Source organism: Mustela erminea, chromosome 19 (genome assembly GCF_009829155.1).
Source record: "Mustela erminea isolate mMusErm1 chromosome 19, mMusErm1.Pri, whole genome shotgun sequence".
Lineage (NCBI taxonomy): Eukaryota > Metazoa > Chordata > Mammalia > Carnivora > Mustelidae > Mustela > Mustela erminea.
The window spans coordinates 20,862,648-21,151,005 of NC_045632.1; the positions used below are offsets into that span (position 1 = coordinate 20,862,648).

The 288,358-nt window shown below is 44.8% G+C and overlaps 2 protein-coding genes, 2 long non-coding RNA genes and 1 pseudogene across 9 annotated transcripts; 2 read left to right on the plus strand and 3 right to left on the minus strand.

Moving 5' to 3' along the window:
• Nucleotides 1-3,922: 3,922 nt before the first annotated feature.
• LOC116580124 lies at nucleotides 3,923-4,613 on the minus strand (annotated as a pseudogene).
• A 4,641-nt stretch (nucleotides 4,614-9,254) lies between these two features.
• Nucleotides 9,255-49,891, minus strand: ZNF507 (zinc finger protein 507). 6 transcript variants are annotated; one of them, XM_032326413.1, is made up of 8 exons: nucleotides 49,734-49,891; nucleotides 48,198-48,291; nucleotides 46,706-46,820; nucleotides 40,370-42,504; nucleotides 38,825-38,942; nucleotides 35,109-35,223; nucleotides 13,178-13,312; nucleotides 9,255-13,065 (listed from the first exon to the last, which is right to left on the minus strand). In XM_032326413.1, exons 4-8 carry the CDS (start codon nucleotides 42,500-42,502, stop codon nucleotides 12,699-12,701), a joined length of 2,868 nt encoding a protein of 955 aa, XP_032182304.1. In that variant the 5' UTR covers nucleotides 42,503-42,504; nucleotides 46,706-46,820; nucleotides 48,198-48,291; nucleotides 49,734-49,891; the 3' UTR covers nucleotides 9,255-12,698. The 6 variants fall into 6 exon arrangements, with proteins under 6 accessions (XP_032182304.1, XP_032182305.1, XP_032182307.1 ...); XM_032326414.1 differs by having other exon boundaries at nucleotides 46,657-46,820; XM_032326416.1 differs by lacking the exon at nucleotides 48,198-48,291.
• LOC116580125 lies at nucleotides 49,680-174,606 on the plus strand. The gene is made up of 6 exons (XM_032326163.1): nucleotides 49,680-49,775; nucleotides 49,876-50,017; nucleotides 117,476-117,560; nucleotides 124,697-124,883; nucleotides 157,406-157,609; nucleotides 174,467-174,606. Exons 1-6 carry the CDS (start codon nucleotides 49,680-49,682, stop codon nucleotides 174,530-174,532), a joined length of 780 nt encoding a protein of 259 aa, XP_032182054.1. The 3' UTR covers nucleotides 174,533-174,606.
• A 52,616-nt stretch (nucleotides 174,607-227,222) lies between these two features.
• LOC116580260 lies at nucleotides 227,223-235,176 on the plus strand. The gene is made up of 3 exons (XR_004281570.1): nucleotides 227,223-227,380; nucleotides 231,864-232,009; nucleotides 233,713-235,176. It is a non-coding gene; the product is annotated as an uncharacterized LOC116580260 (long non-coding RNA).
• Nucleotides 235,177-282,646: 47,470 nt separating this feature from the next.
• Nucleotides 282,647-284,545, minus strand: LOC116579045. The gene is made up of 3 exons (XR_004281121.1): nucleotides 284,440-284,545; nucleotides 283,088-283,200; nucleotides 282,647-282,897 (listed from the first exon to the last, which is right to left on the minus strand). It is a non-coding gene; the product is annotated as an uncharacterized LOC116579045 (long non-coding RNA).
• Nucleotides 284,546-288,358: the final 3,813 nt, after the last annotated feature.

Genomic DNA, 288,358 nt, shown 5'->3' on the forward strand with positions numbered 1-288,358 from the left:
CTTCCTGGTTTGGGTGCGGTTGTACATGGGAACATTCCCTTGGTTTCTTCTTCTGCTGCTTCCTTACTGGTTATTTACAAATTTTCAACAAATAATCCATGGAGGTTTTTATTGGCATCATATAAAATGCATAGAAACGTTTGGGTGAAGTGAGATCTTTCTGATGCTGGGTATACTTTTATAGGAACGTGTATTCAGGTGAGGACAGTTTGGCCAACCACCTGTGTTCTTCTAACCGTGCTTTCATCCAATTCCTGTTTTTCTACAAGCGTTGACTTTTCAGGTGTCTTGATAAAAGAGCAGACTTTTTGCTCTCAGACCTTTATTGGATAAAAATTATAGACACATACATATATTTAGCTAAAGTAAATATAAATGGAAATCCTAGTATTTTCTGCCTGGATGCCAACGGATTGTTCTATACATTCCTTGTGTAAGACCCATACACGATTCTGCGGCGACAGGCCATGCCTAAAGCCCTCCTCTGGGCCCAGCTCGGCGTGCTTCCTTCTAGAGAAGATGTGCCAAGTCGAAGGGAATGCTTCCTCACTGCTTACAAATCATTACAGAGCTGCACAGAATTGACTTTATACTCGAGGCCTTCCCTTTAAGACATTTGTCCACAGAGGGGCGCCTGGGTGGCTAGGTTGGTTAAGCCTCTGACTCTTGATTTCAGCTCAGGTTGTAATCTCAGGGTCATGGGATCAAGCCCCAGGACAGGTGCCTTGCTGGACCTGGAACCTGCTTATGATTCTCTTCTTTCCCTCTTCCTCCACTCCCTACCCCTGCTATGCACTCATATGGCACTCTCTCTCTCTCTCTATAAAAAAAAAAAAAAAAAAAAAAATATTTGTCAGTATATGGTTCCTTTCCTGTGAGATTCCTTAGAAAAGCATTATGAAATATTGTTAGTATTGATTTTTTTTCTGCCTTTGATCAACTTTGTAATAACTAGATTTGTAGTGTTTAAACAGTGAAATTCAGGGGCACTTGACTGGCTCAGTTGCTAGAGCATGGGACTCTTGATCTCGGGGTTGTGAGTTCAAGCCCCATGTTGGATATGGAGCCTCCCTAAAATAAAAAATAAAATAAAATAGAGAAATTCACAGGCAGATCAGCATTGATGCACAATTACTGACTTTTTTTTTTTAAGATTTTATTTATTTATTTGACAGATCACAAGTAGGCAGAGAGGCAGGTGGGGTGGGGGGCGGTGAAGCAGGCTCCCCGCTGAACAGAGACCCCAGTGCGGGGTTTGATCCCAGGGTCCAGAGACCATGACCTGAGCCAAAGGCAGAGGCTTAACCCACTGAGCCACCCAGGCACCCACAATTACTGACTCTTAACATTAACAGTACTTCAGCATTACCAATTTTGTTTCATTATCCTCCTTCATACCTGCTACTCCTACCTCTCCTTGTCTCTTCTTCCCACCTACACCTTCTTTTTCCATTTCCATGGCTAGAAGAACTGTTGTACTTCTCTATTTCAAATGAGGACATGAATAGTCAAGTTATTCAATTAAAGCAGATGGTGGTTCTTTATCATATAAGCTTTTTGCCAAATGTGACGATTCCTCGATGTTGGCTGTTCTGGTCCACAGACCAGTGGCCCTGGCTGGCCTTCCCAGTTTGTTCCTTTGGACTGCTCAAATGTCACTCCCTGCAACAGGCATAATACAACAGGTGTCTGAACTCCTAGAAGTACACATTTCCTACCAACGGATGCCAAAGCGTATTGTCTGGCTTGGGAGTTTTTCCGTAGGAAGAAGTAGGACTTTGAGCCAGAAATATATATGTTTCTAACACTCTCAAACTAAGTTATTTTATCCTGCCTTCAATCATGGCTAACCTAGCATGGGGCTGGATTTTTTCACTAACACTAAGTGTTCCTCAGCAGCCCTCCTGAGTCCACCCATGAATCTCAGTTAGCCAGCCGGAGGGACTCCTTCTGTGGAAAATTCGCAGGTATGGCGCAGCTCTCCAGACCTGCCAGCCAGAGCTCACCGGACCCCAGCAGCCGTGTGGAGTGTGAACTGGATGTATTCAGCACTTTAGGGATCCCCGCACGATGAGGGAGCAGATGAAGCCACCTCGGAGAGGTTTTTATTCAAAATCTCTTGAGGACCTTTTGAATTTTCAGTCTGGAAACCAGAAAACCGCTTGCAGTGGTATCCTACTCCTCTCCTGGCAATGATCGCCAACCAGGTCATTTATCTAGAAGCCTGGCTGAGGATTCAGTATTAAACAGGGTACGGCTTAGCTGCCCGAAGCCTCACCTCAAAAACAGTGGCTTCCGGAAGACGTTTATTTCTGTCATGGAGGCAGCCCAGCTCCACAGTCTCAGGGACCCCGGGTCTGTGTCAGGGCTCTGCTCTCCCCAGGATGTCACACTCGTTCCTGTAGTCAGCTCTTCACCACAGTCACAAAACAGACAGCAGGAAACCGAAGGGAAGGGGAGGGAGCTCAACCCAATAGTTTCATGTCACTTCTGCTCATACCCCATTAGCCTTCCTTTGGTCACACGGCCTTGCCTAAGCCACAAGGAAGATTGGGAAGCCGGCTAGCCACGTGCGCCCTTCTAGAAACCCTCCCGCCGGGGGAGAGAGTGGGTGTTGGGGAACACGTGAGAGCGTCTGCCACAGCTCACATGGGAGGTACTTTCTTCCGAGGGGCGAGGTTGAACTGTGATGTGTCATTAGTTTCGTCACTGCCGATCACAAACTCCAGGAGCACCAGCAGTACAGAATCCTTTTCTATAGTAGAGTGTGGGAATGGTTCACAACCGTGAAACAGACCCAGAGCAATTCACAGTTTACGTATGTTGTGAAGGGTCCCAACTCAACCCAAAACATTATCGAACTGGCTACTAACTGAGGATTCCCTAGCTGTCAGTACCCCCCATCAACAACCCTGGCTTTATGGAAGCGTGTACATTTCTTTCTTTTTTTTTTTTTTTTAAACTGGAAATTTAATTTTATTGGGATAGATTTTACCAGAAGATCTCACTGGGGGGCATTTAGAAAGTTTTAATTAGTTAAAAAATTACTTTAAAAATTAGATGTTTGTTGGGACACTTGGGTGGCTCAGTGGCTCTATTTAAAAAAAAAAATAGATGCTTGTTAAGTATTTGAGTAAATCAGTTGAAAGGTGCTATAGCTTACTGTATAGGTAAGATTTGGTGTCTTGGAATTTCAAACACAAACCCCAAGGTATGGGTGTAGCTAGAATGTCATTCTGCATTTCTACTTACACAAAACTAGTGTCACTGTTTTAAGGTTTTAATTGGAAGTCATGCCCTTTGTGTCTCACTTCTATACATACCCTTTTGTTTTCTTTCTTTTTTTTTTTTTTAAAGATTTTATTTATTTATTCGACAGAGAAAGATCACAAGTAGGCAGAGAGGCAGGCAGAGAGAGAGAGGGGGAAGCAGACTCCCCGCCAAGCAGAGAGCCCGATGTGGGGCTCGATCCCAGGACCCTGACATCATGACCCCAGCCGAAGGCAGAGGCTTAACCCACTGAGCCACCCAGGCGCCCCTCTAAGGTATAACTCATACCTGGAAATCTGGCTTCTTAAGCTCTTCTGTTTATTCTCAAGAGCGAGTTACACCAACAGGTAACGGTTAAACACAAGTGCCATTTGGTTTCCTCTCTGCCACTTCCAGCTATTTTCCCACTGATCACAGTTCCACTTGGAGCAAGGACTGCTGTGCCCTGGGCCCTGAGGAAAGTCCCCCAGGGGAAGAGGCTGTGCTGCAGAATCAGGACTGCCGGGTGTTGCAGTCCCACAGCTGGAGCAGCATGGTGAGGTGCTGGGACACTGGCTTAGGTCTGAGACAGGACAGTTCTCATCAGCCCCAAGGACTTCCGTCCCCCAGACGGTCCAGTGCATGGACGCGCTCCCATGCAGTTAGCAGCTGATTACATGGCGCGCACGCGATCCTGAATATGATCCGCTCTCCTTGGGCTGAAGCGTTGCCGACGCTGCCAGCTCACGGCTCCTTGAGGGAAAGGGCCAGTCTCTGGTCCTTCATGGCACTTTACAGGTATGAGAAAAAGATGGTATGAACTTAATGTGACGACAACAGAGTAATGTTCTAGCACTTTCTCTTGGACTGTTCTTTTTATTTTGGGGAGAGGGAGCAAATAATTTTTATTTATTTATTTATTTTAAACAAATACACTACAGAGAACCCTGCCATGCTGCCAGCCCTGGACGCACTTCTGGGCCACAAGTCTGCACGCTCCTTGGTGGCTGTTCTGCAATGGCAGAATCTTTAATTTTGCCTTCATTACTAGGACCGTCGTGTTATCCTCACAAGAGAGAAACACACCATCTTTTCTCTGGTGTGACTTTTGTTGTCCAGTCCCCCACTGCTGGATGTCCCTCCCTTCTGGCTCTGGTTTGCCTTTCCCACTGTGGCCACCACCACATCACCCCCACCAGCAGCAGGACGTCTGTTTGGTGGTCCCTCCATCCCCTTCACACAGACGATACACAGATTTGGGGCTCCTGTGTTGTCAGCACAGTTGATAAAGGCTCCCACCAGAATACCCAGGGAAATCGGAATTTCGCCCCAGAGGACCCACCATGTCATGGCTTCGACACTGAATGCTAGGATGACTATTATCTTAGATGCGACGGGTCTACAATATTCTAGGTACTGAGAAATAGGTTTGCCTTTTTTGGTATCGGTTAAGGGATAGGATATTTTGAGTATCCTTCCCCAAAACACAAGCCAGCATGGTTCTTAGGTTAGTTTCTAAGGTTGTAGCAAGAATCTTTGCTACCAGCATTTATAAGGCCAAGTTTAATCTCCAATGCCCTCACAGTTAATGCGCCAAACGAAACAACCACCGTCGAGCTCCTAGATGGCCAGGCCCTCTCGTCACCTGGTCACTAACCTTCCCAACTGCCCTGCGAGCTCTGAGTAGTACCCTCTGTTCTACTGATGAAGAAATGGGCTCAGGAAAGGTGGAATGTCTTGCTCAAGGTCACATGGCTGGGAAGCCAGTTCTGTCCTGAGCTGTGTCAGGACTTGACCAAGTGTTTTTTTTTTTTTTTTTTTAATTTTTTTTTTTTTTACGATTTTATTTATTTATTTGACAGAGAGAAATCACAAGTAGATGGAGAGGCAGGCAGAGAGAGGAGGGAAGCAGACTCCCTGCTGAGCAGAGAGCCCGATGCGGGACTCGATCCCAGGACCCTGAGATCATGACCTGAGCCGAAGGCAGCGGCTTAACTCACTGAGTCACCCAGGCGCCCCTTGACCAAGTGTTTTATGGACAGTCTCGTTTGACCCATGGGGCTCTGTGAGGCCGGTATTAGACTGGTGGCCCAACATTTCACAAAACAGAAGAAAGAGCTGAACTTCTAAAAGATTAGAGAGGGTCCAGCCAGGCCGTGTTCCAAACCAGTGGAGGCGGCAGTGCCCCTGGTGCCCGGTGTGCGGCTCTGGTGGGCTGTCTCCCCGACATTCCTCCCCAGTTTCAGATGGGAACGTGGTGACTGCTTTCCCACGGGGAAAAGTCACACTTAGTTTTTTTCCTGCTATTTTGAAGTTTAGTTTTAAACATTGTCATGCTTCATCAGCATTTGCTCACCGGGATACAAAGCGACTCCAGCTGGGCACAGGTTCTGAAGAGCCTTATTTTAGATTTTTTGACCTATACGGTGATACTCCACATGGACTCCAGTATCAGCATTCTAGAAAGACACCACCTCACCACCTGTGTTCTGCTTCACACTGGAGAAGGCCTGAAACAATGAAGGTAACCTTGAAACCACTGGTTTACTTAATTAAGACTGGTTGGTTTTTTTTTTGGTACCATGTTAGCTATAGAAGATCAGACATAAATACAGCTTAAGATTTGAACCACGTCCTGCTGTACTTTTTCTCAAGCCTGAAATAGAATTTTCTAACACCTTTTGTGGTTGGAAATGCTGAATTTAAATAGGACTGCAGATATAAACAAAAAGAGCAAGATGTGGATTGATGTGCCTATTTCAGTAGAGTGCAGCCACATTATTTCTGAAATACAGATACAAAAATTGACAAACTGACAAGTGGGAAATACAGAAATCTGGAGATGTGCACTGCAGTGACAATAGGCCTTTAAATAACGCTATTAGGTACTAATAAAAGACCTGAGAAACGAGTAACTTATGTTGTTGAGGGTCTCTCCAGGTCACAGTTTTTAAGAATAATAAAAACCCCATTTCATCATTATTCGTACCAGTGGCAATGACACAGATAAGTTTTCTTTTCATTTTTCTTTTTAACAAAGGATAAAGCTGAGAAATCAGATGAGGTAACTAGGTGAGTCTGAGCTTGTGGTCAAGGATTCATTTTCTTCTGATTTGTGGAAGTCAGACTCCATCTATCCAACGTGCAATGTCCTTTCCAAACAAAGGACCCAGGTACCTCAGTATTACCATGGAAGTCCCTGGCTTACGTTTAGTTTTGCAACGTGTTAAGCAATGGTGCCTTCACAAACTGGTCGAAGTGACAATTGGTGTGAATGTGGTTGAGTTAGGAAGCCAAAAGACAGCAACATTTGGTAATTTAGTTACGAAATGGTAAGAATTTATATTAGGTGCCTAAAATCAAACTCTTTAATTCAAAGGAAGATCTACTATCTACTTTTGTAAGGCAAACAAGTGAAGTGGTGATTACCCATTACTGGAAAAAACACTCAAGGAGACAAGAAAAACTGAGTAGGTCAGAATCTTATACTTAGGGTTTGTATAGGAAAATGCAGCGCCACAACATGAGGTCCAGTCCCCAGTCCAATACATGGACTGGGTCTTGCTGCACAGGTGGGACTCCAGAAATTGATCATGAACCTTACAGTCATTTGGATTTTAAGCTATAAACCCAAACACACTACCTAAGCAAGCCTGTCCTATGGCATCGATTAGAAACTTTTCTAGGAAACTACAGGGCTGAAAATGTCCGTTTTACATTTTGGTGGCTGATGTGGAAGACATCTAGGAAGGAAAGGACTCTTCACTCTGCCAGTTAGGTCAACAGACCCAACACTAAAGCAAGCCACAACCTCCTTGAATGTGGCATTAGGCTTGGACAAGCTGTTCTCCATCACCAAGAGGCACATCAAACACTCTCAATTCTGGATCCTGGATTCCTCTGTCATCTGTCGGCAGGGTGAGGGGCTCAGTTCCAGCGGTTACCCAGTTACCAGGCACAGTGGTCAACCATGCGGGTGGAACAGCCAGGCCGGTTGAAGCGCCCAGGCCGCCGAGAGGGTGAAGCAGGCAGCGGACGGGCAACACTGTCAGGCCGTTGGGAGAAAACAAGGCAGGACTTTTTATAGCAGCATTATTTAGTTTCTTATTTAATCGTGCACTGTTATTTTAAACAAATTGTGTGTGGCTCTAAATAGCAGAGATGATGAAATAGGTTAAAGTCATAAATTATGGATAAGGGCTGTGGAAGAACAGGAAGACTTTATAAAAATTAGAGAGGGAGAAATAATAATGATTTAGCTAGAAAACAGTGCTATAAAAAGCTTTCTCTATAAAAAGGTTTTTTTCCCTTTTTTCTTTCTGGTAGTTTTAAAGCACGGGTCATACCATTGTTCCAGCTCAGAGGTCAGCCAACTTTTTCTCTGGAACTATTTATTGTCTGACAAATGGTACGTAATTTGGGCTTCATGGGCCATACGGTCTCTGTCTCAACTCCTGGACGCCCCTGTTGGACATTGAACATAGTCATGTGCCAGTGGAAACCAACGGGTGTGGCTTTACTCTAGTCACAAACACAAGTGGTAGGCCAGAACAGAAGCCAGAGTGTAGTTTGGTCCAATAGACCAGCACAGTCCAACAGGAAAATGATGTCGGCCACATGTGGAATTTAAAATCTTCTGATAGCTACATTAGAGAAGTAAAGTCAGGTAAAATTATTTTAATAGTCTATTTTATTTAAACCCAAGTGTCATTTCAACATGTGCTATAAAAGCTATTAGTAACACTTTACCGGGGTGCGTGGGTGGCTCAGTTGTTAAGCGTCTGCCTTTGGCTTAGGTGATGATCCCAGAATCCTGGGATCGAGTCCCACGTCCGGCTCCCTGTTCCGCAGGAAGCCTGCTTCTCTCTCTCCCATTGCCCCTACTTCTGTTCCCTCTCTAGCTGTGTCTCTGCCAAATGAGTAAATAAATTTTTTTTTTTAAAGATTTTATTTATTTATTTGACAGAGAGAGATCACAAGTAGACAGAGAGGCAGGCAGAGAGAGAGAGAGAAAGAGAGAGAGGGAAGCAGGCTCCCCGCGGAGCAGAGAGCCCGATGCGGGACCCGATCCCAGGACCCTGAAATCATGACCTGAGCCGAAGGCAGCGGCTTAACCCACTGAGCCACCCAGGCGCCCTAAGTAAATAAAATCTTAAAAAAAAAAACCACACTACCTTTTTTGTACTAAGTTTTCAAAACTGTGTGTACTGTACACTCACAGCGCACTTGTCAGGTCTCAGCTGCTTGAAAGCCACACGTGGTTCGTGGCTACCAACCTGAAGTATTAACGTTCTGGAACTTCTATGCTGGGCTTTTCACAACCAGTGTGGTTTGATGACAAAGTACTGGCATTTGCTTCTTACAAAATAGGGGATGGAATTACATTGCTGCAAGGGATAAAGAACAAGATTATAGCTACTGAGAAGAAGCATGTGGCCTCAGACACTTTAAGCTGAGCTGGCCTAGGATGTTGGGGCACAAATGGGTAAATGAGAGCAATGACAGAGTCGGATGATGTTAGCGTCACGTGTCAATGCAACAAACAAATCTAGTTAAAAAAAAAAAAACAGCTTTGATATAGACCACAAAATCATCAAGGTGTAAATATACCACTGTAGATTTTGGCCTTCAGTAAAAAAATGCTGATTGTTATTAACATAGCTGGTCTTCAGCACTGTCACTATCAGAATTGAAGGTGTCTAAAAATGATTGGGAAGATAAAAATGGAAAACCGTGTAGCAGGAAAGAAAGAGAGCTTCAAAAGTAGACTGAATTTTTAAAATGATTAAAATGATCTAAGTGCTTTTCCAATTATTTTTGTATAACAGGGTTTAATGCTCATTGATAATTTACCAAGTTCCCAAAGGGTAATCTTAAACCATAATTGTAAGCTCAAGCCTTGAGAAGTTCTTCAGTATTTAAACCTAACTTTCCAAGTGATCAAATCAACATTTCTAGGATGAAAATGGATAGAACCTTTTGGTAAGAAAACGTAGAGGCAAGTGTTTTTAACAAAAAATTTATTACCAAAATACAATATTAAAGTCAATACATGACAAACTCCTGTAAAGCAAAATAAATTATTCTAACATTGTACAGTATTTCCAAAGGTAGTTAAAGAAGCACTATAGACCTTGCTTCACTGTTTGTGGAACAGATGAACTGTTCTACCATGAACACAGTCCTAGAGTTTTAGGCTTTAAGGCATGCAGCTCGATGTGCAGGATAATTTTACAAAATGCAAATCATCCTATTTTAATAAGATACAGTGTCGGAATTAACTGTAGTCTTTACATGTCAGTGTTCCAGAAATTTTTAGACTTTGGCTATAGAAGCAATGCCATAGTGTTACACAATACTCATTTCTTAAAAAAATACATGTATTCATGTCCATGAATATCAAACTCAAATTTCTATTAAATATATTTTATAGAATATTACTTAGAGCACCTTGCTGTACAATAAAAAAAGATTAAATAAGTGTCTATGAAAACTAAAAATATAATAAGTCTCAATAGAGAAGCCTGCTTGTCTTTGTCAAGCCAAGTACATTGTGGGAAGATACAATGTAAACATGGGTGCCCACCATCTGCTTTGTGAGAAACGACAGAAAATAAAGAAGCCACCAATAACTACCTCAAATAGGATGAAAGATCTAGAACAAAGGCTTCCATCAGTGCCCATACACTGCACCGGACACAGAACTAAAGTCTACAGGCAGGGCACTGGGAGAACAGTGGGGCCGCCCACCACCTTCTGGGTTATTAGAGGAGGAGAGAAAATGCTGGCCCCCTGGAAAGTATTACTTGTAATCATCAGAATGCATCATCTTGTCCCCTTTCCACCTTTGCCTCATATCTAGTATGTTTCTTTTAAAAACTATTTTTACTATCAAATCTTAGAACTCCAAAGTGGAAAACAAATACTATGAGCTTTATTATGGCAAAAGATCTACTACAAGTAAAATGTTATTCCTATAAGGAGAATTCCTGCTGATTACTGAAATAGCTATCTCTTCTACAATTAAAATTGCATACTTAGCCTTCATTATTACTTTTAGAAATGTTCAATTGTTTGTAGTAGAGACACTGTTCACTTAAGGCTTGCCACAAAATGCTAACAGGAAGATACAGAACACCCATGGCATATGGGTCCTCCTATCATCCCGGGGAAAGCGTGTGGATATTCTAGGCTAGAATCGGATGAATGTGAAAGATCTTGAACTTCTGGATTAATTTTTTCCTCCATGAGTTAGGTAAATTTCAAATCCATGATTCCAAATGGAAAATTTAAGTAACAAGCAATGGAAGTGGTTTAGGGAACTGAAGGTAATTTAGAAAGTCACTATTGATGTTTTTGGGATTTTGGGGGGTTATTAATATTTTCCAAATGATTACATGAAATTAAAACCAAGGAAACGTTATAAAACAAAATCTGGCTACTAAGGTGGTTAATTTTCAGAGTAGGTGGTAAAATTGGAACGACTTAAAATACTTAAATTTGAAATGAAATATAATTGTATTTTAATTCTGAAAACATGAGAAAATATAAATCCACATGCAGTGAATTTGGGTAATATAATTTAGTATATATATAAGTTCATTTTATCTTTTTAAAAACCACCTATCAGAAATGGAGTAACTCTCATAAATAAGTTAAAGCTACCTAAATCAAACAGCTGCAAAGTTAGGATCAATTCTGTTTAAATATCATCAACATGAGATTATAAAAACATTTAAACAATGTTTCAAGATGGCCTGGCCCCACTTGAGTAGTTCCTGATATGACTTTAAAAACATTCATTCATTCAACCCATACCTGGAGTTTGGGAATTCTTTCCTAAAGGTGTCTACAGAGTACTCCACTCAAGAAATTGTTTTCAGTGTGTTCTAAGGTTATCACAGTCACAGCCTCAGCACTAGAAGGTGTTAGAAATCAAGTTCAGGAAGAGCACCATGAAGATGGTGCACTGCGTGGTGCACCCGCCTTTTGACTTGTGCGCAGAATTTACTTTGACAAAACAACACAAAAATAAATGATCAGCACTACCAAAGCGAAAACAAAACACCCCTGTTCTCTTCACTTCGAACACACTATACTAAAACGGTGTAACTGACGAGAAGCTTACATGTACCTGCGGTGAGTTTTAGAGCAAAAGCACTGGTCGTTGGTCTTCCACATGTCCTACTGCCCACTGACAGAATGGAATATCCGAGCTGGGAGAAACCCTGTGGACTTGCCAAATGTTTGTTATTAAAAGTTTTATAAACAACCTGAATTTTTACTAGAGTGTAGCCACATCTGATTATACCTCTTGTGCTAAGTACAACTAGATTAATAAGCTTCCGGAAGAGTCAGATCTCCTCATTTTAAGAGGATTCTGAATTTCACCACTCTTCCCCCAAATGATTTTTATTTAAGAGTTCTAAGTACTTCCAAGGTCTGATGATCAAATGCAGCTTTTCATACTTTGTTGCCTGAATAGACCTTTGTGATACCACACTTGGTCTGGTTTGGGAAAGAGGACTACAGAGCCCGTGTAGCTATGGAGAAAACTGCGGTGTTCTGTCAGGCACTTTGAAAAGAGCCTTTGGGAATGTGCTGCACTAAAGGAGTCCCCATTTTCATGAACCTTCTCATTTGGTTTGAGGCTGGTGGGAACTCACCTATTTTCTCCTTTGCTCACAAGAAATTCCCTGTAAATTTAAGACAGTAAGTTACGTCTTAAATGCCTACTTATACTCTGGATTTGGATTCAGAGGTTTCTTTAAGAAGTAATGTTTCTTTAAAAAAAAAAAAAAAGAGAAGTACTGTATCTTAGATTGAGCATAGGATTAATTCCTATCAATTTGGGGGAAGATTTAGGTAGATCATTTCAAAGCCCTCTGGTGATCTTTTCCTTGTTGACTCTGTTGGTGACAGTGAAAACCCCTCAAGAGAGCAGCCTCCCACCGCCCCCAAGAGGCCTGTCCCTCTAGAGCTGGCACGTCCAAGTTCAGAAGGAAGAAGAAAAACTAAACTCTGCTTAAGATTGTGACACTTCTACAACAAGTTTTAGCATAGTTCCAGAAAAGCTCTTTCTTAATTCTTTTGCTTGCATTTCTACACTATGATAAGCTTTGAATAATAAATACACTCAATACTCAGAAGAGGTAACAGGGTTAACACAGGGTTATGTCTTTGCTTCATGCTCAAACCACTTCCCCTCACTCAGAATATTTAAATATCATTAGCGTGTATCCACTTGGAATTTTTTTTTATTACACTGCAAATTTGGTTCTGAAGTCACATGCGTCTCCTCAAAAAAACCAAAAACCAAAACCCAAATACCACACCAACTACTTCTTCTGTGTCTAGTAAGTTACTTCAGTTACTTGACAGCGCAAAGGGGAAACCGTGGTTTAAAGGATTTCTCTTCTACCGTGTTCCTCTTCAAGACATTATTCAATCTAATTTGTGTTTAAAGTGGTGCCGTGGTCCTTATTTAGGATGATGTTTACAATCTCACCTTCATGCTCTTTCATATGATCCAAGAGATTTTCTTTGCTGGTAGATTCGAAGCCACAGATACAACAACAGAAGAGTAAGACACAATACTCCATGCCAGGAGGCGCCAGACTGGAGTTTTTTTCTAAACTATATGAGGTATTACTTGTAGGGCTCAGTTTCTCATTGTCGTTGGAAGCGACGACTTCGCCAGGAGCCTGGGAAATCAGCTCTGAGGATGATATCAAATTTTCCGAACTTCCAGTGACAGGATCGGCTCTTTCCTCGCTGCTGTTTAAGAGCGTCTTTGTAGGGGATCTCCCCAGAACTCTTAAAAACAAAACACAATACACCAAACGCTGAGCTGGTTATACTGTAAGACTAGCAGGTTTAACTCTCACTTTAGCTTACATACAACAGGGAAAGGGGTAGGATCAGGTACCTGCCGCTCTGTGAAATGGCGTCATTGATGGCCTTGTTCACTTGTTCGTAGTTGTAATTTTGGTCACTTGCATGCTTCCACATGTGAGACTTCAAAGACGGAGGATGGCTGCACACGTACCCACACAGAGAGCATCTGACAGACACATGTGAGAGACAGAACGATCCCGTGACATCACTCGAAGAATTATAGTGATTCTGTAACAGTTATGAAATTCCTTCTCTGGAAGCCTTATGAGACATCCTATCTCCCTAAACCTAAGACATTACTGATTGTAAGAGACGTATTGATTTCGGAGGCTAAAGTATCCTAGAAGAGATATCCGAGAATCAATAAAATTAAGTGTTTTCTGCTATAAAAAATTTATTAGCATCATGACAAACATCCCAGATTACTTTGGCTATTACAGTTATTTGGAAAGATTTCTCATATAGTAAAATACAACATCTTTGCTCTAAATTACTTAAATAAGTACACAAAGAAAGAAAAATACATAAAATCAATACTCTATACCACTCTATTTTTTAAGAAAGTAAAAAGGGGGCACCTGGATGGCTCAGTTGGCCAAACGTCTGCCTTTGGCACAGGTCATGATCCCAAAGTCCTAGGATCGAGCCCAGCATCAGGCTCCTTGCTCAGTGGGGAGTCTGTTTGTCCCTCTCCCTCAACCCCTTCCCCCCGCTCATGCTCTCTCTCCAATAAATAAAATCTTTCAAAAAAAAAAAAAGAAAGACTGTGAAAAGGAATTAAATAACTTTAACATGAACTCTGCTTATTTACAGATCCACAGAAAATGGAAGTAGTCCTTAAAAGCATCAACAATTTAGAGTTCATAAATAAAACTGTTAATTAGTAATTTAAAAAAAATTTCTATTCAAAATAACATTTGTTTCACATAACCGGTTATACTTGGTAAAATCTGAACAGAGTGAAGTATTTAAAAAAAGTAAAAAAAAAATAGACTTTTTGGGAATAAATTCTTTTAGCACTTTTAGGTTTATCCCTTTTCCCCTGCATCCAGTTCCCCCTCTTAGTAACATCTTGCATCAGTGTGAAGTACCAGTTAGAAATAGTGAACCAAAATGGATACACCATTATTAACAGCTGACTGTTCACTGTTGGTGTTACACAGTTCTGTCACAGTTCTGTGACAATGCATAATGTCACGTATCCACCATGACAAATCCTAAAGGATAATTTCCCTGCCTGAAACATCCCCTGTGCTCTATGTATTCAGCCCTCCCACCCTCTTAATCCCTGTCACTGAGTCTTTTGCTGTCTCCATAGTTTTGCCTTTTCTAGAATGACACAGTTGGAATCATACAGAATGTGGGCCTAAGGACTGGTTTCGTTCATGAAGCCATATGTAGTTAAAGTTCCTTCACGTGTTTTCATGCCTGAGAGTTCTTATCACCAAATAATAGTCCACTGGCCAGATGCACCATAATTTGTTTATCCATTCACCTTCTAAAGGATATCTGGGCTGCTTCTGTATTTCGGTGATCATGAATAAAGTTGCTGTAAACATACATGGGCAGCTTTTTCGATGGATATGAATTTTCATCTTTTGGGTAAATACCTATGAACACAACTGCTGGAGTGGATGGTAAAATTATATTTATTTTTTATTTCATTTTTATTTTTCAAGATTTTATTTTTAATTAATCTCTATACCGAACGTGGGGCCTGAACGCCCAACCCTGAGACCAAGAGTCGCATGTTCTATGGAAGGACCCAGCCAGGTGCCCTGCAAATATAGTTTGTAAAAGAAATTTTTGTTGAATACTTCAGCAGAAGCCTAACAAATCAGCTAACTTAGCTGAACTCTTCACAACAATAAGAGACATGCTCACTAATAATGAAACACAAAGAAAACAAAAGGGCACAAGTAAATACAATTAAGCAGGCAAGGTCTGAACTCTCCCTCTAACCTGCCTTCAACTTTATGACAGAAGCAGCAGTATTAGCTTTTATTACACGTCCTGAGGCATCAGGTCCAAGGCCAGTGAAGGGCCTTCTACCTCAGGAAACACGAGGCCATTTAAAGGCAATAAACGTGCAATTCCTGGAAGAACTTCCATAAATTCAAACATAAAAAAGATGTCCAATTTTCATTAATAAGCAGAAAAATGCATCATGCCCACAAGCCTGACAGGTGAGTAAGTCTGATAATGCCATTTTTGTAGAGATGTGAAGAAATGGAAATGTCTGTAAGAACAAGCACTCTGGAGAGTAATTCTTTGAAGAATGAAGAGGGGCACATATCTGTGACCATGTAGTATAGATGTAGTATAACAAGAATAAAGATATTCTTGTTTTCACCAGGGCACATATGCAAGAATCATCACCACTGTAGCCATGACCAGTTTAAAAAAAAAAAAAAAAAAAAAAGGATGCAACTCACAGCCACTGTTTTCCCACAAGAAAATGGAAATAAAATGGTTTATCTTCTTCCTTCCTTTCTTTTTAAAGATTTTACTTATTTATGTGGCAAAGAGAGACACAGCAAGAGAGGAACACAAGCAGGGGGAGTGGCAGACTGAGAAAGAAGCAGGATCCCCGAGAAAGGAGCCCGATGTGGGGCTCGATCCCAGGACCCCAGGATCATGACCTGAGTTGAAGGCAGACGCTTAATGACTGAGCCACCCAGGTGCCCCCAAATGGTTTATTTTCATATACCCCAAATGGTTTATTTTCATATAAAGGAACATTATACTCTGCCTAAAATGAAAGAACTAGATGTATACTTATCACTATGAACCAATGTCAATAATGATCAATGAAAAGAAAAAGTAACAAAAAGATTTGTTTAGTATATAATTTAAATAAATTGTGAAAATACCAAAACCAGTATATATTAATATATACATATAAGTGTACACACACACACACACACACGCAGTCTTGAAAAAATGTTAGGAAATGATACATATTAGTATCAGGACAATGGGAAGGAAGGGGAGAAGTTTTAGCTGTCCCTGTTTTACTTCTTCAAAATGTGGTAAAGATGTTTGAAAGGTTTTAGTATTTAAAATATTTTAAAACTGTTATCCCAATCTCTTTAAGACTTTATAGCTTGCATAATAATTTTATGATTGGCCACACACAGAAAACTAGCCTTAAATCATTTTATTTTGCCTACACATATATATATATACACATATATATATATATATACATATATATATATATATACACACACATACATATCTCTATATATCTGGGATGCAGTACTTTTCTCTCTCTTTTTTTTTTTTTTTAAAAAGATTTTATTTATTTATTTGTCAGAGAGAGAGCGAGAGCGAGCACAGGCAGACAGAGTGGAAGGCAGAGTCAGAGGGAGAAGCAGGCTCCCTGCGGGGCAAGGAGCCCGATGTGGGACTCGATCCCAGGACGCTGGGATCATGACCTGAGCCGAAGGCAGCTGCTTAACCAACTGAGCCACCCAGGCGTCCCTACTTTTCTCTTTTTAAGTGGCCTCCACACCAGAGCCCAACGAGGGGCTTGAACTCACAGCCCTAAGATCAAGACCTGAGCTGAAAAGAAGAGTTGGACACTTAACTGACTGAGCCACCCAGGCACCCCATGAGTGCAGTACTTTTCTGACACATTCCAATAAATCTGTTTCACTAATATCTAGAAAAGGGCTGGCAGCTGGTGATCAATCCCATCTCCATGCCATTAAGCTCAGCATCCATGTCTGACTATACTTGCTACACTGTGGGGTTAAGTGTGCTCTGGTACAGTCCCTGGACTGGTCCCTTGAAAGGAGAGACTGACCTGCACCACTGTGGCCTGGCACCCAGGTCTACACTGAGCAAGTGGGAGTGAAACAGCCAAGGCCAAGAGATGCCCACTCATTCCCATCAGAACTTTCACCAAGCACAATGCCTCAATGGATGTCAAACACTGCCATAGTAATTTATAATATACACACCTTTATAATTGTACTAGAAAAGGGGGAAATATACATAAACTTCTGACTCTTCAGATTACTTGTCTCCTTGTATGGATTAAGACTCTTGCCCTGAAACCTCACTGGAAAACTCTGTACCCAGATGAACGGCAGAATGCTGCACGTCAAAGCATCCTCTGAATGAAAAGTCAGTCTTATCCAATGAGAACTTTATACTTCGAGAAAAATGGGCCAAAAAGAAATGTCAGAAATTGCAAACTTATCCCACTGGAGCATCTCCAATATTACTCAAATCTTTCAAAAATAAGAGCAGTGAATTATTCAGTTAAAGAATAGATTTTTTTTTTAAGCAAACTAACTTTAGAATAGTTTTAGAGTTTTACAAAAAAGTTGAGTTCTTCCTATTGTTAACATCTTTTACTGCTGAAGTATATCTATCATAAATAAGAAGCCAAAGTTGATACATTATTATTATTAACTAAAGTTCATACTGTATTCAGATTTCCTTGGTTTTCTCTTTTTTCTACTCCATAATCCTATCTAGGATACCATGTTACATTCCTATCTAGGATACCATGTGACATTTAGTCATCATATATCCTCTGATCTTCCAGACTTTAATAGTTTCTCAGACTTTGAAGAATACTGGTCAGATATTTTGTAGAATGTCCCTCAATTTGGGTTTGTCTGATGTCTTTGTCATGTTTAGGGTAGGGTAATGGGCTTGCTGGGGGAGGAAAACCAAGGGGTATAGTGCTATTCTCATCACATAATACTGTCACAACATGAACAATGTTGGTGCTGACCTTGAGGTCAAGTTTCTCCACAGGAAAGTTAGGCTTTCTTATCTCCTTTCCACTCTGCACACTTAGGAATCAAAGTCACAACGTGCAGCCCACACCTCACTTAAAAGAGTGGGAATTATAGTCTACCTCCTGACAGCAGAGTTATCTATGTAAAATCACTGGGAATTTTGCACAGGAGCTTTTCCTATTCTCATCCATTTATTTATTCAATCATTAATGTCAGTATGGATTGCTGCATATTTTATAGTCTGGGATATAATTCAATACTACATTACTTATTTTACTGCTGAAATCAGTGGGGGCTCCTCCAACTGGCTCCCATGTCCTGCTGACATACTCCCATTGTTTTGTCTGTTGAGCACGTCCCTTACTTTTTGGCACTACAATCTGCTCCAGGCTTACTTATCTACCTATGTGGATCAGTCATTTCTCTAAGCCATCTGTCTTTTTCCTTTTATTGGTATTAGAAACCAAGATTTGGGTGTTCAATTTCCCCCCCCTTTTTTAGACTTACTTATTTTAGAAAGAGAGTGAGCTTGCAAGGTGGAGCAGAGGGTGCAGACGGAGAGGGAGAATCCAAGCAGACTCCCCACTGAGCATGGGGCCCGATGCGGGGCTCGATCTTAACAACCCTGAGATCATGACCTTAGCTGAAATCAAGAGTTGGATGCTTAACTGAAAGAGACACTCAGGCGCCCCTGAATTGCTTTACTTTTATAAATAACTTATTTCCTGACTTCAAAAATTCACTGTGGAAAATTAGAAATACGCAAAAGTATACAAAGAAAACAAAAATCACTTATAGCTTAACCACTAGATGTAACCAGTATTATTTTGATGTGTGCTTCCAAATCTTTTTTTTTTTAAAGATTTTATTTATTTATTTGACTGACAGATCACAAATGACACAACTGACTGACCGAGAGGCAGGCAGAGAGAGAGAGAAGGGAGGAAGCAGGCTCCCCACTGAGCAGAGAGCCCGCCGTGGGGCCCGATCCCAGGACGCTGGGATCATGACCTGAGCTGAAGGCAGAGGCTTTAACCCACTGAGCCACCCAGGCGCCCCTGTGCTTCCCAATCTTAAAATAGTTTATAAAATTGGAATCATGCAGGTTAACTGTTTTGTTAATATTCCTCAATATGACTTAAATTTTCTATGATAAAATATTTATGGCTGCCCACAATTCCATTCCTGATGAAACTGATGAAATTCGATCCATAATTCCCTATCAAGTTATGCAAAACATGTAATTCTAAAAACTGACAATCAAACAACAACAACAACAAAAAACCAACAAAACAAACAAACAAACAAAAAAAACCCCTGACAATCATGACCTTCTGGTTTCAGATCCAGCCCATAAGAAGACTTGACAGTAACTGATGACTTGCTGGCTGTTAGACCCGAGTATAAGAGTTAAAAACATGGAGGGATGCAATCACAGGGGGCCCGCCATACTTTTTTGAATTTAACTCCTGGAGTTCTATCAGGCTCTTAGTGAATGTTGGAGAAAAATCCTTCTATGTCTTGGCAGGTGGAGAGTTAAAAGAACCACTTCAAAATATGCCATATCATTCTGTCCTTAACATGGTCCAACTCTAGGACAAATGCTTTAACCAGGTCCTCACCTGCTGGAGTTTACCGAAGCACCAGTGGCCTGAGGGAAGGCAAATACCCAACTGCAGCTCACTCCAGCTATCTTGTCCCACAAAGATGGGGACTGAGAAGCACATGTGAAGTTCTGTCCGGAGGCACAGACTCACTACACAACTGACACCCAATCACAGGACTATAGAATGCATCCCCTTGCCCCACATAGTACCCACTACTAAAGGCCTATTTACAGCACTGCTGTTTACCTAGCTCATCACGCCTGGCTATCAAGAAAAAAATGACAAAATTTAATACTAAGAGATAAAAACCGAAGCTTAAAGAGACACAGCAAGCATCAGAACAAGACTGACATATGGTGGGACATTGGAATGATTTGTGACTTACACAACTGGTGATTTACACAACTATGATTAATATGCTGAGAGTGCTAGTAAGCACAATACACAGTGTGCAATAACAGATGGGTAGTGAAAGCAGAGAGATAAAAAGTCTAACAAAGAACCAAAAACACGCACAAAAACCTGGAGATAAAAAATATGTCGCAATAATGAAGAATGCCTTTAAGGGGCTTATTAGTAGACGGGACATGACTGAGGAAAGAATTTCTGAGCTTAACGATATCTTAGTAGAAATCTCCAAAATTGGAAAGCAAAGAGAAAAGACACTGGAAAAAACAAACAAAAATATACAACCAAAAAAGGTGTAACATGCATGTAACAGGAATAGAGAGAAGAAAAGAAAGAAATAGAGGAAATATTTTTAAACAATAATAACTGAGAATTTCCCCAAATTAATGTCAGACACCAAACTGCAAGTCTAAGAAGCTCAGAGAATACCAAGCAGAATAAACGGCAGAAGAACTACATGTAGGCATATTATTTTTTAACTATAAAAAATAAAAGAAAAAAAATCACAGAAGAAGCCAGAGGGAAAAAATACTTTAACTATAAAAGAGTGAAGGTAAGAATTTTATCTGACTTCTCAGAAATCAGACAAACAAGAGAATGGAGTGAAATACTTCAAGTATTGAGGGAAAAAACAACCAACCTAGAATTCTGTAGCCAGCAAAATTTTTCTTCAAAAGTAAATCAAGGCTATCTTAGACAGACAAAAAAACTGAAGCACTTTGCTGCCAGCAGACCAGCAAGAAATTGTCTTACAAGAAATGTTAACATTTACAAGTATTTCTCCAGAAAGAAGGCAAATGATATAGGCCAGAAATGTGGATGTACATAAGGAAAGAAAGAGAATATTTAACAAACCCTCATTTTTCTTATTCTTAATTGATCTAATAACAATTTGCTCAAAATAATATCAATAATGTACCTGATTATATATGCTTATGTATGTGTGTACACACACACACACACACACACACACACACACACCCCATTATGTATAAATGAAATTAATGACAGAAATGATACAAGGATGGGAGAGAAGAATTAGATTATTATTATGATTTTTAAAGATTTTATTTATTTATTTGACAGAGAGAGAGAGACAGTGAGAGAAGGAACACAAGCAGGGGGAGTGGATCCCAGGACCCTGGGATCATGACCTGTGCTGAAGGCAGATGCTTAACGACTGAGTCACCCAGGTGCCCAGAATTAGGATTATTTTATTATAAGGTACTTGTATTCCCCATGAAGTTGGTGTGATGTTATCTGAATGTGGATCTGGATTAGTTGTAAATGTATATTGCAATGTCTAGGGAAACCACTACTAAAAAGTAAAAAAAGAAGTGTAACTGATAAGCTAAAAAAGAAAAGAAAATGAAATCATATCACATCTTCAATCAAAAACACAAATGGCAGCGAAAGAGCAAAAGAAAAAACAGGAACAAAGAACAAAGGCAACAAACAGAAAATAGTAACAAATACGGTAAATATAAATTCAGTGATAGCAATAATAATTTTGAACAGCAGTGGTCTAACAATACCAATTAAAAGACAGAGGTAGTTGGGAGTGGATTAAAGACAAGAATCAACCACATGTTGTCCATAAAAAACCCATTTTAACTACAAATACACACAGAGATGAAAAGTAGCTGGATGGAGATACATACACCACACTAATACTAATTAAAAGAAAGCAAGAGTCCTCTATTCATTTTAGACAAGGCTGACTTCAGAGTAAAGGAAAGTGATCATGACTTGAGGAAAAAGAGGGGTACTACATAATGATAAAGGGGTCAATTCTCCAAGACAGATGGTCATTAATATGGTGTACCAAACAAAAGATGAAACTATATGAGGCAAAAACTGATAGAACTGCAAGGAGGAACAGATGAACCCACTATTATAGTGGAAGACTTAAGCAGCACCTATCACAGATCGGCAGACATCACTGAATTCAGTACCACCACTAATCAGCTGGGTATAACTGACATCTATAGACTACTTCACCCAACAGCGGCAGAATACAAATTCTCAAACTCACATGGAATATTCACCCAGACAGACCACACCTTTGGCCATAACACCCCTGAACAAATTTAACAGAAGAGAAACCATGCTGTCAAACCACAATGGAATTAAGGTAAAATAACAAAAATAGTGGAAAATCTCAAAATATTTGGATATTAAACAACACACTTAGAGTGAACAAAATGGTATAGTATTTTGAAATAATGAAAAAGCAACTATCAAAATGTGTGGAATCCAGCAAAAGCAATGCTTGGAGGGAAATTGACAGCACTGAATGCACAGATCAGAAAAAAAAAAATCTAAAACAATCATTTAAGTTTTCACTTTAGGAAACTAGGGGAAAAAATTAAGAGCATACTAAACCCAAACAGGTAGGGAAAAAAAAGACAGGAAAAAGATCTAGAATAGCCAACAAATACTGAAGGAGAACCAAGCTGAAGAAGGGACACTGTACAACCATGGAATCAGTTAAGAGATCAGTGGTCACTAGGAGTTTGGAATGTGTGTGTGTGTGTGTGTTGTGGGGGCGTTGATGAGTAGGGGGAGCACAGGGGATTTTTAGGGCTATGAAACTACTCTGTGTGATACTGTTATTACTGTAATGGTAGATACATGTCATTATACATTTGTTCAAACACACAGAATGTCCACCAAGAGTGAACCCGAAAGTAAACTATGGACTTTAGATGATAATGATTTGTCACTGCAGGTTCATCAGCTGTAAGGAATATACGCCTCTGGCGGATAATACTGATAATGAAAGAGGCTATAAATGTGTGGAACAGGGAGTATATGGGAAGTCTTTGTACTTCTGCTCGATATTACAATGAACCTAAACTGCTCTAAAAAATAAAGACTCAGTCTTTAAAAAGACTGACAGCCCTATATTAAGAATTTTAGGCACTTAAAGCTTTTTTTTTTTTTTTTTTAAAGATTTTATTTATCCATTTGACAGAGAGAGATCACAAGTAGGCAAAGAGGCAGGCAGAGAGAGAGGGGAGGAAGCAGGCTCCCTACTGAGCAGAGAGCCCGATGCAGGACTCGATCCCAGGACCCTGAGATCATGACCTGAGCAGAAGGCAGTGGCTTAACCCACCGAGCCACCCAGGCGCCCAAAGCTTTTTTTTTTTTTTTTTAAAGAGGATTTCATTTATTTATTTGACAGAGATCACAAGTAGGCAGAGAGAGAGAGAGAGAGAGAGAGGAGGAAGCAGGCTCTCCACTGAGCAGAGAGCCTGACTCGGGACTCGATCCCAGAACCCTGAGATCATGACCCGAGCTGAAGGCAGAGTCTTAACCACTGAGCCACCCAGGCGCCCCATAGGCACTTCAAGCTTTTGATACAAAAAGTCACTTGAGAACATTGCCTGTAAACTCTAATATTTGTACCAGTAAGTGTTCATTCTTTTAGAAGATACTTAGAGTAGAAATTAGGGAAAGAAATGAAGTATCGATGTTCTTTTCAAAGGACTACTGGGTCCTATGTCTAAAGTCAACAGAAAATAGCTAGTTTCTTTGTATTCAAATTAGCTTGGGCCTTAAAGTTTCAGAGTTTTTAAAAAAGTTGTTCAAAGTCTTTCTACAAAGTTAGAATCACACTGATACGGAAACCTGGCAAGTACAATTGAAAAAAAAAAAAACAACTACATCCAAATCTCAGTTACGGATATCAACACAGATTATTCTGAATAGAATGCTAGCAAAGAGATTCCCACAGTGCATTGAAAGAATAATATATCATGACGAAGGGAGGCTTATTCCAAGAATACAGAGAACTCAGTATTAGGAAATTTATAATTATCATTCACCATTTGAAAGGATCAAAAGAGAAGTCACATTTTCCTTGTTGTTGCTGAGATTTAATCTAAAGAAATTCAACAACCATTTAAACAAAATTTTTTACTACAGAAATCTTTTTTTTTCCCCCCAAGAAAGAGTATGCTTGTGTGTGTTGGGGGCCAAGGGAGGAGGACAGAGAGAATCCCAAGCAGGCTCCATACCCTGCGCAGGGCCTGATACAGAGCGTGCGACCCTGAAATCATGACCTAAGCCTAAATCGAGAATTGGACGCTTAACCAACTGAGCCACCCAGAAGCCCCCTCAATATCTTTTAATATGAATAAGTCCTTAAAACCTTTAAGAGTGGAAGAGAGAGAGAGAGAGAGTGCATGTGCAAGAGCAGTGATGGAATGACTAAGCCCTAATCCTAGGAGCATCAACCTTAGGCTGGTAGCGATTTTCTGAAGGGACACAAACAATGGTACATATTCACAGAAAGATCCAAACATGACAAAAGTGGAAAAATGTTGGTTAACTGGCACTTATTAAAATAATTTTCAACTGATTAGAGGAGAAGGATACTATAGGAGAACCCCAACTTTGAAGTTTGGTATAGGCAGTTTACACTTATTTCTACCTGCTTTTTAAAGAACAGGTTTCCTTTAGCTAAAGCACTATTTCCCCACTTTCCATTCCCTCTGCATTCTTCCTCTACAATTCCATGGAGGAAACCAAATTCTCCTAGTTTACAAAAAAGAGAGTGAACTACTATTACACTATCATCTTGTTTTATTCACTTTGCTTACCATACACTTATTTTTCTGAAATTCTGTTGTTTACTTATTGTCTATCTTCTTTCATGAAGGTATTGTTAACATAAAAAAAAAAATAAAGCTGCCAGTTATTTATCAGGGAAAAAACTGGGTTTATTCAGGAATAACAGAGAATTGCAATCTGGGGCAAACGAACTTCGGCAAAACCAAGTCTTCTGAACAAAGAATAGGGATGCCCTTTCACAGAGGAAAGCACGAGTTAGGAAGACTGTCATAAATAAAAAATCCACTGGGGTAAAGTGGGAACTAGAAGCATAGTGGGTTTTCAGTGGCGGAGCTGTGACGATCTGTCACTGCCTGTGCTAGCTGGGTGGTGGTGAGGAGGTGAACCTTTCTTTCTCCTGCTGGGAGAGTAAAGTAGTATCCACCTGCAAGGTCCTTGTCTTCCTGTGGGGTCTGCAACTGACAATGAGTGGTAGGGCCCGAGAGCTCCCCCTGCTGAACCTGTAACTCCATTCTAGAGAAGTTTCCCTTTACTTACCTTCACAGTATAAATGCCATGAGATAGAAAACACACAGGTGACCCTATACCAACCTGACCAAAATACATGCAGTACCGCAACAAAATATGTTTTGAAACAGAGGGCTATCTATGTCTAACAGATCATTTCTAACCATGTTACCAGCAGACCATCAACATCCCTATTTTCCAATTACTCCATATACTTGGCAGAAAAAACAAACAAACCCAAAAAGCAAAGCAAAAAACCCTACTGACACAGCAAGAGCAGCAGCACACTTACATGACATCACTTAGCACAATTTTGTTTTGCTTTTTTAGTGGACCTACCTGATGCTCTGATGACAATCTCCTTTGGTACCTCAGTTATTCCAATATATCAAGGCAAAGTGTACGTGCAATATTCGGAAACAATAAGCACCCTAACAGATCAATTGCTGGTGCAGCCTCTGAATAAGGCTGGACCAAAGCTTTGGAATACCAGAAAGAACCCTATTATTCCGTAGGCCAATAAAGTCACATCCACATTTGTATGAAAAATGAGATTTCTTCCCAGTGCAAGAAAGCTACACTGAAACCTGTGATATCGTGATTTCCAGTAAGAAATATATATTTGGGGTACGCCTAGGGGTGGCAGTCGGTTAAGTGTCTGCCTTTGGCTCAGGTCGTGATCCCAAGGTCCTGGGACTGAGTCCCACATCGGGCTCCTTGCTCAGCAGGGGACCTGCTTCTCCCTCTGCCTGCTGTTCTCTCTGCTTGTGCTCCTCTCTTCATCTCTCTCTCTGACAAATAAACGAATAAGCAATCTTGGAAAAGGGGGAAAAAAAAAAGATATATTTAGTCTTTGTCCCCATTCCTAGCAGAGTTCCAAAACTTTGGGAAGTCAAGTAGGAGAGGAATCCGATGTCTTTTGTTATGTTAATGATGTAATCTTCAGACCCCCTCAAGGTAACCTAAGGATGGGGGCTGGTTGTCAGAGGAGCCAAGAATGGGACTGGAAGGTGGAAGGTTGGAACGTTCAGTCTCCCCTTCCCGGAGGAGAGGGGCTGGACTAAGTAATGAAGCCTCCATAAAACCCAAAAGGATGTTCTGAGAGCTTCTGAGTTGGTGACCACATGAAAGTGCTGGGAGAGTGGTACCCAGAGAGGAAATGGAAGCTCTGCCCCTCTGGGGCCTTGCCCTGTGAACTTCCTCATCTGCCTTTTATATCCTTCAAAAGAAACTGGTAAACGTAAGTAAACTGGTTTCCTGAGTTTTGTGAGCTGGTCTAGCAAACCTCTGATTTATGGTCAGTTGGTTAGGAGCACAGGTGGCGAGGAAGTGGGGACAGTCTTGTGGAATGGAGCCCCTCACCAGTGAGACCTGAGGCTATCTCCAGGATTCAATTTGTAAGACCCGTGGCCCAGTCAGTGTCCGCTGAGAACTGAGTTAATTGCTTGATGGTGTAGAAAAACACACATGGCTTCTCATAATTTGGCTAAAAAACTGAAAAAACAAAAACAGAAACAAAAACCAAAAAAAAAACCCCACAAAACCAAACCAAAACAAAACCCAAAGACTGAATTTTTCCATAGGCTTTCTCTTACTATTCATGGGTCAGTTACCAAGAAAATAAGAATGTGGTTCAAACACCCTCTTTCCCTGGCCTTGGACTGTACTCGGACCTTACTCCAGGTCTGATTCAATTAGAAACAGCTGCCTTGAGGGATTAGGTAAAAGAAAGCAGAACTTGGGGACGTTCTACAAGATCTGAAATGACCCGAGTAGGATTTGAATACGCACAAAAAGATGTTGATAAAAATTCTGCAGTAGGGTTTGTCTTACCACATTTGTTTCCTATGTTTTCAAAGGAATAAATAACTAAGGTTCAGAAAAGTGGCCACTTTAAATTTTGTGAAGAACCCAAGAAATCTTTATGCCACTGTGAAAAACAAACTTCTTTGGTACATCCCTTCAATACAAAACATACTGTTTTCCTTCAAATTAAACTATCTGTTCTGTTTCCTTAAAAGAAATTCAAGTTTTTCAAAGACTTGAGCTTTTCCCCAAGCCAAGAAAATTGACTGAAATTCAACATGCCTTCATATTGAGACTGAAGAAGTCTCTAACTAGTGGAAGTGATGGTCTGTGACTTCCAAGGGGAGTTCATAGAAGTAAGTAATAGTGCCTGCCTACTGGTAATCTAAGCATTCACTCTGGGGCACTGGCACAGCTGGGATGTCCTCATGGAGAAATCGTGCATATGTTCCTGCAGAAAGCCCTTGCTGAGGCCCTCGCCAACAGCTAGTAGCAACCACCAGCCTGGGGAGGGAGTCTTCAGATGGGGTCACCTCCAGCCTTCAAGTCTGTGCTAAGGCCCCAGACCTTCTGGAACAGAGACAAGCCATTTCTGTAGTGCCCTTTCTGAATCCCTGAGCATAATAAAACTGCTGCTGTTTTATACCACTAAATTGGGGTGGTTTGGCATGCAGTGGTGGTAGGCATCACTAAGAGTTTTCTGGCATACCTGAGACAGGCAAATTTTAATCCACCCAGTTCCTGTTTGCACATCCAGGAAATTGGGACAGTAATATTTCTAAGTATGGGGCCATTATAAGGCTTAAAAGTGAGCTCACAGGGGCACCTGGGTGGCTCAGTGGGTTAAGCTGCTGCCTTCGGCTCAGGTCACGATCTCGGGGTCCTGGGATTGAGTCCCGCATCGGGCTCTCTGCTCAGCAGGGAGCCTGCTTCCCTCTCTCTCTGGCTGCCTCTCTGTCTACTTGTGATTTCTCTCTGTCAAATTAATAAATGGAATCTTTTTTAAAAAAAAAAAAAGTGAGCTCACAAAAATAAAGTGCTTAGCACACTGCTTGGCCCATGTTAAAAAAAATGTTGACGGTTATTATAATTTCTAATATTTTTATAGTTGTAGAAAGACCAGACTTTATTCAATGACTGACTATAAGGAGAGGCAGCCTTGTCATTCCAAAATGTCATTTCCACTGCTTAAAACATTCCTGGATTTCGGGCGCCTGGGTGACTCAGTCAGTTAAGTGTCTGCCTTTGCCTAAGGTCATGATCCCCACATCAGGCTCTCTCTGCTCAGCAGGGAGCCTACTTCTCCCTCTCCCTGTGCCCCTAATCCAGCTTGTACTCCCTCACTCTCTGTCTCTCAAATAAATAAAAAATAAAAAATATCTTTAAGGGACGCCTGGGTGGCTCAGTTGGTTGGACGACTGCCTTCGGCTCAGGTCATGATCCTGGAGTCCCGGGATCGAGTCCCGCATCGGACTCCCAGCTCCATGGGGAGTCTGCTTCTCTCTCTGACCTTGTCCTCGTTCATGCTCTCTCTCACTGTCTCTCTCTCAAGTAAATAAATAAAATCTTAAAAAAAAAAAAAAAAAAATCTTTAAAAAAAAAAACAACCCAAACTTTCCTGGATTTCATTTAAAAAGTATTTTTCTTTTAGTTTTAGTGTTCATATTAGAAAACTAGGCTCATTAATACAAAAATACAGTATTTTAGATTCAGCTGATGTGCATCCCCGAAAATCAGAATCATTATCCTATGAGCACACATTTTCACTTCTAATTTATGTACCTCACAAGGCTATTTCAAAAACACCAATATCAGTTTCAGAGTATAAAGACCCGTAAGTCCTAACTACAAAGAAAAAGATTAATAAATTTGACTATATTAAAGATAGAAATTTGTCAAAAATGGTGGCTCAGTGGGTTAAGCCGCTGCCTTCGGCTCGGGTCATGATCCCAGAGTCCTGGGATCGGGTCCGGTGTCGGGCTCTCTGCTCGGCGGGGAGCCTGCCCCCCCCCCCACCGCCGCTTGTGATTTCTCTCTCTGTCAAATAAATAAAAAAAAAATCACTGTGAATAGAAAGATAAGCCACAGTTTAGAAGAGGTAAGCGATATGCGTAACAGACAAAGAACCTGTATTCTGAACACAGAACTGCTACAAACCAGTAAGAAAAATGGCAAATAATCCAATAAAGAAACACACAATAGCACACAAATGAAAAGATACTCAACCTCACAAATCATTAGGGGAATGCAAATTAGAACCAGAACAACATACCTCTCCACACCTACCAGAATGATCAAAATTAAAGAGTGACAATACAAAGTGTTGGTGAGAATATGAACTCATACAGTCACTGTACATTTTAGATAATTGCTGAGCATCTACGAAGGCAGATATCTGTGCCTTATTACCCAGATACTCTGTTCCTAGGCATAAACCCAATGAAAATGGCCTTGTTTCATATATACACTGAGAAACACATAAAAGAATGTTCAGGGCACCTGGGCAACTCAGTTGGTTAAGTGTCTGCCTTTGGCTCAGGTCATGTCCTGGGGCTCTAGGGATGAAGCCCTGCATCAGGCTCCTTGCTCAGTGGGAAGTCTGTTTCTTCCTCTCCCTCTGCTCTTGCCCCTGTTCATGCTCAATCTCAAATAAATTAAGAAAATCTTGTATATATAAAATAGAATGCTCAAAAGGCATTATCTGCAATAAAGGGGAAATAGGGCAATAATCCAAACATCTACCATTAGTAGAATAAATGAATGAATGGCTAGTCTTACAACGGAATACCACACAGCAATGAAAAGGAATGCATTAGTACCACATTAAATCATACATAGTGATGATGAGTAAAAAAAGCCAGACATAAAAGAACGTACATTGGGGCGATGGGCTGGTTCAGCTGAAAAAATCTTGAGGAGTTCCAGCCCCATGCTGGGTGTAGAGCTTATTTAAAAAAACTTAAAAAAAAAAAATAGATGTACTACATGATTTCATTTCTGTTAAGTTCAAAGAAGGGCAAAACTAATTTCTGATGTTAAAGGTCAAATGGATGCCTAGGTTGGTCTGTCAGTTACAGCGTCTGACTTTTGCTATTAGCTCACGTCTTGATCTTACAGAGTTGTTGAGTTCAAGCCATGTGCTGGGGTCCACTCAAGTCAAGAGAGTTAGGGGGTAGAGGCTAAGGGAGAAGGGAGGAGAAAGGTAGTCAGTGCCTGGAAGGCCCCAAGAAGAGGGTGCTGCAGAGGAGCTGGCAATGGCTTATTTCTTGGTCTGAATAGTTATAAGAAGAAGTTTAATTTGTGACCCAACCATCAAGCTGTACACTTCAAGTTTATGCAATTTTCAGGATGTGCACTACCTTAAATTAAAAAGTATTAAAAATTTTAAAGAGAGAAAGACCATCAACCAAATGCAATGTTAGGACCTTGTTTAGCTGCTGATTTGAACAAACTTACTTTGAAAGTATATCTGAAACATTTAGGGGAAATATTGGGTATTTCTGGCCTCGGTATTAAAACAGGACTCTTAAAAAATTCAACATTCCTATCTGGGCAGCAATTCTTCTTAAGGAGGAAAAAAGCGTAGTAATTCCACTATATGTTTATTTTCAAAACACAACTTACAGAACCAGAGCCATTTCACAGATGAGAAAAACTATCAGTCAACATTTACTGAGCACCTAATACACTCCAGGCAGTGTACCAAGTACTTTAGTCCAAAGCCCGTTCCTTCTTTGTCATGTTGCCTCTCCTACCTCTTGCCATGCCATGATGTAGTTTCAAAACATAAGGACTAATACAAGTGTGTTTATTTTTTAATTTTAATTTTTAATTTTATGGGGGAGGAAGGGCAGTTGGAGAAGGAATTCCATGCCCAGTGCACAGCCTAATGTGGAGCTCTGTCTCACAACCCTGAGATTGTGACCAAGATTGCGACAGCCACTGTGCTCCATGCCTAGTGAGTGCACAGCCCAATGTGGAGTTCTATCTTACAACCCTGAGATCGTGACCAAGCTGAAATTAAGCATCAGATGCTTAACAGACTGAGTCACGCAGGTGCCCTTCAAGTGTCTTTCCAAGGGAGAATTGGTTCAGTGTTAGACAGTGAGAAGGGAACTTGGTAATTTGAGGAAAATGTGTTGTCATCCCATCTTCCATCTCTAGCCAGTCACAAAAGTAGTATTGGGGGATGTAAACCAGGAGGAATTCTAGAACTGTAATGTTAAAATTAAGAGGATAATCTATTCTTTGAAAATCCTGAATGGAGCCCTTTAACTGTGGGGTCAATGTTATAAACATCAGGTATATGGTTTACATGGAAATTCCTTTAAAAAAATTTTTTTTTAAAGATTTTATTTATTAATTTGACAGATGGAGATCACAAGTAGGCAGAGAGGCAGGCAGAGAGAGAGAGAGGAGGAAGCTGGCTCCCTGCTGAGCAGAGAGCCTGATGTAGGGCTGGATCCCAGGACCCTGGGATCATGACCTGAGCCAAAGGCAGAGGCTTTAACCCACTGAGCCACCCAGGTGCCCCTACATGGAAATTCCTTAATGAAGCACTGAAAAACAAAGTTTGTTCCATTTGGTAATGCAACATTTGGGGTGGGATGATGCCTTTTTCATCTTTCTGTGTCTTCACACAGGAATGGCAAATAGCTCTCTTCCTTCTGTGACAGGGAGAGAGTTTCTGAGATGACCCTCAAAGCAAAGGAGCAGAAGAAGAAAACCAGCTCCTTTGATGTCCCAGGAAATATGGTGGGCGTTTAATACAACTGGCCTCACTCAGTTCTCACAAAGCTTTATGAGCAAGGCAGTATTCTCCTGATTCATATGGGAAAGCAGGCTTACCCTGTAAAAACATCCACAATGTCACCCAGCTGGGCACAGGTGTGTAGCCTAGGCCTGAGACTCAAAAGCATGAGTGCTGCACAAGACACTGGGTTGCCTCTAAGGCAACACAGCACAGGGATCTCAGCTGTGACATTTCTACTTGGGAGTAGCATCTCTCTTGTAAAAGAAATAAGCTATGCCTGTCTATCCAGAAATAGGATTACTCTTTGTTTCTAAAATGAGAGGTCAATAGCATTTCTGGGGAGGGGGTTAGGGGAGGTGATGTTACACAATGAATCAGTAACAGAGGACGAGGATAGAAACTGGGCCCAATGAATATTACTTACTGGGTGCTTAGTTTGTGACAGGATGTTGCATATGGTATTGAATTTAGTCTTCATGCCTGCCCTGTAAAGCAGGTGCCTTAATTATCCTCATTTTAGAAAAGACAGGACCAAGCATAATAGGGTGAAATAGTTTCCCCAACGTAATATGTGCCATTAAGTCAGAGAGCTCAGATTCAATCGCAGGACTATCTGCCCCTGGAACCAGGCTCTTCTTAACTAGTACATGAAGCGGATGGCCCAGATCACACAAATGGGTTCTGTGAAGGACTGGAATGGAAGCATAAAAAGGAAAGGTTTGTGCAAAGAACAGTTACACATACTGCAGAACACCTATTACATAACAGGCACATTAAAACACCAACGCACCTGTTCTGCCCTTGTGCAAAGACCAGAAGTTGCGCAACAAGACACTCTAACTCCATGAAAAATTCATCATTGCTCCTGGTAAGCGTGTTTCTTAACAAAAAGTAGGTATATGGCACGGATTCTGAGAAAAGCAGCCCAAACTCTGACCAGTAAGTGTATAAGGTGGCAAAACTGAATGAAGCATACATGCAACTGGCTAGAAAGACTACAGTGATTACTCGGGTTAAATGAGACTTCAAGAACACGATGCTAACTAGCTTGAATCAAGCAATATTGACAAGGAAGAGGAAGTCCTAGAAGCTTACTGGAATACACTGTGTTAATTCACAATCCCAAGTGGATTTAAAGTATCTACAGAAAGTCAAAAAGAGTCCCAAGATTTGACTGTTTAAAAATAAGACTTTTGATAATCAGAGAAAGACAACTATCATATGATCTCCCTGATATAAGGAAGTGGAGATGCAACATGGGGGGTTAAGGGGAGTAGGAGAAGAATAAATGGAACAAGATGGGATTGGGAGGGAGACAAACCATAAGTGACTCTTAATCTCACAAAACAAACTGAGGGTTGCTGGGAGGAGGAAGGTTGGGAGAAGGGGGTGGGGCTATGGACACTGGGGAGGGTATGCGCTATGGTGAGTGCTGTGAAGTGTGTAAACCTGGCGATTCACAGACCTGTACCCTTGGGGATAAAAATATATTATGTGTTTATAAAAAATAAAATAAAAAAATAAGACTTTTGAGAAAATGTTCATAATTACAGGGAGCGGGACATAAGACCTATGTCTCCTAAGACATAAGCACTCAGGCTAAACCCAGTGACCAAGTATAGTGTGAATAATCCTGGAAAGTAACAAATGGATGCCACTTTCTTGTAAGAGGAGGAGGATTCTCATAGTACATTGCCCACTGGTAGGAAGACCCTAGGACAATCACAACCAACCCTAGGAATCTGTGAGTATCTTAAGAACATAAGAAAACATAAACTCTAGGACACCAAAAACTATCAAAGTTCTTTTTTAAGCTCTAAGACTAATCTACTCAGGTAGATGTGAAGACTCCTCTAGAAAGCCAGAATCTTTTTTTTTTTTTTAAAGATTTTATTTATTCGACAGACAGAGATCACAAGTAGGCAAAAGGAAGGCCGAGAGAGAGGAGGAAGCAGGCTCCCTGCTGAGCAAAGAGCCTGATGCGGGGCTCGATCCCAGGACCCCAGGATCATGACCCGAGCTGAAGGCAGAGGCTTTAACCCACTGAGCCACCCAGGTGCCCCATAGAGCCAGAATCTTTCATAAACTTATCATAACTGTCTATTTGAGAGTTCACTTATTTATTGTTTATCTACAAATTTCACGAAAGAGGTATAATAACCTTTTGATCATGACTATACTCTAATAGCCCAGCACAGCTCCTGGAACGTAGTATTGCTCAATAAATACTTCTCAATGAATCTAATTCTAGATCCAAAGAATGTTGTTTTATTTTTGCCTGGATCACATGAATTTGGCACAGGATATCATTACATTTAAAAATAAAGATACCCAAAATATAAAGGCAAAACTTTCTCCTCTTATCAGATGAACCAGCATCCCGTTTCCATCATGTTCTTCTAAATGCTTCCTAGTAACAATCATAAATGATACACGCTAAGTACCTATTACTGCTCATCTATAATTTCTGGCATGAAGTTGTTGATAATGGTTAATGGCCTTCATTGTATTCTGGGGAAAAATCTTTCTTAGGGATCCTAGTTTTAAAAATGTTTGAAATAAAAACACAATGAGATAAGGCCAAACACCTTCCATAGAGCTATGAGACTTGGCAAATGAATATACTGAGGACTGATTATAAATAAATAAATAAGAATGATTATAAATAAGTTTGCAAATGTTATACTATAGCATCAAATAATGGCATTTTCAGGCACAGTCTGTCAGGTTTTCATTTAGCTACTAATACAGTGGGCAAGTTTCCCACACACTGTGTCATACCTATATAAAAAACTGGGGAGAGAAGTTAAAATGTGAAACAGGTTTTGATAAGCCATTGAAAAAGATCACGCCCATGGCCTAGCACAAGTAGTCACCGTGACGGTCTCAGCTTTGAGTAGGATCCTGATACTCCATTGTGGCTTCAAGTGGAACAGATTGCCTTGGGACAGGGGGACCTTCTGCAAAAATGTCTATAGTTTTAGCACATGAACAACATGCAGCTTATTCTCAAGAGCTGAAGTGTACTTAGGAAATAATGATTTCTATCTTTCTATCTTGATCACCTGAGAACGTCTTTATTTCCTGAAAACAAGTATTAGAATTGGCTTTTGTGGAAAATCAAGTAACAAAATTAAATGATAGCTTAATTTTCAAAAAAAAAACCTCTTTCATAGGGAATTTTATTGCTTTTAAGTTTTAAGCATCTTTTGTTGGAATATGGAGCAGTTAAACCTCCAAATTACCGAAATGTACTCAAAGCACTGAAGATTACTATGGTAATTTATACCCACATGAAACTGAGAACATCAAACTGACAGATGTAGATATCTTCCTCTATTTCAACTAGATGAAATGCCGGTTGTCCTAAGACAAAAGCTTAAAGTTCATATTTCTTAACAAACTAGACAACACTCACCAGTAGTGAGTTTCTTTGTACCTACCTTGTGTTTAAACAGGTGTTATGAATCTTTAATTCTATTTTTTTCTTTACTGTAAAATATTCTAATACAAGCATTAAAACTTGAGGATCATCACACTTACCTGTATGGCTTGTCAGAGTTATGGATTCGTCTGTGGTTTCTGACTCCAACGTATGTTGTACTTGTATAATCGCACACATCACATCTATACTGTTTCTGGACTGAAGACTTAGTCCCTAGACAAGGGATTGGAGAGCTTTAGCGAAATGCACTGATTAGATACAAATGACACAGTTTCCACTGTAACTGAATATTTGTAACACACAGTATTAATATTTCAATCAAGGCTTTCCCATTTATTAAAATTAACAAGTTTGAACACGGCTTTCCAGATTCTCCTGCAACTAGACTATCAGCAGATATAAGCTGAACATCATCTGACCTGTAAACACAAATACATTGGGTTAGTTTATGCATTACCTTGTACAAAATGCTAGAATGTAATAAACTTGATGCCAGCTGCCCTGCTGACTGTGCAGCAGCTGAATTAACCAGAGATACACTGTTGATCTGAAAGGTGGTCTAACTAATACTGAATACACTGTCTTAAGGAAACACTGATTTGCCAACAAGCTGTGATTTCATACTCTAATACAACATTACACAGTATGCCACAAGGCATATATAACAAACTCTAGATAAAAAGACAAGTTTTTTTACCCTGCGGGTTTCCTTTTTTACAACTGAAAGACAGCTATCAGTGCAACAACGGAAGGAAAAAACCAGCACGAATTATTCAGTGCTAAATAATATCATATAATCATACCCAGCAAACTGACAGGTGACAAGGATAAGTGTCATCACTAATGTGAGTGTGCCACTCTCTGGAATCCAGAAGACATGGATCCAGTGGAAAAGAGGCCATGTTACCACCCTCACTCTGCAGCAACAGGGCTGGGTAGTTTTAATCAGGGTAAGCCGGAGACAAAACAAGCTGGATGCCTTGATCATGTAAAACTGTTCCTGAAGATATTCAACACTCTCTTTACTCTTCTGTAAGCACAAAATCTGCAGGCCATTCACAGCCTGACTGCTTTATATTCAGAAACAAAGCAAGCATGGAAAGCTGGAGAATAAGCCAGAACAGGAAGGAAGCTTAGGTAGAACACTAGCACACAGTACAGAATCGTAAAACTGCTGGCACAAAAGAAACCCACGCTGAAATTTCAACAAAGAAAATCCTTAAGTTAAATTTAAGCTTTCTAAAATTGAAATTTTCTTTTGCCTGTAACTACTTTTGCCAGGCAGAACAAAATGTCCTAATTTCCTGGTGTAAGTCTACAACATTAATATACACACTAATCATAATTATAATTTAAGTATTACTCTTAATTGGTAGGTTAAAAACTTGGACTTGATTATAAGTGGCACTGTTCCAAATTCAGTTTAAAAAAAAAACCCTGAAAAAATGAAGTGTGAAATATTGGATAATGGTTTTGTGTGAGAAATATTACAGATCAATGACAACTAATAAAAATGACAGATGGAAAAACTTAATATAGCACAGAATGAGAGCCCGTGCTACTTCAAGCAACTGTTTCCAGTAGAAAGAACATTAGATTTAAAAGTTCAAAACTCTAGGCTTTGTCCTTGCTCTTCCACCTAGTACCAGGGTGATCATGGGCAAAAGCATTTTATCTGGTGAGGACTCAGTTTTCTCATCTACAAAATGGAAATTCTAGAACCTCCCAGCATGGTTTACTCAGAAAGCAGAGAACCCTCTATTCTTCCTTCACTGCAGTCTGCGTGTCACCTGCATGTTTGTGTCGGATCTCTTGACCTGTCCCTAGCTGTAGACTCTCCTGAGGGCAGAGATCTGTGTTTTCTGTTTATGCCGAATTTCCAAAGCTTTGCGAATTTTATGTTTGCAATAAGGAACAATTTAATTAAATTTCACGAAGGAGCACCATATGAAAGTGCTTTGCCCATGGCTCTAGGAGAGCACCTGTGACGTTAGCTGACACCCCTGTCAGTACAGTTCTGTCTTCCTCCCCGGCTGCAGTCTGTACAGGCACTGGATGCCTTCACTGGACTGCTGACAGCAAGCTCAGGATGGGCACTCCATGCCTTTTGGCAGAAAGAATGTCTGAAACACCATTACACTGCGTCTCAGAGTCAAAAACATGTCCTATATAACGTAGGTTATAACATAACCCCATAAGAGTGGGGAGAGGCAGAGGCTGGGGACGACTGAGGCACACATCCCCCAACTTGTTCATTAATTTTATTAAGTGGCTAAAGAAGTTCTAGCAAGGCATGAATTTCTTTGACCTTCTTTGTGAGCAAAACACTTTGTTTCTTGGCCTGACAACCAGATTTCCGAAGATTTAATACTGAATTAATAAAGTGTCAACATTTAAGTATGCAGGAGATTATCAGTCATCTGAAGCGTTTTACTATTACCACAGAGAAGAAAAATGGAATGAAGTAAGAGAAAACAGACATGGCAAGCAGTTTAAATCCATACATTTAACCCCAAGAAATAGCAGAACGCACTAAGAAAAGATGTTGTAAAATGGGGATATGGTGGACAGATGCTATCACCGTAAAGCTCAAACTGGTTACTTTAATTTTGAGCTGACATTTTAATCTTTTTTATTAAAATTGTGAGTTCTAATTTGTTAACCCATTTGGATAGTTTTATAAACTACTGTTTTGGAAGATGGTGCTAGAAAAGCCATTCCACCACTAGTATTAACCGCAGGTGGTGCCACTGAGTAGTATTTACTTTATTCCTTCATTAGGGATTTATGGTCCAACAACATCAAATGTTTTAATGTCTCCTTTAAAGGGGAATATGGAAACATAATGAATTAAAATAAAAGGAGGCATTTAGGGCTATTTTGTAAAAAGGAAACAAAACTGTTTTAGCTCAGCCATCTATTGCAGAAACAGATGCTATGTCATAAACTCCTTTTGTTTTGGATAGTTTTACAGGGATGACATCTGTTTGACAAGGGAATTTTGGTGCTACAGTGGTGTCAAAATCAGTTCTTTCAGAAACATTCTTGAATCAGTTATGCTTTCTGGGGTATAATTTAATGAAACATTACGGTAAAACATTTTACTCTGCAGTTGTTTCTAACTTTAATTCTTGGGAAATCTAAAAAGGAAAGTCACCCCAATATGTTTTATTTCCCATAAACACTACGTACAGCACTTGAGACACTTAAAGTATATCAATTTAAGAGAGCTGATGCAAGGAAGCACAGTTTATTACGCTTTATCCCTAATTCTCCGGATGTGGCATCCGCCTTTTCATGGAACTCTAATTAAATCTTTTGATTCTAATATTCCTATTAGCAGAAACTCGGCCAACTAGTACCTAACTAGTGCATAAAAAGATCTTGTGCGTGGTTTTTTTTTTTTTGAATAATGCAGATGAAATCTGGCAGCCATACTTGGATAAGAATAAGATCTCAGCAGGAAGCCTCACTTAAAGTTTGAGGTGAGAGCCTGCCGTTTGCAAAAGCTTCCCCAGCTTGCTGGTATGTCACCCAAGGGTTTATGCTGGGATTGGCTCTGACAGGACAGCATAAATTTCAACCTATTATTTACCTACAGTGTTGAAGCCAAATACTTACTAATACAGTGTTTCATTCAATACCTCAGGAACACAGGTTAAGATTCACTCCGCAGTATGAAAAGAGAGAATATAGGCAGCTTTAGTCCTGAAATTAACCCACATGACAACTAAGCTTTTTAAGAAAACTTTCTATACTACTCATGCAGCCTGGACCAAAAAAAAAAAAAAAAAAAAAAAAAATGCACGGATACCTTCCTGAATACATTTTCCATCAGCTGTGTCACCGGCAATCCTTGACTCATTAGAAGTTGCTACTGACAAGGTATCTGGAAGACTGTGTTGCTCTCTCTCATGGTTCCTCAGCTGACTCTAAAAAAATTGAGAAATATTCACATGTAACCTTCAATAAATACACCTGCACTGTTACTCAGAGACTGGAGAAGCAGTTAATTGCTTTCACGGCCTAGTACCTAAAACACATTATCAGTATTTTAAAATCAAATGTGCTAAAAGATTACCTGACTTATTTGACAGTTTATGGAAAGAAATACTCTAGGGAAATCACAGTCCATCAAAATGGCAGCTCTTTGTGCCTTTTCCGAGAGGAATCCCCTGCTACCCCCTGCTTACGCACGGCACGTGCATACTTACTTACACACTGGCCTGCCAGCGGAGGAAAGAGCAGAGCACTCAGAATAACCCAATGCTTTCATAAAAATAAATCCAGACAGCAATTGTTTTGCTGGACTCCTGGTAATTTTTCTTTCAGTATCAACTAAACGTGCCAGAGAGACCTAAATGGAACCGTTCCTCCACGGGATCTTCTTCACCCACCTCCACAATCTAGAGTGCAGGAGCCAAAGGAACTTCGGGAACCCGCTTTTGCTGCCCATTTGGATGCACTGCTTGTCTGGTAGTCTGAGACCACTTCGGATTTTCATGAGGGCAACCCAAGTAGGCAGTGAAATCTCAGACTCAAAGACTTTTTTATTCCTGAGCTAGACCTCCAACTCTGGGGAATCTGAGAGAAAAAGCCTACATCCTAGCTACCCTTTAAGCACACTTTCCTCCCACCGAAGAGTCAACTGAAACACGAGAGAAGGAAAAGTTTGAAAGTAATGAGTCAATCCAGTTTCCTTTACAGAAACAGTATCTCATGCTAGTTGTTGGTTTTAAGGGAGCATGTAAGACGAAAATCAGTCAAAATAGTCCTTGAAAGTCCCTTAAACTGCCCATAAAACAACACATGTGGCTCTGTTTCCACTTATCTTTCATTAAGTCCAAAACAGCTTATTTTCCCTCCTGCAATGACACAGATCACTACTGGCTGGTTGTGTAGCTCAAGTGAATGACCTACATTTTGGGGCCATGGAAGATGAAAAATAGCTATTTTTTTGTGCTGATGATGTAGGATTACATTTGTGTAAATCAAATTTGTGTACGTCCCTCCACCGTACATTCCCTTGTAATTACCCTGCAATTTAAAATCAACACATTTAAAAAAAGATATCCACACTAAAACTAAAGCAGTAAACACAGAAACTGTTAAGGAGGCGGTCGGCAGGGAAAACAATCCTACACCAGAAATTCTGATGACCTAGATTTCAGTCCCAATTTTAATACTAATTCAGTCGGGATCCTCTGGGCAAATTATCCAACTTCCCTAGGTCTCAGTTTCCTTATCTATAAAATGAGGTGGTTGGGCTCTCTCTACCAAGCTTCCTCCTGACTCCACTGGCCTGCCAGCGGAGGAAAGGTTGAAGGTTCTCTGAATGACTTCCTGAACCAATGCTTACCTTATAATGAAAAGACTCTTCGCACTGCTTGCACTGGTATATTCTTGTTTTACAGTGGTTGATCATGTGGTTTTCCAGATCTTTGCTGTTGTCAGCTATGTGCTCACAGATAGGACACTGATACGGCTGTCTCTGCCGATGGACTCGCAAGTGCTGCTTGATGTAGCCCTTGTTCCCGCTGGCGTAGTGACACAGGCGGCAGCGGTAGGGCCGATCAGCATTGGGGATGTACTCCACCACGCTGCTTCCCGACAGGCTCGCCTCGCTGTTTGGTTGGCACTGGGCGTTGTCCTGCAACTCCTTCAAAATGTCGTCATCTGAAGCATTTTGGTCTGTCCTTTCCCTCAGCTTTTCAATGACAGTCAGTAAGGACATGCTGATGCCTGTCTTAACTTGCCCATCAGACAATTCCTGCCTACCCTCCGGGAGTGCTACCAATGTCGAGTTGCTTTGGTTAAAAGTTGCTAATCCATCTGCGGAGTTTTTGAGTGGTGACATCATTTTAGAGTAGGCCGCCAATGTGCTATCTACTTGCCTTTGTCCGGTGTCTGGATCTAGAAGGTTTATGTTCCCGTAGTGCCCGAGGTTGGCTCTCGTCAGCTCTGCAGCTCGTATGGGCATTGTGACGAGGGCTTCTGCGGCTAACGAGTGTAGTCTGAGAGACTCAGAATTTGTTCTCCTTCGGCCTGGTGGGGCGTTCTCATCAGCAGCCAGTCCTTTGTTTATTAACTCACTGTCTTTCTTCTCTGGACTGCTCCAGCCTATGATCAGCCCCCCAATATCAACAGTACATTTATCAGCTCGATAAACTTCATCTCTTCCTTCACACCCGATCTGGGATTCTGTTGGGTTCAGGTTTTTGCCCTCTTCGATTTCAGCATTCATGAGGAAATGCTTCTGTGGAAGAGTTTCTTCCGCACTCGGGAGACGCTCCACTATCACGTTAACATGGCCTTTTTTGTTTGGGCTGCTACTAATGATTTTCTGTGCAGATGAAAGCAGACTGTCGGCAATCAGATTCTCCTCCACATCAGAAATCACCTCTAGCATTTCTTCCTCGTTAGGGTCAAGAGTAACCGACTGACCTAGATGAACTCCCCCTTCCACACTCTGTTCCAAAGGAGATGAAGAGGATAATGTTTCTGAGCTGCAAATCTGTACTTGTACTGAAGGCCCGTTGTGGATACTCAGTTCATTGTCTCCAATAGCAATGACTACTGCGTCCAGCCCACCAGGCTCAGCAGCCACTGAGGAGTCCAGCAAGCCTAGGGGCTCGTTTTCATTTTCGAAGATTGGATAGGAGCAATCGACCTCCCCGGCATGCTTCCAAGCATGTGTTTTCAACATTCTCTGCTGGCCACAGGTGTAACTACAGAACAAGCAGCGGTACATGCCGTACTGTTCATATGCGTACCACTTCCTCTTACCCATCTCTGTCACGGGTACATTTTGGGCGGGGTGAGCTTGCGGACTGTCCACACTCATGGCGGTATCAGAAGTGGTTTCATTCTTTCTTTCTGCGGGTCTCTGAGACAAAGAGTTGGAGGGGCTTATACACTGTAGGGCTTTGGGTTGAGTGCGACTGTTGGCATCATTTTCATGGTCATTTACCACGTGAGCTTCAAGTTCCTCTTGGCTTTTAGATGTGATGTGGCACTCCGAGCACATCAGAATCACTTCATTCTGGTGACCATGCTCCTTGATATGATCTTTTAACACAGAAAACGATGACGACAGAAACTTGCAAAGGCTACACTGGTAAGACATAGCCTTCCCATCATTCTGGGCAAGAGAGCCAGGGGTGAAGTGTATCTGTGACATCTCAGTCTTTCTAATCTCGGCAGCAGGTGACTGGGTTACTTTAGCTGGAATCTCGCAAAGTTCTTGGGCTTCAAGAGAGTGTGCTGCAGTACTGGAACGTGAGCGTTTCTTCCCAATTAAGAGACATTTTTGTGACTTTTCATGTTCTACTATCTTGCTTAACTTCTGGATAACATGGATTAATGGATCTGTTTTAACTTTTCTTTGTTCATCAATTTCCAATGATGAACTGATGACAGTTTCAGCAGTCAACAGAGCCTCTTGTTCTCCAATATCTGGCACCAACATGGCAACACTGCTGCTTTCTTCCATATCTAGAAAGGATAACATACAACAGAAAGAAATAACCAGATTATAGGTAACCCAGGTATGTAATTACAGGAAATTGAAACTAATCTTAGAGTTTAAGCTAATCTCTGTATTCTCTAACCTGGGAGCTCCGTATCAGTATACCTGGGTATGCCCAACAGAGACTTAAACTGTTCACAACTTCTCTTTGGAGTGCCGTTCCCTATCAAGACTGATGATGATCTTTCCATCGATTTCTTTCTTTGGAAATAACTTTAACAATTTGAAACTCCTTTTTCTTCACTTTCTTTCCCCTAGACATCTAGCTGGGTCCAATCAGTACCCCTCTCTTTTGCCCAATGCCAAAAAACAGGACTCCTATTCCTTGACTGAAAGAACACAGGCATTCCCAGGGCATGTGGAACCACCTCAAGTTACTACAAAATACTATTCTGTAAGGCCAATACATGATTGACACAATTCTTGGGAGACAACTTCTTACACCAAATATAATTATAATTTTATTATTAAAACCATACAGTTTTTCCTCCCCAGATCTTTGGAATTATGAAAATACAGCTGTGAACCTCTTATAAAGGGCAGAGTAAAATTTTCAGAAGTACTATGCAAACGAAACTACATAAAAGCAATGATCTAGTTCCTTCTTTTACTTCCTTCGATTTATCTTCCTGAAGATAAACCACAAACCATGCTGTGGTTTTTTCCTAGAAACCGTATTAGTGGTCAACTACTACTCATATGCATGTATGTTCTTCATTCTTTTCTTTTTTTTTTCCCTGAAAGGGAGAGGGGTATCAGAGAAGGAAAACAACTGGTGTTTCAGGTCTACATATTCAAAGTCCTTAAAAGGGGTTCTCTGTAAGTTCTAGCAATGCACTACAGCCAAGGAAGTTACAAAACAAAAAATACTCACAATATCTTTCCGCCTAGATCTTGAATCCTCTATTTCCTGGCAGTACTTTCATTTCAAACATTTCCTTTGGCTCAAAGTGAGATTAATTTGTTGACTTGGATCACATTTTTCAGTTTAGGCTTTTTTCCAGCAACAAGTTTTGTTTTTCCACATTTTAGGTGCATTCTGGAGTCTTACTCACAACATTCAATAAATGCCAGCAAAATTTTTAGTGGCACCAGCTATAGACCAAAGACCATACTATTCTTAAACTCCAGTTACAGGCTCTGAATTCTTATTTTAGGAGGTGAATAATGGCTTCTCTCCCCCCAGGTGGCTGAATCAACACGGAAGGGCCCTTCAGCCCTGCCAAGATCAGACCTAACTCCTGCTAGACCCTACCAGTGCTCTGACCAGCTGCAGTGCCAGTCCTCCCATATCTACTCTTGGCAACAGTGATGGCTTTTCCTCTGATTTTTCTGCTCTTTCTGGCACACAAACTTTCTATATCTAGGTCCACATCAGGCAAAAATGCAAACATTTTACACTCGGTTTCTTTAGTACTACTTCTTCCCTCCTTCCCTGATAGTTTGTCCAATGTGATCAGTTTTCTTTTCTTCTCCATGTCCAACTGCATTCGTGGCAAGGAACGCATTCCATAGCCATTACAAGAGTGACTGCTACCCCAGCTCAGATGGCTGGCCCTTTAGCTACTCTCTCCCTTAAACAACCCGAGGGCATTACCTCTCAAAAGACTATGGAGTCCCTTTCCATCTTTCTCAAGTAGGAAGAGTAATATTTTAAAATCCCTATAAAATCTTAAGTCACTAATGACGGGATCAGTATGGGAAAAATTTCTCTGGGGAAAATTCTTTGTGACTTTGTCAGTTACCTTACTGCCTGACAATTTCACATTTTTAGGCCAAAGGGCACTGTGGCTCTTTCTGTGACTACTGATTTCCCTTTAAGGTCACTCAAGGCTTTTTTTTTCTTTCGGTTCAATTATTAAATGCAAATTAGTTAAGTAATTGTTAGTAACAGGAATCCTTGGACATTTAGTTTCTTGCACAAGATCTGGTGGTCTACTGTAGACCTAAGGTGTCCTTCTCAATGAAATGTGACATCCATGTAGGCTGATTGATAGTCTGCAAGTTGACAAGTGACTACTGGCTCAACAGACTTTGCATACCCACAGGGTTACAAAGGTGATTCATGTTATCCCTCTTCTACTTAATGACAGAATAGGAAAGAGAGCAGTGCAAATTGCTCCCTGTGGATATTTCAGTGTGTAACCTTAAAAAGAAAGTAAAATGAAGAGGAGGAGGAGTTCATTTTATCTGAAGAAAAAGACTAATACAAAAGAAACTGACAAAACATTCCGATTTTAAAAGCGGTGTCTGCTCAGGCATTAAGAGCTAATGGAAATTTGCAGCAGATGCTCCAATTTTCCCTGAACATTTATGTAAGTACCTCATTTTAGAGGCTGCATACATTTGGGGATAAGTACAGAAATGGCAGCTATAAAACAGATATGACAACATAAAATACATCACGAAACACCTGAAAAACCAGTTTGAGTCTGCATGGCAGAATCGTACAAGTCTCGTCTCATTAAACAAAAGTCTCTGTTAGAAAAGGTTAGATAAACAGTTCATGATAAAGTATACACAAAGAGGGAGTTAAGCTGACCTTAAAGCCAATCCTTTAAATTTTCACAAAAATTTCACTTTGGGCCACCAATGTGCACATATATATGGGATTCCATGTCAAGTGAAGTAAAATTTGGGGGGGGGGAAAAAAAAGAGATGAAAAGGAGTACAAATACAATCCCAGTGGCTCAGTGATGATGACAACATGGATTATGAACACGTCATACTATCCATAACCTTCAACAGATCAATGTAAATGAAACTTAAAAAAATGACTATGGTTAAAGGGGTGGGTGGAGGGTGGGATGAAGTAGGAATGGCAAATTTTGTAACTAAAGTTGAGTGATGAGTACCCAGGAATTCCTCATACTGTTCTTTCTACTGCGTACATGTTTAAAACTTTTCATAATAAAAAGCTGTAGTAAAAGCTGTTATATGCAAGGCATTAAACAAAACATGATTATGGAAAAAAAATCACAGTACTCATGGTTTAAAACTGAGTTGACTGGATAGGACAAACATATTTAGAAGTTAAAAGAAAATTAACAGCTTTTAAATAATGAAACAGTACACATGATAAAATAGTCAGAAGGCAACAGCTAATGACCAAACCCTAATAAAAACTGAAAAGCTAGTTTTGGTCTAGGAAGGTAAGGAAAAGCTTTATGAAGAGGTGGGAGGTACACTGTATTCTAAAAGATGGCTGTGCCAGATGTCAACCATCTGTCCCTCTGGGCTCAGTGTCTCCTTTTCTCCACTCTGTTCTCTGCCTCAGGAGGTATTACATCATTAGACTCCTATGCCCTCTGGTTCCTGGTTGCCCGTGGGGAGCCATGACAGGAGATCAGAGGGACGCAGCAGAGTGAGACCAGGGTATTCATGTCCTTGGTTCCCTCCCTCTAGGTCACCTTGGATTGGCCATGTTCAATGGAAGGCCATTCTCTCCAGGCAGGGGGCTCTGCAAGACTTTCCTGCTTCTGGTAACTCTTCCTTCTCCTGACACTGCTAGCATCAGATAACTGCATTATCCCTTTAGTTTGCCTACATCTTTATGAAGTCCTACATCTTTATTAAGAGTATCTCTGTAAATACATCCTCCTTGAATTATCCTAATTAGAGTGCTTCAGTTGCTCTTTTGGAATTCTGTTAACACAAGGGTAAGATTGACAAGGAAAACAGCCATAACATTATTAAATTTTCATAAACAATAAACCTGCTGTCTAATTATCTGGTTAGGGAAAAGACCAATATGGCTGAATAGGAAGATTTACAGAAAGAGGAAAGACTAGAGGCATCAGTAAAGTAGGGAGCTCCTTGTTTGGAATCTTTAGACATAACATTAGACAAAATATACCAAACTGTTACAAATAAATAAATATAAACTGCATCCCAAGCCAGAAAAGTTCTACAATCCTTCCACTCAGTCTCAAAATTTTCCTAGATGACAGGACAGGTTTCCCCAGCTACCTGAAAGAAGAAATTTCCTACGAGATCTTTTAGAAGCCAAAATGATGTCAAGTGAAGAAGGAATGACCCTTAAATTATATGGAAGAAGTTTTGCGTGTTCCCCAAACCAAAAGTAACCTCTTAGGCTTTTCTGATACTTCAGGACACACCTTGCTAACGAATGCACAAAACAGATCAAGATAAAGCACAGATGCTCACAGACACAGTTCAAAGCTCTGGTGCCTTGATGCTGAGTGCAATTCTTGGGCAGGGAAGGAGCTTGGTGGGGCCACTCTTGCTGCCGGGGGTACGTGCTGCCTCTATTAATGGCTTGCTGCAAAACAAAGATTAAAAACTACTTTTGGTTTTCATCCTTTTTTTTTTTGTAGAAGTGAAATCTTTGGATTTCTTTCAGTTAGAGAAAATAGGTACTTTTGTAGATCCTTCATAAAAGCAAAATGGCAGAAAGCAAACTGAAAAGTGGGGGAGACCTGTATTCCACAGCCCAAGCTTGTAATTAATGTCTTTCCCAAGAAAAGAACCAAATTATTTCTGTTGTCTTTCTTTCCTTATAATTTACTACTTGGTTTCTTTGTACATCTAATTAGTTCCTTTCAGTTATAGCATATGGTTATCATAAGTAAAATCAAGTTGAACAATTCTTGTGGGCCTGAGGGGAACTGGAGAAAGGCTATAATTTTCTGTGTGTGTACAAAGGCAGTTTGCTATTTTATAAAGAACTTTTTCTTTCAGACTTACAATTTGTTCTTTCCCAACTAAAGATTGTGTGAAGTAATGACCAATTTCCCATTCTTCTACATTATCATAATCCTAAAATACAAAACATTTTGCTCCAGTCAAAAGGCAGAAGTTCCTCTTCTAGAATACCCTCAATCAGCTGTGTGACCTTAGGCAAGTCACTGTTTCTGTGGGTTTTATTCAGATTCCTCAGATGTAAAACAAGAGACTGGTACTGGATGAACTTTCATGTTCCTAAATTATGAACTGTCTATAAAAAATTACCTTGAGATTGCTTACACATTTATAGATTTATCTTACTGTCAGCTATAATTTATTTGAATTAAAATCTCCTTAGCTTAATGTGATTAATTGCCACTAAGAAAAAAACAGTATCAATATCACAAGTACATGAATTTCTTAATCTAAAATTTCTTAGTTGGCATCTAGCCCGAGAGAATATTCTAATTTGGCAGCCATGGCGAAGACATAAGGCCTAACTAACATTAACCAATATTAAGATTTAACATTTATTAAGCACCTATAATGTGCCAAGCACAGTACTGGAGACTACAAAAATAAGTAAGAAGAAATCCTTGTCCTTGAAGTGCTTACCATCCAGGGGGCAGTGCCTATGCAGACTTGTGTATTCGTGTTATTTCTGATAATAGTAGCCTCTTTTTTGCACTTAAGGAATCTGAGGCTCACAGATGTAAAGTAGTAACTGGCTTAAGAATTGGAATCCAGACCTATCTGATTCTAAATCCCCTTTCTTAATACACCAATTTCCCTCTTACATCTCAGTGAGAACATATATGTATAAGAATCAATACTGAAAAGAGTAACAGCCTCAGAGCAAGGCTATATCAAACATGTCAGCCTGTTTGATCTTAGTAACACTCTGGATCAGGCCAGGTGGGTGTTACACAACTTTACAAATAAGGAAACACTCAGTATGGTTTAAGTGACTTACCCAAGGTTACATGGCTGTCAAGTGGCAGAGCCAATGTCTTTCAAATCAATTCCTGAAATTAACACAGTCCCTTGGATCAATCTTCAGAATTCAGCTGTGGCCAAGAATGAAAGTATATAGTATCAAACATTTCATTTTCTTGGTGAAACAAAGTAATGATTTCTTTTGGCAGTGAAAAATTTCCCAATATTCTATGTGAAAAAGAAATTCAGAGGAATGTTCATGCAATCTAACCATGTGATGTAAATTTACATAATTTCCCTAACAAGTAGACTATGATTTTGTACAAGTTTGGAAAAAAAACTGCTCTGGAAACTTCTCCCAATAATTGTGTATTTTGTTTTAGCTCAGAATTTAACTAGTTGACTCAAAATACTATTGGTTTTACTGATACCTTTCTAATGAATAAAAATCTATAAATTGTATACTGCTATTTTAATCTTAGCCAAAAATACAATCTAAAGGATGATTCTGCAAACTTCAAACAGTTCTGCAAGCACATTGGGTATGAAAAGAGAGGACAGATTGACCTATATATCTTCTAATGCAGTTTCCTGCCCTGGTCCTTGCTACTGTTTCTTATACCAACTAGACTTAATCTCAAAAATCGAATAATGCCTGTCCGTTTCTCCTAGAATGCAGCTATCTTATCGATTATGGTTAAGTAAATAGTTCGTTGCCAGGGCAGAAAGCACGTCTTTGGTCCTCCCCTGAAGTTAATTTTAAACGAGTTAGTGAGGTAAAGGAATGAAGGGCCAGGCTTTCTCTTTTAATCAATAACGCAACGCATACACTGAGTCAAAGCAGAGTACTGAAGAAAGTACAAGCTCAGGGAGGTGATAAATCCAGTAATTGCCTGATAAAAGAGATGCAGACTGATAGTAAATTACAGCCCACCGCAGTAACTAAAAAGATCGCCTACGGGTTGGGATGATGGCCTCCGCCTAATTAATCATCCAGGCCTTCCACACAAACCATTCACTCCGGATGCCCGCAGGTCTTAAAAGGTGGGAGCTTTTTTAAAAAACTGATCTCAGTGATCTCTGGGGACACCACTTCACCGACAAGGTTCGTAATAAGGGCAGAAGGCTAGGATTTCTGCACTAGCTTTTTCTATACCAAGAATTGGCTACAGGGCTGGGGCGATGGGGCCTGAGAAAAGTAATCAGGAGATGCGGTGAGGACACCGTCGTGAGCTTTATCGCGGCTGCCCTAAGCGGTTTCACATCTGCTGGGGGGAAGGAAGCAAGGAACGCCTTGAAGGCCCGCCTGCAGACCAGGCTGGTGACAGTATGCGGAGAGCGGCAGTTTCCCCCCCCACCCCCCGCGGCAGGGCAAGCCCGGGGTCTCCGCTGGCCTTGCTGTGGGCGGCAAAGAGCACTGGAAGAGGACGCGGAACTTAGGGCATGTGGCGAGCACCGGGCGGTGTCGTCCAGCTGAAGAGGAAGCGGGCGCCGGTAGAGGCCTGAGGGGAGGACGCACATGGCCGGCGGCGGCGCTACCTGCAGGCGGAGGGGCGGCCCCGGGGCGCGGTACCTGCGGTCGGGCGGCGGCTGCTGCTTCCGCGAGCCTCCTTTGGCCGGCCAGGAGCCCGGCCGTGCCCTCGCCCTCGTCCTCGCCCACCTCTCTCCCAGCTCTTTTCCCTCTTTTCCCCCGCTTTTCCCCTCCTTATCCGGAGCTCCAAAATGGCGGCGCTGGGGACGGATCACGTGAGCCTCGGGCAGGTCAGGTGACCCGAGTGGCGGGCCGCGGGGCGGGGCGATACGCAGGCCCCGCCCACGGGCATCCTGGGGCATTCCGGCTGGGCCGGCGCGGAGAAGGTACTTTGGCTGCTCGGGGTAGTCCCGGTCCTGGGTGGGTTTGGGTCTGGGGCGTCGGCCTCCAAAGGCGTCTACGTTGTCCTCTCAGTGGTTGCCTGGGCCAAAAAGTCGGTGTGTCTCCCCACGTCGCCCCAGTCTGCTGCTAGCTTCATCACTCCATCTCCTCCCTAGTTGGCTTTTCACCATGATCTCAGGCACTCTTCAGCCCTATGCATATGAATTTGTTCCTGCGCTTGTGGGGCTATGCTTTTTGTGGCGTTCTTGGCTAAAATGGAGAGGTCCTAGCTGGTTTTGTGGCTGGACTTCAGGTGTGACTGGTGAGGGGCAGGGCTAGCCCTGGGTAATCTATTTGCTTGAGAGAAGATTTCCAGGGCAAGAATTCATCCTAGGGGTTATGGCCTGACTTGGTAGCTCCACGGAGTCACATGACCTCAGTCCTTCTGCGGGCATCATGGTGTTTGTCATTTGGCTCTGTTTTTATTAGTGACATACACACCGGGGTTATAAGCAGCCTTGTTTTGGTTCCCCTGCGAAAAAAGTAAAATACAAAGGGACTGAAGCATTTCATCCAACTTCACAGAGAATGCGGGACTGTTTTGGTACATTAGGAGCTACATAGCAGGGTGTTTTGGTCTGGACTCAGTAGGTTGGCCAGGAGCATTAGGAAGGGAGCACACCTAAGATTCCCGTCACGGTAATGGATTGGACTTGTTCATTGAGATAGCCCTTGGGGACTTCCAGATGTATTAGAAATCTTTGCAGTTGGCTGGGGTCTCAATTTTCAAGTGGGAGAAATACCTAGCAAAACTTGGGCTCTGTTCAGACAGGTCAGTAATTCTCCTCACTGTATCTCAGGATACAAATTCGCCTGAATTGGCAGGGTTGGGAAACCAGGAACGTTTGAGAGTTCTGCTAATCTACAAGACTCCTTTGACGATTGGACCAAATAGCTAAGAAGAAGGAAAAATAAAGTGTTGGGCAGTTTTTTTTTTTTTTTGATAAAAGAGATTAAGCAGGAGATGACCGTGGAAGGGGAAAAGGAAAAAAATAAGGAAAACCAGAAATATATGAAGAGGAGAAAGGGAGAACAATTAATGTGCAAATTTCTTTCCTTTTCTTGATCTGTACGAATAATCCTAGTTTATAACTATCTGAAAAGAAAATTTCCTTTAGAAATAACTGTAACATCCACGAATCCAAAAGTGGACAGAAGTCAGAGAATTATTTGATCAGGGAAGAGGGCAAAAACAAAGTGGGGAAATTGTGATCTAGAGAAAATAAGGGACTTCTCAACAAGAGAAGATACGTGTATCTGTCTGAAGTTTCTGTGGTCATCTTTTCTGGAATACACCAATTATTTTTCGATGTCCCTCTTATAGGACAAGGTTAGGTAGAACTTTGTGGCCCTCTTCCTGGCTCAGAGGTGTGGCCTGTGATGGATGCTGGCTCGTGGTAGGAGTGTCACCTCTATCCTGGGAGCATTTAGTTGCCAGTGCAGTTGCTTCCAGGGTACCGTTTTCCCTGCTGACTTGATGACTGTCAGTGTTCAAAATGGTGGCCACCTTGTCAGCCTCCATCTTAGCATAGCAACAGAGAGCTGAGCCTCCAGCTGTCCCACAGTGGATATGTAGGTTGAGGAAGTCACCAACCCTTGGGGCTGTTTGTTACTGCAGCATAGCATGGCTCCTGCTGACTGACATTCTTCCTCCCCACACTGATGTAATGGGAAGAGGCAGAACCAATAGAAAGAAACCAGTCAGATAGCAATGTTAATGAATTAGAACCTTCATTCCTGAAGACAGAGAAGGTGTAAGACACAGAACTGATAGGAAAACATTAGCAACTTCAAAAAGCCACTAGAGCAAAACCTCAGTATTTTTCTTTCCTGTATGAGAGCTCCTGTACAGTAAACATTTTTTTTTGAAAGATTTATTTATTTGACACAGAGAGAGATCACAAGTAGGCAGAGAGGCAGGCAGAGAGAGGAAGGAAAGCAGGCTCCCTGCTGAGCAGAGAGCCCGATGCGGGGCTTGATCCCAGGACCCTGAGACCGTGACCTGAGCCAAAGGCAGAGGCTTTAACCCACTGAACCAGTCAGGCGCCCCTACAGTAAACATTTTTTAAGTCAGAAGTGCAAAGACACTCAGATGTAGTGAATGTCTTTGAACCACTGAACTTGTGGTCATCTCACCAAACTCTGCTGAGCACCTTCCACTTGCCACAGAATGTTATTTGTCATGATTTAATTAACCGATCATAGTAAGATTTAGTGTTACAGATAGGAAACTTGCTTACTCAGTTCTCTCGCACCTACTCTGGAATCTGATTCTGTCTCCAGATGAGAGATGGCCGGGATAACTGGATCCCTATCTCCACGTATCTCATCATTCCACTTTGTGATCATTAATTAGTGGAGGAGCTTAAAGATTTTGCTTCTACAAGTATCATGGGTCTATATCTTCTAAAATGACCAGGGTGTTTGATAATACGTGGCCTGCGCTGGACGACTTCAACAAGAACGCTGTTTAAATTTTGAGAATGCTAAGGGCAGTGCAGCGAGTAAGTTGCCAAGGTGATGACTGGTTGTAAACTGAATGAGGCGTTGAACCAGTCGAAACTAGAGAACACCAACTTGTTCCCAGCCATGATACTTATAAAGGACACCTTGTCTTTGGTGTAATAAGATTAGATTAGATTTCTTTTGACAGGATTAATCGTGTAAGTCTTTGGCACAGCACAGAAAATTGGAGGAGACATGTTAGCCTGTATTTCTTTTAGTTGTAATTTTTATCTTGACCTTTAAAAACATATCCTTTGAATATACTGCCTCAAAAAAAGGAAAGATGGTGGAGGGGTGGCAGGAGGCGGTGGGGGGGGTGTTATAACTAAAAGGAGAGAAAAAAAAAAGAGAGTAGTGGTGTGAACTGAGAAGATAAACACAAACATTTCCCCTGACTTTCTGTTTAGCTCCAGTGGGACTGTGAGCAGGTGGGCTCCATCTTTCTGATGTTTTTTCATCCTGTCTGTAAAACAAGAAGTTCAATTTATCTTTTTTTTGAGCTTCAGATGTCTGGTATATGGAAGTACAGAGTTTAATTATAGGAGTCCTCCGGATTCAAAATGGGACTTCATCGTTAAGAATAATGGCAAGGCTTGATTTTATTAATGAATGAAAGGATTGCTTGATGTAAGTCAGAAGGAATGTAAGATTAAAAGACATGATATATTATTATATATACAGCTGTCAGTAATAAATTAACATTAGCTCTAGGTTCCTTACACTTTGCATCCTGAATATACACCTAGAAATACTTCATAATTACAGTTCAGATCTCGAGAATCATCATAAATTATCCATCTGTCATTCATTCTCTGCTAAAAGCCACAGACCTACATTATTTCCGCCGCACATTGACATCTAAAATCTCTGGTGCTACGAGACACACATATTAATTTATTTCTTACCGAGGACCTGAATAAGCCAGAAGGATACCCAGTGACCGGTGATGGCTAGGACAGATTGGAGGAAGAGCAGCTGTTTTGAGAGTTAGGGGCTACTTTAGCTAATATCGCTCATACTTACTTCCAGCTCAGGTGTTTGGGGTCTGAGCCACCGACTAGTTTAGAAGAAGCCCGCCGAGGAGCTCAGACCGTCCTAGCATCTAAGGCAGCCCTGCCGTCCAGGTAGTGATGGAATTCTGTATAGACTTCCCTTAATCCCTGGTACTGGCTTCTAGGCGGGCCCTGGGAATAAGGACAGGAATCCACAGTGGGGACATCTAGTGGCTTCCCTGGAAGGTGCATTCAAGCCCCAGAGCCCTCCAGTGGGAAGGGGGACAGGAGCCTTGTCAAGCTAACCCAGGTCCGACCTCTGGGTCCCTGAATCGGCCTACACGAATTTGGTTTTCTGGCAGAGATTCCCTGAATTCATGTTGATTTATGGTTGGGATCCAGGAAAGGCAGCAGCCGGCTGGGAGTGGAGGTGGAGAGGGGCTGCTTCTGAGGACGTCGGGAGGCTCCTTCCAGTCTGGTCTGCATATGCGCAGGCTGGTGCGCCGCGCAGTGTGGCTCAGCCGAGCTGCCGCGGAGCAGGGAGCTCGCCTCCGCCAGACTGTCTCTCTGCTTCAACGCAGACTGGTTATTGGAACGCTCAAGCAATTTTCAGTCGTCTTTGTCAATAAAGTCAGTCTCTTTCCCACAACGGGAATGAAAATGAGATTCTGAGGCCTCCGGAGGGCTGTCTCCTTTGGTCACTTTATCTGCCCGGGAGCCTCAGCCGAGGTGGGCAGCGGCTATTTGCAATGTCCAAAACCCCGTTGACAGGTAATACCACCTGCTTCTGAGCGGACGAGGTGATTATAATAGGATACTGTTAAATTCTTCTCGGAGAGGCGGTTTCCTTAACGCAGTGACCTTTATTGATGAGAGGGGCAGGGGAAGAAAATGAAAAGAAGGAGAAGAAGATAAGAAGGGCGCTAAGAGGAAAAGTAACTGCTAATCAAACCAAGAGGGCCTGGCTAAGGGGTAATCCGGCGACCTAAAAATGTGTCGTTTGTTATTTTGACAGCTCTTCTTGAGGTGATAGACTAGGATAGGAGGCCAGTGGCAGCATCATTAGCTGGCTGGGAGCTCCACTTCTTGCTTCCTGAAGACGTCCATAAATGGACACCCAGAGATAGCAAGCCGTCTCCCTCCTGGGGTCTCCCAGCTCCGAGGGAAGAACCAAGCCTAAAAGGCATTGTTTAGTTTTAGACCCTCTAGGAGGCTTCTTTCATTGACAAAGAAACATGAGCGAGAAAGGAGAGGGAAAAGGCGCGTGGCTCCCAGGGGTCATCCGTGCTGCGGATTTTTATGCCCTTTCTGGCCACGAAGCTCCAGCAAGTCATAAGGTTGGCAGGGCCCAGTGGTAATCTGTTGTGAGTTGGAAATGGCATGTCCAGCATCAGGCACAAGTGGGGCTCCCTGAGCAGGTAGCAAGACTTGCATGTCATTCACTCTGTCTTGCATCTGGAAGGATCTCTTGGCACACGGAAGGAGAGCCCTGTGACCAGCTGATGTGAGGAAAAAGTGGCCCGAGCTAAGTTTCTGAACAGATTTGCTTGGTATGTGTAAGGAAACGGACCAACACGAATGGAGGTGCCAAGTGGGAATGGACACAGGGCGTCTCTCTGGGTCGTGGAGGCAGCTCTGCCTGGCATGGGGGGGCTTGTGGTGGGGAGCAGGCTGAGCTCTGGCTAGAATGTCACCCTGGGGCTGGGGCTGGCCCAGGCACAGACAGGCATCGAGCATCTGCCGAGGGCCTTCCTGGGCCAGGGCCCTGTGTTCGGGGCTCTGTTTGTCTTATTTCACACATCTTTGTGGACTGAGCTCTGTGGTCATTAATTACATATGTAATCCCTGCCTTACCATCTGTCTACCCTGGTGGAGAATGAGTTCCAAGAGCCCAGGGAGCTTGTTAGTCTTGTTCATTGATATTCCCCCCTGGCTTAGAATAGGGCTTGGAACATAGGTACACTCAATACACATTTATTGATTGAATGAAAAAGTGATTTCATTCAGCAGACACACTCCTAGGCATGGATTTTATTTGAGGAGCAGCTTGAAAGCTGTCTTTTGGGAAGATCCCGTATCAGATTGGGAACCCAGGGCTTGGGAGAGAGAAGAAACATGGCATCCAGTTAGGGACCTGAGAGCTGGTCTCGGAGAAGCCCTCAGAATCCAGGCTATACCCTGGGTTTCACCCTGAGCTCAAAATCTATTAACTGTTCATTAGCTGTGTGAGCTAGGGCAAGTTACTTAACCTCTCTGTGCTTCTGTTACTTCATCTGTAAAATGGGGATAGTGACACCTATCTCACAGAGTTGTTGAAAAGATTCAGGGACAGAATGTATAGGAAACCCTGATGCCCCTGGCCTCTAGGAAATGATTAGTAAACAATATGTATTATTAAACGAAGAGCATGTCACATTTGAGGCTAATTTGAAATTGGGTGTGAGGTGGAGGGCCAGTGAGCATCTCTGTTCATTCAGTGCGCCCTTGGTGGGAAGCACAGACAGCTCTTGGCTCCAGCACTGATGACAGAGTCAGGCACAGAAGTCGGGGGACACACGGAAAAGAAGAGGCCAGAATCATCCAGCTACTCTAAAATCAGCTTCTCAGTTGTAGAAGTTGATGTGAGCCCAGTTAGTCATGTCACATATGACTACGTGGGTTTTAAGCCTATTTTTCCTAAACGCGGATTTTCTTGGCAACGGAATGCGTGCTAACACCCTAAGATTTAGTTACATTTTGGTTAAGAAGTCCAGAAGACTTTGGACTTGGCTTTGAAAAATTGAAAGTGAATTGAATTTGCATTATTTAAGTGGCTTATTCAGATTAACACTGCTATCTCTTCAGATTTAAAATTTCAAAGACTCAAAGATTTGATATTTCAGCAGCAACAATGACATCTAGGGGTTGGTTTCTACAGGTTTAATCTTAGATATATAGCCTCTGCATTTTGAAGAATGAGGGTGCTAACATGTTTATTCAATCCAAAATGATGTTGATTCAATCCAAAATGTCTGGACTGTGTGAACTTGGTTGATGGCTAGGGCAACATTGATGGATCAGAGAAAAGAAAAATCTGGAAGTGGTTTCTGCTGTCATCTAAGAAACCTACTTTCCTTCTAAAATTGCAAAACTTCTCATTTTGCTTAATATACTCATTTATATATTCATTCCCGCCCCCCTCCCCCGACCTTTTAACCAGAAATATGCCATGTTCCACTTTTCCCCTGTGGAAGACAGAATTGCCTTCCCTTCATGGGGAGGGGCTGGGGCCCCGGGTTCTGGCTCCTTCCAGCTTTTTCTGTTTCCATTCTTGGATGAGCCAGTGGAAGGAGTCTTCGACAGTTCTCCTCCTCTCTACCCTATGTTTTTACCAGCTTCTTTTAATATAGTTTTAAAAGATTTTTAAATTTATTTTAGAGAGAGAGAGGGGAGCAACAGTGCCTCAGTGGGAGGGGCAGAGGAAGAGGTAGAGAGAATCTCAGACTTTGCACTGAGCATGGGGCTGGATGTGCGGCTCTATTTCATGACCTTGCGATCACAACCGGAGCTGAAACCAAGAGTGGGACACTTAACCGACTATGCCACCCAGGCTCCCTGTTTGCCAGATTCTTTTAAATGCGGCCTCGATCCTTCTTTTGACTTTTTGGCTTTGACTCTGCGGTTTAGAGGCAGCCTTTGTGCTGTGTAAGTTAGTCAGCTAACAGTGTTGGTTGAGCACCTGCTGGATACACTCTTGTCTGTGCATGTGTGTGTGTGTGTGTGTGTGTGTATGTATGTGTGTGTCCCACTGGGGTTCAGGGGGGAATGAGAGGGACCTACAAGGCAATGTACATATATATGTTAGCCCATGAAAAGCAATTTATTTAGAGGACACCAAACATACATGTTAATAGGAAATAAATTATACATGAAAACATCTATGAACATACTGGAAAAATTCACAAATATTCAGATGATATTTAAAGTTCCTTTCAGCATGAAATTCCTGTGATTTTTGTGTAGATTAAAATTAGTACCCTGTTACACTGATGCATGATAATGTCGGTGTCAGCACAAGAATTATCTTTTTTTTTTTTTTAATGGTCTAGTCAAAGTAATGCCAGAACCCATCTCCATGGGTGAGTATGAGTTGACCCTCAATGTTACCAAGCTGTGAAGGTCATTTCTGCTTTGTAGAACTGTAGGCAGTGGCCTGAGGGTAGTGAGACCCAACTGCACCCCCTTGGGGATGCAGAATCCTACCGTTTAACTTTCTGATGATGGGATGATGGGCCAGATAACCCTTTTGTTTCAACCCCTGCTGTTGACCTTTTCTTTTCTCTCCTAGTCTCTCCACCCAGTTTCCTGCCTTAGCGAGTAGAGTGAACCAAAGTGATGTGTTACTGGGCTGTCAATGTCACCTTCTGAACAGTCCTCAGATCTTTTCCTTTCCAGCAGTGCCCCAGATCTCCAGTGGCTTCTGACAAAGGTCCAGACCTTTATCCAGACTTGGGGTCAGCCCTCATGTTCCCGCCCGCTGCCGCAGCCTCATTCCCTCCCAGCCACCCATTCTCACAGCTGGTTTCCCAGCTGCATCAAGCCTGGTGTCCTCCTACGTCTTCCCTGTCTTCTCCTGGTCTCCATAAAGAGCCAGTGTCTCAGGCAAGCCTTCCCTGACTACCGTGACCAGGTTGAAATGCCTTTGTCCTCTCTTTGGTGCCTTGTGCTTTTTGATTGCAAGCTCTCACATCAACCCCCTCCCATAAATGGCAGATTCTGTGAGGTCATCTGACGTGTGTGTCAGTGTGGTGCCTGGCGCTGGTGCGTGCCGATGAGAAACAATGAATGAATGAATGAATAAGTGAATGAATGATGCATGTAGTGGAGTCTGTCTTGGGTGACTGAGATCCTTGTGGTGCTTCAGGTTCCTCAGCCCAATATCAGATCGCTCTGTGATGACTTGGTGCTTCAGGCTGCTGTAACAGAAAGCCAGAGATCGCAAGGCTTATAAACATCAGACATTTGTTTCTCACGTTTTGGGAGGCTAGGAAGTTTAAGGGAAGGCACTGGCAGCTTCAGAGTCTGGTGATGGCCTGCTTCCTGGTTTGTAGACAGTTGTCCTCACACAGCAGTAGGGGCCAGGGTGGTCTCTGGGGTTTCTTTTATATAAGGCTCTCATTTCATTCACGGGGGCTCTCCCCTCAATGATCTGATCATCTTCCCCAAATTCTACCTCCTGATACCATCACCTTGAGGATAGGTTTCAACATAAGAATTTGGGGGTGTGGGGTAACATGACTTTCCATCTGTAGCCTTCTGTTTGATTGTGTAGAGTGGAGAAGTAGATGGCAGACAACGTGGGTCCCATCTCTGTGGGTTCTAGGCCTCATTGAGGAAATTCTGATTTAAATGAATACTTTACATTACATTACCGGACCTCAGTGTTGAGTATAGAAAGGTCCAGCTCTTTGAGTAAGCTCATTAATCAAAGCTCCTCCTGCACATGGACACTAAAATGATGTAGAAGAAAAGGGCCCCTGTGGGAAAGAAAAGGGCCCCTATGGCCAGTTTTGCATCTATGGGGAAGTTCATCTGTGTTGGCTGAGCACTTCCGTAATCCAAACCCAGGCAGAGCCCTAGAGGGGGACTTGCCTTCCCAGCCCCAGGGAAGAACTGCATTCCACTCCCTCATGGAAAGAATTTTCTGAATCATTTGCCTCGCTATCCTCAGGTTAAGCATAGTCTTGATGTTTAATCTATAAGGGAGAGATTATCAAGTGACATCTTGATTTGGAGCAGAGGTTTGTAATTTGTAATCTAGTTTGAATGAAAAATAGGAGTCAACTCAAGGAGACATCGTGTTTGTGCCCAGAGACTTCCCTCGGGGTATCTTTCTAATTATTACAATTTTTTTTTTTCGTATTTATCCTAGATTTCAAAGTCAAGAGAAATAGTGTAACATGGAGCACAGAGTCTGGACTGGACTGCCTGCATCTATTCCCTAGCCCTGTCATTTACTTAGCTGTGTGACCTTGGGCACATCACTTTGCCTCTCTGTGCCCCAGTTCCTGACCTTTGAACAGTGCCCCTGCAGAAAGCACTGTTTCTGTGTTTGCTGTGATGATTCCTTGAAAAGAGTTGGAGGTGTGCTTTTGCCTATCCCAATGCTTTTGTGGTTTGCAAACTCTCATCCACTTATGTAAGTTCTAAAGCATGTAAGGTGTGCGCGGTGCTGAGTGAGATGCTGGAGGGACATCCCTGCTTTCAGGCACATTGTCTAGTTGAGGAGAGGAGGCCCAAACCCCTAAGCAGAACATACTGACTCCATTTATTCCTTCAACAAATGCTTCTTGGGCATCTGCTGTGTGCCAGGGGCTGTGCTAGGCACTAGGAACATGGCCATGGGAAGGACAGACCAGATCTCTACTCTTGTGGACCTTAGAATTGAGTGAGGGAGGTGGAAGCAGACAGGTAATCAGGCAGACCAGTAAGTAGCCTGGCCACGGCACAAGACAGGAACGAAAGCAGTGGGAGGGCGGAAGGCCTGTGGGGTGGGAGTCAGTCACCGTTTTCGAGAAATGGAGTGTTCTGGAGGGGCTGCCTGGAGGAAGACCAGAAGGATGAAATCCAGGAATTGGGGGATTGCAAAACGAAAGAGTCCAGGATGAGCTACACTGAGCTCAGGCAGGCCAAGAGGCAACCTGGAGAGTCTTGAAGAAAATGACAAGCGTGGGTTGGCAGAGACTCAGAGGAGGGTGTCAGGAGAAGCAGGTCTGCTCACTTTTGTGAAGGGCATTGTGGGGGCTGCTCCAGGTGCCTATAGCCCAGGCCTTAGTGCCGAGCACTTGCCGGTTTCTGCAGCTGGTGCCCCATCAAGCTAAACCCCTTCCCCTCTCCCTTTCGGTATTGGGAGGCTGAAGCAGGTGCGGTGACACCAGTTGAGAGCCCAAGAGCAAATGGAATTTTAAAGTTGTTAGGGCATTTTGGCATCCAGTTCCCCGAGATGAACAAAGTGTCTTGTCTGGTAATTGCAATTAATGGCTCCGCTATTCAAGCATATCCGTCAATAAATCTCCTCTAATAACCGATGGGGCACAGTCGTTGCCATAGTTATGTCTCTAAATTGAGCCCAGGGTAGTTGGCCATGACACTGACCTTCCTGGGGTCAGGCCTACTTCCTGACTGTATGACTCCATATCCCAGGAATTAAAGTTACCCTCCAGATGACTGGCTTTGAGCCAGCTGAAAGACAAGCTCAGCCCGTCGCCTTAACCGCCTGGAGATTTTCTGTAAGTCTCTTAAATGCTGAATGAAAGTCTTTGAAACCCTTTAACGTCAACAGTTGCAATGATTAGTCCTGTCCAATACACTTTTGTACAAGCCTGGGATGTAGTCAGTGGGGGAACCACACATCAGCTCTGTGATCCTCGGTGTCATTTATGACAGGCTTCACCTCGGATTCCCTGGCTGACGCAGTCAGTGCCTCACCAAGGAGTCCTTGACTTCAGTTCCTCTCTTCTAGAGAATTCCTTCCCTCAACCCCAAGTTCCGTCTTCAGGAGCCTTTCACTTCTCCCATGGGCCCTTATCTTGCAGTCACCACACTGACTCACTTGGTTAAGGGCTCAACTTCCTGAGACCAGATCTGCTCCCTTTCCTCAACTCATGACATGCCTTGCGTCCTCAGGAGATCTTGGATTTCTAGAAGCCGAGTTGGAAACACCTGATGAGGTGGGGGTATTTTTAAATGCATCTATTTATATATTTGAGTTGATTGCAGGTAATTACACGGAAGATGGAAGAAGGGATCTGGAAACAAAAATACTCAGTAAAATGGCCTTGCTTAATTCCTATCTGTGTAGAACTCTGGGAGGGGGAGGGATGCAGGGAAGACAATGGAAGCTTCTTTCCTGACTGTGGCTGGGCCCAAGCTCGACTTAAGCTTTCCAAACTCTTGTTTCCATTTCTTTCCGTTTTCACTTCCTTTTCTGCCTTCACTGTTTATCTCAAAGTGAATGCTGGAGACTTCTAGAGCTGAAGGACCTCAAGGATGGGAAGGACAGTGAGGCGGGGCCACTGTGGGGTTCATGGGGCAGATGTGAGCCCACGTCCCACACCACCTTCCTTCCTGGTGGATCCCTCTGACAACAGTGCTGCAGGGTTAAGCGTGTTCATCGTTTCTCCCTGTGTTTCTGTGAGCACAGGGGAGGGGGGTTTCCACACAGCGTCCCTTTTTAATATAACCCCTGTTTATCCTTTCGTCTCTAACTTTTCTGTAACCTCTGAATAGAATAAAAATGACGGTGTCCTTTCAAAATGGGGAAAGCTTGTCAAAATTCGCTGGGTCAGTGCGGGAACACTCCCAATCTTTTGAACCGTAGCATTTAGAGTTATTACCAGAAGAAAACTAACCAGCCCACACGTGTGGGTCTGGATGGGAAACGTGCACACTTTTAAAATGCTGCCGCTCCGTGGCTTAGTGTTTTGATGGATGTTTGATGAAATTTGAATGATTAAACAATGTCAAATAGAATTCTGGCTTCCCTGTTAATGACGTGTCATTGAAAGGAGGTATAAAAATAGCAAGAGGTTTGTTTTCATAAAAGAAGGAAAAGGGAAAGGCAAATTAAATCCAATAAAGGCAGGAAACTCAGCAGCTGGAGGCACCCACCTCCTTTCTTTGCCTCCCTCTCTCTGAGCTGTGCGCTCCGCTCTGCCTCTGCTGAGCTCTCCATGCAGCCAGCCACTTGATGCTGGGGGACCCCAGTCCATATCCGAGAAGTGGCAGGTGGACTCCCTACCCCATTGCCTTCTCCCAGACCATGGACTATCCCCAGTTTCCAAATGCATATCTTCTGCATCCTGGCACTGTTTAGTGGGCAGATAGAGTGTTCATCATTGTGGTACCTGGGTGTAGGGAAGGAGTGGAATACCCACAATTCTTTGCTGAACCTTGAGTTCCAGTAGAGGGCAGATGGCTGCTGGGGCTGTTCACCGCAATGCAGCTTCTTCACACTGTGTGCCTCGAGCGCACGCAGCGTGGACCTGGCAAGCCCAGCCATGGGCTGGCACCAGGAGCAGAAGGACTGGCTCTCATCCTCCTCAAGTTGAAGACTATGGAGGCAGAGGGTCCCCTAGAAAGAGACAGACAGAACCCAAGGAATCACAGAGAAATTGAAATGAGAATTATCTAGAAGAGTCAGAAGAGAGTGAAAGGCACAAGGAGACTAGGGAAGAAATGCAGGTTCGCGCTGGATCAGAGCAGGCAAACCAGCGAGGGGTAGGCGGTGCTTCCAGCAAGCCCTGACCCCAGCGCACGTTCCCTTAACCGCCCTTTCCTCCTCTTCCTCCCCTGGGAGGGGGGTCTCCTTTGTCTTTTCTCCACAGTTTTGATTTTCCCTTTGAACGGCAGTCTGAAGAGGTTTTTAAAACCTTTAATTTTTATTTGCACATTTCAAGTAGTTAATACATATAGGCAGTATAAAATTTAAGACAAAAATGGGTATACAGTGAAAATCGTCCCCCTGTTCCGGTTACTGGCCCCCCAACTCTTCTACGAAGGGAACCATTGTTAATGGTTTATTGTATTACAAGGAGATTCTAGGCAAATACATACACACAAAGCATATGATACACACTATTTTGCACATTGCTTTTTTTTTTTCCCTACCCAACCATATGATGTTGGAAATCATGCCATATTGGTATGTATAGAGCTGCCTTGTTGATCTCAAAGGCTGCACAGTGTTCTATTTTATGGATTTACTATAATTTACTTTACAAGTCTTCTGTTGATGGACGTTTAGTTTGTGTCCGATCTTTTGCTGTAATTTCCTGGTATGGACATCTTTGTGTCCATGTATGTATATGTCTAAAAAATAAATTTTTGGAAAGGGGATGGCTGGTCAGAGGGTACATGCATTTTAAGATTTGAAAAATATCACCACATTTCCCTCTCTTCTCATTTACATACCACCTTGCCAAACCCGTGTGATCAAAAGTTGATCTTTGACAATCTGTTAGGCAAAACATGTATCTCTCTGAGTGAGTCGGCTCATTGGCATCTCCTTCTCTGTAAACTGTTTGTTCATGCTAAGGGTAGTTTTGATAAATCCATTTGGAAGAGACTCAGGTTCATAGAGGTCACCAACTGGGAAAGATTGAAGAAGGAGAGGAAAAGAGCCAAGTGAGCTTTATGGAGGAAAAATAAACTCGAGGACTATTTCTTTTTCTAAAGAAACCACTGTGCCTGGATGATGCCCTGTCAATATGCCAGTTATGCACAGATGGCTCGACAGTTTGATGAATTGACATTTCTTCCCCTGGACTGTGACAGAGGAGCCTTTCCTCTCGTAGACCTGGTACTCACAATGGCTTCCTCCCATTCCTGGAGTCTGTTTCCGCTGCAAATGGCATATAGAGCCCATTGTTTCATTGCAAATAAAAGTTTAGATTTACCGTGACGTGACCACAATGTGATAGTTTCATCCGTAAAACCCTTGGTTACTTACTTGCTTTAGTGCATTGGACTGAAGTGAGCCACCTCATTTTCAGTGAGTGACCTTGAGGTGGCAGCAACATTACATTCAATTCGGTGATGCACCAAGTCCATTACAAAGGGAAAGTAAAAATTGCAATAAATCAGAATAATACTGATTGTTATAATTTTATTATCAGAGCATTAAGTCAATAAAACTTATCTGAAATGTCATTTGCATTGTATACAATTTTTACTAGTTATCCAGTATGTCTTAAAAGCATGTTTAAAACAACAAAATGAAGAAATCAGTGATAAATTGTGCACAAGCTGGGATTTGTCTCCTGCTCTGGTAAAACTAAATTCTCGTTTGATTCCTTGAATTCTAAAGTATTCTTTTTCAGACTTGAACTATACCATAATGCTTTAAGTCTTGCCCAACTGTATTTAGTGCCCTATTGTCTGATTACTTATTTTCTTGCAGGTTGTCTGGCCCTTTTTCATTTATGATTTTATATAGGAAGGTCATCTAATATACGGTATCCTTTCGGGAGAGGAGAATGTGGTTGTTTTTTTAAATAATGAGGAATAATGAAACTTATTTATGAAGGAAGTCAGAAAAATTTATTGAAGCATCACTATAAGAGAAAAATGCAAATTAAAAAAAGCTGCTTAATAGCATATTCATTACCAGGGAGCTTCCAAGTAATAAAATAGTTGTGTAAAAGGCAGGATATTAGGTGATGTACAATTGCTTGTATCAGGTACAATACATGATTACTATGCATTTTAGTCTTGTCAATTGCTATTACATTATCATAGTATTACTATGTAATTACTTAAGATGCAAGACACTAAGAATGTTTGGGCCTATGTTTTTGCAACTTCTTTTTTTTTTCATTTTATGCCATGGATTACTGACATGTAAGTTATAACAAGTTGGAGAAGTAGATTCTGAATGTGTCCCTGGTTGATAATGTTAATAATGTTCTAGTGATAGATTTGGTCTTGGTCTTTGATTAAACCCTTTAAAAAAGAACTTATTTATTTGACAGAGAGAGAGATCACAAGTAGGCAGAGAGAAGGAGGGAAGCAGGCTCTCTTTTGAGCAGAGAGCCCAATGCGGGGCTCCATCCCAGGACCTGAGATAATGACCTGAGCCGAAGGCAGAGGCTTAAGTCACTGAGCCACCCAGGCACCTCTCCACCCCCTCCTTTTTTTTTTTTTTTTTTTTTTTAAGATTCACTAATTTTTTAGAGTGAGAATGTAAGTACATGGATGCAAGAGGTAGGGGAAGGGCAGAGAGAGAGAGAGATGATCTCAAGCAGATTCCCCGCTGAGCACGAGCCCATGCAGGGCTGGATCTCCTTGAACCTGAGATCATGACCTGAGCCGAAACCAAGAGTTGGGCAACTCGACTGACTGAGTCACACAGGCACTTGTTGATTAAATCTTTTTAAGAAAATGCCAAATCGAGGCACTGTGCTATAGTGGGCAGGCACTGGGCTAGAAGTCAAGAGGCTTGGATCCCCCTTCCAGCTCTGCCACTGTTAGTGGCTTGGCCTCTCTGAACTTTGATTACTTTGTACGGCATGTGGCATTGGAGTAAGTGCACGTATGCAATCATTCACTCACTCAACAGACATTCACGAGTGCCGGCAGCGGGTCAGAAACCGTGTTGGGGCTGGAGATCCTGAGATGAATGAGACACAACCCAGGCTGCGAGGGTCTCACAGTATGGTGGAGGAGGAAAGTGTGTAAACAAAGCCTCATAGCAGGCGTCATGCAGGATGTGATGATGGGGGTCTCACTGGGTGATCATGGCTCATGTAACAGAACTGAGCACTTCCTCTCTACCAGGTGCTTGGTGAGTGCCCTATATGGGTTACTTCTTTTAACCATCCCCCTTACCCATGCTGCAGAGGAATTAGGACCATCCCGGTATTACAGACAAAAAAAAAACAGGTGCAGAGGATTGACCCTTACCAGGAACACCTAGTTAATAGTTGATGAACTGGGAGTTCTGCACAGGCACTCCTCGTCCGCATGCTATACCACACACGTGTTCCTTTCCTCCCCCTTTATTAATACCCTGTGTCTAAAGAATAGGATGGACTGCTGCGTCATTTCTTATACAACACTCCTAGAGAAGGGGCGAACACCCTTGACAGAGGGAAACTGAAGCATCGCAGAGAGGTGACTTTGACCTTATTCGGGGACTGGGTCATCTGTTAGGTCCATTCTAGCACAACCCTCTGATTATTGGCTAACCCAGAGTGAAAGGAATCTTAAAGACATCTCCACTTGGAATTACTCATGTGGCTAAGAAGTGGAGCCAAGTAGTGGTTGGAAGCAAGGCTCTCAAGTCAGACTGGCTGGGTCAAATCCCGGGGATAAGTCACTTCATGTCTCAGACTCAGTTCATCATCTCTACAATGTGGATACCAATCATGGCTTCCTTGTGGACTTTACTCTGAAGATTAAAGTAGACAATCCCAGTGATGGCTTGAGCCCAGAGTCTGCCATGTTCGAAGTGCTCAATAAATATTTTCCATAACTACTGTTATTACTGATGGTCTTTTCCTCTTGGGCAATTGACATAAATAGGTATGTCATAGGAAATCCAAAACAAAATTAAATTAGAAGCTCAAATTTTATCCAAATGCAACTGATACAGAGATCAGAGTAATGTATAGTTAAATGTAAATAATTGAAAAATGCCTTTTGGTAATAGCACAGCATTGTGAATCCCAAATAAGTTGATTATTAGATACTTATTTGTCTTTCATAATAAGTATTGATTTAATTTTGGTGACAGCATCAATTTGAGGGAGCCGGTTGAATATGTTGGGTTGTATTTGTGTGAAGTGGTCTAACAAGACAAGTTCTTTGAATTGCATGGACAGTTGTATGTATTTATAAATTTCAGAATTGACCTGCCCCCCTGGATGCTCTTAGAGCTAGGAGTCTGGCCGTAACCCAGTCCTTTGTATTGGACTCTAGGGTAGCTCTTGTCTGTCAGTTTTCACAAAGCCACATATTGCCTTGATAAAGCTTGTTTTATATGTTATGGAGTGATCTCAAAAACACATCACCAAACAGAAGATAAGTCCCAAATGGCTTGCTAATACTGGTTTCTTTGAGAGGGACATTGGGGAAATATCCTCTTTTGGAAAGTGATTGTATTTGCCTGAAATATTAGACCACAGATATTAGATCACAAAACATGTAAAAACAATTCACAGCTCTCCGAGGCACGGCTTTTCAATGTGCACCTGTTGGTGTAAAACCAATGAGCTCTGCAGCATCTGAGCTTGGCCTAAGGGGTCACAGGGCTTGGGAGGATTGTTTTGCTGTTCTGGGATCAGAAAACTCACTGTGATCAATTGCCAGTGTGAGCTGAATTGGGTTCTCAGGGAGGCCTGGTTGTGCACTTCCTGGGCTTCCTGACAGTATTTTCCAGCTCACGGTCATCTTTCTAGTTTTGATAGTTTGAAAGGACCATGCAGCTTGTCAGAAAAGCAATGGATGGTTTGGCTTCTGGTACTTTGAGGGTGTCACACACACATACACACACGCATGCACACGTGTTCTTGTACACATATGCACATGACACAAAACATATGTGTTTGTGTGCACAGCACATTCTTTACTGTCTTCTTCTCCAACCTAAGAAGGCCTTTAATTTTCTTCGTAAGTCAAAAGCACTAGTCATTATTGCCACCCAAACCTTTTATTATTGTCACTGAAGTTTCATACTTTGATGGAGTATAGCTTTTATCATCTCCTCGGAGGAGCCCCGTGGTTCTGATTAGCTCTGTACAGTTCTACCGAAACTTAGAGCACCAAGATTCATCTTCCACAGAGACCGTGATCACGAGTTCGCTTTCCCTGATCTTGTGGCAAGGAGGTTTGAAGGTGAGCTGTTTTACCCAGCAAGTGTCCCATTGCAAAAGGAGCAATGACACACTTGACTGAGCACTTGTTGGTATCAAAACGAATGTGCGCTTTTCTGGAAAGAGGTAGGAGCAATGTGGGGAGGAAAGCCACGGACTTTTCAAGGTAGGTGGCAGACTTGAACGGAGCTTCAGTGAGCATGCTCAGTACCGCTTTGGGTTAGTTTTAAGATTTGGACAAACAAGAGAGAGTCCATGGACAGACTGCTTCTGCTGGGGATAGCGCTATCTCTGTCTCCTGTGGAAGAAAATTCTTAGTTTCCTAGTGCTTTCATGCAGGATTTCTTGTCATCTATAATCAGGATTTCCACCCCTGCTGGCTGAGTCTGCCCCAAGTCAGACTCCCAAGTGCCTGGGCTCTAAATTATCTTGAGCCTGGAAGGGAAGAAACGGAGAGGTCTAGTTCTCCCAACAAGAACAGAGGGCAGAGAAAGGTTGAAAAATGGATTGAGCTCTTGCCTGGAATGATCCAGAAAAGATTAAAAAAGGCCCATTATCGGGGTCATTTTAGTTCGATGAGTTCAAGATCTCAAGATGGTAACCTGATTGAACTCATCTTCTTTATTGTCATCATCATCATCACCACCATCACCTTCACCTTCTTCTTTTTACTTCAAGCAAAAAGGGTTTGAATTGCAGTGAGGGATTCTGCTGTCCATCCAGAACCATAACTCACCAGGTTAACAGGCTGCAGTGCTTAATGCAAAACAGATCGCCAACCTGGCACTGAGCAATGTGAAATCCAACTAGCTAGAAACTGTGTCTCATTAGAGGTCTTCCACGCAGCAAGCAAATGCACTTGGAAATAGTCATGTGATTCCTTCATAGGAACCACAGAAGTGAAATTTGCTGCTGGGAAGCCCATCGATTCCCTTGAATCTGTTTGCAGTTTCTCTTCTTTGATATTCTGCCTCTTCTAAAATCTCATCCTTCCCCTGCATCCTCAGTTTGCTTTTGCCCACTCGCCTCCACCAAACACATTAACATCCTGCACGAAGATATTCCATTAAGTTGGCTTCTGGACCCCCTGGGATAAGTGTAAAGTCTGGATCTCTCCCTCCCCCATACAGTTGACTTAAGGCCTCTTCTGTACTTTGCAGATTAGACACAAACACATTTGTGGCAGAGAGAAAGGACCTGTGTTTGGTTGAGTCTCCACAGAGTGGATGTTTACATTTATGCCAAGATTTCTTCCTAACCTCTGCTCGGCATTTGTTTTTCTGAAGAAGTAGGGGAAGAATCATCATATGCAAACAAAAGCTAAAACATTTCTCATATTGCAGAGCTGAGTGTTACCAGCACTTCTATTTCTTATGAGTTGGCTCCAGAGGCTCCTAAGACTCCTCCTAAAACCACAAAAACAAACAACTCCCGTGTCTCCCTCCCAAGGATATGGGAAAGGGTTTAACGTTAATCCTGACAGACTGATCACTCATTTCCATCAAAGAGTTGTTAAAGCCAAAAACTCCAAGAGTCACCCTGAGTTTCTTTCTTCATTTTCCACTTCACTCATTAGTAGGACATGTTGGCTCCATCTAAAAAAAAAAAAAAAATCCCCAATCCAGCTGCTTATCTCCATTGCCATCATCCCAGGCCAGCATCATCCTTTACCCGACGCCCACGAGAACCTCCTTCCTGGCCTCCCTACTGCCACACCTGTTCCCTGCAAACTTTCTTCAGACACTGGCCAGAGCCGTCTTTAAAAAGCATAAAGTCAGGTCATGTCACTACTGTGCTTGAAATCCCTCAGGGTTTCCTGATGCCCTTAGAACAAAATCCAAACTTTTTGCCAAGGCTCCTGCCTCTTAATCTCATCTGGTACCCTTCTCCCCTGTGCTTTAGCTGTATAGACATTCTTTGTGCCCTGGAGGTCACTGATGGGCCTTTGCATGGGCTGTTGTGGATGCTTAGAAGGCTCTTTCCTTGATGTTTGCCTGGCTGGCTTTATCTCAGCCTGTGTGTCCATTTAAATGTCGCCTCCTCGGAGAGCCCTTTTCTGACCACCGAGGCTATTCTGGAGGCCTCTCTGACTCTACCAATGTCTCTCAATCCTGCTTTGTTTTCTTCATAGTATTTAAAGTATTCTGAGTCATCATGTCTATGATATGTTTACAACTTGATTGTTGGTCTTCCCTTTCCAGAAAGTGTCAGAGGAACAGGAACCCTGTTGGCCTATCCCTCTTGTGTGGAGAGTCAGCACCCGGGACAGCGCCCTGCCCTTTGTACGGCCACTTGAAGGCCTGAGTCATCCCACATTTCCCAAGCCAACACATAAAGTGCTAGAATCCTCTCTGTTTTTGTTTTTATTTTTGTTTCTCTCTCACTATGGTCCCTGGACTCATTTCCTGCCCTCTTGAAAGTTTCTAGTGAACTAGTCCTTCCAGTTATACATTTAAAAAAAGACCAACTTAATTTTTTATGTTCAGTTAGCCAGTATATAGTACCTCATTAATTTCTGATGTGGTGTTCAGTGATTCATTAATTGCATATAACACCCAGTGCTCATCACAAAATGTGCCCTCCTTTTTTTTTTTTTTAAAGATTTTATTTTATTTATTTGTCAGAATGAGAGAGAGAGAGAGAGAGATCGCATGTGCGCGCACAAGCAGGGGCAGTGGCAGGCAGAGGGTGAAGCAGGCTCCCCACTGAGCAAGGAGCCCGATGTGGGACTTGATTCCAGGACTCTGAGGTCATGACCTGAGCTGAAGGCAGACGTTTAACTGACTGAGCCACCCAGGCATTCCAGCACATGCCCTCCTTAATATTCTTTGTAAAAAATAGCCATCTTTTTGCTCTGTCATGGAAGTCATTCCATGCAAAACAATCGGCAATTGTTCTCCAATGTCAGAGAAGGAGTGGTGTCCAATGTTAATTTCCTAGTGTTTGCATGCAGGGCTAATCTGTCCTAGGATGATAATGAATCAGAGACAAAATGCTGCAAAGAGATCTCAGTCACCTGGACACCACTTGCAAAGTCAAGAGAGACCTCTTATGTCAGAAAACCAGCCTGTCTGCCCTTCTGGGGAACTGGTGTTGTTAGAAGCTGCACAGTCCAGTTACTGCAAGGAAACACAGTTAAAGGGCAAAATCAGTGGGAAAGTGGGTCCTGGAAAAGTCTCCATGGTGAAGGGCTGCTCAGCACTCCCCAGTGGACAGCCATGGTAGAGGCAAAAAACATTTGTGCTTTAGCAGGATAAGTTTTCATAACAGAAGTTGTTCTCATTACTATGTAAGAACAGTGTGTATGCATGCATGACTGGCTCTTTACATTTCCATTGAAGGACACCTAGTGCTCTGGCTAGAGAAATTTCTATTGGCTCTGGGAGGTCAAAAGCCATCATTTCTCCAAAAGGAAAAAAAAATTCTATCCAAACCAGTTTACTTCCTCAGACTCTGAAGTTCTGAGATTTTATGAACTGATTACTAGGAAGAAGTGGCAGATTGTTCTGCTGGGTAAAATCAAATTGGGGGATGGTTGCAGGGAACTCAGGGATGGAGAAAACTAAAATAATGAAAATCAATAGTGCATCTGCAGTGATCTTACAGTTCAATCTAAGCAGTTCTTTGCACATGTAATTTGTGGGAAAATTCATTATGTTGTTGTGGCAGCAAACACATTCCATACAAATGCACAAATGCCCTGCTAATAACCACCACTATTCCACGTTGGGTTGTGGAAAGTGTTGCACTAAAATCAGAGCCCTAAGATGTTAGGGTTGGAAGACTATGAGCCCATTTTAGGGTTGAGTAAATAAAGCTCAGAATGAGGAGTTTATCCAAGGTCTCAAAAATCACTGGCTGCAGAGCTGGGCCTGCACCCAAGCCTCTGGCTCCTACTTTGTGCCTCTTTCTCCAGCACAGGTGCTAGCTCTGCCTTCATCCCCTGGCTGCTGTGTCTATGCATGCTGTATGCATTGCCTTTATACTCCAAAAGTCTTTACCCACAAAGGTACTCGTGAGCAGTGATGGCAGAGAGGGTCATTGCACAAAGACGCGGTAGCATCCTCAATAAGAATTTCTGCTTACCAGTCACCACTACTGGTAATTCCCAACTGTCCTCTATGCAGTGCCCATCCACCTGGTTCTTTACTGTGTAAGGAGGCAAAACTCCACCCCTCCCTTAGTTCTTTTTTTTTTTTTTTAAGATTTTATTTATTTGAGAGAGAGAGAGAAAAGCATGAGCCAGGGAGAAGGAGAGGAAGAAGCAGACTCCTTACTGAGCAGCGAGCCCCAGGAGGGGTTCAGTCCCAGGACCTTGAGATCATGACCTGAGCCTAAGGCAGTCGCTTAACTGACTGAGCCACCCAGGCGTCCCTCTTTCCTCAGTCCTACCTTCAAACTCACTAACCCAAATCCAGTGACACAAAGAATCCTAACTTATAGAATACTCTAGAAGGCAGGCTGCTTGCCATCTTTATTATTTGAGCATTACTTGAGCTCCTGGAGTTTCAACCCCAAACAGCAGGCAGCTTATCAAAAGTATTTCCTCTAAACAGATACAGTTTTTCTCCAGGAAGAAGTCTTTAGTGAAAAATTTCCTTCTTGTCCCATATTCCCATCACATCATATAGATTCCTAAATGGCTTCCAGAGGCCTCTTTCAATCTCTCTTTTCTGCTCTGGGAAACTTATTGGCAAACTCCCCATTGTGTGTTCAATCTGACCTCCTAGACCAGCACTGTTGCTAATGATAGTCAGCATTTCCAACTGCCTGTGTGAGTGCCCCGCCCTGGGACACCAATATCCTTTCATCCCATCCCTGCTGAGAGGTGGGGCTCCTCCCCACGACCATACTACGTACCTAGGGGTCCCCTTTGTTTTTATAATAGTCTTAGAAGATGCTGCAAGGAATTGTTCTTTAGGGGGACCTGGCTGGTGACTTGCACCACCCACCCACTTAGTGACTGGGCATATATGTAGGGTCTGCTGCTGAGGGCCCACCATGTGAAGATTGATGGGTGGAGGTGAGAATTCTGTCCCCTGAGTTTCCTAGGTGCCTCAGTAGTGTCCCTCATGGTTCAGTCACCATCAATTCCTCTCTCTTCTAGCTGGGGCTGTGGGACAGGGTAGCACAGGGTTTTCTTCCTTTCCCCCGCAACCCAGGCCTCTGCTAACTGCTTCACACCACTTTATCACCCGATCCCACTTTCGATGTCCCTGAATCTTCTTTTCCATGGACTTATAGAATACTCTTTATCTCAAGGCTGTGATCCTTGAGAGAAGCACGCTGGTCTGATCTCTGCTTCCCAGAGGGTCCTAGGGATGGTCACCCTGAAACAGAAGAAAGACCAGAGGTAGATTGTTTTCCTACTCAGTGGGTGACCATCAGTTTCCTCTTCCCCTTTCCATGTGCTGCACTCTTACTGAATACCAAGTTTTTTATACATATTGCCTTTAATCCTCACAACAAACTCAAGGAAGCTGATGGTATCACCCCCAATTTAAAGATTAAGAAATCAGTGGTCTGAGAGGTTTCTGAAACCCACTTGAAGTCACCCAGGCACTGGTGGTAGAGGCAGAGGTTGAACCCAATTCTGTGTGTTGCCAAAGTTGCATTCTTTCTTTTTTTTTTAAGATTTTATTTATTTATTTGACAGACAGAGATCACAAGTAGGCAGAGAGGCAGGCAGAGAGAGAGAGAGAGAAGGGAAGCCGGCTCCTTGCTGAGCAGAGAGCCCAACATGGGCTCTATCCCAGGACTCTGGGATCATGACTGGAGCTGAAGGCAGAGGCTTTAACCCACTGAGCCACCCAGGCGCCCCTAAAGTTGCATTCTTTCCGGAGCACCTTGCGTGGGTCTCAGTAAGAGTCCCCAGGAAAGGTAACTCCCCTCTCTTTTTGAAAACAGATAGGCACAGGCAGTTTGAAACTGAGCTCTTCCAGAGATCATACCATGGCACTTGCTGGAAGACGGGTTGTAGATGAAAATGTGGGTCCCCTTGGAGGAGCAGTCTCTGCTCTGGGGTTCATGTCCCAAGGTCCTGCCCCTCTGGACATTAGGTCTGTCCTTTCTGATACACGACCTGTTATGCAGACCCTGGGCACATGTCCCCTCATGGACAAGCCAGACCTGAGGAAGGCACAGATGTCCCCGTGTGGTTGCATAGTGCCCAAAGCCTTGGTGGACCTTGACTAGACCTCGGACCCCTTGGAGGGGATCAGTGGGCATCACTCTTCAGTCAGACCCCCATTTGCCACTCCTGGAGAATGTGTTGTGCTATTTAAAGGTGTTGAGTTGACCAGGAAGATTCACATGTGACTGATACGTGTGTTGGTGTGGAATCACATTGCCGTGTGCTGCTGAACATGTGTTAAGAACGTTGAGAAGGGGGAAAATCTGAAGCCACAGCTATTGATCTTTCTGAGTGTTTGCTTTGCTGCGGGTGGAGAAGGAAGAGGCTACTGTGATGGCACCAGCCAGCTCTGCTGTCCCGGGTTCACACTCCCCGACAGCCTGTGAAGGCAGCGCTTACGGTCGGGATCACGCGTCTCTTGAGCTGGGGCTCAGCCTGCTGGGAATCAGAGCCCTCAACGAGCCCCTGGAGTCCTCCTGGCAGTCTCCGAGGCGTGGGCTGCTGCCAGATCACGGCTCCCAGACGGATGTGTGAGTGAGTGCTCTAACTCAACCCAAAAGAGCTTTTTAAAAAATCAAAGGCAAATCTTTAGAAATTGAGGGCAAGATGCATTTGTGAGCTATTGTGTTCAGCTCCTAGAAGTTACCCGAGATTCCCACTTGGACTCAACCTTCTCTGTGTGCTGACCACACCTTCCTGAGGTCCTAGGCCTGTTCAGGCCAAGCTGCTGCCAGTTTTGCCTGTGTCTGCTCTGGGTGTCTGATTGTCAGATACACAGAGAGGGCCGTTGGGATGCCATGACCTTTTTCTGCCCCAAGTAGACCACAATCCCAATCAGACTAACATCCAGAAAGGTATTGCTAAAAATAAATAGTACAAAAATCTCAGCGTCTTGTGATCTGTGAGTGAGACTGAGGCAGGTAATTTATGACTGTTAAGTGAATATATGAACCCAACATGGGGCTCCCTGAGCCTCTGGGATGGGGTTTCCTGGAAATCTCCACCAGCCATGGGAAGCTTATTAAACACAGGAGTCACATAGTATTTCTCCTCACTGTGGTTATTTGATTACCGGGTTTTCACTTTCCTACATTTTACCCAACATAATATTTCCTTACAGAGCTACGCCATGCCGAGATTCTGACAGGATCCCACAGGGAGAGGCACAATTAAGAATCTCATACAATAACACATTCCTTTGTCCTTATGATCAGCATATGTATGGACATCCACAGTGGGGAAAATAGTGCTGAGGTAGGTTCTCTGAGTTTAGCTTTTTATTTTTGTAGGCCGTATTCGGGGATTTTAGTTATCCTATCATAAGCCAGGGTATTATATAACTCAGCATTATGGTCACATTAAGGCATTGACTTCTAGGATAATGACTGTTGCTTCTGTAGCAATCTGCTCTTGAGGACACCCTGGGAATATTTCATACCTATCAGGTTTTTGACCTCTGAGGGTCTGTGTACTTCTAAAACCCACTGTCATTTCAGGACCAAACTTGAAAAAAGAAAAAGCAATTAACCAGTTGCCTAGTGTTGTATAGATAAAACGATCTAGATAATCAACCTAATCTTTGATTTGGCTTGATTGATTAATTAATTAAACACTTATTGAGCCCAGGCCCCCACCAGGTGCTGCCATGCCGTGTCTGATAGTCAGGGGCCTAGAAGGTAATTGGCTAATGTTGATCCTGCCTGGAGGGGGCCTGGAGAGAGGAGAGGAGGCACCAAGTGCACTCGTCAGCCATGTGGGGAAGGCCTTTTCCTCACCTATGCCTGCACAATAACACGTACCCCTGGGAAGTTAGAAGGTTCAGTAGTCAGCCATGGGAGTGGGTCTCTATGTGGAAGGCATGTTGAGTATGGAGGTATGCACACATTTACACACACATACAGCCATGAGGATTAAGAGGGGGCCGAGGGGTGCCTAGGTGGCTTACTTAGTTGCCTGGGTAGCTTACTTGGTTATTTCCAAGTCTTGATTTCAGCTTGGGTCATGATCTCAGGATGACAAAATCAAGCCCCATGTTGGGCTCCATGCACAGCGTGGAGTCTGCTTCTCTCTCTCTCCCCCTTTCCCTCAGCCTCTCTCCTGCTTGCATGCGCTAGTTCTCTCTCTTTCTCAAATAAGTAAATCTTAAAAAAAGAGGGGAGCAAAAATTCCACTCTAATGGTTGGTGGGAGTTAATTTTGCTCCCTATATATATGTGACTATATAATATAATATATATAATATAGTCACATCTGTGAAATTATAAGATACACACACCCTTTAATGTAGCCATTCAACTTCTAGGAATTTGTCCTAAAGCTATACTCACACATGTGCCAATGATGAATACTCAGGGCTGTTCATTATTAATTCATTTATCAAATATTAAATGAGCTGCTGGTGCATTGCAGGCACTGTTCTAGGTACTGGAGAAGCAGTAGTGAACAAAACAGACTGCTTCTTACCCTTCAGGAGCTTATATTCTGGAGGGGAGGCAGGCAATATACAAATACAGACAAGGAATACATATGTACCAAGTTCAGGTGGGGTGGCCATGCATCCTGGTTGCCTGTGACAGTTACACCTATGTTCCAGTTATAACTGCTAATAGCGCCCCCTTCTGCTCTCAGAACTGTCCTGGTCTGCACGATAAATTACCTGGTCATTCTGACCGGGTGCTGATTAGCGCTACCAGGAAAAAAAAAGTAGAAACAGGATAAGAGTGATGGAATTGGGTGCTGTTGTATGTATGATTCATTGCAGAGAGTTTGTAGTAGCAAAAAATTGGAAACAACCTGAATGTCCATCAATTGGAGACTGGTTAATAAACTACGCTATGTTTGTGCAGTAGAATACTATGTAGCTGTCAAAAGGAACGAGACAGAATTATGTTTACTGCCACGAAACAATCTCCAAGATATACTGTTAAATGAAAAGAGCAAGATGGAGGACAGATGTGTAGTTTAAACCACTGCATATAAAGAAGGGTGTATGGATGTGGATGTGTTTGGCCATGCACAGAAAAGCTCTGGAAGCACATAAAATTCTGGTAATAGTGATTGCATTTAGAGGGGAAAATTGGGACACAGGAGGTTAGGGATGGAGGGAGACTTGCTTTTCACTAGTACGCTAGCTTGTACTCTTCGACTTTTAAGAAACGGTGTGGATGTATTACTTATTTACAAAATAACAGTAGGAAAGAGAAAGAAAATATCTCAAGTTCAGCTGGATAGAAAGAGCAGGAGCCTTCTATGGCTGCGGTTCTCACTCATGCCACTTGAGAATCCCTTGGAGACTTAAAAAAATGTAGGTGTCTTGGCCCCACCCCCAGAGATTCTGATACGGTTGGTTATAGATGGGTCCAAGCATTGACATTTAAAAATGAAACTTGTCCCATTGATTCTAATATGCAGCTGGGGCTGGAGATGAATGTGTCCGAAACTTTAATGTACACGTGAACCACTTGGGAATCTTGACAAACTACAGAGTCTGGGCCAGTAGATCTGGGGTGGGTGTTTCAACAAGGTTCTGCATTTCTAACAGGTCCCGGCTGTCCATGGACCACACTGTTGTAGCATAAGGCTAAAATATCTCTGGTTCAAAACACATAGTCTCTGCATCTCTGCTTATACATCTTTGGAGATGAGCTGCTCACTTCTTTTTGAATGTCGCTGTTGCATGCAAGAGTGGGTGCGGATGATTAGCTTTCCTAAGTTGGAAGATCTGAATGCCACGGAAGTGGTCCGGGATCTGGAGCTTGAATCTTGTGTTTCTATTATCCCTCTAGGTCTCCTGTTCTGAGAGTACAGGGAGAGGTATAGTGTGATGACCCACCCATCCATCCCTTCCATCCCGTTCCTTCACTGATTCATTCATTTCAAGAGCCGTGTCCCAGCACTCTTGCATGGCTGATCTCAGGGAAGCCCCTCTGCTGTGGGCAGTTCAGAGAGGGGCGTTGAGAGCATGAGTGGGTGGCCTTGCGAGGCACCTGTGGAGGGCATTGGAGAGGAAGGCAATGTGGCTGGGAGGTAGTAAGATTTCCATCTGTTGGCAGGTATGGGGTTCCATGCCTGGTATAGGGTAGTGGCTTTGAGCTCCTAAAGATCCCCACACAGGAAGACACCTTCCTGAGAGCAGAGGTGGCCTTGGCCAAGCACTAACAAAACTCGGGTTCCCAGCACCCAGGTAGAAATTTGAGGAAGTGTCGGTTGGCAGGTTGTGGCATCTGCTCCTGGATAGCCAGGAGCTCTTGCCTGACAGTAGGAGTCTCTCATGAGCTCTGGATGGTGTCCAGGGTTCCCTTCAGCCTGAGAGTTCATTACTACGATTGAGTGAAACCTTAAGAAAGCGGGGATCGGTACTTTCTTTGTCAGTTTCACAGCCTTCAACCCGTAGCTGCTCAGAGTGACTGCCCAGTCACAGGACTTACCCCTTTCTCTGTGGGCAGGCGAAGCATCTGCATATGGACCTTTGGGACTCTTCAAAGAGGAGTGGAAGCAAAATATCTGGGGGGTGGTTTGTTGCTTCAAGGCAAAAAAAAAAAAAAAAGACCCACTTCTTTTTCTGCAGAGAGGCTGCCTCAACAAAGTTTAGGACCATGGGGTTTGCTGGAGCAGGTGTGGGGGGCTACGGGAGATACAGGAGATCATTTCCCCACAGGCCTGCTTTTGCTGCTATCAGAGGATGCCTGCTGTGGCGGTGCGGGGGGGGGGGGGGAGTGGGTCATTGCAAGAGGAAATGAAGTCTGTGAAGTGTAGAAGTCCCAGAGCATTTTCAGTATGCGTGTTTAAGCGGGGGTCCCAGGCGTCACTCCTCAGGCTGCCCTGCCTTACCCTGTTATGCTTCCACGCCCATCCCAGTCACTGCCCCCTCCCTGTATCACCCTCCCTGTTGTGAGTGTCACTCCTCCGGGTTACCTCCCACCCACCTCCTCTCCTCTCCCCCCACCCCACCAGAGTAGGAGCAGGCAGAGTCCACCCTGCACCTTCAGGGCTGCTCCTGAACTTGACCCTGCTGTTTACCCACACATCCCCTCAAGGCCTGAGCTCCCAGCCCAAGCTGCAGGCAGCCTGTCCCCTTCATCGGAGCTCTCGCATCCCTCATCCCCCAGCCCTGGCCCCAGAACCTGAGTGTAACATCACTCCTGGGTTTAATTGGCAGTGTGGGCAAGAGGCAAGAGCAAATTGGAGGAGGCAAGCAATGCTTCCACTCACAAATATAAATACCAGCCGGCGGCTCCTGCCTGGGGGGAGAATCTGGATGGGCCAAGCTCTCTGTTTTACAATGAACAGAAGAAAACTGAGCTGGAGAAGTGATGTTCTGGCCCAGCCACAGGGATATTCAGTGTGCCTCTGCCTCGCCTCTCCCCACGCGGCCCTCTTTGCTTGTGACCCAGATGGAGGCCAAACCCAGGGCCGAGACCTGTGGCCAGGGTAGGGCCCAGGCTCAGGGTGCAGGACTAGTGATGCCAAACCCAGAATCAGAAGCAAATTTGGATCTAGAACACAACTTTCCTTTCTTAGCCTTCTTTCTAGACCTATCCAGGACCCAGTGGATTGAGAATGCCCCATCGTACATCCCCCCAGCCCCTACCACCTGCCTCAGACTGGGGGGCACCATGGGCCCCTCCGTGTGTTTTTTTGTAATTTTCACATCTGTCTTCCATGATGTCTGTAAGCCCTTCAAGAATGGAGACCAAGTCTTATTCCTGGTACATCTGGCACGCAACCCAGTAGAAGCTCAATGACTAGTTTTTTGAAGGACTCTGAATTTATAATATTTTACATCAGTTGCAAGGCCCCTGATTTCCTTTGCTTGATTTTGGGGGTTGATGTGTCTGACCCTGGACTGTATCCTGGCTTTGCTTATCCCCACCTAAAGGATTTGGTACAAAGGGCCTGACACGTCATACAGCCTAGAAGGAGGCATATAGTAGGCCCTCAGTAAATGCCCATGCATTCCACCTGTGAGAACACATCGTCTGTGTTTTACTTGGAACAGGTCCGTATCACCTTCGCCGAGGTTACTGGTGGTCTCTTAAAGAAATTGCTTTCCTACCCAGCTGGATCCTAAATCAGCTAGTCCTCACTGACCCTCAGGACAAAATTGACTAAGTTACCTTGTATGGGCCCAACTCTTGAAAGATTCAATTTTCCTCATTTCCCTCCAGGTACTGAGCTGAGTCAGTGACTGATTAGCTCTGGAATAGTCATGTGCTGGTTGTATTTATAGCACTAATTAATTAATACAGGTAAAGAGCGAGGAAGATAGAGTGCTACCGGGGTGCAGTGTCTTAAAATGACTATTAGCTCCCAGGCTGGGGAACTTTTGCATGGGAGCGTGCGGGCAAAAAAGTGCCATCACAGGTGGTGCCTTTTAAAAAGCATCAACTTGATTACGGAAGACATAAATTAACCGGGGAAAGTAGTGCTGTCAGTGACAGACTGTCGTCAGGATCCTTTCCCGTTTGGTTTCCATTTAAATCGACACATATGGCGAGGGGTTGTTTAAGGGTTTCGAGAATATACGCGCACACTCCCGCAGGAATAGGGATGCCTCGGTTTCTGTGAACTCAGTGGGTGGTATGGTCTCCCAGACTCCCCTGCTTCTCCCGAACAACAGGGAAAGGAGCCGTGAACTCTGCAAGCATGAGCGAGCCCAAAGAGGGTGGCTGGCTTCCTTGGACGGTATTCGTCGGAGTACCTGAAGCCCTTCGCAAATGTCGTGTTGGCACGGGTGCCTGAGAAGGTCTGGCCTCAGGAGCATGGGATTTGGGGAGGACTCGGAGCTGCCTTCTGGTTCTTCCTATAGTGAGAAGAGCCATGGAAAAGAGATCTGTGGCTGTTGGGGTTCTCAACGTCCGGTGGCTCTGTGAAGGCAGGGATGGGTCACCCTTTGCTGTTTTCTCTCCGCACCTAACTTGGGACCGTGTAAAGTGGGTTGGAGGCCTGGGGATATGTTGACCCACAGGAGACCAGATTTGGCGTAGCTTCAGAAGTCTTGTTAAGTCCTGAATCTGTTCTGTTCTGGTCTCTCCTCGCCTCTACCTGACTGGGAATGCCCGTCAATCCTGACTGAAATGCTTCTCCTCTGAAATACCCCAGTCAGCCCAGAAAACAAACATGGGGATTTCTTGGGAAGAAGCTGCAGGCTTTGAACTTTTTGGGAAAGAGCTTGCCCCACCTAGGTTTAGGCCTGGAACTGTTTCAGCAGGACTATCACCAGCCCATGTGTAACTTAGGAAAAGTAGGGCACTTTTGTGCAGTGAACAACCAGCACAACTCTACAAAGTGGCCCGTGTCTCAGGTGGAACTGGGAAGACCAGGGGCTTCCTCATCACAGTTTTCATCATGCAGAGATGAAGAGGTGGGGCCGTGACAGAAAGGCCATCTCAAGCCTCCTAGATGACAGCTTGTTAGTGAGTGTCCAGTCAGTCAAGTGCTCCTGGGGATTTCAAAACTGGGAATTTAGCACAGGGACTGGGTCACAAAGGTGTTGGAAGGATGGGAACAGAGAGAAGGGTGAGGTAAAGTTATGCAATGATTCACTGCTGCTGGAAGTTGCTACCACCTCTGGGACTTGAGGAACAAATGGGGGAAAATGGTGTCCATCAGCAACCCCCCCATTTGGTGCCACTGCTGGTGCTGGGAATAAGGGGCTCAAGCAGGAAGCCAGACCTGCACCTTCTGGCCTCCCTTGCTGCTGCCTCTGCGACTGGCTTGGCTGCTGTCCCCTCCCCTGCTGGGGCCCCCCCGCCCCCACCTGTCCTTCTGCTGGAGGAGACGCAGAAGCTGGGAAAATGGCTTCTCCCTTCCTCCTGCCTCCCAGTTTTCTCCCAGTGCTTCCCAACAGCAGAACCTCGCCGGGGCCAGGCAGCCAGGCAGCACAGGTGTGTGGAAATGGCAGCTTGCAGGCACCTCCCCCACAGTGGGTGCCAGGGAAGGATGCCAGAAGGGTGACTTCTGCTGAGAGGCAGCATCTACGAGACTGCACACTCACCTGGGCCTGGCTTGCTTGCCTCTGTGGCTTAAAACATGAAGACGAGAACCTTCAGCAAGTATTGACTGTGTACCTACTCAGGCTCAGGCCCTCTGCTAGGTCCTGCAGCTGTGGGGACCAGCAGGACAGAGATCCCGCTCAGGTGGCACTGATAGGTCAGGAAGAAAGGGCAGATATGGTGAGTGCGCTCCCGTTGCCAGGGACCGAGCCAGGTACAGACACGTGTGAGTCCGCTGTGTGCTCAGGAGAGCTGGACACATTTTCCAGTGAGGTAACAGAGGCACATGTAACTCCTGCTGAGACAGATTGCATCTATGGCGAGACTCCCTGCAGTCCTTGGAGAATTCATGTCAAGTCCTGGCCGTGTGGGTGTGGGTTGGGAGTCTTGTCTGCACCCCCTACTCCCCAGGTCTTGGATCTTGTCTAATGGGCCCCAAGAGGGGTGGCACCCTTTGTGGCCCATCCCCAGCACCCCCAGCACCCCACACCAGAGGCACTATTGGCACTGTCCTCCGGACCTCATGGGAGCGAAGTAGCCATTATTCCTGACATTTCTGCGCTGGAGCCTTTTCTCTTGCTGGTGGGCGCCGGAGGAGGGCCCTAACTTATCCATCTTTGTATCCCTTGAATCTGGCATAGCATCTTGCAGAGTGCTCAGAAAGACATTATTCATGTAAATCACCTGTATAAAAAGACAAGGCCATGCAACCCATATTTGGCAGTCTTCAAAAGTACGTTCAGCCAAAAAAATGGAAAGCGGGGACTTGAACAGATATTTGTACACCTGTGTTCATAGCAGCATTGTTCACGATAGCCAAAAGGTGGAAGCAACCCAAGTGTCCGTCAGTGGATGCATGGATAAACAAAATGTGCTATATCTTTACAATGGAATATTATTCAGCCTTAAGAAGGAAGGAAATTCTGACAGATGCTACAACACGGATAAACCTTGAGGACATTATGTTTATGCTAAGTGAAATGAGCCCGTCACAAAAAGACAAGTGCTGTGTGATTCCACTTACATAAGACACCTAGAGAAGTGAATTCATAGAGAAGAAACTAGAATGGTGGTTTCCAAGGGCTGCGGGGGAGGAGGGAATGGGAAGTTCTGATTTAATGGGGCTGGAGTTTCAGTTTGAGAAGATGAAACAGTTCTGGGGATGGATGTGGTCGCACAGTGGAGCAAATGCCCCTGAATTAATGAAATAATGCTACTGAACCGCAATGGTGAAAATGGTACATTTTATGTGGTGTATGTTTTTACACAGTAAAAACAAGTAAACTCAGAATTCCTCAGTGTGGCATCTTGGTTTGTGATGACCCCTGACTCTCCCATCCTGAGAATCCTATTTCAGGGTTGGGGGGGGGGGTCCTTGAGAGAGTGAGTCTATCCCTGCCAGTCCATAAAGATGATCAATTCCAAGGCTTATTTCTGGTTGTTGAAATAATGAACTTTGTAGTTCCTCAGGCCTTAATATGAAGCCCCAGAGAGGCACACTGGTCCTGCCAAGACAGAGTCCCTGGAGACAAAGTGAGCGTTTGCTCGGAGAGATGGGGTGTGAGTGCTTCCTCTGTTTGTCTTGGTAGCGCGCCCGGGGACCATGCCCATCTGTACCCATCAGCAGCTGAAACCCATCTTGCAAATATCAGCACATTAGGAATTTACTGGAAGGCCCAGACAGTTCCAGAAGTAGGCTGGAAAAGGGGTAGAAGCAAGGAGGGTGCCCAAGACATCTGGGTGGTGGGGTGGCGTCTGTGAGCCCAGGCACCAGGGCTGGGGTGAAGGTCTTCTTTCCTGTGTCACTTCCTTCAGAACTCAGGGCCTGAGTTAAGCAGCCTGGTTGGCCAACAGGATGACAGGCTGCCTCTTGGCTTGGAGAAGGCAATAGGCTCCAGAGGGAGAGAAGTTCTTTGAAGAGCACTGGTACCTGAGAAGAAAGAAACCGAGTGTTGAGTCGGTGTGATGGCAACTGTGCCCTCACACGAGGGCTCCATTCCTGCTGAGACCTCATGGGAACACAGAGGCACACGGATACCCCATCATGCCCCTGCCCCCTGCTCTGGGCTCCAGGCAGGCCTGGGAAGCAGAAGCTAGTTTTGCAGGACATCCCAGTCCTCAGGCTGTGGGTGGGCACTGTTGTGTCTGCTTGCAGGGAGAGCTATGCCGCCATCTTGCAGCAGTTGCGAGCTGGTCTGTCTTGGGGAGAACGCTTACCCTTGCATTTCAGCAAAACCCCATAAATCTCCAGGAGTAACAAAACAGCAGTGTTTGGGGGGCCTTCACGAATCTTTACAGGACCCCGTGGGAGGGAAAACCAGCCTCAAACCAGTGCATGACCTCGTTTGCCCTAGAAAAATATGAATCTTGGCTAACTTTTCCCTTCTTCCCAAACATGCAGTAAAATGTTTACTTCCACATAGACTTTTAAATGCACCACTGATGCGCTTGCTCCCCGTGTATATCAGCAGATTTAAAAGGTTCATAAAAATTCCCTTCCTATGGCTACAGTAAACTTTTGTGCATTGTTCTTCTGTGAGATTAGTGGTTCACACACCATCTTTTTAAGTTTGATCACTGATTTGTCTGAGAGCTAATTATCAGCAGACTGGGGAATGATGAAATTTATTTATCACCAGAGCTGGTGAATCAACATAGCCCATGAAGCCTCCAGGGCCTTGTATCTCAAGGACCTTACTCCTTTGTGGAGCATGAAGTGCTGTTCTTGCTCCCACTCCTTGCACTCTTGTCTCTAACGCGGTGCTCCTCGGGAAGCAGCTGTGGGTGCCTCAGTTCGGGACCAGCATGGCACTCCTGGGGCACCTGGAGCAGAGCTTGTTAATCTAGGATGTCATCTGCACACACAAGTGCTTCCCAGAAGAATGTGCTTTACAAGAAGCTTATTCCCAAACCCTGACCGGCGGGGGCTTAAGCAGGTAGACAGTGAATTGAGTCTTGTCTGCAAAGAACTGAGGGTCTGAAGACGTCAGCCACATACACCACCATGACCCATGGGCATGACATCTGGGCAGAAGCTGTGATTCAACCACGCCCAACATCTGACTACACTAGGTATTTCATATAAGTGGGAATCACACACGTGGACTTGCGGGAGTTGTATGATAATTTTATTTTTAATTTTTTGAGGACCCTCCATACTGTTTTCTATAATGGTTGCTCCACGATACATTCTCACCAACAGCACACAAGAGTTCCTTTTCTCCATATGCTTGTCAGCACTTGTTTTCTGTATTTTATCTTATTTTAATTTAATTTTTATAGTAGCCATCCTATTGGGTATGAGGGGGCATCTCACTGTAGTTCTGACTTACATTTCTCTAATGGTGTGTGTTGTCAAGGATCTTTTCATGTGCTTATTGGCCATTTGTATATCTTCCTTGTATATCTGTTTTGGAAAAAATGCCTATTCAAATTCTTTGCCCCTTTTATTTTATTTATTTATTTATTTTAATTTTTTTTTTTTAAGATTTTATTTATTTATTTGTCAGGGATAGAGGGAGAGAGAGCGAGCGAGCACAGGCAGACAGAGAGGCAGGCAGAGGCAGAGGGAGAAGCAGGCTCCCTGCCGAGCAAGGAGCCCGATGTGGGACTCGATCCCAGGACACTGGGATCATGACCTGAGCCGAAGGCAGCTGCTTAACCCACTGAGCCACCCAGGCGTCCCTATTTGCCCCTTTTAAAATTGGATTTTTTGTTGTTGTTGTTGCTGAGTTGCTGAAGTTTTCTTTCTTTCTTTCTTTCTTTTTTAAACATTTTTATTTAAATTCTAGTTAGTTCCCATACTGTGCAATATTAGTTCACGAGTAGAACTTAGAGATTCATCACTTACCTGCAACAGTCATTGCTCAACACAGGTGCCCTCCTTCATCCCCATCATCTGTTTAGCCCATGCCCGGCTCAACTCCCTCCACCTACCCTCAGTTTATTCTCCATCATTAAGTCTCTTATGGCTGCAGGAGTTTTCTATGTATTCTATATATTAACCCCTTATCAGATTTCCAATTTGCAAGTATTTTCTCCCATTCTTTTGGTTGCCCTTTCATTTTCTTGTGTCCTTTGATTAACTGAAGTTTTAAATTCTGGCACTGTCCAATATGTCTGTTTTATCTCAATATCCATTAATTCATTTTCAAATCTAATGTCAGGAAACTTTGTTTTCTTCTAAGTTTTTTTTTTATGGTTTTAGGTCTTATGTTTAATTATTTGATCCATTTGAGTTAATGTTTGTATGTGGTGTGAGGTAAGGGTCCAGCTTCCTTCTTTTGCTTGTGGATATCCAGTTTCTCCTACAGCATCTGTTGGAGATACTGTCCTTTCTGCTTGAGTGGTCTTGGCATCCCCATTGAAAATCATTTGTGGGGGGGGGGGTGCCTGGGTGGCTCAGTGGGTTAAGCCTCTGCCTTCGGCTTGGGTCTTGATCCCGGGGTCCTGGGATGGAGCCCTGCATCGGGTTCTGTGCTCAGGGGGGAGCCTGCTTCCTCCTCTCTCTCTCTCTGCCTGCCTGTCTGCCTACTTGTGACCTCTGTCTGTCAAATAAATTAATTAATTAACCTTTAAAAAAAAAAAAGAAAGAAAAGAAAATCATTTGGCTCTCTATGTGAGAGATTATTCCTGGGCTCTCTATTCCATTGCTATGTATGTCCATTGGTCTATAGGGTACCACCATTATGTCTTTATCACACTCTTGTTTACTATAGATTTTGTAGTAAGTTTTGAAATCTGGAAGTGTGAGGCCTCCAACTTTATTATTTTTTAAGGTTGTTTTGGCCTAAATTTCACTTTCTCAAATAGGCCTGTTCTTCAGGGCCTGAGCTAGGGGGAGTTGCTGGAGGTGCCCAGGGAATGCAGCATACAGAGGGACTCACTCCAGTGCTGGCTCTGTGCTTGCACAACCCTGAGAGGGACCGTCTCCTCACGTGCTGCACGGAAGGTGAGGCAAGGTGATGCTTTCCTCATGCTAGTCCCTGCCCTGTTCTGCTGTCACCCTTTTTAGTCTGGTAGCCTACTCTCTTCCACCCAACAAGCCCCCTCAACTTCCTCTCCTCTGTGTTTTCCAAAGCACTCAGCATCTGTTAGCCTACTATCACATGCAATTATTTATTATGTTATTGCCGTTGTCTGACTCCCTTCCCTGGAAAATCAGCATCCCTATGGCAGAGATCTTTCCTGGTTTGGTTCTCCACATCTGCTGTGCCCAGAGCAGGGCCTGGCACATGGCAGGCACCAATAAATATTTACTGAATGAATGAACGAATGAAAGAATAGATAATACTGCCTTCTTTAGGCCCTTGTAGCCTTGCCAGGCAGGCAGGACAGAGAGTCTGTTCTCAGAAGCTTCCTCCTGCCATTGACACAGCTGATGAGTCAGGGCCTCCTCCCTCCACCATCAGGCTGGGGAGGGGTTGGAGGAAGGAGAGAGAGGTAAGCTAGCAGCAGCAGCAGCTGGCTTTACGACTTCATGCTGCTTAAGCATTATGATTCTCTGATGGATAGTCTGGTCCTGTCTGCCTCATAGGACGATGCTGAGGAAGGTTCCCCCCTCCTCTGCCCAGTCCAGAGCACAGAGCAGCTGCCCACAAGCCAGCCTTGGCCTCCCCTTGCTCAGGGGAGACCACCCAGGCAGCTCCTGGGCTCACCTCCTTTCACATGTTTCCTCAACTGTATTTCTTACTCTATGGAAAAGTAGAGCCAAGATATTGCCCTCAATTTAAGACTGCTTGACCCCAATTTCTTCATTCACCTTTCCTCCAACATTGTCTTTGATATTATTTTATGTTAGCCTGTTGAAGATCCTGCTCATGTTGACTAAGCTAAATGCAACCTTGTGTATATATGTATATAATTTCCCCTGACACTGTATTAAAAATGTTCCCACCATTGTGTATGTCAAGGAAGGGCCCGAGTTTTGGCTTCTTTAACTAATTTTCTCTTGCCGCCCCACCCCCCACCAGGCAATGTCCTCCTTTGGAAGTGCATGAAGACAATTTTATACAAAGTTTATAATTGATTTAACAATCATTAAGATAGTACTCCATCTGTTCCAGGCACTGTCCTAAGCCCTTCCCATGGAATAGCTCACTTAATCTTCAGACCACCCCATGAGCTACATCTCTAGTTTTCAGATGAGGAAAAGGAGGCATAGAGAGGTAACTTGCCCCAGGTCACCCAGCTAGGAAGTAGAAACCTCACTGTCGATCTCTGTTCTGGAAACAAAACCATGTTTCTAACTGAGGGTCTAGTTCTGGTCGTTTGCTTTGGTTTTGGGGCTGCAGTCATCTTAAGTGGACTGACATTGTGACATTAACTGGTTTCTGTTCTGTTTTGATCAATTTCTAATGCCTCTGGGAGGACCTACCTGGGCTTAGGGAGTGAGAGGGTTCCAGAGGGTCCTGGCAGTCCCGTGCATCCTTAGTCTGGCAGCCAGGGCCCCCTTGAGGAAAGTGTGGTGGTGGAATCAAGAGGTCTGGTGGTATCTAGAGTTGAAATGTTCCTTTTCCTTTTTGAAAGTTCACACAGAGGGCAAGGTGGACTGGAAAAGAGGGGACTCCAGCTCTCCCTCACTTCCCAAAGCCCGAGTTTAATGATCTTCTCCTAAAACTGTGGATAATAGGAAGGAATATAAGATTTTCTTAGGCAAGAACAGAGAAGCTTATGGTGGGGATCCATGGGAAGGGAAGTAAGTAGCCAGGAAGAATATGCCAGCAATCCCTGAGTATCCCCAGGCCTATGTGGGAAAAGAGGAGGATCGTGATTTCCCATCTTCTCCTGAGCTGGAGCAGGGCAGGGAGAGCAAAGTGCAGAAAGGCATTGGGAGGGTGAGAATGAAGCTACGTAAACTGTATAGTCTCTGTCCTAGAGGGTGACGTGATCTCCGAAGGACAACAGCTTGTCTCCTACACAGATCTGTTTCTGGTCCAGATCCCACATGTCCTAGGAAAGAAGATGGATCGAAGCAAAAATGGAAAGAACTTTTTTTTTTTTTTTTCCCCAGAAAAACATCATTCAGGACGGGAAAACCTTAAAACAGCCAAATGTTCAGGCCCAACGACAAAGAAACCTGATAGGACGCTGTCAGGTCTCACACAGCAGGGCTGCTTGGGAGCCTCCTCATATGCATTCCCCTGGTAGGGGCACATCATATCAGATAACCACACAGCTTCTATAGCTCAAGCGGCCAGGGCGATGTGTGGGCATGCAACAGAGTGGGAGCCTGCAGAGGGGGCAAGAACAGCAAGGCCAGGAAGGGGATGCCTGCAGGAGCCACAATGACAGTCAGCAAATGCTTGAGGAAGCACACACAATGTACTCTGGGTAACCTCAGAAATCATTGTGCAGACTTAATACAGTTCTAGAGTTCTACATTAGCCAGATTCAGTGACAATGGTATGTGTATTTACATTTTTAAAAATCGGGGTAACATTTGCACACAGTGAAATGCACATACAGTGAAATGCACAACTTGAAAGGACCCAAGTTTTATTTTTTATTTTTTTATTTTTATTTTTATTTTTTTGACAGAGATCACAAGTAGATGGAGAGGCAGAGAGAGAGATAGAGAGAGAGAGAGAAAAGCAGGCTCCCCGCTGAGCAGAGAGCCCCATGCGGGACTCGATCTCAGGACCCAAGTTTTAACAACAAAATACACCTAGAACCAACACCACAATCAAAAAATGGAAAATTTCCATCGTCCCAGAAATCTCCCCATGGTCCATTCCAGTGAATGCCTACCACCCATAGCCAACTATAGATAGTCTGATCTGCCTTGAACTTTAATAATATTAGATTACATAGAGTATACCCTTCCCTGTCTGGCATCTTTCATTCAACATGTATTTGAGAGGCATTCACGTTATTGCATGGATCAGCTGAGTTATATTACATTGTATGAATCCATAACAATGTGTTGATCCCTTCTTCTGTTGGTAGACATTTGGGATTGTACTTAGTTTTTGCCCAATAATGAATAAAGCTCTTCTAAACATCTGTGGACAGTTTCTATGTGGATATCCATTTTCATTTCTCTTGGGCAAACATCTAAAGGTAGAATTTTGGGGTCATATGATAAATGTATATTTAAATTTCTAAGAAACTGATACTTTTCAGATGTGCTTCTACCATTTTAGCCCTCACTAGCAATGTGTAGGAATTCCAGTTATTTTGCATCCTTGTCCACATGTGGTGGTGTCACTCTTTTTCATTTTAGCCATTCTAGTTGTTGTAAAGTCGTGTTTCTTTCTTTTCTTTTTTTTTTATCCAAAGGTGTGTTTCCTTGGGATTTTAATTTGTAGTTCCTAGAGGATTAATGATGTTGAGCGCTTTTCCTGCTGCTCGTCGGCCATTCGTATATCTTTTGTGAAAAGTTTGTTCAAGTCTCTTGTTCATTACAAAAATGGAATTGCTTAACTTTTTATCATTTATCTGTGTAAGTTCTTTATGTATTTTGAATACAGGGACTTTGCCAGATACATGAATTGTGAATATTTTCTTCCCATGTGTGGCTTGCTTTTTTATCTTCTTTTCAGTGACTTTTGATGAGTGGAAAATGTGAATCTTGATGATTTATCAGTTTTCTTTTAAAGTGACTGCTTTTTGTATCTTCTCTAAGAGACTTTTACCTACCAGGGATCACTAAGATATTTTCGTGTGTGTGTGTGTATGTGTGTGTGTGTGTGTGTGTGCACGCGGCATGTGTTTTAAAGATTATATGAGAGAAAGAGAGAGGAGCAGAAGGAGGGGAAGAGGAAAAGAGTCTCAAGCAGACTACCTGCTGAGCACAGAGCTGGATGTGGGGTCTGATGCCACGACCCTGAGATCATGACCTGCGCTGAAATCAAGAGTCAGATGCTTAACCAACAGAGCCACCCAGCTGACCCTTTCCTGCATTTTTGTCTAGAAGCTTTATGGTATTGACTTCTCTAGTTAGTCTATGATCTATATTAATATTTTGTGTGTAGCCTGATGTAGCAGTTGAGGTTCATTTCCCTCCCTATGTTTATTCAGCTCTTCCAGTGCCATTTGCTGAAAAAGCTTTTATTCCCTCCATGGAAAGGTACCTTTGTACCTTTGTTGAAATTCAGGATGTGTGGGTCTATTTCTGGATTCTCCATTTTGTTTCACTGATGTATTTACCTATTCTAATCCTAATGCCATATTGTCTTGATGAGTCCAATTTAGTAATTAATTAGGTAACATCTCTTTACCAAATTATTCTTTCTCATTCTGGTTTTATCTTTTTATAAATTCTTTTCATTCCCATAAAAATTTTAGAACTCACTTATCATTTTCTACAAAATAGACTGAGATTTCTTTGAATCTGTAGATCATTATTGACTCTTTTATATCAAGGTTTCTAGTATCAGAAGACTAATTAGGATATCAATCAATGTTGTATCTTCCAAGCCATGAGCATGATATACCTTTCCATTTACTTAGGTCTTCTTCCATTTCTCTTACTGATATTTTGAGAGAATGGTCTTGCATGTCCTTTGTTAATGTGTATTTTGTGTTTTGATGCTTTGTAAATGGCTTTGTTTTAAAATTTTATTTTCAGTTCTTTTGCTGCTGTCATTGTATGAGAGTACCATTCACTTTTGCATATTGACTTAGCTTGCAACTGTGCTAAATTTATTTTTGGTTAGCAATTGGTAATTGCAGTGGTCCAGTTTCATTCTTCTCATGTGGCTGTCCAATTTTCCCAACACCATTTGTTGAAGAGACTATCTTCTTTAGGAAAGGAAAAGTGAATTGGGGGAAATCGGAGGGGGAGACGAACCATGAGAGACTGTTGACACTGAGAAACAAACAGAGAGTTTTGGAGGGGTCGGGGGTGTGAGGTTGGGTGAGTCAGGTGGTAGGTATTAAGGAGGGTGCGTATTGCATGGAACACTGGGTGTGGTGCATAAACAATGAATCTTGGAACACTGAAAAAAAAAAGACCTTTTTTTTTTTCCCCATTGAATATTCTTTCCTGCTTTGTTGAAGATTAGTTGACCATAGAGTTGAGAGTCCATTTCTGGCCTCTTTATTCTGTTCCATTGATCTATCTGTCTGTTTTTTTGTTTTTTGTTTGTTTGTTTGTTTTGCCATTACTGTATTGTCTTGATGATTATAGTTTTGTAATATAGTTTGAAGTCAGGAATTGTGATGCCATCAGCCTTGATTTTCTTTTTCAACATTCCTTTGGCTCTTTGGGGTCTTTTTTGGTTCCATACAAATTTTAGAAGTATTTGCTCCAACTCTGTGAATAATGTTGATGGTGTTTTGATAGGGATTATGTAGAATTTATAGATTTCCCTATAGGCATAGACATTTTAACAATATTTTTTCTTCCAATCCATGATTTCTTTGTGTCTTCCCCAATTTCTTTCATGAGTGTTCTGTAATTTTCTGAGTACAGATCCTTTACTTCTTTGTTTAGGTTTATTCCTGGGTATCTTACGGTTTTTTTGGTGCAATTGTAAATGGGATTGATCGCTTAATTTCTCTTTCTTCTGTCTCATTGTTATTGTATAGAGATCAACTGATTTCTATACATTGACTTTATATACTGCCACTTTTCTGAATTCCTGTATGAGTTTTAGCAATTTGGGGGTAGAGCCTTTTGGGTTTTCCACATAGAGTATCATGCCATTTGATACTCTATGCAGATGTTCTTCTTTTTACTATGAAGAATTCTACCTCTTTGTATTTTAAGTTGATAATGCTAGGCATTCCAGTGTGCATTTTAAACTCATCACAAGCTATTTGAGTTAATATTGTACCACTTCACATGAAAAGTAAGAACATTACAACAGTAAAGTCCTTTTACACTACCATCCTTTGAGGTATTGGTGTCCTCTTTTTAATAATACTTAATAAGCCCCACAACATTGTGTTACTATTTTTTGCTTAAGTGATTGTCTTACAAATAAACTAAGGGAGGAAACAGAAGGTTTTCATTTTTACCCACATATTTACCATTCTGATGTTGTTCATTCTTTCTTGTAAATCTGAATTCCAGTCTGGTGAGAGATCAACTGTCAGTCATATCATTGCTCCTCTGTATGTTGTGAGCCTTTATTGAGTGGCTGCTTTTAATATTGTTTCTTTATTTTTAGTTGTCTGCAGTTTGACTGTGACATGATCTTGGTGTGGTTCTCCTTGTATTTATGTCCTTTGGGCTTCACTAAACTTCTCAGCTCTGTAAATTCATGTGTTGCACAAAATTTCTAAAGCATTTGCTTGTTACTCCTTCACATAATTTTCTATTTTTTCTCTTTCATTTCCATCCTGAGACTCTAATCACATATATGTTAGACTGATGGACATTTTTCTCACAAGTCCCTGAGGTCCTGTTTGTTTTTTCTCTACTATTTTTCTGTTTTTCAGATTGAATAATTTCTATTGATCTGTCTTCAAATTCATTAACTTTGGTGTTCAGCCTCCAATTTTCTGCTAAAGATATATATATACAGAGCTTTCATATCAGGCATTGTATTTTTAAGTTCCAGAATTTCCATTTGGTTCTTTTTGGCATATACACACGTGTGTGTGTGTGTGTGTGTGTGTGTGTGTGTGTGTATAAAGTTTTTGGATGTCTTTGCTGTCATTCATGGTTACTTTTCCTTATAAGTCCTTCATCACATACATATTTATAAAGCTGCTTGAAAGAACTTTTCCTGGGTGCCTGGGTGGCTCAGTGGGTTAAAGCCTCTGCCTTCGGCTCAGGTCGTGATCCCAGGGTCCTAGGATCAAGCCCCACATCAGGCTCTCTGCTCAGCAGGGAGCCTGCTTCCCCTTCTCTCTCTGCCTGCCTCTCTGCCTACTTGTGATCTCTGTCTGTCAAATAAATAAATAAAATCTTAAAAAAAAAAAGAAAGAACTTTTCCTGATAATTTCAACATGTGGGTTATGTTAGCATCAGTTTTTATTGAATTATTATTATTATTAATCATATTTTGATACTTCTTTTCATGTCTAGTAATTTTTGAGTGGCTAATGGACATTGTCAATGAATGCTCTGTGGGGATTCTGGATTATGTTATTTTTCTTTAAAGTGTGTAACTTTTGTTCTGTCAGGCAATAACATTATTAGTGGATACTTTCTGTCCTGTTGGGGGTGGTTTAATTTGTTGCTAGGACCTATTTTAATTTAGAACTTGTCTTTACTTTGGACTGTCATTCTTAATCTGAAGGCATGGGCTTCTGAGATCTCAACTGGAGACTCTGAGCTGTCACTGAAGCTTCTCTACTTTAGCTTGGCTGAAACTTCGAGGTCTTCCAGCAGTTCACAACCTCTGGTATCACCATTCCATTCTCAGCTCCATAGCAGGAGACATCTACTAGGCTTCCTGGAATCTCACCCTGTGATCCACCTCCCAGTCCTCAGCCGGGGAACAATGGTGAACCCCTAGCTGGATGCACAAGGCCTCTCTTTATGAAGTTCTCTTTTGTTATTCTGCTCCACAAAATTCAACCACTTCCTAGAATCACAGCCTAGAACTCCAGTTTCTTCCTCTTTAGCTTAGTACAACTACTGGATTTGGATAGAAATTATGGGATCCACTCCATTATGCCTTCTCTCAAAATTACAGTCCTGTACTATGTTGTTCTGTGTCTGAAAATAGTTGCCTCATACTGTCATCCAGTTTTATAGTTGTTTTTGGTAGGAGGGCAAGTCTCATAGCAGTTATTTTGTCATGGCTGGAAGAAGAAGTTCTTCAATTTTTTTTAAAAAGAGAGTATGTTATTTAAAATATAAATGCTTCTGGTTTTTGTCTCTGTCAGTGCTTTAAATTTTAGCAGGGCCTGTTTAATGTTTGGATGAGTTAGATGTGATTTGATACTTTCTTTGATATTTGAAAGGCTTTAATAAAGAACCAATAATAGTTTAATAATAGAACCAACTATTTATTTATAATTGGAGATACAGATTAACATTTATAGTAAGCCTCTGAAGGATGAACCCTGGGCTAGCTGGACCTCAGCCCCAGGCTAACTACTCACCAGTGGTGTTACCTTGGTTTTCTGGCCTCAGCTTCACTATATGTAAAATGAATTAAACGAGTATGCCCTCAGGTCCCTTCTAGCCTGGGTAGGTTGGGTCCATGAATGATTGAAACAGGCAAAAAACAAAAAAGGGGTTTCTTGAGGCATGAAACCCAAATTTTATCAATTGGCAATTTTGCATAAACTAGGCTTTATTATGAAAGATGAGAGTATCAGTGAAAAAGATTCATGGCACAGGAGTGTACCATATTTCCTAGATCTGTAGTAATGAGGCTCATTTCTTGAGCACCTACTGTGCTCCAGGTATCGAGATTCTCTTTTTCTCTCAATCTTGCTGTCACTCTCACTCTTTTGGGATGCATTATGCCGTTTTCCCCCTTACAACAACTATCAGAGAAGTCTTACTACTCTTATTTTGCAGATGAAAACACAAGATCAAGGAGATGTAGTGACTTCTCAAAGGTCATGTAGTAAGTGCTGTGGACAGGATTTTAACTCAGGCTTTTCTCACTTGCTGTTTACTGTATTCCCAATATACTGGGAGATTTCTGTCTCAACACTAGGTGACTGTAATATTGGCCAAAAGGACCCACGGTTTCGTCCTAATCCCTAACATAGGTATATAGTTGAATAGCTTGCAAAGCACTTTTGAGTACAAAATCCAATTCGATTCTTACAACAATATTATAATTATGGTCCTTTCACAGACCAGGACTCTGAGGCTACATGAAATTCTCCAAAGAAGCACTCACAGTAAGGGGTGAAGTCAGGATTTAAACTGAGCTCCGGCTGCCTTGCAGAGTCTACACGTGGTTGGCTTTAGTTGGGTCATGTTTAGGAAAAGAGCTGAACTGCTCAAGGTGATAACAGCTAGTGGTTGAAGGTGTTCAGGATAGTATTACTGCTGCTGGGAGCATAAATTGGTACATCCCCTTTGGAAAACTGTTTGCCTTTATTTACTAAAGATGAACACATAACCCAATAGTGTTTCATGTCTGCATGTGTATAAGAATATTCACAATGGTAACTGGAAATGACGATCACCAATAGATTGGTTACATCATGTCTTAGTTCATTCAGGCTGCTATAACAAATTACGCTAGATTGCGTGGCTTATAAACAACAGAAATATATTTCTCACAGCTCTGGAGGCTGGAAGTCTGAGGTCAGGGTGATAGCATGGGCCCGCTGGGGCCCTCTTTTGGGTTGCAGACTGCCAACTTCTTGTGTCCTTATGTGGTGAAAGAGGACAAGAGAGTGCTCTACGAGCTTTATATAACGTCACTAGTATCATTCATGAGGCCTTTATTCTCATGATGTAATTATCTTCCAGAGGTCCCACCTCCTAATACTGTCTCACTGGGGTTTACGATTTCAACATGTGAATTTTGAGGGTCCGTGAACGTCAATCCACTGCATAGAGATTGCAGGATATAATGGATAATTAAAGCAGCAATGAAAACACATGAACTACTACTACATGGAAGGACTGGGTAAATCTCTTGAAAGAACGAGACCCAGACAAAAGAATATATACCGTATGACTCCATTTTTACGAAGTTCAAAAAATAGGCAAAGTTCATCTATTAGAAGTCAGACAGTAGTTAACTTGGAGTGGAAAAGTTAGGGTAATGATTAGTATAGGAGGTCCAAAAAGGGATTCTGGGACCTTGGCAACCTTAATAGTAGTTACGTGGATGGGTTTACTTTGGGATAATGAATTGAGATGTATACTTACGACTTGTGCATTTGTTCATTGATGTATGTTGTGTTTCAACAAATAAAGTTTAATGAGCACAAAAAAGAAGATACTGAAGTCGAAACTATGTGGTTTCTTAAAAAAAAATCTTGGTGTAGCTGTCTTTCTGCGTTTATCTATTTTCTAGAAAGCAGTTACTTAATCTGACTTGTAATCTTAATTAAAAATTTAGAAAATACATAAAGTACAAGTGGCTTGGTTCTACAGTTCACCTTATTGCTCTGGTTCTTGATGAGGGAGTTTTTAATCATCTGGTGTAAGCTTTATAACTCGAGAGTGGCTATTAAAATTTTGACCACTAGTGATGATTGAGAAGTTCACCTCTAGGAATCATTTCTGTGAATCCATCAGATGGAGGAGATGACACGAACCTTATGCAATCTGGATGCTGACAACTATAGGGTATTCCACACAAGTTGACAACTATATGGTATTCCACAAAGTTAGTGGCTATATCCTCTAGCCAAACTGTAAGTAAACTCTGGGCGTGCTATAGATTGGAGATTTTAGGTCCAACCAAACATGGGATCTTGTGATGCTCTGAAGTAGGCATTTGCTGCATTTTTACTCCCAACATCCACTCTCTTGATTTTAATGGGTGGGGCTTGCACGTCACCTAAGTCTGCACGCTGTGGCAAAACTTTGGCTCAGAGAGATGCATGAGGCCCAGTCTCAGCCAATCAGTGAGCTCCATCCCTCTGGCTTCAGTGATTGGTTCAGGCAGGTTCATCTGATGACCTAAGTCAGATGGAGCATGGGCCAATCAGTTTCAGTTCTGAGGTTTGGTTTGGACTCCTCTTCCTCTGACCTAAGTGCTTATAGACATTAACTTCAGGCTACCAGGGTACCAGGGTACCCCCACTGAGCTGTGGAAGACAGCTAGGAAGCAAAGGCTGCCCTTAGGAGTGGGAGTGGGAGGTCTTGGATTCATTTCTGCCCTAAACCAGCTCACCTTTTGGGTCCTTCATTTACATGAGCCATTATACTCTCTTTCACCTTGAGCCTTTTTGGCTTGGATTATCTGTCACTGGCTACCAAAAGTGTCCTAATGCTATGCTCACCTATTCTCTGCCTTGCTTTTATCTCTGGATCTTTTTTTCATATGAATGATGGAGATAGTTCTGTTCTGTTCCTTTCTTCCCTCCCTCCTCTTTTTTCCTCCCTCCCTCCCTTCCGTCCTTTTCCGATGGAGGTAATTCTAATGACCTCTCATGGCTGTTGAGAAAAATCCTAAGCACAAGTGCTTGGAAAATTTCTTTGCTTGACAACGATGATGACAATGATAACAATACTGGCAAAACCCCAGGCTTTCTCCAAACTTCTCAGCAGTTGCGTGGCAAGTTCACACCATCTTCTGTTGGCAAGATGTGGCAAATATTGCAGCTCTGCGGTAAGAGCGAGAAACCCATGTCCTGAGCAGTTGGGTGGCTCTTCTTCTTAGCTGCTCTTGCTCTATTGAAACCTCCCAAACTTTGGTCTCTCTCTGTGTGTATGTGTGTGGCATGTGTGTGTTCATGTGCATGTGTGCATGTGTGCACGTGTGTGTGTGTGTGTGTAGGAGGGTTTGGACTCTCTTCCTCTTTTGTTATGAGGGAGAACAGGGAGCAGATTGGAACAGGTTGTAACACTTCCGCACGCCAGTGTCCCGGTGCTTATTTCATAGTACCGTCTGCCAATTGGCGTCTGGATCCCATGCCTCTTCGATTTATGTATTTACTGTAATGCAGCCAAATTTCAGAGAGAGGAGAGGATATTCTAATTTAATAGTGAGAGCAAGGTGTAATTTCTTATGAAGGGGAGGAAAATACACTGCCTTCTTATGTGATGTCAGAAAATAAGACTGTGTTCAAGGCTTTTCCCTATCCATTTAAAAATTAAGACATAGGAGGTCATGTAAGAGCTGATCATTTTACTTGTGCATATGTGATTTTAAATTAGGTACACATTATATTAGGAAGGAAAGATAAGCAGCATAAAAAAACACAGCCCAATCTTACAAACGAACAACCAAGCAAACAAATCCGCTCCATCGTATCACCAACCACTCTTTTCCTTTTTAAGTTGGTTAAAAATATTACCTAAAGGCCAAGAGTCTGCGTGCCAGAGTTTGAGGCCATTGCAAAATGTGGGCCAAGGTGGTGAGCACCTGTGATGGAAAAGCTGGGAGGCTCGGGATGGGTCTGCCGAAGGAACTAAAAGGTGAAGAATGAAGATGTCTATCGTGTAAACCACTCCCTGAATTCCCCCGGCACTGGGGAATGCACTGGGGTGCACTGACTTGCTCTAAGAACTTCCCTTCCCAACCCACCCCCTCCCCCATAGGGTCCCCATTGCCTTTGTAAGAATGTTTTCCACCTCAGATTCTACCCTCGATACCTCCCTTCCAGGCTTCCCTTGACATATGGTAAATGTATTCGATCAGGCCAACCGATGCTGCTTAGCAAAACGTCAGTATGTGATGGGTGTACAGGCATCAGGGACACAAGCAGGGCCCGGGTCAGCGGGGACATTGCTTCACCTCCTCCAGTGCCTGGCACTCAGCAGGGGGCTCAGTCACTGCGTGCTGCAGCCCCAGAATTCCATTTGTCTGGTTTTGAAATATGACATTCTGTGTGTCCCCATCCTGCCCCATCTCCATGACTCCTACTTCTGTTGGCACCTGCTCCCTATGTACACTGAAGTTCTCGAACCCTCCCAGGCACTTCTGGGCAACCAGGTCTTGTCCTGCGTGTGCGGTGACTTCGAAAGGTTGGTCAGAGAATCCAGTTCTAGCCCTGATTGATTGGAGAGGATCTCAGACTCACACCCTGCCTCAGTTTCCCCCTCTTTCAAAAAATGGGTACGGTGATATTTCTCTTTTTACCTCTTGCAGACATTATGAAGTTAAAATGAAATCATAGGTGTGAATGTAATCAGGGAAAGGGCTCTACGCAAATCCATCACCGTGATTAGCATTATTGTTATGACTTTTATTCAGGCTCAGAATGATCACATACTTCTGTGAAAGACATGATCTGGGGACAGAAAACGAAATAAAAGCTGCAACTACCTGCAACCTTGGAGTAGAAAAATCCCCTTATTCGGTTTCCTCTTTCAGAATAGGACTTGATGTGATCGGGTCATTGCATGTAAAATGCTTTAAGAATGTGATCTGCACTTCATCATTTTAAAATTCAAACATTCCTGAGCCTTTTTTCCCCTCACCCCGTTCATATTTATCTTCCCGGTCTTGCCTTCATTGGGCACCACATTTGTATTGATAAATTGTAGGTGGTGGGAGATGTATTGATGGGATTGAGACAGTTCCGAATGTAGAGAGCTGGGACTTTGCATATCATTACACCTAGCTAGCTTTTTGCCTCCTGAAAGCTGTCGATTTGTGCATTATTGCTATTCAGGCTGATAAATGACAGTAATTGTTCTTAAGTTGAAGAGCCGGTTTAATATGCTGTCTGGCCTGGGAATTTCCTGAGCACCAGGGTTAAACTAGTGCTCCACTCGAGCTAGCAAAATGGCCCTTTTTTCATCTCAGACTATAGAGTTAATTGAATTACTCGCTATTCATGCAGTTTGTAGCCTTGATTCTAAAGATACCATGAACAGTAGGGGGAGGGACAGGCTTTCTAGGGGGCTCAGGGTAACCGTGGGCCCTGCGTCAAGGACACGACCTCCTTCTCCGCATGGAGGGCAGTTTGGGTTCAACGGCGCAATTTACTTCTCTGTCCATTTGCTTGCTGCTGGTTCTTTGTGGGTAACCTGCAGACCTGTTCAGGTCCTACAATCCTGGAGGGCAGCAGGATTCCCAGCACCGTGAAGATGATTTCTCTGAGGCGATATCTGCATACTTCTAAAAAACTTAGCTATCAGGGCCCTTGAATTGCTTGCATTTAGTTTTTTAACTCCTGGCTTGGGAACTTGTGCTATGATCTAGGTGAAGTCGAAAGTTGCCAGGTACCTGTGGGACAGCCCGGGCTGTCAGGTGATTCTCACTCAACCGTTCCATCCAAAGGGCTCACTCAAGCCATTTGACCAAATGTAGGGAAGGACTTAACTGCAAGAAGCTGGCGAGGAGGATCTGCCCATCAAGGAATGTGTCATCTGAACTTGGGGAGTGGCCAGAGGTTTCCAGAAACATAGCCCCTGGCCAGTTGAACCAACAACCAGGTCTTCATGGTGTTTATGGACTGGTTGTCCGGGCCTCCCTTGCAAAGAATGAACATGAAGGCAAATGCAAACCCAATGAGAGACCGAGCCCAGTGTCCTTTACCCCAGCAGTTGGGATGACTCTTCAAAGTACCAGTGGGATTCAAAATTCCAGGCATGTTTCCATTTGGGGACCTATGTCCAATTTCCCCACTTGCATAGTTGTGTTTTGGCAAGGGAAAACCAGATCATTTCTCGTACACGTTTTTATGCTTTTGTAACAATTTTGGGTTTTATTAGTGGGTAACTCTCTCTCTTTTTCTCTCTCATTCTTTCTGGATGGAAGACAATGTTTGGTACCAAATGGTGTTCAGTGTCTTAATTGGAAACATCTACCCCCTTTAGGCCCAATTTAAAAGAAGTTTGGAATGCTCTTTTCAAGTGCCCTTTCTCTGATCTTGGCTCTCATGTGTGCCCACTGAAGGAAGACTGAGGGATGGGACCCCACGCCGGAACAGCTGGAGGAGGGAGAGCCTCCCGTTTAGGGGCATTAATCATTTCTCAACACAGAAACCATAAAAATCCATCTTTTGCTCCCCGACAAGGTATGAGATAATGAAAGAAGATTGCTTAAAATGTAAATCATTTGGATCTGTTAGTAACACTGTTTAGAATTAAATTCATGTGTAATAGAACTTCCGATCAGAAACGAACGGTTTCCCAGACAAAGCCATCATACGTTCCATAATCTCCTACGGATGCTTCCAACGTTAATGGAGCTGGTGCAGCTCACATGATAATGCTCTAGGCAGGAAAGGATCATTTTTCCCAGTCCTGTAACTAGCAAACATGACTGCAAATCATTCACTCCCGTCCAGCATCCCAAAGGGTGCATTACGCACCTATATGGGACTTGAGAGAGGTGGTACCAGCTGTGCTACGTCCCCTGCCCATGACTCTTCCATACTTGGGAAAGGATGACTCCTTGAGGTCTAAGGGTGACCTGCTGAGTTGTCAAGGTGATGGTCCCTCCTCCCTCTATGGGCCTCCTGCTGCTCCCTTCTGTGCTGTCCCATGCCTGGGGAGGGCTGGCTCAGAGCTCAAAGGGGTAGGTAGCAGGCACTAGTCTAATCCTTGGGGCTCATCTGTGAAACCCAGTGAACTCTGGAGCTTGAAACATGTACTGCTCATGGCATGTAAATACTCATGGGTACTGCAGGGACATGGCAAGAAAAGACACTGAATCAAATGTCAGTCTTCCTTCAATTCACTTTTAAGCCTTCTGATTATATCTAAGAGAGAGGGCTATTTGGTACAAATATATCTTTAACACTTGCCACTCTTACATCTGGTAACCTCCTTTGATTAAAAAGAGGACAGCTGGCCTTGGACTCAGGACCTTCTTTAGGGGACAGTATCCAGCTGGAACTAAAAAAATTTGCCACTTTAAAAAAATGATGTTTATTTTATAGTTACATTTTGTTTGTGGCAAATGCTACTGATTTCCCTTTATGGTAGTGAAACAGAGTCCCTCAATACATTTTTTTTAAAAGAGTGAAATTAAGGCAAATATTAAGTAAACAAGAAGATGAGTGGTTTCGGTTTGTGGGGAAAATCCTGAAGGTGCTGTGACTAGGGCTGGAGTCGGGTGAACTCCCTATCACTGGGGGGCCCTGGAAACAAGAGGACAGTGTGCCCCCACCCCCCGCCAACACTCCCTCACTGTTCCAGAAATCATAGTAACTCAGCACAGATTCCAAAGTACTTTAAAAATACCACTGTCTTCTTTTCTGTTTGAAAAGGAATAGATGTTCTTTGCAGAAAATTTGGAATATATAGAAAATACACACAAATATAGAGGACATAAAAAAAGGCAAAAGAAGGAAAGGAACAATCCCCTAATCTCACCAGAGAGATAGCCCTTGCTAATGCCTTGGTTTATTTTCCATTAGTCTCTTAATATGCAAACAAACATACATTTTTTTCCTCCTTTAAACAGAACTGTGGTTACAATGCACATACAGTCTTGCAATCTGTTTTCTCTTTTTTCCGCTTATGGTATTGTGAATGTTTTCCCATATCGCAATTTTCTGTGGTGCTCAGAGTTTCATCACTGGGTTCAGATTAATCTGATACTATTAATTGAAGCTCTTTCTAGACTTTGGGGACATTCTGAGCCTGAACAAAGACCCCAGCCTGCAGGAATTGACATTCTAGGTGCATTTGGAGATGGAATACAGTCGCTCAACCAATCCTTTGTGGTTGGAGACATAGAAGCTCCCCATTTTTTTTTGTTTTTGTACGTAAATAATGCTGCAATCAATATTCCGGATCCTGACATCTTTTTTGCACATTTCTGTTTCCTTTGGAGAAATCCCTAGGAGTAGCATCTCTGGACATAAAAATATGGGCCTTTCAAAGTGTTGACATGTTCACTTTCCTTTTCATATGATTATTTGCCATTTGTATATCCTTGTCAGTCAAGCGTCTTTTAATGTGTTTTGCCCGTCTTATAATTGGACTGTTTGTGTTCTGATAACTGTTGAATTTGAGGGTCCTTTATATATTCTGAATACTAGTTCTTTGTTGGACATGTGGTTTGGCACTATTTTCTCCAGATGTGGACCTTGTCTTTTTATCCCTCTTCAAGTGGTTTTGCAGGGCCCCAAATTTAATTTTGATGAGGTCCAGTCTGTCAGTTTCTTGTACTTTTCTTTGAAGTCTCACCGTATGCATGACTTAATAATAAGCATAAGAAGAATAAGAATATGTATTTCTCGGCGACCGACTAGCCCCAAGTACTTGTTTAGGGTGGACGATACCATGCTGAGAAAAACGTACGGTTCTTGCCCATACAGAGTTAGGTAGTAAAAATGTAATTTTTGATATGTAGTAATACATATCATTTAATATATAGTATATTATTTATAGTATCAGTACAGTATGGTATTATATACAATATATTTTTATAGTATATTATTTAACATATAATAATTATATAATTGTGCTGGGTGGAAAAAGCCTTCAAGGGAAAGAGGAGGTATTCCAAGAAGGTGAAGTAGATGGCAAAGACCACTTCCCTGACAAAGGATGGTATGTGTGGAATGAAGAGAATGAGAAGCTATTGGCCAGTTGGAGAGAAAGGAGCAGACCCAGGGCTCAGTCTTGGAGTAGCAGAAGCTTGACATGTTTTTTTTTTTTTCCCAATTTATTTATTTTCAGAAAAACAGTATTCATTATTTTTTCACCACACCCAGTGCTCCATGCAATCCGTGCCCTCTATAATACCCACCACCTGGTACCCCAACCTCCCACACCCCCGCCACTTCAAACCCCTCAGATTGTTTTTCAGAGTCCATAGTCTCTCGTGATTCACCTCCCCTTCCAATTTACCCCAACTCCCTTCTTCTTTCTAACACCCCTTGTCCTCCATGATAGTTGTTATGCTCCACAAATAAGTGAAACCATATGATAATTGACTCTCTCTGCTTGACTTATTTCACTCAGCATAATCTCTTCCAGTCGCGTCCCTGTTGCTACAAAAGTTGGGTATTCATCCTTTCTGATGGAGGCATAATACTCCATAGTGTATATGGACCACATCTTCCTTATCCATTCGTCCATTGAAGGGCATCTTGGTTCTTTCCATAGTTTGGCGACCGTGGCCATTGCTGCTATAAACATTGGGGTACAGATGGCCCTTCTTTTCACGACATCTGTATCTTTGGGGTAAATACCCAGGAGTGCAATTGCAGGGTCATAGGGAAGTTCTATTTTTAATTTCTTGAGGAATCTCCACACTGTTCTCCAAAGAGGCTGCACCAACTTGCATTCCCACCAATAGTGTAAGAGGGTTCCCCTTTCTCCACATCCTCTCCAACACATGTTGTTTCCTGTTTTGTTAATTTTGGCCATTCTAACTGGTGTAAGGTGATATCTCAATGTGGTTTTAATTTGAATCTCCCTGAGGGCTAATGATGATGAACATTTTTTCATGTGTCTGATAGCCATTTGTATGTCTTGATTGGAGAAGTATCTGTTCATATCTTCTTCCCATTTTTTGATATGTTTGCCTGTTTCGTGTGTGTTGAGTTTGAGGAGTTCATTATAGATCCTGGATATCAACCTTTTGTCTGTACTGTCATTTGCAAATATCTTCTCCCATTCCGTGGGTTGCCTCTTTATTTTCTTGACTGTTTCCTTTGCTGTGCAGAAGCTTTTAATTTTGATGAAGTCCCAAAAGTTCATCTTCGCTTTTGTTTCCTTTGCCTTTGGAGACATATCTTGAAAGAAGTTGCTGTGGCTGATATCGAAGAGATTACTGCCTATGTTCTCCTCTAGGATTCTGATGGATTCCTGTCTCACGTTGAGGTCTTTTATCCATTTCGAGTTTATCTTTGTGTACGGTGTAAGAGAATGGTCGAGTTTCATTCTTCTACATATAGCTGTCTAGTTTTCCCAGCACCATTTCTTGAAGAGACTGTCTTTTTTCCACTGTATATTTTTTCCTGTTTTGTCGAAGATTAATTGACCATAGAGTTGAGGGTCCATATCTGGGCTCTCTACTCTGTTCCACTGGTCTATGTGTCTGTTTTTATGCCAGTACCATGCTGTCTTGGTGATCACAGCTTTGTAATAAAGCTTGAAATCAGGTAACATGATGCCCCAGCTTTGTTTTTGTTTTTCAACATTTCCTTAGTATTAGAAGTCCTAGCAACAACAATCAGACAACAAAGAGAAATAAAAGGTATCCAAATTGGTAATGAAGAAGTCAAACTCTCTCTCTTCGCAGATGACATGATTCTTTATATGGAAAACCCAAAAGACTCCACCCCCAAACTACTAGAACTCATACAGCAATTCAGCAACGTGGCGGGATACAAAGTCAATGTGCAGAAACCAGTGGCTTTCTTACACACTAACAATGAATATACAGAAAGGGAAATTAGAGAATCGATTCCATTTACTATAGCACCAAGAACCATAAGATACCTGGGAATAAACCTAACCAAAGAGGTAAAGGAACTGTACTCGAGGAACTACAGAACACTCATGAAAGAAATTGAAGAAGACACAAAAAGATGGAAGACCATTCCATGCTCTTGGATTGGAGGAATAAACATTGTTTTTTTTTTTTTTTTTTTTAAATATTTAATTTATTTTTTATTTTTTTTTTATTTCCAGCATAATAGTATTCATTATTTTTGCACCACACCCCGTGCTCCATGCAATCCGTGCCCTCTATAATACCCACCACCTGGTACCCCAACCTCCCACCCCCCGTCCCTTCAAAACCCTCAGATTGTTTTTCAGAGTCCATAGTCTCTCATGGTTCACCTCCCCTTCCAATTTCCCCCAACTCCCTTCTCCACTCTAAGTTCCCATGTCCTCCATGCTATTTGTTATGCTCCACAAATAAGTGAAACCATATGATAATTGACTCTCTCTGCTTGACTTATTTCACTCAGCATAATCTCTTCCAGTCCCGTCCATGTTGCTACAAAAGTTGGGTATTCATCCTTTCTGATGGAGGCATAATACTCTATCCCCAGGGGTACAGGTCTGTGAATCACCAGGTTTACACACTTCATAGCACTCACCAAAGCACATACCCTCCCCAATGTCCATAATCCCACCCCCTTCTCCCAAACCCCCTCCCCCCAGCAACCCTCAGTTTGTTTTGTGAGATTAAAAGTCACTTATGGTTTGTCTCCCTCCCAATCCCATCTTGTTTCCTTTATTCTTCTCCTACCCACTTAAGCCCCCATGTTGCATCACCACTTCCTCATATCAAGGAGATCATATGATAGTTGTCTTTCTCTGCTTGACTTATTTCGCTAAGCATGATACGCTCTAGTTCCATCCATGTTGTCGCAAATGGCAAGATTTCATTTCTTTTGGTGGCTGCATAGTATTCCATTGTGTATATATACCACATCTTCTTGATCCATTCATCTGTTGATGGACATCTAGGTTCTTTCCATAGTTTGGCTATTGTGGACATTGCTGCTATAAACATTCGGGTGCACGTGCCCCTTTGGATCACTACGTTTGTATCCTTAGGGTAAATACCCAATAGTGCAATTGCTGGGTCATAGGGCAGTTCTATTTTCAACATTTTGAGGAACCTCCATGCTGTTTTCCAGAGTGGCTGCACCAGCTTGCATTCCCACCAACAGTGTAGGAGGGTTCCCCTTTCTCCGCATCCTCGCCAGCATCTGTCATTTCCTGACTTTTTTATTTTAGCCATTCTGACTGGTGTGAGGTGATATCTCACTGTGGTTTTGATTTGTATTTCCCTGATGCCGAGTGATATGGAGCACTTTTTCATGTGTCTGTTGGCCATCTGGATGTCTTCGTTGCAGAAATGTCTGTTCATGTCCTCTGCCCATTTCTTGATTGGATTATTTGTTCTTTGGGTGTTGAGTTTGCTAAGTTCTTTATAGATTCTGGACACTAGTCCTTTATCTGATATGTCCTTTGCAAATATCTTCTCCCATTCTGTCAGTTGTCTTTTGATTTTGTTAACCGTTTCCTTTGCTGTGCAAAAGCTTTTGATCTTGATGAAATCCCAATAATTCATTTTTGCCCTTGCTTCCCTTGCCTTTTGCGTTGTTCCTAGGAAGATGTTGCTGCGGTTGAGGTCAAAGAGGTTGCTGCCTGTGTTCTCCTCAAGGATTTTGATGGATTCCTTTCGCACATTGAGGTCCTTCATCCACTTTGAGTCTATTTTTGTGTGTGGTGTAAGGAAATGGTCCAATTTCATTTTTCTGCATGTGGCTGTCCAATTTTCCCAGCACCATTTATTGAAGAGGCTGTCTTTTTGCCATTGGACATTCTTTCCTGCTTTGTCGAAGATTAGTTGACCATAGAGTTGAGGGTCTATTTCTGGGCTCTCTATCTGTAAAATTTATATGGAACCAGAAAAGACCTCGAATAGCCAAAGGGATATTGAAAAAGAAAGCCAACGTTGGTGGCATCACAATTCCGGACTTCAAGCTCTATTACAAAGCTGTCGTCATCAAGACAGCATGGTACTGGCACAAAAACAGACACATAGATCAATGGAACAGAATAGAGGAATAAACATTGTTAAGGAGCTTGACGTGTTTAAGGGCTGAAAGGCCAGGGGAGGAGAGCCCGGCAGACATGGCCATTGGGAGGCAGACCAGGCAGGTGTGCCCCGTAGGCCTTGGAGGGGTTGGGACTTTATCTCGACACCAGTGGAAGCCAGTGTAAGGTTGCTTGGGTTGAAGGTCCTTGCAAGCCATTTACTGAACTTTGGGAAGAGCAATATCGTATTCCTTGTTTTTGCAGAAATCTCAAGTCTGCATTCATATGAATAAGCAGACACTGAGATTAGTTGTTGACTTTATTTACAGATCCTGAGGTCTAGAATCTACCGTAGTAAAAAAAAAAAATCATTTTAGAAACTTCCACTTTATGTCTAGGATATGCAAAATGGCCTATAAATTATGAGGGAGATACAGTAGCCCAAAGGAAAATGAAAACAGCTCTGGCCCCCTCTGATAAGTTGGATGACATTAAGGATTGCCAGGGGCCTGAGGTCTGTTGGGCATAGGAACTGGGGGTGAACTGCCTCTGTTCCTTATGCATGAAGTGGGGGCGGGGGCCTGGCCATGACTGACTGACTGGCTCTGATGAGGCTTGGAAGTGTACGCGGTTCCCGGGTCTTTGCGGGGTCACCTCAAATTTGCTTCTGCATGTAGGGACCATTTCTTAGCACCTCGGACTCAGCAAAATTCTGGAAATGCTCGCTCCCTGGGAAATGGATCACCTTTCTCCATCTTGTTTGCTGGGCTAGTAGGAGTCTTAGGGCTGTGTTGAGACAAAAGGACAAGATTAAAGAATATAAGGGATTCCCAAGGGGCACCTGGTTGCCTTAGTCGGTGGAGCATGCAACTTCCCGTCTTAGGGTTGTAAGTTCGAGCCCCATGTTGGGTGTGGAGATGCCTTAAAAATAAAATCTTAAAAAAAAAAAATAAAGGGCTCTCAAGGCATTCTGTGTACCCAGAATTCTCATTTGTAATGCCTGTGGGACACACATGCCCCATGTGACTACTCCTTAGTGGCACTGGCCCTTAACCTGGACCTGTTGCCTGACCGATGAGGTGAGGAAGGCTTCTCCGTGGCACAGAGTGTGTTTGGGACTCTGACAGTGTCCCCAAAGGTGCGTATTGGAAAATGGGGGCTAATATTTCAACAGTGGTTTCGTGCTGCCCTGGGATGTCCTCGGGGCTGTGTGAGGCCCCCACAGCATTCTCACCAGCTTCTGTGGCTCCCGCCCCCTCCCTGGGGAGAAGACGGCTGTTGGAACGTGCGTGAGCTCCTCAGAGGCCGTCCACCCACCGAGCTGGCTCTCTGTGGGGGCGGGAGGGAGTAGGCCAGTTGTAACACCAGCTGTCAGCACACAAACTGCTTAATTCCAAAGCCACGCCACAGGCAGAATTGAAAACACCACACTTGAGTTAAAGTAAGCTCAGGAAACAAAGAGAGGAATTTCTGACACACAACAGAGGGACAGCGGGTAGGAGGGACCCAGGAGCCCTAGAAGGGGGTCTGTCTTGGCGACACCTGGGAAGCCTCTCAGACAAACCAGGTAACCCTTCGCCATTTGCCCACCACCATCTTAGAATGACCAGTGTCCGTGGGTGCTCTGAGTTGTCTTTCCCCTTGCTGGTCTGACATGTGAAATGGGGCAAATTGTGGACCTAAGGAGGGTGCAGACCCATCTTTCTTTCAACTGTGTAGAAGATCTGAGAGGGTGGGCAAGAGAAGAATGCTTATGCCCTCCCTGCCTGCCTTCCCCTATGAGGGACAGGCTTCTCGTCCCTCTGCATCTCGAGGACTCAGCCCTGCCCGTGGTTAGGATGTTCGGTACGCAGCTCCAAGCAAAGGGGACTGGGAAGCACTTAGATAGGCCACTTGACCATTCTATATATTTTAAAAGTAGACACAGCTTCAAATGAAATGCAAAACAGCAGTTCTGGGTGGTGGCAGTCCCTTTCCTGGTCACGGTATTTAGGCTGTGTCTGAAATACCTAATGGGGAGGGAGACTTGAGTCCTTGAGTCTCCAGTGGAACTGGAGAGTTTCCTTTCATCCGCTGGGGGGGAGCGTGGGCCACAGCCCGTGACACCATACCTTCTTGTCCATAATAAATTTCCCCCACCCTGTGCTCCTTTTGACACTTGACATTATTCCTTGGGCAGGTCCCTGTCACTTTACCATCCACGTTCATTCCATGGGCATTTGTAGGTGCCTAGCCTTGGTTCCCGGGAAGACCAGAAGTAAGACACAGTTTTTACTTATTTTTCCTGCTTCTCCTTTCCCCTCCACTGGGTGGGGCTGTGCCCATCTTGAGGGCACAGGTGATGTCTTATTCATCTATGTATCCCCTGGGCAAAATAGAGCACCTGGCCCTACGTGGGTACCTGGCAGACCCTGAGTTGGAAATGGCATTAGGAAGGCTGACCTTACTTCTCTCCTTCTTTGCTCTGTTGTCGTCTTGGACTCAACATCCACTCCTTCAGCCAGCCCGTTCCGAGCGCGTTGCCAGATGCTGGGGCTAGGTGATGCGATGAAATCAGATGTGTGTCTCTCTCCTCACCGTAGGTGGGATGTCTGGCTGTCTGGGCCACTCAGCAGGTGTGGCCTGCTAAGTCCCCCAGATATGGAAGGAGAGGTGGTGAGATGGAGACTTCGGATCCCTGCCCCTCCCGAAAGGAGACGGTAGGCTTCTGGATTTCCAAACACTGGGCAGATCCAGGGTATATCCAGTTTACTAGTCAGGAAAGCCTCTAATGGGTGAGCCAAATGCTCAGATCTTTCACTGAAGAGTTTAGTTTATCTGAGGGATTCATAGGTGGGCACAGCCATTGCTCCCAAGGAGAGCTGAGTTATAATGCCAGGGTTAAAGCAAACTTCCGACATGTCTCCTGCTCTAGTTCCTCAGCCAGAGATGGGTCTCCATGGGGTGTCTATCAGGGACCAAAGCAGACTTCTGAACCCACCCTTGATCTCCCCTTTTTTCCTGATGCTATCCCTGGGAAGCATGGCAGGTGGTAGGAATAAAGCATAGGGATGTGGAGCTGGGGAAGGTGAGCACATCATATTCTAGAGTTTATGGGACTTTCAACCTGTCCTCAGGGAGGATTCTTGAAGCACCCTGAGGCAACCCTCCAGCCTTGGCACCCCAAGACCAGTTCCTGGCCCGGACAGGGCTTTGCTCCCCGAGGTCCCTGTCTCCAGCCCTCTTGGCCACGTGGCCATGAGGCTTAGGCTCTGAGCTTCCTTCCCCTCTCCCCAAGGAGCTGCTTCCAGGAATTCTCACCTTCTCCAAACCACTAGGGGAAGCCCCTTCTTGCCTCCTCTGACTCGATTACATTGCTTCTTCTTTGAAGCTCAAAACAGAGAAGTACACTGAGGAGGAGAACTTATTTTTTCTCTCTTCACTCTGGAAGCCAGCCTTGATCCGAATGTTCCTATAGCAACATTAATTCTCCCAAGTTGCACCTGCTGTATGATAAGTGATATATATAGAAGGCCCAGTGGGGTCCAAGTACCCCATATGTGCAAGCGAATGAGTTAATGCTGCCTTGAGAATTAGCAATGTTCTGCTTCCTGATTTTCTTGCTTTCAAGCTACAGCCCGTGTTTGCTGGGCACGCTGGATGTGGGGTTTGGGGAGCAGTAGGTGTGGGTGCATTTCTGGCAGGGACCCACCTCCACGGCAGAGGGAAGGGCGTTTGCAGAATGTTTGAGTCTCGAGATGGAAATAGACTTGGGGATGCCAGTGTCCTTCCTAGTCACCACTGAATGATTCCTCGAGCTCAGCTCTGGCTGCCTTGGCCTCCACACTTCTCTGACGGCAAAATTCCGCAGCACAGGCTTTGTGAAGAGTGTGGGAAGGATCCCAGGATGACGCGCTGGCAGACGGGGGCCAGCCGGGGCCGGCGTCTGATGCTGCCTGAGTCCTGGGGGTGGGGTGGGGGGGAGACGTAGGCAATCCTGGGCCAGGGTTTGTGCCTCTTGGTGCAAAATGTAGATTGCTTGGCTCTGGGAAGGTTTGGGCCCTTTGTGTGTCTTTGGGTTATTGTGTATATTGGGTAGGATATATGCAGTGTGAGTGAGGGCGTTAATGGCCACGGGGCACCCGGGTGCCTCAGTCAGTTGAACATCTGACTCTTGATTTTGGCTCAGGTCATGATTTCAGGGTCATGAGATTGAGCCCTGCACTGGGGCCCCGAGCTGTGCATGGAGCGTGCTTAAGATTCTCTTTCTCTCTCTCCCTCTGCCCCCTAATCTGCCTTGCTCCCTAACCTGGAGCCCACAGTCTGTCTTTTGCACAGAGGCTAATCCTCTGCTGGTGAGATGCCAAGGGTAGGATGAGACCTTCTGAGGCAAATGGTGAGATGCTCCAGCACCCTGTGTAGCTGGTGGCCCGTCTGCTCCAGAGCCCTGGGGTACATGGCTCTGTCAGCTGTCCCTCATTGCCCCTACCCCCATGGCTCTCAAGAAGCCTTGGCCATGGCTGGGGGCTTCAGGCCACGGCTGCATCCCAGGCTAGAACTTAGAATGCCGTCAACCGGCAGACAGCATCGCCCTGCTGGTTGCTGCCCAGTGGGGACTTGGGAGTTTTTCAAGAGTTACCTTGAAACCAGACAGTGAAGAGTCCAACTCATTTCTGGCTGTTTCTGTTTCCTGCATTTAATGAAAGGCCTTTTTCTACTCTGCCCTCAGCCCCCAGATACCCTGAAGGGGTATAAAACTCAATAGACACAGAGATAAAAACAAACAAACAAACAAACAACCCTGTAAAAGTTCTTGGTTCTGAACCTTCTTTTATGGCCCCGTTTGGGAGTGTTCCTGGGAGGCTGTTTTGGGATATGAAATGGTCCATTTGTCCTGTTGTAAAGCCGAGGATGCCCTGTCCTCCCAGAGGACCTGTGCCTCTAGTCCTACCGCCCAGCAGAGGGCCGGGCACAGCTGTGGGGAACCTGCCACGGATTCCCTAGGGCAGGCATCCCTACGATCGATGTGCAGCAGTGAGGAGCGTGCCGGGCTGTGCTGGGGCTCCGGAGCCTGGGCTGGGCACTCTGCATGAATTAGCACCCACCCAGGGGCCAGCCCCCAGCATCGCTGTGTGTGCCCCATCTCCCACCCTGGAGGCACAACCCCTGGAGACATATGCCCGTGCCAAGAAGCCCCCAACCCGGAGCAGAAGCGTGGGGCTGTTCACCACGTCTGTCCTGCTGACTCTGGCACCAAGGTGCAGAACCTGCTGGAAAAGACGTGGCTCAGCTCAGAGGTCTCAAGGCATGGTGAGCAAGCTCAGTGGTTGGGATGGTGGCCAGGTATGGGCCGAAGCTCTTCTATCCCTCGCTTCTCTTTCCCCTTCCTCCCAATGACCAACCAGCTGGCCAGGATTCACCTCATGGAAGGGATGGTGAGGCAGAATGCAAGAAATTGCAAGTTGGTTCCTAATTTGGGGGGTTCAGAGGTATAGCGGTTTGCTCAGGCTGCTGTAACAAAATCCCACAGACTGGGGGTTTGTGAATCTATTGTTCACAGTCCTTGGGGCTGGAAGTCCGGGGTGAAGGTGTTGGCAGGGGGTGACTTCTTCAGCGACCTCTCTCTTTAGCGTGTAGGTGGCTGTCCTCACGTGGTCTTCTCTCTATGCGTGTCTCTGTCCTGATTTCTTCTTATAAGGACAGCCGTCACATTGGATTAGGGCCCACCATTAAGAACTTATCATAATGGGGTGCCTGGGTGGCTCAGTGGGTTAAAGCCTCTGCCTTTGGCTCAGGTCATGATCCCAGGGTCCTGGGATTGAGCCCCGCATCGGGCTCTCTGCTCAGCATGGAGCCTGCTTCCCTTCCTCTCTCTCTGCCTGCCTCTCTGCCTACTTGTGATCTGTCAAAAAATAAATAAAATCTTAAAAAAAACCCTCATTGTAATAACCTTTTTAAGGACCCTATCTCCAAATATGGTCACACTGGGAGGTGCCAGATGCTGGGACTTAAACATGAGAATTTTGGGGACATGCAATTCAGCTCAATATTCCTTAAGTTTGATTAGTGTAGCTTCTTAAGAAAACCATACAACAACATTGCAGACCCTCAGTAGTAACTTAAATTATTTTTTTGCGGCAATATTTATTATTATAACATTACAAGATTTAGTGACATTTATTTAGTGACATTTATTGACATTTAGTGACATTTAGTGCCTGCCTTGGGCCAGGCACCGTGTGAAGTGCTTTCCCCACTCAATGGATAAAGATCATAATATTCTTGATTCCACATCTTAGAGAAGTAGGTTAAACTCCATATGCTTATAACTTATAGACAACTCATATACAAGTTAAATACAAACAAAATGATAAAAGCAATGAAATTCAAAGTAGTGACATTCACTTAATGGAAAGGATGATGTTGTTTTGCTGACGCTAAATCACAACTTGCAACATTGGTCTAGAACTGACCCATATAACCCAGGTTCTTTGCAGATGGGCACGCTTACATGTCTTGGCAGTGGGGTGGGCTGGGAGCAGGGTTGGCTGAACTTTTCCACCATTTTTCATCTGTTTGAACCATCACTGGTGCCAGGACAGGGATTCCTTCTTTTCTGGACCCCTTTCTTCCCTTCCCTCCCTCATTCCTTGTTGAAGAACCAACAAAGAGCAGATACGTGATTCTCCTAACAACACATGAAAGTTATGCTTTAAGATCTGCCAAGATTAAGAAGAAAGGTTCACTGTGATGGTCTGAATAGTCTGAGCTATCTAAAATCTCAAACTAATACAGCATCTGGAAGATCTGACCCTGTCCCACACCCCAGCGTGGGGTGTGGATCCAGAGGGAGGGCGTAGGATGGAAAGAAACCAAGAGAGCTGTAGCAGATCACAGAAACCAGAGAGTGACGATAGCAGGCGTCCAGCTGGGGGATTGAGAGGTGACTCAGTGGAGAGCAGCGTGGACGTGTTATATGCTATGCCCTGCATTCTCCTGATGGGTCCCAGGTCAATCTGTCACAGCACACGCCCCCTTCCCCCAAACCGAGGTCAGAGTCTCTCAGGGCTTGCACACCCATGAACAGAATTCTAGAATTTCAGTTGACCTTCCCTCAGCTGCAGTGCTCCCTCAGCCTCCTTCAATCTTTGATGACGGCAGAAGTGTGCTTTGATACCCACAGGATGCAAAACGTGAAACCTGTCATGGAAATCACACGGTGGTTGGCCACCTACCTGATCCAGAACACGTTTACACTCATTGTGTCTTTTAGATGGATTTTTCACCAATGTGAAATAGTAAAATAAATAAATAAATAAATAAATAAATAAAATAAAGTAAATTAAAAATTACCCCAAGCAGTTGTGGACCCCCTGAGGATATATCCATGGGCCCCCATTTGAAAGTCTTAGAGTCTGTCCAAAGGAGGACAGAGTGCTTCCTGAAGGAGCGCTAGCCCTAAGGCAGAGGAAGTGGATTTTAATTCCATGGTGCTATTCACTGGCTTGTGTGATTTTAAGGTAGAGACTTCATTCCTCCAGACCTCCGTCTTCTGAAAAATGGTGTATTCATAAGAACCGTGGTGGGGGCCAAATGTGACCATAAGGACACCCTAAAGACATAGTGTGCCTTTGTCAGCCAGGGTGGCCTGCCCACCTGGAAGGTGTGGTGCATGGTACTAGTGGAGGGGACAGCGGGTGCCCAGGATCTGGGGCTGATTTTCTTGGTCCCAGGGTCTGGGTGTGGGGGCAGCTGGGAGGGTGTTGAAGGTGCAACCCTGTTAGGGGTACCCTGCTTGGTAAAAAGGGAGGGGGTGGTTGGAACCCACTTCAACTATGATGTTTGACTCAAAGGGCAAAAGCACTGAGTGATGGCTTCTAGGAGGGCAAGACTGGTCCTGAGGCAGGGCTTGGGGGCGGGGCACAGAAATCCTGCTTTGTACTCAGAGACTCACCCCATCCCCCACCCCAAGGGCCCAGCTTTTCTGTAGAGCCCTTCCCCTGCTGGGACAACTGGGACAGAATTCCCCAACCAACGAAGGACTGAAGAAGGCTCTGGGAGTGGGTAGGCATATCTCCCTGGAGGTAACCTTCGGAGTCTCCATGAGGAGGATAAGCAGCTTTGGTTCCCTCCAGTGCTGGAACACAGGCCAGAGCTGTGAGTCCACAAGGCTGCTTGGGCTGGAAGGGACCCTTAGTGGGAAGTCGGGTGTCTGGAGAGGGGAGAAGGCAGGCAAGATGAGGCTACAGAGGTGGGTGAAAGCCAGAGCCCCTAGGTAGGGCGGGGTCTGGCCCTCACAATAAGATGTGGCTCAATGGGTATTCTACTCTTTTTGATGTGGACAGAATAGATGTAGGTCCTGGATTAAGAGCCTGCATGGCCTCCTCTGGCCAGCATGGCTTCCTTCTCCATCTTTCTAGAACTCTGGTGGGCTCTACCTGCAGCTCCAACAAGGACCTACATGGGTACCAAGCAGGGTACCCCTAACAGGGTTGCACCTCCAACCGCCCCCCTCCAAGCTGCCCCCACACCCAGACCCTGGGACCAACAATGAGTCCAGCTCATTGCCTTCCACTTGGTTGTCGCTCAGCCTCCCAGGCTTTGCTAGACCCAGCTCTGAACGTGTCCATGTGCCACACGCATGCATTTGTCATATGTAAATAGGTACAGGGTGTGGGGGGGGTTGGGGTAGGAAGGCCTAGAGAAAAGGACTGGACACCTGTGCTTGGGTCAGGTATGATGGGAGGTTTTCGGGGACCAGTCTGCAGCAGGTACCGTGTGGTTAGTCCCTATAACCACAGGGGAGCTTGGACATGCCCTCCCCTTCCTGTGGAGAGTCTCTGCTCCTGCTGTGGCTGGGGCTATTATCTTATGGAGCCAGCTGGCTGGCCGGATGTATGTCCTTTGAATCAGAGCTGCAGAATGGGGTCCCCCAGCCACCCTGCTTCCCTTTCAGTATGGGGTGCTCTGCGACCCAGCTCTGGACAGTTTCCAGCCTTGATGCTGCTAGGGTCTGGGGTTGACTTGGTGACTCCGGGCCAGTACCACAAATTTACTGTTATTCCTGTTTGGTAATTAACACCCTCGCTGCTTGCTCCAGCAGCAGATGGGAGAGATTTAAGGGAATATTTTAATCTGAAATCTAGCAGCACGGAGACGAGAGTGGCATGGGAGACAGGGCTGCAAGCGGCATATTTATCGTCCGAGGCTGACCGTCCACCCGAGTGAGTTCTGTTCGTCACTTCAGACGGAGAGCTCATCACTCTCCGTGTTTATGATTTCAATGCCTGTCCTTCAGCGGGGTTGCGGTGAATTAGCTCGGTGCCATTTTCTAAAATATCAGGCATTTTTATACATTAGGTAGAGTGAATGGCAAATACTTGATGTAAAGTCTGCAGTTTTACTCCATAACCAGATTGTAAAATATGAACTGAATTAATCATAACTGCGAAGACTAATGGTACGTTTTCTCTTATTTTATCTTTAGTGCCTTTCAGATCATGTTTTAAAACCTTCCACGTCTGGCGTTGGGAACGCAGCCGCGGCTTGGTGCTGGATAGCAAGAGGCAAAGGTCAGACCAGAGGCTGTACAAATATTGCGTGCTGGATTTATTGTTTTAATTAAGAGTGTGGCAGTTCATCATAAACTGTTTATGGCGTTTCTGCACAGTGCAGCATTTTGAAATCAGCTGTTTTAATGAAAACATAATGTCATATCTGTCAAAGTTCTAAATATTTTGAAAGTGAAATATGGAAACAAGAACTTTAATTCTGGGTTTACTGAGATTAGCTCATTGAATTGCTTTTAAATCCCTTAAGAGGGTCCCATCATGGGTACCACATGGTTTCGTGTAGGTGACTGGGAAGAAAAAAAATTCCAGGAGGCTCTCAAGCTGGTTATTTAATAGTGAAAATACAAGTTGAAGGTTAATGTATCGAAAAACAAAACCATTACAGTTGGCGTTGGGGTTTGAGATTAAAGATGTAATCATGGGTGTGCAGGGGGCTTGGTGCCCAGTTGTTTGGGGAGACCTGATTGTGTCGAGAGGGAGCCAAGAGCCTCCCAGGGCGGGAGAGAAATGGAGGTGCCCCTGTCCTTTTCCAGTGGTGAAGCTGCCACATCGCCGTGTTTGCAACTAATTATTTATAATGACCTCAAAGATGATGAGGTTTCATGGACTTTTCAGGCTGAGCAGTTTGCAATCCTAGTAATTCCCTCTCATGGTCGCTGGGCATCTGTGTAGACATGTCAGCCATTCCCAGTTACATTTGTTAGGGAGTCGGATAAAATATTTGTCTAATCTGGAAATTGTATTTTTAGCTGTACCCTCATTGGAAACAGAAATTAAGCTTGTCATTAGATGCCGGGCCACAGGAGTTGACTGAACAGGGTAATGTATGTTACATTCTGTGCTATACTTGGTCAAGTTTCATATATATCGTATTCCACATTATTTTATTAACTTTAATATCTGCACTTCCTATTACCAGACATGCCCCTCATTCAAAGCACAGAGGCACAGTTCTCTAATCAGAAGTGACAGGCTATATACTTTCTCTCAGACATTACTCGGTAGCCTAGAGCAAAGAACTCTGTTTCCTTGAAAATGTTTTGAATTGGGTTATTTTTATTGAAGTATTAAAGTAATTCTTCAGATTTTAGGCTATTATTTAAGTACTTTTGGGAGAATACAATAACCTCCGGATTCTATAGGCTTTGTTACTTTAACAATCCGAGCTGCTAAATGCATCTTTTTAATGCTGGTTATATAAGTGTCTCAGAACTCATCTGACCAGCGGAAGCTAAGAGCATGCAGGTAATTATAGAAAATTAGTAGGCTAAATTAGTTTAGGAAAGCACAAAAGTATAATATTTAAACTGCTTGCAAAACAGAGGCCCTGCCTGCCAGGTTTGCAGTGACAAATTCTTATTTCTCATTATTTTATCTTTGTGTTTTTTTGTAATTTGGTTGAAATAGCCAGTGGACTGGTTAAGTAAGCAAGTCGAACTGGGCATAGAGTGGTATGTTCTGAGAACGGACCCATGATTCAATACAAATTCTGATTTTAGTGATATAAGAGGCAGCAACAGCAATGGACAGATTCCCACTGTGAGTGTTGGGTAGAGAAACCCATGGTTGGAAGGGACTGCCCTATTGGGGTGCTTCTTGGGTAAGAGGTCAAGCCACAAGGGCACCTTTCTGGAAGCATCTCCCTTTTACCAACAGAGAGGTGTAAAGAAGAGATGATTTACAGGTATGCCCTGAACCAGTGTGCCTGTGACACTCAGACAGGGGCACAGTCTTACCGCACTTTGCATGCCCAAGGGTGAGTGTGTCACCAGAGATTTGAGTAGGAGAACTGGATTTCACTGAGAGCTCCATACTCACCAAGCCACAGTCTTTGGCATGTTGTTTGTGGAACCCTCCCCTATACCGTTCTCCTGCCCTGCCCAGAGGGGCCAAAGAAAGGGCACCATTGGCTCAAGACCAAGTTAGCAAATGGTGGAGTTAAGACTGGAACCCAATGTCAAAGTCAGGATACTTCCACTCTTTCATGTCATGCCATCTCCACTGAGTCAGTGAGAGAGGTTCCACCTCATTTTTTCCCTTTTGTTGAGTCTCAGGGTAGTTTTGTTTGCAATCAGTCATTTCTGATGTGACCTAGAGATGATAAGGTATCAAGAAGCTTTGGGGAAGGATAGTTTGTCATACATGGCTAAGAAAAAAAAAAAAAAAACAACAACCAAAAAAACAAAACAAAACCCAAAAAACCCAGTGAGAAAAATGAGCATTAGACCTTTGGAAAAAGACCCAGACCCTGTATCCTTCTCACATATCCATTAGAAGTACCTTCCCCATGTGAAAAAACTAACAAAATGAGCCAGTTGCTAAGTGCAAATCGAAGAACCCAGCAGGGGATCCGAGCTGCAAGGTATCCCGGGGAACTGTTGGAATTCATCTAAAAAGCAAAATTCTGGCCAATAATCTAGCTGTTCTGCTGTAGGATCAAGTATATAGAACCCAGAGTTTCTGAAACTTGGTAAGAACTTACATACAGGAGATGGGGGAGGAGAGGTTAAAGCAAATGGGAATACAGGAGGCATTAAAAGCAATGTAGTTTCCAAAGCAACTAGGTAAACATTAGATAGAACCATTTGGTGACTACTGTGGGTGCCATGGTTCTGGTCATTGAACCAGGTCATGTCCCAACATGCTAAAACACTGGTTGTGGATGTCATTCCTACTAACCTGAATGTGTGCACTCGCAGTGCACAGTTTAAAATTCATGAAGTCTTAGGGGCACTGGGTGGCTCCGTCGGTTAAGCATCTGATTTCAGTTCAGGTCTTGATCTTGGGTCCTGAGACTGAGCCCTGTGGTGGACTCTGTCCTCAGCGGGGAGTCTGCTTGTCCCTCTGCCCCTCCCTCTGCTTGTACTCTCTCTCTTTCTCAAATAAATAAATAAAATCTTTAAAAAATTTCATGAAGTCATAAATCTTTATGGTAGCCCGTTAGACTGGCATTGTTACCCCCATATCATAGATGAGGAAGTGACTTTGCTGTAATCTCTTAGGCCAAGGAATCCAGTTAAGCAAAGCGTAGTTTAGTTGGAGACAAAGGGAGGAAACAGTTTTTTGGAAAAAGTGCTTGGAATGACCTTCACTATATGTTCTGCTTAGGAGCTGTCTTCCTTCTACAGTGATCGATTTTCTGTGAAATCATTTGTTAGCAGTGGTAGAGACAGTGATGTCCACCAAGCACTCCTCTCCATTCTCCCAAAATTCCCAGCTTCGTTGCAAACACAGAGGGTGTGTCTTCTGCTGGGGCAAAGGGCTGCTTCCAGGTAAAAGCACAGAAGAGCCTGTGTGTGGCTCATCATGGCCTCTCTGGCTTCCTCTGCTCATAGAAACCTATGGTGAGATGTAGGCTGGACCGCTGAGTCACATGGAATGTAGCACAGCTGTCCTGGGGGCCTCCCAGACTCTCAGTGGGTTTTGTGAGAGCAGGAAAGTAACATTGCTGTGTTAAACCACTGAGATTCTGGGGTTATTTGTTACAGCAGCACAAAACTATCCTATCCTGGCTGATACATCACCCTAGGCACTTGCCTGGGCAACTTTTCCCCTCTTTCCAAAAGTGGAGGCTCCTCTTCCTCCTCCTTCTACCTGGTTGACTTCCCATCCTATTGGGTTTAGTTCAGTGATGACTGACTCCACAAAGCCATTTGTGATCTTCATATTAGGGATGTGGTATAAAAATGAATTGTATTGTTTGTGTAGATGTCATCATTGGCTCCTCCTTGTTGAAATTGACTGTAACAAGTGGTTGGAGTGTCCACTGGAGGGTAATTTATATTTATTTGAGCTGCCACCAATTCTTACTTAGTTTGCATAAACTCTCTGGGACGGAAGAGGAGTCTCCCTGGACCCTGTTTATCTTGCGAGAGTAAGATATTCTAGAGAGTGGGTCACTCCTCACGTGGACCTCCCTCCATCCCTTTTAGCGATGAATAATCAGTCATCAGGAGAGGGGATTAAAAAATAGATTTATTGCTATTTCTGAAAGTCAGAACTAGAGGATGAGTAAACACAACAGATGTATAAGAACGTAAGTAGAAACACTATTTTACAATAACATGTACTGGAGCACATTTATGTACTGGAAACTATGAAAAATAGCTCTCTTTAAATGATTTAACATTCGCTCTTCCTTATATACAGTCGAATTTCCAGCGGGAGAACAAAGATGCGGATGGCTCTCTTGGCCTTCCTGCATGAAAACCCTTCCTTAAAACCTCTGGAATGCTCCACGAGAGCCAGTGTGTGGTTTTAGCAGGATACAGGGACAGTTCTCAGGGCACACATGTATGCATGTCCTGTCTTCCTGACTCCCCTCATACATATGGGATCCTTACTTATCATGGGACCCTACGGACAGTCAAGCAAGAAAGTCATTTGGAATAAGGCTGTTAATGAGGTTCCCTTCTGGAGAAAATAAGGGAGTGTGCCTTTGCGCAAGGAGATCTGCATTCTGTTTCTGCAATGGTTCTTCTGTGAGAAGTCTGTGTTCGGGGTGCTTCTGGATAAGTTGTTTCTTCTGTTAATGGGCGTTAGTTGAAAAAAAAAATTAGCTTTTGCTGATTTCGCAGTGTTGGCCCTTTTTGTCCAGAAGCCGTATCAGGTGGGCCATGTGGTTGGCTGGATAGATAATACAGAAAAGGATTCTCATAAAAGGTGCTGATCTAGAGATGCCTGTATAGCTCAGTCGGTTAATTAGCTGACTCTTGATTTCAGCTCAGGTCATGATCTCAGGGTTGTGAGATCGAGTCCTGCTTGGGGCTCTGTGTTGGGCATGGAGCCTGCCTGAGATTCTCTGTCTCCCTCTCCTTCTACCCCTCCCCCCACCTCCTGCTCTTAAAAAAAAAAAAAAAAGGTGCTGATCTGGACATTTAGGCATACTTCAGGGTCCTTGAAAGTGGATGATATTTGTAGTGTCTTAAAAGTGGATTGGTTGGAAGGGTATTGCTTTGGGGTTGAGGAGCCTAAAGACCAGGAGGACCTGAAGCTGACAGAATAACCTCTGGAGTGATTTGGTCCTACAAAGTATCACAATGGTGCAGAAATGAAGAACTGACTGACGGGTCTGGTTTGGTTCACATACTGGGGATGGGCATCTTTTTCTAGAAGGGACCTCTTCTTAATGCATAAGCTGCTTGCTTTGACATCTGGGTGGACTGTGTAGTCTTCTTTAATTTGGTTGAACCCAATGACTGGAGAACATAAGGGAACAGAGTGATTTGGAATAAAAGATGAAATTGAGGACCCTGATCTCACATCCTCTGTTACAGTCTCTCTTTAACATTTGCTTCTGGGCAAGGCTTGGATGCTGGAGGTCTGGTTTTTATGACCCTTCCCCTCATCCTGTCTAACTAGCCAAACATTCTTTCCTTAAGAAAGCAACCTGAGGGGCACCTGGGTGGCTCTGTGGGTTAAAGCCTCTTCCTTTGGCTCAGGTCATGATCTCAGGGTCCTGCGATCAAGTCCCGCATTGGGCTCTCTGCTTAGTAGGGAGCCTGCTTCCCCGCTCCCCCCCGCCTGCCTGTCTGCCTACTTGTGATCTCTGTCTGTCAAGTAAATAAATAAAATCTTTAAATTAAAAAAAAAAAAAAGAAAGCGACCTGAATGAAATGTGATCACAAAAGTCCCCTCAGAAAAATAAGCACAGAATTTGCAATATTTGGGAGTGAGAAGTAACATGCATGGCTCGTAATCTTCATTTTTACATATGTCCAATCACAAACCCGTGTGTGTGTGTGTGTGTGTGTGCGCATATGTGTCTTTTCACGTGCGCACACCTGGAATGCCTAAGTTGAACTGCCGCGCTTTGGAAACCTGTGACAGAGAAATAAGATCACATAGGTGTGTGCTGGTTTTCTGTGTGTGTTGAATCTCTGGTTTCAGTATAACCGAACTGGCTTCTATCTTTCCCTCTTCCGCAGTGTGGCACTGAGCAACCTCAGTACTAATGCAGTATTAAGGACCGTATAATTAGCCACCTTAATAAATTTTTCCAAGATGGATAGGCAATGTTTGTCTTTCCTCAGAAGAAAACATTCCTCTAATAGTATTCTGTGGGAAGCTATGGAGAGAACAATGCACAGAAATATCTGGAAATATATTAAGATATATGTGCATATATTGGACATTAGCACCATACACTAAGCATATTGGGAATATGCTTCAAAATATTTCAAACATTGTTGACCTTTGTTATATAATCCCAGGCTCAGGGAAACATATTTGCATAGACTTAGCAATATATTGTAAATAACTACATAGGACAGTGTGTATTTTTCCTTAAGATGCAGTATTATAAGCAAGACATTAAATTATGCCTATCAGACAAAGCAGCCAGATCTCGACATTTTTTTATAGCGCATTCTATTGGGAAGACATCCCTGCTTCTAAAAAGCACATGCATTAAGAGCCTGATTCATGTGGTGACATGTGGCATATCCAAATGCATTATGGATCTCTCAGGAATAAAAACAACATAGCAAAACCATCACCTTGGGATGTTCATTGAGTGAATATTTTACAGACACACTCCTTTTATATTTATATAATAATTTAGTGTTATGACAATTTTTTTAGCAGAGTTGGCAGTTTTTCTTTTTTATAATGGTATTATATTTGTGAGCCTATTAAGTGCATATGGGATAAACTACAGAAAAAAGTATTTTTCATAATTCCTCAGGGTGCTTGTAGCAAAAAAAAAAAACATATTGGTTTAGAAAAATGTTAATAAAAGGTCAAGCAGAACTTTCCAGTGCTTAGCATGACAGCGATGGCAATTTTGAGGCCTTTTTTGAATTGTATATTGAGGAGACGTGGGGATTTATGGGGCTTCTAGGAGGAAAATGGCACCTAATGTCCTTTCTGAAAGGGAGACTGACCCTTTGGCAGGGCTTGTGAGTCTTTAACAAAGAATCACAACAGCGTGTTGCTTCCCCCACCTGCATCCATCCCCTCCCCCGAACAATGAACTGGCTAGTTTCCGGCTTGGCCTGGGTCCCTAGAAGCCAGCAGGGCTGGGCTGCCAGCATCAGGGGCCACGCTTGGGCACCTCTCTAGCTGGGCATCCTTCCAGGAGCCAGGGGTGTGCATGCTGAAAACTGGGATACTTTTCCCCTTTTCCATCCTCCCAGGAAGAAAAGCACAGCACTTCTCCAGACCAAAGGCAAAGGCAGGTGCATACAACGGCCTCCCACAGAGCAGCGGTGTCAGTGGACGGAGGTGTGTCCATGGCCCTCGTGGGCTGCCCAGCGCTGTGTGGGTATCCCCATTGCTCACGCCATCCCCAGCTTCCTATTTCTCTTGCAACTGGGATATCAGGTAAGAACATGGAAAAACTGCATTTCTTAATCTCCACCCCCCTATACCCTCCCTTTTCCCTTTCAAAGAACTTATAAAAATACAAAAATAGAGCATGGTTATTTGGGAATTTTTATTTAGCAGTTGTCTGAATTTTAGCATGTTTTAGGCAAACCTATACACTGTGATTCCAGACCAGCCTCAAACGACACTTTGTCAAAATAGAAACGTTCTCCGTGAAGAAATGGACAGAGTGACGGCCTTGGAATGGATCCCACCTGGCTCCCCAGCAGCAGGAGCCCAGGCGACCAGGCGCCTGGAGCAGCGGGACACACTGTCCTCCCACAGCTGTTAGGTGGTAGACCTCTGGAAAGGTGGAGAGAAGTCTCAGGACCCACAGGACATCGGTCACACATTTTCTCTGGATGTGCCTGATTGTTCTCCTGAGGCTTCACTTCATCTATTCGGTCAGATATTATCCTGCAAATGACAGCAAAGGGCTGCAGGGGGTGGGGGTGAGGGGTCCCTGGGTGGAGCGGGAGCCTGGAGGCTGTCATGCCCTCGGAGCAGAAAGGAACAGGTCACAGCACGGCTTTGGGGGATTTGCCCCACTTGTGGTGCTCATTCTGGGGTTCCTGGGCACCCTTTCTCCGAGGTCAGGTGCGCGAGGGCTGGTGAAGCACACTGCTTTTGCCTTTGTGGGCACAGAGACTAATCCAGCCATCAGTCCAGTGAGTATGGAATGTCCCCGCGAGGACACAGGGCTCAGTGCCATGAAGGTGTGAAGAAGTGGGCGTTTGGCAGCTGACGCGGGCTCGTGCTGTACCAGCTCAGACCCTGTTTCTACCGAGAATTTTGGGATTTTTGCTCATATCAGGTTTTTTTTTTTTCATGTCAATTGTGATTTTTGAAAATGTTGCACTTACCTTGATTGTTGAGTTTTTTGGTGCCTCCTTAAAGTTTGAGTTGAGTGTCTCGCTATCCCTGTCGCTGTGGGTCAAAGACTAGGTCAGGTCTGGGGTCGGGGGTGGTGGTGGAAAACGTGCCTGAGGAAGGGGAGGGGGTGGTGATCTGCTACCAAGTGCATGACTAGCAGGTAGTCAGGGATAAAATTCCAGAGAGAAGAGAGAGCACGCACTTAGTTGTAGATGAGGAAGAGGGCTTGGTGTGTTCAGTGTGAGGCAGGAGCCGTGTGAAATGGGGGCAGGGGGAACCCCAGTCTTTAAGATCGAATGACCCCCTCTACCCGCCCAGCAGGATGCCCTGTCACTTTTGTCTGCGGCCTGCTGTCCCTGTCCCTTGCCCTGGCCTGGTTTTCAGAGGCTGGAAGTTCATGGCCTACTCCTTCCAGGATGTGCCCTTGCCTGCCCAGCCTGTATGGATCTCTGCCATCAGTCCTGCTCGGCTAGGCTCATTAGGGCCATGTGGCCCAGGGCAGTCCACATTGCCGCCTCCTCTGGGATGCCCTTGTAGCTTGGGTCTCCTCTCTCCACACGCTCTATTCGCTCCCTGGGCTGGAACTGCTTTGTTGCCTTTTGTGGTGATCTCCTCAGGCCTAAGTATGGCAGGTGTGGGGCAGGCCCTCGGGACACTTTTGCCCATCTCCAGCTGGGCAGTTTTGTCCTTGGGTCCCTTAGTGGAGCAGCTCGAGGGAGAGCATGCTGAGTTAAAAATATATTGTATATCTTTGGTGAGCTTGAGGGTGGTGTAGGTCATTGAAGGGGATGATGGGTCAGCTCCCGAACATATCAGTGGGTGCAGGAGGTAGCCCCAAATTCCCAGAGTTCTGCCTAGGATGGGTTTGGTATTGGTGCAGGGTCTTATCCTTCCCTTTCCAGCTTGGGGCCCCTTTCCTAGTCATGGAAACAGTGAGACAGAAGCTGTTCCCAGAGCATGTGGCTTGGTGGCAAAAGAGCACGGTCAACGCAACTGATCCTTTTGTTTCTAGTAGGTTCCACACTCATCTCGTGGAGGGATCCTGGCTGAGGGTCTGTTTAGGAGTCTAATGTTGGGATTAAAAAAAAAAAGTTTATTAAATGTGCTTATCTATTTCCTAATTTATCTCATCTCACATCCCTTAACCATTTTTGAGATAGGAGGGGAGGTGTTCCCTGGGGAAAAGGAAGCCGCTCGGAGCACACACACTGAAACTTAGGGCTGCCTTTCCCTGCCTGCAACCACGAGCCCTCCCCTCCCTTCCTCCAGGGGACGGTGCATGGCTGAAGGTTCACAGCTGCTCCTTGGCTCTGCACTCAGCAGGGACTCATCCAGCAGCCAGTTCTGGTCCCCACAGGGAAGGGCAGGAGGCCCAGGGCTAAAGTTCAGGCCCCAGGTGTGATGCTGATCCGCATATTCACAGTTTGCCTCCCCCTCCCCCAGTCCCTCCCTGCTCCGGCCAGGAGCAAACACGGTGATGCCTTTAGCCGCCTGGCTAGTGAGGAGCTCCTGTGCTCCTTATGGCATTAGAATCCAGGGACAAGCCACCAGCTCACAGACGGACAGAGACCCAGCTTTGTCCAAGTTTCCCTGCAGCCAGGTGGGTCGTGGTGGTCAACTTCCCGCCTCCTGGCCTTGCCTGTAGGAAAGTGTGACTCCGAGGGTAGCCCTGCGTCAGAAGGGCGTGTCCTTCCTCAGCAGCACGTGGACAGCTCGGGTCTTTGGGAAGGTGATTGGTTCTGAAGGTACACGCCCCGCCCTCCTCCGGCCGTGGGCGTGGCCTTCTGCTCTGGCAGCGGCGGCCATGCTGGTAAGCGGTGGATTCCCGCCGCTGAGCTCTGCCCGGAAGTGCCGTGCGGCCTTTGGATACAAAACGGGTCGAGAAACAAGCCACCGGAGTGTGTCTACCATCCCCTCTGCTGTCCTCTGTGCTTTCTATGTGGAGCGAGCACTGGTAAGTGTCTGCCACGTGCCGGGCGCCATTCCGAGCGCCAGCACAGAGCCGCGGCGTCCGCGTCCAGAGTTCAGGGGCTCACAGAGGCGCGTGCCCGCAGACCGCCCTGGGCGTGCTCCCGCTGCCCTTGGTTGAGGCAGTCAGGGTGGAAAGGGAAGGAAGGTCTTCGGGCTGTGTGCCCGGGCTGCCTCGGGCTGGTGATGTCTCGGGCTGGGCTGGGGCTTTCGTGAGACTCTGGGGGCCCGGGCCGGTCAGAGGTCCACGGTCAGCTTTGGATTTCACTTCCTAGATCCGACCCTGCCAATCACCATAGATCCTGGGTTGTCTTTTCTGGTGGCACTGTGCCCTGAGAGCTCTTTGGGGGGATGCCCCTTTCTTATCATGCATCCTAACTTGGGACAGATGGATTTTCGGGTGGCTGGGCATCCTAGCACCTACCTCTAATCACCCTGGTACGTCCTCTAGTGCCTTCACAGCTAGTAAACCAGGTTGTCCCTGGGTGTTTGGACACTGACTGAACTCCTGAGCTGTTTTCCCCAGAAGGACCTCCCTCTCCCCCTTCCCAACAAACATGGTCTTCCTCGCCAGCTCTGGCTTTGGGGGAGGATGATGGAAATCACAAATTCATCCCTGATCTATTTGCTTAGAGGGGATGGACCCTAGTGTCTGACCCCTAGGAAAGCACAAGAATAACCTCACACTGTCCCCAGGACCCAGCTCCCAGTTCCCCTCTCCTCCAGCAACCCAAGGGAGCTTTCTGGGTGCAAAAGAACAGCTTTCGCAAGCGAGGTAACTTGGACTGGGGAAGCAGTACCCAGAGGAATGGGACTATAGTACCAGGAAAGGCAGAGACCTCCGGTAATTGGGGAGTACCAGATGTGGACCTCTGGAACAGGCCCCTCAATTTAGAAGACTAATTTTTTTTTTTTTTTTAAACATGACTCTTTTTTTTTTTTTTTTTTAAAGATTATTTATTTATTTATTTATTTGACAGAGAGAGATCACAAGTAGGCAGAGAGGCAGGCAGAGAGAGAGGAGGAAGCAGGCTCCTTGCTGAGCAGAGAGCCCGATGCGGGACTCAATCCCAGGACCCTGAGATCATGACCTGAGCCGAAGGCAGCGGCTTAACCCACTGAGCCACCCAGGCGCCCCTAGAAGACTAATTTTAAGAACACATTTTGATTAATTTTTTTTTATCGTACAAGTGGTGGTAATGATTTTTAAAAGATTTCGTAGGGAAAACATAGAATCCCCCCTTCCATGTAAATATAGTGGTCTCACATTGGAATGCAGGAGGAAGTAAGTCACAGAAATCCATTAGTCATCTCACCCTGAAAAAAGGTGTGAGATCCCACATATTGCTCCTTCATCACATGGGGCGCTGGATGCAGGAAAACTTCTGATCTATATTTTGGGGAAAGTGTGAGTTCTAGGCTGGACACAAAGTAAGAGTAGATGATTGAATGAGTCAGTGATTCTTATTTTCCTTTCTCTGTTTAGCCACTAACTGGTCAACATTTTGGTTGGAACCAAGGCCAATTTGTAGGATGATTTCTGGCCTGGGGAGGGATGGGGGATGACGTATCTTCAGTCATCCCTCTTGGCCTGGTTCTCCTTTTTCAGAAATGTCCAGATCTACTGAGAGACGAACTAACTAAGCATCCTTGTTGACCAGGGGCCCTGAGGAGAAATAGAAGATTCCACCCCCCAGATGCCCTCGTGGTTGCTTATGAAATTGGCAAGTGTGGGGGCCAGTGCTGCCAGCCTGGCATGAGCGAGGGCACTCAAGCTCAGGCCCAGCATCTGCAGTGGCCTCATGACTCAACCCAGAGTCGTGGTGTCTGGGGGAATGAAATTGGATCCCGTCCTTCTGCACAAAATCCTCCACTGGTCCCACTGCAGTTACACCCAGGAGAAAACCCAAACTTCCTACTATGGCCCGAAAGGTTCTCCAGGATGCTGCTACTCATGCCCTCCCTTGGTGTGCCCAGACCCCACCTGCTGCCATCTTGCTTTTGCTGTTTTTCTTGCCTTCTTGCTGTTCACCCTCCCACACACTCTGGCCTTCAAGCTGCGGCTGCCTCTGTCGGAAATGCTTGCCCAGATGTGTGGTGACCTGCTCCTCACCCTGCTCCAGGTTCTCCTCTTTGCTTACCTCCTCAGAACAGCCCTCCCGGAGCCTGTCCCAGGGGTAGCTCCCCTCCCCAGCCCTCTCTCTCCGCACCCTCCCTCACCCTGCTCCTTCTGTAGGTTCAGCTGCAGGGCAGGGCTGGGCAGATCCTCCCAGCTCTGCTCTCTTGCTTTGTTCTCCATCTCCTGAACCTGCAACTCCATTAGGGTTTATGCCTGTGGCTCAGCTTCTAGAATGTACCTTTAGTCTGAGTATGCGTCTGAGCATATTCCATGAATATATGAGCAAACACCTAAATGCACCGCTGACGGGAGTGTAAATCAGTGCATTTCTAGGAAACCACTAAAAATGATTTTTCTCATTAACAATTGATAAGAAATCATTAAACGTGGAAAGTTAGAAAATACCAATCAGAAAAAGAATATTAAAAATTACTTATAACCTCACACACTTATTATTTGGAGGTGTACCCTCAGTTTTTTCTATGCATGCAGGAAGCACAGTTACATTGTTTATAATTTGCCTCTTATTACTTAACAGTATGTTATGATAAATCTTTAAAGGTTAATAAGTACAATTCTAGAACATTGCTCTTGAGGACTCTTTTGTATGGAGAATTTATATATATACATGCATATCTATGTACAGGTATGTTTACTTTTGTGTTGTTGGACATATGATTTGTTTCCCAAAAGCAATGAGCAGCTTGAACTAAATCTTTATACACATCCATGAGTGATTCCTTTGAAAGAAGAGTTTTTGGGTGTGCATTTTGATAAATTACCAACTTACCCTTCATAAACTTTACCCAACTTATCCTATCAGCCAGTGGTGTTGAAAGGGTTCATTTCTTTGCCCTTGACAACATTCTATATCGTTGTTTCTACCTTTACCAATACGGGAGCCCTAGTGATCTTATTTTTGCTTAAATTTGCATGTCTTTGATGACTAATAAGGTTGAGCATCTTTTATATGCTTATTTGTCATTTGTATTTATTCTTTCATGAATTGCTATTCATGTCCTCAATACAATTTTTCTTGTTAAAATACTTCTTTGTTATTTGTTTCTAAGAAAGCTTTATACATTAGGGGAATTAACCTTCTGTTATATGTATTAAATCTTTTCCCCTGATTTTGGTTTACCTTTCAACTGAAAGACTGCATCTTCACAGGTGGACATTTTAAATTTGTGCAATTCAAATTTAGCTATCTAGTTCCTGACCTTGGAATTTGATTTAGAAAAAGCTTCCCCATCACAATTTATATAGATGGTATACTTTTTCATTTCACTTAAAATTTTAAATCTTTTATTACTGTAAGATTTGCTTTACTATGTGGTATCAAGCAAGGTACTAATTTTATTTTCTGGATGAGTGGCAGACTGTACTTATATTATTATGACTTAGTTATCCTTTCCTCATTGCTATGAAATGCCTTTGTGTTAAAAATATAAATGTATGCATATGTGGGTCTTTCTGAACTCTACTTTGTGCTTCACTTTTTATTTTTTTTTTTAATGTAGGCTCCACTCTGTGTGGAGCCCAACACAGGGCTTGAACTCATCACCCTGAGATCAAAAGCTGAGCTGAGATCAAGAGTTGCATGCTTACCCAACTGAGCCACTCAGGTGCTCCTTTGCTCCACTGTTTTAATTATTGTTGCTTTCCGAAACATATTTTAAGATCTGGTTGAGCAAACCCCGCTTCTCTCTCTCTTTTCCTTTTTTATGACAATATTTCTTGGCTATTTTTTGCTTCTTTATACTTTCAGTGAAATTTGAAATCAGTGTGACAAAATATCAAGAAAACTTTGTAGGAGTTTTTTTGGATTTGCATTTTGTTGAAAGATAAGATGGGGGAGGACCGTACTGAGACTTCTGCAAAAAAAAGCAAGTGCCTTTATTACTCATTTGGGTACGGTTGATGTTCACCCATCATTTCTTGTAATATTCTGCATATAGGCATTACACATCTAGAAAACAGTAGTGTCATTAAGAGCCTTAAGAATGTTTACCTTTTTAGTAATTCCACCTCTGGTGATGTAAACAATGTGAACAAAAGTTCATGCATGAAGATTTAAGGTTTATGGGGAACGATTCAAACATTAGAAGCGCTTTGAAGGAACAGTGATTGGGGGATGGATAAATAACTTTTAATATAGTCACAAGCTGAAATATTATGCAGCCCTTAAAAAGATATTTGTGCAGATGAGTTTAGCCTTAATGTTACATGGAAGATCATGATTGGACATGGCGTGAACCCTTTTATATTTTGTATGCATAGCTTCTGCACGCATCATAGAAAGCTCATAGTATAAGACAAGAAAAATGTGCTAAAACGTAAATGAGAGGGGTTATATTCATGAGAGGGGTAATAAGTGATGGTTATTTTTAACTGGAGGTTTTTCTGGGCTTTCTCACCTTTCTGTGGTTTGTATGTATTGATGTCCCGGGCGGAGCGAAGGGAACTTGCCTGGAACTGGAACGTGAGACAGCGCCCTGTGCGCACTTGCAGCCCCCGCCTGCAGGCGAGTCGGGCGGTGCCGGCCGGTGCAGTCCCGCGCACGGCCGGAGGGTGGCAGTGTCCGCTCGCAGACCCGCCGCACTCTGCCGGCTGACCTTTGTCAGCCTCCGCAGTCTCTCGTTTATCACTGATCACAAGAGTGGAATGAACATATTTACTTGTGTTTTGCTTTCCACTTATAATATCTAGTGGCATGGGAGGGAAATGAAAACAATTGTTCATAGGGGAAATTTATGAGCTTCATCTGGCTGCGAGATTTCCGCAGTTGCCCCACGCCGCCCAGGGACTTGGATTGCTTTTTGCATCTTCGGGCGAGGGGAAGGCGCGTTTCCATCTGCCCTAGTGGCTCTGGAGTGTTAGTCATTCCTGGCTTTCTGCGGCAGTTGCCTCTGAACAGCAGACTTGCCCGGCCATCTTTCCCTTCCCCTTCAGCTTGAGAAGAGCATGCGGGCCCCCCTTTGGGGCTCTCACATGAGAGTGGTCCCCATGTCACGCTGGGCCCTCCATCAGGAGTCCGGATTAGCCAGGGTTTCCCGACTCTCCTGCGATGTCCTAAAATTTCTTCCTCTTAATGAGCTGGGGCGGGGCTCGGCTGACCCCTTATGAACTTCAAGAGGCCTCTTCATCCCCGGATTTTGCGGTGGGGGGCATGAAGGGAGAGGTTGTGGGCAGGTCCCTTCTCCTGGGGGTCTAGCAGCACCCTGAGAGCAGTTGTCCTATTGTCTGGTATCCAGGATTGGGGGCTTGGTGAGCCTGGGAAGAGGGACATCTGAGAGCTGAGGGCCTTGTTGGAGATGCATGCCCGTGTGTGTGTGTGTGTGTGTGTGTGTGTGTGTGTTGGCTTCCATCCCTGACCAGCCTGGCAGAGGGCAGGGTGATGGGAGGGGAGCTGCTCACTGAGGAAAGGACAAATCAGTGGGCCCTTGTTGTGTTTAGACCTTTTGGACCTTGGGCTTGTGGAGCTGGCTCCTGGGATCCTGGAATCAGCTCTACCTGAAGCCAGTTCTTGGTGGGAGTGCCCGTGCACTGACCTGTTGCCCTCACGGACAGTCCCAGCTTGTGCCCTGGGACACACTCAGTCTGGGCAGAGAGGTGCCAGTGGCTTATACTTCAGGTGAGGCTGGAGGGCTGTGTGTGGAAGGGGGAAGCCCTGCTGGAGGTACCAGGGACTTGTGGTGCTAGAAGTACAGATGTTAAAACCACTGGAACACTTTGCTGGTGTGCTTTGATGTGAAGACTTTTCTATCACTTGATGTGTGTTAGGATGTGGGTATTTTTATGGGGGTGCTAATACTGTCTTCAGTAGAAAAAGTTGTTTGGGGTTATAATCGGTTTGAGATTCTGTCTGGTTCCTCCCTCCCTCCCTCCCTCCCTCCCTCCCTCCCTTCCCGGCTTCCTCCCTTTCTCTTTTTCTCTTTCTTCCTTACTCCCTCTTTCTTTCTTTCCTTTTCCCTTCCCTCCTTCCTTTTCTCCCTTTCTCTCTCTCTCCCTCCCTCCCTCGTACTTCCTCTCTTCTCCATTCCTCCCTCCCTCCCTCTTTCTCTCTCCCTTTCTCTCTTCTCCCTCCCTGCCTGCCTTCCCGGCTTCCTCCCTTTTTCTCCTTCCTTCCTTCTCCCTTCCCTTCCCCTCCCCTTTCCTTTCCTTCTCTTTTCCTCCCTCCCTCCCTCCCTCCCTCACTGCTTCCCACCCTCCCTGCCAGCTTCTTTCTCCCATCCTCTCTTCCTCCTGCCACCCTCCCTTCTTTCTTCCCCCCTCCCTGCCTCCTTTCTTTGCTTCGCTGGGGGAGGTTTTCCTAGAGTTACTGAGGCAGAGCCCACAGCTTGCTCACTCCCCGACAGCACAGTCTCCGGTTGGCTGGGACAGCTCCAGCTCTGTGCCTGGAAGGATGTGACGGGGTGTGGTGTGGCCACTGCAGGGAGAGTGTCAGGCGCCCAGGTGAGCCTTTGACACGGAGTGGATAGCACAAGGGCCTCGTGGAGTCCCGGCCGGGACCCTCCCCTGCAGCTGCATTTCCAGTGCCCACCTGTGGGACCTGAGCTTCCCTGGGGATGACCTCAGCACCACTGAAGGATCCAGTCCTAATTCAGCCAAAGCGGATTCCTCCCAGTGAGGTTTTCGTCTGGAACAGAAGAAAGGGAGCCGGTTGGCTGGCTGTCTTGGAGTGAATATTTAAAGACCCCATGTTCTCAGTGGCAAGGGGCGAGGACAGGCGCTGGTAGACGGTGGTCTGGTTCTGCCTCTGTCTCCCTTGCCCACAGGACCCTCCCTCCGCTCATTACAATCCACCGCATTTCCCCAGCAGTCTTACAATCAAATTACTCAAAATTGCACTGCTTTATTGCATATTGCTGAACTCCAAGACAAGCAAATACCCAGATAATGAACAATTATTTATGACAAATTATTACCTTTACATATAAGATTAACAGTTTTTATTAAGTTCAGTCAAGGTGACAACCCGTCCCTGAAAAATAGCGGGACGTTTTCCCGTGGAACGGAACAAGGGCCTGCTGAAGGTCGGGGTGGGCGCTCGCGCGCGCTCCTGCTGGCTGTTCCCGGGGGTGCGCTCCCAGGCCCGAGGGGCCAGCATCCACTCTTCCCACGGAAGGCGGCCATCTTCCCACCTCGAGACCTGGGCAGCTTCCGTGGGGCTTCCCGCTCCCTTTGTCCCCTGTGACTATGTAATGACAAAGGCCCTCAAGAACGGGACAGGTTGCACTAATTGCTTTTGTACGTAAGCTTTAAAAATTTGTATTATTGGAAACTGAACTTTTAAAAATTATTTATGGACTCGCTAACGTACGGTTTGGTGATTTCTTCCCATCTCCGTGGTTCTTCTTGTGAACAGAAACCTCTCTCAGCTAATTATAACATACAGTATTTCCCCAGCAGTCTTACAATCAAATTATTCAAAATTGCATTTCTTTATTGCATATTGCTAAAACCCAAGACAAGCAAACATCAAGATAATAAACAATTATTTATTGCAAATTATTACCTAATATATAAGATTAACAGCTTGTAACTATTAAGATTAATACATGTGGTAAACTGTATTTATTATACTTATTTTGTAGCAAATATCTTTGTATAAAACATATGTTTATGTATTGCAATTAATGAGAAAAAGTGTAAGATTAACAATTTATGTTGGGTTTTGTTTTTAGATTTATGCACACTGTAAAACTTATTTATTGCACTTATTAAAAGTATTTAATGATGGACTTTTAGATGCTATATTTTTAATGTGCAAATATAAACTAAAGGAGTATTAAATTACAAAATGGAAAATTATAACTGAAGTCAAAGAATCTAACTATTTTCTGCTATAAATCTGCTTTAAAAAGATCATCACTGGAATTACTGAATCTTTAAATAGTGGCCTTTATAGTACATAATGAGTTCCAATGAGTTATCCTTTGAAAGGCTTTTTTCATCATTAAAACTAAACTCAACATCTTGCTCTTAAAGATAAATGTAGCTAACAGCGTAAACAGCAGAATCATTTCATTTTATGACGAGAAGTTGAAGTCACATTGGTGAAGAGCAGTGGGCCTGGATGGGTCCCCTGCAGGTGAGGGAGCAGGACCCATGGGCCAGAAAGGCAGTTCCTGGCACAGGTGGAGCTCACCTGGCTGGCACTGAGCAGCCTGTGGGCGGATGGGGAGGTCCCGGGCTTTGCCACCACGGCTTCCCTCCCCTGGTAGAGACGGAGCAGGGGTATAGCCGGAGCCATCTCTTTGCCCCAGAATTAGAAAATGATGCACCCCAAAGGTATTGAGACATAAAATAGAAATGAGGTACTGGCTGAGCATTTCTTGCTTTGCCAGGGTTCAGGGGCCCCAGATACTTTGGTAGGGTAGGAGGGGAATTCTAGAAGGCAGTCAGAGCAGAGGAGCTAAAGAAACTCATTGAGAAAACTGGCACAAGTTTTAGGTCTCTAATTCTCATGAACGATTTTTAGGAATGAGTTAAACTAATGAGCAATTTCTGGGTTTCCTATGGAGAGAAGTTTCTGTATCCAGGGGCTGCTGGAAAGAGGGAGCACTACTCCTGAGTGCCTGTGTGTCCCCTACCTGCCTGTGGCCAGTGGCTTATACTCAGCTTGTGGACATGGGATCTCTCCAGCAGCTGGGCGCTGACTCCTGAGTCTGGGGTCTTTGTTCCACCCCAGTTGCCTGTGGGACTGAGGCTGAGGACAGGGTTAGAGCACAACTTATAAACTGGACTGCACAGACCTCTACACCCTGGTCCTTGTGCATCTGTGCTGAGACCCTGACAGGTGCTTGTTCCTCTGACCTCCCAGCGAGAATTGGCCACACTGTATGGGCGGGTCCTGGGGATATAGGAAAGGTGGGGGGGGGGTGAAGGGGGTTGCAGCTGGGGGGCAGGTGGGGTGAACAGCCTTCTCCAGTGCTGTTCATGACCTAACCCTTCTAGGAAGACAAACAGGAAAAGGTGGAAGGAGGAGGCAGGGGGAGAAAGAAGGGAGAAAAGAGCTTTTTGGTTCTAAGCTCTGCGGATTTCTGTTCATTGAGGAAATTTGGAAAATAAACACCTCTCCTTCAGAACACAAGCGCTCTGGGCAGTTTGTATTATTTTATTTCAGGTGTTGAGAACACTGCCCCCCCCCATTTGATTTGTAGTACAGGACACATACAAATAGTCTTTGAATAATGCGTAGAGAAAATAAACCTCTGTTATTTTGGGTCTGCAAACATTGTGGGTGCTGTTTGGTGCTCCTTGGGGTCCCTGGGGTGCACCAGCCAGCATCGGGGCTGACTGCGGGAAGCTGAGCACAGGATCTGTCTCTTCCTCCAGAAGCTGCTTTGTAAGGAGGAGGAGGCAGACAGCGGGGGCAGGCTTCTGTGTCTGCCACGTCCTTAGACTCCCTGCTTGGGATGAACACTCCCTTACTTCTCTTAGACACATACATGTTGGCCTATTCTATTATTATTTTTAATTTTTAAAAATTTAATTAATAAATTTTTATTTTTTAGCAGGCAGTATATATTGACCTATTTTTATGCTTTTTAAATTTGTTTTTTATTGGAGTGTAGTTAATAGCGTTATGTTAGTGGCAGGTGTATAGTATAGTGATGACTCCATGCTGATCACTGTCAGTGTGCTCTTAATCCCCTGTATCTATTTTATTCCACCCAGCCTCCCCCCGGCAATTGCCAGTTTGTTCTCTATGTTTAAGAATCTGGTTTTTTTTTTTTTTGATCTCTGGTTTTTGTTTGTTTCTTTAACTCCACCTAAGAATGAAATCATATGGTATTTGACATTTCTCTGACTGGCTTATTTCACTTAGCATTATACCCTCCAGGTCTGTTCACGTTGGTGCAAATGGCGAGATGTCTTTCTTTTTTATGGCTGAGTAATACTCCTTTGTACACACACACACACACACACACACACACTCTCCCTCTCTCTCTCTCTCTAAATCAACACTGGGGTGCATCAGTTTTTTCAAATGATTTTTTTCATTTTCTTTGTAGAGATACCCAATAGTGGAATTACTAGATCTTATGGTATTTCTATTTTTAATTTTTTTGAGGAGATGCCCTACTATTTTCCAGAATGGCTGCACAAATTGCATTCCTACCAATGGTGCATGAGGGACCCTTTTACTCCATATCCTTGCCAACGCTTGTTATTTCTTGTCTTTTTGATTTTAGCTATTCTGACAGGTGTAAGGAGATATCTTATGGTGGTTTTTTGCATTTCCCTGATGGCTGGTGATGTTGAGCATCTTTTCACACGTCTGTTGGCCATCTGTATGTCTTCTTTGGAGAAATATCTATTCAGGTTCTCTGCCCATTTTTAAATGGGATTATTTTTTTTTTTGGTGTTGAGTTGTATGTAAATTCTTTACATATTTTGGATATTAATCCCCTTATCAGATATATCATTTGCAAATATCTTCTCTTCTCCCATAGGTTGCTTTTTTGTTTTGTTGATGGTTTCAAAACCATCAAAAGCTTTTTATTTTGGTATAGTCCCAATAGTTTAATTTTGCTTTTGTTTTCCTTGCCTGAGGAGACATACCTAGAACAATATTTGCCATGTCATAGAAATTATGGCCTATATTTTCTTCTAGGTGTTTTTGTGGTGTCAGGTCTCACAGTTAGGTCTTTAATCTGTTTTGAGTTTATTTTTGTGTATCGTGTAAGAAAGTTTCATTTCTTCTAACTGTATTTTTTTAATGAAGTTTATAATTTCATTCTTAATCATCATCTTTCATTTCATTCTTTTGTATGTAGCTATGCAATTTTCCCAATGTCATTTGTTGAAGAGACTGTCTTTCCCCATTGGATAGTCATGCCTCCTTTGTTGTAGATTAATTGACCATAAAAGCATGGGTCCCTTTCTGGGTTTTCTATCCTGTTCCATTAACTCTGTGTCTGTTTCTGTGCCAGTATCATACTCTTTTCATTACTGTAGCTTTGTAGTGTATCTTGAAATTTGGGATTGTGGTATCACCAGCTTTGTTTTTTCTCAAGACTGCTTTGGCTATTTGGGGTCTTTTGTCTTTCCATATACAGTTTAGTATTATTTGATCTGGTTGTCTTAGGAATTTATTTATTAAGAAAACCACTCACTTCTTTCTTCATTTTAAAAAAAGATTTCTTTATTGAGAGTGGGAGGAGAGAGAGTGAGGAGGGGCTGAGGGAGAGAGAGAATCACTAGCAGATTCCCTGCCACCTGTCCCACTACTTCACTCCAGCAAAACATTTCAAAGACCTTACAGTGTGCACATCCTTCAAGTACTGAATTCCACTTTGAGGAATTGTCTTCAGAGAATAATCCTGGATGAAAACAAAGAATCATGTGTGGTGGCATTTACTGAAATTTTATTTTTGAATTTTTACTATGGAAAGTGTAACAAATATACAAAAGGAACATGGCCAGAGAAACAGAACCCCAGTTCCCCAGGTCCAACTCCCGGACCCCTTCCTGTCTCTTGGTTTATTGAAGCAAATCCCAGATACCATGTTGTTTCACCCATCAATAACTCAGAACGCATTTCTAAAAGATAAGGACTTCTTCAAAAAGCAGAAGTATAATACCTTTATCTCGCTTTAAATTACCCACATTCCTCCATATTGTCAAATATTCAGTCGATGGTTAAGTTTTCTCTGCTTGTCTCAGAACCTGAATTTTTCTTTGAAAAGGTTTTTTTGTTTCAGTCAGATAAGGTCCATCCACTGCAATGGGTTAACATGCCTCATCTTTTTTCACCCTTTCTCTCTCTTCCCTTTGGAGTTTACTGAAGGAGCTGGATGAGCTGTACTGTTTCCCTGCAACTTGATTTTGCTGATTGCTCTGTTTTCATGTCACTTAACATGTTCTTCTGTCTAGTTATTGCAGATATCCATGTCTCAAAATACAACTGATGCTTATTTCCACTTTGAAATGGTTGAATCTGCCAGTAGACCTTATTATTTGATAAGTAAATGAAGATTCATATATATTATCATGCCACACGTTTGCCTTTTGTAAAATATTTTGATAACTATATTTCAATAGTTTATAACCTATACATTTTACTAAATATCATTCTTCTGAGAAGAGTTGCACACTTCACCCAGATGACCAGAGGGGCCAGTGGCCCCCAAAAGTAAAATCTTCCAGTACTTTAAGGCTGCAAAATGGCTACGTCCTATTTCTACCACATCTTCTTAATTCATTAGTTGGAATACTTTTATAAGGAGAAGTACGTATCATCAACTGTTTTGTTATCTTGATTTTTAGGGATTAAAAAAATGAAACTTTTATTTTGAGATAATTGTAGGTTCATGTGCAGTTGTAGGAAATCATACAGAGAGATCCCATGAATTCTTAATGAGTTACCCTAATCATAGCATTCTGTAAAACTATAGTGCATTCTCACAATTAGGATATTGATATGGATGTAGGCAACATACAAAGCAGTTCCATTCCCATAAGAACATCTCATGTTGTCCTTGTTTTATTTCCTTCTCCTTCCCAAACACTAATCTGTTTCTGTACTTGTTTCTATGCTTGTGTCATTTCAAAAATATTACACAGATGGAATTATAACTTTGAGGATTGTTGTTTTTTCACTCAGCATAATATATACATGTTATATTCATTTGTGGAATTTTGGTAGATATTGCATGAAATCTGTATATCAATTACAGAAGAAGTAATCATTAGCACGTTGAGTCTTCTTATCTATGAACATGGTATGTTTCCTTATTTGCTTAGATCTTTCATTTCTTTTACTAGGATGTATAGTTGTATATGTCTTGCACATATTTCATTAGATTTACACCTTAGTATTTCATTTTTCTGAACAATTATAAAGGTACTATTTTTAAAAATTTGGTGTTGATGTGTTCACTGCCAGTATATTGAAATACAATTGATTTTTGCATGTTTATCTGGTATCCTGAAAACTTACTGAATTTGCCTTTAGTTCTGGAAGATTTTTTAAAATAGATTTCTACATAGATAATTATGTCATCTTCAAATGTAAACAGTTTCATTTCTTCTCTTCTCATTTGTGTGCTTTTTATTTCCCTTTTAAAATTATTACATCAGCTTAAACTTGCAGCAACATGTTGAAAAAATGTGGTGAGAGTGACACCTTGCCTAAACTCCAGGGAAAATCATCCCAGTCTTTCATTATTAGGTGCAATATTAGCTTTAAGTTGTTTGTTGATGCACTTTATCAAATTGTGGAGTTCCTCACTATTCCCAGTTTCCTGGGAGTTTCTTCTTCTTTTGATAATATGAATGTGTGTTGAATTTTGTCACATGCTCTTTCTGCATCAATTAATATCATCATGTGATTTTTACTTTTCAGTCTGTTAGTATGATGAATAGCATTGGTTGATTTTCTGATATTGAACCAGACTTGCATCAATGGAATGCATCCCATTTGTTATTGTGTATAATATTTTTTATTACATTTATGAATCCCATTTGCTAATATTTGTGAAGGACTTTTTCATCTACACTCATGTAGTTTCCTTCCTCCTCCCTCTCTTCCTCCTTCCCTCCATCTCCTCCTCCTTCAGTCTCTCCCTCTCTCTTTCCCTCCTTCCCTAGCTCCCTCCCTCTCTCCCTTCCTTCCTGGCTTCCACAGTCTTTGTCTGGTTTTCATATCAGGGTAATACAAGTGTCATAATATGAATTGGGAAGCATTCCTCTATTTATTTTCTGGAAGAGATTATGTAGAATGGTGTTAATTCTTATTTAAACATTTGATAGAATTCACCAGTGACACCATCTGGGTCTAGAGATTTCCTTTTTGGGAGTTTTAAAATTACAAATGCAAATTTCTTAATCATTGTAGGGCTATTCACATTATCTTTTTCATGTCGGGTGAGTTAGGGTTATGTATAAAGAATGTAATACCTAGAGCAACCACTAAAAAAGCTATATAAAGAGATACACTCCAAAAACACAACAGATAGTCTACTCATGTCATTATTGCACAATTTGAATGAAGCATAGAAACATTATCTCCTTTTAAGTATCTTTATCTTCCTCAGTTATAATAACCATTTTTCAAATATTTTCTCTACACACATTTAGAATCACATTAAACAGTGCTGTGATTTTTGCTTCAGTCATCATATATGATTTGGAAAACTCAAGAGAAGGGAAGCCCATTTATTTACCCACATTTTTGCTTATTGAATTCTGCCTGCCTTCTTGATGTCCCATATTTTTTTTCTTTTAGGGCATCTTTCCATTTAAAGAGCTTCCCTTTCCTGTTCTTTTAGGGTTGGTTTTCCCCAGACAGATTCTAAGTTTTCTCCTCACTGGAGAATGTCTTGATTTCTCCTTAATTACTGGTGGGTATTTTTGCTGGGTATAGAATTCTGGGTAGGCTGTTCTTTTCTTTTCAGCACTTGAAGAACATTATGTCACTTCTGCTGGCCTCCATGGTTTCTGATGAGAAATTACTATTATTCTAATTGCTTTTACCATATATTAACATGGCTTTTTTTTTTCCTGGTTGCTTTCAAGATTTTGTCTTTATCTTTAGTTTTAAGAAGTGTAATTATGATGTATCCTTTTCGATTCTCTCTCTCTCTCTCTCTCCCCCTCTCTGGGTAAACTTAGCTCTTTGAATCTGTAGGTTTATGTCTTTTGTCAAATTTTGTGTCAAATTTCTTCCTGTGAGTATTTTCTAGTCCCATCCTCTTTCTTGTCTCCTTCCAGGACTCTGATGAAATGAATGTTAGGTCTTTTGTTATAATCTTACAGGTCTCTGAGGCTCTATTATTTTTTTGAGTCTATTTTTTCTCTCTGTTGTTCAGATTGGTTGATGTCAGTTATTCTCTTTTCCAGTTCACTACTTCTTTCCTCTTTCCCCTCCATTCTGCTCTTCAGCTCACTGACTGAGCCTTTTACTTTTGTTATTATATTTTTCAGTTCTAAAATTTTCATTTGGCTCTTCTTTATATCTTTTATTTCTTTGTTGAGACTCTTTTCTCCCCCATTCGTTTCAAGTGTTTTTGCAGTTGCTCACTGAAGCATTTTTAAAATGATGATTGCTTTAAAATTTTTGTCAAATAGTTGTAACATCTCTGTCATCCTGGTGTTGGAATCTGTCTTTTTCATTCAGTGTGAGACCTTTGTTTTCTCTGGTATGACGACGATTTTTTAAAATGATGCCTGGGATTTTGTGTTACATTATGAAACTCTGAATTGTATGTAAACCTTTTGTTTTAGATGGTTTTGTCTAGTAGGGGGGCTGCTATCAGTTATGGCTTCAAATATTTTTCAGCTGTGTTATTTGGCACACACACATTTAGGATTATGGCTTCTTGGTGGATTAACCCTCTTATTATATAATGCCCCTCTCTGTCTCTGGTGATTCTCTTTGCTCGGAAGTCTCTTCTTTCTATAGATAAAATATATAATATAAATATAATCTACCTCCAGGTTTCCCACTAGCTTCTGTTGACCCTGGAGGGAGCAGGATCCTTACTACTTAGGGTAAAAGTGGGTAAAAGTACTAGCTCCCCGTGTGGGTACCACTAACATGGTGATGGGGGTGGTCTTGTTTGTGTTGATGCATGCTGAAAGTTAGCCTACTCTGACTCTGTCAGAAATAGGAGGCATGTTTTGTTACTGCCAAGTAAGAGGTGAAGTTCAGGCTCCCATGGTCTCTACTGACAGTTTGGAGAGATTTACTCTGGTGGGGAAATTGGTGTTTCTTGTTACAGCCTCCTTAGGGTAGAATTCTAGACTTGCCTTTTGCCTTTGCTTGTGTAGATATGGATAGGGCCACTTTTTTCCCTGTAGTGTTTGACTGGAGTAGAGCAATTATTGTTTAAATGTTTTCTGTCTTACTTGGCTGCCCCTCTTCTTGTCCTTTGGCTGGAGAGATCAGGCTTTCATTGGGGGGTTGTTTTCTGTGACTGCTGCAGTTTCCAGATTTCTGCTTTCCTTAGTTCCAGGTCTAGCATATATGAAGCAAAAAGAAAACCAAAGAAACTGACATAGTAGTCATTTCTTGGATTTTAGGTCTTGCTAGTCTGCCTTTTTTCCCCTGCCACTACGTCCTCTGGGACCAGTGAGCAACTTCCCTTCTCTGATCACTTTTTCCTGGGGTTTGTTCCATGCTGTTTAGCACATGGCCTTTGGATCTTACTCATTTGTTCATTCATTTCTTCTTTCATTCAGCAAAATGGGTTGTGTGCCTTCTCCTGCAGATGTGGTGGTTAAAGACCTTGAGTTCCCGTTAGTGGAAGAGACAAGCAGTAGTCACAGGGTCTGGGAAGACAGTTCCCCCTGAGCTGGTCTTGTACTGTCCTGGTGAAGGAGAGTCTATAGGGCCGGGTTGGATCTGGCTGCTCTGCCCAGGGTGAGATGGGGCTCTGCTTATAGCCCTGGTAGGAGGCACCTTGGTGCTTGGCTCCTTCAGGTTGCATTTGCTCATCTACTGAGCACCTGCTGCTACAGAGCCTATACTGTAAAGGGATTTGGGGTAAGAGAGGTGGAACCAGCTCTTGGCAGCTCCAGGCCAGGATGCGTAGAAATAGTCCCTGGAAAGCTCACCCTTGAATGGAGGGTGAGAGCACCAGTGGTGGCAGGAGCTCGGGATATGATTTCCTTAAAAGGAAGCTTTTGAGCTAGACCTGGGTTCTGATTGGGGAAAAAATCCCGGTAGAGATATGAGCAGTGAGCCCTAGTCTCTGCTCCTGGTAGGTGGAGCAGCTGGAACAGGGACTTGGGGGACCCAGGTTCCCACCTAGGCCCCATCCTGGTGCTCTCTCTCCCCACCCTGGGCATTATCTTTCTCCTCGCCTGATGCCCCATCCAGGTCCCCACCTGGCTTGCTCCTGCCTCTCCCTCGGGCACTGCTCTTCTGCCCGTGATGCCCATCCAGGCCCTGCATTGTGTGGGGAAGATGTGGCTCACCCGCGCGGGTTATTATTAGCCTGCAATGAAGTGAAAGGCCCTGAATGGGGGATGCCGAGCTCCTGCCTGACGCCGTGGCCGAGGCAAGAAGGGAATGATTCATTATGGCTACAAGGCGTGCTCTAATTTCATATAACGGAATAAATGACAGTCGTATTTTGGGTGCCACCACGCGCAGATAGCATTGTTCCCTGACTGCCTCTCACCCAGGCTGCAAGGAGAATTAGAGCAGCCTTTGTGCAGGGAGATGAGAGGCCAGGGGACACCTGGGGGCCAGCAGGTGCCGTGACCCTGGGAGGCAATGTAAAGTTGCTGCTTGGTGGCTGGCGTGGCCTGGGAAAGGGGCCTCCGGACCCCATCCTCGCATTCAAGGACCCCCAGCCTGCTGATCACACTTCAACTTCCTGTACTCCACACATTCCCCTCCCATTCTCATGGCTTCTCCAGACCCCACCTCCCATCCGGTTCCCCATTCAGTTCAGCCCCAGCTCTGGGGCCCCACCTCCAGGAAGCCAACAGCACCCATCTTATGCTCTTGCAGTTCTGTGTGAGTGTCTCCCTCCCTCTTTGCAGGCTTCTAGACTCCCCCACTAGTCTCCTGGCCCTGGCTGGGACTCTGCGACCACATGCCAACAGCTTTAGCTGAGGCTTCCTTGGCTGTGAAGGTGGCCCCAAGTTTGAGGCAGTGGGCCTTTACCTGGTATCTCCTGGGATGGAGAATTCCCCCGTAAGTTGAGCCCCACAATGGTGTAGTTGTTCGGGTATGAGCCCTCCAAGGCAGGGCTGCTGTGTGACTTGTGGGGACTGGGGTCAAATAAAAATACAGGCCCTGTTTTTGCAAAATTAGTGAAGAACTTCAAGACACCATAGCAGAGCCTTAAACCTAGTGCAGGGCCCTGAGCGTGGAGTGAGGGCCTCTGAGCATGGAGCAGTGGCAGGTGCACGAAGCTGACCTTATCCAGCATTGACAAGAGACCCAAGGCTGGAGCCTAGGGTCCCCTTGGGGCATCATGGGGTCATCTCACCTGAGCTGTTGCCAGGTAGGCTGGCAAGGCCATGGGGAAGGGCACTGGACTGGCTGGGTTACAAGCACATGAGCAGGTTCCTGGAAGCAGCCACAGAATTATGTTTCCCCAGTGCGCTTCATCTGTGCTCTGGAACCCCAGATAAAAATAATAGAGGAGTAGGATAACATTCAAGGGCAATTTCATCCTTGGGTGTCTAAGCAGGAAAGGAAGCCTTGGGATCACTGGACCAAGGAATTCATATTCCTATAATATTTGCACACAAAATGGTCTCATGTTTAAAAATGCACATTAAGAGTCGTGTCAATCACAGACCCTTGGAAATGGTGCTGACTTGACAGGGAGACAGAACTTTCCCGTGGAGTTTAATTTCGTTTAAACACCTTTTGCAATTGGGGTGACAGCAGGACCAAGGACCGGGGGGACCTGCACCCTCCCCCGCCTGCTGCTGCTGTGCATGGCTGGGCCACTAGCCCAGCAGGGGTCACTGCATGGAGTGTGTGAGCAGCGAGCTCCCAGAGCCCACTGTGGAAGGGCCCTGGACAGCCATACAGGACCAGACCCTTTCTCCTTGGTCTCCCCACTGCTCTCTGAGATCAAGTCATGGCATCACCAGCAGAGCAGAAGTGAGGGGGTGGGCAGGCCAGCTCCTGGGAGGGCAGAACCCCCTGAGCAGGCTCTGTGCTGGCTCTCAGCCTGTGGGAAGATGGAAAGAATCTCCAGCAGACTTGCGCCACCCGCAGGGGTTGATTTGGGGCTCGATCCCACAACCCAAGATCCTGCCTGAGCCAAAACCAAGAGTTGGATCCTTACCTGACTGAGCCACCCAGGCACCCCAAAGGTTGCTCCTTTTATTTATTTCTTCTTTTTAAAAATTTAATTGGGCTGCTCCTTTTAAAGGAGGCTATGCTCTGCAGTTCACTGTGAGCCCCGCTGCTCTGAACTTTCCCCCAGCTCTGCACAATGGCTATCCCCTTAGACTTTGATTTGCACAGTTGCGGTTCTTTCTTTTTTGAAGATTTTATTTATTTATTTGTCACAGAGAGTGAGAAAACACACAAGCAGGGAGAGCGGCAGGCAGAGGGAGAAACAGGCTTCCCGCTGAGCAGGGAGCCCAATGTGGGGTTCAATCCCAGGACCCTGGGATCGTGACCTGAGCCGAAGGCATACGCTTAATCAACTGAGCCACCCAGGGGTCCCAACACAGTTGTGTTTCTTACACCTGGCTGGCATTGCTCATTTAGGGTGTCTGCCTGCCCCCTTATGCATTTTGCCCCTTTGCTCCTCATTTGGAAATTTCCTGTGGTGTTTTGCTGATTGTGGGTGGGCTGACTTTGGGGCTTGTAAAAGGGTGTAGATGGGGAGGAAGTGTCCCTGCTTTCTACACCGCATCCTGGTACTCTATGAATATACTTGATGTATCCCCATGATCAAGCTGTTGGGCTGGAGATTTCTTACCACCTCTTGAGAGCCGAGTGGGGGCATAGTCTCATAGTAGGCAGAGGGAGAAGGGGTGGGGGAGAGGGGACTGTGGGCAGGAGGGCATGGCACATATGGCTTCTGTCACCCGCCTTCTGCCCCAGCTGGCTGAAACACGAATTTGCATTGTTATGCTCTTACCTTTAAAAAGCGCCCTCCCTAAATGGTGTTTTCTCCTCTAGAAAGCCTGTGCCTGTGACTGATAGTGGGAGCAGTTTGGAACAGGGCACCCCTGGACCCTTCAAAAGGGGTGAGGTCTCAGCTCCACATAGCGGCCATTTCCTAGGGTCCAGCTCACTCTCTGTCCACAATCTGCTTCCCCGCCTGGAGGTCTGGGCTGGGGAGGCTGGAGGGGCAGAGATGGCCAAGGCTCTTGCAGAAGGAGGCTAGTAGGGCAGGAATGTTTTCTAGTGACTGTTCCTGAGGAGGTGCAACTGAGCTGGCTGCTGTGGTCACCCTAGCCAGACATGCCTGTATGACCTGCCCCTGCCCATTCTCTTGGACATCTGCAGATCCAAGAATGGAGAGACAAAGTCACGTTCGCCAGGTGGCCCAGGAGGCTCTTGCTTGTGACTGCTTCTCGTCCTTGGGTCCTTAGAGAAGAACATGCCTCCTGCGAGTTCACTGTCTCTCAAGGCATTTTATGGGGGCCTGGTCTCAGCACCCCAGCAGGTGTTGACATGCTTGACCTTCTATGGAGGCAGAGACAAAGTTTTCTTATCAATAGAAAACTGGCAAATGCAAGGAGGGGAAGTGGGTAGCTACCCCTATGTCTGGTGAAGGAAGCAATCTGCCTTCCAAATACGACCTTATTAATTGGTTGTTCAGGAGAAGATCAGGGCCTGACTGGGTTAAATTGAGGGTCATGTCTGTAGCAGTGGGGATGCGATGCCCTGCAGCATCAGGTAAAATGTTTGTTTGCATATAGCTGATGGACAGCATTGCCTTCCAGAAAGCCCCCTGGCTGCATGCTGGAGTGGACTTTTGTTACACAAGTTACAGAGGTTCCTTTTGCTGAGGGTTTCTAGAGCTGGGTTATGCAATGTGACTGCCTGTTTTGGGGATGAATGACAGTGCCCTGGGTTCTGGGACTCATCATGGCTCTCAGTGGGGAGAGGAAGGTCTTAGGAGTGTGACCATCACCCTTAAACAGACTTTAGTTGCCAACTTGGTGCCTTACCATGGTACCTCATGTAAACTTTTGGGTTCCTCAGCTGGAAAATGGAGTCAGACTTTGGAAGGGTCCCCCATCTCCCTGAAGAAAAATTCTTCTGGTCCATTAACGTCATTTTCTTTAGAGAACCTTTTCTGATCTCAGAAAGGTGACCATATGGGAAACCAGGCTGATATTAACAGCCATTCAGTCTGAAGGTTGATTGGTCTGGGGAGATGGTAGATTGGTCCCCTGCTGGACCAGCCATCACCACCAGGCTGTAGGTGAAAGCAGAGGCTGGTGGTCTGCACTCTGTCCTGGAAGCCCCTGGGTTCAGATGGTTTCCTTTACCCAGGCCCCAGCCATTGACAAACTTGTCCTTGTCTGCCCAGGACTCTCTTGATCCTGGCACTTTGAAAGCCCACAGCCTAGGAATGTCCTCCATCTGGCAAACCAGATGGCTGGTCACCCCACCTGGCCTTGGTCCCCAAGCCAGAGGGGCAGTCAGTGGGTAAAATCTAGGACTGGGAGGTGGGAGGTGGTCCCAGCGTGAGGAACAAGCCCCTGGAAGAGGCAGCCACGCTACGTCCAATGCTTCCCGCATGGCCTGTGCTTCCATGCATATACCACACCATGACATTGCATATGTGTACAGGAACCCCTAGCATGTACGCTGTGTGATCCTAATGGCCCCTCCAATCACAGCAGTGCTCACGTGGAACTTGCAGGGTGCTCGCGTCACGGTGCTTGTCTGTTTCCACTGCTCGCGAAGTCAATACTCTCCTCTCCCATGGGGTGGGGGACCCTTATGCCCCTCACTTCCCAGAGGAGCAAGCTAGCGTGCTACTTGCCCAGGGTCAGCAAGCGTGGAGCCGGGACTTGGAGCTGGGCTCTCAGGTTCTACGGCCCACATGATAACCTTTCCCCTGATGGGAAATTGTGTGCAGAGACGAATATCAAGAAGGGGATGGGTTCAAGGGACCACAACAGGAGCCCTCCAGGCAGCGAGGAAGAAATGGGGCCAAGAAAAGGGACAGAAGAGAGTTTCCTGCCAACAGAAACCCAGTCTGATCTTCAAGAGCCAGCACACAAGTGATTCCCTCTGTGAGGCCTTCTTGTGTTCCCCATGCTGATCATTTCTTCATGTGGGTCCCCAGATTCTTGCTCATGTTTTCGTCTTGCCATCTGTCCTTCTCATATGATTGGAGGGCTCCTTGAGGGCAAGGCAGTGTCTGAGTCAACTGTGATTCTGGCTCTCAGGAGCTGGCAAGGACACGGAGGGGAGGGGAGACAGAAGTGCTGTCACTTCTTGGGGCCAACTGGCCAGCTGCTCCTCATTAGAAATCTTGTGGCTTCCCTTTGTGCCCAGCTGGGACAGTGTAATCAAAGACCCAAACAGCAGCATATAGTGGTGCTCTGCACAGTGAGGAAATTCCAGGGTCTTACACTGGAACTGTGGGCTGGTCCGAGTCATAGCACGTGACATAGGACCACCTTTGAAAGTCTTTTTTTTTTTTTTTTTAAGATTTTATTTATTTATTTGACAGAGAGAGATCACAAGTAGGCAGAGAGAGAGGGGGAAGCAGGCTCCCCGCTGAGCAGAGAGCCGGATGTGGGGCTTGATCCCAGGACCCTGAGATCATGACCTGAGCCGAAGGCAGAGGCTTAACCCACTGAGCCACCCAGGTGCCCCCTTTGAAAGTCTTAATGCCGAGGCCGACTTGCTTTCCTACATGGTCGTGTTGTCTTTGCCCTTTTATTTATGTGCTTTGTACACATGGATGTGATGGTTGGTGGATTGCAAGGGACAAAAGACACAAACAACAGCCCAGCGATCTGGGTGCTATGTGCGGTCAAGATCATGCAATGAATGACTCAGAGTTGCAGGAGTTACAGTCTCGGTACCTACCCTCTACCCTGGGCTTGTTTGGAGTACCTGAGACCACTTATACACCTTCCTCTGAGATCTTTGGTGCAGGTGTTCTTTTCTTTCTTTTTTCTACGTTCAGAGAAGGTGCTTGTGGGAGCTTTTGATGCTGTGTGACCGTGATGATGGGGGTTATAATGAAACACACGAACAAGCTGGCACAGAGCTGGGAAGAGTGAGGAGGTCCCCTCTGCCGGGTGTGGTGTGCAGACCAGGACTGTCGGCTTCTGTAGAGTTTAACGCTCTATTAAAACTTGACTTCCCTTTGCCCCCAGTGCTCTGAGGCGTGCTAAAGAAGGTAGAGCAGGGCGAAGTGCAACATGGCTGTAGGACCCCTGTCTTAGTCAGCTTGAGCCCCCGTAACAAAATAGCACAGGCTAAGTGGCTTACATGGCACAAATCCATTGTCTTGCAGTCCTGGAGGCTGGAAGCTGAGATGAGCGTGTTAGTGTGATTGGGCTTTTGTGTGAGCTCTCTTCCTGCCTTGCACATGGCCACCTTCTCACTGGCCCCTGCCTGAAACCCTACAATGGCTCCCCATTCTATTAGAACAAACCTCTAACCTCTCATCACAGCCTCCAAGGCCTTCAATGATGTGAGCCCAGCCTGACCTCTACCTCAGGTCACTGTCCCTGATGTGCGGGAGCCACTGACCTCTGGGTTCCTCATGTTTGGGTCTGAGCATTTGCCATTCCCTTTGTGTACAAAATGCATTTCGGCATTTGGGTCTTGGCCTCCTGATGACACAGCTTCTGTGTGTCTTGCTGTCGCCGTGTCACATCACAACAGTTGTATTTCTTTATAGCTCTTGTAACCGAGGAGGCTTGGTCTTCCCTTTCAAGTGTCCATTTGTTGGGCAGGCACCTCCTCCCTCGCCCACTGTTGTCACGGCAGTTGCCTGTAGGAAGCACACCATCAGGAGTTGGTGGCTGAGACTTTTTCTTGGGGAAAGTGGGGGGCGGTACTTAGAAGAAGGTCTTTAAAGGTCTCCCACCCCACTGCCAGCACTCAGAGATGTTCATTATCCCGCCAAGCTTTCCTCCTTGCCTCCGCCGACTCCTCAGCCCCATCCCTCCCCAACCTCCTTGCCTCCCCACCCCTTCTGGCCCCACCCCTCCACCTCCACCTCTTTGGCTCCCCCGACCCCTTTCTGCGCTGTGTGGTCAGTGACCTCACTTAAGGCTAAACGCACACCCAGAGCCCTAACCCTATGCTTTGCAAAGACCCTCCCAACTCCCCGAAATATCCAAATCAGGATCTTCTAGACGATTCTGAAATTCCTGTTTTAAGAGCATGTCTTCCCCTGTATGTCCCGTGTGTGTCCCCCCCCAATACCGCCCCCCACCCCGCCCCGACCCCACGACCTCCCAAGATGGCATTTGTCTTCTGAGGAATTACTGTTTGGACACTTTGCCCTGCTACTTGGATGATGCGGGCAGTCTCAGTCTCCTGGCAGCTGAGGAATTGGGTTGTGAGGCTGGTGCTTTCTCCCCCCTCAGCCATGTCCCGTGCTCCGTGCTGCTCTCTTTCTTGCATCTCCAGGCGCTCTGTTCATAAGACCGCCATTTCTCAGAGTCTGCTCAGTTGTCCTCATTCATTCATTCATTCATTCACTAAAGTATCCATGATGATCCAGTCCCGCCATAACCGCAGGGGATGCAGGGAGAACATGCCTGCCCACAGCGGGGGGATGGGTCCTGCGGTTCTCCAAGGTGGCACCTGCGTGGAGCCTTGTGCATGGTACTTGGTAGATGACACCTTATGGTCCTGTGAATTGATTTTGATTGCAGAATTTTTACAAAGCACGCAGACTACCACCATAGTAAGAAGTATTATTTCCAAGGCAAATCTTGTTTTGAGAGGTTTATGAAAATTGAGCATTTGAAGATAATTTAAAAATCCTGCAAAACAAGGGTGGGGCGTCACTGTCCTGGCCTGGGGCCATTTCCCCAGAACCCTTTAGCAGGAATACACAGGCTGCTGAACAAAGTGTGTGGGACAAGCTGAGGGCTCTGCCCACTTGGGGCCATGTGGGGAAGTCAAAAGCAAAATTCTCAGGGGACACACACGAGCTCTCATAGGAGGAGCTGACCTCCAGCTGTCCGCCTCCGCACTTATGAGTGCCTGCTGTATGCTCCCCCTGTCCACTGGGGTGTGGATGCTTTGGGGTCCTTTCTGGAATCCAATCCCAATTGTTTTTTGGACACTTCCGCAGATGTCTTTCCTACTTGGAATGATGTTTCACTTTCTCTTTTCCTTGAAGCTTATCTGCTTTTCGAGAAGCCTCTGCTGACATTCGCATTCCCTCTGGTGCTCCCTGCGTCTGCAGTCATTCCTCTTCCAGGCTTCTGGGGGCGGGGGGCTTGGGGGTTAGAGGGACCAGGACTCTACCCTCCATCGGGGGTCCCCACAAGGACCTTCCTGGAGCTTCCAGATCTGGCTCTGCGCAAACCGGAGATATCTCCATCAACCCCGGGGCTCATTTAAAGGTTGTTAATTACTCTCTTCCATTCCCCAGCTAGGTTAGCATTCCCTTGGAGTCACATGGAGCCCAGGACTGTGCTTACATCCAAGCTGTTAATAAATATTTGTGTGGGATTTGGAAAAAGAGAAATGCAAAGATGACTTGAGAAGTAAGACTTTGTCCCCCCACCCCCCGAGTTTAACTTCTGGGAAAGTTCATTTGGATGATTAAATGAGTAACAGTATGCACAGAAATTTGGGGGGGATGTGAGCTGGAGAATTTGTATTAGATATTAAAAATGCCCTTCAGAGCTGCAAACCAAATCAAGATAATAAAACGCAAATCCAGAAGAAGATGAGCCACAGCCCAGACTCTAGGAAACAGAGTTTGAGGCAGGACTGAAGGGACTGGCACTTTATTAGGGAGGGGTGAGCCGTGGGCAGAGAGAGTGGGGGGGAGGGGAGCGGCGCAAGGAGGGAAGGGAAGCCGTGTGCTGAGCTGGACTGGGAGACGCAGCAGGTGGCTCAGCAGGTGGCTCTGCTTGGCTGGTGGTCTTCTCCAGATGGGCTGTGCACAGAAACTCTGTCTCCGCGTAGTCAGCGGGCGAGAGGGAAGAGGGAATTTGTGTGCCTGGCTCCCCCCCATCTCCTGTTTCCCACGGGTCAGAGTTCACCCCGTGGGTGGTATCTCCCGTGCATTTCTGCATTGCAACTTCTGGCTTGCCCCTTTGGCAACTTCTCAAGCGCTAGCTTCCGACCCAGACGTGAGGTGTTTCCTGCTAAACTGCAGGGGCTCAGAGATGCTAGAGATGGGAGGTGAGTGGCTAGGCTGCTGAACACGCAGTGGTGATCAAGGTGGGTGGGCTCGGGGTCTAGGGTCAGGTGGGTGAGGTACCGAGCTCAGGTGCAAAATGTAAGGGAGTGCCAACAACCCTGTGATCAAGTGAAATCATGTTTTTTTTTTTTTTTAAAGATGTTGTTTATTTATTTGATACACAGAGAGATCACAAGTAGGCAGAGAGGCAGGCAGAGAGAGAGGGGAAATAGGTTCCCTGCTGAGCAGAGAGCCCAATGCAGGGCACGATCCCAGGACCCTGAGATCATGACCTGAGCTGAAGGCAGAGGCTTAACCCACTGAGCCACCCAGGTGTCCCACGAAATCATACTTTAATGCACTATTGAAAAGTCAATGTTAATGCAAAAGCTCATGATGAGCGGAACATCAGAATCTTAAATAAAGAGCAGAAAGAGGTGGGATTCAGGTAATGTGAGCAAGGTTCCGGTGCAGTGTTGAGTCCTGCCTTTTGGAGGTCTAGGGGACATTTGTGGACATGTGCAGTGTGAGGTGTGGGCTGGACATCCAAGGGGCAGTGACCAGGTGGGGGGAGCTCTGCACCTACAGCTGGGGAGGGAGGCGGGGTTGAGAGGGGCTATTGCAGCAGATAGCTAGAAGCTGGTACTTCAAGCCGTGGGGTTGGAGGGAGCACCAAGGATGTGAGTGTAACTGGAGAGGAGACAAAGTCCAAGGACTGAGGCCCAGGCACCCCAAAGCATAGAGCTCACTGAGAAGGAGACCACTGCAAATAATGAAAGCACGGAAGGGTCATACCAAAATGCCAACAGTGGCAGTAGTCTAGATGGGTGATGGAATCATGGATGGTTTTTCTTGCTTCTCCATTTGTGCACAATTCTCCAGGATGAGCATCTGTTATTCGTGCAATGAAAAACTCTCTACATCTGCAGGATACTGTCATGTGGATGGGTGGTGATGAGATGGAGCCCATCACAAGAAGGAGACAGCTTCTGAAGAGATAGGTGTTCCGTACTGGCCACACTGGGGCCAGTGATGGGTACCAGGGCAGCGTTGCTGTATGTCTGGACCCCCCAGGTATTTTGAAGCTCAGGGGTGCTGTGCTGGGCTTTGAGGACCAGAGTTCACATTGGATTAGGAAGTTTGGCCCCTGGTGGTCTCTACTTTGGGAGTAGGGATTGTCAAGGGGAGGGCTTAACTGCATTCCTTGAAGAAGGGCAGGGCTGTCTTTCTAGAAAATGTGGGCCTTGTATGTCCAGCTTACTAGATGCCTGAGTAGGTGGTCTTGGTACAAGAAAAATGAGGATACGTAATAAAAATCCCAGTTTGCTTGTGGCCAGTTTTCACATGTATTCAAAATAAATGCTTGAGTGAATAAATATGCCTGTCTCTCTCTCTTTCAAGCACTTATTGAATGCCTATGGTTTACAGGTACCATGCAGTCAAGGTACTTGTCATCACTGCTGCTGTGAAGTCTGGAGTCTAGCAGGGAGATGGGGCCCATTAGATTAATTATTGCACAGCTCATTTATCGATTGGAATCATGATAAATATTTTGAAGAAAGAGAACAGATTGCAGGGAGACTCACCTGTCTTGGTGGTCAGGGCAGGCTTCCCTGAGCAAGCAGCATTTAAGCAGATCGGTGAAGAGGGAGAAATGAGTAGGATGTGGTGGGCCAGGAGGGGTGTCTTTTCTTTCTGAGCAAACCTTACAAAAGAGACTGCTTTTAAGGGTACTATGTAGAAATGGTGAGAATATGCTGCAGAAGTTAAGGAAAGGTTGTGAAAGTGCCCTGGTAAGGTGTGCAGGGAAGGCTGATGCTGCTGGAGGGTGCGGGTTCTTCTTCTCCTGTCTCACCTGGCTTTAGGGTTCCAGTGGGGAGTGAGGGCACCGTTTCAGACATAGGTTGTTCACAGATGGAGATGAGAGACACTGGCACTACACGAGCCTGAGTGCATGTCCAGCAGGTGGGAGTGAGAGGCTGGCTCAGGAGAGAGGCTGGGAGTTGGATACATGGTGGTCACTCCCATGGAGGTGTGGACCCTAAGGCCAACGGGGAGAGGCATGAAAGCCAGAAAAGCTGTGGTCAGAATTTCCGCGAATTCTTCCATTTTGGAGGACCCAGGAGGGATTGTCAAGGAGGTGGGGAGGAGTAGAGTGAAGAGGGGACCGCACAAATTCAAAGGGAAGATACGTTGAGAGGATGTAGGGGTGAGTGGAGCCTTGGAAGTAGGGAGAAAAGGATAGGGAGGGCCCTAGTGAGTGGCTCATGTGCCTTCCTCCTCCCTGTGGCACGGAGCAGCTCTCAGGGAGCCCCACAGAGCTGCCCTCAACAGAGCACAAGTCGACAGGACCCATGTTCCTGCCTAACCTGGTCTTCGTGTGCTCCAATGCCCTGTAGAGCTCGCTGCTGCACCAACCACAAAGTACAGGACAGAGATGGGCATGTGGGGCTGAGGCAGGAGGGGGACACTTTGGGAACGGCGCCAAAGAGTCAGAGGCTGGGGCCGCATGCCCCAGGGAGGAAGAGATACTGGGATTCCACAGTGGGCTGCAGAGTACCCCCCCCCAACAAGCCCCAGCACCCAGGCTACCAGCCCGGCCAGCTGCCAAAGCCCTGCCTGGTGCGTCTTTCTGCCTCAGCTATCGATGAGCTGCAAAACTTCACTCGAGGGTCCTGCTGCTGCCATCAAGACACCCTCTGGTCCTGGCACCCTGCTGGCCATGCAGTCACTGGGCAGCAGCGGGCTCTTCCTCCTGGGAGAGACACTTTTCAACAGACTCTGGGATGGCAGGAGAGTGGATGTGGATGAACCGGTGGGTGGTGGTCATGAGTTCTTGGCCCACCAAATCAGATGTAGCAGGTGGGTGGGGGAGATACTGTGGCATTATGTTTCTGGAAACATTGTGCTAGTCTAATCAGTTCCGGGCAATCAGTTAATTTGGAACTGCCCAGTTGTGTCTGGGATGGCCCATCCCCTTGTCCCCGGGATGGAGTGGTGGTGAGCAGGTGGGCATGGGACCGGCCCCACATCCTTCAGTATTGCCAGCACCTGTGGGCATCTCGCCCTGCAGCCAGGAGCTTCAGCTCCGTGTGGTGCTTTCTCTCCCAGAGAACTGCACCTTCTTCCCAGGGGCGTGGGAAACGGTGGTGTCTTTCTGTGCTGCCCTGAGCCTCTGGGAGCTGGATGGGGCTGAAGGGGACCTTCCCGCCTCAGCCCCACATGCCAATCTCTGTCCTGTCCTTTGTGGTTGGTGCAGCAGCGAGCTCTACAGGGCATTGGAGTACACGAAGACCAGGTTAGGCAGGAACATGGGTCCTGCTCAGACACCCACGCAGGCCGTGGGCCCCACCCTGTTGTCCCCTCTGACTTTTCCTCTTCCTTAGACCAGTTTTTTGTTTTTTTTTTTTAAAGATTTTATTTATTTATTTGACAGAGAGAGATCACAAGTAGGCAGAGAGGCAGGCAGAGAGAGAGAGGAGGAAGCAGGCTCCCTGCTGAGCAGAGAGCCTGATGCGGGACTCGATCCCAGGACCCTGAGATCATGACCTGAGCCGAAGGCAGTGGCTTAACCCACTGAGCCACCCAGGCGCCCCCTTAGACCAGTTTTGATGAGGTGATGGGAACACCTGGATGGCACAGGATTCCTACTTTCTCCCCACCTGTTTTTCAGCTTTTGAGAGACAAAAGTAAACAATCTGACTCCACTGTGCTCTTGTTTTTAACAGGAGAGGCTTTGCATCGAACTGTCTGCCCAGGGGACGGTGGTATGGAGCACAGAGTCATTTCACGGTGCTGCAGTCTCACAATCATGGGTGCCCACCCCTCCTGCTCTGTGCTTCCCATGTGGCCCCTATGAGCACCTGCCTCCATGCCACAGCCACATCGTGCTAAGGCGGAGTTACAAGGGGCAACCACAAGTTCACGTGCAGGTGAGATCTTGTGTCAGCTCGAGAAGAACTGCCCCTCCATGTCTTTGGGTCTGGAGATGTAAGGAACATGTACACAAAGCAGGGGGATCACAAGGAAGGAAGTAATTTCCCTGCCTTCCTGGGTGGATGAACCTTCTGGGGTCCACAGATATTTCCCTTGGTAGCCTCAGTGGGCCTAAGCTAACCCTCAGTGTGGGGGTTTATATGAGAAAAGGGACTTGAAGTGAGTGGAGAGTCAAGTGTTGGAAGAGGCTGGGGTTCATGGTGGTCTTGGGCTTCGTTACTACATGCATGCATCAAGATTTGGGACCTAGAACCTGAAGGATGCCTTGACGCTGTGTGATGAAAGGGACATAGGGATTTTGCTGAGGATGTACCATGCACCAGACACTGTAGACAGAGGTGTCTCTGCGCTTGCCTTGCTCTTAGTGGCTCAGCATCCAGGGTTAGTGGCAGGACCACACACAGATGCTTGCATGAGAGAATGCGGCTCAAAAGTTGGTCCCTGCCTGTCTAAATGGGTGGCTGTCTGGGACATTGAGAGAAATATGAACAAGGCATAGAAGTCAAAACAAAGGGGGGAAGAATTCACTTTCCTAGGGATAGGGTAGTAGATGCTTCCAGGGAGTGTGACACTGAGAACCTTGAGGCTTGGTGTCTAACCCTGGCATTGCCATGGGACACTCTGGGGGCCTGGGCCATATTTTTGCCAAGTCTGCTATTGACTAGACCAGAGGCTGTGCACGTAGATGCTGGGTTGGTGAAATACTTGGGTGCGGTGTGCTGGGAGGGGCCGGCAAACTGACATGAGCATCCTTGCTAAATGGGGCACCTGCAGTCCTATCCTGGCCTTCTATACCACATGGCATTATGGGCCCAGTTGGCCCAGTTGGGCCTGGAGAATCTGGGAATTTGAACGTTTGTGAGAAATCTCCAAATTTTTAAGTGGCAAGTGTTTCAAATAAAAAGGAAGAACAGCACTGTATGGGGCAAAAACTCTGTGGGTCAGATTTGTAATTCTTGGCCTGGGGACTAGGTGCTCTCTGAGGTTTTCCCCAAGTTGTTGGTTTGGGAATTAGTGTCAGGCTGTGATTCTCTGTGGTGCAGAAATTCTGCCAATGAGGTCAGAATGCACGGTGAAGTACCCTTTGCCAGCTGGGTGTTTGGGGCCACCACATCCTCCAGAAAACCCAAGGATAGCACCCGGACCCAGTCTTACTCCCTCATCAGATAGCCCTACCCTCATTTGTTCATTCATTCGATAAATAATTACCAAAGCCTTTTTGTGCCAGATTCATTATGAATACAACTACTTTTCAGGATTTTCTAAGGTTCTCCATGTAAATGGATTCGCCAACCAGGTAATACTGCACGCTTCTCTTTTGGTTGGGAATGCAAGGTTACCTTAAGGTTGTGGAACCCTTCAGGACCCAGGGGCTGCTGGCCTGAAGACCAGGGGGCAAGCCGATCCCAGCTCCGCAGCTTTGAAAGTGTGCACACTCTGCTCATGGAGTCTGGTCCAGCTTTCCTGCCCTCCTCGGGGCGGGGCCAAGTCTGGGCGCTGGCAGTGTGAGGGCGAAGCCGCGGAGCAGCCAGCGGCTGAGAGGTGCACCTGGCCAGGCAAGCCCTCTGGAGTGGCCACTTCCCGGCTGCAGTAATTCATCACAGGCGGGCTCACAGATGTACTTAAGAAAGAAGGGATGATCTATTTTGTACATGCTCCTTAAAGGGATTCCATTTTAGCTCCAATTGTAATTTTTACCTTTTTCAGGGGAATTTATTGACACAGTGCCTAGCTAAGCCCTAGTTTTTGCCATCCTCCTTTTGTCTGCAAGCACACTCACCAGCGCTTAATTTGTCATAGCCCTGGAGGTATCAGAACTAATGAGCTTTGTTTGAATAGACTTTTTCCAGTTCATCTAGCACACTTTGGGGTAATCACTCAGTTTCTGTTTGCTTCGGATCCGAGGCATTGTGGGAAATATACGGAAATAATGGTTAAAAAAGCAGTATAAATTGGTAACAGCCACATTTTCTGCAAAGCCCTGAAGATGTTATTTTTTTAATTTCCCCACTTATTGAAGTATTGAGAGTGCTCTAAGTACGACCATTACAATATAATATCAGAGGAGAATCTGATAAAATGCTATTTTTCAATTAGCCAGGAGTTTATACTTTGCCTTCTTTAAGCAGTTCATAGCTAACAAATCTTTAAACAATCTAACCTCTTAAGGTTTGGAAGTGGACAGATAATAACCGTGAACACATAACAGTGTGTCAGCACTGAGAATTTAAAAATCTATTACAGGGATTACATACAGGAATGCTTTTTATTGGCCGGACAATTGCATTTCCATTTTTCCAAGGCAGCGCCTCACAGTCCCTGTGATACCACCAAGCACGTGGTGGAAGGTTTAGGGAGTGAAGCTTGGGAGCCGGGGCTGCACACACAGTGCAGGCAGGGCTGGGGGTTCAAGGACCTTGAACCCCCACTTCCTAGGGACTGCTGTCATCTGTGCCATCAGGATTGGCAGGCTGAGTCTAGGATAGGCCTTCCTTTTTAAAGGATTATGATGCATGTTCCCCATGACTAGAGATGTGGTTTGGAGGATTGCTTAGATCTGTGAAATGGGTCAAGGTGTGGTTAAACCTTTGATTACCCCAGAGTCCCTGCTTTGGGTCGGGGTGCGGGAGGAGGGTGCCTTTCCAAAATGTGGTGGGGAAGAGAATCCACCTCCATTCTGGGGGCCACCTCCTGCAGATTTCTGAAATCAAATCAAAGAAGCAGAGAGACATAGTGGCCTCCCCTCACCAGCGATGCTGGATGGCCTTTCCCTGTGGGGAGAGGCGGGAGTGGGTGTACATGGGTATGCCCAGTGCAAATTGCCCTTGGTGGGCAGGGCGTGTTAGCTCTGGGCTGGATGTAGGGGGTGGGCCTTGCTGTTACATAGTGGTGGTTGTAGTGAGCATGCTAAACCATCAGCCTGTCCAGCTAGCTATGGTCTAGACGAACCTGCAGTTACTTTCAGCTCTCACAGTATCCCCATGGATCAGGCAAGATTCCTCAGCTCCGTTTTGTAAACAAGGAAACTGGGAGTCTGAACTGGTAGGCATCCTGCCCCTTGATCACAGGGTGGCAAGCAAAAGGGGCATGACTTGAACTCGGTGCTTTCAATTTTGTCATGCCTTCCCAGTCTTCCTTGTGTGACACTTCTAGGGCTAGTAAGTATCACCACCAGCAGCCACAGCAAACTCTCACCCGTGCCCCTGGAACCCGAGACCCAACGCCTGGCTGTGTGGGGTGTCCTAAGGTGAGGAAGAGGCCCCGATCTCTGGGGACAGAACTCCAGTGACAGAACAGATGCCGAGTGACAGTACAGGAAGCAGTGGCAGTGGAGATGGGGGTGGGAGGGTGCATCGAGGGCCAACATCCCAGTCTGAGGCAGCATGGGGACAGCTGCCTTCATCTCTCCAGGAGCTTTGCTCCCTTTAGCACCAGGCTTGAGGAGGCTTTGTCCTTGGAGAGCCACTGACAGTGGGCTGAGGACTCCTGCTACAGAATTCATCTGGAAAGGCAGAGGTGGAAGGTTGGGTCCAGGGCTGCCAGGTGAGGAAGAGTGTGGGCAGTTCTGGGGTGCCGAGGAGCCATGCAGGATCCTGGGGAGCCAGAGACATGGTGACATTTGCATTTGGAGCTGTCACTTTAGAGTCTTCAAGGGGAATGGGTCAGAGAGGCTGAGGTTGCACAGGGGAGAGCAGGGAGGTTTTCTGGGCCCATCTCTTCACCTGCAGGATGAGGTTGTTTGACTGATGTCTCAGGCACTGCTGTGTAACAAACACCCTCAAACCTGTGCCTTAAAGAAACCACTATTCTGGGGGTTGCTAGGCAATTCTACTGCCTTTGCCAGCCTCATGGTTTCTGCTAGGCTTGCTCACACACACGTGTAGAGAGCTGGAGGGCTCCAGGCAATGGATGGTCTGGGTTGGCCTCACCTGAATGTCTGGGGCTGTCCGGCCATCAGCAGGGGCACCTCTTTTCTTGCCCTGTGGGCTCCCATCTTGCAGCGCCCGAGAGGGTGACAGACCGGACAGTGCGCACAGACCCTCTCCTTTCTCTACTTCTGCCAAGGCTGGGCCTCAGTCTGACCCTACAATTTACGCTGACCTGCAGAAGCTGACTCTCTCCATGTGTGGGCTGGGAGTGAGCTCTGTGATTTTAATGATAGCTATTATTATGATTGAAACCACAGTTACTCACATAGTTCCTATTTTAAAGGGTAAAAGGAAGAACACAGGGAAAATTCCACATTGCAAATATTCTTAAGTTTCTTCTTAAAATAAGTGTCAAAACCACATTAAGAGGGATTAACTCTATAATTTTGCTAGTCCTGAAGAACAGCATGTCAGCAGGAAACCCTGATGCATGTGTGCTGCCTCAGGCTTTCCAAATGCTGTCACCTGTGTTCTATCTTTTGAGCACCCAAACCAACCTTGAGAGGAAGATGGAAGGGATATTATTTAACTTCCATTTAGGGTTTAAAAAAATGGAAACCTAAAGAAAGGACTGTCCAAGGTTGGTTGCACAGTAGGGCCTTGGACTCTAGGGTTGAGTTTCTTTCCACTTTGCCTCACGATCCCTACTAGTCATCAGTAGTGGCCCACTATGACCCCTGGATCTTTCTCTTTTCTAATGAAACTTATTTGGCTCTTATTTAACAATGTGATGCATTGCTTCTGGCAACACATGTTCTCCTAGAAGACTAAGCTTTGGATTGTGAGGGATCCAATAGCTAATTTGAAATGAAAATCATCCTATTTGCATTGTCATTTTGAGTCTCTCTAAGGTACATTGCCAAGGACAGGGCCGATAAAAATACCCTGTGAACTTTATCTCTGAGCATCTCTCTGTAATTGAGATGGGGTATTCTTTCTTCTGGAATTTTTCAGAGATGACCACGCATACACCCTCTAAACAGCTATGTTCAAGCAAGTTTTCCTGTAATTTGAGATTTGTTCCCCCCATGTTTTCTGAAGGCCTTGAGAACATTCTGCTTGAGTTTCCCCTTCTAACCCTGCAGATGCCTTTGCATGCCTCTGAGTGTGGTTCCTCCAGCACACCCAGCCACATGGGGGAGCTCAGAGGGAGCTCAGGAGTTCCAGTCAGGCAGGTAGTGCCCTCATGTCTGAGGATGGCAGACCTTTCCCTCCTCCGAGGTCTAGCAAAGCCCCTGTGAACACGGAGATATTCAGGGCTCTTCCACTCTGGGGACCAGAGAGCGAGCCCTAGATTGGCATTCTCATCTCACATTGGTCACTAACTTGCTGTGAGATTTTCTGTAAGTCACTCCACCTCTCTGATCCTCCATTTCCTCATTGTAAGTCCACACTCTGATTCTGACTCTACAAGGGGTATTGCTTGAGAGGGTGAACGGGGTATGCAGGGAAGGGTTGTCTTTTCCTGCCTGGAAGAGAATTTGCTTATTCAACTGAATTCACAGCATCCTGGCCTGTCAGGAGGGGTGGTTTGGAGGTATTAACGTGGATGTCAATTGGTTCCAATTTTGTGTAATCCACGGCAAGACAGACATTCTGTTAATTTCACAGAGTGAATTCTTGCAGCTTAAATCATGATGCAGAGTGAAAAAAATGTTGTAGATAAATATTGCCTGAACTCACTCAAACTTGTGATATCATAAAAAATGCTTTCTTAAGTTGTTAAACCCTGAGCTCTCTGATTCATAGATTCCCAAAGCCAACCCTTCTGTTTTCTCTTTAGTACTTTGAGCTTATAGAATATAATCCCTTGGATGACGACAAAACCAGAATAGTTCATAATACTGATCGCTTATAAGGCCCTTTCTCAAATGCCATCTCATTTTGTTGGCACAACAACCCAGGTGGCTTGGCGCAGTGAACCGACGGAGATTCCTTCCCCTCACAGTCACCTGGGGATGTGCGGATGAAAGGGGCCCCTCCCTGGGCCTCTCCCCACCTGGAGGAAGGTGAGTGTTTATTTTCATGAGATTCAAATGACAGAAGCATCAAAAGTAATGGCTCCCTATTTTTGGTTCTGGGAGGAGCCTTTGGGAATTGATTTCCCAGGCTGGGGCAGTCAGGACTGCAGCCCTTGCCTGTGAACCTGGACTTGCAGGTGCCTGGGCCTCACAGCCTGTATCCCACCACCATCCCTGCACCGCATAGATTACAAGCTCCTGAGGGTAGGAACCAGATGCTCTAATTTTCTTATGTTCCCCCTTTCCCCAGCCAGAGCCTACTAAATGCATCTTGAAACTCTTACAGAGGGAGTTTCTTTCTTTTTTAAAAATTACTATGATTATTTTACTTTTTATTGATTTCATTTTCTAAAAAGAAGAGATTGTATTTCTTTATTTAAGATGGGCAGAGGGAGAGACCATCTTTTTTTTTTTTTTTTAAAGATTTATTTATTTATTTGACAGACAGAGATCACAAGTAGGCAGAGAGGCAGACAGAGAGAGAGGAGGAAGCAGGCTCCCTGCTGAGCAGAGAGCCCAATTCGGGGCTCGATCCCAGGACCCTGAGACCATGACCTGAGCCGAAGGCAGAGGCTTAACCTACTGAGCCACCCAGGCGCCCTGAGACCATCTTTTTATAAAAACTATTTTTATTAACATATAATGTATTATTTGCCCCAGGGGTACAGTTCGGTGAATCGTCAGGCTTATACACTTCTCAGCACTCACAATAGCACATACCCTCCCCAATGTCCATAACGCAACCACCCTGTCCCTACTCCTAGCAACCCTCAGTTTGTTTTTTGAGATTAAGAGTCTCTTATGGTTTGCCTCCCTCCTAGTCCCATCTTGGTTCATTTTTCCTTCCCTACCACCCAACCGCCTCACTCTGCCTCTCAAATTCCTCATATCAGGGAGATCATATGATAATTGTTTTTCTCTGATTGACTTATTTCGCTCAGCATAATACCCTCTATTTCCATCCATATCATTGCAGATGGCAAGATTTCATTTCTTTTGACAGCTGCATAGTATTCCATTGTGTATATATACCACATCTTTATCCATTCATCTGTTGATGGAAATCTAGGTTCTTTCCATAGTTGGGCTATTGTGGACATTGCTGCTATAAACATTCAGGTGCATGTGCCCCCTGGGATCACTACATTTGTATATTAAGCAGATTCCATGCCAAGTGCCGAGCTCAATGCAGGGCTTGATCTCAGGACCCTGAGATCACGACCTGAGCTGGAACCAAGAGTCAGATGCTTATCTGACTTGGACCAACCAGGTAACACTTCAAAAGGGCCTTGTGTGGCTATCCTGAGGTGGGAGGTCTGTGGCTCGAGGCTGACCCCAGTCTTTGCTCACTGTCTAAACGGTCGCATAAGCCTAAAAAGAGCAAGGACTCATCCTGAATATTCATTCGGTTCTTTGACATTTATGAACAGCAGATTTAATTATTCCAGCACCTGTAAGGCAGATGGAATAAACTATCTTTCTAGATGCACCAGCAGAAGCTCTGAGCTCCTATGACTCGCCCAAGGTACCAGGGCAACTGTGTGGTTTGGATTCTGCTTGTTTGCTTAGCCCAAGGTGGAGCATAACTGATGCAGGGTGTGAACAAGGTGCTCTGCAGAGACCCCTGAGTTCCTGTGATTGCTGCCGTAGCTCTCAGAGGGTCAGGAGAGCTAGGATGGGAGAAGCCAGGGGGTGGGAGCTGAGTGTTTTCTAGCAATCAGCAGTGAGTTATCAGTTGCTTTGGGAGACATTGGGCTGGGAACCCAGCCCAACACCTTCCCTCCCTCCTCACTCTGTAAAGGGTTACTGATGGGCACCAGCAGGAAGCAGCTTGAGGGTACCCCACAGTTGCTGAGCACATTTTCTCTCTCTAATACATGCCATTGAGCTGCTTGGGGCAGTGGGCAAGTCCGTCTAGAGAGGGAGTACAGCACAGCCGGCAGGAGCAGAGGCGTGGAAGCCGGCCTTAAACACACTGGAGTCTGGCCCGCCCAGAGTAGCGGGGGGCTAGGGGTGGTCAGGGCCTGCACACTTGAGTGCACATCTTGGACTCACAGGTTTTTAGGCATGTATCTAACTTCTCCATAAGCCCACCGATTAGGAAAAAAAGGAAAGTGAACCAAGGTTGGTTCTAGAACCTGAATGCAATGTGGGAATGGACCCTGAGCTGGGCCAAAACCCACAGGACCTCCTAGGTCATGAGTGTTCTTGGTCACTCTGTTGTGCTCTTGGGGAATGACTAGTGCAAGGGGTGGGAGGAATTCAGGCTCTGCTGTTCCAGTGTCCTTTTGACCAGGGATTTGGGGGAGGGGGTGGTCTAACATGTCTCCTTTATAACGTTCAGCAATGATAATGCTTATATCCATCCTGGGTGTGGGCCTGAAGCCACAAGCTGGGAGCCCTGGGCTGGATTTGGCCACCGGAGTATTTTTTTATTTAGCCAGCAGAGTAGTTCTTTTGTTTACTTTAAAAAAGGGAACCAACGTTTAAAAAAAAACGAAGAAATTGTCGGAAAACGTCCAGATTTCCAGCTTTCATAAAAAATTCAGACTATCTGGCCATGTGGAGCAGTTTTTCTTTGCAGGACTGTCTATTCGAACAGGGCTACAGTTGCCCCCCTTCAAAGGGATTAGGTGTTTAAAGTTAGCCACAGTCCCCACTGCCCCCTAGTGTCCCTGAAATGGGGGAACAGAGTCAGACGCTGCCTATACTGTGCTCGCATTGTGGGTTTCGCACAGGAGGTGAAGGATTATCTGTTTCCATGTCTTTCCCCAAAGAGGGAGCAGGAGATGGTTTCTTCCTAAACAGTCTTTCTCTTTCTGTGACCTTCATGGGCCCAGCAGTCATTTGCTCACAAGACCATGGGGATAAACAGACTTGCTCAGATGAAAGTGGGGTGAAGAGAAGCTGCTGTGACCTAACATCTCCAGATGTGTTTAAGAGATCTTCAAGGATAAGGATGGGGGGATTCAGCAGGGACAGGTGGTGAGGACCCGGCTGAAGTCAGGTACAGCTTAGTAAGGCATAGCTGGTTGAGGGCAGTTTGGGGTTTCACCAGCACCTCGAGGCAATTGCTCAGAATCTAAGAGTTCATTAGGTGAGGCTCAATTTGCAAATCTTAAAATGACAGTTTCTCACTTGGCAATCTCTGGTGTTAATAAGTCGGTTACGAATGCAGGGTTAAATGAAGCAGGCACCCAGCTTGTGCGTGTGTGTGTGCGCGTGTGCGTGTGTGTGTTGTGTGTGTGTGAGCGTGTGTGTGACACACCATGTGTGGTTTCTTGGAGTCGGGAAAAATCTGTCAGCCTTTCTAATACTGACTTAGTTTTGACAACAGAATAAGATGTATTTTGAACACATGCACGTCCTGCCTTTTCCAAAGGGGGGCTAATGAGTGTGGGGCCCCGGAGGAAGGAAGGAAGGGAGGGTGCGGCTGGGTTTCCTTCTGGGGTATTTGCTTGTTGAGCTTCTTCTGGGGACAAAGGGTCTGGGCATCTGTGGGCCACCTGGGCTCTGATGGCCTCTCGGGCTTGTCTCGAGGGCCAGAGAGGGCTGCGGAACTCCTTTGGACATTGAGCTTTCTTGTTAAAGGCGTTTCAAAAGCCAAATCTCTCCCCCATCTCCGCCGCTCCTCCCAAGATGGTTCTGCAACTCCCTGTGAAATGGGAAGCAATTTGGTCAGTGTGGCCTATAGAATAGAATAAATCCTTTAAACCAATTGTATAAAAATGCAAATTTAAGGCAAGCAATTAAAAACACATAGAAATGAGAGATTTGGATTTTGCAGAGCTAGCTTTCTGCAGCCACTGTCAGATCTCTGTGCAATTTATCTGGATTCCGTCAGTGGTGACCAGACTGGATTTTGATAAAGAGCCGCAAACCTGTCCTTCTCCAGCTTCTGTGACTTGCCACACACTCCATTCAGGCTGGAGCGTCCGCACAATCCCTTGCATAATTTGGACTTAATCATTTGTACTTCACAGCCTCTGAGAGGCCTCAGACTTGGGAGGTGGGGACAGATTTGGCTTTTTAATCGCCTTGTATATTGTGTAGCTCGAGATAAATGACACCGACTGTCTGAAATCTACATTCTTGCTTCTGATGCAAAACTGTAATTAATTTTGTGCAGTGTTTCAGAATTGATCGTGGTCACTTGAATTTCTAATTTTTCATTCACTTCAAAGACCTGTTTTTTTTTTTTTTCCTCCCTCTCCCTTTTCCTTAAAGGAATGTGCTCTGTGTCCGGGAGTGCGCTGCAACGCTGGTGTACTAAATGATTCTCTTATGCCTCTTTTTCAGTAAGGTGAAACAGAGGTCAAGGCCTATGGCTGGTGTTTATCTCTTAGCGTGTATTCAGATGTATTTCCCGACCTATAGGAAATACTATCAAAACTTACTAAATTATAACTAAATAGTTTGGCGGCACTTTTGTATTGTAAAAGGCTCAAAAAGCTTCATTCACACATCCTATTCACTATAAGACAATTAAGCACAATTTAGGCAATAATTACCCTAATTAACTACACTATAATGTTTGTATTCAAGATTATAGCAACGTTGTATCACTTCGCTCTTTAAATAATAACAAGGTTTCCTAATTTCTCTGTATTGATAGTTGTTGTATGTGATTCTTTGTTTGGTATATTTCACTGTAAAAATATTTGTCAGTGAAAGATTGAACAATATGAATGAATTTGATTATGCCATTGTCAAAAGCCCCATGCATCACAATCCCTTGTTTTTAATCACTACTGTAAACCTTGCAGCCGGAGGGCATAGTTTTAATTTGGGTGTCTTACTAATGAAAAGAAAAAAATAATTGTTTTGCCAGGATTTAATAATAAGCAATAAAATCAGCCAACCAGATTTTACCTCTGCATTCAATCTCTTTTTTATTATAAAACATTTTTGTCCTTTTTTTAGATTACAGGCGTAGATACTGAACATTTTACTAATAAATATTTCAGTTTGCTTATGGAGGCTAATGCTGTCATCTGAATATGGAATTATATTTCTTTCATGCTTCATTATCATTTCATGGTAGTAATGACAGTGAGGCAATGGAATATTTACAGGCTTTTCAGAAGACATTTATCCAATACATTCCCTGAAGGGCACCTAGGCTTAAAGATACATTATCCTTTTGTAAAGCTCTGCCCAGAATCCCAATTCCTGAATCAACCAATCAGAACTTTTTTCCCCCTTTGACACTTAACCCAGTGATGAAACTTCCCTCCTCTCCACCCCCATTGGTGGGCCAATTATCCTGAAAGTTAAGAAAAACAGTCAGGGGGATATGGGCCTGTGATATCAGTTTACACAGTCTGTGAAATGGGTATGTAACTCATACCTTCACTGTTATCTTGGACCTTGGGTGTGACTTTGTTCCAGTTTTGTCTAAAGTGGTTCTTTCACTTCATTTATTTTCTAGATGGTTTCCAAGACTCTGGAGTTGTTTGTCTTATTTAATTGATGCTGCTAGGATGGTTGTAGGTGGTAAATCTCAGGTCACCGGGGATCTAAAGGGAGCAAACCTGTCATTATGGCTTCGAATGATGGTTCTTCTGATGGGTGGGAAGGGGGGAACCACTGGGGAGGGGAGAAGTTTTCTGTGTTCCTGCTGTGGTCTTGGGGACCAAGGGCAGAGCCTCCCTTGTCCCACAGAGCAGGCATCTCACTCTAGCGAGCTTGGGGACCACAGACAGCTGGCAAGCGTGTGCCTGTCTAAGTGGGTGGCTGTTCCTTGGTTCCTGACAGCTGGATGAACACAGCCCCATGATCATAGAATCTCCTGATTTTTTTCTTTTTTTGAATCTTCTGATTTTTTTTTAAGGGAAACCAGAAATCTGGATTTTTCCTGTGAAATTTCCTGATTTTTAAACATTGGCAATGATTTCAAATATTTTCAAACTACTCTGCAAATCAAATCAGACTGTGGGCTGTGTAGAAGACTGTGAGCTGCCAGGTGTGGGCCTGTAGTCGAGGGATGTGTTCTGGGCAGGCCATGGAGGCGGAGGGGGGGTATCCCTGTCCTGTTGCTCAGGTTGCCTGCTGCACAGGGTCACGCAGTCCCTGGGGGGTGCAGTCCTGCATTTGCCCCCACTCACCTTGCTCTGGGGACTGCAGGGCTATTGGCTTCTCTCCCTGGTCTCATTATTCTCACGGCTTAATTTGTCATTGTGCTTTGGAAAGGCATTTAGTGGCTAGTCTTGTGTGACTTTGATCTCTTCTAAAACCTTTTTCCGTGGACACGCTAACATCTGCCAGACTGTATGGATGCTTGTCTCATCCACATCTGTGTTCTCTTCAACACAGTTTGCTGCTTTCCCCCAGCCTTCAGAGCCCTGGGGCCCAAAGACCCTTCCTGAATGGTATTGAGCAGTTTCCAAGAAAAAGGCATCTTTGGAGCTATTTCCCAGCATTGAATGTAGGGAAGGAGCACTCAGATGCAGAAAATGTGGGAAAGCCTGTTGCTGCGTGGGTCCCACTGTCTCCTGGGTGCCGGGGCAGTGGGTGCATGGGTGTGCTGAGTGCTCAGCAGGACTTTGCTGTAGGAATCTCCTTGGGACTCTCTGATGCTGGGCTGATACTCAAGGGCAGATGGGAGGGAACAAGCTCTTTGGCAAAGGTGCTCTGTGTGATGCGGCCAAGATGCCTCATGGCCCTGTCACTACACCACTATCATGGTGGCTGGAAGCTGGAGATGTGTTCAGAGGGGAGCGAGGGGTGGGTGCAGGACCCAGGTGCAGCCGCTGACACGGAGCCAGGTTGCGTTACACCGTGACTCTGAAGGGTCCCCGCCCGGTCCACTGGGACAGGATTGCTGCCGAGGGAGGACCCCGTCCTGCACCGAATCTTGCTGGCAGCCTAGCACCAGCAATTCAGAAGAAAAGAGTGAGAACCAAGCTTTCCCTGGGGAGAACGAGGACACTGGTTTCCTCAGGCTTGTCCTTCTGCAGACATGTCTATATTTAGGTTTCCATATGATTAAGAAGCAACAAGATGTGAGACTTTCTGGTCTATGAGAGAAGATGAGTCAGTCTGGCCGTAATTGATTTGAAAAAGAAAGCAGGGCTGGCTCCCCCCTCCTCCCCAAGTGCATTATGTTTTTCTGTTCTGGGATGACTGCCAGGCCAGGTGGGAGAGGAGGACTTCCGAACTTGCACCGTCGTCTAGAAAAAGCCACAGCCAGGTCGTGGGGGGTTGCTGAGGCTCCACATTTTGGGAGCACGAAGGGATTTGTCAAGGAGAACTCTGGCGGGGGGGTTCCTAATCTTTTCATGGTCCTGCCTTGGTATCCAGCCTGAGATTGACGCCCAGTTTCAGGTCTCATAGGCACCACTGCAGAATCTAGATGTGGTGGTTTCTCATTTACTCTGGTGATTTGGGCTCTGGGCTCAGGGGAAGGCAGAGTGTGAGGAGAGCCTGGATGGAGGAGCGGGGGGAGCACCACCTGTGTGTGTGGTGGTCCTGAGTTTGGAGTTCTGCTCTTTTGCTCTTTGCTCTCTGGTCACACCCTGGTCCTGTCCAGAGCACTTTCACAGAAACACCCCTAAAGGGATTGCCAGATGAAATCCAGGATGTTCAGTTCAATTTGAATTTCAGAAAACTAAAAACCAAAACCAAAACCAAAACCTGAATTTCAGATAACTAATCATTTTCTGTTTCAAACACATATGCAATACGCTAATATTAAATTTTTCCCTGTAGTATATTATTTTAGTGTTTCCTAACAGTACTTTAAAAATACATGTTATACATATTGGGGGACGTATTTATGCTAAAAACTTATTTGTTTATGTGAAATTGAAATTTCACCAGGCATCCTGAATTTTTATTTGCTAAACTTGGCCATACTGTCACTGAGACCATGCACTTGAGATACCTTGATTCTGCTCAAGTCTACTTGAATAGGGAGACTTGACCTTTTTTGCGTAGCTTACAGGTATCTGTTTGGAAGCAGACAGAAAGTGGGTTACCCGTCCACAAATGCTTAAGCCAGTCGTCCACATTGCTCATCAAAAATCTCATTGGAGTTTTCTGGGCTGGGTGAATTTTTGCTTTATTCATCCCTGTAGAATAAAAGAAGGTGCCATGTCGAACACCTGTGCTAATGTCTCCCCATGTGTCCCCACTCTCCCCCAGGATCCACAAAGATCCCAGACACTGAGTCTGCCCACCCAGTGCCCAGGCTGAACTCTGTTCAGGTTTGTGATCCCAGGGGCTTGCCAGGGGATGCCCTTCCTCTCTACTCTCCTCCTCTCACACACTGGCCTCAACCCCAGAGAAGCCAGCTCTGCAGAGGCTGGGATGTAGGGAGAAGTCCCATGGGATGCACATAGCTTTTCAACCACGATTGCCGTGGGCCAGGAGAAACATTACCTTTGTTATTTGTTTCCTCCCATATTCTTTGAACTTGTCGCAAAAAAACCTGTGTTATTTTTAGAACATCCAACCCTGATGAAGAGGAAATTCAATGCGGTAGGATCTTAGAGGCTTCTGCCAAGTGGGTCATGAGGACACCAAGGAAATTCACTCTTCAATATTCAAAATATATTTCCAAACTCTTACCCACTGCTGGATGGGGGTAGGGGAAGACAATTATGGCATAAAAATCAAGTCATGATGATAAACGCGCCCAGTGAACCTAGTTCCTGTTTGCCAGGATCTGGACTCATCCGAGGGAATAAATCCCAGAGTGCAGTGTTGTTCACTGATCTTCAGTGAAATCCACCCCTTGCCCCCTGTGTGTATTTTCTCCCCCAGGACACTTTCTTGGCCTGGGTGTCCTGGTGCCACGTGGGGACGGACAGGGCCTTGTCTAGAACCACTCCAACCCAAAGGATGGCCTGCAGATCCCTGCTGTTTCAGAGAAAGGCTCTTGCCCTTGGGGTCATCGAACTTGGAAATGCTCCACACCCTGCCCACCACGGAAGGCCCAGGATGCTGGCGGAGGCCAAGGTTTGAGGCCCGCGGTCTGCTCCAGTGTCTGCTGGGCCACCCCCCAACTTCTCCCAGCCCGGGAAGGAGAGAGGCAGTTTGGAGAAGACACATCATATTTTTGACGTAGGGCTCCAATCACAAAAAGCAGTGACGGCTACTGCAAATGTATCGATTTGTTTTTCCTCCATAGACCCGTGTGCTGTTTGTAGGTAGAGGGGGAGAAAGCCGGCGAACACAGTAGAATCTACTTCTTAGAAGCCTGGGTTATCAAACTCATTAATCTACATGTCAAGAGGCTAGGAATGAATAATTGTGTGTAGAATTTATCTGCCAACATGATAGCTACTTTTCAGCTTTCTCCTCAGAGCTCCTTCATTGCGGCGCCCCTGATTATACGCTTTGTCTTCTCTGTGTGAACCTGCTGCGGCGGTGGCGCGATGGGACCCCGGGCCCCTGCAAGGGCGGTGGCTGGGATGCAGCAGACCCTTGGCCACCTCCTGCATCCCCCGGGCCTGGGCCTGAGCAGGGAGGTGTGGCCTAATGAGGGCACATGGTGGCCACCCCATCGGAACAGCAGCTAATTGGAAGGAAATGCAAAGCCTGCTCCGCGCAGGGTTCTTCTCTGATTCAGTGCAAGTCTGCTTACTGCCCACGTGGGAGCGGGTGGTGGGGTGCTCCTGGCACCTTTAGGGCCCTTTGTCCCCATCAGAGCTGAGGGCTTTGAGTGGGAGACGCTGGGGTCTTTTGGGTGGGCTAGGGTGGGCTTCCTAGACCCTGGCACTGTGGGCTGGAGGCTCACCCCCAAGGAAATTCACTAAGAGAAGAAATTCATAAAATAATTCATAAAAGAAGGTGCCAACCCCCGATAGGGGTTGGTAAATGGTCGGAGACTGACGGCAGAGGTTAGTCAGCCAAGGGACTCTCGGGGCTGAGCGGACAGGAGAGAACACACGGGCTTTAGGTTTGTAAGACAAGGTGGCCAGCACACCTTAAAGTTAGAGGGACCCACGAGGACCGGGTGCACCAGGCGCCACCCCTGGGGGCCCCTTGCCCATTGCCAGGGGTGGACAGTTGCAGAGGGACAGCGTAGACAAGTGGTCTTTGCTTGGCCCTGTCGTCAGGTGCATCAAGTCCGTACTTTGCACAGTGACCCCCTTGCCAGGAGCATCCCCGGGCAGCCTCTGCCTTGTCAGCTACATTTATGATGTGCTCATAATTAAATGTCCGCCAAGCTCGCAGCGCGCTGACCACAGAGGGGCCATAAGCAGTGAGATAAATGAGACCGGGAGATGTAATATTGCTTCACTCGTGGGCTTCGGCTGATGTTAAAGATTGTCAGTGATAATTATTAATATGTGACCTGGTTGAGTCTTTACATGAACAATCACAATTTTAATAAAGTGGTAAACTCCACGCTCAGCCCGTGCGCATGTTCTGCATCAGACACCCTCACTTTATGCGTGTGGATTTTAGAACAGCCCTGCTTTCCTCTGTGTTGCGGGTGGTGTGATATCCCATTAGTGGAAACTTCCGCCCAAATACAAATAGATGCAAAGTCCGGCAAGGACAAAGTGTGCCCTCTTCCATGCCCTCACGTGCCGCATGAGGAGAGGATGGGCACAGGCAGCGGGTGAGGAGGGTAGGCCCAGCTTTTGCTAACCGCAGGTGCAGCTGCTTCTTTCTGCCTAGCCAGGAGGGAGCACCTGGGGATGCCTACTGCTTGCGCTGGTGTTGGTGTAACTGACACCACTGGTGTCCTATCCAGAACCCTCCTCTCTTTTTACCAGCTTCTGTGTACTCTGCCCTTAGCAATCCCACATGCCAGCTTTCTCAGAAGGCTGCCTTTTTGGCTCTGGAAACTTTTGACCTGAGTGGGGAACTGGAACTAACTTTCTCCTAGGACCCAGAATGGCCCATGGCCAAGGATTGTCTGCGCGGGAGGAAGAAGGCCGAGCTCTTCGCCTAGGAAGGGCAGCACAAACTTCAAGGTATAATTTATGATTTAACAAATGCTAGTCTAAATAATTGAGACCATGTTTGAAAAACTTAATTCATATGTTAAAAAATAACTTGAAGATAAGTGATATTTTCAAATATATATGTAATGCAAAAATTAATAATCCAAATAGAAAATCTCAGTTCATGTAGCAGTGGTCTAAGGAGCATTTGGGGAAGAAACAATCTCATGGGGTCTAGAGGAAAAGAAGAAAAATGTACTAACTACAGTGTGTTAAAAAGGAGAACCCAGAGACACAATTTCCCTTCCCTCTTTAAAAATTAAGGGCGCCTGGGTGGCTCAGTGGGTTAAGCCGCTGCCTTTGGCTCAGGTCATGATCTCAGGGTCCTGGGATCGAGTCCTGCATCGGGCTCTCTGCTTGGCAGGGAGCCTGCTTCCTCCTCTCTCTCTCTCTCTGCCTGCCTCTCTGCCTACTTGTGATCTCTCTCTGTCAAATAAATAAATAAATAATCTTAAAAAACAACAAAAAAAAAACCCCTCATTCCTTTAAAAAAAAATTAGGAAAATGCGGGAGTTAAACATAGAGGTTAAAGATTACTTTTGAAGCACTTAAAACCACTTAGTACTTGAATTCTAAACTGGATCAGGGCTTACTGAATACAATCACAAATAAAATAGATTTTAGAGATCAAGGATAGGACAGGAACGGAAACAAAAAAGCCAAGGGGGGAAAAAAAGGCTAAAATAAGATAAACAAGATCATGCAAAATGAAGTAAGAAAATGTGGGGACAGAATACTGGCATCAGACAAAATAGAATTGAAGCCAAAAATGTTAGTTACAGCAGAGAAACTATTTTTTTTTTTTTGGATGAATGATGTATACTATTCATCATGAATGATGAATGATGCTCCGTCACTTGTAAATTCTTTTCTTAGATTTAGTCAATAAATACTGAGCCAGAGCTGGTGATTCAATGTTAAGCAAGGCAGATAGGATTCCTTGTCTTCACTGGGCTCACAGTCTCATAGACTGAACTAGTCATGGATGCTAACATGCCAAGTGACATTCGGGTGAAATATGGTAAGCAAATTATCAGGAGTAGAAGAAGTAGAAAGATCCATGGTTGTACTAGAAAACTTTAAGACATCTTTTTTGGTATTTGGCAGATTTTGTAGGCAAAGATTCCATGGCTTGAGGTGGTTTCAAATAATAAAATTGTTTCTTAAATTGAGATGTTTCTTAAAATGAGAGATTATATCAGAGCCCATGAAGTACTCATAAAACATATATTGGCTAGAAAGAGAGAATCTAACAATTCTCGGTAACTCTATCTTACAAAAGGAACAAAAAGCATCATTGAAAATCTTAATTATTGTAATTTAAGAAAATTATTAAAACCTCTCTGAAATAACTTCTAATTCAAAGAGGAAATCAAAGCAATACTGAGGGGCCATTAGGAAATAAGGACAATGATAATACCATCAATTGGAATTTGTGGTTTTGGTCAAAGCTACACTAAGAGGAAAATATATAGCCTTAAATACCAAATCATTAACATAGAATAAAAATACATGAATTAAGCATCCAACTCACAATAAATTAGAAGGACAACAACAAGATACACCTGGAAAGATATTGATAAAGACAAAGCAGAAGGTTTTTCAAAGAATAAGAGTGGGAGAAAGACATTTGAGAAGTTATTCAAGTGAAACAGAGTGAAAAAACACATGTGATAGCATTAGAAATAAAAGAGAAATATTCATATATTCCAAAAAGTTAAAAGATGGTAGAAAATATAGTATATATTAACATAGATGTGTTGAAATGGATGATTTTCTAGGAAATTTTATGTGATGAATTTTAATGGTAGAATAGTTGAATAACAAAGGAAGGAAGTGAAAAAAGTGTTAAAACAGATGCTTGAATAGGAAATTTATTTAAATCTCTTAAGGGGAAGAGGATGATCATGCAATAATTATAGATGGAAAGCTTCCCAATTCACTGTATAGAGCAAGCATAATTTTACAGTGAACCTAATAAAAGTAGTAAACAAACAAAGCCTACAGGTCAACCTCCCTTGTAAACATAAATGTAAAAATCTGCATGTATTGCATGGAGCACTGGGTGGGGTGCATAAACAATGAATTTTGGAACACTGAAAAGAAATAAAAAATAAAAATTAAAAAAAACCCTTTGTATGTATATCTATGTCTTACTACATCTATATCTAAGCTTTATTGAGGTATAATTGAGATGCAGACAATCTCATGCCGGTAATATATACATCTCAGTGTGATTAGACATATGCATATACCCGTGATACTGTCATACTGTCACTACAGTCAAAGGACTAAATATATCCATCACCTCCAAACATTTCCTAATGTTCTTTCTTTTGTGTGTGTGTGTGTGTGTGTGTGTGTGTGTGTGTGTGTATTTGGTGGTAAAAACACTTAACATGACATCTGTCCTCTTAATGTATTTTAAAATATGCAATATAGTGTTGTTAACCATAAATACTCTGTTGTATAGCAGATCTCTAGAACTTGCTCATCTTGTATAACTGAAATTTTATACCAGTTGAATGACAGTTCCCCATTTCCTCGTCCTCTCAGCCTCTGGCACACATCCTTACATTTTCTGCTTCTATGCAGTTGACAATTTTAGATACCTCATCTAAGTAGAATCTTGTAGTGTTTATCCTCCTGTGACTGGCATATTTCACTTATAATATCCTCTGCATTCATCCCTGTTGTCAAAAATGGCAAGATTTCCCTCTCTCTCTCTCTTTTTGAGATTGAAAAGGCTTTTAATGAAAAGTTTAAATTACTCTTCCATCTTAAAAAAATGCTTTGTCAGTAGCCCTACAAATAGTGAACTCAGTAGAATTTTGGATTATGCAAAATATGATTCCGTAAGTTTTAAGAAACATATTTCCAAGTAACTTTTCCCCTTGTACCAAACCAGTTTCTGAGTTTTTAAAAAATAATTTTTATTAACATATAATGTATTATTTACCCCAGGGTACAGGTCTGTGAATCATCAGGCTTACACAATTCACAGCATTCACCATAGCAATTACCCTCCCCAGTGTCCATAACCCAGCCACCCTATCCCTTCCTCACCACCCCCCACAACCCTCAGTTTGTTTCATGAGATTAAGAGTCTCTTATAGTTTGTCTTCTTCCTGATCCCATCTTGTTTCATTTTTTCCCTCTCTACCCCTACAACACCCATGACCCCCACCTTGCCTCTCCAATTCCTAATATCAGAGAGATCATATAATAATTGTCATTCTCTGATTGACTTACTTCACTTAGCATAATACCCTCTAGTTCTATCCACATTGCAAATGGCAAGATTTCATTTCTTTTGATGGCTGCATAGTATTCCAAGTAATATAACACACACACATATATGCCACATCTTCTTTATCCATTCATTTGTTGATGGACATCTAGCTTCTTTCCATAGTTTGGCTATTGTGGACATTGCTGCTATAAACATTTGGGTGCACATGCCCCTTAGGATCACTACGTTTGTATCATTAGGGTAAATACCCAGTAGGGCTGGGTCATAGGGTAGCTCTATTTTCAACTTTCTGAGGAACCTGCATACTGTTTTCCAGAATGCCTGAACCAGCTTGCATTCCCACCAATAGTGTAGGAGGGTTCCCCTTTCTCCACATCCTCGCCAACATCTGTTGTTTCCTGACTTGTTAGTTTTAGCCATTTTGAGTGGTATGAGGTGGTATCTCATTGTGGTTTTGATTTATATTTCTCTGATGCCAAGTGATGTTGAGCACTTTTTCATGTGTCTGTAGACCATTTGGATGTCTTCTTTGCAGAAATGTCTGTTCATATCTTCTGCCCATTTCTGGATTGGATTGTTTGTTTTTTGGGTGTTGAGTTTGATAAATTCTTTATAGATTTTGGATACTAGCCCTTTATCTGATATGCCATTTGCAGATATCTTCTCCCATTCTGTTAGTTGTCTTTTGGTTTTGTTGACTGTTTCCTTTGCTGTGCAAAAACTTTTGATCTTGAAGTCCCAAGAGTTCAGTTTTGCCCTTGCTTCCCTTGCCTTTGGCAGTGTTTCCAGGAAGAAGTTGCTGCAGCTGAGGTAAAAGAGGTTATTGCCTGTGTTTTCCTCAAGGATTTTGATGGATTCCTGTCTCACGTTGAGGTCTTTCACCCATTTTGAATCTATTTCTGTGTGTGGTAAAAGGAAATGGTCCAGTTTCACTGTTCTGTATGCGGTTGTCCCATTTTCCCAACACCATTTGTTGAAGAGACTGTCTTTTTTCCACTGGACATTCTTTTCTGCTTTGTCGAACACTAGTTGACCACAGAGTTGAGGGTCCATTTCCGGGTTCTCTGTTCTGTCCCATTGATCTATGTGTCTGTTTTTGTGTCAGTACCATACTGTCTTGATGATGACAGCTTTGTAATAGAGCTTGTAGTCTGGAATTGTGATGCCACCAACTTTGGTTTTCTTTCTCAACATTCCTCTGACTATTTGGGGTCTTTTCTGATTCCATATAAATTTTAGGATTATTTGTTCCATTTCTTTGAAAAAAATTGATGGCATTTTGATAGGGATTGCGTTAAATGTGTAGATTTCTTTAGGTAGCATAGACATTTTCACAATATTTGATCTTCTAATCCATTGTTCTTCCAGTGGAATGTTTTTCCTTTTCTTTGTGTCTTCCTCCATTTCTTTCATGAGTACTTTATAGTTTTCTGAGTACAGGTTCTTTGCCTCTTTGATTAGGTTTATTCCTAGGTATCTTACGGTTTTTGGGTGCAATTGTCAATGGGATCAACTCCTTAATCTCTCTTTCTTCTGTCTCACTGTTGGTATATAGAAACGCAACTGATTTCTGTGTGTTGATTTTATATCCTGCCACTTTCCTGAATTCCTGTATGAGTTCTAGCAGTTTTAGAGTGGGGTCTTTTGGGTTTTCCACATAAAGTGTCATATCATCTGCAACGAGTGAGAGTTTGACTTCTTTGCTGATTCAGGTGCCTTTTATTTCTTTTTGTTGTCTGATTGATGAGCCTAGGACTTCTGGTACTATTTTGAATAGCAGTGTGATATTGGATATCCCTGCTGTGTTCCTGACTTTAGGGGAAAAGCTCTCAGTTTTTCCCCATTGAGAATGGTATTCACTGTGGTTTTTCATAGATGGCTTTGATGATATTGAGGTATGTACTCTCTATCCCTACACTGTGAAGAGTTTTGATCAAGAAAGAATGCTATACTTTGTCAAATGCTTTTTTAGCATCTATTGGGAGTTTTATATGGTTCTTGTTTTTTTTATTAATGTATTGTATCACATTGGTTGATTTGCAGATATTGAACCAACCTTGCAGCTCAGGAATAAATTCTACTTGGTCGTGGTGAATCATCCTTTTAATGTACTGTTGGATCCTTTTGGCTGGTATTTTGCTAAGAATTTTTGTATCCATGTTGATCAGGGATATTGGTCTGTAATTTTTTTTTGTTGGGGTCTTTGCCTGGTTTTGGGATCAAGGTAATGCTGGCCTCATAAAATGAGTTTAGAAGTTTTCCTTCCATTTCTATTTTTTTGGAACAGTTTCAATAGGTTAATTCTTCTTTAAATGTTTGGTAGAATTTCCCTGGAAAGCTCTCTGGGCCTGGGCTCTTGTTGGGAGATTTTTGATGACTGCTTCAGTCTCCTTAGTGGTTATGGGTCTGTTAAGGTTTTCTATTTCTTCCTGTTTCAGTTTTGTAGTTTATAGGTCTCTAGGAATACATCCATTTCTTCCAGATTGTCAAATTTGCTGGTGTATAGTTGCTCATAATATGTTCTTATAATTGGTTGTATTTCTTTGGTGTTGGTTGTGATTTCTTCTCTTTCATTCATGATTTTATTAATTTGGGTCCTCTTTTCTTTCTGGTTAAGTCTGGCCGGGGGTTTATCAATCTTATTAATTCTTTCAAAGAACCAGTGCCTAGTTTTGTTGATCTTTTCTGTGGTTCTTTTGGTTTCTGTTTCATTGATTTTTGCTCTGATCTTTATTATTTCTCTTCTTCTGCTGGGTTTAGGCTTTCTTTGCTGTTCTTTCTCCAGCTCCTTTAGGTGTAGGGTTAGGTTCTGTATTTGAGACCTTTCTTGTTTCTTGAGACAGGCTTGTACTGCTATATACTTTCTTCCCAGGACTGCCTTTGCTGTATCCCAAAGACTATGAACAGCTGTGTTTTCATTTTCATGTTTCATGAATTTTTAAAATTCTTCTTTAATTTCCTGGTTGACCCATTCATTCTTTAGTAGGATGCTCTTTAGCCTCTCAAGTATTTGAGTTCTTTCCAACTTTCCTCTTGTGATTGAGTTCTGGTTTCAAAGCATTGTGGTCTGAAAATATGCAGGGAATGATCCCAGTTTTTTGGTACTGGTTGAGACCTGAGTTGTGACCCAGGATGTGATCTGTTCTGGAGAATGTCCCATGTGCACTAGAGAAAAATGTGTGTTCTGTTGCTTTGGGTTGGATGTTCTGAATAGATCTGTGATGTCCATCTGGTCCAGTGTGTCATTTAAAGCTTTTATTTCCTTGTTGATCTTTTGCTTAAATGATCTGTCCATTTAAGTGAGGGGGTGTTAAAGTCCCATACTATTATTGTATTATTGTCAGTGTGTTTCTTTGATTTTGTTATTAATTGGCTTATATAATTGGTTGATCCCATGTTAGGGACATAGGTATTTAAAATTGTTAGATCTTGTTGGACAGACCATTTAAGTATATGTCCTTCCTCATTTCTTATTATAGTCTTTGGCTTAAAATCTAATTGATGTAGTATAAGGATTACCACCCCAGCTTTCTTTTGATGTCCCTTAGTATGGTAAATTGTTTTCCACCCCCTCACTTTAAATGGAGGTGTCTTTTAGTCTAAAATGAGTTTCTTGCAGACAGCATATTGATGGGTCTTGTTTTTTTATCCATTCAGATGTCCTAGGTCTTTTGATTGGGTCATTTAGCCCATTTAAATTCAGGGTAACTTTTGAAGGATATGAATTTAGTGCCATTTTATTGTCTGTAAGGTGACTGTGACTGTATATTGACTCTGAACCTTTCTGTACTGTTACTTCTAGGCTCTCTTTTTGCTTAGAGGACCCCTTTTAATATTTCTTGTAGGGTTGGTTTGGTGTTCACAAATTCTTTTAGTTTCTGTTTGTCCTGGAAGCTTTTTATCTCTCTTTTTTTTTTCAATGGTAGCTTAGCTGGATATAATATTCTTGGATGCATATTTTTCTCATTTAATACTCTGGGTTACAGACCTCTTGTCCTGAGCTGCGTTTAGGATTTTCTCTTTGTCACTAAGACTTGTAAGTTTTACTATTAGATGATGGGGTATTGACCTATTTTTATTGATTTTGTGGGGGACTCTCTGTGTCTCCTGGATTTTGTTACTTGTTCCCTTCCCCAAATTAGGGAAAATCTCTGCTATAATTTGCTCCAATATACCATCTGTCCCCCTCTTTTTTCTTCTGGGATCCCAATTATTCTGATATTGTTTTGTCTTATAGTATCACTTCTCTCGAATTCTCCCCTCATGGTCCAGTAATTATTTATCTTGCTTTTTCCTCAGCTTCTTTATTCTCCATCACTTGGTCTTCTATATCACTAAGTCTTTCTTCTGATTCATTTATCCTAGCAGTAAGCACCTCTATTTTTTATTGCATGTCATTAATATCTTTTTTGTTTTCAACTTGGTTAGATTTTAGTTCTTTTATTTTTCCATAAAGGGATTCTCTAGTATATTCCATGCTTTTTTCAAGCCCAGCTAGCACCTTGATAATCATCATTCTGAACTCTAGTTCTGACATCTTACTAATGTCCCTAGCCATCAGTACTGCCTCTTGGTGGTTGTTGTTGTTTTTTTTTTTTTTTTTTGCGGTGAGTTTTTCTGCCTTGTCATTTTATTCCAATAAGAATAGATGAATGAGAGAACAAAATACTAAAAGGGTAGCAACAACCCCAGAAAAATATACACTAACCAAATCAGAAGAGAACCCAAAATCGGGGGAAGAAGAAAGGGGGAAAATACATCTATATTTATACCTACACATGTATATATATATGTGCATATATAAAATAATATACAATATGTAATATTGTATATTATAACATTATATAGTATATGATTTTATAATATAACATATAATAATATATGATACAATAAATATATACACATATATATGTGTGTGTGTTATGTATATATATATGGGAAAGAATGAAATCAGACTGGAGATTAAACCAAAGCCATGTGCTAGATTTATTGTATATTTTGATCTATTAGAAGAAATTATATCCCAAAATTGTAAGGAAAAAAACAAAACCCAAATGTATATAAAAAATAAGGTTAAATAGAATGAAGGGATAAAATATGAATATAACATGAAAATTAAAAAAGATTTTTCCAAAAAGTATTGATAAGATAAGAAAGACTGAAATATCTTGGGGAAAAAGCTATGAATTGTATGTGTTGCTTTAACCTAGCTCTGGAGCTCTACAGTTCTCATTGATTGGTGAGCTTGGTCTTGGCTGTATGTTCTTACTGATCTTCCGGGTGAAGGGCCTCTTGCTGTGATTCTGAAATGTATTTGCCCAAGGCAGAATTACAGTGCCTTTTCTGGGGACCAGGCTAAGTAATCTGCTCAGTTTTGGTCTTGGGAGCTTTTGTTCCCTGAATGTTTTCCATAGAGCTTTGGAGAATGGGAATGAAGATGGCGGCCTGGCAGTCTCCAGCCAGGAGGAGCCAAGAGCTCGAAGCTCCACTCCTCAATGCGCCCTCAGAGAAAAGCCGTCAATCCCTCCCGTCTCGTCGTCTCCAGCCACGGTCTGAACTCATCTGGCCTGTGACCAAGTGTTTCTGTCTCTGGCGCATGGCCCTGTTTGGAGTCTCCAAACCTAGCAGATTCCTGCCACACGCTCCCACTCTGCTCCTCCCTGGAGGAAGAAGGTGAGTCTTCCTGGATCTGCTGCTTGTTGGGTCCCTGCCCAAAGAACAGTGGCCCAACTCTGCCTTGGATCAGGGTTTAAGGTAATCCCAAGCTGAGAGCGCATTCCTTGGCCTTGTCTCTGCCTCTGGCTTCTCTGCTTTGGTACCTGTGAGGTCTGCCACACTCAGATACCCCTGTTCTTCCTGTGACTCAGTGGGTCCTGAGACCACAGTGTCCCTGCAAGGGCTGCACTTCCCACTTAGCCTCTGTAACAACATCCCTCTGTGGAGTGGATTTCTATAATCCTGATTTTGTGCTCTGCTGCTCTACCAGTTGCTGGGAGCTGGCCCCTCCCCACCGTGGTCTATCTTCCTGTGTATTGCCTCGGTTTCACTTCTCTGCAAGTCCTACCTTCTGGAAAGTTGTTGATTTTCTATTACTAGTATTGCTGCTATTCTTCGATTTCCTTTTGAGTTTGTAGGTGTTCAGAATGGTTTCATAACTATCTGGCTGAACTCCTGGGACCTGATATTTTGCTCTCCTACTCCACTGCCATTTTGTGCCTCCCCCCATGATTTCTCTTTTTAAATGGTGATTAATATCTCTTACATGTATATTTTCTTTATCCATTCATTTGTTGGTGAACAGTTGGGTTGTTTCCACCTCTTGGCTGTTGTGAATAATGCTGCAGTGAACTGTGTAAATATGTCTTCAAGATCTGAATTTCAATTCATTTGGACATACACCCAGAAGTGGGATCATATGGTAGTTCAATTTTTAATTTTTTGAGGTCCCTCCATACTGTTTTCCATAGTGGCTACACCATTCTACATTCCTACAAATAGAGTAAAATATTTTCAATTTCTTCACATCCTTGCCAACATATTTTCTTGTTCTCCTTCCCCTCCAACTTTCCCTCCCTCTTCTCCTCCCTCTTCTCCTTCTTCTCCTCCTTCTCCTTCTCTGCCTTTTCTTTCTCTCTTCTCCCCCTCCCTCTTCTTCTGATAATAGCCATCCTAAGAAGTGTGTGGTGAAATGTTATTGTGGTATTGATCCTCATTCCTTTGGTGATTAGCAATGTCTAGTGCCTCTTCTTATACCAGATACCATTTTTATTTCTTCTTTGAAGAAATGTTTATTCAACTTCTTTGTCCATTTTTCATTTATTTGTTTTGGTTTTTTGTTTTGCTATTGAGTTGTAGTAGATTCTTTCCTATTTAAGATATTAAACTCTTACTAGATAGATGACTTGCAATTTTTTCACCTATTCTGTTGGTCACCTTTTCACCTTGTTGATTGTGTCCTTTTGCTGTGCAGAAGCTTTTTAATTTGATGTAGTCACAGTTGTCTGTTTTTTATTTTGGTTCCTGTGCTTTTGGTTTCAAATCCACAAATCATTGCAAAGACCAATGTCAAGAAACTTTCCCCCTATGTTTTTGTCAAGGAGTTTTGCAGTTTCAAATCTTATGTTTGTCTTTAAACCATTTTGAGCTGATTTTTGTATGTGATGGAAGAAAGGGGTCACATTTCATTCTTGTGCATGTGGGCATCTAATTTTCACAGCACTATTTTTGAAGAGATTGTTCTTTCCCCATTGTATATTCTTGGCACCTTTATCAAAGATCAGTTGATTGTATATGTGTGAGTTTATTTCTGGGCTCTCTGTTTTGTTTCATTGGTCTATATATCTGTTTTAATCTCAGTATCATACTGTTTTACTTACTGTAGCTTTGTAGTATGTTTTGAAATCAGGAGGTGTGATTCTTCCAGTATTACAGGCAAATATCCATAATGAAATAGATGCAAAATTTCTCAACAAAATTCTAGCAAACCCAATCCAATAACACAGTAAAAGGATCACATGCCATGATCAAATAAGATTTATCTCTGGAAAGTACGATGGTTCAACATAAGGAAGTCAGTGATAGGCCCCATTAATAGAAGGAAAAAAATTATATCATCATTTCAATAGATGCAGAAAAAGCATTTGACCAAATTTATTACCTTTTCATGATAAAAAAAAAGTCTAAAAAATTTGGGATGGTAGTAATGTACTTCAATGTAATAAAAGCTATATAAAACAAGGCTATAACTAACATCACACTTAATGAAAAACTGGAAACTTTTCTTGTAAGATCAGGAAGAAGAGAAGGATCTCTACTCTTGTCACCTCTATTGAACATATTACTGGAAATCCTAGCCAGAGCAATTAGGCAAGAAAAATAAATAAAAGGTATCTAAATCAAAGAAGAACTAAAATTATTCCTGTATTCAGATGACATCATCATATATATAGAACACACTAAAGACTCCACAAAAAACTGTTAGAACTAATAAACAAATGCATCAAAATGCATAATGTATATTATTAATCTATTAAAAACCAAGTAAGTTTAGTTGTAATATAATACACTAAAAATGAACTATCTAAAAAGGAAATTAAGAAGACACTTTCTTTTACAGTAACATCAAAAGGATAAAATATTTAGAAATAAACTAAGGTGAAAGACATACACTGAAAACTATAAAATATTGTGAAAGAAATTATGGCAGACACAAATAAATGGGAAGACATCTTGTGTTCATGGGTTGGAAGAATTAATATCATTAAAATGTCTGTACTACTCAAAGCCATTTATAGATTCAATGCAATCTCTATAAAAATTTCAATGACCTTTTTTATGGAAATAGAAAAACAATTTTAAAATTCATACACAACCACAAAGGACCCCAAATAGCCAAAGAAATCTCGAGAAAGAAGAACACTAAACTTATATTAAAAAATGATATACCTTGACCAGTAAGACTTTATTTCAGCATTATAAGGATGGTACCAAATTAGGATATATCTAATGAAAAATTTATCACAACTGTAGGTCAGTGGAAAAAATGTATAATCATATGCCAGAGAGATATTTGCTCAAGTTTAACATCCAATCCTGCCAAAATTTTGATTAAAATGGAAGTAGACAGGTAATTCATGACATTAGTGGTTTTTAAGCAGGGATTATTTGCCACTCAAAAGGTGTTTAACAGTGTCTCAATTCATTTTTGATTATCATGGTATGGGCAGTAGCACTGTTAGTATCTAGTGGGTATAAGTCAGGATGCCATTAAACATCTTACAATGCACAGGACAGCCCCTCCCCCTCAACAAAGAATAACCTAGCTCAAAATATCAAGAGTGCCAAGACTGAGAAGTCCTTGTTTACATGGATAAAAATAATCTGTCTGAAAATTACAGCCTATACCATACTTAAAATGGAAAACTTGGAGAAATTCTTGTGATAGTAACAAAACAAAGTCAAATAATTAGTTATTATAATTAAAGTAATAAAAACAGTTGTGACATAAATATTGGAATGGTCAAATAAAATTATTGCTATTTTATGATGGTATGAAAAAACCCCAAGAACAATTTCTAAAATATTCTTATACCATATAAAGGAGTTCATTAAGATGTCCAAGTATAAAACAGATGCATAGAAATCAATAGATGTTCTATATAATAAACCAGTAAGAACAGAGATAAAAGGGAAAGATAAATACTCTAAACAGATAATACAAAATGAAATTCTCTAAAAGAACCCACACAACTTAAGTAGGCTAGACACATATGAAAGAAATAATAATTTTCGGAGGTTTATGTAAAAAGACTTAAATACAGAGCTCTCCCCAAATTGATTTATAAATAGTTCTACTCTAGAACAAATTTTAAATTACATTTCTTGGGAATTTTACAAAATACATCTAAAGTTAATATGGATGAATTAATATGCTAGAGCAACCAGTATTTATCTACCTGATAGCAAATTGATTTATAAAGCCACAGTGTACAAAAGTGTGATAATGGCTCCAAAACAGTAAGTTAAATAAATGGGGAGAAACAGTGAGTCAAGAAATAAGCCTATCTGTGTTAAAATTTGTGATGTGATTCATGTGATTCATGTGTCATTTTAAGTCAGAGGGGATCCATTAAAGAATGCACAGAGGAATTCATATTATTAAAAAAAAATCTACCAAGATGATGTAACAGTTGTGCCCTTAAAAATGTAGCATTGGAAAATATAAAACAAAAACAAAAAGAAGTACAAAGATAAAGTGACAAGTCTGCAATTAAAGTAGGACAAATTTCACACTTTCAAAAGAGGTGATTATTTCAAGGGAACAAAAATAATGGCACACAGAATTTTAGATGACAGAATGAACACCTACTACTAATAAACTTACAGAAACCACTCAAATTGATTACTAGATGACAAAGGAAATCTCAGCAAATTATACAAGATAGAGGTCTTATAGGCTTTATTTTCTGACCAAATGAGAGAATAACAACGAAGGGGGAGATGAAGTAATTCTCTATACTCATAAATATAAGAACACTTATAAAAAGTCCTATGTTAATAAGGAAATAAAAAGTGGAAATTACCAACTATTTAGATATAAGCAATGGAGCATTAAGTATTAAAACCTGTGAATTGTGGCCAAAGCAGCCATCAGAGGAAAATTTATGAACTTAAATGCATAAATTAGAAAGTGAGGGAAATGGAAATCAAATGGACCAAGCATAATATTCAGAATCCTAAAAAAAGAACAAAAAAAGATATCAAATCCCTGGAAAGTAGAAGGAAATAATAAAGATAAAAACTGACACTAAAAGAATAAACAAGAACAAAAAGCCATTAGTATTGATCAATAAAATCTCCTTCAAATTCTATTAAGAAAAAAGAATATAAATAAACAGCATTATGAATGAGATAAGGACATTTAATTATGGATACAGGGAATTAAATTTTATAAGATACTTTATATTAATAACTTTGGAAAAGTAGATGAAATGTGTGATTTTATAAAAAAATAAATTACCAACATTAGCTTGAGAAGTCATAGAGAAATCTAAGTATGCTAATTTCTATTGAAAAGATTTGAAAGCTAGTTAAAGATATACTCTTTTAACAGAGAACATCAAATGCAGAGGATTTTACTGTTTAGTTCTACCATATGTTCAGGAAATAGATAATTCTTATGTTATAAATTGGGAAGATACTCAACTAATTCTATAAACTTAGTGTATTTTTGATATTAAAATCCTAACAGAAGTCAGTGTATTTAAAAAATTCTTTTATGATAAACGAGCATCCATCTCCCAATATTCCTGTACATGAGAAGTGGAAGAGATCTTCCATTATCAAGGTAAAGATATTTTCTGCAAATCTATAGCAGTGGTGAAATCATCAGAAATATTTCTGTTTGAAACATAAGAAAAACATTTCCGTATTTAATATTGTATTGGAGGTCCTAGCCAATGCTATATAATAAGAAAAATATTTAAAAACATGTGAATATTGGAAGGGAAGAGATAGTATTGCTTTTTTGTTTTGTTTTGTTTTGTTTTTTTGCCATCAAGTTCCATAGGAAGTACAAGATAATCAGTTGAGAAACCATTAGCACTAATAAGAAAGTACTACAAAGTGACCTAATATAAAATAAACATGTAAAAACCAATTGCTTTTCTACACTGGTATAACAGAGTAATAGAATAAATTACCCAATTCTCATAGCAATGAAAACTATAGAACTATAAAATATAGAAGTAAACATCAGATTTTTAAAGTGAATAATAGAACAGAGTAAATAGAAATATGTATATTATTTTTTTGGTGAGAATGCTTAATATTGTAAAGGCATATATTGTCCCCAAATTAATCTATATAAATTCAGTGCCCAACATTTTTATGAAACTTGTCAATTACAGAATTCATTTGAAAGACTAAGTGTGTGAGAGAAGCCAATATAAAAAAAAAAACCACAATAGGTGTACTTGCCTTATTAAATATCAAGACACACTGTAAAGCTATACTAATTAAAATGTAACGAGATCTGTGGCACCTGGGTTGCTCAGTCGGTTAAGTATCTGCCTTCAGCTCAGGTCACCATCCCAGGGTCCTGGGATTGAGTCCCGTGTTGGGCTCCCTGCTCAGTGGGGAGTCTGCTTCCTCCTCTCTCTTTGTCCTTCCCCTGCTTGTACCTTCTTTCTCAAATAAATAAAATCTTTTAAAAAAAATGCAATGAGATCAGTGCCAAATATTAAACTAGAACAGTGGAATAAGAGTCCAACAGCAGATCCCTGTATATATGGGTATTCATTTGTGGAAAAAATTGCATTTTATAATAGTGAGGGGAAAGACAGACTATTTGATCAATTAGATCAAAAAAATTAGATACTACTTGGAAAAAATAAAATTATATATTTAATGTTACCTTACCCACTGAAATAAATTCTAGATATATTAAAGAGTTAAAGGTTATACAAAAACAAAATGTAGAAATGTACTGAAATAAAAAAAAAGCACATAGGGACACCTGGGTGGCTCAGTGGGTTAAAGCCTCTGCCTTTTGCCCAGGTCATGATCCCAAGGTCCTGGGATTGAGCCCTGCATCAGGCTCTCTGCTCAGCGGGGAGCCTCCTTCCTCCTCTCGCTCTCTGCCTGCCTCTCTGCCTACTTGTGATCTCTGTCTGTCAAATAAATAAATAAAATCTTTTTTAAAAAGCACATAATATATGGAGAAAAATATTGCAAAAGTTTATACAGATACAATTAAAGGCTCTTACATGATAAAAGACATAATAAACAAATGAAAAAAGTATGCTGGTGGAAAATATTTGCAACATTTGTAACAGACAAAGGATTAAAATCCAAAATGAATGTAAAACTTTACAAATTAATAAGGAAAAAACCGCTAAACCAAAAGGAAAAATATAAAAAGTACAAATAGAAAATTCACAGAAGGGGAACTGAAATGGAGAGTACAAAGTGTACTCCTAATGAGTACTAGTAATGACATTAGGGACATCCAAAACGATACACAAGAAGATATTATTTTTCACCCATTATATTGAAAAAAGGACTGATACTATCACCTGTGGGGTTAATATGAGAGCCAAATATTCCCATGCTTTGCTTGAATATAAATTGGTCCAGATATTTGGAAGGGCAATTTGGTAATGTCTGTTGACATTAAAAATGCACAGGCCACATGACCAAGAAAAACAACAAGAAACTCATAAAAATGTCTAGGGAATTGTATTTAAGATGTTCATTGCAACCTTGTCAATGATGAAAGGCTGGAAACAACCAAAATATACATTGACAGAAGAGTTAAATGAACTGGGATTAAATTATACTGTATAACAGTTTTTAAAAACTTGAGGTCGATTTATATGGATTAATTAATATGGAAAGGCAACCAGGATATATTGATGTTTGGAAAAAAATAGGTTGCAGCTTAATATGTATTATATGTTAGGAATCCCCAACCCCTTTTAAAAGAGAATAGTGCTGTGAATTTTTTTTTTACTGATGTGCATATAGGTGCATTGTTAGACAGCCTGGTCTCAGGTTTCTGTTTTTTATTTTTGTTTTGGTGAAGTGGTAAGCTGGAGATAGCTGTTGTGATATGTTGTAGGCTATGGAGATGATTATATAAATTAAGACACATGAAGCACAGAGTACTGCCTGGCATGTGGCAAGCACTCCTAAGTGCTAACTATTTTTATTATGGAAAAAACTCTGGATTTCTATACATCAAACTGATAGTAACAGTTTTCTTCTTCTTCTTCTTTTAAAATATTATTTATTTATTTATTTATTTGAGAGAGAGAGAGAGAGAGAGAGCGCGCGAGAGCACGCATGAGAGGAAAGAGGTCAGTGGGAGAAGCTGACTCCCGATTAGGGAGCCCAGCACGGGACTCGATCCCAGGACTCCAGGATCATGACCCCAGCCGAAGGCAGTTGCTTAATCAACTGAGCCACCCAGGCGCCCCAGTAACAGTTTTCTTCTGATGAGAGAATGCACCTGGAGATTGAATGAATGTCTGGTCAAGGGGAATTTTTGCTTTGTCTGGGTTGTTTGATTTTTACTGTAAGGATGTATTACAATATTTTTTGTGGAATTAAATGGAAATCAGTGGGGGAAAGTAGAAATGGTATTGGGACAATCATTTAATCCTTTGAAAAAATAAAGGTAGAGCCTTCCCATAAAACTAGGTAGTCTCAGGTGTATTAAAGATTCACTTGCAAAAATGAAACCACAAAAGGATAGGAACAAAGGCAAATGCTGATGTAATAGTGAGGATAGCCTTTTATAAACCTGACACCAAAAGCAGGGAACATAAGGTAAAAGACAGATGTATTAGATGGCATAAAAATAGAAACTGTTTTTCAAATAACAGCACAAATGAAATTAAAGATTAAAGAAGTTGTGAAAATAATTGAAAATATACATACCAAATGATAATGCTATCCTTTATTATTAGCTTTTACACACTAACAAGAAATAGAAAAATGATCAAGGAGAACAGACACACAGTTACCAAAATTAGAAATGTAAGTGGACAATAAATACATGTAAAGATTGCTTAACCTTGTAGTAATAAAAAATAGGCAAAAATTAAAAAAATATTATCAGCGCTCAAGGAAATTTGACAAAGATAGTTTCACTCAGTAAGACAGTTTTACAATGAACATTAAATGTCTTAAAAATGTGTATATTCTTTGACCCAGGGAGGCATATCCTAGCAATTAGTCAGGGGAGATAAGCATGAGCACATAGATACATGTACAATGGTGTTCATTCTGGTATGATTTAAATTAGTAAAAAATTAAAAGTTCCTTAAACACTAATAATACATTGTTCAATAAATCGCAATGCATACAAAATATGGAATATTACTCAACTATTAAAAATAATGCTACTGAGGGGCATCTGGGTGGCAAGGTCAGTTGACTGTGTGACTCTAGGTTTCGGCTCTGGTTGTGATCTCAGGGTCACAAGATGAGCCCCACATTGGGCTCCATGTGGAGTCTGCTTGGGATTCTCTCTCCCTCTCCCTCTGCGCCGCCTGCTTGTGCGCGCTCTCTCTCTCTCTCTCTCAAATAAATGAATAAATAAATCTTTAAAAAATGTGTTGAAGACTATCTACTGGTATGGAAATATGAGTGTGTAGGTTTTTGGGGGGGAACCCAAGAAACCCCTCTGCATGTAAATACATAGAAAACTAGCCATATGTCTCTGTCTTTATCTCTCTATCTTATATAGATATGTATGAGTAAATGCAACTACTAGAAATGAATTGTTGTGTTAAAATGTATTATCTCTGGGCAATGATGACATTTTTCATTCTTGCTGTGCGTTACATAATTTATTTATGTTAGTTAAATATCATACCAATACATGAATACATTCTTGTAAAATTGAACATGTTAACAGATGAAACTGATGCCCCTCAGACCAACCCCTCACTCCTCCCCTATGACCTTCCTACAGGGATTCAGTTTTTTTCACTGTGGTGCATGTCCCTCTAGAACTTTTCCTACTTAAACATGTAGACACTTGTATTTCCTCCACTTGTTTAGCAGTGAAAAAACCTTTTAAAAATTTATTCCTATTTGCTCTGAAAATCTTAATTACCTTTTTTGTTTGTTTGTTTTTGGTGTCTAGCATGAACTGAGATCTCCTTACTACTTGCTTCCCTACTCCTTTTCTTACTGTTTCCTGCCACCTTCAGCATTGTTATCAATTGAGATTTTTAAAAAAGATTTTTAAGTTTATTTTAGAGAGATAGAGAAGGGCGGGGGGGACAAAGGGAGAGGGACAGAGAGTCTTAAGCAGACTCATGCTGAGTGTGCCTGAGGTGGAGATTGATCTCACCACCCTGAGATTACTATCTGAACCAAAACCAAGAGTCAGCCACTTAATCAAGTGCATTACTCAGGCACCCCATCAATTGAGATTTTATTCCCAGTTTGTCATTTAATTTTCTTTAATTATCTAGACTCAACTATAAATTTCACTCATTTCTTTGAGCACTATTGCTGACTCCCAAAAGTCTTGGATTCTTTTATTTTTTTTTATTAAAAAATTATTTTATTTATCTTATTTTCAGCATTCCAAAATTCATTGTTTATGCACCACACCCAATGCTCCATGCAATATATGCCCTCCTTAATACCCACCACCAGGCTCACCCCAGCCCCAACCTTGTTGCAGTGCATCTTCATATAATTCTTCCAGGAAGGATTTGTGTGTGATAAACTTTGAATCACTGAATGACTTAGAACAGTTTTTATTTTGCTGAATGCTTGCCCACTATTTTGGCTGGGTATAGGAATGTAAACTCAAGGGGTGTCTGGGTGGCACAGTAGGTTAAGTATCCAACTCATCGTTTCGGGTCATGATCTCAGGGTGGTGAGATCGAGCCCCACATACAACTCTGCTCAGTGAGGAGTCTGCTTGTCCCTCTCACTCCCTCACTGTCCTTTCCCCACTCTTTCTCTTAAATAAATAAAATATTTAAAAAAATGTAAATCTAATATAGTTTTCTCTTAGAAATTTGACAATACTGCTGTTCAGTATTCTGAGTTGCTGAAGTCAGGTGCCAGTGAGATCTTTGATCTTTTGCCAGTAACATTCTTTTTTCTGGAGGTTTTTAGAGTTCTGTCTTTTACTTGATTCTCTGAATTTCACAAAATCTGTAATTTTAATTACAATTTTTTCCTTTTATTTTGCTGAGTAGTTATGGGTCCTTTCACTCTAAATACTCAGTGTTTTTCTTCAGGTCTTGGACATTTTCATATATTATTTCTCTCATTTTTTTCCTTCCATTCTATTCTCTGCTTTCTCTGCAGAATTAAATAGGTTTTAGAACTTTTGGATCTAACTTCCAAGTTTCTTTCTCTCATTTGCTTCTGTCCTTCCTTGTCATTTTTGCCTGTGTTTTATTCTGAGAATCAGTAGTCTAGTGCTTCCATGTGCTCTCCAAGTGTCTATTCTCTATTTAACCCATTTCTAAGTTTTTTCTTTTACATTTTAGCTGTCATATTTTTCTCTGGAAGATCTTAAATTGATTTCTTGAAATAGCCAACTTCATAGTTACTCTGTAGACCTTACTGTATGTGAATACTTCACTTAAAGTTGATCTTTACTTGTTCTATTAACTCATTTTACACTCTTCTTAGTTTTTTTCTATTTATTGCATTTGGTGTACCTTATGGATTGGGATAGGTTTCCTCAAATATTTGGTTGTTTTGGGAAGCCTCATTATTTTTCATAAATAGGATTCTCAGTTAATTTTTTAATGTATTTTAGATGTACAGTTTAATGAATTTTGTCAAATATAGACAATTGAGTGAATATCATCACAATCAGTGTATGCATGTTTCCTGTTACCCCTCATCACTTCCCATGTTCCTTTGGAGTCATTCTACACTCCTACCCTAGCAACCACCAATTTATATTTCTGTCCCTATGGTTTTACCTTTCCAGATCGAATCATACAACATGTATCCTTTTGAGTCTGGCTTCATTTGCTTAGCACACTGTCTTGAAGCTTTGCTGTCAGATAGAATAATTTCTTATTTATCTTTTATTTCTTATCTATTTCTTTATCTTTATTCTTCTTTTTCAGGAGTTTTTAAAAGTCATTCCAAGATTTGTGCCTTTCCATATAAATTTTAGAATCAGCTTGTCTATGTCTACAAAATACCCTGCTGATAGCTTGATAGAAATTGCATTAAACCTATAAATCAGTTGGGAGAGAATTGACATCTTTACTATTTTGAGTCTTAAAATCCATGAGTGTCATATGTCTTTCCATGTATTTAGGTATTTGATTTTGTTAGCATTTTGTAATTTTAAACACAAGTATCATGGACATGTTTTGTTAAGTTCATACCTAAGTGTATCATTTTCCTTCCATTTATATGGAATTGTGTTTCCAGTTTTGGTTCTTACATGTTCAGTGTTGATATAACAAAAATTCGATTGAAATATATGTCAATCTTTGATCCTGTGATCTTGGCAAACTCACTTATTTCTTGTAGGAATTTTTTTTTTTACAGCCTTTGACATTTTCTATGTATATAATTGTATAATTTTCAAATAGAGATGACTTTATTTCTTCCTTTCCAAACTGTATGTTTTCTGTGTCTTTTCATTTCCTTTTGCATTAGTGAGAATTCCCAGTATTATTTTCAGCTGACATGGTGTGAGTGACATCCTGATCTTAGAAAGCATTCAGTCTTTTGCCACTAAGTTTGATGTTAACTGTATTGTGTTTGTAGGTGCTGTTTATAATTTGAGATAGTTCCTTTCTGTTCCTAACTTGGTGAGAATTTTTATCTGAGTGGGATTTATATTTTGTCCAATGTGTTTTCTTTGTCAATTGATAGGATCATGTAATTTTTATTCTTCAGCTTGTTGATGTTGTTGATTACTTTGACTTATTTTTGAGTGGTGAATCATTTTGTATATGTCTATCAAATGTCATTTTGTTGTGGTGTATAATTATTTCAATGCAGTGTTAGATTCAATTTTTTAAATACACTGGTTAGCATTTTTGTGTCAGATTTCATAAGAGATATTAGTCTATCATTTTCCTTTTCTTCTCTCTTTTTATCTGGTTTTGGTATCAGGGTAATAGTGGTCTTGTAAGATGAGTTTGGAAGTGTTCTCTCTTCCTTTTTTCTGGAGTAGATTGTGTAAAATTTAGGTTATTGATGTTAGTTAGTTATCCTTTGTATCTTTGGTGGAATTCTCCAGCAAAACCATCTGGGTCTGCAGATGGCTTCTTCCTTCCTTTTTTATTTTTATTTTTTGAAAGGAGGAGGATTTTAAAGTTATGAACTCAGTTTTTATAATGTTTATAGGTCTATTCACATTATATATTTGATTTCATTGGATTTTGTTCATTGATGGTTTTTAAGGAATTGGTCCATTTTTTTCAGGTGTGGGATTTAGGGAAAAGTCATACATAGTGATCTCATGTTTTTCTTTAACTAACTCTAGTATCTGAAGGGATATTGTTTCTTTCACTCCTGATATTAATGATATGATATGATATTCAGTCTTTTTATTTGTCATTCTTGCTAGAGGTTTATTAATTTTATTAAGTTTTCAAAGAGCTGACTTTTTGCTTCATTGGTTTTCTCTGTTGTTTTCCTGTTTTGATTTCATTAATTTCTGCTTTGATATTTATTATTTTTTTCCTTTGCTTGCTTTGGGTTTATTTTCCTCTATTTTTAAAATTTTTTTGAGGCAGAAATTTAGATTTATTGATTTGAGACCTTTCCTCTGTTCTAATGTATGCATTTTCATGCTATAAATTTTCCTCTCAGCACTGCTTTGGCTGCATCTCATATATTTTGATATGCTGTATTTTCATTTTATTCAGTTCTATGTTTTTTAAAATGTATTTTCCTTTGAGGCTTCTTCATTGACCTATGAAATTATTAGAAGTATGTTATTTTAATTTCCAAATGGTTAGGGATTTTCACATTCTTTCTCCTTCCTTCTTTCCTTCTCTGTTTCTTTTTCATTATTTGATTGCTAGTTTGATTCTTTTATGATCAGAAAACATACTTTGTGTAATATTAATTTTTACATATATGTTATTATGTACAGTATTTGTTGAGGATTGTTTAATGGCCCTGTAATGTGGTTTATCTTGGTGAATCTTCCACAAGCCCTTGAAACATATGTATATTCTGCTCTTGTTGTGTGGAGTATTATATATATGTCAATAAGAACTCATGTTGTTCACATCTTTGCCATCCTTGCTAATTTCCTGTCCAGTGGTTTTGTCAGTTGCTAAGTACGTATTGAAGTCCCCAACTATAATTGTGTATTTATCTATTTCTCTTTTTAGCTCTGTCAATTTTTGTTTCATATATTGAAACTTTATTGTTTGATGTGCACACATTTAGGATTATTTTGCTTTTCTGGAGCGTGAATCCTTTTGACATTTTGTAATGTTCCCCATTGTCTCTAATAATTTTCTTTGCCCTGAAGTTCACTTTATTGGATAGTAACATAGTCTCTCCTGATTTTTAGAAATTAATGTTTTCATGGTGTATCTTTTTCTATCCTGTTATTTCCAACCTACTTATGTCATTGAATTTGAAGTGCTTGTAAACTGCATATAGGTGGGTCATTATTTTTTAATTCCCTCTCCCAATCTCTGACTTTTGATCAGTTTATTTAAACCATTTATATTTAATCTAGTTGTTGATATGTTAAGGCTTAAGCCTGACATTTTATTTTGTTTTGTTTTCTGTTTGTTTACATTTCTGTTTTCCCATTCTTGCCTCTGTGAGTTACTTGAACATTTTAAAAGATTTGATCTTGATTTATAGTGTTTTTGAGTCTATCATTTTGTATAGCTTTTTTAGTTACTATGGCTATCACAATATCAATATGTAACTTATAATGGTCTACTAATATCAACATTTTACGATTATAAGTAAAGTGTAGAAACTTTACTTATTTTAGATCCTTCCTTTAAAAAATATCCCCACTTTAAAATATTTTAGAGCAGATGGTGTTATAGTATTTGCCTCAATCATCACACATGATTTAGAACACTCATGAGGAAGACAGCCTATTGTATTTATCCACATTTCTACTCTTTCCATTGTTCTTTTCTCCTAGATGTTTTGAGATTTCTTCTTTGAGTGTTTCCTTTCTATTAGAAAAACTTCATTTTGTGATTCTTTATGGGTAGGTGTGCTAGTGTTAAGTTCTTTCCGTTTTCCTTTGTGTCTTTAATTCCCCTTCTTTCCAAAAGGATAATTTTGTTAGATATAGAATTCTCCGATGATAATTCTTTTCTTTCAGCCACTTCCTGCTGGTCTCCATGTTCTTAGAGAAGAAATCTAATGTCATTTAATTTGGTATTCTCTTAGATAATGTGTTTTCTCTTGTTGCTTTAATATTTTTCTTCATCTTTAGTTTCAGAAATTTAATTGCAGTGGGTTTTAGCATGGATTATTTATTTGTTTGTCTATAATTTTATTTATGGACTTTTTTTTTAAAGAAAGACTGGGCTGGGGGGAGGGGCAGAGGGAGAGAGAGAATCTTAAGTATTGTCTACGCCCAGCATGGAGCCTTACATGGGGCTTGATCTTCTGATCTGAGCTCATGACCTGAACCAAAATCAAGAGTTGGACACTTAATTGACTCAACCACCCAGGCGCCCCAGATGGAAGTTTTTTTGGAGGAGGGCTTTTATTTTATCTGCTCACCTTTTTGAATTGGTGGGTTTATATCTTTTGTCAGATCTGGAGAGTTTTCAGCCATATTTCTTTGAAAACTTTTTCAGTCCCACTCTTTCTCCTCTTCTGGGACTACAGTGGCACATATTTTTGTATCTTAATTTTGTCTATAGGTCCCTGAATCTCAGTTCATTTTTTTAGTTGGTTTTGTACCTGTTCCAATCAGGTCATTTCTCTTGGTCTGTACTAATGTTCATTGATTTTATTCTTGATCATCTCCAATCAACATTGAGCCTATCCAGCTATTTTTTTTTTTCTACTATTGACTTTTTTAGTTCTACAATTTTCTTTTTTTTTTACATTTTTATTTATGTTTTAAATTTCTTTTCAGTGTTCCAGTATTCATTGTTTATGCACCACACCCAGTGCTCCATGCAATACGTGCCCTCCACAATACCTACCACCAGGCCCACCCAACCTCCCACCCCCCACCCCTCCAAAAATCGTTTTTTAGAGTTCACAGTCTCTCATGGTTCGTCTCCCTCTCCGATTTCCAACTCCCTTCTCCTCTCCATCTCCCCATGTCCTCCATGTTTTTCCTTATGCTCCACAAATAAGCGAAAGCATATGATAATTGATTTTCTCTCTGCTTGACTTATTTCACTCAGCATAATCTCTTCCAGTCCTGTTCATGTTGATACAAAAGTTAGTTCTATAATTTTCATTTAGTTCTTCTTAATAAGTTGTCTCTTTACTGAGATTTTCCCAATTTTTCATTTGTTTCAAGAGAATATTTACTTGCTTATTGAACCAATTCTATGACAGTAGCTTTAAAATCCTTGCTAGTTATCTCCACTATCGATTTATCTCAGAGGGTTGGCCTGCATTGATTGTCTTTCATTCAAGTTGTAATTTTTCTGTGTCTTGGTATGATGGGTGACTTCCAATTGTGTTCAGAACATTTTGGCTATTGTGTTAGAAGACTCTGGGCCCCATTTAAAATTTTCATTTTAGCAGGCAGTTACCCTGTTTAGGCTTGGCATGCAGGCTCTGGCCTACTTTTGTGGGCTATGGTTCCAATGACAGTCTAATTTTCAGAGCCTCTGTGGTGTTATTTTGATCTGCTTGGTTTATCTCCTCCTACAGAGGCTCCCACTATCCCTGCTGCTTCTGTTTGAATGGGAAGATGCTTCCCCAGGCTGGGACATCTGGTAACTCTTGCTAGGAAAGATCTTCCCCATAGAGAAAGCACACCTCCTAGGATGTGTGCCTGTGTGCCAGGTGCCCCTGCCTGTGGGAGATGGAAAGTGTTTTTAGGGCCATATGATTGTGGTAGCAGAATTTCCTTTGCCAGTGGCCCTCTGAATTCATGGCCTCTTTGAGTGGGTGAGGGGACTCATAGGCCGTGTGGTAGCGGAGAGCACTTACTGGTCTGGGGCTGTATGTGATGGCGTGATGTCCTATGCCAGGATTCTGGTTGCATACTCTGATTGCATTATCTCTGGGTGGGGGACAGAAGTTTCCAGCTTGGTGCCTCAGTTAATTTTTAATCTTTTTCTGTAGCTTTCCTCCTTGTATTATGGATACAGAGAGGAAGAGCTGGCCTACACTTCTGGGTGAGGGCTCACCGTCTTGTCTTGCTGGAGGAGGTACTCGTGCACATTACCTCTCCAACAGGCTATATTGTCAGTCCAGGATACTGTCTGATATACTGGCCACAGGTAGGAAATGATTGGTGGTGAGTCTGTCTGCTTCTCCTAATGTAGTTCTCAAAAACAGTGCTCTGCAGGTGTTCCAGGGAAACCCCCGGCCCCAAGCTCGTCACGTTCCTGGTACCTGGGGTTCTTTTCTGATTATATGTTTTCTTCTATCAGATACTATCTTCTGTTTATTTTTCAGGGAATTCTCATGCCTTCTGATTTACTAAGAATATCCCTTCCTGTACCCAGGGCAGTTTAGAGGATATATATAATATTAGATATATTATAAATTTTTCTAAATATTTTGAGAGTAAAAGTTTAGTTTATCATCTTCACAAATCTCTTTATGATCTCCCATGTTTTCTAAAATTTTTAAAATAAGTGTGCATTACTTTTATTTATTTATTATTTATTTTTAAAAAGATTTTATTTATTTACTTGACAGAGAGAGAGTTTTCAAGTAGGCAGAGAGGCAGGCAGAGAGAGAGGGAAGCAGGCTTCCTGCTGAGCAGAGAGCCCGATGCGGGGCTCAATCCCAGGACCCTGAGATCCATGATCTGAGCTGAAGGCAGAGGCTTAATCCACTGAGCCACCCAGGAGCCCCTGTGCATTACTTTGATAATCAGTAAAACCATGAATATGATTAATTTTTTTTTTTTTCATGAGTGTGTGTCAAATATTGTGCTGGGGGTAAGTGCTCAGATGCCTTGTCTTGGGAAAGATTGTGGGGGCGTGAAAATGTGTACTTTTTGGAGAAGGTCTTCCGGTCAGTGGAAAGCCTCTTCACCCTTCTAGGGGTGCCAAGCCAGGACCCCCAGCTGCAGTGCTGGGTTTTGCTGCCACAAGGGCATATTCGACTGTGGAAGGTTGCTCCACGTCCTCACAGGAGGGGCGAATCCTTCCCCTTCTTCAAATTACCAGTGTGTGCAAAATGCTAACACTACACATTTAAGTGACGTATAGATCAGAACAGAATCATAGCTTGATGACATAAATTAAAGTAATTATATTCATTAGCATGATAAAAAATATGCAAACAAATGTTTATTAAATGCAACTATGCATCAACTCCAAAGGCTTTGGCGTTGTTTATGTCTTTGTTGCTCTAGCATTTTGTCAAAGGTGGCCTGTCAGGCTGAACTTAATTGACACTAATGGCAGTGGGGCGGGATGGGCGGGTGGGGTGGGGGATGGAGAGAAGGAGCCAGCCCAGAATATCACTTGGCTCCATGAGCACTGGAGGCTTGGCGATTCACTACCAGGCCTCACTTTCTTTCCCCAGCTGGCCCCAGAATAGGCCCTGGAAAAGGAAGTGTAAAGTCTCCTTGCATTTACTGGAGGGAGAGCTGTCTACCTTTTCAGGATATTTGTCACCAGGTGGGCCTGAGGAAGTTCCTAGAAGAGTACAGAGGCACTTTCTCTTATCAATATCTGATACAATACCTGCCCCGAAAAGTTCCCGTTTCCGCAGGATTGGATGTGTCTTTCCAGCTGGTGGTGACTCTGGCAAGTGAAAGCACGTGCGTGTCCCAGAGCCCCCGGAGATGGGAAGTAGGCTCCTAATCGCGAGGCGGCTGTACGTTTGTGTTGGGTTCTTGCTGGGGAACCTGGCAAGCTGCTCTGATGAGGCATCTTATTTTTGCCAGAAAGCATGTGAATTATACCCACAAGCACAGTCACAGAAAGAGCCAAGTTCCTTAGCTGGGATGCTCAGGCGTGTTGGGGCACCATTTTGGCCTTGCGGGCTGATGTATCACAGGTGTGCTTCTGTGTGAGGCCCCCGCTCGTTGCACACGCAGCCAGCAATTATTAGCATTGTTTCCCATACCCGGAGTCATTGTTTAGAAAGACCTGGGCTGGCTATGATCGACGAGTCTGCTTGTCTGTCCATCTATCCGTTGTGTTGGGTGTGATGCCAGGCAGAGAATGAGATGTCAGGAACGGTGGAGAAAGGGATGTCGAGGAGGAAGGAGCAAAGAGAGGCGGCCCTGAGCTTTGGATTGGAGCCAGCAGTTGCCCTCTCTGAAGCTGTTTTTCTGTTTCTTCCATCTGTTCCAAGTTCTAGGAGAACCACACTCCCAGGCAGGAGGGTCTGGCCCGGCTCTGGCTATTGACGGTCTGGGTTATCGTTCAGTCTCATCCATTCTTTGTTGAACCAAGTTTATCTCCTGATCAGAAGGGAGCTCTTCTCATCCCTGGGTGCTGGCTGACGTCAGAGTGGCTTTGGAGCAATGGCGATCTCCCAGGTGTCACCGGTGTGGGTCCCTCTGCCTTTTTAAAGGAATGAGAGGCTACGGAGTGGGAAACTTCTCCTCTTGGGCTCTACACCGTTCTGCCCCTCTTTGAAGGGAGTGGAAAGTGGAGATGCCGGAGTTTTTGTGGTCAGGGTCTGTGTGGCGCGAGGAGAAGACGGCCCGGAATGTGTCCAGTGCTACAGTGAGGGAGGCGGGGAAAGGTCTGGGTGTTTGGTAGCTGCCTGGGTGCCTCGGGGATGGCCGCTGCAAACCCTTTTTTCTCCTTCCCTAAAACAAGGAAGGCTGTGTAATTTATTTCTGTGGGGTGGTTTACGCTGGGAGGGAAAGAACAGATGTTAAGAAAACAAAGGAAGGCACACCACTTTTGTTTCCGAGCCAATGGTGATCAATTCTGTATACTTTACTGCCTTGTCCATGTTTTGGGGATGGATATTTCAGGCCATTTCAATCAAAAGTGGTGCCACTCTAGGCTCTAAACAAAGGCCTAGATTTATTTTTTTTCTGGCAGCACAATCCTCAAAGATTACACTTGCTGCGACATTTTTAGCCACGTCAACATTCCTTAGGAAATACAAATATGGGCATTATTTCATGGAGATGGCACTGGGTAATATAATAAAATGGATTTATTTCATCTTAATTTATTTAAAATGTGCATAGACAGAACTGGGATAAAATCCATGAGATGAAATATCTCGTTTGCATGAATATATTGAAAAATTCAGCCACCTTCTAAGCCAAAAAAAGAGACAACTTTTTTTTTTATCCTCAGAATAATAAGAAGAATAGGTGCTCTTTTTAAAACAAGAAAAATAGAACCTCGACAGAGAGAAGTGATTCATGCCCCACGTCGCTGCGAAGGTGTGAGGGGTGCGTGTAGACAGCCGCCAGCGCTCTGGGGCCAACAGTCGGGCGAGAAACGAGATTCGTATGGCGGGTTGGAGCAGCGAAGGCAGAGTGGGGGGCTGGAGGGGTTTCCTGATGTGGCGGTCAGCAGGGGCACAGTGTCAGCCTCTGCTGCTCTTGCCTCTGAGTGCTCAACATCAGGGACAGACACTGGTAGGTCTACATCCTGCCACCGGGGTGGCAGCTCTGCACGCTTGTCACCATGCGCCCACCCCACGGCTCCTGTATCCACGAGACTAAACATCCAAGGGCCTGGCACTCAGTCTGGACCCCAGGGTAGCAGCAACATGACCCAGAAACCATTTACACTCTCTGACCTTTATGTGAGGCGGCAGAAGTTAGAGGCTGAGCTTTATCACCTATGAGCTGTGTGATCTTGAGCAAATGTCTTAACCTGTCTGGACTCTAGTCTCCTCATTTGCAAAATGCACTTGAGAGTGGAACCTACCATAGACAATCTATGAGATTTACAAGAAATGATCATGGCAAGTACTCAGGACTTGTCTGACTTATAATTAACACTTAATGAGTGTTATTTGTAAAAATTTTTTTATCAATAGATTGGAAATAATTTTTTTTAGATTTTATTTTATTTATTTTAGAAAGAGAGAGAGAATGCAGAGAGAGGGCCATAGGGAGAGGGAGAGAGAGGGACATGCAGACTCACTGCTGAGGGCAGAGCCAATCCCAGGACACTGAGACCGTGACCTGAGCCGAAATTAAGAGTTGGATGCCTGCTGAGCCACTTGGGCACCCCTGGAAATAACTTTTAATCTCACAGGGTAGATTAGTAGTTAGTGACTATTACTGTTTGATATTGATCATATTATTATTTGATGTTAATAACTGCTTATAATTTATTTCTTCTATGCTTATAAACTTCTTGAGGGAAAACATGACAAACGCTTGCAGGAAGTGTTGGCTAATACCTGTGGGGTTGAGATTTGTGGGTTTTCAGTCTAGTGAAGGCTTGTGCCTGGGTGCACTGCAGGGGAGGCTGAGTGTACCCTGAAGGCCAGGTCAGTGGTGAATTCCTGGCTTCTCCTGAGAATTCTGAACCTGGGTTTGCCACCTGTGCCTTCAGCTCGAGCACCTGCTAATCCGTGGGCTAATCTGCTGAGGGCTGCCGTTGGATACAGCACCAAGTCTTCTCTTGGAAGACCCCTGCCCATGCTTCCCATTCCTCTTTCGTATAGTTTCCACCCTGGGCTGGGAGGAAATCCAGGAGCAGCATTTTCAGCTTTTGAAAATGAAGTAAAGATCATAAATATTGGGCCCCTGTTGCACCCACATTTTAGCCAAAGCATTTGTGAGACAAAAATCAATGAAGGGAATTCCCCCAGGTCTGTATTAGGGTTGGGAATGTTTGAGGGATGGCTGCAAGGCTAGTTGATTCAGAATTCCAAAGTGTCCATAGTCTGGGGAATCAGAGAGCCTATGGATTGAGTTCTCCCTGGCACCCACCTCCTCTTCTGCTTGTGGGCAAAGCCTGCTGTGCCTGAGAGCAGTCCACATCCTGCCTCCTGGGACAGGTTCTGTGCAGGTAATCAGGCCGTCTTCAGATGCCCGGTCTGGGCATGAGCACTGTTGACACAGAGTCCCTCCAACCCCAGGTAGGGAAGGTGGGTTTTGACAGGCTGACCCTGCTGAGAAGCTGGGGTCGCTTCTCACTGCACAGGTCCCATCAGATCACGGAGACATCCAGGCCAGGACTCGGAGTGTACACATGGAGAAACTGAGGCCGAGAGAAGGTAGAGCCCTGCCCACTCTAGCCTCACAACCAAGGAATGGCATAGCCTTCCAGTCTGCTGGGGGCAGAAACCAGCAACACCAAGAACAAAGACTATATTAAAAATATATATATAAAGTCAAAGTATCCTATAGTTTTGAGAATTATTATGCCATTCATCATATGATCTTAGATCATTCTGTTTTTGCAGGTCAGGATTTGTGCTTTGAGGCAGGGAGTCAACTCTTGCTAGAGCAGAATTGGGCCCCCTCTGTGCCTTTCCCCACCAAAATCGAACCCAGCCACAGCTAGGAGGCAAACACAATAAAAAAAAGCTAAAACGTTGACCGTGGCATGTCTCCAGGTTTGGGGGATATTTCTGACAGCTTTGGCTGGTGGAACTCCCGCCAGCATCCAGGCAGGCGGAACTCACTGTGGACCGTTTGGTCCCGTCTCATCACACACTTGGGTGGGATTCTCGTCTCCTCATGTTGGATACGAGGCTCTGGGGTTCTTCCCAGGGCATCTCCTAAAGGCTGGGCTTGGAGGCACAGTCATGGTGAAGAGTGGGTGCAGATGCGGGGAGCTGGCCTTCCAGGAATATGTCGGCCGGGAAGGGACAGCAGAAGGACCCCTGAGCCACCCGATGAAGCCAGGACAGCTTCTCCAGTGCCTGGAGGCTCCTGAGTGGACCTGGCTCCTGCTGGCCTGACACCTCCCTCTCCTTACCTTCCCCAGGCACGGTGTCTGCTCTCGGGTGCCAGAGCAGGTGTCTGTCTACCAGGTTCTGTTTGTCAGATGAATCTCGATATGACAAGGCCCCTATCACCTGTATTGTTGTCTCTGAGGAAAGCTTCTGCCGATGCCTGCGATGCTGTTTTCCTACTGAGGTGAGACGTGGGTGAGGCTGGAGGCTGGGCCAGGCTGCTGACGTGGGGTGATAGTGGGACAGGAGGTCCAGCAACCCAGAAAGTTCAGGGTTCTGAATGTGAATTCCTTGTTGGCTTGGGGTAAGCTGCTGCTAATGGGAGGCCTGCTGCTATGACCTTGGGGGGCGAGGAGGGGGTACTCCCCAGATACGAGAAATCACAGCATTTTCAGTTCCAATCAGAGCCGCCCTTGGGCTTAGTCTAGTGTATGCTGAGCTGGGGTAGAGATTGGGTGACTATGCAATTCCTTGTGCAGGCCAGGGAACCCCTGGGAGTGAAAGGATATGTAATCAGAACTCATAAGTGCAAAGGGGTGTATTGCTAACTAAATGGGGAGTATCCCTGTCCAACTGGGACATAAGGTTGCCTGGGGACTAGGCAGCTTGGGCACAGCTCAGTTCTTAAATTTGTTCAGTTCTGCTGCCCAAGTGAGTCTTGGTGTCAGCGTGAGCATGGAGGGCCTGTGCAAACAGCCTGGGTCAGTAGGATGTGTATACGGGCTCTGACTGGACCAGCCCATGGCTTGTTCTGGGATGAACAGCTTGGGATCCTGTCTTCTGCTGTGTCCAGGGCAGTGGAATGGTGAGTTGGGAACGTGTGCTGGGTTCTTGATTTGCTTCCCTTTTACCAACTGCCTTAAGGGTGGGGTCTCTCTCTCATCCCTGTAGTGCATGGGCTGGGGAGTCAGGCACCCCTAGGTTTTTATCCTAGCTCTGCCATGTACTGTGACACAGATGAAGTTACTTATCTGAGCTTCTGTTTTCTCAGCCACTTAACGGGGATGCCAACGGACTTAGGATGGCTCCAGGGGGCATGATGGCAGTTGTTGTATGTCTAGAAGGAGCTGCTCTATTTTGATGCTCGAATAAAATACAACCTATTAGTATTTGTTTTGCTTTATATTTAATTTTAACAAAATTTTGGGTAGTTGAAATATGCATGATGTATTATTCATGTAGGGTAATACATATATAATTAACCAAAATATGAATAAATTATATATGGATTGGAGTGCATGGCCAAACTTTTTACCAATCGGTTTGTGTGATCAGAAAAAGCTTGGGGGCCTGCTTTATGATTAGTATGGGACCACCCATCCAGATGAAAGTACCTAAAATTATAGGGAGACATTCGTGGGACATGACAAAGCTCATTCTTTCTTTCTTTCTTTTGTTCATTCATTCATTCATTCATTCAACAGATATTTATTGAGCACCTGCCACATTCTAAGCATTTGAGATGCATTAGTGAAGGAAATAAATTAGACAGTATATTGGAAAGTATAAATCCTGTTTCAGAGAAGCAGGGTTGGAGGAACTGGGAACTGAGGCATGTGGTGGAGTGCAGTTTAAAATCGGTGGTCAAGATGAGCCTTATTGGAAAGATGACATTTGAGCTAAGACAGAAGGTGAAGTGTTTTTGTCCCTCCCACCCTGGAGCTGGCTCCTTTCTCAAGTCCTGTTTCAGTTCCCAGAACCTGATCTGCATTTTTCCCCCTAAAATCTCTTGAACTTTTGTCACTCAGAGCAGACTTTTATCAGCATGTCAGTTCTATGAGACCACCAACATGTGCTAGGAGCACAAAAACAGACTTTAGTTAGCATGGAATCATTTTCTAGTTTAAAAAAAAAAAAAAACCAAAACCCTCCAACCAATCCGTGTTCTGGTTTTTTGTACATTGCATTTGGAGAGAGAGCAGGATGGTGAGTGTCGTCAATATGATAGACTCTGGGTCCCGAGTTGGTGTCCACCCACGTGGTGGACCGGTGGCTTGCTCCCCGAGTGTGGAGAAGCACTTTTGAGGAGTTCATGTCCCCCTCCCATACATTTTCCGCAGAGGTGACAGCTGTTGGGTGGTGTGGCCCTGAGAAGATTGGCTTTCACTTGATTGGCTGTCGTGGCCACGCCAGGTGTCTGGAGGGGCTGAGACTCTGCACGGGTTTGCTCCCTGGACATTGAAGAGCTTGGGAAGTAATCCGGACAGCTGGTCTTTACGTTCTCATCTTCATACTTCTGAGTTCTGTCTGTGAAAGGGGTTCCGTCGACTTCCTGAGGTTATTGTGGACATCCACTATGATGGAAGCTTTATAAAATGGAAGTCATCACTTTAAGTCAGTGGTTTCTCTAGCCCCATCTATGCCCACGTCCCTCTCTTGGCGGCTAGTCCTGACCATCTCCCTCGAACCACCTGGGCTACTACACTCGCTCCTTTATCCCCCACCAAAAAGATAGAAGCCACAGATCACAAATGACCTCATCTTCCTACCTCCAACCCAGTATAAAGTACGTGCTTAGGTACCCCCTGCCCCTGGCCTCTGTCTTCCTCCCCCTCCTCTTTCAACTTCTCAAGGAAGGACGTGGCTTGCTCACATTGACTTGGCTCCTTCCTTCCCCCTCCCAAGCACTCAGTCTTGCCTGGCTGTACCAGGTGAGTTTCTAAACTGGCTGAATTAGCTCCCGTATTTTTGAAAGGCTTGTTCTTGTCCTCCTATCTTCCCTACTCAATTCTTTAGTTTTTATCCCCTTAAAAAAGGTAAAAGCTTGTGAAAGCTTACAAAGAATTGTGTACGCGAGCTATCTTCATATCTTTACTTCCCACTCTCTCTTTTTTTTTTAACTCCTGAGAACTGGCTCTGTTCCTGCCCCTCCTGGTGGCCACTATGTTGCCACACTTGGAAACTGTCAGCTGGTCGCTTCTAGTTTCTCCCTCCCCCTCCAACCCCCTCCCTCCTCCTTATCTGAGCCCTGGATTCCCATCTCTAACTGCTTCCCTGGAAACCCCCTTCAGACCTCTCCATGTGGCATGTCCGATACTGAAACTCTCTCCTTCTTTTTAAAAGATTTTATTTATTAATTTGAGAGAGAAAGAGAGCGAGCGCGCCAGCATGAGCAGGGTAGAGGGGCAGAGGGAGAAGGAGAAGCAGACACCCCACTGAGCAGGGACCTCCCCCCACCCTGCCCCACCCCGCTCCCAATTCTGGGCTCCATCTTAAGACCCTGGGAATCAGGACCTGAGCCAAAGGCAGACGCTTAACTGACGGAGCCACCCAGGTGCCGCCCAATACTGAAACTCTCAATCTTTCTTCCCAAATCTTTCCCTCCAGTCTTCCCCACCTTAGAAATGACACCTGTATCTTCCCCAGGGCTCAGTTCCCAAACCTGGTTGTTACTTTGTTTTGTTTTGTAATTAATTCGTTGAGGTGTTATTCACCTAGCATAAAATTAACCAGTCAGCAGCGCTCTGTGTTTACCGTGTTGTGGAAGCACCACCTCTCTAGCCCCCAAACATGGCCCTCCTCCAAAATAAAACCGCATACCTCCCTGTTCCCTCTCCCAGCCCCTAGCAACTACCAGTCTGACTTCGTCTCTGTGGATTTACCCATCCCGGATATTTCACGTAACTGGGATCACAACCTGTGAATGTTTGTCTCTGGCTTCTTTCACTGAGCCTAGTGTTTCGGGGTTTATCTACATGGTAGCAGGCATCGGTACTGTGTTCTTTTTTGTAGCTGAATGATACTCCATGGAATGGATATGTCCCAGTGTGTCTATCCATTTGTCCGTTACCGGAGGACATTTGGGATGTTTTCACTTTCGGCTGTTGTGACCAGTGCTGCTAGGACCATGCATGGAACATGTCTCTTTCTGAGTTTTCAGTGCCTTTGAGTGTATACCAGGAAGTGAAATTGCTGAGTCGTGATTCTACTTTGAACTTTCTACAGAGGCTGTGTCGTTTCACGTCCCCACCAGCGACAGACAAGGGTACATGTCTTCACAGACCCTTGCCGTTAATTTTTTTCCATTAAAAAAATTTTACGAGAGCCATCCTAGTGGGTATGAAGTGGTACCTCGTTATGGTTTTGATTTGCATTTCCCTAATAATGTTGAGCACCTTTTTGTGTGCCTGCTGAGATCATTCTCAGATCTCCTTTGGAGACGTGTGTCTCCAAGTCCTCTGCCAATTTTAAAATTGGGTTATTTGATTTTTGGTGTTGAGTTATAAGGGTTCTTCATATATTCTGGATGCCAGCCCCGATCAGATAAATGATTTGCAAATCATATCACTGAAACAGTCACACGTTGTTATTCTTAACACCCCTTCCCTCCACCAGTGCTGCAGACTCACACTTTCCCAGCCTGCAGGGTTTCCTTTAAGACATATCTATCCTAGGGTGCCTGGGTGACTCAGTTGGTTAAGCGTTTGCCTCAGCTTAGGTCCTGGGATTGAGCCTTGCGTTGGGCTCTCGGCTCAGCAAGGAGTCTGCTTTCCCGCCAGCCTTTCCCCCTGCTTGTCATCTTTATCTCTCTCAAATAAATAAATAAAATCCTTTTAAAAAAAAAAGACATATCCAAATCCATCCATCTCTCTGCCTCTTCACCATGCATCTTATAACCCCCTCACCCCTTTATTTCTTACTTGGATAATGCTATTGTGTATAATTTGTCTCTTTGCCTCTACTCTTGTCCCTTTATAGCCTGTTCTCTACTACTAATAGCCATAATGATCTCTTCCTCCACCCCAGACTTTATTTCGAGCAGTGTTAGGTTTGCAGTAAGATCGAGAGAAAGATACAGAGATATCCCATATACTTTCTACCCCTGCATATGCATGGCCTCTAGTATCGACATCACTCACCAGAATGGTATACTTTTCACCAAAGATGAACTACCCTGATACCTTACAGTTACCTGAAGTCTATAGCTTACCTTGGATTCACTCTCTGTGTTGTATATTTTTTGGGCTTGAACACATGCATAATGACATGTACCCATCACTGTAGTATCATATAGAGTACTGGCACTGCCCTAGAACCCCCCCAACACCCTGCTTCCCCAACCCCTGGCAACCACTGATCTCCTTAGTGTTTTCATGCTTCCCCCCCCCAAATGTCATATAATTGAAATCACATAGTATATAGCCTTTTCAGATTAGCTTTTTTTCCCCCATTGAGTAAAATGAATTTAAGCTTCCTTCATATCATGGCTTGATGGATCATTGTGTTTTAGCAGTGAATGATGCTTTGTCATATGCATGTAATATTCATAGTTTGTCAACGGTTTATCCATTCACCTGCAGTAGGGCATCCTGCTTGTTTCCAAGCTTTGGTAATCATGAATAAAGCTGTTGTGAATATCGGTGTGCAGGTTTTTGGATGGACATAATATATTTTTTAAGATTTAAATAATTATTATTATTATTTTTTTTTTTTAGAGAGAAAGAGCATGAGTGAGCAGGGTGAGGGACAGAGGGTGAGAGAGAATCCTGAAGCAGATTCCCTGCTGAGTGGGGAGCCTAATGTGGGGCTCAATCCCAGGACCCTGAGATCTTGACCTGAGCTGAAATCGAGTTGTCCACTTAACTGACTGTCCATGTAACTGCTTGCCCCTCTCAACTCCACCCACTGGGGAGCCCGCCTCAGTGCTCCTGAGTGGACATGTTTTCCACTCCTTCGGGTAAATATCAAGAGGCATGAATGCGGGATCATGCGCTGAGATTATTTTTAGTTTTGCAAGAAACTACCCAGCTGTATTGCAAAGTGGCTATACCACTTTGTTAACCAGCTGTAAGTGAGAGTTCCTGATGCTCCACATCAGCATTTGGTGGTATCAAACATTCTGGATTTTGGCCCTCCTGATAGACACGCAGAGGTGTATCTTATCTTAATTTGCATTTGCCCGATGACATGTGACGTGGAACAGTTTTTACACGCTTATTTGCCATCTGTATCTCTTTTTAAGCCTCTGAGCCATTAAAAAAAAATATTTATTTATTTGACAGAGAGAACAGAAGCAAGGGGAGTGGATAAGGGAGAAGCAGGCTTCCTGCAGAGCAGGGAACCCGATGCAGGGCTCGATCCCAGGACCCCCCGGATCATGACCTGAGCCAAAGGCAGAGGCTTAATGAATGAGCCACCCAGGTGCCCCTCTCTGAGCCATTTGAAAATCAGGTTGTTTTCTTCCTATTTAGTCCTTTGCATATTTTTGGATAGCAGTGTTTTATTAGGTGAGTCTTTTGCAAATATTTACCTGCAGCCTATGGCTTGTCCTCTCATTCTCTTGACAGTGTCTTTCCCAGAGCAGAGATTTTTAACTGTAACGAAGTCCAGCTTATTAGTAATTTCTTCAGCATTGTGCCTTTGGTATTTAAAGAGGCATCACCATCCCAAGGTCATGTATGTTTTCTCCTCCTAACTATTCTTTAAAAATCTAAGTTAGACTCTATCTCACATTTGCTTTAAACTCCCAGAGCCTTCCCGCTGCATGGAGAATAGGTTTAGAACTCCTTAACGCGTTCCTGCCTTTCTCTCCAGTCCACTGTCTATGCTTTAGCCATGGTGCCCCTCCTTGGACGCCTCTCCAACACAAGGCTTTCTCCCCGCCCTAGAACTTTTGTTCACATGCACCCGACGAACCTCACCTTCCCTCTGGTCCTGGCTGACATGTCACCTCTTCCGAGTGATCTTCCCCACCCACCCATTTAGATTAGAACCCCCCCCCCCCCCCCCCCCCCCCCGCACTTTCATACGTTATCTCAGAAACTGAGCGTAGCTTTCGTAGTTCCACAAAATCTTCTGATGCTACCGTGTGCCAGGTACTCTGTGCTCACTAGGGCTTTAAGGATTTATACGACAGGTAAGTTTCCTGTGTCCGTGTCACTGGCAATCTAGCTTGAGAGACAGATAGTAAAAATAAGTGTGTAAGACCTTCATGTGCTGCTTGAAGGAAATAAACAGGATAAACAGTGTCAACTGTGAGAGGGAGGAAGGTGGGGTTTTTGCAGGCGTTGGGGTGAGCCCCCAGAGAGGTGACATTTGAGCTGAGAACATTTGAGCTGTGAACAACTAGCTGAACAAAGGCTAGAGGAAGGGCCTTCCAGAGAGAGGGAGGGACAGGGCTGCGATCCAAGGCAGCTGACCCTTCGGCTGTTGCCTGGCGAGTGAGGACAGAGAGGGCGGCTGCAGTGTGGAGTCAGCCCTGTGTTGTCTTGTGGACCATGTCTGGTTTTGGCACTGTGAGCCACAGGGGACACTCACCTGCTTCAGCCACCACTGTTCAGCCGCTGCTGTGCACCCAGCTCCAAGCAAGTGTCTGGTCCCAGAGTAGAGCTGAATGAATGTTGTTGTTATTAATGAGATTAAGTAAGTCTCCATCCCCGCCCACCCTCCTTGTTTACATTATCTATGTGCTTACTGAGGTTTTGCTTTTGGCCCACACCAAAGGGACACTTCAGCTCAGCACTGGCTGAATTACAGCAAAGTTTGGTTTGGAACTGTCTGCGTTTCATCAATGAGTCATGGATGTGCCCCCTCTTCCCCGGGGATTGCTGGCTCTACAACAGAAACTTCCCCCTTCAGTTTTCACTAGGCGTCCTCAGAATCTTCTAGAAGCTCATAACCGATTCCCACGAAAAGCCTGAATACTATTTCTGAATCGCAACAGCAAAGGCCCTTATTTGTCTGAAAGTGGAATCCACCCCAGTTTTGCTGGCTACTGGCACCTGGGGTTGGGAAAAGCTCTGCAGGGCTTACATCTGTGTGCCCGAGGAGAAGGCTGTGTATTTTTTGTATGCAGCAGGATGTCTAGACGGGGCCATCTTTTCTGCATTGGATGTGGAATCTTTGTTAGGCACAGGGGACCCGGTAGAAGCTTGAATCCAAAACAGCTTCAGCAGAGGAGAACCTTGCCAGGGAAGTCTGTTTTATAATGAGATCTTTATGTCGGCAGGCTCTTTATTAACCCAGGGCCAACCCAGTTTTTTCCCACATGAAATTAATTTATTGGCTGGATTGCGCAGACGTCATTTGGCTCTCACTGCTGTTCATGAGTGCTGGCCTCTTTTGGAAGAGACGTATTATTTTTAAGAACCAGGGTCTTATGATTCTTCCATGGTGTTTTGCTCTATGGATTCCTTTGGCTTCCTTGAGGAGCCTGTCCTCCTTGGAGTGTGCCTGTGGGGTGTGTGTGTGTGTGTGTGTGTGTGTGTGTGTGTGTGGTGTACTTGCGTGTGTCTGTGTGAGCCCATGAGCTGGACGATGCCATGCAGGTATAAACTAGAACTCAAAAAAGGTGGGGGTGTGGGTACGGTGGGCAGGTGGGGCATGAGGGGATGCTCGGAAATCACAGCTCAGCCGTCTGTGCGGTTATAACCATGCAGATTGGACAGAAGCTCAGTGTATAGTGAAGGTGGCGCACTTAGCCTGGACTGAATGCCAGCTCTGTCCCTCACTCTGTGTGTGACCCCATGCACATTACTTCTTCTCTCTGCCTTGATATTTCTCACTTGCAAAATGGGGGTAATAGAAGCATCGCAGAGTCACGGGTGGGTTGAATGAGTCATCAGTGCCTGGCCTGTTGTGGGCACCCCGGAAATGTCAGCTCATGCAGTCCTTATGAACGCTCCTTGGTGTTTTTCCTGTGATGGGCTATTTATAGTATTTTGTGAGCAAGCCTCTCCCCACCTTCTTCTACCACTTGAGCCAAGTAGGCTTAGATAGTGGATATTTATTTACGTTCCATCTGGCTTCTGAACGAGCCGTCACGTGATTCTGGGGGGTATGCCTTGCAAGTCTCCACCAGCATGTGCAGTGTGTGGCCTCCCATTCGACACCCCCACTTCCACCTCCCTCCCAGAACGTCAGATAAGTGAAATCATACTGTAGGTAGCCCGCTGAATCGACGTCTTTCTCTTGGCATGGTGCATTTCAGATTCCCCCATGTTCTCATGTATGCCAGGACTTGGTTCTCCTTTTTAATACTGAGCTGTACTCCATCATATGGATGTTCTAGATCTCGTGTCTCCATTCACCGGTTGAAGGACATTTGGGTTGTTTCCAGTTTTGGGGAGATGGTGCAATAAATTCACTATAAACATTTGGATTCAGGTTTTTATGGGAACATAAATTTCCATTTCTTTAGGATTATATTTTATAAGAAACTGCCTAACTGTTTCCCAAGGTGGCCATAGCATTTCGAACCAGCAGAGTGTGAGAATTCTAGTGGCTCTGCAACCTCACCAGCATTTAGTATTCTTACTCTTGTCTTCCCTTTTTTTTTTGAGGGGGGGGCGCATTTCAGCTAATCTGACAGGGGTGTAGTGATATCTCATTGTTTTAATTTGCTAATTTAATGATTTTAATTTGCTAATTTAATGATGCTGAATATCTTTTCCAGTGCTTATTCGTTATTTGTCTATCTTTGTTGGTGAAGCACCTGCTAGAAGTTTGGCCCATTTTTAAAAAATTATTTTTATTAACATATAATATAGTATTTGCCCCAGGGTTACAGGTCTGTGAATCATCAGGCTTACACATTTCACAGTACTCACCATAGCACATACCCTCCCCTTTGTCCATCACCCAGCCACCCTATCCCTACCCCCCTCCAGCAACCCTCAGTTTGTTTGGTGAGATTAAGAGTCTCTTATGGTTTGTCTCCCTCCCGATCCCATCTTGTTTCATTTTTTACTTCCCTACCCCCCAAACCCCCAACGCTGCATCTCAAAATCCTCATATCAAGGGAGATCATATGATAATTCTTTCTCTAATTGACTTACTTAGCTCAGCATAATGCCCTCTAGTTCCATCCACGTCATTGCAAATGGCAAGATTTCATTTCTGTTGATGGCTGCATAGTATTCCATTGTATGTATATGTGTGTGTGTGTATGTATGTATATATATATGCACATATATATGTATATATACACCACATCTTCTTTATCCATTCATCTGTTGATGGACATCTAGGTTCTTTCCACAGTTTGGCTATTGTGGACATTGCTGCTATAAACATTTGGGTGCATGTGCCCTTTCAGATCACTACATTTGTATCTTTAGGGTAAATACCCAGTAGTGCAATTGCAGGGTCATAGGGTAGCTCTATTTTCCACTTTTTGAGGAACCTCCAAACTGTTTTCCAGAGTGGCTAGACCAGCTTGCATTCCCACCAACAGTGTAGGAGGGTTCCCTTTCTCTGCATCCTCATCAAAATCTGTTGTTTCCTGACTTGTTAATTTTAGCCATTCTGAGTGGTGTGAGGTGGTATCTCATTGCGGTTTTGATTTGTATTTCCCTGATGCCAAGTGATTTGGAGCACTTTTTCATGTGTCTGTTTTTGGCCCATTTTTTTTTATTAGATTGGTTGTTTTCTTATTATTGAGAGTTTGTAATCTGATTGGGGTTTGGATCCTTCATGGGATATGGGATCTGCAGATATTCTCTCCCCATTTGTGCCTTGTGTTTTTATGCTCTTAACAATGCCTTGTGCAGAGCAGGAGTTTTTAATTTTGCTGATGTCCAATTTATCAATATCTTGTTTCATGGACTGTGCTTCTGATGTCATTCCACCCGTTTTTAATTTATTTTAATTGTCTTCCAACTCTGGACAGCATTGGGGTGTGGCTTCCAGGCAGCTGCTGTGCGGGGCAGCCCTGCTTTCTGCTCCCTCCCCTCTGCGCCCTCACTGCGGTCACCAACCAGCACTTTTGTCCAGAGGAACTTAGGGCCACAAGTGTTGCCTCTCAGGAGCCCTGGTGAAAGGGGTCGTCAGAGAGAAAAGTCACTGAGGATGTCTCCTACAAACACTGGGTCCTTGCCAGGTCACCTGCCTATACCCCCACTTTCTCAAGATGTCTTCATTCCAGAAAGTTCATTGCTTTTCCTGGCCCCAGTCTCAGTGGGAGCCAGTACAGTCCACCCCATGGATCTCCCTAACTTTGAATGTCAGGAAACAAGGTTGAGCCCCTTATCTCCCCAAAGGATTTGGAACTTAATGCAAATTTTCTAGGGAGTGGCAACCTTGACAAAATCTGCAAAAATCTATTTCTCCTTACCTGCTGGATACTGATTGTCCACCCATCTCCACATTGCCTGGACAAGAAGGTCGGCTCCGGATGCCTTGTGCTCTCTACTCTCAGAAATGGGGCTCCAAGTGTTCAGCTCAATGGACCTCTTACTGGACCCCTGCTCTGCCTGTGCTATGTTGTGCCAGCCCCAAGGAAAGACAGGGTCATTGGGCATCAGTGGGTTTTTTGTTTCCAGCTTTGCCGGAGTGGATCTGGAAGGCATCCATATATCAGTGCTCAGGGAACCAGAGAGTTCTGGAGCCCCAAGGCTGGGCTGTGAAGCATGTGTTTCCCATCTAAGGTAAAGTGGCCATTACCTCTGCTTCTGCCGCTGCTGTTGCAATAATGCTCAAATGTCCATGGGTCCCTCCAAGACTGCACGTGAGTCAGAACTCTGCAGCTCAGTCGTGACTTGTTTCAAGTGGTGGGAGGCAGAATTTGGGATTGTGCCCCTATCAGTGCCTACACAAAGAAATCTCCTTTGTGTGGTCTTGCCCATGCTGGGACTCCCTCACAGGATGCCTGGGGAGAGGGGTTTGCTTCAGACCTGGAGCATTCTTACCTTCCTCTGAGGCATTTCCCCCTGTTCCAGTCTCCAGAACAACACAGTGACTTGGAGGGGTTGGTGACCTTCAGCTGCACTAATTCCCTCCTTTGGGCATTGAAATTGATTTTCTTCCTTGTGGCATGTAAAGATTCAAAGCGTGCCCCTTGCTCCCTATCCCAGGAGGGTTCCTCCATCAGCAGCTGAGTCGGGGACCAGGCGTGTCCCGGCCACTCGTGTAGGGGGAGGCCTCTCGGAGCATCTGCCTCAGCTCCTGAGCTCTGCCTGTGTGTCTCTGGGTGTGCAAGCTGGCCACAGGTTCTGCCAGTTCAGAGTAGGCCGGGTTTGCAATGGCTCTCTTGCCAAACCAGATCTTAATAAAGGGGGCCAGTGGCCCTTTATGTTTCGCTGGTACCTTCTTGGAAATTCTCTATTTGTGGCAGCCTCCAGAGAACTCCCCATGGCCTCTCTACCCAGGGCTCCCCAGTGAGGTGAGGGGAGTGACTGGCAGGCACGTGGAGTTGTGCCCCTGGGGAATCGCTTGCTAGTCTCCATTCCCCACCAGCATCTGACTTAGGACGCCTCCCAGTGCCTGTCTTTGCCATCCCCAGCCCTCTGCACCCATCTTCTGGCCTGGCCCTGCCCGTGGCCTGCTGCCCAGACCTGCCCCAGGCCCTACCCTGGTGCTGGGGGACAGGTTGGAGTTAATTTAGAGGTGGCGGGTTTGTGTGGCATCTCGGTCCCTGTGCTTTTCCAGCAGATACAAAGAGGGCAGCCCCAACCATTCTTCCGCCCCCGTTTGTGCCCCTCCACACCTTTTCCCTCGCTGCTCATGGAGATATCTCTTCCCGCTCTGTCACGGACTTTCCAGAAGGCACCTGGGATCCCGGCACTCTCTTGCTTCAGACAGCTTCTTTTCTGGAGCATAAAGCCCAAACACCTTGATGTCCCTTGTCAGTGGGCCCTGGGTTAGGATAACTGTGTTAGGGTCATTTCTGTGTTCTCCAGACACACTGTCCACCTGATAGCTATCTCCTTCTGGTTCTTCTTCACTTACTCCTCCTGCTTTCAGCCTCTGGGGCCTGCACTTGGTGGATCCCGCCCCTCTCCCCTTGCCCCTCCAGGTTGGTTCAGAGCTCAGCTCCATAGATATTTCCTGCAGGCAGGAGGGACAGCACCACCCCACCCCCTGGGCTTTCCATGCTGGTGGTAGGACACAGACAATGGGAAGACAAATATTAAAGATCATATAAGACAGTGAGTCCTGCAGGGTGGAAACATGCAGACTGACAGGCGTCCAGCAAGGTGACATTTGAGCTGGGTGAGCCCAGTCCCTCAGTGATCTGGAAGGCGGGGGAGAAGAGGTTCAGAGGCTCCGAGGGGAGCAGAGGCTTGCTGTTTCCCAAGCAGCCCAGGAACAGGGACGAGCCTGGTGCCTCAGGCACTCAGAAGGGATGGATGGTTCCAACGCCCTCTGTCTTCTCTTCACCAACATGATCTTCAGCAACAAAGCAAATAATAGTAATGACCAGAAAAGACATGGAGACAGTGAAATATCTTTTATTGAACTTAGTATATATAATCATGCCAGAAAAAAAATTTACAGGACAAACAAGAAAAATGTGTCATAAATGAATCTTATCAAATTACATGAATGTGGAAAAACTTATTCCTACATTTTGGTCTGCTGACGTAGTAAACAACAACATGATAGTTTCTCATCTCGAGCCTTGACCCCTGCAGACGTGACCATGGTTTTGCCAACGTTTTTCGTGTGTTCGTGTTCAATATTCACCACAGCTGGATTTGTCCGTCTTCATCCACAGACGGCTGAAGAACACCGCCTTATTAATTCTAATCTCAAGGAGTTTCCTCCACATGAAGCGATGGATATATGAACAGTTGGGAAACGTCTTAAACACAGGGATCATTTGGGCACAGAGTTATAAAAATTCCATTTCAAATGTCTCTTCTGGTAGAAAATCACTAAAATGTATCACCAGAAAATTCTTCACCGATTTCTATTTTATTCAGTAGAAACTCAGAGGTTTTCTTCTTTTACGAAAATCAGAGCGATGGTTGAATGACAGTGAACAGGACGTGACTTGCTTTCGATCAAGTGATCGGTTCTTGGTGTGGAAGGATCAAGACTTCTGGCATTTTAACAGCAGTGGCTTTTCGTCATTTCTCCTGGCATTCTTCTGTAAATTTGCTTCTTTTTCTATTTAATTGTCCATTTCCTTGCCTTTGTTTGCTGCGGTTAATGGCCTTCTCCACCATCTCTGGGCATAGATCTCAAGGAACAGCTTTAATGCTCGATGTTTCTCTGCACGTAGTCCAAGACAGGTTTGGGCCAGTGGCAAATATTTTCCTGACCGATTAACCTCATTTATAAATTCGCATGAGGATAAAACTCCTAAATCGTACCACAGCTGTAAGATGTTATTTTCTCAGTTCTCTTTCAGTTTTCAAACAAATGATCAACAATGGGAAATAATGAATTTCACTCTTAAAGACACTATTCAATTTCCATAAATCATGTATGAACTGAAATTTGCACTTATAAAACAAAAGGGTCATACCATTCACATGTTTTAAATTTGAAAAACATGAACTTCCCAGTGATCATGTAGGAAGACACTTAAGTTCTTTTTCTTTGTCGCTGCAATCAAGGGGCTATCTCGGTTTATTTAGAAGCTCCTGTTTAAGTGCAGATGTGTGTGTGCGTGTGTGTGTGTGTGTGTGTGTGTGTCTCCACAGGGCTTAGAGACAGAATCTATGCCCAAAGTGAACCTGCACAACTCTGGACACGACAAACTTACTCTTAAAACACAAGCAATAGGGGCACCTGGGTGGCTCGGTGGGTTAAAGCCTCTGCCTTCGGCTCAGGTCATGATCTCAGGGTCCTTGGATCCAGCCCCATTGGGCTCTCTGCTCAGCGGGGAGCCTGCTTCCTCCTCTCCCTCTCTCTGCCTGCCTCTCTGCCTATTTGTGATCTCTCTCTCTCTGTCAAATAAATAAATAAAATCTTAAAAACAAAACAAAACACAAACATAATCGAGTCCATGTGTCTCAGGGACCTCTATATGACTGGGAGTTACTGGAATTAGCCTCCGCGTAGAGCTCAGTGTGTATTAAAATGTTAAGTATGTATTAGTTTGCAGTTTGCATATATATACTTTTTTTTAAAAGGTTTTATTTATTTATTTGTCAGGAAGAGAGAGAATAAGTAGAGGAAGGAGCAGGCAGGGAGAGAAGCAGTCTCTTCATTGAGCCAGGAGCCTGATGCGGGACTCGATCCCAGAACCCCAGGAGCAGGACCAGAGCTGAAGGCCGATGCTTAATCGACTGAGCCCCCCAGGTGCCCCCCCGTCTACATATATTCTTAAAGCTCAAAGTAATGGAAGTAAGTGTTTGGACCAAGGCCAACGAAAGATTTTTGGGGGAAAGGAGTATTTTATCACTGACACCATTCAGAATTGCTGGCACATGGTGAGAAAACCCTCCCCCACAATGCAACCTCGGCGGCTGGTTTTCCGTTGGCGGGATGGCTGGTGTGTTCGGAGAGCAGGTGAATGAGGGGATGGTAGTGAGAAACGAGACCAAAGGCGCTGGCAAGAGCCAAAAACTGAGAGGGTCTTGCAGGTCATGGCGATGGTGTGTGGCTTTTATCTCAAGTACCATGCATTCTTATCGTGTCAGCTAGACACCATCCCCTCCCCACCATGGAACATGAATAAGTCATCAGGAATTTACAGAATCATGGGATGTCCTTCCTAAGGGCATGCAACATATTTCATGTATCTTTGTAAACCTGGGATTTTTCTCGTTGCTTAGGAGAGATTGAATGTATGAAAATAGCCAGGCCATATATAAACATTGAACTCTGACCCAAAGTCTGCAGTGTCCGCCTCCGCAAACTAATGTGTTATCTGTAGCAACCAGTCCAGGAAGCCAAACGATAACCCCAACAACATTTGGCCTCAGGTGCTTAGGATTTGATGAATTACTGACTGACAGCCTACCAAAGTTTCGCCCTGCTTCTCATTTAGGACCGTATTGGAGAAAGCCACACTTGTACCCATAACCCATCACTCAGAATGTCCCCCTTCTAGCTAGCCCACCTCCAGCTTCTCCATGCCACCAGGCCAAACCCGGAGCCTTCCCTTTTCCCACTGCAAAACTTTCTCACTCACCTGCTTGCCTTTGAGTCTCTGCCAAACACAAGAGGGAATGGCTGACTCCCTTGCTGTCTGTACCAAGCTCTGAATACATAACTGTGGTATTCTCATTTGGGTGGTTTTCCTTAATTTCCACACCTTACACAATACATGAGTGAATGAATGAGTTACAGTCTTGCCATCCAGCAGCCAAAAAAAGTGATGGGAGAGAGAAGGCTAAGGACAGGGAGATTAACAACAACTGGAATGGCCAACGACAGACACAGTAGGGCTGCTAGTGACCAGAGGAGCATGTCTTCCTAAGTCTCTGGGTCTGGTCACTGGCTGCTTCCTCCAGAAGCCTGCTCCTTTGGACACGCAGGATCCTACTCTGCAGAGTCACCCCTAACCTGCTCTTCTCACTTACTAGACACTTCATAGGAGATTCTTCAAGGATGCAGCTTTTAGATGGTTGCATAGTGTTCCATGAGGATTGCTTCTGGTTTTAAACAGAAAACTCCAGAGTCAAAATTAGCACTAAAATTTAGAGTTTTTTTCTTACATGCTTCCAGATTGCCCTCCTTAAAAGTTTAGAGAACTTGCCTTTGTATTCAAAGTGTATGGAGAGTATACAGTTCCTACTTCTTTGCCTGCATTTTGTAGTCTTTTCTAATCTTTGTGCGCTTTAAAGCCCCAGAGTGTTACATTGTGTGGATTTACATTTCTTTGGTAACTAATGGGCTAAACATCTTTTTTATGCAGTCATTAGTCACTTTATTTGTTTTATTTTTAGGTAAATTTTCTTGTTTGTGTCCTTTTACCTCTGTTATTTTCTGGGCCAATTCCATACAGTTTTAATACCGTTTTTCTATAATTTATTTTAATATCTGATAGGATAAATCACTATAATTCCCATTTTTTCCCCAGAACATTGATGAGCATTTAACTTTCATGAAGGTTTGACTGAAATTGCATTATGTTTACAACTCAATTGGAAAAGGGCTATCTTTAGCATAAATACTATCAGAACACAGTCTATTTATCCATTTATCCAGACGTTTTTGTTTTGTTAATAGACATCCTTCTCTCTGTTTAGTTTATTCTGATGTGTTCAGATTTTCAGTTGTGATGGTGGATGATATTATTTTGTATTATTAATTATGGTTAGTTTTTATCTGTCATGTGGGTAAATAGGAAAGAATATTTAAAAGTATTTATCTATTTACAACCACCATGAGACTGACCTCTCTTAGTTGTTCTAATGTTTCTTTTCAATTCATTCTCTTGGGTTTTCAAGGTCAACAAACGTGTGGAGAAATACTAAGAAATTTGCCTGTATGTCTCCAATAGTCATCAATTTCAGATTTTGTCTTTGCCTTACCGAATCGCCTGGAACTGACAGACCATTGCCAATGGCCATCATAAGCACCCTTGTCTCATTTCTCCCTTGGACAGAAATGATGCCAGTTTTCCACTGTCCTGGGTGATACAGACTGTGGTTTGAGGTAGATATTCTGTATTGTTTTAAGATCAGATGCATTGATTTCCAAATTCGTTGAGTTTTTATCAAGAGGATATTGACGTCATACCGTACTTTTCCAGCCTCCATCTGTCAGCCTCCATGACTGTGTACAGTATGTTCTGTGGTTTCCTGATTCCATCATTCATTCCGTATGAGCAATTGGCATTTTACTATAAGGACAAGTATTTTCTCTGCACCTTTTTAATTTAGGGGGGAAGAATTATTTATTTCTGTATGGATTCATGGACTCGATTTATTCAGTGGCTTATAGTCTGTTATCATTATATAAACAATATGTTGATATTCATATCACCTCAGATTTGGCAATTGGGGGTCCCTCCCATCTGGTTCCTGTCCCCATGACTCTTCAAGCATTTTTTTTTTAATTTTTCTGGTATTGAAAGACATTGGGTTCATCTCGTTCTTGCCCTGCCCTATTTCTAATTTCAGTTACTTCTCCAAGGAGCTCTGCCTAAAACAAAACAAATAAACAATAAACAAATATGGATCCCTCCGTGGTGGTGCTACAGGATGGTTTTCTTTTTGCAGTCGTAATGAATTAGAATTTTGGAGCTGACTCTGTGAGGTCTAGGCTTGAGCACATGAATACCTATACGGAGTGTAATGGCAGTTGAGTTTCTCACTGTGCAGCACATGTGGGAAGGAAGAGATGAGAAGTGTACTGTGTTGTGCTGGATTAGAATGGAAGGTAGCAGATGAATCCATGGTTTATAATATTATCTATCTATCTACCTTCCTACCTGTCATCTGTTTCTCATCTATCAATTATCTCTCCTATCATCTATCTGTATCTATCTACCTACATATTTATCATCTATAGATATAGAAATAAGTAGTAATGCCTAGGTAATACATGTGTGTGCCTCTGTGTATGTGTATGTATATATATGTGTGTCTATGTATGATGTGCATGTGTATTTGTATTTGTGTGTGCTTATGTGTTTGCATGTTTATATGTGTGTGGGCATGTATGCATATATATGTATTTGTATGTGTGTGCATGTGTATCTCTGTGTGTATTTATATGTGTGTGCATGTATATGCATTTGTGTATGCGTGTGCACATGCACACGTTTTTCCCAGCTGTCTGCCTAGAGGACCTAGAAGCAATGTCCCAGAAGAGGACACACTGGTAACAGTGAACATGTCTTAGTGCTAAGACCTTTGTTTTTAATTATTAATCTCAATTAAATTTTTAAAAAGTTTATCCTTCTTTTGTGTGTGTTATATTATGGAGACATTTTATAAATGTTCTGCAGCATTTTAAAAACTGCGGTCTGGGCAGCAGCACTGTCCAATAGAACTTTCAGTGATGATGGAAATGTGACTTGTCCGCATGATGGTAGCCACTAGACACGTGAAACGTGGTTCGTTAAGACTGAAGAATTGATTCTTCATTTTCTTTTAGTTAAAGTTTGATTTTAAACAGCTACGTATGGTTAGTGGGAAGCATATTAGATTTTTGGGTAGAAGGTTTGAAAGTTCTATGCATTCAAGTTTTTTAATAAAATGGTTCAAATCCATTTTGTTCAAATACCATATTGGATCTTTGGGTATATGATTTTGCCTCTTCCATATACACACACACGTATGCAAGTCTATTAATATCGACCAAATCCTCTCTATTTTTTGTTTGTCTATCTGGCAAAGATGGAGAGAAAAATGTTCGCATTGACCATTTTGCTTCAGTCCTTCCTTTGTTAAATATTAATATTATCATCCCTGATTTATTTCTGTGTCTGCATGGTAAGTCTTCGCCCGTCGCCTTATTTGGCATGTAGAAAGAACTCAGTATTTATTTGTGGAATGAATAAATGCATGAATGCATTTTTTAAACTTTCTGGGACGTTTTATTGTAAGTGTGCTCCTTTACAACAGCATAGAACTGGGTTTTGTTCGTGACCCAAACCAAGTCTTTTAATAGAGAAATTTAACTCATTTACATTTTCGTGTAAAATTAAAGCATATCCATGTCGTTCCTTCTGGGTAAGGATCCTGGTGATCCTCTTACCTTGAATGGTTCCCTATTCATGCAGCCTAGGGAAGAGGTTTCCTTTTTAATTATCGCTTCCCTCCCCACCTTTTCCTTTCCTTTTGAACTACTTTTATATCCAGTTTGAGTGTCCTTTTTCTCTTATTTCTTTCTCATTTTTCATTTGTTGACCCTTCTGGAGCGCTGGTCTTCTAATTCTCTACTTAAAAAATGTATCAATCATATCTTTCACCCCAAAAGCAATTCCCCCCCACCCAGATTTTTCCTTTTAGGACTGCCTCCCATAGTTTCCTCATTGAAATGCTCTCTTGGAAGAACACCTAAAGACTACATTTTTCTCCTGTTCCTTGCACTAACTCTGCCATATAACGTGACATTTGCTCTAATTGCTCAGATGTATGCTTGCATCTTGAATGGCTAAATGTTTCCATATGTCTCGTGATTTCTCTCTGTTTTCTCTCCCATCCGGGGGAGGTCAGAGGGTAATCTGACAGGGGATTCTGGAGAGGATGTCAGGGCTCCTGTTTAAATCTGTCAGGCTGTGTGGAAGGGAGGAGGGAAAAGTTTAGATTTACCGTGGGCTTCCTTTGCCAAATTAGCTTCAGGGATCTACAGCCAGAGCCCCCAGGCAGGCCTGTTCACCTCTCTGTTTGCGGTCGGTTGTGGCAGGCTCTGGTCCATGGAAATGGTGTCCCTCTTCTCTTTTCACCGTGATGGCAGAGGTTGATAACTGTTTAATGACCTTCGCCATCCAGAACGTGTGTGCTTGGGCAATATAGGAGAGAAACTGAGTTTAAAAACTAGCAGAGAGGGGCACCTGGGTGGCTCAGTGGGTTAAAGCCTATGCCTTTGGCTCAGGTCATGATCCCAGCGTCCTGGGATCGAGCCCCGCATTGGGCTCTCTGCTCAGCAGGGAGCCTGCTTCCTCCTCTCTCTCTGCCTGCCTCTCTGCCTACTTGTGATCTCTGTCTATCAAATAAATAAGATATTAAAAAAAGAAAACTAGCAGAGAACGCTCTGGGATTGAAGGTAGCTCTACAGAAAGAACTGGATGCCCCCACTGCCTGGCCCTGCCCGGCCACCAGCATATCATGCCCAGATTACCTCCCCTGTGTGGATTGCAGTCATGCTGATTGAACCCAAAGGTGTCCTTTTGTTCCCTTTGCTCTTATTTGTGTCTGAAGTTCATGAAGTTCAAATATGACAAACTTTGGGGTTGAGGGATACCAAGGCAAAAGGCTGAAGAGCGGTTTGACGTGGAATATAGAAAGCCGACCTGCCCAAACTGAATTCTCAAAGCACCACGGCCCTTTTCAGGACCTGGTCCAGCCAAATCCTGACTTGGGTGGTACAAAGTGGTGAAGGTGACCTTGCACCTCTCTGCCCTCCCACACGGGCAAGAGTGTCCTTGGAACCAGAGGTATTTTGCTCTGAGAAGAGAACCGGGGGTGCCTGGGTGGCTCTGTCGGTTAAGCCTCTGCCTGTGGCTTGGGTCATGATCCCGAGGTCCTGGGATCGAGTCCTGTGTTGGGATCCCTGCTCTGCAGGGAGTCTGCTTCTCCCTCTGCCCCTCCCCCCACTCATACTCCCTCTCCCTCCCTCTCCCTCCCTCTCCCTCCCTCTCTCCCAAATAAATAATAAAATCTTTTAAAAAAGAGAGAGAGAGAGTGAGAGAAGAGGTAAGGTGAGTTGGAGGGGTAGCGGGGAGAAATGCTGGGTGTGCATGACGGTGCTAAATGACTATAGGCCAGACTTGGCTGGGATACTCCAAGGGCTCTGCTCCTCTCCTCCCAGCATCTGGCTGAGCAGCTTTGCCTTCTGAGTCCAAGCCCTGCCTTAGTGATCAGGATGCATGTACACATCCTTGGGCAAACGGTGGGGGCGGTGGTCCCACGCCAGGGCAGGTCCCAACTCTGCTGTTCGTTAGCAGTGGGATCTGGTCAAACTTCTGAGGTTTGGCTCCTCTTCCATAAGTGGGATAAACATCTCCATTTCAAAGGATCTGCATCATGAAGATTCTTGGGTTCTCAATTCATAAACACACCCTGGTCCGTAAACACATATGGAAGAAGAATGGCACCACTGTTACGATGGCAAGTGCTGGAGTGGGAGTTGCCTGCTGTGAAAATTCCTGTTTTTTTCCTCACTGGCTGCAGGTCCTGAGCACACTTGGCCTCTTTGAGTCTTACGTTTCTCCTTTGTAAAGCAGGGACGAAGTCCTCCCTACTCCGTAGTTCTGGTAAGAGCGTTACATGAGATGTGTGCTTGAATGCTCCAGAACACTGCCTGACACATAGCAACAATCCTATACAAGGTCAACATTTTATTTTATTTTATTTTTTTAAAGATTTTATTTATTTATTTGACAGACAAGAGATCACAAGTAGACAGAGAGGCAGACAGAGAGAGAGGGTTAAGCAGGCTCCCTGCTGAGCAGAGAGCCTGATGCTGGGCTCGAACCCAAGACCCCGAGATCATGACCTGAGCCGAAGACAGAGGCTTTAACCCACTGAGCCACCCAGGCACCCCAAGGTCGACATTTTAAATAAATTTTTAAAAGCCCCACAATCCTAGCACTTCTACTTTTTGGCATCAGAAGAAGCATTAACACAAATACACAAAGATGTTAATCACAGAATTGTGGCAGTGCAGTGGGAAACACTGGAACAGCCTAAATGTTCATCGTAAACAAACACTGGTGTATCTTTTTACAGGACCCTGTGCAACAGTTTGAAACACTCAGGCAGCTCTCTGTGTGCCAGTGTGGTCACAGCTCCGGGACCTCCCAGTGGCTGAACTTAACAGCCCTGCAGTAACACACCGAGTATGACGATATTCTGTGAGAAAACTGGAGACAGTCTACATCTCCATACAGCGCTGCCCCCACAGGCACGTGTGAATGCTGGGCATGCAAATTTCTGCTGAAGTGTTCTCTAACCATTTTGAAATTCTGGAAAAATTGTGAGATTCTTAATAGTTGAATCTTTGAACTGTGTTTTGCAAGTGATGGGATGACGGATCATGCACGTGAGTGGGGAGATGTGTCAGTAACAGCATGGACCAGGACCTGGAAACAGATCGGCAGTGGTGGTGGCGGCAGCCATGGGGGGATGGGGGTGGAGGGGGTTCCACCTGGGAACATTGGTGGGACCTGCAGCACGGGACCAGCTTACCTGTCCGTCCCGGGAGCTGGTCCCTGTGGGGTCTGCACAGATATTAGCTCTTTGACCTGAGTGCCAAGATGGGAACTGTGAACGCTCAAGCAGTTAACTCTGTCAGTAAATGACCACAAAATAAAAACATACACGTGGATATTGTGGATGTTATGATAAAGCATTATGGGAGTTATTAGAAGCTTCAGAGACATCAAAATCTCTGTTTTTATAAACTGTTACTGCATTACAAAGCAAAGACCCACAGGCTTGGATTGAAAGGTTGTCCCATTTGATGGAAAAGAACACGGCTTTCATATAAGGTTGAGGAGAACCAATTATCAATGAGGGGGGAGAATTTAAAATTAACTTTTCCTAGTAATTGAAGATACAGTGATAGAATACCTAAACAGGCATTTTGACTTATATACGAATGATGAAGCTACTTTCAGTTTCTTGTATGACCTCCACAAGTTACAGGAAATGTCAGAGGAAACATTAAAATGCCATTGTATAAATCTACATTGAAAATTAAATTCAGACTTACACAAAACTGATTCTTACGAAGAGTTAAATCTTTTTAGAAAAATAGTTCCTTGGGAATCATCAGCTCTAGAAGTACTAAAATTTGTTATTTCAAAATAATTTATCAGAAACGTATCCCCGTGCTGTCACAGCCTGTAAAATACTCTTCAGAGCTCCACTAACAGTTGTATCAGCAGAAAGATCATCCTCAAATTAAAAATGATCAAATATTATTTGCAATCTTGCAGCTGACAAGTTTGATTGACATCACTTTCAGTTGTGTCAGTTGAAGATGAAGTTGAAGATGAAGTATAATTTTTGATGACCTAATAAGTGATGTTGCAGACATTTGCAGAAAAGAGAGCCAGCAAGATCTTACGATCAATCAAAAGATCATATTAAGAAAGTATCATTTATTGTATTATATAAAATTATGACACCATTTTTTTTTTTTGCAATTTGTAACTTATGTTGTTACTCATGTAATCATTTGCCCCATTACATCTTACATGTAACAGACTTTTCCAAGCGGGGGGGAAATGTATTTTATTATCTTCCTGTATCATATTAGGTGGAAAACAATGCCTCTGTCATATTATAAGTTGATATTTGGTTTGAAAACTTTGTTAAAGGGCTGTCTACCAAGTTTCTAATTCTTGTGGGAAGGCACTTTGAGGCTATGCAAATATCCTGTTTTTCACCACACTTCTGCTTGTCTACTAATTTTAGCATCCATTGCCAATTCTTGCCTGCAATGATTATTACCATGGATCTAAATAACCAAGATACTCTTCACAAAAGTAGAAGAAACAATTCTAAGTTTTGTGTGGAACCATAAAAGACCTCAAAGAGCCAAAGCAATACTGAGAAAAAAGAACAAAGCTGGAGGCCTCAGCCTTCCTTATTTCAAACTATACTACAAAGTCATAGTAATAAAAACATTATGGTACTGGCGCAAGACAGATCCATAGACCAGTGGAACAGAATAGAGAGCCCAGGATGCCCAAACTTGCATATCCAGTCAACTGATAGTAAGGGAGCCAAGAACACCCAGTGGCAGAAAGGACATTCTCTTCAACAAATGGTGCAGGGGAAACTGGAGAAACACATGTGGAACAATGAAATTGGCCCCAGCCCACTTACAAAAGCTAACTGAATGGATCAAAGGGTTAAACCTAAGACCTGATACCAGAAAATTCCTAAAAAGAGTATAGGGAAGCTCATTGGAATTGGTTTTGGCAATGATTTTTTGAACCCAGTGCCAACAGCACAAAAAACAAAAGCAAATATCAACAAACAGGACCACATAAAACTCAGAAGTTTCTGTACAGCAAAAGGAACAGTTAACAAAATGAAGACAACCTACGGAATGGGAGAATATTTTTGCAAACCATGTATCAGATACAGGGTTAGATTAAAAAGCATGCAAAAGAACTCAACAGATAGTTTTTCAAGGAGGACATCAGAATGGCCAACAGGTACATGAGAAGATGCTCAGTGTCACTCATCATATGGGAACACAAACCAAAACCACAGTAAGGGGATGCCTGGGTGGCTTAGTTGGTTGGGCGGCTGCCTTCGGCTCGGGTCATGATCCTGGAGTCATAGGATCGAGTCCCACATCAGGCTCCCTGCTCGGCGGGGAGTCTGCTTCTCCCGCTGACCTCTCTCTTCTCATGCTCTCTCTCTCTCTCAAATAAATAAATAAAATCTTAAAAAAAAAAAAAAAACACAGTAAAGATACCGCCTCACACCTGTCAAGAAACAACAGTGATGGTGAGGACATGGTGAAAAGGAAACCCATACATTGTTGGTGGGAATATCTATTGGCCCAACCACTGGAAAACAATATGGAGAAATTAAAGATAGATCTATTATAGGATCCAGCAATTCAACTTCTGTGTATATACACAAAAGAAATGAAAACGGGATTTCAGTGAGATATGCGTATTCCCATGTAATTGCAGCATTACTTACAATAGCCAGAATATGGGCATAACCCAAATGCCCGTCAATGGATGAATGAATAATGTGGTATGTATACACAATGGAATATTATTTAGTCATGAGAAAAGAAGCTGTTCTGCCATTTGTGACAACCTTCATGGACCTTGAGCACATTATACTAAGGGAGACAAGTCAGGGAAAGACAACCACCATATGATACCCCTTATACAAAAAAAATAAAATCTGTAAAAAAGAGAGTAAAATAGTGGTTACTAGGCCACAGGGGCTTGGGGGATAAGATTGATGGTGTTTAAGGGCATAATCTTGGATTGAGTAGTAAATAAGCCATAGAGACCTCATGCATAGACCATGCTATCCCTCTCTCTTGAGCTACAATTATGTAACATGATAAATATTGCTACAGTGGCAATCCTGTTTACAATATATAAATGTATCAAAGTAACATACTGTAAGACCTTAAATTCACACAGTGATGCATGTCAAATTTATTCAATAAAAAAGTAAATAACAACAAAAAATAAAAGCACCTGTATTAAAGACATTTATGAAAGTGGTACTTGTGGGATACATTGTGAGTTATATCACAGAATGGAAGTGAGAGCTCTTTGGTCATGCTTTTAGAGAAGAGTATATAAACACTTGTAATAAAGTTCCTAAATGTGGTCCCTGCTTGGGATGAATTAAAGTGTGTTTTTAAGTGAGGGATGAAAAAGAACTGTATTACCATGGTGTGTGTGTGCTAATGGTGACTTTCTATTTCCATCATTCCTTCTGTACATGTTAATTGAAATTTGTAGTAAGCTGTTCCTATTTGTGTGTTTGTTTTTTTATTTATTATGGATATCAGCATGGACTTATGGATAGATGTTTTATTCTAAGGGTTACAATATATTATTATTATTATTATTATTTATTTTCTTGCTTAAATAGTCCAAGGTTTGGCCATTGGGAGCTCCTCCAAGCTGACTTGAGGGACTTTCAATGTGTCCCCTTTACTTGTGCCCTTTGTAAGTTTCTGGCATTACAAAATTTTTCCCTACCCCAGCTCTGAGATCTCCTTTCATGTTGCGTTTTCAGAGTAAATGCAGAGGAACTCTTTACAACTCTTAAGATGAACTGGACATGTCTCACGATGTGCCCACATCAACACACAGTCTGCCCTTTGGGTGGCTGATGGGAGAGACCTCATGACCACTAGAATCCCAGGGTGTGTGTGGACACAGGTGGGTTATCATTATGGACATAGATGCTCTTCTTCTTAGCCCTGCCACCAGGAATGGGAAACTACTTTCTGGAGTAGCCCGAATGGAATGGAGAGTTTTAAAAAAAGTTTTAAAGAATTTTATTTAATTTTTTGAGAAAGAGCAGCAGGCAGAGGGAGAAGCAGACTCCCTGCTGAGCAGGAAGCCCGACGTGAGACTCGATCCCAGGACCCTGGGATCATGAACTGAGCCAAAGGCAGACGCTTAACCTACTGAGCCACCCAGGCATCCCTGGAGTGGAGAGATTCTTAAGGGTCTGCTGGAGCCTGGAAGCTGGGACTGGGCATTTCCTGTTGGTTTTACTGACTCTGCCTGAATACCAAGTATGTCCAGTTTTAGGGTTTCTCTGACTCTTGGCCCAGCCAGCCCACCTCTGATTTTAAGTAGAACTCTAACTGCCAACAAAGGATCTGCTGCCAGCGCCATTTTCCAGAGAAATAAACCTGTTTTGCCAAAAAAGAAATCTCGTTCTCTAAGCAAAGACTTGGAGAATAAAATGTACATATTCCAAATGTTTTTTAAATTAAAAGAAAAATATACTCGCCCCCACCTCCCCAAGTTATCTTGGGGAGTGGTGGTGGTAAGATGGAATTTTGGGAACAAAGTATGTATACTCTTTTTAAGGCACTGACTGTAAAATTTCAAGTCTCATTGTTTAGAGTAATAGAACGCTTGTAACGCCTCCTAATTTTATGGTGTCTTATAGATGGGCTGCTTTAGTTTATGGCAAAATTCAACTAAATAGAAAAGAATCGTTTATTCAGGAAACACTTAAAATTTTTCCAATTAAGTGCTTTAAATTTTTAAAATCTTTTAAATTTTGTTAATAAAGGAACTAAACTTTGTTGCCTGGTAGAAACTCCAGCCTCTTCTACATTTCTGGCTATTCCAAGAAGCACACTTGAGAAGCTCAGCTGGTGTCAGAGGAAAGCAAAAGATGTGATTATGTTTTCAATACTTAGAGCCCTTCGTGTGGTTGAGAAGGAGCAGAGGGAGAACGAGGAGAGGAGGAGAGCCCCTCCCCCAACCCTTTGCCCACAGAAGGAGGGGATAAAGGCAGAGCAGAGCCAGGTGTGAGGGTCAGGGTCCGACATCTCAGTGACCAGAATATCTATTTTCTTTTCTTTTTTCTTTCTTCCTTTCTTTTTTTTTTTTTTTTAAAGATTTTATTTGTTTATTTGACAGACAGAGATCACAAGTAGACAGAGAGGCAGGCAGACAGAGAGAGAGAGGGAAGCAGGCTCCCAGCTGAGCAGAGAGCCCGATGGGGGGCTCGATCCCAGCACCCTGAGATCATGACCTGAGCCGAAGGCAGCGGCTTAACCCACTGAGCCACTCAGGCGCCCTATTTTCTTTTCTTTTTTCTTTTTTTTTTTTTTAAGATTTTATTTATTTATTTGACAGAGATCACAAGTAGGCAGAGGGAGGAAGGGAAGCAGGCTCCCTGCTGAGCAGAGCCCTGATTTGGGGCTCTATCCAAGGACCCTGGAATCATGACCTGAGCCAAAGGCAAAGGCTTTAACCCACTGAGACACCCAGGCACCCCCAGAATAACTATTTTCTGTGATATTTGTTAATTGTCTTCATTTGGAGAAAGCCTTCTTAATACTTCCACTTTAGTTGATTTTTTTTTTTAACCCCCAATTTTGGCCATTTTTACTCAGTCACTCGACAAACGCCTATTGATTCAGGAGCAGTTGGTGTGGTGAGAGCGGGAGGAACCTCGGCGATCTGGGCACCTGAACCCACCTGCCCGGCTGGATTTGTGTGGACCCGAGGGAGGAAGGACAAGCCCAGCTGATTCTCGGCACATCACGTAGAGGACATCTCTCTGCTGTATCCACATCCCTATTTGTAGCTCTGCTTGGGAAAGCCGCAAAGACCAGGGCGGAGGAATCGGGGGCTTTTTGTGCTAAAATCTGTCTTTTACCTGCTTAAATTACAATACTGAATAATTATGTATGTGCAGAAACTGTCAAAAGTATACTTACATTTTGCCGTGTGCTAAAATTACTTTTCATTATGACCTATTTGTACATCATTTGAACCAACTATCTCAGCCTGGAAATGTAAATGTGTTTTTGTTTTTGCTCTGCGGGTTAGGTCAGCAGACGCCTGCAACAAATATGATGGCAAGGGTGAAGGTGACATGATTTACTTAAATCAGGCAATTTCTCCATTAAAGCATCGAAGCCTCAACTCATAAAGACACTCTTTAGTAGATGAACTATAATGTTGCCCCGCATTTGTCATATTAGGTGATTTGAAAGGAAAGAACAATTATAAAAATGAATGTACTTCCCCGTTGAAGGAAGAAGATCTAGTTTTTGCAGCAGGGGGTGGTTAATTTTCCACAGATAAAAACAGGTTTCACAGCAATTCGATAACTGTAACGTCCTACAATTAAAACATAGGAAGAAAAGGTTCCCCTGCCAAAGCCGACTGTCATAGGAATTAGTTGTTCGGGACCGGCATCGAAGGTTATTCTGTTCCCCGTAGGAACAGCTCCATTGCCATAAACTGTGTCGGTGTGTCCCCCGCCACCCCCCCCACCTCACCCCGTTTCTGAGCTGCTTTCAATTAGCAGGGATTATTAAACTGGAAACATTTTCGCTGCTGCCGAAGCTGCTTTTCTGCGTTATGAGCTGAGCTAGAGGCGTCACAATAAAAGCTGATGGATTAGCAAAGAATGTACTTACAGCAACTGATGCCCAGTGTCATTTTCCATGCATGTCGCCACCTCTCCTGCCCCCTGGATTTCGTGTTTCTGTTCAGAGATTAACCTTGGTTTCTCTCTCTGGAAACTTCGGCAGGCTGGAGGCTCTCAACTTCCACCTCGACTGCCTGCTTCAAGCCTCATATCCTCCCCACCCGACCCGGACCCCCAAAATCCAGAGACCTCCCCTCCAAATTCCCAGAGGGAAGGTATTAGGTTCCTGTGACTTTTTTTTCTTTCGTGTTTAATTGCCGGCACGTTAGAATGACAGCAATGGTAACACACCTCTGGAGAACACAGGCCACAGCGCATGGCCGTGGTGGAGGCAGGTGTCTGGGTCCCAGTGGAGGGTTGAAAACACTGCAGCCATGTACCTTGAAGCCTCATCTCATCCTCAGTAATCTTCTGTCTTCTCCTGAGCCTTCAAAAAATTTTCTCGGGTGGACCTTTTGTTTCTCCAACTCACCGAATTAATTTTCCAACACACGCTCCGAGTTAGCGCCGTGTGAAGCTTTCACGTGTATTTATTTACTAGATGTTATGTGTTTATTTACTCTATGCTTACTATATGTTCACTATATATATTTATTTGCTACATATTTATTGACCCTATATTTATTATACAAATTTATGTGCTTGCATATATACATGTATTTATAGATTACATGATATTTAGATAAAATACATATTTATGTATTTTTTATGTATAGCATTTAATATGTTTATAGATCTCATTTAATTTGGGCAACAATACGCCGAGTTAGGCATAGTTCATACCCCCTTCCAGAGGAGCGAACTCAGTCTTGTGAGTGGCTGAGGCTGACTTCGAAAGGAGGCAGAACGCTTACCTACCACGTGGCTTCTTTGTCCAAACCGGTAGCTGCTCTCAGCTTCAGATTCCTCCTCTGTCCCAGGAGGGATTTGGAACAGAGCCTCTCTGTTCCTTTCCAGGTTGTTCACTTTTTAAAAATCCACTGGTTTATCCACCATCTGCTGGTTGTGTGCTCACTTGGTGCCTGGCACGTCCCCAGGCTCTGGGGACGGCGGTGCGCTAGTCAGAGCAGCTCCCTCCTCTCTTGGGATGGGGGCTCACGCCCCAGCTCTGTCGCTTTCTGACCAGTGTGCAAGGTTAAGGGCCATCCCTCCTCTGATTCTCCCATCAGGCTCACGGGCTCCATCGGGAGCAAGTTTGGCTGCCAAGAGAGTGTGGGTCCCGAGTCAGGGCTCATTTACCGCTGGAGAGAGGATGCTGGGAAGGCACGTGCGACCACTCCGGGGGCAGCTGAGGGTCACCTGCCAGACTGGAATGAATGCCTATGGCCGCCTGGCCGCTCACCAACGCATAAGGAGGTCGGGCTTTTCCACTTTGCATAATTGCTCGAGATGTAAGGGCTCAGCGTGTCGGCTGGGTCTTGGCTTCGGTTCCACGAGGCCTGCCTCCAGCCCCCTGTGCGCTGGTCCTCGAGGCAGGCAGAGAGGGGCTGGGGTGGAGGCCTGGAGCAGGAGGCTGGGAGAGGAGCTGTTCCCCTGGAGGCGGGGCCTAGGGCGCGGCGACCACAGTTATTTCTGGATTATGACTCAAAGCACACAACAAGAAGCATTTATTACCTCCCAAGTAGTGCTGGCTCCGGAGTGCTGAATGGAGAGGTGAGCTATGGCAGTTGTTATCTCTTGAACTAACTGCTATTGCGTGTCCCATGACCAGCCGTGGCAGGGTTTTTGTTCCCATGAATGAATGGGCTATAAATCTGTCGGAGTTGACACTAGCAGCGGTACTAGAGGGTGTAAAGAGAAAATGTGCAGGAGAATCTTGTGGTCTTTGCTTGCCTGGAAAATGAGTTCAATAAAATGGAGGTGATCAGTGCTTATTTATAGGACAGACGGATACATCCAGCATGGGCGCCAGAATCCAACTTCGTGTTTGCTCGTTTGCTCTCCTCTCTGAAACATAACCCCCGCACCGGGGCGGGCGCACAGCGGCGTGCAGCTCAGCCGCAGAGGAAGAAAAGGGGCCGCCTGGAGATAAGGAGTGTTTTCCCTGCTTCTGAGATTCAGGAGCAGTCTGTGGTCACCCGCTGCAGGGGCGGGGTTTAGGGCTTTGCAAGGAGCAGGAATGCCCCAGCCTGAGACCCTGAACGGTTCTCTATTTACATTTCACTTTTGAGGGTGAATGACAGGAAATGGGATAAAATTAATTGCCATTTTTCAGGCCCTCTGAAACAATAAATTCCAGCAACCATAAATTTGGAGCTGGGTTAAGTACTGAAAACAATTTATTGCTAATTTTTCCCTTAATTGCATTCCCAAGAAGAAGGTTTGGTGCTTACTGGTGGAATTATTATATAAAAATTATTCGTTAGAAAGCACAATGAACTGTAAATCAGAACCTTACCTGAAACAGGGTCAGGGTTCCTCACAATTCATCTGTCCTGGTGACGGCCTCAGCAAATGGACTGATCAGGGACAATGTGCCTACTGTCCCCTTGCCCCACCCCCCGTGCAACCTCAAGGAGGTTAGGTGTTGATTCAATGAGATGCCTCACCTCCTTAAAGTGATAGTGTGACTCACTGTGGAAAGGGAGCAGAGAGGACATAATGGAATGATCACACACGCATGGCCTCCCTGCCTCGTTTAATTTGTTTTGAGGTTCAGGCCAACTGCAGTGGAGGCCAGGGGACAGCCTAAGGCCGTTGGTGGAGAAAGTTGGAAGACTGCAGCATTGTGTAGGGATGGAGTGCAAATCCATTCGCTGGACATGCCATGCCGGGTGACTTTCCTCTCCTGGGAAGGGACAAAGCTCTGAACGGGCCCTGGGTGAGAGGGGAAGTGGCTTTTGGAGGCTTCTGGAGGTGATCTGTTCTCTCCCTGGCTCTTTGGAACAAAGGCATGGCTCTGTAGGGAGGATGGAAGGCTGTCGTCCTGTACCTGCCATCTGGGTTCCTTTGGGATTAGAGGAGGCCAGCGGGAGGAACTCAGCTGCTTGGATCAGTTTTCCTGGTATTTTACAGGCAAAGAGGCTGATTGATGTGCCTGACCAAACCAGCCAGAGAGAAAGCCTGTGCCCGTGTGGGAGCTCCTGGAAGCTGAAATTGCAAGTTTTCATAGCCCTTTGGGGAAGAGCCAGGGGTGCGGAGAGGTTTTGTTCTGTAACAAGTACCCACGTCCACGCCATGGTGCCGCCCATTTCAGGCCAAATACGGTGATGAAGGTGGGACCCTCCCGCTGTTTGGTGCAGGTGTTGGAGGTTGCTGTGCTACCATTCTTGGGAGGGGAAGGGAGGGCTCCTGGGAGAGGCATGGTACCCAGGACTCTCAGAGTCTTCCCAGGGACGTGGCAAGATGGAGGCAGTGCACACTTTAGGGGATGGAGCAGTAGTGACTTGTCTTCCCTGTACTCAGGAGATAGGGCTGCATTCAGTCTGCTGTGCACAGTGAAATTCCTGAAAAGCCCCAGGTCCCTCGAAGCCAGCTGGGAAGCCCTGCATGAGAGAAGGACCCCAAGAACCACACAGCCTATTTTACTCCGGTGTTGGCAAAGAGTGCTGAATGTCTGCCCATCCGAGAATCGCACTTGGTCTAGTAACATGATCAGAGCCTCAGAAGACCTGAGACTCTAGCAGAAGGACCGGCAGGTTCCAGTCTCCCTTCCGCGCCACCCCAGGTAGGGGCTCACAGATGGGATAGCAGGCAGCAGCGTCTCCCCCCACCGGCGCTCGCCCCCCACACCCTGTCTTATGACATGTGTCTACCAAGAAACTCCTGTAAATCCAACAGGCACACACAGTAAGTCCTGTGTAGGAACTTTCTGGCAGGACCAAGGAGAATTTCTCACACCTTGTACTACCTTCCTTCCTCCTTCAAGACTTCCCTTCGGTTTCCATTCCTGCCACGAGCAGATCACTGAGAAGGAGCTTCCGAGGGCAGTTCAGGGTTCAGTGTGGCTCTGGGGATGCTAAACCAGGCCAGTCTGCTCCCTGGGACCCCGCACAGCTGAAGGTGACCTTTTCCCATGGACGCCGGATGTGAGTATTGGTTTCCTGCCCCAGGGAAGCAGGACACCTGGTCTGGGAGTTGCAGGTACGGGCTAGGCAGTCAGCTTGCGGGGAACTAAGGGCAAAGCACAAAAATAAGGAAATGGATCCCACAGACCCTGAGTGGAGAGCAGGGGAGGGGAGGAGGAGGAGGAGGACTGCTCCCTGGGCTGCTGGGGGCTCAGCCTGGAGGAGAAGCCAGAATGAGCTCACACAGAGGTGGGGTAGCACGCAGTTTGCTGTAAGTCATTCCGACAGCAAGTGCTGTGGGGGTTTGGTGCGTGTAAAGAACAAAAGCAAAACACTGCTTTCTGAATAGAGGAGGAATACAAATTTATTTTTGAACATTTGAAAATACAGGCAAGTTTCAAGAAGAAAATAAAAGCCGCCTGTAATCCCACTACCCAGAGATAAACATTGTTAAATTTTTTATGCATTTCTTTACAGACCCATGGGCATTTAGATGTATTATTATTTTTTCAGAATTGGGAATCTACTATACATACAGTTTTTATGTCCTGCTTTTTCCCCCTTAACATATTGTAAACATTTCCTATGTCCTTAATGGTTTCCACAAACTTTTTTTTTTTTTTTTAATTTTAAGAATTCGCAAAATCGCATTTGTAGGATGTGTCAGATCATTTAACTGTTTCCTTCTTGGTAAACCCGGAGTCGTTTCTAATTCTTTGACGTTGCTAGGGAGGCTGTGACAAATACCTCGCTGGGTGCCCCTCTGGTCTTATCTGATCCTGAATTCCCAGGAGAGGAAGTCCTGTGTTGGGGAAGGCTCCTTTATTTTGTAAAGCTTGTCCCCAGGGAGGGTTGGTCCTGTGAAAGCTGGGTGGGAGAGGGGCGGCCTCGCTTTTCAAGCAGGAGATGGTCTTTACAAAGCTGCCTGTTTGATAGATGGAAATATTTAAAATTGGGATTTCTCTTATGATTGAGGCTGAATACATTTTCCTATGTCTGTTGCATATGTATATTTCTTCTCCTGTGGATTGTTTGATCGTGTGCCCATTCTTTTTCCTTGAGGAGCGAGTCTTTGAAAGGGCTCTTTCTACCATAAAGATATCAACTGCTCAGCAGTTAATCATCTCTCTTCTGATGGGGCTGAGAAAGGAGGGGCGGGGTGGGGGTGTGCTGGGGTTTGAGGCAAGCCTTGAAGACTTGGGGCTGGTCTGGGGCTTGAGATCCGATATAGTCCAAAAGGTACCCGGTGGGTGAGTGATGGGAGGAACAGTGGCAAAATCTGCAATATTACTCTGTGTATTGAAGAGAGTAAGTTGAATGAGCAAGGGCAAAATAGTTTTGGTCTTGGTCTCTCCTGAAAATAACGTCACGGGCCACAAACACTTATTTATCTAAGAGAAGAGGTGTGCCATCAACCTTCATGGAGAGGTAGTCCGTCAAAGAGAACAACTCGACTTCCTTCTGATTATTCTCCATCGACTGTCAGCTTGATCAGGGAGTCTGAGTGTTGGGGGAAAAAATGACAAGGCTGGGGAGAACTTGTTTTTCACTCTTTGGCCTGGGTGTGTGCGTGTGCGAGAGCACGGAAGAGCATTGGATCCCAGAGCCCAACCGGTCGGACATTTTATGAGGCTGATGCTTTCTTCAATTTTGGGGGGGGCAGGTTTGGTATTTCAGCACCCCCCTGCCAGAGCCCCTTTGCCTATGGCCACTACCCTGTTTTTTTGTGTGTTTGCACAGACGTGGAATTGGGAAGTACTTCACTGGCTGGTTCCAAATTTGGGCCAACTCTGGCTCCATGGTAGGCTGCTAATGATCACAACAGCATTTCAGAGGGTGTTGGCAAGGCGATAATGCAATTAACATCTCCTTCTTTGATATAGAGTGAGGTGAAGACAAGCTGACTTTTTGGAACCTGATGATCACTGATAATTAGGGAAAACCCTTGAGGACAATGTACTGGGTTGTTTGAACAATTATGCCCAAATGGGCACACAGTGAGTCCACCTCTGGAACAATGGGCAAGGCAGACAAACACCTATTGGTCCCATCCCTTTGGGGTTGGGGTGGGCACAGCCACTCTGCACTTTATTTTTAGTAAATGTGTGTAGCTAAAGTGGCTAGAACCACTGGTGGTGTTTCAGGAAATTTATTTAAAATTCAATTTGTACATCGTGACTTTAAGCACTACTTTTGGGGAAGTGTGTTTTGCATTATGCCATATCAGTTCGGGATTATGGACTCCGAGGGAATATGTATAATTTTTATGCACTATGTTTATTGGCACATTTGTGTTAATAGCCAATAAGATGATATTGCCATCTTAATACCTTGCGAGTCTCTGTGACTCTGTGGCTAATGAGTGGGGGCCTCTGAGTACCTGACTGAGGGGGAGAAGGAGGCTCTGTGGGCTCCAGGGTGTGGGGAATGATGTTGGAAATCCAGATACTGGCTTGGCAGGTTGTGTCCCTGTAACGCAGAAGAGGAACCTATAATGCAGAGGGGAGATCGGGGCTTAATCAGGGGACAGACCACCAAGGAGACATTGACATGCTTGTACAGCAAAGTGACCTTCCTTTGGAGAGAGAACACAATCCCAAAGATATTTAGTTCTCAATTAAATAAAGCTATGTCCTCCTGACTTGCTTCCAGCGACCCTTTTGCTCCTGGGAACTGGGATCCTGCTTTTTGCACTGAATTTACGGCTGCTTCTGGACAGATAACAAGAAGTCGGACAGCTGACCCTCCGACTTTGCTCTGGCTCCTTTGTCACTGTGGGTCGTGCGTGATGATCTTCCAAGACATACCTCCCATGTTGCATTATTCATGGAAATGGCACCAAGAAACAGTGTAATGTATGTGTGTGTGTGTGTGTTTGTGCGTGCGTGCATGCGTGTGTATTCAGCACAAACATCACATTAGTGGAAACCATGTTCATTTGAAAATTTAAAAAAAAAAAAAAAAAAGGAAAAACCAAAACAGGACATGAGCATTTTCTGCTCCAAGAAACATGTGTTGGTGATGAGGGCTCAGTGTTCTCCTTATAGGAGCTCAATAGCGATTTTGGGTTGCAAGCTGGCTGCAGAAATCCTGGCCTTTATTGGAGCACCGGAGTAGAACACAGCAGTCCAACAGATTACAGGTATTTTTTACCTACATTGTCCAGGTCTTGTTGTGAGTCCCTTTTGTACCGAGCTCAGCCATCTGATTGAATTAAAATGTGGAGAAGTCATTGACAGGCAGCTTCTGTGAAGAAGGGTCAAAGAGTGAAGCTGGTAGGCAGAGTGGCTTCAGAGGCCCCTGTCCCTGGAATACCACTGTACTCTCTTGGCTAGGACACGGCTTACTTTGTGGCTAACCGCATCAAAGGAACTTAGGTCTCTGTCTAGCCTTTGCTTCTAGGCATTGACTCTTAGGCAAGTAGCACATGGTATCAATGGTCTTCACATAACCTGTAACACCGGGCTTGGTACCCACTAGGACTTCTGCAAAGATTTGTGGATTTATAGAATCTGGGTAGAGAACTGTAGGAAAATGCCTCCGTAGCCTGGAAGTCAGGAGGGCTGCTCTCCCTCGTCAGGTTTCCAAGGATAACTTCTCTGCCTCAGCTCCCTCCCCAGTCTCCACCCAAATCAAGATGGTTTTGCCCAAGTCCAATCCCTTCTGTGTGCTGTTGTGTTGGAAAGAAAGCCGGTATTACTTCTGCGGAAGGTGACACCCGCCCCCCATTTCAGGGAGAATCTGCCTCTTAATAAAGGAGGCTTGAAGACCAAGCTCTTCCCGCCAAAGGGAGAGAAAGGCCACAGCGATAATTTGAGCAGAAGGTCTAGTCGTATTTGGGGATATTTTGCAAATCCATTCCCACCCCAACATTTTAAAAATATTTGTCTAATTTTCACTGGGATTTTATGATTTTATTTTGCCACATTTAAATCTTGAATCTGCCTGGGCTTCCCCCCACCCCTTTTTTTTAATGGTGTCAAATATGGGTAAGAACGTATTTTACTTTTTGCAAATGACCCATCCAGAATGACTTTGGTTTGGCAAACCATGAAGCCAGCGGTTTCTGCCCTGGTAGTCACCTCTTTCCTCGTTGTGCACAGAGAAGCTGAGATGAAAAGAAATACAGTTAAGAGAAGGGGCCTTGGAGCTGGGTGAGGTCTGGTTTTGAATTCAAACTACCACACTAATCAGCTCTTAGTGGGATGATTACCTACCCTCTCTGAGCCTTGGCCTCCTCATCAGGAATTGGGTGACACCTGCTCCCCGGCTGGGGTGAGGCCCGCATAAGATCACGGGTGTCTGGGGGGCATCCTTGTACTTGCCCACCCCAGAGCTCCCAGGGAATGTCGGTTGCTGTTGTCACTATAGGTCCCTTTGCATTTCATTCAGTTTTGAAAGACCAACTGTAGGACCTGCACTGCCATTTCCCTCAATTGCATGACCTCCTCCAAATTGGCTTCCCTTCCCCTTGCTGGTGCCAGCCATCCAGGCATCCAAGGAACACAGTAAATCAAGAAAATAAGTCATCCGGTGCCTTCCTTCTGGTCCCTCCCTCCATTTCCGGTCTGTCTTGCCATACGCGCACGGGGCTCCACTGCCCCAGCTCTCCCCACTCCCCACCGCACCCGGAGCTCTGTCCACCTGCTCATGTTGCCAGAATGCCTTTGCCACCTTCTGCGTCCGTTAAATCCTGAGCCGTCAGGTTGCCTCCTGGAGAAGCCTCCCTTATTTTCCTCCATTCCTTCCTGACACTTGGCTTCTGCTTCGGCGAGAGTTCCCTGATTGCTGTCGCTCCCCCACCAGCTGCCCGTGAGGACCCTCCAGGTGGGCCTGGGCTCTTCTCACACCTGAGCGCGGTGCCTGAAACAGGATGTATTGGTTGAAATGGTGAGAATAAGGATGCCTTCCGTTTTTTGAGGCCAGTGGATGTGGTTGAGCCCAGATTGCATCCTTGGGCTGGCTCGTTGGGACCCTCACTGATGCAGACTCGAGGGGGCGGCTCTCAGCATGTGGCCATTGGGGGAACCTCATTCACGCTGCTAATGATGATACCTTTAATACCCAGCACTGTGCTCAGCCCGTTCCATGAAACAGCCTTCTTTGTTCCCATTATACGGTTGGGACAAATGGACCAGCAGCTCAAGAGAGAGGAAGAGGAGGAGGAGGGCCAAAGGCTGGGGAAAGAAGTCTGACGGACGATGCGGAAAGCGACTAGCACACTTCCCTGCAAATCTTACCGTTCACAGAGTAATTGCAAAGACAGGACTGTGTCTTCCACTTGGCTCTCTGAGTATGTCCTCGTCTGGCATCACTCTGATGCGCGGAGCGAGGGGTCTGCTGCTCTGACGACCAGGGGGCGTGGCCAAAGGCCACTTTACCTGTTCCCACGGGCAGCCATAATCTTGCAGACACTTCAGATTTCTCCCTTTTAAAAATTTCCGATTTAATAACCCTACTTAGGTGTTTTTTAGACCCCATAGTGTTTGCAACAACCGTTATGGCTCTATTATGATAATACAAGAAAGTTACATTACGAAATAAATGCATTTTTAGGTTTTTCCCTGGCAACATAATGTAAGGACCATTCTGCATGTTGGTACTAAAGAATCAAAAACAGTTTAGTCAGTGGATGTGAACACTGTTTCTTGTCATCCAGTTAATGGATCTACTGTAGTATTTGTGTTCCTTCCAGCCCTGCCGCCGTACATCAATGAAAAATTATGTTTTTTTCCTCGGTGCAACAACACCCGTCATCTTTATAGGCAACGCATTCCCCTTCAAGTCGTGCGGTATAAAATGCCTACCGTTTCTCGGCCCCTTTCCCTCCCCGTCATTTACCTGGTTCTCGGCAACAGAGGGTCAGTGCCTCCTCTTATTAATGTTCTGTGTAATAGAAATCAGCGTGCCCGTGTTACTCATGTGGGAGCCTCAGCAAACAGCGGCTGTTAGTGTGCAAAGGGCAGACAGGAAGCCTGGCTTTATTTTTTTAACCCTCTTTGTTTACTGGATCCTGGCAGTCAATCACCGCCCCTCCTTGCCTTGGAGGCAAGACTGCTTGCCTCCCGGAAACAGCCGCCGGCTGAGGACCCACCTATAGTCTAGATGGGGCACGCCGGGACGCAGGTCTCGTTTCGAAGATGCTGACAAAGATATGGTCTTGCCTCCCTAAAAAGGTTACTCCCCCAATCTCTAAAGGCCCGGGAGAACCTTTTTGGAAGACACCTTGGCTCTACAAGGTTCCCTTCTTTTGGGGCCGCGTGATGGTGGGGATTGCTATGGCCAAGCATTGCCCAGTGTCGCTGCGATTTCCTCGTCGTGTGCTGATCTGTGGTCACCATCCATTTAGAGTGACACATCAGGCACCTGCAGGGGCCAGGCAGGGGGCTGGCATCAGTGACATCGGGGCATGCCTCGGCCGCCCATGTTGCCAGGTGGGAATGTGACCCAGTCTGTCATGTCCCCTTCTGGGTTTGCTTAGAAGTGGTAGCACAGACTTAAGTACTTAAAAAAAAAAAAAGTATGACCTTCTCAACTTTCAGTGTTGGGTAAGTAAAGTGAAAGATAATTTGTGTGTGCCAGTCCAAGCTGGACCGCGGACTGGCTGCTGCTTTTCACTCCCTGACCACTTCCATCTCCTGGCTGTGCTTGTGACCTCATCCGGGCTTCAGGGAAGAGGATGGGGATGACATCGTCCGGACACTGGCTCATCCCACCTGCCTTGCATGGGCTCTTGTGGCCTTGGAACAGTCTGGGGTTGTGTGCTGTGAAGTGTCCCAGTTCCCCGTAGGAGGGGAGCGTTCCCGTGATGTCACCTGGGCGCCTCTGTGCCCCTCCGGCTGTGCGGTTCAGTTCTGTGCAAACACCTCACTGAGCAGGGGCTTTCCAGACCCAAGCTTTGCCAGGGCCTTGTCAGAGCCTGCGTGAGCCCCAAGCAAGAGACATTTGGAAGTTTGGGAAGGGGACACTGGGGGAATTTCACTTGACATTCTGTGTACCCCCTGGAATTCCTGACAAGGTGCTTTTGGGACTGGGGCCCGGAGTTTGGTTTCTTGGTTTTGCTCGACTCTATGGTCTCATGGCTCTCTCCCCAGCCTCTTCGGAGATCCTTAAGGATGGAATGAGGGTTTTCTTCCTTCTTTCTCTACCCTCTGCACCGGTAGACATTTGATTTCAACTCCTGCTTTTCTAGGGGAAGTGTGGACTGGTGAGCCACTGTCATTAGAGAGAGAGAGGGAGAGGAGAGATTAGCCCATCCTGAGCAAGCAAGCTGAGCAAACTGGCAGCTCAGCTCCAGGGTGAGTGGCCAGGGATGCCCAGGGAGAGGAGGGCAGGTGGAAACCTCCTGGCCAAGGTCCTGAGAAGAACCCATTGAGCAACATCCCATTTGATTCTCGGGGCTGCAGGCAGCAAACATAACCTATTTTAAAAGCAATATCCTTCTGCAGAGAGACGACTAGAATCTGCTGGCACAGTGGCTCCCAGGCTCCCCGAGCCCGTCTCAGGGCTGGCCGGCGCCACCTCTCGGGTGCCGCAAAGTCCGATTCTGCTGCTCTGTCAGCTCTCTTGGACTTGACCCAGAGCAAGAGTCAAGGCTGAGAGTGGCGCTCTGGAGTCAAGGCTGAGAGTGGCGGGCTGCCAGCCTCCAAGGGACAGTGGCCGCTGTCCTGGAAGCACGCGTAGGGGCCGGAGGGGCTCGGCTGGGCAGCGTGGGCAGTGGGAGGAGCAGGGCATTCATCCGGGTCAAGGAGAGAGACCCGATGCTGAGCCCATGGTGTGCTCTGTGCCAGCGAAGCCCCAGTGGAGCCCCAGAGCATGGTGGTCTGTCCCATTTCCGCAGCTTCTGCTTCCGAAGGTGACGCACGTCGCCGCGTCGCCAGGGTGTGCCGAATCGCTCTGGTTCTGCGCGGGTGTCAACCCTCGGGGGCTGATGACAGCACAGGGACCTGGCCTGATGGCCTTCTTCAGAACACTGAGCAGCACTGCTGTGCGTTGGCTTGGCCATTACCAGCTCCCAGTGCAATCACGCCGGACTCACAGAGGGGTCCTCTGTCCTCTGTCCTCGAGCTCCACCGGCCTGGCTGCCCAGGATGAATTCCTTCCTGAATGGTGGCAGGATGGCACAGGGCTGGGTCAGTCTTCAGAGATCGGTCCTCTCTTGAGGTCAGCTGGACTCCGGGCCGGCACCACCTTTGGTCATCTTGACCTTGGCCTCTAGGGACTCAAGAGGACAAAATGGTACCCGCTGGATGAGTGCTGCACAAGCAGATTATTTCGAGGCTCAGGAAGGAGGGTTGGGGGAGATGTCACACAACATTCGCCACTCCCCTGGAATTCCTGGAGAGGAGGTGCTCCCGAGCAAGGGCCTGGTGGTTGGGTTTCTAGTCTGTGCCCGATGGCACAGTCTCATGGCTCTCCTCCCGCACTGCGCTCTGTGGGGCCTGAAGGGCAGGAACCAGAGCTCTGTGTTCTGTCACTCCCTCACTTCCTCCTCCCTTCCAGCTCTCCCCTCCTGACCGCCCAGCCATCCCCGTCATCCACACTTGTCTTCCTCAGCTGGAAACAGAAGCTGCCACTGCTCTTTCTTCCCCACAGGCAGACGTGTGATATGGCCCCCGAGGAGGGTTCCCATGTCCAGGTGATGCTGTGGGGAGCCTCAGGGCAGGGGTGAGCGGGGAACGGCCCCCCACACCTGGCTTGACCTCCAAGAGCCACGCACAGGTGGAGATCGGCCGTCTGTCCTGGGAGAATTGCATGTCGCATGCCTGGCTGGCCCAGCCTGACCCCTTGGTCTGTGCTTTTCCAGACTGGAACTGTCTCTTGCCCCCCAGAGGCCCCTGTTCAGCTGAGCGAGGCCTCGGTCAGAGCCACTATAGTGTTTCTGCTTCGTCTCCTGGATGCAGGGTGAGCTGCCTTTCTTGAAAAGTCTCGAGCCAAGTGGAAAGCTCTGTTCTTGGTGGGGCTTTTTTGGTTGTTGTTATTGTTTTCTTTTTCTTTTATTTTCTTTTTTCTTTGTTTTCTTTTCCTTTTCTCTCTTTCTTTCTTTCTTTCTTTCTTTCTTTCTTTCTTTCTTTCTTTCTTTCTTCTTTTTTCCTTGCTAAGGCCTTCTCCAAGCAGAGGAGAAGGGAAGAACTCACTCTCTGCAGCCTGGGAGACACACAGCCACCCCCTCCCCACTCAGACCATCAAGGCAGCCATGTAGGGACCCTTCCAAGGAGACCAGTGCTGCAGATCCTCGGGCCTGGCAGGAGGGCAGGGGCACTCACGGGCACAGCTGGGCTGGCGGGGGTGGGGGTGGTTGTGGGGAGTCCTGGTGGAGCGGTCACGAGGTGGGAGGTCTGGTTTAGACCAGACAGAAAACAAGTTTCTTCCCTTTCAGTAGATCTGCTGTGTGAAGCCCGGCTCAGCGATCCCACACAAATCCCGCATCCCTGCTGGGGCTCCCAGGGGTCTCCTCTGGCTCTGTTGGGGTGAGAACCCTCTCTGGCACTACGGGTAGCAGGATGAGGAGATGTGCTGCACTTTGTGAAGGAAGGCGAGTGTCACGGTGTGGTCCGTCATCAGAAGGCCCTTGCCCTGCCCCGGCCATGGAAGTGGTATACTCTTGAGTCCTTGTCCTCCTTGGTTTAGAGGCATCCACCGACCTGTCCGCCTGCCCATCTCTCCACTTGCATTCATCCACCCATCCACCCATCCGACCGTTGTTAATGGTCTTCAGCTTCCCGTGGGGCTGCAAAGTTTCTTGCATCCACGTCGCTGCTTTCGGAGGGCAGGACTCACACTATGGGCTTGTTTTTCTTGTCTTCTTACTCCTTCTGCATCTTCCAGGCCGGACACACACAAAGCCTATTATTTGCTGTAGCTCAGGTAGAGCGTGGTGAATGCTCGGAGGGAGGAGAGGTCAGTGCTGGCTGCAGGGATGGGGAAGCCTTCAGGAGGTGCCAGTTCGGCCGAGCCCTGATGCTCACACGGGTGTGGACACAGTGGTGGAGAGGCAGGAGTGCCTGTTTTTTTTTTTGGGGGGGGTGGGGTGGGGTGGGGGGAGGCTGGCTGTTTATGGGAAGGCCCGAAGATGGGGGGCTGGTGAGTGCCGCTCTGCTGGACCTTCTCTTGCGGGGAGAGGCTGGCTTTTGGCTGAGGGAGAGAGGGCAGTTGGAGGGTTCGTGAGCAGATCAGAGAGGTGACACCCTGGGCGCCCCCTTCCCGGGCAAGCGTTTGGGTTAGCCGGGGAAAACTTTGCCCAACTTAATGAGAGCAGCAAACAAAGTTGCGGGGCTGAGTGATTGGTATGCATTGTTTTGTTTCTTTCATTAATTCCTGCTGCCATTCGGGATGCGGAGATGAACAATAGCAGGGGCCTGTACAGATCAATACCAGATTGCTGATAGTGCCTATCTGCTCTTGGAGCAGATTATTTGATAAATGGCGCGGTCCATACGTTTTGACAGGTGTTCGCCGTACAGCCCAGCCTGAGCCGGTTTGCTGGAGCCCCATCCCAGGAAGCCAGGAGAGCAAAGAGGATATTTCCTTTTGGGTACAAACCCATATAGAAATTGTTGCTTTTAAGCTATAGATAATGAATCTCTAGCAAGAGGGAGGAAGGTCAGGAGGGACCTGGGTTTTACCTCCCCCATAAATTGCTTCTCCTGCACCTTGGGGTTTACCGGGACCTGGATACGATCAGGAAGAGTGGGAAGGGTTCTATTTGGATGGCAAGGCAGCCCCCCATGGGATGACTGGGTTACAGGTGGGTGAAGCTACTGGTCCTGAGCCATTTGTTGATGGGCCCTTGGGGGATCCCCAATGGTCAGAACCAGGGCCCAAAGCATGTTGTTCCAGTCCTGGGTGGGATTTTAAGGAGGAACAAGGGACAGACAGAGCAGTGGTGCAAGGCAAGGGGCAACCGGGGCTCAGGTGAGCTCTGCTGATGGACGGTTGTCACATCTTGTGGCTCTGCATGGGCATGGCGGTAGACACCCCTCTTTCTTTCTCTTTTTCTTTGTTAAATTTTATTTATTTATTTGCAGAGAGAGAGAGAGAGAGAACAAGCAGGGGGAGCAGCAGGCACAGGGAGAAGCAGGCTCCCCACTGAGCAAGGAGCCCAATGTGGGACTTGATCCCAGCATCATGGGATCATGACCCTCGCTGAAGGCAGGTGCTTATCTGACTGAACCACCCAGGTGTCCCAGACACCCTCTTTCCGTTTCTCCTGTATCCAGTTGACCTGGCCTCCTCTTGTCCTCTGCATAGTGGGCACACGCTTCGTGTCACACAGGTGTCAGGCTCTGTGATTTGGTCCATGTCAGACATTTACATGTCTGTCCCCTGCCCCCCCCCCCCATCTTTCTCATCATCCTTGTCCGGGGCTGGCCCCGCAGAGGGCATTCCCAGTGTCTGGGAGTGAGCAAAGGAGGGACCAAAGGGGCCCCTTGGACCAAATTCTGGTGTACGGACAGGAACAAGGTGGGCAGGGCCACACCTGGATGCCGGAGAAGCCACACCTGGAGCTCAGCCACCTTGGAGAAAAAGGAGTGCATTGTATATATGGGGTACTGAGGAGAATGAAGTATTTCCACAGCGTTACTGTGTCTGAGCCTCCTGGGTGTTCCTGTGAGGTGAGCTGAACTTTGCACCTGCCCCAATCAACAGAAGGGAATTTGAGGCCCCTGCTTTGCAACCAGCCAGGGTGAGGCTCCATGAGCCTGTCCCTGCCTACCCTTCCTCCAGGGTGAGCAGTGGCTCATGGACAGCAGTGGTGTGTGTCTGTGTGTGTGTGTGTGTGTGTGTGTATGCACGAGCACGTGCACCAGTGATGGACACTGCCTTCTTGGCTGCCCTGAAATCCACCCCCCCCAAAAAAGGGGGAAACCCAGAGGCCCCTGTGGAGCCGTCCTTCCTGTAGTGCTGAATCCTTTTCCAAGGACTTATTGCTGAACGAGAGGCAATTACATGGGGAATGGTGACCCTCGTCTCACAGAGAATGTTGGGGAGGCAGGGGTTATGATATATGGGATGTCAGGCATTATATTTTAGACTTTGCTTTTAAAAATCTCTAACAACCTCCTAAGGAATGATTTGACATCCTTAAGTTCAACACCGGGCACAAATAAAGCTTATGGCAAAATTAACATAAATCATTAGCATTAATCATGCAGGATTATTGATAGCCGTATGCAGGCATGTATCACAATCCTGGCCGGGGATTTGGGTCGGGCGATATTTCTTCCAGCTGTCCCGGCCAGCCTCGCCGCGTATGGTGGTGGCGGAGGCTTTCTTTTCTAATTTTCCTCCTCAGCTTGAGCTGTCAGAGACACCCCTTGTTGAGCCCATTCCCTTCTCCTCACGCTGGGCCGCTAACTTCACTGCCTCGTTCTCCCTTGTCCGCGCTCTCGTTTTTAGAAACCAGAATTCTCGTCAGGGTCAGAATCCATCAACGTCCGTGGCTGTCACCCACCACGTGACTAGTGGAAGCAAAATAGCTGGGTGACAATTAGCCATGGGTGGCCTACATAGATCAGTTTCAATTTGGTAACCTTCAGTTTTACTTACACATTCATCTCCGGAGCTCAGCAATGCGCCACCCCCCACCACCCTGTGGGGGCTGGTGGGCTCGCACCTCACCACCAGGAGGAAGACATAGGTGCCCTCACCAGCCCGAGGTGGGGGATGCTATAAAAGTAGAATAAAGCAAGAAACAAGACGTTATGGTCATTGATGGCATTGTGAAACATACTGGCAGGGCATGTTACAAAGGTAACAACCTTTGTTGAAAAATGAGGGACTATCCATTGGCCTGACCTCTCCATAAGTCTCTCCAACTATAATGCAATTGTGGTTGCATTAATGGGAGTATAGTATAAAGAACAACGGAGGTGATAGGAAGGAGCTCTGTCTTGCTATGCTGACCAAACCACACTGAAAAGTATTGTGCTCCGTGAAGACTGGGTAAATATAGATACATAGACCAAGGGTCTATGAGAAGTGAATGAAAAATATTCAGTGCAGACATATGAACCTGGGACAGTGATTTCTAGCATTGCATGTCTGAAAAGCTTCCAGAGGAAGAGGGACCAACGAGTTCTGAGCAGCCCTGACGGTTGGGAACTTCAGAGATGTGGATACCTGCCCAGAACAAGGAAAAACTTGAGAGTTAACACTGACTAAAAACGGTATAATCTCCAAGGAAGTAGGGAGTGAGTTCTCCATCCCTAGACATAATCAACACAAGTTATGTGTCTATTTGTAGGAGAGGTTGGGGAGGAAATAAACATTAAATTAGAGGTCCAAGAAGTTGACATTTAGGGTTCTTTCTCCCCATGCAGAATGGAATTCTGGAATTCTTTGAAATTCCAAGAATATGTTGAATAACGTGGAATTTCATGGTTGTACCCAGACTTGAGTGACAGAAACAACAGAGCAGTATTCTTCGACTTCTCTTTCCTGCCCTGTAGGATATGGACTCCTCTCTCACATCTTTCTCCTTCCCCTTTTTGTAAGCCTTTGACTTCACAAGATTGCACTGGCTTCAAAGTGCTTGGCTAAATTCAGACAGAGCTACATAGCTCCTATATGGAGAACTTGGGTGGGAGCATTTTAAGCATGTTTCTTCCTCACACTCCCCCCAGCAGAATCCCAGAGAAGCGAGCAAGCCTGGTTGGCAGGGGGCAGTTAATCAACAATAGGCTTGGACAGTTCAGAGAAGGGGTCATTTCCAAATATCAAAGACTGGGACAGCCTGGGATTTGATGAATAACGGAGGTCAGTTGCAAATAGTGGGTGAGGGGTTAGCCTGGATGGTCATCATCCTTAACCCCTGGCTTTCTCGGAAGCCATGGGATCCCTATTCTTGCTACCAACACAACTGCCTTCCTTTGCTGTTGTTACCAGCTCTTGTGGAACACTGGCATGGAATTTAGCCATCTTTAGGTGTTGGTAGGAGATGCAGAAGGCTGCTGTGCACTGTAGGACACAGGATTCTAGAAAGAACTTTCAACATTTTGGAAATACTACATGTCATGAAAAATGTCCAGCTCTTACTGGGTTAAATAAGAGGGAAATGTTTTGGCCTTTGTAATCAAAAAGTTTCAAGGCAGTTCTGCTTCAGGTGAAGTTTGATCCAGCAGATTATAGGACATCACTGAGGATGCTCTTGGTATTGGCTTCATCATCAGCTCCCATGGAATATTACCTCTTCTACCCAATAGCTGTAAGCCATCCTTCCATGAATGCAGTGTTTCTGGCATTGCAAGATTTGTATTTATACACAACCACCAAGTACTTGGTCAAAGTCGGTCATTAATTCCTGTGGTCAGTGTGAACGCATATATTGATTGATTTAGGACAAGTTAGTGTCCAACTTTGATGCTTTATGTGGGGTCAACCCTACCCAAACTTCATGACTGAGAATGGGGGGGAATTCTTCACCACAGAAATTTGGAATATTGTTTATTTCCCCCCTAAGATTTTATTTATTTATTTATGAGAGAGAGACACAGAGAGAGAGTGAGTGCATCAGAGGGGAGAAGGTCAGAGGAAGAAGGAGACCCCACAAGGAGCTGAGAGCCTGATGTGGGACTTGATCCTGGGACACCAGTATCATGACTGAGACACTGAGGCGCTCTGGAATATTGTTTTACCAGATGAATGAGGCTGACCTTAGGGTGCAGAAACTAAAACATGGCCATCCTAACCTGAATGTGTCAAGTCCTTAGGAAAGAGGTCCCCATCAGAACTTTTCTTGTCTCAGGTTTCCTGGTGGGTCATTTCTTACTTTTTTCTCTACTGTCTTTCACCCAAACTTTTGCAGAGTTTGGGCTTTGAGGCATCTTAATTTTCTTGGAGAAATTAAAGGAGATGAATGCAGCTGGGAAAGAACCATTCTGTTGAAGCACACCTTGTGGGGGCTGCCATTTTGGAAACACCAAAGGAGCCCAGGCCCCACCTTCCATTAGTGATAAATTTACAAGATGCTCCTTGGACTGGAGCTGGCCTGGCATGAGACCAGCAATGCCCTTCATCAGATACATGCAAAGAGATCATAGACTTGCAGAACCCGGGCCACAGGTCAGCAAGGTTTCTTCATCTGGATCATGTGATGGTTTGCCCGGAACTTGGTCGGCCTCTTGTGGAACTGCCCACTATTCCCCAGTGCTCACAGGCAGCCTCGCAGGGCATCATAATGACTGGGAGTGGCACTGTGGGCAGGCATGAATAGGTCCCTTAATTTCATGGTTTAAAAATACGTTAGTTGACCTCAGTATAATTCCTATATTTTAGTCATTTACGTGTCATGACTCAGTACTCATTCATTAAATATAGTGCTTTTCAAATGAAGAACGGAGATGAAAATTTTTCTTAATGATGACAAGTGATATAATTTAGTTTTATTTCTGTCGTATCATGGTGCCCGTGAGCCTGGCCGAAGCTAAGGGTCTGTCTGTGGCGCCATGGTGAGCTCCTTTTAGCAAAAGTCTCCACTGGACGTGTCATGCTAGCCAACTCCGGTCGTGTGGCTCTGAGCCTCCCCCCATTTTTATCCCGCTTGGTGGGAGTCATTTGGCTCCATCAGAGTGGAGGATCCTCTCAATGAAGACACACCTCCCAGGTGGGAGACTCCCTTCTCCTCTCCATCTCCCCATGTCCTCCGTGTTATTCCTCATGCTCCACAAGTGAAACCATAGGATAACTGACTCTCTCTGCTTGACTTATTTCACTCAGCATAATCTCTTCCAGTCCAGTCCATGTTGCTACAAAAGTTGGGTATTCATCCTTTCTGATGGTGGCATAATACTCCATAGTGTATATGGACCACATCTTCCTTATCCATTCATCCACTGAAGGGCATCTTGGTTCTTTCCATGGTTTGGCAGCTGTGGCTATTGCTGTTATGAACGTTGGGGTACAGGTGGCCCTTCTTTTCACTCCATCTGTTATCTTTGGGGTAAATACCCAGTAGTGCAATTGCACGGTCGTAGGGTAGCTCTGTATTTAATTTCTTAAGGAATCTCCACACTGTTATCCAATGTGGCTGCACCACCTTGCATTCCCACCAACAGTGTAGAAGGGTTCCCCTTTCTCCACATCCTCTCCAACACACGTTGTTCACTGTCTTGTTAATTTTGGCCATTCTAACTGGTGTAAGGTAGTATCTCCATGTGGTTTTGATTTGAATCTATGGAGGTGGTTTTTGCAAACCCTGAATCTGAAGGTCTCATTTTGAAAATTGGAAAACTACCCCCTCTCAAATGTCTTTTCCCTGAGACCTGGGACACCCTGTAGCTACCAGAGCTCCTGCCCTCAGGACTCACTACTCCAGTGCCCATTGCCCCATTTTGTTAGTTTCTTTGGGCGTGGTTCCATGCTACTTTGATGTGATTGCTTTATTCTAGGTTAATCTGTAGGGGTCTTAGCGTACTTTATTAAGAGAAGGCTTGGTAGAGTTAAAAGGAGGAATCTACCCATTTGCCATCAAACTCCTGGGAGGTTTTAATTTTACCAGACGCTTTTAAAAGTGAACCATTATTTACATTTAGCGCCTTACCAGTGCTGTCGGACCTTCTGGCTTTGCATCCAAGGTTCTCCCTGGGCATCAGTTTTTCCTTGTGTAAAATGGCCCAAATGGTCTCTGACATCCCTTCCAGCCCCAATAACCAGCAATTTTCTTTGTTTTGCCTGCTACTTGGAACGCCCAGTGAGTTTTTCTAGAGTGTGAGCTGTGTCCAGTCCAGGTCTGCAAGCGTTGGGAGTGGGGATGGGTGTACCTGAGAGCATGAAGCCTTAGGCTTGTCCTTCATGGAGCTTCTGCTGGGTGGAGGATGCAGAAGGGGCATCTTCGCACGTTGGAGTGGACTTGGCAAGGACTCCCTTGGCTCAGCCTGGAACAAAGGAATATAATCTGGATCCTTAAGGATGCCCAGATTTTATGTCCACCTGAAGATGAGTGGGGTTGCTGGGGTGATGGAGAGAGAAGCAAAGATACAAGGACATGACATGGTGTCCCTCCTATCAAATTTCTCCTGTCCTGTGACCTCAGGGACCTCACTCAAGACAATGCCATCCTCATGAGTTTCAGGGCAGGCTTTTACCCCCATGGGCCCCAGGGATCTGCCGAGGGGTAGGGGAAGAGGCCTTTCCTCCTGCAGGCTCAGCTCCCAAACACCATCCTAGACCTGGAGTGACCAGGGCCACACTCAGCTGGGGACTTAGAGGCTCCTGCTGAAGAGTCAGCAAGCTTCCTTGCTGATGGGGTTCCAGGAAGGGCTTGTTGGAGAGGTCTTCCTCTGCTCTGGGGTTTTGGATCTCTCTTATCCTCTGCACATGCTCAGCATTCTTTCTGGGCCACACAGCTTATCCAGGGCTGAGCGGAGGTTCTGGAACCATCTCTGACTGCATTCGAATAGCCAGCGACATGCTGGTGTCAGCGGGTCCCTGGAGTCGATGTTGGTGATCATGGGGGCTCCTCTGTGGCCCCCAACCATCTATCAGCAAGCTGAATGAAGCCTGGCCAAAGGGCTTAGAAGGTTAAGGCCTTTCTTGTCTTCTTAGTAAGCCTCATAAATAAAAAAATGCACAGATGATCCCTCTCCCCACAGACAAAAGTCTTGCTTTCTGAGGCTCAGGACACAGGCACTGTTGACTACTGCATACAGATGCGGGAGTCTGGGGCCCAGCGGGAGGCAGATGGCAATCCCAAAGGGTCCACTGGAGGGGAGTTTAATGAGAGCACCATTTATGAAGGAGCATGGGGGGTTTAGGGGTCCATAGAGGTGTAGAGGGTAGGGGAAGCCCAGACCTGAATGTTGGGGGACAGCAGCTTGGAGCCGGAAGACAGAGAAGGCCGCATGGAGGGAGTCACCAGCCAGCAACATCCCTGCCAGTAGGAGCTGGTGGAGTGACCGTCCCCACTCCTCTCTCCTCCTCCCTCGGACCCTCACAGGTGCTCCCATGGCTGAACCCAACTGGAAACCCATGGACCATGCAGAGCAGCCTCGCGGTGTGCAGAGAGCACCCTGAGAGGTGTATGAGGTGTGAACCCCCAGCCTGTGGCCGATTGGGGCAAACTGTCCCCCTGCAAATCTTGCCTCAGCTTCCTTATCTGTAAATGGGGAGTAAAACTGGTTACTCACAGTTGTGAATAAATAATGAAATATGGGCAAATCACTGACGTAAATTTACAAGGATTTTGGGTGTATGTAGGAGACCTCGAGGTCTGTGCTATACACGAAATTATTCGGGTCCACACCTGCGACACCTGGTGAGTGCCATGGTCAGTGTTTGAATCCAGACAACTAGATACCTGAGGGCTTGGGTCTCGGCTCCTGCCTTTTTCCATCTGACCTTGGAAGTGGCTTGTGAAGGGGAGTGAAGTGATGGTGAGTTGTCGAGGACGAGAGAGCGCCATCAGTGTGATTGAGGGACCCCATCTGGATGTCCAAGGCAGCTGCATTAATGGGTTTATGCTATGGGGGTCTGGAGGGCAGGATCTCATGCAGGCTTGTGTTAGGGAGTACCCTGCATGGACAAGGGATTTGGGAGAAGTGGGGACACTCAGCTCTTGGGAGCAAGAGGCCTCCTTACCTGGGGTGGGAGATCTTCAACTCTCATGCTGCCTCTTGTATGTGGTGGCGGTGGGGACGCAGTTTGCAGGACAAGCCCCCAGCCTTCATAATGGTCCCAGATGCAGACGCAGGGTCCTGTTCTCTCTCCACAAAGAAAGTTCTACATTTCAGGGCATGGAGCCTCTCTTAGCTGGGCAGGCACACGTCTGCCTCCGAAAATGGGGGGCCAGAAACTCCCAAAGCCAAGTGTGGAGAGAGCTCGCGGCTGTGTTGGTCTGGGCATCACCGGAACCCTTTATTTATGTTTCCCTAAAAAAAAAACAACCAACATGTTTTGATGATTTCTGAAGAGTTTAAAAACAATATAGTTAATTGCTATGAGTGATTTCAGAGCTCATTAATGTAATAAATCTCTGGAGGGAGATATTCTTAGTTAACGATCAGCATAAAATCAGCAAGTCTTTCAGCGACGATGGAAGCTTCAGTTCGCTGTGCAGTGGAGACAGGACGGTGGACGCAGTGGATGGGGCCCATGATGTCTGCTAAGTGTCAAACACCCACGACCGTTCAGCCTATGGTGCCAGCTTGGCACTGGGCAGGAGCTGTTCTCTGCCACCTTGTGACCCCTCAAAGCAGGCTCATTGGTGTCATCAAGAGCTTTTGTGGCCCTGGGACTTTGGAATCCAAGCTTGATGAATTTTGTTTAAAATGAGCAAAGAAGGACCCATCAGGCTTTGGGCAGCTCCTGTGGGCCCTCATGAGCAATTTTCCAAGTCTCCAGCTGCCCTGTACATCCCTAAGCAAAACGCATTCCTGATTCTTGAAATCTCCCATGGTTCCTCTGCTGTCTGCTCTGTGTCCGCGAAAGGCAGCTCGCTCTACCCAGTCGTGCAAGCCACAGGTCAGGACCATGCGTGGTGGGTTGACTGCGTGAGCGGCCTGCATCCTCGCCCTTGGCCCTCTATGTTTGCAGTGCTGCTGCTCTGACTCCAGGGTCCGTCCTGTGACTTGCTGTCACCAAACAATGTTAACAGCAGGACAGAAGCAGAGGCAGGAAAACTCTTTCTGAGTGGGCTCATGCACTCCTCTGCCTTGGTCTTCCCCACGGGACCACGCCTGCTGGTCTGTGCAGGATGAAGGAGAGCCAGCCAGCCCATCTGCCCCCATCCCAGCCAGATGTGCCAGGGAGCCCCCAATAAGATCAGAACTGTCAGCCCAAATTGTCCAGCTGGGGCCTCTGAGCTAAACAAGTGTTTACTTTCTGAAGCCGCTGAGTCTGGGGTCTCCGCCCCCAGTCTTAAGGCAGTAGATGGACACACCACCGTCGACTCTTCCTTACTCTGCAAGGCCCGCCCCCTGTCCTGAGCAGGTATCTCGTTCCCCAGATACATTCCTATGATCCCCACTTCCCTTCTACTTCCCACGGTCCCCAGGCTGCTGTCATTGCCTGCAACTGGCCACCCGCACCCACTCTTTGCCACTCACGGTCCCTTTGCCCATCTATAGCCCGAGGGGTCTTTTTGGCAACAGATCACATTCCTCATCTGCTCAACACCTTATGAAGGCTTTTGATTCACTTAAAACACCAGCTCTTGACCTTGGCCTACAAGGCCACAGGTGGCCTGGTTTGTCTCTTTCTGTGATCCCAACTTTCTCACCCTTACTCCACTCCAGCCCCAGGATCTTCCTTCTGTGTCTTGAACACACAGCTCCTGGTCCTGCCTCAGGACCCTTGCACTGGCTCATGCCTCTGCTCAGAGGAGGCAGGCTGCCCCTTGGCACTGGTGTCTCTGCCCAAATGTCTCCCACTCAGAGAGGCCTGGGTGGGCTCAGGAGATTGGGGTTGGGGGGCACAAGCCTCAGAAGTACGCTATTTCTAACACCTGTCTCATAGCTCTAACTTCTGATGAAACCCCCTGCTGAGATGGAAGCAGGCTCCAGGAGGATACCCTGAATACCCAGGGTAAAAATCCAAATCACAGCCACGCATGAGGAGAAATCCCACAGGTGCCAGAGCATTCTCAGGGGAATCTGGAGTACTTGCTCTCTATGGAGCCAGTGGTCTGATCTGGGCATCTGGCTGGCTGAAGGGGTGGGGTGCTCTGGGGGTGGTGTCCTAAGGCTTGTTCCTAAAGCCCCAGCAAGAGATTCTGAAGTCCTGGCCTGGATGTGGGTTTTTTTTTACAGATCAACCCCCAACACCTCGGCTCTAGGTTTAGTTCCGCTGGTCTCCGGTCCACCTTTCTGGGCCCCTGAGAACCAGCTGATGCCCTGCAGCGATGCTCCTTGGAGTTCAGCTCTGAGCAGTGCCCTCCTCCCAGCGTGCGTGGCCTGGCCTCGTGGTCGATCGTGCCATCAGTGCTATGCTGGTGGGAAGCCACCCTCCACCCGTCATCACGGAGGCTGTGTCATTCTGGGCACGCTGCAATGTGGGGACCTAGCTGCAAACACCCCAGGCCTCAGACTTCGGGTCTCTTCCTTTACCACTTGTTGGGAGGTGAGCTTCCTGCAGAGGAAGATCCTATTTCTGCAGTCAGTGGTGGCAGAGTCCTGGGCCTTGAGAAGCATCGGCAGGTGGAGGCCCGGTGGAGAAGATGTGGAGGGTGGCGTAGGTGTGAACGGCCTGGGGTTCGAGTCCTGACTACACATGTGAACTTGAGCAAATCTTTCCAACCTGTGGTTCTCAAGTGGGGGTCATTTAGGCACCCCCACCCCGCCTGCCACTTAACATCGCCTGGCGGTATTTGGGATTGTCACAGTTGGGAATTGGTGCTAGAAGCGACTAGAGGCCAGAGATGCTGCCGAATAGTACGACGCACAGAAGGGCTTTCCCGGAGTGGAATTATCTGGGCCAGAATATCAGTAGGGCTGAGGTCAGGCAAAGAGCTCTCCCCTTCCCGGTGGCATGTCCCTCACCTGTGAGGCCCTCCACGGGGAGGGGAGGAGGGGGCTTTGTGAAGCACAAAAAGCCACACCTTGCGCCCCACCAACTCGGCACACTCTGGCCACAGAAATGTCCCACACAAGCAAACAAACCACAAAAGAAAAGGAAGAAGAAAAAAAGTCAAATATGGAATGGTGCTCCTGGTTTCAGTGTGGCTGCAAAATGAGCTTTCCGGAGGGAAGGGGTCAGAGCGTGCAGGGCCATTGGTGGGTCTCGGGTCCAGCTGCCCGTCATAGTCAGCTCCTTGGCACTCGAAGGGAGGTCCCAGCAATTTTAAACATTGTTTCCATGCTTCCTGGAGGCAAGCTGGCCACGTCATCCGGGGCGCAAGGGAGGAAAACGAGATTCCTTCCAAGGCTGGAGGGACACCTGCCTGATGGGGTCTAAGTGACAGGCGGGGAGCTTTTCTGTGTTCCAGGGAATTCCTAAGGGCTTCCAGTTCAGCCACCATCCCACAAGGGACATCAGAGTTGGAGCCTGTCCACCTGAACCCATGCAAGGGATGGGTCCATCAGCCAAAGTGGGGCTGGCCTGGCCAGGGTGGGCATGGGCTCCAGGGAGCTGACTGTGTGCCCAAGAAGGGTGACCCATGGCACTCAATGGGGGACGTGTGTGTGCTTTGTCCTTACGGGCATTCGAGTTTGGTTGCGCTCCGTAACTTCAGGATCTCGTGAAGCAGCAGCAATTTTGCAAGCAGAAGAGTGCCCTTGGGCTGCTGCCCATCTCTCCCCGTCATCTTCTGGGGCCTCTCCTGAGCTCAGAGGCACTAGGCGTCCTGTCAGCCACCTCCCTTTTCTTTCCCTGCTGCTCCCGTGGCTCCAAGAGCTACTGTAGGGCTCTGGGAGTGGATGGTGCGTTGCCTCCCCATGAGGCGAGCTTCACCTGTACAGGGAAGGTGGGCGGAGGGATCCTGTGAACAGGAACGCCCCGCCCCAAGATTGTAAAGCCGGCATCTCCATTTGCTCCAGCTCCTGAGGCAGCAGGGTGTCTGACGTCACCAGGGGACCCGAGAGAAGTGGGACTACCACAGGACCAGCCCCCCCTCCCCACGCCCCCCAAGTGCCATTCTCAAACAGCTCCAGATTGGCGTGATGAAGCCAGCACTGTGGCTCACAGGCCCGTCCCGGTGAGGCTGTCTAACAAGATTTCTGCGAGATTCCTTTTTGTGCATGTTAGTATAAGAAGGGAAGATTCCCATCAGTGCCTGTGGTTTAGGAGGCACCATCCGGATACTTTCTATTTTTACTGACTATTCGGTAAGACCAAGGCAAAGAAGGAGGGGGTGGCGTGGAGTAAGCATTAAGCTCCCGGTTGGAGAATGCCCTGTCTGGGTTTGCCCCAGACCTCTTCCGTCCACGATAACTCCAGGCGATGCAGAGATAGGCTTTGGAACAGACGGATCGGATGTGGATGGTGTAATGAATGTGGGGAAAAACCAGAGCGATCTGAAAAGCGTGTTTGTGCTTTCTCTGGTTTCCTGCTTGGAGCCAGCAAATGCTCTCTCCCTGATAGTGCTGGGTGGTTTCATCAAAGGCCAGGAGCAAGGAGACATGACACTGCCGTCTGTGCCTGATCCGAGCATCTGGGAGGTGTGTTGCTTTACTTTCTCTAGTTGAAGAAAACTTATTCTTTCCTCTTAAGTCTAGCGAAAATACCCTAACCCCTCAGACAATGACATTACTGTCACCTGCTTAAAATAGTCTGACGCTCTTCAAGTCTTAGAACATTCTCCAGGGCTCTCCGCTTTCTATGAAAGCATTTATTTCAGTCAAAATCCTTCGTGCTTTTCTCTACTCCGACACTTCACCAAAAAGAGAATAGAGCAACTCAAAAAACCACCATGTCATTTTTCAAGGAACGGTCTCCCTTCTTGAGAAATAAACCTTTCCTGTCTCCGTGGGCACTGCCGGTGGGCAGGTGTGGCCCCACGGAAAAGACGGCCGCCCTGCTTCCCCAGGTGGCCACTCGGGGCTTTGGGAGGGCAGAGCTGGCCTGGGAGGGGTTCTAGAAGCCCGCTGGGCTGGCACCACCACCCCTCCCCCTGCCCTGCCCAGAGTCACCATCACCGCCCTGCTCCACCTGTGCTTTCCCTCTCCCTGATGGAGGACAAGTCCAGGTGCTCGTCCCCGACCCCCCTGCTGCCTGCCGCTGGCCTCATCCTGGGGGGCTGAGGGGCTGCCTTCATCACCCGCATGATGAACCTTTTGAATATTCGGACGTGGGCTCCTGGCTGGAGATGTCATGTCTTCCCTTCTGTTGTTAAGTCCGGAGACAACACGGACTCCCCTGGTTTACCTGTGTAGTCCCAGGGCGTCTCAGGTGCCAGGAGCCGCTGCCGTGATGGCCTCGTCTCCTGTCAGATGTGGTTGGCGAGAGACGAGGACAGCATGACCACTGGGCACCGCACACTACAGAGGTCAGCTTGCAAGGACAGCGGGACGGCGGTGATGTGGCTGTGACTAGTTGTCAAGTGAGTGGAGAGAAAATCGGGACAGAGGGGTGAGGGGGGGCGGACGCGGCAAGCAGGGCGATGGAGGAAGGGTGGGTTGGTGGGGGGGGGGCGGGAAAAGAAAAGTCCTGTCATCCCTGATGAAATATTCAGTGTTGTCGGTGGTGTTCCAGAGGCCTTTTCTCCCAAGGGGGTGGATTTCTAGATCATTCTTCAGGCCCCTTACAGGCAACTGGAACACTGTTTAATAGATTGGCGGTGCTCATCAGAGACATCTGTAAGGCATTAGCAGCGGTTGCATGTTGGGGGACGCTGGAAGGTCCGAGTGGGGTTTTTCGTGCGTCAGCAGCACACGCATGTGCGCATGTGCGCAAGCAGGCCCTCGCACCCGGGCCAGACGGGTTCGCGGCCCCAAATGACTTTTGCCTCCGGCATGCCACCTTTTTAAGCCTATAGAACTCCGAAACTGCTGTATAGTAACAAGTTTGTGAGATTTTGGAAAGGAAAGCACAGTAATGATGCCAGTTCTTATGATCATAAATAATCATAATTAACAGGACTGCTGTATATTTATGTTGGTTTGTTTTCAGACACTTTTCATTTTATTTTGAATTTTTTCATATTGTGTTGACTTGAAACACTTCTGTCTATAGCGTGGCGTGCTCTGCAGAACACTGGGGAGCAGCATACTTTATTTGTCCTCGGAAACAGACCACAATAATGTGGTAACTTCTATCTGCTGGCAGGTTCACAGAAGGGAGATATTAGACTCAGTGAAACCGCGATGTATTAGCGAGGGAGGATCAAAAAGCCCATGGTTCTGCATTCGCTCTTGGACCAGGAACGTTCGTCTGACTGACTCTCCCCGTGTACCCAGGAGGCTGCCGCAGGAAGGCACATCTACATATTTTTCAGTTTAAGTTCTTGATAAGCTCGGGTAGGATAACTTGACGATGAGTAATTGCTCTGTGCCCAAAACCATAGGATGACTCACGGTTAAAAGCCTGGCGCGGGAAACAATATCTTTCACTCTGACACTGAAGGAGAGGCTGTGGCCTGGGTCCTTAGTGATCGATAATCTATAACCCATACATTGATTCTTCGGCGGGGGGGAGGGGCAGCTGGGGAAACTCTCAGCAGCTAGCTTGTCGTGTGAGTGTGGAAATGCTCTGCAGGGTTAGAAATTAGACCTGGCTCCTATTAATCTGGTGTCAATAAGCATTTGACTCTTTTTCCCCCCTCCCTGGGGATTTTTTTCTGGGCAACATTCACTGCAGATGTTTCAGGTGGTGAGTTTATGGCTGGGTCTCTCTCTCTTTCCATTTCCCTCTCTGCCCCTCTGAGGAGGGACTGTCATCTGGACACTTCATCTGTGGTAGTCACCCCCTTGTTGGGAGGGAGCAGCGGGCTCTGGCTGGGGGGACCGCAGACGGCTTCGGAACGAAATGATCTCGCCAGCTAGAAGAAATGAAACAAAAGTTTGTTTTTCCTTCTTTCGCTCTCCGCTTTCCCTGGGTTGTGATTTCAAACTTTTAATATGTGCATACTGGTGAAACATTGTCCCTACTTAAATTATTTGTCTCCCTGTATGGCAGTTTTGTTGGGAAATGAACTATTCATGTAGCTTTTAGAGCCACCATGGGTTTAAATTTAAGCCTTAGGCCAGGTCTACACAGGCAAAGACCACAGATGATTATGATTATGGTTGCAGGCTCTCCTTTCTTGTGATTATCAGGATATTTCATCCAGAAGCAATAGCAATTTTATTCTTTTTGTTTAATTTTTTAATTCTGCCTCCTCTGGCCAGTGGGGACTCCCTAGCCGTGGCCTCAGTGGATATCGGGATGCCTTACTCCATAATGACTCGTTAACTCCAGGCACCCGGGTCTGTTCTACTCTTTGGGGTCAGAATGGATCCCAATGTGCTGCTGGAGAGTGGGGGACCCTGAAGGAAGCCTTTGAGGGCAGGACTGGGGTTGGGGGGCAGTAGGAGGTTTGTTGACAGACGAGGAGTGGCAAGGAGCTCCTCAAGTTGGGTCTGGTGAGAGTGACTGAGTGGCTGACACCCAGTGTCCCCTCCCTCAACATGGCAACAGGCTCTGCTCTGGTGCCCCCTGGAGGTCTGGGTAGATAGCACCAGGTGGTTACCATGGAAACACATCAGCCAGGGGAGTCAAAGAGCTGGAGTGGTGGGGCGCTGTATAGTGTCTGCAGTTGGGTGATGGAGTGATGTGTGAGTGTTGGAAAAGCTCCCATTGAAGGCTTCTAGGGATAACTGTGTGTGTGTGTGTGTGTGTGTGTGTGTGTGTGTGTTTGTGAGAGAGAGAGAGAGAGATATGGGGGCGGGGCATGAGGGAGAAACCTGGATCCAGAATCGAGGAGGAGGGAACTACAGGTCATTATCGTTTTGGTATTTAAAGTCAGCATGGCCCCATGTCAGCCTCCAAAACGCTGGTTATGTGTGGACGGACCAGTTTCCCAACCTCCCCCGAGCCCAGGCCAGTCACTGGGACAGACCATCTGTGCCCTGCTCATCATCCTGCCCCTGCAGGCATGGCTCGGCCCCTCCCCAGGGCGGTGCCAGAATGCATTTGCACTCTTCACCAAGTGATGGAAGGACCTTTGCTCTCAGCTGACTCACTAGTTCTCTCATCTAGTGGGATCCTGAGTCCCAGGGATTGCTGGGTGTGTGGTCTCCCTGAGACAATGCTGTTATGGTTAATATGGATATTCTGATGATCTGGCAATGGTGGAAATGTTCTTACTGCTTACTGTTTCAAGCACTTTACGCACTCTGTTTCATCCTCCTCAGACCTGACTAGGGAAGTTTTTTGTATCCATTTTACAGACGGAGACATTGAGGCTTAGAAAGATGAACTATCACACAGCAGGTGGAACAGGGGGTTTCTGGAGCCTGTGCTCCCAGCCTCCTTACAGCACCACAAAGACCTCACCGCTGTGTATTTTCACACGGTGCTCGCTCTGCTGGGGGAGAAGGAGCGCTGGGTGAGGAAGTGGGAAGGCGGAGTTCTTCCATCTCTGGCTTGCTCTGTGGTCTTAAGTCACACGGAGTAAGGCTCTTTGGCTCTCACCTTCCGGATCTGTCAAACAGAGGCTTGGGCTGAATTCACCCTCAGATCCACCCCGTTTCCAGGTCAGGATGTTCTCCTAAAAAGGACATGACCGGGACACTTACGGAGTACTGCCAGGACTAAGCAAGCATTCGGGGGGCACCTGGTTGTTGTGTTCCTGCGAAAACTGCCCCAGATGTTACAGTTCTTTGATGCTAGAGTGTCAGAGGGCGGGAGCCAGCTGTGACGGGGACTGGAGCAGGGGGCGGGGTGGGGTCTGGGGGGGGGGGATGGGCAGTTGGGTGGCAAGTGCCTTCCCTCCCTGCGGATCTGCTGGCCTCTGACCTCCGATGAGGGGTGCCCAGAGCTGCTTAAAGAGCCCAGGGAGGGCCCCTTGTGCAAAGTACTTGGAGAAGCCTTTGAAAGCACAAAACGTTTTCTTTACGCTAACGTTGAACGCTCTGCTTTCTTGGGTAGTGAACTTTGTCACGGTAAGGTTTATTAATCAGCCTTCCGCCGAGAACTGCATGTTCCCTTTTCCTCAGCGTCAGGGGCTTCAGTAGCTGAGGGGACCTGAATTCTGAGGCGCTCTGAAAACTCCCTGCAAGGACGTACCGTATTTTTCATACCTGGGACTGAATGGAAATTTTGACCCCGCAGAAGACCTCTGAGCTGGTTATTGCCCCCAGCCCTAGCCATCAGCCCTTCCCTGTGCCCCCGGAGGCTGGCAGGGTGGGCTGCCCTTCCCTGCTGGCTGCCCTTCCTCCAGCAGGACTTGGCCACTGGTAGCCTTGAAAGGGAATCAGAGGCAGGAGAACGAAGGAGGTAAGCACGTTCAGTCCTCCCTGTTTTGGGGCGCCCCAGCCAACCTCAGCTCTTATTACGGGGTCCTTCCTATGAGGTTCCCAAGTGCACTGGCTCTGGAACTATTTCCTCCCAGGTCCCTCTGGGTGCCCTCCTGTCCCCGGTCTCCTCCTCGGACTGAGCCAACACTCTTCTGGGATCTGGGATGACTTCCGTTTCCTGCCGAGGCCCCTTCCCTGACCCCCCAGTGTAGCCTCTCTAGTGGTTCACCTGCTGATACTCCTCAGACTGCCTCCAGGTGTTCCTGATCCACGCAGGCAACTAAAACCCAGGGAGGGGCTGATGGCCAAGTTACAAGAAGTCAGTTTTATGTGACACAAACCCAAGTCTCCTGATTCCAAATTTGGTATTATTTCCACAATTCTTCTTACCGAATTGCTAAGCTAACGAAAAACTTTCGCGTGTTCACGACCGAAGGGCTTTCTTAAATATTTAGCTTGGCAAATAGAAGCCAACCAGGCATATAATTCACAAATTTTCCGATTGTTTCCACTGCCAAAGGCAACGGCCCTCATTCAGCCTTAAGTGAGAACCTATAAATTTTAAAGAATATTAATGATAGTGAGATACATAGGAAGGTGGTTATTTACCCTGTTGACCAACATGAGAATATAAAGTAAATGATTAGCGAAAGACAAGTGGAATGTGTATTTACATGTTATGATATATGCAGGGGTAAAATGAGTGGTACAAATGTATTTTTAATTTGAGTGTATTTATTACTTGTGAAAGTGAAGACTAATTATGCTGTCTTGATCCTGGCATTAGGAGAAGGGTTCCTGGGGAAGCTTATCCCCCTGCCCTTGCTTTGCTTGAAACACTGCAGGCTGCCGCTCTGCTGGGGAGCGTGCTGGGATGGGTTTCCAGAAGGGTACTTGAAGGACAAAGGGGGGACTGATTTAGCTTCCCTTCCAAATTGCCCAGCCAGGTCCGTGCATAATTGTGACTTCCTCCTGCAACTTCTCAGTCTTGCCTCTGAAGTCATAATTCAATTTCTGCTCGGAGGCCATCAGAGGGGGCGGCCCACCAGGAGATGCATGTTAGGTGTGGCGAATCTGTCCACTGAGGTTTTAAATCACTGGGCTAGTGCTGATGTCGTTGAAGGCCCGGGGTGTGGGTAGGCCCTGTGTTATTGGAATCATGGTGAATTCTAATCATAGGCTCCAACTGGCATCCAAAGGCAGTTGCAAACTTCAGCCAGGGCAGGCAGTTCCTCCTGGTGGCTGACACAGATAACCCATGAGGAGGAGAACTCAGAAAACAGCTGAAGAAGGATGAAGTGGGGTATTCCCTTGGTGGCAGTCATTCCCTCATCTCTAGAGGCTTCTACTCAGGCCTCTAGTGAAATGATCCTCCTCTCTACCCTCTGGTCTTTATCAGATTAGAGATGTCTACAGAGAGGTGTGAACTGAGGGCTTCCAAGTGCTAGTCAGGGTTTGTGCAGTGCACAGCAGAACCATCTGTCCCACTTTGGAAATGCCCAATGCCTGAGTGGTACCCTGGAGCGTTTATATCAGAATCTTTGGGGTAAGATTTAGCTGATTCCACTGTAGCAGTCAGGGTTGAGAATCACTGCCCTAGGTTGCTGTTGATGTGCACTCTTGCCTGCTTTCTCCCCTCACGGGGGAGTTTTACTGGGACCTGGTGGGGGAGGAGGGGCACTTACCAAAGGCAGCATCTCTAAGGTGGCATATTTGAGTTGGCAACTTTATCACAGCTTGAGGTTTAATTTTCAGCCTCACAAATCCAGAATCTAGATTTTACTCAGTTTCAGAGAATGGATCTATCTTTTGGGTATAGACTCACATTAGTCAAGGTCATGAGACTGATGTATAAACCCAGAAACCTGATATGTTACATAACAGTGACAAAGATAATGGTATGAGAACTGGGCTTCTTGTATCAATATGAGACTGTCTTGATCGGGAGTCAAACTACTTTCTTGCAACAGTGTTTTCTACCTTCCCTTTAGGCAGCTCGTTGTACTAGTAGGTGAAGTGGGTTAAACCATTCTTCTCAAACAGCATATTTGTTCAGGCAGGGCCTCTCCATAATAGTTTGATTTTCAGCTCTAATTTCCTACCTGCCTGATAAACTAAAATTTGCTTGGGAAAAATAAAGTGTGCTGGTTTCCATGGCTTTCCAGGATGCTAGGAGCCTTGATGTCTCATGGATACCTCTTTGAACAAATGGCAGAGGAAGGAGAAGCGGTCATAAAGTGGAAGCAGGGTAGTTTCCTGGTTTATGTGGATATTTTCCCAGGCACAGCTGTTTCTCAGTGTGGGAAACCACATGGAAACTGAAAGCAGTAAAGAACCAATGGTGGTGGATGGGAGGTCACGACAAGGGACATCACAAGAAGCAGGAACTTAGGGGAAGCAGAAGCTAGGAGGCAAAGAAAACATGCTAACACCCCGAGCAGCACTGAAGAGAGAGGGGTCTTGTGAGGACAGAGCTGATGGGTAGAATGGCAGGCATGCTTTGCTGGGTGGGACCTCCTGCCCCCGACGGGTCAATGCATCTTGGACTTCAATCTGGAGAGTTCGCTCAGTGCACCAGAGCAAGTGTCTCAGGGACAAGTGGGGTGGCTTTGCACGCTTCACCCAGGCCCTCTCCTGTTGCATTGGGAGCTCCTTTCCAGAATCTGCATTCTGCTTTCATGCATTCTACAGGGACTGCCTGTGTTTCCCACGGTTCCTGCTCTGGACGTGGGTGTGAGTGTGGTCCCCAGGCAGGGCTGACAGGGGCCAGGCCAGGCATGTCCGGGCCCACCCAGGGATCTAAGCTGCTTCCTGGGGGATCCCTGTCTCAGGTGCCCCCGGCCGGCAGCTCCCCATGGAACCATGCTGGCATGAATGGGGTATGCTGGCTGCTTTAGAAAAACTAACGAGAACAGCTATCTCTGCATTGCCTACACCCATCCTCTTCAATAATAGCGATTACTACTAGAATAAATGAAAAATGCATTCCTTTAACACCGTCCTCTCACAGCGATACGCATCTTGAGCTGATTTGCAAATGCGAGGTTCTAAGTGGCGCGTGGTCGGAAGCAGTTAGCCCCTAATGGTATGCTGCGGCATGGGCAGCAGCCGAACCTATTAATGAACTAATCCTAGACTCTCCAGTGGAGGCCGTCGGGGCTCCTCTGTGCTGCACTTTGCATTTCAGCTAAAATCAACAATGTTAAAGAAAGAAGAATTTAAATGGATTAGGCAGCTGAGCTCCTGAATCAGACACTGTGCTCGGCAGCTGCGGGAGAGGGGGACGCCTGTGGAGGATCTCTGGACCCTGGGAGGGAGATGACATTTTTGCTGGCCATGCGCTGGGGACTCCGCCTAATCGCTGAGTGGCTGTGGGGTCAGAGGCTCTGACTCCAGAGCCAGACGTCCCAGTCCTACCATCCCCTAGCTGTGTGATCCTAGGCAAGTGACTTAGCCTCTCTGGGCCTCAGTTTCCTCCTCTGGGAAATGGATCAGGGATAAAACTTACAAATGTTTGGTAAGTGCTTAGCAGTGTTTCCCACATGGAATATACTCTATAAAGGGTTGCTCTGCCCATTCCTTTATTCCACAAATATTTAGCAAAAATCTGTCTACCCTGTGCCAGTCAGAATTCTTAGTGCTTGGAGTTTAACCTGAGCAAGTGTTAAGTGCTTGCCCACATGGAGTATGCATTCCAGTTGGGATGATAAGAAAGAGGTCATTTCAGATTATAATGGACACTAGGAAGGAACTCTCGGCTCTAGACAGACAGATCGCAGGGAGCCTCCTGAATGGGGACATTTGAGAGGAAGCCTGGCTCATGCCCTATCGGGGACTGAGTGTGACCATCTGGGGAGTGGCAGAAGACTAGTGTGGAGGGAAAGCACAGGCATCAAGGCACAGACATGCCGGAGAGGCTGGTGGGGCCCGGAAAGCCATGGCCAGGGGTGGGGCCCAGGAAGTGTGTGTGTGTGTGTGTGTGTGTGTGTGTGTGTGTGTGTGTGTGACTGCCCCTGTGTTCTCTTCTCTTCTGCCTCATCTCAGAGTAGAAATGCCCAACAGATCAGCACGCGGAGAGCTACGCACACATCCAGCTCTGGCTTGGGGCCAGGGAACTGCCTGGTAAAAATTGTCTTTTCAAATTATCCATGGGCTTCCATGGAGCAGCATTTCCGGAAGTGACCTGCCAAATGCATCATTTAGAATCGGCTGTAGTTCCAGAGTGAGGACACTGTCCACTCCACTGTCTGTTCCCTGGGAGGGGGCCCAGCAGAGAAAGTCCTCTGAGGTTTCAGGGGCAGAAGAAGCGGGTTTTAGTTTTATGGACAAGTTCTCCTTGATGGCTTCTGGCCCCATGGGAAGTTCAGAGCGACGTTTTCTCTGTCCCGGGGGCTCTGTGTCCGTGTGACTGTGTAGGAACCTTATTTCTGGCTCTAGCACTGACTTCCCTACTCTCCAATTACCCAGTCCCTTCATCTGTTGACTTCACTCTTTCGTTATGTGGGCTTCCTTTGGAGAAGGGAGTGAAGCACAAAGGACAGAAGGAATAGGTCCCCGAAACGAGGTCACATGACGCTCCTGCCATAATGTGGAGACCAGGCGGGGGCGCTCATCTCCCAGGGACGCTGCCTGGCGCGCAGGTGAAGACAGCCGGGAGCTTTTGCCCCTGATGGCCCTACAGCTGCCGAGAGCCTTGGCTGTGGGTACCAGGGCCTCTGACCAGTGCCTCTATGTTTAATGGGTTGTTCTATGTTTAAAGACGCACATAAAAACAAAAAACAAAACAAAACAAAACTATATGGCCCCCAAAGCCAACTGAGGAAAGAATGTCCACCAACGACAGAGGAGAGGCTGGCTGTGTGGTACTTACTGGGAGGAGGTAGCTTGGTCCCCAGTGCTGTGCTGACTTAGGGACTTCCAAGGGTATTTTTGACCCTACCCCAGTTTCCCGGTATGTGCTGCTGTTTTGGAACCTAAGGGCACATGAGTACTGATCCACTGTCTGGGTAGACGGAGGTCGCGGGAGGATGGTGGGAAGGTGAAAGGGACTGTTGAGTGTGACACGGGCTCTGGGTTTTTCCCCTGCTCAGAGGTTGGGGGCCGTGTGGGTTGTCTTGACTAGAAGTTGTGGATCTGATATGGCTTCCTTTTACTAAAGACGCGGTGGTAACAGTCCAGTGATTCCTGTTCCTTTGCCGTGGGTCATTTCAGCAACATCCCTTGTGTTGTCCTTGCTCTGGCTCACCCGATGGCAGTGTAGAAATGGTCAACAGGGGCATGTTCCCACTGCCAGAGGCACGGTCTTTCTTCCTGAAGGAAGGAGAGGTCACCCCTTGCGTCCTGGAGCCAGTGAACGCAGCGGAGGCCCTGGAAAGTCCAGAAGTTTGAATGTCTGAAGATGGGCCCATCAGCCTTAATTTGCACTGCATCACATTTGCAAGTTGCAAAATGGAATTTGCAATTGCTTTTTGGCAATGTTCAAATTAGCACTTCTTAGCATATTAATGAACTACTTTTTTTTTTTTCATTATGTGACCAATTTTAATGTAAATAGCAGTCTCGATGCAAGGGTTAGGTCAGTGTTTCAGGAGAATCAAGTTCCAAAGCTTCCCCTGGTGGCTAGGAATCTGGCTTTTGGATGGCCCTGGCTTCCGCATAGAACACTTGGGTTTTTCAGACCCCCTGGCCTGGCAGGGATAGGCCCCAGATGAGCTCTGTGGCTCCAGGCTCAAGAGATCCGACGACCTTGAGGGTTCCAGGCCCAGTGCCTGAAGAGGCTGGTGACTCAGCCAGGGCAGGACAGCATGCTCATCTCTGTGTCTCAAACAGGGGTTAAAGGTAGGCCCCGAGCCCCAGATCACTTTCACCTCTACCAAGGGAAAAACTGTCTTCAAAACTGACAATCAGCTATGATGGGGTTCTATGTGAATTTCCCTTTCTGAGATGTTCCATATTGCTGCTTCTCTGGGATGTGCTTCAAGGAGCTGGTCCCAGCCTTGGGAGCACACGGTCCATCATTCTCCTGAGTATTTTCTGGAACCACGTCAGGAAGAACTGGGAAGAAGTCCTCCCTCCAAGGATCTGGTGGATCCCGGGACGAGAGCAGTCCAGGGATGGGATCCAATGCGCAGAGGACAAGAAAACAGCAAATGGGGCTCTTCCACAGGTCTGGAGACCCCAGAGCTATCTTTCTGGCCAGCAATCAGAGTCATGGGAGGTCTCAGTATGGGCTCCCAAAACACTGGAACCAGTGAGAGATGGAGCCTGAGAATTCTGCCTGGGTGGTCCCTAACCAGACACTCGGCTGCCTAGAGACTGTGGCCTGGGCCCCTGGGGAGGGACAGTGACCTTCTGCATCAGAGTGACACAGCCACACCAGGCTTTCAAAGACAAGAATGGACCCCAAGTTTCCTAAACGGCACTGCTTTCCTGGTTCATTATTCAAAATGAACTGATTATTCATCCCCAGCTTGAATTACCAGCTAAATAGTATTTTCCTGCTGAGTGTACATTTGCAATGCTCTCCATTTCATCCTACGTGATAGCATTACATTCCAGGGGCTTCAGATACCTATTCTTTACTATCTATAGATGGGTGCGTGGGTGTGCTGATTGCATTTTAAAAACAAGAGTTTGTGTATCTGATGGCTCTGGAAATAATCAGTAACTAAGGTAGCAGAGGGGAAAAAAAAATCCAGCTCCTGATGAGTAATTTTAAAACTGTGAATACTTCACAGCTTGATGGATTCCCAGAGAATCTATCCTTCAGTCCCTGTGCCTCCCAAAATGTAACCCGGGACAGTAGGTGCTTTTTTTTTTTTTTTTTTTTTCCTTTCCCCCTGGAGGCCTTGAGAACAGGGTGGATATTTTGTTACTGGGGAGAAACGATCCTTCTGCCTCCTGTCATTCTGGGGAATTGACAGTAGACTTTACGTGTTTGTCAGTCTGCCAGAGAGTAATTGACCTCAGCCGAATCTCCTCCAGGAAAGCCCAGGGTCAGATGGGCTTGTCAAATGGCGGGTTGTCTTGATTCTTTTAAGTGAAAATCACAAGAGGGCAGAGCTTCAGGTAGGGCTCGATCCAGGGGCCAGAACATTGTCAACCCCGGGCGGTGGGACGGGGGGTGGTGTAATTAGTTTGACTTCCTCTGCTTTGGCTCCATTTATAGGCAGCCTGGACTCTCTTTGTGGTGGCAAGATGGCTACCAGCAGCCCCAGACATTTATCTGTCCTCTCCGGAGCTCCGGTAGAAAGATTCTCTTTTTTACACAAAGACCTATTATGGAATCCGGCTGGCCCTGAGTGGGTCCTACACCCACCCCTGAGCCAGTCACAGTGGCCGGTGGAATGCGATGTCCCTAGTTGTGGCAGTCTGGGTCACCTGTCCCTCCATCCCTGAAGCTGCAGGCAGGTTCAGCTCTACCCAAGACCACATGGATTAAGCAAGGGGGAGGGGAGGAGGAGTGAGTCCTCAAGGAAAATTGGGATGCTATTTCCAGCAAAAGGAGGAAAGCGGCTGGGCAGGCAAAAACAACAGATGCCCACCCCAACAGCTTTTCAGTTAACTATTCACAGAAGTCCAGGAGCAAGTTATATCCAGAGAACAGAAAAGGAGTCTGATTCTACTGATTTAACTATATTTTCTCAGTGAGTGGTTGGCCCACAGTCTGTGGGTTTCCTTTTATATGGAGGCTAGTAACTTTCACTCTTATTTGCAAGCCCATGGCTTACCTGGGAGAGGCTCCAAGCTCCCCAGGCTGGGGACAGATTGTACAGGGAGCCTTGCTCTGTTCCTGGTTTGGGGGGTGGGGTGGGGTTGGGGAGTGGGGAATGTGGGGGTGGGTGGGTCATGCCTGGTGCCTTCATGGGCTCCTTCTGCTCCTGTTTCCTGAGTATGGAGTCAGAAACAGGCTCTAGGAAGAGTAAGGACTCCACCAGTTTTTGGAACCTTCTTTTTCTGAGATGCGGCTCTACTCCCTGGTCCTCCTGTCCCAGACGTTGGCTCCTGGGATGATTTCTGGAACATGTGGCTCATTTGGTAGGTGTGGAGCTAAGGTTTCTCCTTTGACTCTGGAAGCTTTAGCCATTTGGGCCCCAGAGATGCTGGAGGAAGCCACACTTCAGATCTCTCCATCTGGGGGACCGGGGTAGGAGTTCGTCTACTGGTGGGAGACTGTCTCTCTGTCTCTCTGCGTCACTTCTTCTGCTCCCACCTTCTCTTCTTTTTCTCCTTCCCATACTCCCTCGTCTCTCCATCCTTGTCTCCTAAGCACCCCCTTCTGACAGGTCCTGGAAGCTATCGCCGGTGGCCTGTCAGTCCCTTAGTTGGGACCACTGCTCCATTTTTCCCTGGTGGCCCTGGGTTGGGGTGCAGCACCATTTGGTCTGGGGTGCAGGTAGAAGGAAGAGCTGGGAGAAGCAGTTCAGAGCCACACACCCCCCCACCCACCCCCCGCTCCCAGGATGACACAATCCCAACCTGCCACCTCGGGACTCCTGGAAGGGTTGGGGACAGCTTTTGGCCGCACTCTGATGGGCTCGTTGGCTGCTGGTTTGGCCTGGAAATGACCTGCCAGGCGTTCGACCTCTCCCCCACTGCCCTTTCGGGGTTCACCATCCCCTCAGAGGCAGGACTGAATCCCCGGAGGACGATTCACAGGCAGGGGGCCGTGGACACCTCCTTCCCACTTATTAGGGCCGAATCGCTCTGATGAAGCAGCGAGGGCCCGCCAGAGCCTCATTATTTTGGGCTTCATTGAAATGCACAGAGAGCCATCCCTAGTACTTTATGTACTAAACTTAACCACAGTAATGTATTCAAATCATTCTGAATTTATCTAGACTGAGCATCCTTTCTATCGTCGTCGTCCTCCTCCTCCTCCACATTTTTTTTTTTTTTAAAAGATAGCAAATGTGCTTTTTGAGACAACAGATTAGGGCTACCTATGCTGCATGGGAGGGACAGGTGGCCCCTTCCAGCTCCCCTCTCTCAGCCGTGGCCGATCGGGGCTTACCTGATGTCGGTGTCTCCTGGGGACCCGGGGTGCACTGTCCAGGGTCCTGTCCGACCCCAGTCACTCCTTCCTCGCATCCAGAACACTGCCTGTGAGGGAAGGCTGTGCAGAGGGCAGAAGAGCCCAGAGGAAGGACTCTGCCTAAGAGGTAAGAAGCTGGTTCTCACCCCAGTTTGGATGCTGATATTTGAGGGGGATTTTGGGACACTCTGTCCTCTTCCCTGGGCCTCAGTTTCCTTGCTATGAAAACTCCTGGTGGTGAGGGTGGTCTTTGAACCGGCTCTTAGGCGGGGGTCCCTGCATGAGCCTGGGGCAGCCCACGGACCTCTTGGAATTATAAGGCACTTGGCACTTTTTTTTTTTTTTTTCTGGGGGAGAAAAGTGCATAACTTTCACTGGATTTTCAAAAGGCTCTTATCTAGCAAGGGGCTGAGATGTCAAACATTTGCAGGCACTCAGGACCAGGCACCTTTGTGTGCCTCTGTCCATTGCCGTGGTTTTACAAAAAGCACCACAGAGGCCTGGAGAGGGGATGGGTGGGAAGAAGCCAGGCACGGTTCTGGGAAGACCACTGGAGACCGATCCTGGTGGAGACCCAGCGAGGCCTCACTGGACTCCCTCCTACAGCCTGGCCTTCCGGAGGGTCTCTGGGAGTCCCAGGGGAGAGGACACAGGAAGACGAGTGAGGTAGGAACCACGTCCACACCAAAGCTTTTGACCCAAGTGACCAGAACTGCGTGGAATCAGTCTGTGACCGTCGTGCATTGTGGGTTTCCACCTTCACATCTGCCTCCCGGCCACGCAATGAAGGCTGTGGCCCAGCAGGGCGCTTGGACCCAGCAGAGGACACGCGGCTGCTCCTGGGCCTTCTCTCTCTGGATGGAGCCTGGATCCTCCCATTTCTGTTGCGACAACCCCTCCACAGCTCTGACCCACATCAGTGTCCCCGTGTCATGGCCGCAGGAGTCAGTGAGCCACCTCGAGTGTAGAGGAGGGAAGGCACCCTGCTCTCCCCTCCCAGGCAGAGGCACCTGCCCTTCTTCTGGCGGACTCTGGAACATTCCTCCTGTCCTCAGTTGGACCACGTCTCTCTGGCTGCAGAGGCAACACCATGGGCCATGCCCCGAGTCATCCTGCAGCTTTTTTTGATGTGAAGCAGCGGAGCCTTTGGCGGTCTCGCGTGGGCTCCTCCTGACCTGAATTTGTAAGCGGGCCGGCTAACAAATACCCCACGGCCGTCGGCACAGCCGCAGGGCAGTCTGGTCCCAACCAGGAGACCCTGCCCAGCTCTGCATACCCGCCTGCCAGGAGACCAGGCTTCCCTGCAGCCTTCGCCGACCAGAACGGCCTTTCTGAGGCGCCTTGGCTTAGTATTTCCCTCTAGTCCTTGAGCTAACTCACGGCTTCACTCTCCAGTCATGGAGGGAATAGGAACATAGAGCTGTTGTCATTGTTGTTTTTTAATTTACTTAAAAGATATGGTGCTACCGTCTTTCCAAAGCCAAAGGCAGACTCCTGGTTCTGGAGGCGCCATCTTCTGCGGCCGAGGAAGAAGTTCTGTGCGTTCACCATTAAATAAAATTTTATAATGAAAATTTTGTCTTATGAAGGTGAAACTTTGAGAACATATTAGAATTCTCATTTTTCTATGCACAGCAATCAAATGACCTTCCTATATTGCCACATAAAGTATGGATTTAAAGTTCAATGATCCAGTCAGTCATTGAACATTTTCTTAAAGAGTAATTTCTTCTGTAACTATGGATGTTTACATATGGTTTTCTTTTTGGTATTTACCTTTTAAGAATTGAAGAAACACTGACATTCTTTTTTGGAACTGTATCTTAATAGCCTTTGTTTATTTTTAATATGTGGCGTTCCAGGCCCTTGCTCTAATGATTTTTTTCACACTGCATTGATAATTAAATTCATTCATTTTCCCAGCTGCACAATTCCTTTAAATAAAAAGTTATGGGTAATAACACCTCTTACGCTCAAAGTACAGAGGAGAAAAGGGCAGAGCGGGCTCTCTGTCGAGGGGAGTCGCGCACACCGGGCGGGTCACAGGTCAAGGTCAAAGGGAACTTGCCTGGGGTTCCCAGGCATTCAGGACTTTATCATTCACAGACGATGACCGACGGGGGTTTGGTTTTCTACGCCTGGAAACCATGAATTCTGCGCCCCCCCCCATTCACAAAAATTTAATTTATCTCCATGTATCCTGTGGAGATTTTTAGTTCATAATGTGTATTAATAGCGTCATCAAGAACACCAGAAACGTTGGTTTCCCTTAAATGATTGGAGAGACGCTTTGCCTGCTGTTACCAAGTAGCATCTACGGAAGGAGGGCAGTAAAAGTGAGCTGAGATATTTAGTGACATAAAAAGAACCATGTAGATTTGTGAAAATGTAAAACTGTGATCATGCGAGAGGTTCTTGAAGTAATGAGAGAAATGCTTCGTCCCTGGGCTAGTGATTCACTTGTAGCTTCTGTAATTTCATGGATGCTATAAGGATTTGGTTTTTACACATTTTAATTTAGTCCAGAGATGTTCCTATTTTAATTATCCATACACAAGGGCACAGTATCTTTCTACGGTTATTGCTATATGTTACATTTATATATAGCAATAGCAATTTGAAAAAAAACCCAACAAAATGCTTTCACCTAGATGACCAAAGGGTTATACTCATTTGTTTTAATGACACTGTATGGACCTTTGCATTCTTAAATAGGATTTTTAAATACACGGGATGCAAACACTCATGGAGGTTCACGCAGACAGTTTCACACAAGAGAACAGAAAAAGAATTTGTTCAACGTCCCTTTTGTGAAGGGTTGGGAGATGCAGCCCCTGAATTGGGAGGGGTGCCTGGAGCCCCTGGCTTTCCTTGTTGAAACCAAAGGGCACAGGATCCGGGAACTTGAGAACAAATTGATTCCCACTGAGCCTCCTGCTATCACATTTCAATAGAGAAAAAGCCATTTGGAGAAATGTGATATTTTAACTATTGTATTGGGCTCAATCTGTAGACACAAGGAAGGATAAGAGACAAAAAATAGATATAATATATAAAGTAAATACATGTATAAATTGATACCCAAATATATTTGTATTTATGTATATTTATAGTACACAATAAATTATATATGTATAAATTTTATGTATCATCTATAAAAAGAACAATCTGATGGAAGCAAATGTTGACAAAAGCAAAAATTCAAACCACCCAGCTCACATGCTATCGTGCTGCTCTGAATAAGTGATTCCCTTACAACCAAGGGGCATTTCTGCCTCCTTCCAGGGAGAAACAGCAAGCAGAAATGGGTCACATTTAAAAGAAGCCCCAGTCAGCCCTTCTCTCTTGAGAGGTTGTGGAGTATCATGCTGAGCTACAGGGGGATGCTTCCTTTTCTGGTAATTCTGCAGGAATTTCTTCCCAGAAACCGTGCCCTCCCATGCCCCCCGCCCCATGTCCCATGCCCCAATAGAAAGCTTTGGAGCTCTGCCAAACGGCCAGATCCCCACAGACAAGTCCCAGAGCCCTGTGGCAAGCACGGTTCAGGACATCACCTAGCCCCACCCTGCTGGAGACCATGCTGACCTTTAGCTCAGCTGGCAAATCTTGTCCGGTTAATGGGGCGACACCTGCTTCAGGGCAGGGAGAGGAATGAAAGAGCCAGATTTGCAAAATGGGTGTCTGGGGGTCCTACTGTACCCACAAATGTGTTCCTCTGGGTTCTCAGATTATTTGAAACCAAGATGACTTTGTTGCTAACATTGAATAGTTGGAGATTTTACGTAATTATGTGGAGTTTGGGCTTCATTTGAATGTTTTAAAGTGCCGGGAACCTTGGATCCTTGCATCCATTGCAGAACAATCCATCAGAGCTGACCCTCTGCCCCGTTACATGGTCCGGACCCCTCCCCCCACCAACCCTGACCCCAGGCATCCGTAGCCCCTGTTTCCTGGGGCTCACACCCTTAGGCTTCCCCACCTGGCTTATCCGTCTGGCCCCCCCGCCACTGCAGGTTTTTATAAAACACTGGTGTCTGCATGGGGACAGTTGGCCATCGCTTTGCACGGCCCTGCCTCCCCTCCCCAGGCGGCCAGCTGGGGTTTGTAACAAGTGACAGCTGGCCTAAGAGAGTCAGCCACATTGCTCAGAGGTGGGATCTTTCAGATTTTCCACGGAGACGATGCCCTTTCAGCCCAGACACAGCCATGCTTCTGAGAACATGATCCTCCCCGCCTTCTGGAAGGACCACAGAGGCTGATGTGTATGGGGTTTCTGGCACAGCTCCCTTGCAATCTGAGGCAGCTGGGGTGCAAGGTTAGCTCCATGCACCTACCTGCCTTAGCGAAGAGTGTGGTCCTTCTGCGTTTCAAGATGTGGTTGCCTATGACAATGGCATTGGCTGAGGTCTGGGGTCTCACAACGCTGTTGTTCCTAGTGATTCATTTTTCCCTTTCCCTCCAGTGGTGGCACCACGTGTGCATGCATGTGCATGCCGGGGTGGGGTGTCTGGTCGGTCCCTGGTGGGGTGTCTGGCGCAAGGGGAGAAGGGCCGGTGATGACTGTGCACAAGACCACTCTGATAGAAGGTATATAGCTTGAAGGTACTGTTCATGGTCATTCTCCCCTGCTGGCCTGGGAGTTCCTGGAGGATGGAGGCTATGTCATCTTCATTTTTGTATCTCCAGCACAGACTCACTAGCTGGTGTGGACTAACTGCCTGAATAGATAGGTTAACAGTGAGTTGGTTCTTTGGTTCTGTGCTCTCTCTGCACATCGGGGGCAAGGAGTTGCTAGATTACCATGGCGGTTGCAAGACATCAGGCTTGTGAAGAAGGCGGAGAAACAGCCTGGGCTGGGGAAGGTGTGCCAAAATGGCCCCAGGGCCAGGGACCTCACCTTGGTTCTGCCACTTCTCAGCCACGGCCTTTTCCAAAAGAAGGACAATCCAATTCAGTCTTTAAGGCTCTCCTGTCTGTTGAACCTCTCTGTTCCCCTCACCTCTCCCCTCAGCCCCTGCACTGTCTGCCCAATGTAATAGCCAGGTCTGGCTCTGGAACACAGTTTCTTGAGGGCCTCCGATGCATCATACTGACCTGGGCTGAAGGGCCCATCACACCTCCGTCAGCAGGGGCTGGGTGCAACAAAGCTTTCACGACCGATGAAGACTTGCCATCCCGAAATTGGACACATGCCCCCTCTCCCTGCTTTCTCCAAGAAGCATCCGTACCTGAATCCTGCTACATCCATTGCTGGCACTGGGAGCTGGCTCCTGGGCAGAAAAGGCAGGACTCCAAGGCACCCCTATGTAAGTCTTCAGTGAGAAGGTGTCTGCTGAGATGGTAATCACCTGAGGGGAGTATCTGATCCCAGCTGGGTTTGGTTTGCCCGGAAATCCACATTCAAAACTTTGGGGTTTTTTGCTCGTTGTGTCTAAAGGGAAATGAAGGCTAACTCAGGGTTTGGGACCCAGTAAGGTCAGAGGCTGTGTCCTATCAGGCCCCAAAGGGGCTCCATTCAGGCTCCAAAAGAAAAGGATTTGGAGTGGGTTTTGGAGGGATGCACAGAGCAAGGGAAAATAATCCTCTGGCCGAGGAGATTTAGGTATAAGGAGTGTAGATTCCCTAACTCTGAAAGCACAGGCTTTCTGAGAAATGGGAATTGGAAAAATCCAAGTACAGAATGCGTAGGTGGGTGAAGTGATTCTTGGGCTAAAGGTCTTGCAGGAGGGAAATCTTTTTCTTGTGCTGGAACTGAAGGCTTCCTGAAAAGGTATCAGAATAGAAGGTGGAGGGTTACAAACTCAAGTGCCTACCCGGGGCCAGACAGGATGTGGGAAGGGCTCCAGGCTGGTGATCTACTGGTGGGGGTGGGGAGAAAGGGGTGTTGGTGCGGGTGGGTGCTCTGTCCTTGTCTCTGTTGGCTGAACTCTTCCAGAATGGTCGGACGGGAAGTAACTGAGGAAGGCCTGAGCGTGGGTTCATTTCTGTGTGTCCTGGGAGGCTCACTCATACCCACTCATACTCACATCTCTGCCACACCCGCCCCTGCCACGTCTCTCCCAGGCTTTTGCTGCTTAACTGTGCCCAGCATCCCCCAACCCCCAAGTCCAAGTTAACTAGTAACTTGGACTTGTGTCCAGCTGGCCATCTGGGTTTTCTTGCCTTGTGCGCTCAAGAATTTATGCACACATTACTCCCCACACTTCCTCCTGCACCCCCCACCCCAGGCACACACACTCCACATGCACATGACATCTCCACGGAGAGGCTGAGTATCACTGTCCCCCTGCAGTTCCCCAGGACCTGAGTGTCTCTCCTTGCGGGTGGACCTGTGGGGTCGATGAACCTGGGACCTCTGAGGTTTTACTATCCAAGACAAACTAGCGACTGTTTCAAACATACTGGCCTGAATTGGAAGCAAATACTGAGTCTAAATTGTCTAAAGGCGACTGGAGCTCCAGGCTCTCCAAATCCGGCTGGAGAGTTCCGATTTACGGAAACACAAGAATGTTCTGCTTTGACTGCTCAGAGCTCTCCATTCCCATCTATTGGTTTTACACATTTTCCCCATTAGAAAATGAAGCAATTAGAAGACAACCCAGATTGTTTTGCACTTAGGGGTTTTCACATATCTACTGGGTAATTTCATATCGGTAGCAGCTCGGGCTTAGCATCTTTAAAGAGTCTTGTTTAGATTTGTCTGGATAATGTTTTCCAGTTCAAAGTAATGTTAGAGCCGTAAGCAAATGCTTGGCAAAACTCAGATCTATTAGCCCTGCCGTTCACACCTGCAGTCTCTCTCCATCCAGGTGTGGGGTTAACGTAAGCATCTCAGGTATTTGCGAAGATTCTTTAGGAAAAAAGAAAACAACAACGACACAACCCAAGACGCTTCATCAGAAATTACTTTACTGGTACTAAAACCTCAGTTCACAAGAATTTATAAAAAGAGATGTCTTTTAAATGCCAGGCAAGAGATTTGGAAGCATTTTGGCAGATTGGGACGTGTGGGACCAACCTGCTCCAGGTTCTTCTTATGTTAATAAATATTCATTTTGTTGGGGGGCGGGGATTCCAAGTACTTCGGCAGAGGGTCCTTTTGAAGAAGGAAGATCTATTTCTATGGCAAAAATCATGGTTTCTTCAGTATCAGGTGTTCTTTTCTAAAAATGTGACTCTTTCCTAACAATTCAAGCCTCGGGTGGGATGGATTCAGCTACGGCCTTTTCTTCCTGCGAGCAGATAAGCAAAACCAGGTGTGAAAACAGTACGCTCTTCCCTTCTCCGCCACCTTTGTTTCGTTGGAGGGGCACGCGGAAAAAGCTTCATTCAATATTGATAGTGTTTCGATATGTTAAAATCAACAGCAAGTCAGGAATCTTAGATAAAATGTGTATAGATGGCATTTCCCCCCAGTTTCACCTTTTTGGACCAGAAGAGTCAATATTTTAAAGGGATTTTCTTCTCTCCTCAAAGCCTGCAAACAGCCTAGCTATCACAGGGAGCATGTCCAATTGGTACTGGAATGGTTCCTCCTGAAACGTCGGTAAAAATGACATTATTATTATCATTTTAAAAAAAAATCTCTTTCCCACTTGTGTTCAATTAAGCAAATTTGGGGGTTGAAAACAAAAACCCTTAAAATAAAATTTTCCTTCATCTGGCAGAGAGTAACAATGATCGTAATAGGTAAAAATAAATGCTTTGTCATTCTAACAAATATTTTAAACCAAACCAGCAGATATATTCTAAATATATTTCACTTAAATTTATTTGAAAGACACACACACACAGAGAGAGAGAGAGAGAGAGAGAGAGAAAGGGAGGGAGAGACAGAGAGTGTGCCTTAGTTGCAGCTGTCTCCAGAGTTTGGGCACAAATATTCTTTCATTCCTTTGCATGATTTCGATAAAATTAGGTCAAAGAAATGTTCATTTGAAAACAGTGCTTTGTCATATTATCTACAACACATGTCTAGCAAATTTATGAATCCAGCATTCATCGGCGCGAAGTTCCAAATCCTAATGAATGGTTTAGACAGCATTGTCATCAATTTTCCGCAGGTGCAGCTGAGGCAATCAGTCACTTCAATCAAAAGCCTCCGTCAACTTGCGTGGCGCTGTCATTTTTTACACTCGGATTGCTGAAATTAACAAAAACGATCCCTCCCTGGATGCCTGTACCCTCGTCCCGCCTTTGGGTGGCGCTTTTGAGCAGCGCTTTCCAGCAAGCCGAGCCCGCAGATTTCACAGCATTCTTTTTTCCTTTTTTTTTTTCTTTTACTTTATACTAACATAATATTTCTTTTGTGATATTATGGAGATAAAATTGCACTGTGTGTTTTAGCACACATTACAACAACCTCTTAAGGCAAAAAAGTAAATTCATGCAAATGAGTTATAGAAAGCGGAAGGATTTGTGGCTGGTGCCTTGCCTGCCCGGTAGACCCGGAGACCGCGCTGGGAAGGCTCCCGTTACCTCTGCGATTCTGTCAGGGTCTGAACTTCTTGGCCCCTTCCCCTGCCAGGCCGCCTGGTAGACTGCAGTCTGGGCTCTCAACTTTGGAGCTGTTGCTTTAAGAGTTAAGATTTAGAAGCCTTTCCTTTGCTTCCAGCGGGTCTCTGGAAATCTTCTCCAGGGCAGACTTTATTGGTACCGGGAGAGGCACGTTTTATGACAGTATGGGCGATGAGAATTCTATTCCTACCTTTTCAGCTATCGAGCTCCCTCTCCTCAAAGGGTTAATAGCAAATTCTGCAGATCCTTTCACTTACCTTGAAGGACTCCAAAAGGATCCAAAGAAGCAGAAAGCTTTGGCTTTTTATATCATTGAAAAATAACATTGTTTCCAAAAGTCTCTAGTCCAGAAAGGATCTCAATAGTTCCGGCAATATAAAGAGAAAAATGCAAGGGATACTCGCCACCTGCCCAAGACCAACACTCCTGTCTTTATCCCGAGAGCGGCACCAGGTGCCTTCTAAATCTTTAAAATATATGGACAGACAGAAAGCACTTAGCATCCGCTCCTCCATGATGAATAGAGTTAACCTTTGTAGTTTGCCAAAAGTCAGTAAGTTTTTCTTTCCCATTTATTTCAGGAGAATCAGGAGTACAAAGGCAGGTAGGACCAGATCAACTCACATTGTCTTGGCCTTTTTTTGCTTAAGGACAGCAGTCAGATTGCTCACAGCAGCCGGCAGGAGAGATGTACTAATATTAACTTATTTAAATCATCGGGTTACCTTTATTGGCAGAAGCACTTGTACTTATTAAACCAGCTTGAAAAATATTTAGGCGTCTCTCCCTTGCAGATGTCACTAATGGTCAATTACCCCAACATTTCTGTGGCCTGTGCTGAAAAATACACGTGGTTTCTGAAGAATGCAAATTCTAAGGAATATAATAAAAATGTACTTTTTAATAACTAGTTGTGTCACTTTGCAAATAGCTTTGATGTAGGATTCCTGCCTGCATAAAATTGAAGCTACATCTGTGTCATCCATACCTACGTTTATGACACCTTCCCTGAGAGAGCAATTAGGGGCTGGCGGAGGCTGGAGTCTTAGCTAATATTTGAAACTACATGTGCGTCTGCAGCTAAAGGGGGGAAAAAGGGCTGTGATCATCTGTGAATAGAGAAGAGAATTCTAACAGCTCCCACCTTCTAGACGCTTGATAAGAAATGCAGGTGGGGGCTGCCTGGAGAGTCTCAAGGGGGTGGCTTTTCCGCTGAGAAATGAGGACCGGCACACGGCAGCCAGCCGGGCTTGCTGGAGGGAGCCTACCTCGTGGCTCCTTTTGGGAGAGTTTGAAGTTAAATAGTCCTGTCTGCTTCTCCTCTGGTCGTGTCACTTATTAAAGATCACTTGAAATGCACCATTCCTTTTAGTTGATTAGCACTAATCCGTGTGCATTTTGGATATCCCTTCTTTCTTATAAGGGCCTATGGAAGAGATCTTTTCTTGATATTTTCATCACCAAAATACAAAAAAAAAAAAATCTGACTGGCTATCACTCTTAACGTACTTGCAGATCTTGTCACAAAAGGTGACGTAAAACCAAGTGTCCCTAAATTAAACAAGTTGATGCATAAGAAAGGATCAACCACACAGAGAGTGACAGAGATGTGGAGTCTTCAAGGATACGCTTTGTACCGTGTGTGTGTTTTAATACTCTGCTTTCCATTAGGATGTTCTCTGCTCTACAGAGAAGGCAAATGTTTCCATATTTGATTTTTTTTTCTTTCTCTTACAATCCGAAAGAGAATTTCTGTGTTGTTGTTGTTGTTGTTTTCTTTCTAAAAGGAAGGAAATTAACATTGTTTCTTTCTCCCCGGTCGAATACATGTTCAGCGTGTTTTGTCTAAGCATGCAAAATGTTTTATTAATCAGAGCAATAGAAAGAGTAGAAATGAGAACACTACGTCTTTAAAAGTGCCCGGGCGTCCAGGTACACGGGGAGATGGGTAAAACCGTTGACCAAGCACAATGTACGTAGACAAATGTCTTCTCATTGTGTGATGCGTGAAGGCCATGATAGATGGCTTCTAACAACAAAGCGTGGCCACCGAGACAAAATTAGTGTTGTTTTAATTACCAGTGTCTGTAATGTTATCTATCCATAACTGCCTGAAATAGACCGGCACCAGGGTCAGGAAAGGCCTGAACGGATCCTTCCACGCTGAGCTTTACCGGCCCTCCAGTCGCTGTGGTGCGCTTAAAAAAAAAAAAATAAAAAAGAAGAAGAAGAAGAAGAAGAAAAAAGAAAAAGTTTAACGCTTCCCTCGAAACATTTACTTATGGCAAAAAATTGTTTCTTGTTTAAGAGAAGTGCCTTTATCTTTTTCTTTCAAAGCGAAAAAACAAGCAGATCTTATTAAATGCTATTTGGAGGTCAGAGTAATGGGCAGAAAATGGAACTGGCCTGGACATTCTTCAACGAAAGTTTACACTCTTGGAGCGGTGTTTTTTGTCAGTCACAAATAGCATGATGACACTAATAGGGAGGAAGATTCTTTATTTTTGAAACCTCCTTGAGCGGAGATGGGCCGCTCTTCAGACATTAGTAAGTGTGTATATTGTGAAGATGAAGTATCCCTTAGTTTCTGAGCTTGCGGGAGATGAAAGATAGGCCAGCTTTTGAAAATGGCCTGCGTGGCACATGCTATAAATGAGCAGGGAAAGCAATCGAGCTAATAGATTACAGTAATTATCCAATCTTTGGCTAGTTTGTATTGGCAAACTATAAATACAGTACACATTAGAACAAGGTGCTTACAGAATGTACATGAAAGGTCATTGTAATTTGCAAGTCGCTAGTCATTAGAATATGCTAAAAACCATTGCTTCGGGGCTCAGATTTTAATGATGAATACATTGATTATTAAGTAGCAGAGGAAAAATGTACAAGAGCTGCTGTGGTGTAATGATAGGTCGCTTTATTTTGGGAAGGAAATCAACTCAGCTTCAGAATGCATGCATTGAGGAATATAATTGCAGTGAGGAAAATTCCTCAGAGGAGCTTGGCACATATTAAAAGCAAAAACTTGAGACATGTTTGTGATAAGATTACTAATAAATCTCTGGTAAGTCTTAGACTCCTGACAATAATACAGCAACAGAGTACTTCATCTTCTCCAAGCTTTAGAATTTAAGATCAGTCACAAACAATCTAAATTACGACGGATGCTAGGCAGATGCAGTACCCGACGAGGTGGCTCGTCGTAAATCTCTCGTTCCTTATATGCAAATTAAACTCCATTTTAAAAGATAATTTTTCACATGGTGATCGCCTTTATTTGCAAAATGCTGGTGATTTTTAATGGGCAGAGGTGAAAGCCAGGCTCCAGATCTGGGAATGATTTCGCGCGACAGGGGCGGCGGGAGCGCGTCGTCTGGACCCTTCAGGTGGGGCGCCGCCTGCGACTTTGGGGGAGAAGAGAAGGTACGGGGACCAGTGGGCCTTAGACCACGCCTCGCCGTGCGCCCAGCTGGCTTGGAAACTGCCCGCTCGGGTTCCCTGGGTTCCACCCACGCTGCAGGGCTTTCTGACTTTTCTTTTCTTTCTTCTTCTTTTTTTAAAAATTGCAGAGTGGGGTGCCAATTCCCACGTGTTCTGGCATGGGGGCCTTGTCTCCGCCAGCCCCCTCCTCCCCGTGCACGAGCTCCGCCCCGCACCCCAGCCTCGGTTCCCCAGCTGGCGCGTAATCTCTCACGTGGCTTTCGTCAGCACCGTTTCCACAAAGAGAAGTCAGCGTGGAAATGGGCCTGTAGTCCTGCGCCCTGTGCCAACAGCCATCACTTTCTGGTTTGGTTTCCTTCTTTTCTGTTTTTCTTTCCTTCTTTTCTTTTTCTTTCTTTCTTTCTTTTTTTTTCTTTGCATTTTTAGGGGTAAAGCCACTTACATCTGGGTCTGGATAGGTGGTGGGGGAATGGCTTGTTTCTCCAAGTCACAGCCTACACTCTTGAAATGTCTGTCTCTCAAGCCCTGACTTTTTACTGTGGGGCTGTTGGGGGGACACTTGGAAAGAATAAAAATGATTTTGGGAGAGTGGGGAGTGCCAGCCTTTTGTGAGATCTCTCATTCTGCTGCATCGCCCCTGGATGCCTGCCGTTTATAGGACATGCCTTGGCTCTCCGTGGAGCCAGGGGGCAGGGAGAGCGGGGGGGTGGGGGGCGTGTGTGGAGGCCTCTC

Coding starts and splice junctions, on each gene's coding strand:
- ZNF507 (XM_032326418.1), bottom strand. CDS start 42,502: ATGGAAGAAAGCAGCAGTGTTGCCATGTTGGTGCCAGATATTGGAGAA. Junction 38,943..40,369: donor AAGAGTCTTTTCATTATAAG/GTAAGCATTGGT, acceptor CAATTTTTTTAG/AGTCAGCTGAGGAACCATGA. Junction 13,066..13,177: donor GCCATTTCACAGAGCGGCAG/GTACCTGATCCT, acceptor TTTGTTTTTAAG/AGTTCTGGGGAGATCCCCTA.
- LOC116580125 (XM_032326163.1), top strand. CDS start 49,680: ATGGCCGGCGGCGGCGCTACCTGCAGGCGGAGGGGCGGCCCCGGGGCG. Junction 50,018..117,475: donor GCTGGGCCGGCGCGGAGAAG/GTACTTTGGCTG, acceptor TTTTATCTTTAG/TGCCTTTCAGATCATGTTTT. Junction 117,561..124,696: donor CTGGATAGCAAGAGGCAAAG/GTCAGACCAGAG, acceptor CCATCCTCCCAG/GAAGAAAAGCACAGCACTTC.